The sequence below is a fragment of the Cyclospora cayetanensis genome, unplaced genomic scaffold, assembly GCF_002999335.1.
Source record: "Cyclospora cayetanensis isolate NF1_C8 unplaced genomic scaffold, CcayRef3 CcayRef3_contig_26, whole genome shotgun sequence".
In the NCBI taxonomy this organism is placed as follows: domain Eukaryota; phylum Apicomplexa; class Conoidasida; order Eucoccidiorida; family Eimeriidae; genus Cyclospora; species Cyclospora cayetanensis.
Genome location: NW_020312214.1, coordinates 1 through 263,357, shown reverse-complemented (window position 1 = coordinate 263,357; position 263,357 = coordinate 1). Strand labels below are relative to the sequence as shown.

Below are 263,357 nucleotides of genomic sequence, written 5' to 3'. Positions count from 1 at the left end.
TAGTAGGAAAATTGTTGTCCAAAAATGCGCCCAGTCTGCAAAATAAAAATAAGCCAAGAAATTGAATTGGTCTGAGCATCAAGTCGCATATGCTGTAGAAGAATGCGGTTGGTGAGCTCTGTCTACCCATCTGCCTCAGCGTGGTTTGCAGTGGCCCTAGTATGATCAATACGTAGGCGGGCCCTAGATCACGCTAGAACGCACTTACAAACATTGAAAATTAATATCAACCAAGACTCGTGAGGCGTTTGTTACGCTTTCAGACATAAGTAAGAATGATTGAGCGACTTCCTGAGCCGTCGTAGAGCTGGAGCAAGGGTTGAAATGTGCATGTTTGCTGAGTCTGTCACAATAGCGTAAAAGCTACCGTGGCCATTGGCCTCCGATAGACCAAAAGCAAAGTCCATATAAGATCTGTTCAGAGCCTTTTAGGAGCCGTTGTTTTGCAAAAAGAGCTGGCTTTGTTAAAACTGGGCTGCTGGAGCTGCCGATAATTCAGACATGAGAGTACATGCTCCCCTGCCGCGGGACACATTCCAGGACCCCATGAGGACCACGAGAGCTTGTTCTCACGGATTCCACAATAGACTGAACGGACAGGGTTATCTGCCTTGCGTCAAAAAGGCACTGCACGGATCTAACATACAAGTCACGGACCTTGCTTGTACCGCTCCGTTCAAACTCTTCGTATGAAGAGATTTAACTCCAGACTCAATAGAAACTCAATAGGTAGTCATAAAATTTCTTGTTAGAGGCGCTTTCTCCTTCACCACGGCCTTCAAGAATTCCGACATTGGCAAAAAGGGACAGCCAGGGCGTGTATCTGCATCCTCTTGAGTACTCGGATAATTCGCACCTGGTTGCTCATTACACCTAGTCCACATGCAGAGAAGACTAGCTTATATAGTATTGAGATAACGCAATTCTGCGATGAATAAGGTCACGAAGAGACAACCCAATTATTCGAACTTTTGCGAAAGATTCTTGATAAATTAAATACAACTAGCTTAGCGCAAAAACTACAACGTTACTGGTACCAGAGCAACGGATTCTGCAATCCAATTTCGGTGGCTTGCCAATTCTGTAGTTCTGCTGTCAGTCCGTATGCCAAAGTCTCAGGGACTCTTCTTAACGTTTGAAGAAGCAGACTGCACTTCTGCGCCGTCTCATCGAATAACAGATCCACTTCGTATCCAGTGTCAACAAACGCTAGCATTTTTTGGACCAATAATACCAGCTTATATTAGCTTAGAACCGACCCATGATGGGTCTCCAACTGCGGCTGCATCCTCTGCAGGACCGTCACTGAGCCTCAGCCTGAAGGGGGGTGATCCTGATTCACCGTTTCTGCTCGCCAGGCAATCCCACCTGCTGGGCCTATTTTTCTCGTTCCTGTCTTGTGAATACAGCATGTGTTTGCATTTCCGAATTCTCTTTCCCAATTTCCCTCAGTGGAAACAGGTGAGTTGTTGAGAAGCTGTCTGAAGCTGCTCAGGAGTTCAGGTTCCATTTGGCATTCTTTTCTCTTTCCTCGTTGACCTTTTGCTAAAGCTGGCTGACACGGTCCCAAATTTCATAGGTTCTAAACTCCAAGTCTGTTCTTCCTTTTCAGCCCAAGACACAGGACGTGCACTCATTTGCTTCTGACATCTCAACTTGTGTAGCGTTCGTGCAAACCTCACCTGTTAGATATTGGATCGCGGAGTCGGTGACAACACCGCGACCACCACATCACACCTCCGGAAGACCAGACACAAGCCACTTATAAAGTGCCGTTCGTGTATATTGTGACCTTTGCGACAAAGCATTGAGAGGTTGATAGATTTACATAATTCAGTGAGCCCAGTTCCTTCATAAATTTCATTTGCGCTAATCTTTGGATAAATTTTCCTGGGCGTGAGACTTGTGGTACTGCCTGGAGGCGAATGTCCTTTACATAAAGAGAGCGACCACTAAAGTGTTCCTCCCTCATGCAAACAAGCAGCAAAGAGCACTTAGTTCTCTTCGTCTGCAGGGTTTAAAGCGAGTTACATCTTTAGCTACCTGATGAAATTTCCCAGTACTTGCCCATGGTACCGCGGAGATACTTCTCTGATCAGCAGAACCTTTTCAACGCACCAAAAAACCTTTATAGGTTTACAGTAAATGCGTTTCATACAGTACGAGCGTTCAAATAATCCTTGCAGGCTTGGTTGTGCCGTGTCAATGGGCGTTCTGCCGAAGTCTGCTTCCGTTACCAGGGGGTTTCTTTTTCAGATTGTTGTTCAACAGAATTTATTGATTAACCTACGGATGCCTTGATCCAAACCAGGCATACTGTGAGTAGTCATGAAGTCTCATTGCATCCACAACCAGTCAATGAGGGGTAATATTTGCATCAAGCTACGCGATGCTCCCTCTAAGCTCTCCTCGGGGGAACACCCAGCTCCACACTCAAGTCAAAATAGAGTTTTTGAGTGCTTTCCAAACGAAATCCCTCCTTCCCGTCCCCACGTCTCCCAGATTTCTCTTCATGATGGTAGAGGGGCAGCTAGGTTGCGCGTTGCTACATCTTCTAATAACTCAGAGCATTCACAGCTAGTTGCGCATAGCATCGAGTGCACATGCATGGAACGTTGAGGCTTCCTGCACTGTCTCAACAGCACCCTGCAATAGATGAGGCATATCGATTCGTCCTTTCTTCGCCAATTCTTATCACAGCATGGCTATTGCAGTACGAAATAATTAGGTGGAACTTCGCCCGCTACACCGGCAATACAACTTAAATCTAGGCAACGATATTGGCATTCACAACATTGCACACGGATTCATGTTGTCAATAGGACATGTAGCGCGGCTATGCACGTAGCTGAGCATCCACGGCGTAAATTTCGTTGGCGACTATGCATGGAGAAACTGTGGATGGGACAAGAAAACGGAGAGGCGGCTTTACCGGAGTAGTGGACGAGTAGGCGAGATGCAGGGCTCAATAGCAGCCCAGTGATATCCAGAATGTATTCTCTATCTAGGCATGAGTGATCACTTAACGGAGAGACAGAGAGAGGGAGCTCACGGCGAGTACATTTACCGAGGCCTCCAACAGACAGGCATGCTGGTTGCTCTGAGAAGTAAAAGAATAGTTAATTGTCTTAATGTGGACTTCTTGCTTAAAATTTGTTTTATTGTGAGTACAGCAAGTAATATGAAGCGAATGTTTTGAGCTGCGGCTGTCCATGTTTCCGGTTTCCCTTGATGCCTATGGCAGTCCAAAAGCAGCTTCTCCCCTTAGTCCGATATTGCGCAGCTTCTGACGATCCCTGAAGTTTTACTCATTATTTATTGGCTAGTTGCTCTTTAAAACTACCCTAGAAGTGCATTATTTGGACTGAGGGTACCCTTGGTTCCCCGGGGACCTTCATCAACGAGTGCCCACAAACGGCCAGATTCTTGGGGCGTTACTCACGTTGACGTTCCTTTTGTGTCTATTAAGAAAAGAATTGGTATCAGACTTTGTTTTAGTACTTTCATACTCTCTAATAGCTAAAAATGCCAGTTGACCCGTCCCGTTGGATGCGCCAGAGGCACAGCCACCCCCGCATAGGGCCAGCCTACCAGGCCAAGATTCCATCTCTAGAAGGGGGGCCGTACCCCGAGGTGCCTTTGAAATGGCTGGGAGAGGCAGCTGTAGCTGACGCGGAGACCCAAGCTGCAACGCCGGGGGAAGCACAGGGCAGTACATCGGGAAAGGGTTCTGGACGAACACGCGGCGCTGGTACTGCAAGTAGACAGCTGGCCGCCGCTTCCCAGGCCTCTCGCCCGATGACGCGGAAGATGCGCGCGACAGCTGCACGGAATTCAGAGCAAGCCGACCAGCTGCAGCAGGCAGCGGAAGCAGTGACATTCTCAGCAGCAATGCTGGCGGATGCTGCCAGGGAGATGAAGGAAATGAGTACGGATATAGCAGGGGAATCATTTTGTGGTGCACCACCCGGGTCTGCCGAAGTGAGCTACCATAGCGATGCGACAGCAGTGGCCCAGTCGACAACCACCTTTTGCGGAGGCTTCCTCGTCAGTTCACAGGAGGCCGCAACAGATGGAGAAGCTGCGGCTGCCGGTGCGAGTGGCACTGGTGAAGGCAATTGCACGAGCGCCAGTGGAATATTCAGCTCTGAAATACCCGTGGACCTGGCCTTCACACCGGCAGATGAGGTAGAAGCGACGACAAACACAGCAGCTGCCTCAGGAGCTAGCGCAGCAGTAGCGCAGGCAACGAGCAGCACCACTTTGCCGCAGGGGGAAGAGGGAGAAACAGCACATGCCCAGCCAGATTTAGCGCCAGTGCAATTACCAGGATCAGCGGAAGCCAGTTTGGAAGAACCAGGATCGATAGCTGAGAAACACGAGTTACCCGCAGCGGAGAGTGGTTCTTCCAAGAGGCATAGGCCCTGTAATCCCGAGTCGTTAGAGAGCTGAACAGCTTATGGGCGTTATACAATGCGTACGGAGGTATCTGCAGGGTTTGGCAGCGCCTCCATATGTCGGTTCTTGTTCTTAAAGTCAATATTTCCAGTTGGACGGGCCTCTGCATTGTTAGGTACTCGATTATGCTACGTATATTGGTGATGCTGGCCATAGCGTGGATCTCTGTAACGGCTTTAAAGCATAGGATAATAGGACCTAGAATTTTCCTCCCTCTTGTGCTTAAAGGGACTGATAGCCAGCTGTAGTGCGAGTAGCCTTATCCGTTCGCCCTTCCCCCGGCCTGAGAGCAGGCTGAGGCAAGGCAGCAGGCCGTTACACAGACGAGAACAGCCAGAGGTGCAAGGAAGCAGACACTTCAAGTTGCCGCTAGCTCCTTAAGAATAAACACGCCTCCCTCCTGTACAGGAATCCCACACACAAGGAATTGTGCGATTCCAGATTTGCGGGCCTTTCCACTTTTTTTCCCGTGAATGCACTTGCCGTGCGGGAAATAGGATCTGCGGGATTCTTTCTTTGTCCTTGCCCGTTACTGCAAGTCAGTGGGGAGAGGGAACCGAGCTCGAGTATTGCTGTCTGGAGTAGCCACGTCGCCCCTACAAATGTGCCTGGGAACAACCCCAATGTGCAGATTGGCTTATGGCATGTCACCGCTACACCTTTTTACATACGAGGTAGTGAGAAGGATTTCTGGAATCATACGTCACCGGCGCATCGACTGTTCTGAGGGCGGAGCCTCGGAGAAGCCAGCTCCCAAGGCTCTCCAGTATCCAATCTGTATCTCGTTTACTTTCATTGGCGCACATATCGAATCCGCGGAAAAGGAAGACCTGAAGATCATGCGGAGTAGCTGCACAGCAGGCAGGGCCAGACTGCTCCCCCTAGGGAAGTCCTAGGCGCAGAACAGAGACCCCATGCGCCCGTGGGATCTCCCCACAGAAGAAGGCCGTTTTACGCCGAGCTTTTCTGCTTTGTCCGATCATATTTTGAGCACTGCTCTATTTGATGAGGCGAAGAATCCGCTACTCTCCACTGTCCTGCGCACATGAATGGGGCGTGAGGCGTCCGAGGGACTGCAGCAGCTAAACGAAGCACGAGGTCGCGTGGGGAGCGAGTTTGCGCTCCCACGGCGCTTTATCTCCAGCTTTGAAGCGTCTTCGTCATCCGGACACCCCGAAAGGGCGCCTTGACTTGGCGGTTCCGACCTGCGCAGAAGCCCTCGCTGCTTACTGAGCCGACCAGCACGCTTTCTGAAGGTTTGAGGGCGTATCCAAGTCTTCTTGGCCACGCATGGTGCCACACACTCTTGAAGCAGCAAGCACTGCCCTTTTAGTCCCTGTCTGAAGCCTCTGTACACTCAATTTCCCCTAGTAGCACGTGAGAACCTGTGCTCCAAGTCCGCGCTGGCAATACGAGACTGCAGCTGTCACGCCCTCCCTCACATTCTCTGCAGTGAAACCTCTTACTATGGATGCAGCTCTCTCCTTTAGCAGGGTATGGGTGCGCCTGGTTTCCTCGAGGCCCTGCAGCGCCGGGGAGCTACGAAGTCAGACGGAACGGGAGCAATGCGACTGCCTGCAAAGGCCTCCCGCGGATGGTCAATCTCCGTCAGCACTGAGCCGCGGCAAGTGCCGCTTCGTTGCTGCAGAGGTTGGAGTGACAGAGACAGTAGCGGACCTCAAGAGTATGCTCTTGGAGCTGCTGCCATCGTGCTTTTACACCCACTACGACTTACTCCTCCATCGAAAGGGCCCTCAGCACGCGGCAGCGCCAGAACGAGGACCCCTGTTGCTGCAAGACAGCTTCGGCTTTGCAGATCTGTCTATCGACACCGGAGATATCATAGACTTGGTGCCCAAACCTTGGGATGCCCTTTCCTCGCTGCTTCATTTGCGGAGATTGTCTGAAGTCCTCTACGAGCCGAGGGCAATTGTGATGCGGCAGCTTCCAGATGCATCAGATCCATGCGGAGCCTTTGGGGCAGTGCTTCGCCCCGTCGTGTTGCAGCAGCTTGGTGCAAACGCAGCTCAGGAGGAACATGCCACTCCTTCCCGCAGCGAGGACATGGCAGAAGGCAAGAGCTCTTCAACAGGGACAGAGGGAACCCCCATGGCGAGGCGACAGCGCAGCAACAGGCGGAAGTGTCGCACTGAGAAGAAGCGGGGAAAGGCTCTCGAGGCCTCTACCTGGTGGGACGTCGCAGAGGGCGCAGAGGGAGGCGTGCTGCAGGACTGCCAGGAGATGCTGCCTCTGAGTGACCAAAAGCAACACACCCAGCAGCTCTTGCTTCTGCAGCAGTCATTGCTGCCTTCTCCTTTGCAGCCCAAACCCCAGGTAGCGCTTCCTTTTCCCTGCTGCAGTGCCTCGTTTCCCTGTCTTGTGACTTCACAATAGAAGCTGTAGTGGTCTCCCTGCCGCGTTTTCCACTCACGCTTTAAGCAGATGTTTCGCGCGCTTGTGTGCAAGCGAGGGAAGCACACAGCGGCTGACAGCTTCAAATCCTTTGCCAGCTGTTGCTATCAGAGTGTCGACTGGTGGGCTTCTATCCGTGCATTTCACGCTACCCGTGTCTTCGCCTCCTTCCGAATCGTGCAGTTGCTGAATTTTATACGGCTCTACCCTGGAGGCCCTCCCACACCGACAGCTCAGTTGGCGGGGCACCTGCTCTGGCTGGAGGCAGAGACGGTCGAAGGACTGCGCCTCTACATCACCTCGACGGAGAACGGTTTCTGCGTCTCTTCCCTGAGGCACTGTGCGTACAGTGCGGCACGCTGACGCTGCTGCTCTGCTCTGTGCCTGGCTGCTGCTACCTGTACAGGCGCATGCTATGTCACCTAGGATCTTCAAGGGGGCGCTTCCCTTTGAGCGTTGCTCTTGCATGCTCTGTTTGGTGCTGTTTTTCAGCAGCTGCGAGTGCTGCTGCTGCCACAGCACCTTCCGGCCCTTCGTTTGACGTCTTCCCCCTGCAGCAGATAACGGCCCCCGATGGCAGGTGTCTGCCTTTCTCGGAATCAGCAGATGACTTTCTTTTCGACACGTTGGCAGAACTGCTATGCGCCTACTCTCCGGCCTTTGCCACTGGAGTGAGGAACTCCGTGCCTCTGACTGTTTAGACGCCACGGGGCACGAGAAAGTCGCTTGAAGGACCAGCGTGCTGGACGTTGCCCCCCTGACAAGCAGACCTCTCGTTTCCCCATCATTTGCTATCTCGCCTTATTACAAGCCCGTGCCGCGTCCTGAAGCTGTCTCTCCATTTGGGTTTCTCTTTGTGCAGCCGCCTCGGTTAGTTAACTTCATGTGCATGCGTTTGCTGCGGATGTGTGTGGGGGTGCAGTTGGAGCACATAGTCCCGGAACTGCTTGACGCGGATTTGCCGTTGCACGCGTTGCCCTCTCTGCAGCCTTTCCTCCCGCCGTTTGCGGCCGAAACGGAGGCAAGTTTTTGCTAACAATTCCAGCAGCTCATAGATTTGGCTAAGGGACAGAAGGAGGTGAAAAGGAGGTCGTAGAAGGAGGCATATGAAGGTTTCATGCAAATAGGGGCAGCTGGGGGACTCCACATAGCCCAGCAAAGGCGACGGAATGTGCGAACGGGAAGTTAGGTAGTAGTCTGTTTGTTGGTTGCGCCGTCACCGCTGCGCACTCCGTGAGGAAGACCAGCAGGGTGTGCCATGACGATGCAGCTCTAGTATGGCGAGGGGTATCTCACAAGAGTTCATCCAGCTACCTTGTGTGTTGCCTGTTTCAGCGCTTGCATCAACGCTTATAGTTGTCTCGTGTAAAGCTGCCTTTTCGAGGTTGCCCATGTCTCGTTCACAACACCGATGTCTTCTTTCCTTGCACCCCGGCACCAGATTGCTCTGGTGATATACTGTTCTGCTTTCTTGCTGCAGCAAGAACAAGCATTAAGCCCTGAGGCCCATCTTTTCGGTGGAATGGCACCGACGGCCGCAGCTGTTGCGGCTGCGCATGCTGGCCATCGTTTGTGGAATGCCGAGTATGCGGCAGTTTTGGAGGCACTACCACCAAGAGACTTCGCGCAGTGTATTGCGAGCGAAAAGCAGAGCTCCAAGGTAAGCAGCCTACTCATCCAATTTCCGAGCGGCAAGAAATTGTGGTGCCCGGAGATCAACAGGCCTGAGGCTTTTTACCTTTCTTAGCTCCAAGTGGCTCTTGCCTTTTCGACGGCATGGGCATGCAAGAATCTCTGAAGTATTGAGCCAGAAACTTGCGAGAAGCGCGCTGCATCGGCCGTTAGCACGATGAGATGGTACTGCTGCCGTCTTCTCCCAGTGTATTGGCCATTCCAGCGAGGCCCGTTTCGTCTGCACACAGAATTTCTTTGGAGCATAAGGTTTTGCTGACGCTGTTCCTGCTGCTGTGACGCAGATAGCTGCAGAGTTTCGTGAAGCGGCTTTGCAGGGAGCTGTCGCACTGCGGGAACGCCAGCTGCTCCCTTACGGGGGACGTTCTATGCCCAGTATGAAGACCACAGCGGGCGATGCACTGAAGGGGCTACCCGCAGCCGCCGTACACCAGGTTTATGTGCACAATAACATTTGCCTAATGGCAGACAGCGAACTCTTCGGCTGCAGCTGCTCTATTGCAGAGGGGACAGGACGCTGCCTGGACGCCAACGATGCTGTCCGTGAGGCAATGAGAAAGGCCGCTGAGGCAGCAGAGGTGGCCAGGCTATGTGAGGACGTAGGCCTTGCAGCAGCTGCTGCTTCATCTGCTTCTGCACCCGCTGCCTTCCGTGGGGCTACCGGAGTAGCAGTGCCTTCCGTTCAAGAGTTCAAAGCTCCAGGCTTGATGGCTGTGACGGTGGACTATGCTGGGTGCCGCATTCTTTGCCAATCGATTCACGAGGATTTACCTGGGGTTCAGAGCTTTTATAAAGTGGCAGCACATGAAGCAGAACAAGAGTCTCAAAGTCCTTGCTGCACTGCAAATACCTTTGCTACTGTTGGGCAGATTCTGGGGGTTAAGCTCCCCGTCAACAGCAAGACATCACCGCCACAATCTCTTCGCCATTTCTTTCCACTGGACGTTGCAGCTTCTCGTTTCGGGCTAGGAGAGACACCGGCGGAGCTTGCTGCTGCGGCCGCTGTTGCTGCTGCACGTCATACCGCGCGCGCCAATGGAGAGCCGGCGGTTGTTGCTGCCGTAGCTGCCACGGCAGCAGCGACAGAGGAACTGAATGCTGCTGCAGCGGCAGCAGGCTTTGCGCAAGGGCCCTCGCATGCAACAGAATGCCCAGAAGTGCGTCCTGAACTGTTGAGGGCTTTCCTGTTGTTCAGAAAGCGACAACTTGCCCATGAGCGGCTGCAGCAACAAGAGGAGCACAAGACCGGAGGCGACGTGGAGGTCCGGGCAGAGTCTGCTGCTGCACCAAATGTGCCGCCTACTCTCGAGGAGGAGCTGCAGCTGCGTCTGGAAGAGGTCTGGAGGAGCCAGTGCAGAACCACTACGAAAGAGCTGTTGCGAGCTGCTTCCTGGTTCGGCAGCGACAGCAGAGGGGGCATAAACGGCTTCAGCCGTCGCGTGGTGCGTCTGCAGGAGCTGACCAATGATTGTTGTACTGATACCCTGTTGAGGTGTATGGAGAGGGCTAGAGAGCAGCAGGAGGCGTTGCTGGAAACTAGGCGGGAGGAAATAGACCGTCTTCGCACGGCCCTCGAAAGGCAATTAGAACAGCGTGAACGAGAAGAGCAGCATTCTACCTCGACGAAGCAGAAAGATACGGTACAACAGCAGCAAGAAAAGCTGCTGCTGCAGGATAACATGACGCAACAGCATCAGAAGCGACAGGAGACTTCGAAGGGGAACGAGGAAGGCACAGATGCGGCAAGGAGGCCCTTAGATACTGATTCCGTTGCAGCAAGCGAAATAGGCGAGGTTGCTGGTACTGTTCCAGCCGGGATGGCCACAGCCGCACTGGAGGGGAGAGCAGGTGATGTGGCGTTGCTATCGCTTCTTGGGGAGGACGTGTCGCTTCTGCAGGACTGCGACCTGGCCACTCGTGCGGGTTCCCTTGCAGCTACTGCATGTGCGATGGCATTCCCTCTCCCTCCAGGCGTTCCGGAGGCTAACCGCCTGCTGGCGGACGCCGGAACAGAGGCTTTGGCTCTTGATTCAGAATTAGTTAGTAAGGCAGACCGTGAGAGTCTGCTGCTTCTCTCTGCATATCTGCGGCAAGTGGCTGTCCCGTTAGCGGCCAAACTGCTGTGTGCCCACTACCCCAGCAGCGATCTTCCTCTAGATTCACAGGGTCTGAAGGCGTTCATCCACAGCTGCGGATTAAACTGCCGCCATTTGGGCGCGATTTACCGTGCCATACAGGCAATGAACCCGGAAAGGGCTGCATCTCTCCCTGAAATGCTGCTGGAAAGGGACATTATACTGCGCTGTGCGAAGTCTCGCATAAACCGGCACCTCTCCACGCTTACCCTCGGGGAAGTGGCCCCCGCAGCGGCTCATCTCATTTCGTGCTTATTTTCCGCAGTCGTATTATCTTCGCCCTCCCAACCTGCTGTCAATGGCTCAGGCACGGCAATGCCTAATGGCGCAGTAGCATTGCGTGGAGGCCCCACTAGGGCCTTGGGTGCAGTCCTGGAGGAGACGCCTGAGAGCTTCTGGGAAGCTATCAGGCGCCGCGCTTGGACGCGCTTTGGTCAACTTTTGCCCGGCACCCCCCTCCAATGCATCACCCTGAGCTCGGTTGCTGGCCGCTTCGTCCTTCTGCGCAGCCTGTGTGCTGCCCTCGGAATACAGCTTCGAGCAGAGGTGATTCCGCGCTTGTATCAGCAGCAGCAACAAAAGCAGAAGGTACCTAAGTGGCTAGTGCTGCTGCAGGCGAATGAGCAGAAACTGTATATGGGAGACGATACTAGCGAAGGTTCTGTAGTGCCTCATCGGCAGCAGGCAAGAAGCGTTCTTGAAGGTCAGCACCATGGGGAACAAGTGCTTCAAGGAGGGCAGTGCGACTCCAGTTCTGTAAGCACAAATGACTTCTGCAGCCACCTAGTGAAGGCGGAGGACATTACAAGGATTGCCCCGGTGCCTAAGGGTGCTCACCCCCCGTCTCACGTCGTCCGTGCCCTGCTCTCTGCGGCGTCTCATTGCTGCGTTTTTGGAAGTTTCGACGCAGCTCTGGACCTGCTGCAGCAAGCCCTTTGTGTAGCTCACCAGCTCTCAGGCGCTGTTTGTTCGTGAGTCACACCATTTTTCCCCTTTTCCAGTCCGACCCGCGCCCTCTCGGAGACGGGACACCCCCTTCGCTCTTCTCCTTTCCCGTCACATGGTGGTCGCGATTATCTGGTTCTTCCGCTAATTAGCCCTTCTTCATATTCAGCAGACCACGTAATTGGGGTGCATAATTCGCACAGAGTGCCTTAAAGCCTCTCTGTTCCTTTGGTGAAGGTTAAGCCAACAGGTTTAACATATATGAAGTACGTGCTGAGTTGGCTTTGTGCTGATGCCGCTCTCAGGGAGGCATCCACTTGCTATGCTGCGATCGGGCAGTTGCTAGGTATTGTGGACGACCCTCTGAACGCATGCAACAACTTGCAAAAGTGCCTCATACTCATGGATAGGCGCGCCGGTCCAGACCATCCGATAACGCTTGATATCCACTCTGCGCTGGCTCACGCCTTCGCCCGACTACCGGGCAACCAATACACGACCCGTGGACTGCGCCATATGCAGCGAGCGCTGCTTATGCTGCATACGTGGACCGCAGGCCTTGCCCATCCAATGCTACCCTTACTGCTCTTAGGGGCATCCCGCTGCTTGTTGCAGCAGTACCAACAGTTGCAAAAGCAAAACGAACGAGAACAAGCCTTAGAGAGCGCCGTTCGCTGCCTGAGAGCCGCAGAGGCCGCCCTGGATGAGTTGCAAGGCTGCAGCCCCGAGTACTGTGCTGAGGTGCGTTTTTTTGGCTATCTCAAATAACTTGGGAATAGTGTGCTGCATCGTAGGAGCGTCTGTGGCGCTGTTCCTTAGAAGGGGTTGGCGGCTGCCTTCTTTTAAGGGAGAACTGGGTGCTGAAAGGGACATCTCTGTAGATTTCTTGGGATTTTAGGTGTACACTGAATTGTCCTGGATCTACGAGTCTATTGGAGACTGGCGTAAGGCTCTTGATTGGGCAAGGTCTGCCAGAGGGGCGTTCGAGAAGACCACAGCAGACATAGGGGTGCTGCAGGTTCGTCGCTGAATCCGTCCTAGCTGCACAACCCGTGTGTTGGCTTTGCGCTTCCCAGACCAGAACGCCTTTGCTTGCGAGTGATGCTAAGCTAGTGCCACTTTTTGCTGCGCTCTGTAATTAGGTCTATGTAGCAGAAAGTTTATTTAACGGGGGTTCCGTTGTGATGGGCTATGTTGTACACTCAGGAAGCAGAGGCGCGAATGGTACGGCTAACGCGCTCTCTGGTGATGCAGACGCAACAGCAAAAACTGCAGCAGTATCAGAGGGGATTATTGGTGTCTCGTTTGCGCCATGCAACTGGCCTGATGAGGGCAAACAACAGAGTGGATGTGTCTGCTCTACTGCCCTGCGCTGGGTCCTCCTGATTCACCCACATTGTATCCGTGAGAAATAAGATAGTAGCCATCTTCTGACAATATGAAGCTATAGTAAACTGCTATGTGGTGCACCCAGCTGAATCCAGCCGCGGTGATAGAGTACTGCAGCAGAATACGCGTACTACTTGGCACTGCCTGCAGGAAGCACAGCCTGAAATGCAAACCCAATTCAGTGATGTCAAAATTTTGCTCGAATGCTGTCACCTGATTTGTACGTTCATATTTTTACATGGCAGTCTTGTCTTCAAGTAAACATTGTGCACATGTACATGCTTTCGTGTATACTTGCATTTATAAGGTAGGAGCATGCACGCGCATTGCTGTACATTTATATTTGTATTATACAGAGCACAGCCATGTGCAAGTAGATACATGCACACCGCATGCACGTACATGATTAGGCATACTCATACGCATGTGTACATGTACATATATGTAGACACGCAACACGTGTGTGTATCGACATTTTTTTTACAACTGGTATACTTAATTTGCATGTATATTAGCCTAGTGGCGTTGCTTCCCTTTTTTGGCTTGATCAGTTGTCCTTCTTGTACCCATGATACATGCTGAAAATTGAGACTGAGGCGAAATCTTAGAATAATCCGCATGAAGTCTATTAGTTCCCGGCTGATGTGTACTACAGCTCAGTAACGACCTGCCACGGGAAACTATTGCTGCATCATTTGAAGGCACCCAATACCAAGGACTCTAGTACTCATTCTCTGGGCAAAAAGGTTGCGGGTATCGACGTAAATTTAGCCCTATGCCTTCCCTAAAAGTCAAAGTAGGGGCCGATGGAGTTTCTCAGGCGCATGCGCAGCTGCGTCGTGCCTCGCGATGGTAGACAGCGACGCAAGAAGCTACAGAGTGGGCTACTGCAATTCTCGTTGCTTTGCTAGTCAAGTAATCCCCATACACTGCGACAACAGGACTCCTCTGGTACATTATGCCGCAAAAATTACCATAGGCATGAGCTGCTTGACCTGTACTGCGGCGCCTAACAGGCGTGCAGCTGACGCTAATGGATGTCGTCTGCATGCTGCAATGACTAGTCTTTTCCTTTCAGGGATACTACTCCTTCGTGACGCAAGTGAACTTCGACTGCACTTCAATCAAAGCTACGACAGCCGCGACTCTACGAGTAGCGTGAAGAGGTAGGTATGGGACGCCTGTCTGGAGCAAATGTAAATGTGCTAAGGTGAAAGCGTTGCTGTATATAGTACCGTTCAGGAATGTACACGATTGCTTTGGCTCTTCGTGCACCCAAGGGTACTTTGCACTGCAACTCAACATGGGTGCCTTGGAGCCGAGCTGAAAATAAGCACTGCCAAAACATCGACCCGACCTACATGCAGCGACCTGTTGCGTCTGCGTGTCTCCATCAGAAGGGTAGCAAAGAGACAGCTTCGATCGGAGGGATATGTGGAACAGTAATCCACCAAATCCTATGGGTCAGTTACGCTGTCGCCAGCAAGCTCGGGGCTGGAAGCTCACGATACAATACGTCGTCTCTCGCTTTGGCCAGCCGCTCGAGCGGTTTTGTTCCCCCCATGCTTTTCAACCCTGCTTTCTAGCTTTCAAAATGCAGTGCCCAGCTCATACGAATAAAATAACAGACGGCATTAGGGTGTCTCTTATTACCTGTCAACCGCCAAAGCGGCTCTGGTACCCCGTCACTCTCCCTTCACGTCAGGTTTCTGTGACTTCGACGAAACTTCTCAAGTTTCGAGGGACTTCTCAGCTCCCTCTTTGTGGAATAGAAGTCCACGGGGCGCCTGAGATCAGAGCCCCATTTTGGCCCCAGTAGAAACGGATCACATACCTGCCATTCGGCCTTTTTGCAATGAGAGAAAAGAACCAAACCAGGTTCGCACGCGCATGTCTGCGTTAGCCTGGTAACTTCTGCGGCGTGAAAGCGTTAGCCTGGTGTCAGGCTGGTGCAAATAGCATTAAGAATAAGGAAGAATGGCACCACTTAGTTTGCTTTGCGCCTCACCGCACCGACTGCCTGATGAACCTTGGTAAACCCTTCATGCACGACATGCTGAATCCCTTCGGCCGCCCTGGTCCCCGCCTCCCCCAGCTTGTCCATGTACGCGTCAATTGGCTCCTGATGCACTAGCAAGAAGGGGCGAATAAAGACGTTGTACACAACTTCAGCTCCCTAAAAAACCAAACAATCCCAAAACAAAATCGAGGCAATTTGTGTCCAGCTCTGCGTCCCAGTGTAGATGGGAATTTGCAACGCTGTTGTCGTGGGAGGTCGAGGGATCTTGCCTTGAAGCATGGGAGTGCAAGATACAGAAGGAAGCAGAACTTGAACAGATAGTAGAACGGGACCCAGAAGAGAATGATGTCAACAAAATACTCGGCGATCGAAAATGCCGCATAAACCACCCAATAGGTCAGCCAGAGCTTGTCATCCTCCGTTCCTGGGCTCTCAATGGCCCGAAAGGACATCCATGCTCCGAAAAACACAACGCAGCACATATAGAGCCTCAGTATACACCGAGATCTGTTTTAAAGCGGATTTTAGAGTTATCCCACACAGCAACCCTGACTTTTTCTACCGTCCAGGAACAGGAATCGAGCTTGCGTTGACATGACTCTTCCTTTCCCCAAAAGACAGCTTGTCTCTCCCGTTCAAAATTCGGTCATGCAAGGAAAACCCCAACTGCGAGTTCGATGCAGCAGCGCGCACTGCTATAGGGCTTACCGGGATACAGAAATCCGGCAATGTCACATACTATTCCTCCGCCCAAGCCAGTGCCGAGACTGATAAGCAAAAAGACTCCAAGGCCTGTAACAATGGCAGATGGTCTGAGTCCTGTAAGTGCAGAGGCCTGCTGTGCCAAAGGCGTATCCTCGAAGTATTTATCGGCGTCACTGAAGAAACGCTGAATAGCAGCGGAGGCCCCCTGCGGCTTCTCCCCTGTGCCACGGTTCTCGCGGGATGCTCCACTATCGGGGCTGCCACGAGCAGCCGCGTCCATCCCTAAGGCCTTCTTGAGACCTGTCATTATGAGACAAGTGAAGTATTCACGTGAGAAGAGCTGTCGGAAGGTTCCGAATGGCAAGGAGAAAACTGCACGAATTACCGACCGTGTGCGCCTAAATTTGAAATAGTATGGAAGTATAATTAGAGGCAAAGAGCAGAAGGAATGTGCAAGCGGAAAGGAACTGAAGAGGAACGAAATACTCAACGCTGCGTCGCCTCAATATAGGCTGCCGCCCCCGGAACCAACCGGCCGCTAGGTAGTCGCTTCCCCCTAACTGACCCGGAGAATGGAGTGCCGTTCTTTTGCACGGAATAAAGTATATCATAAAAACATTACTGTCTGATGCATGATGCCCAATACACTGCGCACCCGGTGCACTCCAGCCCCAGCCACCTGTTTCACCGCCAGTGACTGATCAAGCCGAGACCAGCACAAATGTTGAGCGAGGGGGGCAGCGAATAGTTCTAAATCAGATCTCTTTCGCAGCTAGACCATATATTCTGTGAAAGGGCCCCGAGACAGCAGAGTAATGGCAGAAAACAATCAATATACAAGAGAAGCGAAGGGAGCTTCCACACAGCAATTCGGCTCTTCAGGTTCGATGGTTCTGCGCACGGAGGTACTGCTACACGACACACTAGTCTATCTGGTTCTGTGTTCCGCTGGCAACATACAATTACGGGTAGCCAGCCACATACCACTCAAGCCTATGCAGCGTGGCGAGGCAAAGCACCGCCGTCAAACACCTCTAACATCTTGATGGAACGTGCAGCCGGCGGACGAGGGGTTCATAAGAACCGCATTATTGAAACTAGACCTAGTTTCCAGTCTTTTTCGAATCTAGGACTAGACTAACCTATGCTGCAAAAACAACGGATCTTCCGCCATACTTTTAGCATCGTTTAAGTGTCCAACCCCACGACTTTCTCCGGCACCCTCAAAATGAATGCCGAAACGACAGCTCTCAGGGTAGCCCCGAGGAACTGACAGATGTCCTGGGGCTGTGCTATAACTGAAGTCCCATCCGTGCAACGCGAAGGACCCAGTTGTCGCCCAGAAACAACTGGCAAATCCCTCGTGCGGATCCAGCAGTAACTGCTGCTGCGCGTTATTGCAACCAAACGCCGCTTGGAAGGCCAGCTGGCCGCAGACTCTTGATAGGAGTGAATATCGACGGGCGAGCTGCCCTCAAACAGCTTGCTGCAACAACACACCCTCAGCCCAGCTCGCCACAGGCCCTGCTAAGCAAAGCAGGCCACTGCCTTCCGTATAAATCGATTCGCAGTCGACTGACATAAAATGTCAAGTAGCCACACAGCCCTCGTCGGTCTACGACACATGAAACGCCTCTCCTCGCCCTTTGTCCGATCCTCTTCCACTTCATTTTGCTTATTTGGTCTCCAGTTTCGCCGGCATTTCAAGGATCTGGGTGTTATAGTGGGTTTCAATATCCTTGAGCTGCTCAGTATCGTTGGTGGTAACGAAGTTGATGGCAACTCCCTTACGGCCAAAACGGCCGCTCCTACCAATTCTGTGGATGTAATTCTCTTTGGATGTAGGAATGTCATAGTTGATGACCAGAGACACCTGCTGCACATCAATTCCTCTAGCCAACAGATCGGTAGTAATCAGAACACGGGTAGAACCGCTGCGGAACTCGCGTAGAACAGTCTCGCGCTGCTGTTGCTCCATGTCACCATGCATCGCTGATACCGTGAAGTCATGACCCGTCATCATGTCTACTAGCTGAAGCACCTTTCTGCGTGTGTTGCAGTATATGATAGCCTGAAGAACAAACGAGCACGCAAAAACGGAACATATTAAAAACACGAGACGATCCCCATATATAATCACCAGATATTATCCAAGAATCTACTCACAGCATCGAACCATATATCGTGCACAACGCCTCGTCGGGATTTCAAATACCTGAGTGATCGTCAGAGTCTCGTACAAGTCGACCAAGGTAGCGAACTTGTTTTCTTCCTTCTGGACATCAATGAAGTACTGGGAGATACCCTCAAGCGTGAGTTCATCCTTCTTCACCAAAATGCGTCTTGGCTTCCTCATGAACTGCGTTGTAAGGTCCAGAATGTCCGATGGCATGGTGGCGCTGAAAAGAGCAACTTGCACGTCCCTGGGCAGGTGCTGGAAAACAGCAAGAATCTGGGACTTGAATCCGCGTGACAGCATCTCATCGGCCTCGTCAAGAACAAAAAGAACCATGTGCTCACACCGCAAATGACGCTTTTCCATCATGTCGTTCACACGACCCGGCGTGCCAACCACGACGTGTACACCCCCGTGCAACCGCTGCGCGTCTTCGCGCACCGATGTCCCGCCGACGCACGCATGACAAAGAACATCAAGGTAGTCACCAAGCGCCAAAGCTACCTGAAGATACGAAGGTACCACACATGCCAACCAGTGGATGCACGTTCGTGGATCGACCGCCCTTCAGTCCAGCCAGAACCATCTTGAGGACAAGCTGAGTCTGATTCTACTAAGTAAGACACGATCAAGAAACTTCTGGATACATACATATTCAAAACCCAACGGCCCACACCCGTGAACAAACACCAAGCCCCACAGTGGCAAACTGGGCGCCAACCCGTAAAATGCGCATATGATGCAGGCTTTACCGAGTCCTCCACTAGGTGAAAAACAAAATGAAGCGGTGATACGTGGAAAGCGAAATAAAAAGCAGAGAACAAAGACAGGCATTGTCCTAGCAGCAAATTTGTCACAGCAGGATGGTTGGTGGGGCACAAGCACCCACCTTTTGGATCTGCTGGGCAAGTTCTCTAGTTGGAGCCAAGATAAGAACTTGGCAAGCGGGCTTATTGTAGTCGATTTTCTGGAGAGCTGCAATCACGAACGTCGCCGTCTTTCCCGTCCCACTTTGGGCTTGTCCGATGGTGTCGTGGCCGTCGATGATAGGCTTGATTCCGCGCATTTGGATGGCCGAAGGCCTCTCAAAACCATAAGAGTAAATGCCTCGCAAGAGGTCTTCATGCAAAAGGAGGTTGTCGAAAGATGTTACAACTTCATCTTCGTAGTCAGCCTCTGTTGCTTGCTGCTCCTGCTGCTTCTCCTCCTCTTGCTGCGGCTGCTTGTCCTCGCTCTCCATTTTCGCTGCCCTGTACTATAACACGAAAACTAGCCCTATCCAAACAAAGACTGTCAACCAACGCTCTTGTGCAGCGCGCCCGGCTGCCAGACAGGTCCGGACGTGGGGCGCCTGAGGGGTGCTGCTGCAGCTGCAGCAGCGGCGGCTGCTTCAGCGGCCCCGGCCCCTCCCTTCACCTGGTGCCTGTAACTGTTGCGGCGCATTTTACGCGTCTAGTTCTTCAATTTAGTTTCCAGCAACAGTTACCTAGAACATTAGTGGCTATGCAAGTAGCGACGCAATTTAGTTGCAAGCACCCTCTATATCATAGGTGCCTCCCCACCAGCCCCAGCACTGGACTGCTGGCGGGCACCGAACAGGCGCTGCATGATTGTCAAGCAAATAATGTATACTGAAGTGCATTATAGATCGTTTTATGCATCATAAACCATCATTAGCCCACCCCATGTCCATCATGCCCTGCTTAGTGGCTTTTAGCTTACTTGCCCCACAGCCAAGAAAGTAGGGATGCTCCGTAAGCATAACTGCATATGTGCCCCATTGCAACCACCAGACACTCAGCACAGTTGCCTTCTTTGGAACAACTCAAGAACATAGCTGGAAGCAACGTCTTCCCTGTATGGGTTGTGATGCCCCAGTGGGTCCTAGAGCCATTTCACGTTAACTAATTGGACAGCAGGCAAGCTACATTTTCGCACTTTGCCTTACTCTAGTTATATTGAAAAAAAAGTAGAGAATTGGCTAGTAAATTTGCCTGTTAGTGTACCCTATTTTTTGTGAGGTGCGAGTACCTCGATGCAAGACGACGTAATGCTATTTTGGGTGCGCTAGACGCTACGCGCAATCAGCAAACAATACTCCCAGTCGAGCAGGTTAAGCTAAGCGTACACGCTTTCTACTCACTGGTCATTCTTCACTTGGCCTCAGTCGTGAAATGGCTATCTGGCTTCTCGTTTCGTTTATCTCATTGAGTGGACAATACTGGCAGCTGGATACAAAAAGACAAAATGTTGTCTACATGTGCACTAGATGCTGCGTGCAACCAGCTGTGGCTGCTCAGTGTACTAGAGGCTTTCAGTTACGTGCACTCCAGCCCCCTCTCTCTTCTTATTCCATTTCTGTGAATGCCACAGGCAGAGGAAGGCGGGAGCTTCCTGGCAAAACACTCGATAAACTCTATCAAGTTTGTACCGAGTCTAGAGGTCAGACTATCCCTAGGAGGCCTCAAGGAGACTGTTAGAGCTGGAGGCACCGCATGGTTCGGTGCAGCTGTACCCCCCTTATCCACCGGCTGTGGATGCATTGGACCATCATGTTTTGAGCAACACTTTCTGCCTTTAGCCAAGTAATTTGGTCAATTTTGTGAAGAATGAAAATTCCTCTGGAGAAGGAATTTGACTGTGGCGCAACGCCTGTTGGGGTGGCAAATGCCGTTCTGTAAGCTGATGTGAACGCAGTAATGTTTACAAGTGGTTGAACAGCAAGCTTTGTCAGCCCATTACATTTACGGATGTGTCAACAAGGCTCTGTCGACCAGAAATGTATGATAGTCAAAAGTATGTTTATCCACTCAAATATTTTATTAGCTGGTGGGAGGCTGAGCTCGCTGTGTACCTTCCAGACTGGAAGGAAACGAGTGCCCATTGCGGCATATTTTTTTGAGGTTGAAGCACCTCAGTACTGGATAAATAATGTAAAGGAATTTGTGCACCTGCAGATATTACTGCATTTTAAGCGTCACACAAGCCCTGACTCACCGACTTATGCGGACATAAGCTCACCAGCAAGAGTTTCGAAAATAGTTGAAATTGAATTCGAGGAATTTCTTGATAGCTATCAATGTATTGGTACATCGCAAGAGTTATAAAATTTCGGGCTTGCAACAGCCACAATGTAGTCGAACAGGTGTTTTATCAATAATTCATATGTGGTTTCCCAGGAATGTTACATCAGGTGATCGCAGGGTGGGCAGCAGCTCAGCGACTGAACAGCCGACGGATGTGTAAGTAGTAGAGGTTTTAGGAGCAACTGAGCAACCCTCCTCCCTCTTGGGCCGAGAAGAAAGAGCCAAGTCGGGATTTGAACCCATGGACGACGGGTACGTGTCAACCGGTCCTAGCCTACAGTCTACAGTGAACGAGGAAAGAAAGCTTGAGGGACCCACACTACCCTTAGTAGCTCCAAACAGCCCCACGAAAATGCTTCGAATTCTACTGTGAGAGATTGTGCCATATAATCCAGAAGCCAAACAGCATATAAGAAGCCAGGGAACTTTAGCAAAGAAGCTGGGGGCACCGAAAACACGCTGCTTGGCTAGCAAAAAAGAAGACGCATCAGGAAAACTGAATACTTTCAAGCAAGACGCGGCACAGCGAGGAGGTCACAGACGAAAGAGCCGCAGTACACGGCCGACCACATGTCAATTTTTTCCTGATATTACATCACATCAATGGTCTAAATTTCTAGCATTACCTTGTACTACAAAGGAAGTGAATCTGGATTTAAAGAGACGGCACAGAAGTGCAGTCTCTCGGTCATCAGAATGCAAGTATTGGCAAGGCTCCTAAACCGAACCGCTAGATCAAACTGGAATTGGTTTCACTAGGCATGGTCTGAAATTTAATGTTGAGCCGTGCACCAAGATGTAATTTTAGGGCTGCCATGGGCGGACCAATGGAAGGCGCGCATGAGGCCAAAAGCTGCTTGCGGACAAGGTTAGTGTGCCAGGAAGCGCCAAAAGAAGATGCCCCCTGACCCCCTCAAATACACTTTTTTCATCTTTGGTGAGCAAGTTAGTGTCCGTATGTCTACAAGACGAGGCATATTTGCATGTGGGCTTCTCGGCAGTGTACTAATGTAGCAAAGTTCTAGCATGGAGCGCGTCTTCCCGAAGCTGCACGCGCTCTTTATCGAAAACTTCGATTAAGCTTTCAGCCGATGAAGAAAAATGGTCAAAAATCAAAAGGCGTTCGGGGTTTGCTTACTGATGACGAGCTGCCAGCATGCTGGTCACCTGGTGGTCGTCCAGCGCACCATTTTGAGTTAATGTACCGATCAGCCCAAAGTGTGTTCCACAATAATCAACATTCCCATAGTACGATGAGGAGATTGAGCAGGTCAATATGTTTGAAAAAATATCTGTGTAGAAACCGATCCTTATTTGGGGCAGAGCCTTTTGTAGATGCCACATAGGACAAAAGATGGTGCATGTGCGTTTGTTAGCTTTTAGCCCCTGTGCACAATTGCTCTTGAAGAGAATCTCGGATTGCCTCACATTGACGATGTGCGTAACAACTTACACGGATTAAAACTCTACTTGACAGTAGACTTTACAGATGCTGTCTTTCACATCATTATGCACCCAGTGGCAGCCATAAAACGGTTGCACACTCAAACTCCCATACTTGAGTATACCCGTGCGTCATTTTAAGTCGATTATGCCCCATCTGGACTGTATCATCAACTTGCTCCAGAGTTTAACGAGCTGATCAAGGAGTGGTGGATGGCTATCTACATGGTTGAAGGCTGAGGGTTTAGTCAATATCTTCAAGCGCACCTGCAGGACCTAAGACATGGGCTTCGGCTGTTGTGGGACATGAAGTGCTATCCGAAGGCACACAAATGTTCGTGCTTTGATTAAAACAACTACGCTTCTAAGGTTCCGCATTTAAGCTGTAGAAATTGAGCTGTAACACGCACAAATTGAAGCAACCGTGGTGTCGCCTCTACCTTTATCTACTTGCAAGAATGGTACAAGAGTCTATGATATTGCTTCCTATTACTGAAGCTTCATACCTGGATTCGCCCGGCTCGATGCTGCTTTGACTCGTCTATTCAAGAAGAAAATGCAGCCTGTGCCCCAGACAGAGAAGGGCAGTGCCCCAGCACGGACACTTATCGGCCGCTTCTCAATTTCTACAGTACTCGTGCTACCCGTGTATAAACATCATTTCTTTTTTAAGCAGACGCTTGGAACGTAACGGTGGGTGCCTTGGCTCCCAACAGGATACGGGGTCTCCCAAGATCTTGCTACTTTTTATTCCTTTGGCTTCACCGAAGCCGAGCAACGCTGTCTAGTGAGGGAAAAGCCACTCTATGCAGCGCTGTGGAGAATGAAAAAATGAGGGCCATGATGCGAGCCACCCACCAATTTTCGCTGTTTTTTTCGAAGCGATTTCAGCCAATTTGACAGTCATAGAGCTGCTTGGTAGCTCGAACGCCTCCTGGAGTACGACTTTAGAGTGAGGTATAACAAGGGCATTACCAAGGGGGTTTCCGGTGCGTCCTCACGACGCCCTAGCAATTCAATGTGGTGCAGCGCAACCGCTCGTATCCATAGTGGTTAACGATTTCCATCCAAGTTGTGTGCTTTATTATGATTCCGACACTCACATATCCGCTACTATTTTCAAAATTAAAGATGGCTAAAAGCACGCTGCCACATTAAGGATGGGCTGCTGTGGTTTGAAAGCAAGTAAGGACTCTATTGTTGCCCACTCCCACTTTGATCCGCAGAGCCGTTTTGTGCAAAGAAATTTTCATCCCTTCGTGCCAGGAAAGGAATAGCCGTACGATGGAAAGCTGTTACAGCCCGTCTGATGGCCTGGGAGGCTTCCTGTGGCACACGCCTGTGCACTGTTTGGCCAGATTGTCATGCAGCGAAGGCAGCCAAACTCTCCTAAATGCCGGCTTTCTGCAAAAGCATACGGATGCTTGAAGGTCATGAGTTAGGATAGCTTACACATCGCTGCCGACAGATGCAGCGACGGTGCCTTTTTCATCCCTTGCTTCAACTTTATCTCACCTCGGGAAGCTGCTTGATTGTTCTCAAGCCTGGTGTGATGCACCACAATTCTTCTGAAATATTGTTACGGGTAAAATGACAATGCTCTTTAGTGCGATCTGGCGAACGTTTATAACCCGCCTGTGCATTTACGTCAGTATGATAAATGAGAACATTCCTGAGACACAGGGACAGACACAGTACACCAGTCACAGCCTCCGCAGTATGTTGGATTGTGTGCACAGGCAAATTTAATCGCTTGGATGGACTTATGACACAAAAGTACACTCACCCGCTAGTTGCTCCTCCGACTCCGTAGTCCATATTGAGGAATATCTCTCGATTTGAGCCTGAACTTGGCGAGCCGAGGTCAGCAACCACCCTTAGTGGCGAAGAAATTCATAGAATAGCTGGCTAGTACACAAGCACGTATGCACATAGAACAAGAGATACAAGCACCAAATTAAGAAAAGAGTGGGCCAACTGTGTTTTTCGAGACTGAAATTTCGAGCCAGATGGGTTGACACACTTCACGTTGCACACCATAAGGTGATCAGACGAAGATGTGCGTGTTCAAATAGCTAAAGGCTTGCGACTCTTTCGAAAAAACAATGCTCTGTGCTTTCTTACTCTCTCGATTTTCGGGAGAAACGGAAATACTACAGAAGTATCAAAACCGTCCTCCCAGAGAAGTTTCAAATATTCCCCAATGATTCGCGGACTTCGCCGCGCAGGCAGGTGACCTGTTTGGAGGCGGAGGATTCACACGGAACTATGAGGGTGCTGAATTCCGTACCGACCAGAACACACTAGGCAGGAGCTTCTAGGGAAACATGTGGGGGACGCCAGCCTCAATGGTTGGTGGAGGAGCAGTTGTTGGCTTAGCTGCCCCCGGGAAAGTTTGTGGCTCTATTTCGTTACTAACGCTTGCCGCCATGAACGCAACGCCTCCGTTTTTATGGTCCTTGCCCTTTCCCAGCGCATGCTCTGCCTGAAAGAGTTTTGAAAATCTCTGTTTGTTTGCTGAAAAGTTTCCGCTCATCATTTGTTACGCTGCTTTCTACACTCAGGTTTATGTGTAGGCTCTCTCCGGTATGTTGCCCCTACATTCTTCCTTATGATTCGATAGGAATCGGGGCTGTGAAGTGGAAAGCTGCATGCATTGGCGTCGTTATGTTGCGAAGGCGATGCCTCGCTGTCGTGGGAGCACCGACATGTGTGAGTTTCCTGCTGCGGGACAACAGAAGACAAAAAAAAAGTGATCAAAAAGCACACTTGTGCAGCCATGCTTCGGCGACCCACACAAAAACCTTTCCCGGTTGCGCTGCATTTCTTCTTCATTCGTTGCTGGCTAGTCTGCGGTGTTTTTCTTTCCGTCGATTTTGCTTTACGGCTGATAAACTCATTTGCTTTATTTTGCCTTTTTCTTCCCTGAGGAGTCGCAATAGAATAAAAACTTTTTCGCTTTCCTGGATTAAGCTAGTCCCGACGCAGAAGCACCGGAGACAAGGGCCCCTGTATGTTAGAGGAGAAAGGTGTTCAGGAGGAAGCTTCTTTCAAACACTTCGTACTCACTAGCCATATTTGACTAAGAATAGTACAATAATACCTAGTTGCCTTGTCTGTTTGTATATTGCATTTCTTGCAGAGTGCTGTTAGCTCGGTGCAAGAAGACCAGATGTTGTGTACGTGTGTGCTAAATATGATGTGTAAGTAGCTGTCAATACTCGAGTGTCTACAGGGTGCAATTACGCGCACCCTAGCTGTCCCTCTCACTCCTGTCGAGAACCCTTGGGGGCAAGGGCAGGGGGAGGTGGTAATTAATCTGAAAGGCACTCCACGAGCTTCTATTAAGCGTGCATTGAGTCTGGAGTCAAGTGCCTCCCCACGAAGACTTAGTGGGAGAGCTACTTGCAAGTTAGCCCGCTACGCACCAAGCAAAAAATATGAAAATGCTCTAAAGCGGGTATCGCTGTAGTGCAATGAACGCCTTTTAGTGCGCCTCACTTATCGTGGCAGGAGAAAATGTACCGCGTGGGGGGTGGGCCTACAGTGTATACGATCTGGGCTACAGCCTTTGACACATAGCCTGAAAAGAGCAATGCAATCGCCGAAAGCCCACATCGATACGTGGCCCATGCATCCTTGTATCTATAATGGGGCTAAGACAACCTTTCAGCCCTCGGAAAGCTCAGCTCATTTTGAGGTCCTGAGGCACTGGAGCTAATCGATAGTGGAAATACTGACACGTATGTGTGTGAGACCAATCTACCTGACTCTGGCTGCCACACAACAAGTAATCCAGCTAGGTGCACTCTATTTAGCATTTAGAAGAAATCTGAACAATTGGCTAGTTTAATTCAATCATTTGCTGACATTATTGTGTGGGGCGGGGCCCGTATAGTGCCAGCGACTTTGGCATAGAACTTCCCTCAGAAGGTATCAAACACCGTAACCATGAACAAAAGTTTGGTGAACGAAAGAGTACTGAAACTTTTCTTTGGATCAAGACTTTTGGCAGCATATCCCAAACGCTCACAAGTATATAGCAAACTGCACTCTCATCCCAGTCCGACTTCGCGATTGCTCCCCCTCGCTGCTTTGGGCTTTCCCATTTAGAGCAGTTCCACACCAATTTGACCTTCGCTATTTTGAGTCATTACTATGCCTTCCTGTGGCTCAATATGGTGTGTGCAGACCATGGCCGCCCCGGGTCTAGCTGGCACGGATTTGCTGGCGTCCGCGAAGTGCCACACACTCCACAATGGAGTCAGCATGCCCCTCCTTGGCCTGGGTACTTGGCGATTGCATGGTAACAAGCTGCGAGGCGGCGTTTTTGGGGCGCTACAAGAACAATACGGCCTCATAGACACCGCCTCAGTATATGAAAATGAAGCAGAGATCCGCGAACTCCTCAAGGAAGCAGGTCCGTTTCCTCTACAGGGTGATTTTCTTCGGTTTCTTTCCCTCGGTATCCAGGTAACTGCCACCTTCTCGGGCGTTCAGTAATGAATGACCGAACGTATGGAGTTCAGGGGGCTGTGTGGTCGCACTGCAGGCAATCCAAGGGTTTTTCTGACATCCAAATTACAGCCGAAGGATGCTCAGGGGACTGAGGCGGTCCTGCGAGCGTTTGATGGAACAATACAACGCCTGGGTGTCGACCAGTTGGATCTTTACCTCATTCACTGGCCAGGTAAATAAAGCAACGTTAGGACAACCTTCAGGCAATCCATATCCCACTCATTCTATCTTTACCCTAGACACGGGTCCAATGATCCCGTTCGCTGTCGCCTTTTATGGTCTATTGTTCGCTCGTCAGTGTTTTGGCGTGTGGGCTGTGGACAGGCAGCAGCGGTGTGGACACCAGCGACCCAGAGAACCGTCGGCGGCGAATTGAAAGTTGGCGAGCATTGGAGCAGCTCTACGAACAGAAAAAGGCAAGACCAAATCCATTTCGTCCATTTTCATGATTCGCCGTGTGCAGAACTATTGCGCACATGTAGTCCAACTGTCATTGACTGTTTTTTTACTGCTGTGCGGCCGGTTGGGGCTGATGACTCCATGGCTTAGGAAACCGATCATTGCGTTTCAGGTCCGGGCTATTGGCGTTTCGAACTTTATGGTGACACACCTTGAAAATCTCATGGAGGACGGAGCGAAGATTATGCCTATGGTCAACCAGGCAGGTCTCAACGAGACCTGTGAAACGGCAGGGACTAGGGGTTTTTAGCACAACTACAAATGGAGGGAGATGATTGCACAGTGCAGTGTTGCTACCACTCTATTAGACTTCGATATTTCGAGTCCACAGATGATCAGGCAGAGCATGGTGCTGTATTGGTGTCTGCAGATCGAATGGCATCCTATGTGTTGGGTTCCCGAACTTATTCCCTTCGCCAAAAAGCACAACATTACCCTACAAGCGTATTCCTCCCTGGGCTCGGGCGAAAATCGACTTCTAGAGCACCCCGTAGTCAAGGAGGTACCGAACTCTTTATCGATATATCGAGTCGCGATTCCAAACCGCCACAACCTGTCTATAACTTCAAGTGCACAAGAGTGCACTCTTGTGTCTTTCCATCCCTGCTGTTGTGGGGCGCTGCAGATCGCTAAGGAAATTCAGCAGCCCCCCAGTGTGGTGCTCCTACGATGGGCCTTGCAGCAGGGGTTATTGGTTATCCCATGCAGCACTTCTCAAGAGCATTTAAGAGAAAACGCAAGGATATTCGACGTGCAGCTTTCTGATGACCAGATGAACAAGCTCAGCTCCATCCATGAGGAGGGACAGCACCGCTTTTGCTGGAATCCACACAAAATCGCCTGATATGTAAAGCCGCATCACTATGGAGCAGTAGCTGCTTCTTGGTTTGATCATGCCTGCACCAATTTGTACTGATGCGCCGCAGTTTGTTCTTGGGCTTGGTTTGACAAGATGCCGAGGTCATCCTTCCCAGATGAAATACTGATTCTTTGCTGCTCTTGTTCGCAGCTTTCTGGCCTAGTGGAGCAGCAGCCTCAAGATTTGCTGGGACCCCTCTGCTCTCTCTCATCGTGCTTACAGTTTGTCCAATTGTTAAAGAACCTCTATTTTCTTTTCAGGATAATGCGGGCATTGCGTGCTCATTTTCTGTAAACTGTGCGAGCATACTGCTCCGGCTACAACTCTGCATCACGTTAGAAAAAGCCAACGAAACAACTGGTGAAATGACTTTGGTACTAGTGAGGCTGAAGCGATGTTCAGGAATTGGAATGCCAGTCATAAAGGGAAAAGCGCCAAAGTTTTCATGCAGAACTTTTAACAGCCCGGGAATATCTCAAAGGGTGAATACAAAATGTTCTGTCGCGCATGCGCACCGGACAGCGCAAGGAAAATACCGGGCGCGGCATTATAGATGCGGCTTTACATGCATGTTTCCCATTCAGCTAAATACAACTCACGGAGAAGTGGCTGCTACTTGCACGTGGCCAACATTTTCTTACGGCGAAAGTGCGCGGACATTCATCTTGATATAGTTTTGTATTGCAATAGGTAGGCTGTGATTTCTGAATTTGTTTTATGCACTGGGTCCTCAAAGGCTTGCCTGTTCTATGTGGCGACCATTACCATAGCACCGTAAGGATTGGAATAGCGGAGCACGCGAAGGTGTGAAAAGGCAGAAGGGACTCACTAGGTGAGCCAGTACGATAAAAATGGTATTCTAGGCTCTCCTTTCCTGAGTATTGTTAAATGGATGCATGTAGGTGGCTTAGTGTAGAAGAACGTCATTTAGTCTCTCGCGATACGCGGAGTACGGTCTATGACGTTGGAGCCTCAATTCGAAAAGTATCCCGTCGGATTGTCCTCCTCTACAGATGATTCACTTAAGACAGTGGAATTGCTTGATGGAATATCGGGGTGAAAATTCACGAGCCGACCAGAGTTGATGGATTGTTTCGATAATTGCACGACGGGCAGAAACGGAAATCTGTTGCGGATTTCTCCATAGACAAAGCAAGCACGTAGTTCAAAGAAGTTTTTAGTGAAAAGCTCACCTTTTGGCACTGCTGACCTTCAAGGTATCTGTAAAAGATAACTTGTGACATGCCGGCCACTGGAGCCATTGAGCAGCCTGTCACCGCTGGCTGCTGCTCGAAGTGTCAAGGGACTGTGACTTGACGTTCATCGCTCCGTTGGATTGCCCTAATTGCCCCAATTGAGACTCGCAAAATGTAGTCTTGTCCATTCGGTCTTCCAGCCGTGTAATCTTTTTGATGTCCTGGCCACAGCTGGTCTTTCGCCGCAGCGACCACCCGCCCGATTGTCCACGTTCCCTACTCATTTGAGCAGAGTGCCTTTAAATATTGCCAAGCTTATGCTTCAGGCTATCCAATAATGCGTCTTACTCGCATCCCAGCTCCAAGAAGCAGCTGTCCCACTGCAGGGTGCTGTGGATCATGAGAATAACTCGTTAGAACCGTAGTTGTGCTCCGCAGTTGCTTGTCTCGTTCTTGTCACTTGAAGCGCAATTTTATTCCTGGCTTGCTTATCACTGCGTTTCTGAGCACCGAAACTGTGGGCATGTCATAGGACATGGCGGTTTTGCCCCTTTGGGAATACTGCTGTGGAGAAAACAACGAGCCGCCTTCGTTGCGTGGCGCGACCTTGGTGGGCGCCAGTCATCTTGCGTGGGCTTGTAATCTCGCCGTTCTCTGCAAACCGATTTTGTGAGCCCCTTTACCCCGGGCTGTCCGCATCTTCCCTCCAGGGAGAAATGTCTGTGTGGCGTTCGTGTTGTGGGAGCTTTTGGGGCAGCAGCTCTTCTTCTGACGTGGGCAGTCAGAGCACTGTGGGCTCTAAGTCGTCTACATCTAGTGAGTCGTGGAAAGAAGAGGCCATAGATGGCGTAGACTCCCCGGACCAGGACTTCCAGCCCCACAGCGAAGCAAGTGCTGACCTACTTGCGAAGAAGTGGATAACTCACGTCCAAAAGAGAGCGGCCAAGGTTTGGGAGAGGGACCAGGTTCTTGATATGCTCCGCACAATAGCTCAGTAAGGAGCAACACGTAACATTTTGAGGCCCTCCTTGTACATCGTTGCTGCCCCATACTACAGTACGCAGATTGCATTTTCTCTCTCAATTAGGCTTGATGACTAAGGTATGGGCTTCTGGCTGCTTGCTTCAGGAGTGTGAGCTACTCCGACGATCCAATCCTGGGTGATCCTTCTCCTGGCGCCCCTTGTGTGCAGTGGCACGGGGACCTCTCGATGGAACAGGGGTTGCCAGTCATTCATGTCCGCAAGACCGGCCAAGAGAATGTTGTACCCAGCTATGTGTGCAAGCTCTTCACATTTCTCTTCGCCGACGATGAGTCTCTCAAGTTGCTAAAAGAGGTGGGAAGAAACACGAACGAGAGAGGAAATGGTGTATACAGATTACTCGCAGAGTAGGGGCTGCTGCCGTATACAGAGACTATCGGAAATCGCAAAACTTAGGACTATATGCATTCATGCTTGTACATTCAATCAGAAGTCTATTATTTGGATCCTTTATTTTGTGTGATAAGTCATTCCTCCCGCTTTTTCTTGCAGCACACAAGCAGGTGCTTAGAGCGTTGTCACTCGACTGCACTGTGTTTCTGCCATGCAGACGGCTGCGGGTACAGTCAGCATGAACTGCGGCAACTCGAAGTGCGTACGCTTATCACACTTCGTTGGATATACATCACAGTGGGCCTTAAAGTACCAGCCAAAGGCAAAGGCGCCAGCTAAGGCCTCAGCCAAAGCCCGCGGAGCTGCGGCAAAGGGCAATCCCCGGCCCAAGGGTAAGTAGGTCGAGCGTCAGAGCTGGCTTCTTTAAGGGATTTTATGTTTCCGAAACCATCATGAGAAGTCGGAAGAGGCTGGCTTTTAGGCTCTTGGACAAGCGAGTCCAACGCATCTCAGAGGACCGCCACTCGGGAATGCGTGAGGGCTGTTATATATAGTTTCAGGAACATGAGTGCTAGAATTGTTTGGCGACCCATGGATACGATTCCAAAAACTACGCTACGCGGTGCATTGCTGTAGGCTCTTTCACAACTAGGCGTTTACACGCTGCTTTCCTCCTTTCCCTTGTCGGTGTACTTAGAACAGCTGTGCCAATCGCTCTAGTGCTTATCAGAGCTCTCTCCGTTTCCCGCAAAAGCTAGAAATGTAGCCCCGTAGATGGCTTTGTGCTCAAGTTCAAGACACCAGCCGTAGCATTTGGTGCCCAGCAACATGCGGGAGGTCACTTTATTATTGCTTTCAAGAAAAAGAAATCGACTGATTCCAGGCGAAACTGCATACATTGGAGCATAGGACACCATGGAATCAAGCATAAATCGAAGAAGGGCAGAAAGATTTTTGCACCCCGTGGGCATGGCTGCCGGGCATGGGAGGCGCCTCCCAGTATAAGGTTCTCCATAGGTGACTGCACACGGAAACTGATCCACAGTAGCACACATTTCTAGTGAAGCGGTCGAACAGCTAAACAGTCGGAAGCTAAGGACGCTTCAACGAAGACTGAATCTCTTGTACCTACTGGGGAAGCGAATGCAGACAGGAAATCGGCCGTCCATCAGTACACACGTCGCTATATCAGCATTGCCCACATTCAACAAACGTAATTGAAGCAGCCGCTGACGCTAAGAGTATGTCTAAGTCAGTTGAGAGCACTTGGGGTCCTCTTCACCGGGTCAGAGGCACGATGCGACCCGTGCTGTCGGCAGTGGCTTTTGCAGTTTCAAGTAGCGTCAGTCCCTTTGTACTTGTCTGCTTCTTCGCCAGCTACCTTCCGCCCCTTCCCACTCGTTTTGTGGCGGGGTCTCATTTTTTGTTGGCTAGCTTGTACTGGAGGGCAGTGCGTGCGCAGTCGTGTGCACAAAGTCCCAGAGAGCGATTCGTAGCGTACATGCGCTCACATTTGCTTTACTACCGGCGCAAAAGTGAGCAGTTGTAACAGGGACGTAAGTTCAAAATCCGCAATATTATTGCCTTGCATCGACCCGAGCAAATTTATCAGTGCGATTTCTTTGCGGCCCCTGTGGGGCGGCTGGGAGGCCCCCCCGATTCTGCCCATTCTTCGTGCCACCGCCGATAAAAGACACTTCTACCCCTTCGCCTTGCCTCCGCAAGGGAGCGACAGACGCGGCCGTACTTCCTTCTGAGCCTCGTTGTCTGTCTCTTCCTTCTAAAGCAGCCTCGCTGGAGACCTCTTCCTCCATACGACCTCACAGTGTCCTAGACTCCCCGCTGCTGCTCCTGTCATCGCTTCGAGCCGCAGCTCTGCATCGGCTGCAACGACAGACCAAAGGGGCGCTCCTCACCACACTGTCAGCTGCTTCAAGGTGAGCAACCCTGTATCCTGTGCCCCCAGGTTGCCCGCTTCCCTTCCCCACGCTAGCAATCTCCAGAGAGAGAGAGACGTACAGACAGACAGAAAGAGAAAGGCCTCGAGACGCTTAAGGCGCGGAGCTACGGAGGCCGTAGGGGAAGCCCCGTCGTCGTTAGGGGTCCACCACGAGTACACCCGGAGCTGCCGGGAGCCTTCAGATTTAGCTGGAACTCTTTCCCTCTCCCAACGACTCGACACCGCAGTTTCGGCCCTTCCTGACCTCTTGTAGCTATGAAGAGGGTGTCTAGATGAGCTACAGCTACAGCCAGCGTGGGACGGCTTTATAAGTTTCGGAGCGCCCCCTAGGTTGGTTCACTTTCCCACCGGAAGCGTATCCTTCCTCTGTCCACGGCTTTGGTGCCTGTGTTGCATTGCACTGCGAATCCTCAGAGCTATACAATGTTTCGGAGGCCTCTACCTACAGGCACCCAATCGCCTTTGGGGAATAAAGACCGAAAAAAGTCCTACTCACACACGCACACCACATACAGAATAAATTCAAGTCTCTTCCTCGTCTCTCCTCTCCTGTCTCTTATACGCTGCGCACCAGAGACCCCACGCATCCGCGGCAAAGTGTTCCTCCGCAAAGCAAACCCGCGAAAGACTCTCTTAGAAACTCCAACTAGCGGTTACCCTGCCCTGACTTTTCGTGTGGACTCCTGGAAGGAGGCTCCTCGAGAGCTCCCGGCTGCATGCGTGTGTGTGTGTGCTCCTGTTTGGCCTTCAAGGTTGCGTGAAGCTCTGCTGCGCTCCTTCCCCCTCCTCACCGACGATGGGGTAGACACCCTACTACCGTCAAAGGAGACAGTGGTGTTAGCCCGCATGAATCTCCCGCAAGCCTCCCAGGCCGGAGGAAGCCCCCAGCAGCTGCCTGGGTCGCTAGCTCCCCTCATGAGCGCCAGCAGCGCAAATAAGTGCGCTCTCTACTTCATAGGGGACCTCCCAGTAGTCTCGGAGGTGAACGGCCTCCTTTTCCCCACGGTAGGGCACCCCTCCTTGCATGCCCGTACACACTCCCCCGCTACTCTTTTCTGTCCTCGAGCTTTGCTGTCCTCAAATCCCCTTTAAAGCCTTGTTGCCGTGATGGGAGGTGCCTTCAAAAGGAGCACGAAGCGCGACGGGCAAAACGGAAGGGGTCTGGTCTTCAGGGACTGAGTGTGCCGCCGCAAGGGCTTCCCCAAGAGCGCGTTGCGCCACCCCCAACCCCCTAGAAAGATGAATCTAGACTCAAACAGAGCGCTTCAACAGCACTCTGCCAGCGGATGCCGAATATGAGATGCCCTTTCGAACAACTTGGGGCCTCTGCCCACTAGAAGCCTCCCCAAGTCTTTTTCGCGGGGCCTCATCCGACTCCTTGTGGTGCTGTCTGTGATGCTGACGCCTCGGGTGCTGTGCAGATTCACGGTCTCTGGCGCGTGCCGCACATGCTGCCCTGCATGCTGGTCTTCTCTCCAGTCTCTCATTTCGTGCTAAAGGGGGCAGATCTCATGCTTCCAGGACTGTGCCGTCCACTGACGATAGCAGCAAGCAGAGCAGTGGGGATCGAGGAAGTCGCTCTTGGGAGCCTCTGGGCCGTTCGAGTCGTAGGGAACGCGTTGCCCTTCGCCATAGGGAGGGCTGTCACGCGCGCGCCTTCTCTGGAGTTGCTGGGAGACAAGGGGAGGGCTCTAGAGCTCATCCATCATCTCGGAGATGCACTTTGGTAAGGCGTACATGCATGGGCGCCAGTCGAGGAAGGATCCACCGACGTTGCACGATAGCCAGGTGCCTGCCCCATCGCCTGCACCTCGTCATTCCCTTCGTCTCTTTTGCGCCTCCTTCTCTCTCTGTCCGTGTGTCTCTCTGTTTCCTTTCATTTCATCCTCTGCGCGCTCCTAGCTTCCGCATGCTGTGCTGCGCCGCGGGCTTCGCTCCTTGCCTAGGCTCCCAAGGCCCCTCTTTGGAGCTCTCCCTCGCTCAGGGGTGGTCTGTCTTTCTTCCTGAAATCGCGCTTGGTGTCTCCATCTCTTCGCCCTGTCCTGCCTTTTACGCCCTAGCTCTCTCAGTCAAGAACCCTTGCGCGCGGTTTTCTCGCAGCGGGTGCAACTCTCGCGGTTCCTGACTGCTTGTCCTCCTGTCTGCGCATCATCGAGCCTGCACCTGCCGTTGTCGCTGCACCTGTTGTTGCACAGGAAGAGCGGGAAGCATGTGCCGCTGCCCCCCCTGTTTACGGCCCATCAGGTTTTCAGCGGCAGTGACGACGCCGAGCTGCTCGCCTCCTGCGGCATGGGGCCCCCCGAAGCCCTCCCAGGGGCCCTCCACCAGGGGGAACAGTCCGAGGCTTTCCAGGAGGGTCGCGCCACGGCGGAAGACGCCGACAGCAACGAGGCAGTCGCTCCTGACGCTGGTGCATGCTCAGCAGCTGATGATGCAGACGATGGAGGGCAGTCACCTTCAGCCTCTCCTGAAGCCGAGGCGTCTTCGAAGGCGGCATCTGCGGCAGAACTCCCGATGAAACCAGAGGTAGGGGCTTAGTTGTGCGTTTTTGCAGCATCCTCGCGAAATCCTGCGTGCATGCAGAGCGCGCCCTAGAATCCGTCTACTTGTAATCACCCGCCAGGTGCTCTCGACGGAGCTGGGGCTATGTATGCAGGGGCCCCCACAGGGGCCCCCTACAAGGACATGTGTGCAGAGAGCCTTCCTGAGCAGCTGGGTGGCTGTTCTCACAGAGGCGACTGTGTGGGGATGTTCGGCGCGTGATGGCTGCCCTTTTGCTCTACTGCCGCGTGGCTATGAATGGCCGTAGATATTACATTGCGATATTTCACCAACATTTAGCTGTTTCCTATGTACGCGACTCCATCATAGTACCTCCCGATCTCTAGAGAGATGTGCCTGTGCATCTACACATGTATGCATGCATCTCTAAGAGGGGGTCCAGGCGGACCGGGCAGGCATCTGCGTAGATGTAGGGATACAAGGATGCACTGCCACACCTGCATAGATTTGCGCACCAAGAGGCTTCTGCATCTGTCTGTCCATGCAGTCATGGCTTGCCATGCTGGAGCGGTCCTGAGAGCCTATATGATGTGCATGCATGCGCATAAATGCTTTGGCGCGTTCTTACCCTCTGCATGTGTGTTTCTTTCTGGGAGAAGCACCCGATACCACCAGCGTGGGGGCTTTTTCTCGAGATCGCCCCTATGCAGTTCCTCTCAGTCGCCATTCTTCTGCTATTATGGGTCACCCAGTGCCTTTCCATGTGCCTCGTGGTTTGCTGCTGCTGCTGCTCAGGAGATGGATGCCTATCTGAACCTGTGCCTCCTTGAGACCCTGCACAGCCTCTCCGACGAGCAACTGCCCCTCGACATATCCGCGCTGTACAGGTCAGTGGGGTTATTACAGCTAGCTTTAGAGCGCGCCGCCAAGCGACAGCGGCGCACACATCGGGGAACAGGCTTCCTTTCCTATGCAGTGGATCTCTTCTTGAGGGCCTGAACCCCGCTTCCTTAGTTCCACGAAGCCATGTCTGCGTCGCGGCAGCAGCCCTGATCTTGGGGAGCAGGAAGGGAAGGCCATGCCTAGGCTGCTGGGAAGACGTGGCGCTCAAGGGGATGCAAAACACCCACCTCCACCGTGTCTTGCGCTTTGCTTTGAAGACGTTTGTGTGCGCCTTCAGCAAACTGACATCCGAGGCCCCGGCTGTGTTCTACACGCAAGTGGCGAAGGGCGATGCTCCGTTCGTGGTGCCTGATATCCGCAGATCATCCGCGAAGAAGGTCTGCCGGCGCTTGCACCAAGCCACAACTCAGCCGATTACACGTGCTGTAATGAAGGAGCCTCCTTGTAGCGCTTCTGGCCTCCAAAGGCTTCTGGTCTCATTTGGTGCCTCCCTCTACACTGAATGTAGTACAATGAGGCTGCTTGGTGTGCTTCCTGGGATGATGGCCCCCTTCGTGCTGCCGCCACGCAGCTGCTGCGGGGGGTGTCAGTCAGTCTGGAGGTGGAAAATGAGTGAAGGCCGTGCGAAGCGGCTGCACGTACAAGCTCCGAGGGCTGGGGGTCGCTTGTGCCGATCGAAGCAAGCGCTTCGCGCGATTTCTGCTTTCTTGCGGTGCCTGTGTGCGCACTTGGTATAAAGAACTTGCATTGGGGTCCTTGCGTTGCTGCGTTGCTGCGGGGTGGCTGCAGCTGGCCAAGTTTATTCAAGGCGCCAGCAAGAAGAAGCTGCTGCAGACGAAGGAGCAGCGCGGGGTTGTGTCAGTGGTCAAGGTGAACAGGTCTCACCCGGAGTTCATCAAGCACACCCCCGTTCCCGAGACGCAGAAACGGAAGCTGATCGAAAGGGTTGCAGCAGCATCTTCGGCCTCCTCACCCGCCGCTGCAGGAGCAGCAGGTGAAGAAGGACTCAGCAAAGAGACGCTCTCGCAGCCAAGCACAGTGCGCAGCGGTGACGGTACGTGGTTTCAAGATCCTTGTGTACAGCAGGGCCTCCCCGCAGAGTGGCGAGGAGTCCAGCCTTTTCGTACAGCTGCCTGTTGTTTAGGTGCCGCATGTCCTCCTGGCTTTGTTTCTGACTAGCGTGTTGCAATTCGTGGCGCTACTCCACCCAACTAGGCCGTGCTTCTGCCGATGCTCCGACTGGCCATGCCATGCCGCACACAGTCTGGATCTCTGCATACTCTGCGTGGAAGTCGCAAGCCAGCTAGTGTCACCCCATGGCCGGCTTCCCAGGCACTCCCCGCATGTAGCGTCCGAGCTAGCTGACTCTCTGCGCGCGCGTCGGCTGGAAGCATTTCCATCTTAGCGCGGTTCTGTTCTGTCGCAGGGCCACTGGTGTTCGAATTTTGCGTCCCTCCTGCCAAGTGCTGCAAAGTCTTCGCTGCTGCGGGTGTCCAAACCGGGAAGTGCGCCACGAGCGGTAGCCTCTTAGGACCCCTCTTGTTTGCCTTTCGCTTCGCGTGTGGCGTTCTAGTTGCTTTATTCGCCCTCACAAGGCAGCACACATTTTGAGTTGCTCGCTTGCTGCCTGGCGGTCCTGCGGCGCACAGGAGCACATTCTTCACGGGCCAGGAATACCGTGAGGTTCTCACAAAGTATCTTGAAGTCCGCAATACGAAGCGGGAGCACGAGCCGCTCCAGAGCCTGCCAGAGGCCTCTGAAGCTCTCCAGGGGAGTAGAGGATGCAGCACAGTGGCGTTGGACCCCCTTCTTGCGGAAGCGGGTGGGTGGGGCCTCTAGCTGCATCATTGGCTGGCTGTTCTGCCGAATCCTACAGTTCTGTCGGGAGCCCTCTGCGCAGACACGCGGGTGCAGGCACGTGGCGGGATAGAGCCCCTTCCTTTCTGCGTGGGAGCGCTTCTGTCCGCGGCGGCTCTTTTGGGGTCAAGAGGGGATCGCGAGGGGCACGAACCGCTGTCTTTACCGTTGCGGCCGCTTGCGCAGTGCTGAGCAAAGAAGAGAGGATTGATGCGAAGGCGGCAGGAGGCGAGATCCAGATGATGGAAAAGGCAGAACTATACAAGAGATGGAATGAGACGCAGCAGCCCTGCCATGCTGTCATAAGGAATGAAGCAGAGCTCCCGCTGCTGCAGGAACGTATCATGTAGGTGAACTCGAGCAACAATCTCTGGGTCACGCTGCAGATGCACACACATGAGGCCGCTTATGCCGCAGTATTCCTCCTGTCCCTGACTGGCAAGGAAGTGTCAAAGAGGCGCGCGGGAGGGCTCCTACTGCTGACACTACGGCGTCACCCTCTTGACTTTGTCGTATTTATTGTTGGTGCTTCAGAAAAGGGCCCTGCTGCCCCGTGAGGATTTCGGTGGAGGACAAGCAAGGCGGACGGAAGCATGCAACGCACATTTTGTGAGTATATGGGTGTAGCAGGTGTAGAAGCAGCCGATCAGCAACTGCCCAAATGACCAGGAGAAGGACAACAGCAGCAGGCGGGCATGGTATACGTCTATTCGCTACTTTTCGGTGTTTTCCCGTCTGCCTATTTAGGGTTCAGGACGTGTGGCTTTTCTATGGTACAGGAATGTCGTGAACTTTTTGTTGGACCCCAAGGCCATCGCGGAGTTTTTACAGAAAAAGCTCGCGGCATCCGCCTCAGTCTACGCTCCTCCAGGCTCTAAAACTACCTCTGCTGTCTGCGTTCAGGTGAGCGTTTCAGCAGGTGACGATTAAGGGTCTGCGGCTTACAGTCAGGTGCTGGCTTGTTGGCTCATTGGTGGTGTGGCGGTAACCGTGGTTGTGAGGTGCCCTAGGGATGCTGGATAATGGCTTTAATTCTGGGGTAAGGCTTTAGGGTTGCAATAGGTGAGTGTAATTTATACGTATTCACTACAGGGTAATGTTGCTGGACCAGTGGCAGACTTGCTGATATCGCATTTTGGAGTCCCCAAGAAGTACGTCGAGGTGGCTACAAAGAAGCCAAAGTCGGGTCGCTAGGCGTCCCTCTAGCTGCTTTAGGTCTCAGGGGTCCACGTATTCTCGTAGCGGATTTCCCTCGTACGCCGACTATGGAGTTTCTCAAACTTCGGGGGAGTCTTTAGTGCCCTACACCCTCGCCTCTCGCTGGGGTCGGCCCCAACGTGTAGAATTGCTGCTTGGGGGCCCTCTGCAGGACTCAGTCCCCCAGCGTCACACTCCTCGCTAGGGCCAAACACCAGGAGGAAAATAAATGGCCCAGGAGGAAAATAAAGGGCAGGAAAGGGGAGATCTACAGCGCTGTATTTTCGTTTCGTTCGTTTGGGGGAGAGAAAAGCACCACCCGAGCTCAAACATATTACGGGGGCTGCGAGGAATTTCAGCAGTCAGAAACCAGATTGCACTGAAGTGTCAGAAGAAGGCCCCTTGCTTAAACAGGCAGAATGGGATCGGGCTCATTGCTTTTGCTCATCATAAAATGGGCCACGTAAAGTGCCACGAGGTCAGCGGCGGCCTGCGCGAAGTTTTTTAGCGCTCTTTCTCAGGATTCATCGAAGAAAATTAGGCATCCATAAGGCTTCTTCCCAAGCCTCACCGCGCACAAGCCCCTGTCTCTACACCCCCTATATATATGTATATGTGTGCGGGTGGATCTTTGTGTTGGCGTGCGCTTACGGGTTGGCACATGTGTGATAAAGTGGCCACCTTATTCGTTTATTTGTGGCACATATTGCCAGGCGTGACTCCCAGTATATGCATGATATTGTGGAAAGAATTGCCTGTATATACTTTCGTCGGAGTCTGCTGGACCCTTTGTGAACGTAGGCCCGAAGCTAGTTTTTCCCCTCACCGCCGCTCTTTGTAGGGTGCCTGCAGTTTGTTAGGGTACACAGGTGGTTCAAGGTCTTCGCAGTTCCCTACGGCTTCCATTCTGCTTTCTTGACACTGCGTTGCGGGTCGCACTGCAAGGTTTGTGCCCGAGTTGCCTAGCGTTCTCGATATGAAGATCAAGGCTTCCTCCCTCCGGGCTTTTGCTCCTTTGCCTTCTGCCGAAATATCTGTGCCTCTCTGTTTCCTTGTCAGTCTTTTGTTTTATGCCACGTTGACTGTGCCTCGCCGTCTGTCGCGGCTACCTCCACTGGCCCGGGACCCCATGGGTAACCTGGTGGAGCGTAGCGGGGAGGGGACAGTGGACCAAAGAAGCAGGCGCCAAGGCTACGAGCGCACATCCCTAGTCTGAGTGCATTCCTACCTCTATTTAGCCTTATTTTTACGGTGTTGCACTACAGACTCAGCCTTTCGCCCCTTCACTGTCCGCTAGCGCAGCAGCAAGTGACCCCCACCCTCCATGCGGAGGATGAAGTTATGGAAACCGAGCTAAGGCGGCCTCTACATGTAATTGACCTTTTATAAGCTCCCATATTCATCCGTTTAATTCCTTTTAAAATGAGTCGATTGGGCTCCACCCTCATCCGTCAGGGGGGATCCCTGACCTCATGCGCAACACAGGAGGGAACAGAAATCCGGGCCATCCATGCCGCCAGCAACAACAGGAACGGCACCAAGAGAGATTCACTGCCAAATCTGGCGGATCTGTTGTGTAGCCGGAATTTTAAGTCAGCAGTGTCTTTGCTGCAAAAAGAAAGAAGCAGCGGGCGATCCCGCCCCAAGTCAGATCTGTGGCTCGGCTACTGTCTCTTCCACGCGAGGGAGTACAAGGAGGCCCTGGCTGTGTACGAGCGGCTCATGAGGGTCTCTGGACTGCCAACTGAGTGGGAGCGGACAGATTGTGAGAAGTACTCCCTCCCTTCTGCTGCTAGTGCCGAAACATCTGCAGGGACCTGCAACAATGAATTGAGCTCAGATGAGAAAGAACAATTGCCTCTACTCAAGGGTCTTTGCCACTTCGCCCTACAGCAGCCAGAAAAAGGACTTGCAGAAATACGGCATGCCAAACCCGGGCCGATGCAGCGCAGGCTGCTGCTGCTACTACGTATGCAGTGGCAGCACCAGGATCCTAGAGGGACCCCCTTTTCAAAGGAACCTGATTCGTGGGAGGATATAGATAGGGCAATTGAGAGTCTTGAGGAGGGTGACAGGGATGATCAGCTATGTGCTGCTGCAGCCTATTTCTCGCGCTGTCGCTACCAAAAAGGGGCGGACCTGTATGGCTCCCTACTTTCTGCCGATCCTAAGGCCACCGCTCTCAAAGTGTATCGCGCCCTCTGTTGTTTCAGGCTGGGAAACGTACAGGAAGCTGAGAGGCTTACCCAAGTGGGCTGCAAGCCACCGATAGGGTTTTTAGGAGCCCAATGAGAGGAGGGGCTCGCTGCAGGGGGGGACCACGCCAGCACTACAACGCGTTTACGGGCGATACTAATATTCTCTGATGGTGCAGATATTATAACGGCTATAACTAGGCCTTTATGCTTGCAGGAATATCTCGCTCAACACCCGGGATCGCTATTTGCGTCCAATTTGCTCTGGTGTTGCCTAGTGACCCAAGGGCAGAAAGAAGCCGCGCAAAAGTTTCTCCAGGGCCTCTGTGAGGAAATGCAGCTGCGTGTGGAGGATCTTATGGCTCTATCGGAGACCCTAAGGCCCAATCTATGCTTTGTGCAGGGAGCAAGCAGGGAACTCCCTGCCATCTTAGAGCCCCTGGTGGGGGTCTTGCCCGAGGTGAGAGGGGCATAAAAGCACTTCTCATTAGGAGCCGTCCTCCTCTTTCTCTCCCCCAATCTCTACATACCTAGCACCTCAGGGTGAACGCTTTACCTCTGTTGCTCCCCTCTGTCCGCTCGTAAGGCTCGTTACAACCTCGCGCTTTTTCATTTGCAAAGGGACAAGCCAGAAGATGCCTTGGCTCTTCTCCGGGAACCCCTGCTTTTGTCAAACGCGTCAGTTTTCCTGTGGCTCCCATAGCGCCTCAGGGACTACCTAGTCTCTCGAGCGCACCCACAGGCTTTTGTCGTGGCTGCATCCAAGTCGTAAACACACATTACTGGACGCCTCTGGAGCGACTTTTAAGGAGATAGGATACAGTAGCCGCTTTTCTGCCTTGCCTGCTGCACTTCCAACGTGCCCCAAATAACTCAAATAGCTTCCGGTGCGGCTTTTTATCGTTTGTCTGGGAGTGCATATGATTCTTTGCCATAGGGAAAAGGCCTTGAAGGCCGGGGCTTTGTTGATGCTGGGGCAGTGTGGGGGGAGGGAAGCCCTGCTGACCGAGGCCCAAAGTCTCTTTCAAGAAGTTGCTTCTTCTAAGCAGGCTCCCGAGGACTGCCCCCTAAGTAGGCCATCACTGCATTGGGCCGTGCGTGTGCTTCGAGCACTTTTTAATACCATGTGTCCCTGCTGCACTGGGGGTTTCACGGCAACTTCGGGTGTGGTGGGGGCTTAGACGATTGGCATTAGGGTTGAACGCCGTGAACTGCAACCAGAAGAGAGCATGTAAACCGTGTCAAGCAGAGACTGCGTGACACCCTGAATTGTGTTGCTGGCTAATGGCTAGATTTGTGCTACCTCGTGAGTAGCAAGGGGTAAACTAACGGTGATTATTCGTACTCCAGGTGTTTGTCACTTTACCTTCCGTGTCTCTTCAGAGCTGCAATGCGCAATGTACAGCTTCTGTCTCCAGGGTGAGCATCAGAAGGCTTGGGCCTGTTCAGAGAGGCTCTTGGCCTGCGGCAACAAACAGCCGGCGCTGCACTGGACTCGCATGCTTCTTGCGGCCTCGATGGGAATATATGAGGAGGCACTCGCATGCATCCTCGCCATCGACGACAAAACGTGCGCCTTGTTCAGTTTCACACGCAACCCACCACGTGCCTCCCAACCAATATTCAACGCGCAGTGTTGCCTCATTGTTCGGACTTTGCTTTAAATTTGCTGCCCCAGTTTCAAGGTTCTACCGTCTTTCGAGGACCTAGGGCATAGGTAGAGTTGTGGGATTGTTGCTGTGCAGGCACGGGATTGAGGAATGCTACCCCTGTTGGTTTGTACGGTTGCACGTCAAGGCTCAACGACCAGAAGACGGCTTCCGCTTCTGCATGCAACAGCAAGGGACCCCTGGCTTTCTACCGCTGCTTCAGCAGTTTGCTGCAGACTGCCACGTTACCAAACAGTACCGCAGTGCCCTCGAGGTGTGGTAGGGCACCAACTGGTCTAAGGGGAGAAAGCCAGCCCTTTGCAGTAGCTGCATTGATAAGGGTTCATCGTAGAGGAGCCAGAAATACTGGCAGGCTGAAAGAAAGAAGGACCGAGAGTTGTGCAGCTCTGCCTGTTTCTTCAGGCCTTTGCTGTGCTGGAGCAAGTGCAGCCAAATCATGAGACACATCGAGGGTTTTGTGCAGCAGCCGCAGGCCTCATTCTGCAGATTGCCTGTGGACAGCAAACTGTAGAGGCCATCCCGTGGCTGTTACAGCTATTGAATAGCTCGCAGGGGTCATCGGTCACGGACCTCAAAGCTGCGGCTCAACGCGTCGCTTTGGACTTCGAGAAACAGCAGCATTGAATGCCAACTAAACAGAAGAGGAGTTGGGCGACGCAGCCAAGAACCTGTGAAGCCCCACAACTGGCTCCCTTTACGAGGAGGCCGTGGTGGTATCGGTATACCCGAAAAGAATCTGGGAAGTTTCTGGCCAAGTGGCGTTCGCCTGGTGAATTCCCTGCTATATTGCAATCAAGAATGTTGGAATAGCATCCAGAGGAGCTTCCTTCTCTAGTCACGTCGTTCATGTTACCTGGGAGGCACTCTGTGCTTCGCCCTGTATGGGGCACAGGGAACCTGAGTAAAAGTGAGCCAAGAGAGCAACCTGAATCCAAGTGCAGTGGGCGAAAGTTTACTTACTACTTTCTATTGCACTGTCTATATTTAACTAAGAATTCGCAGAGATTGAATGAATTAATTGCTTGTTCGTATATCGCATTGATTGCAGTAGACTGTTAGCTCGATACACGAACACACAACACTCTTCGTGGGCACCCTAGACGCATAGTGCAGCTAGCTGCATGCACCCAGAGTCTAGCAGGCTAAGCTGTACTTACCCACTCTCTGCTGTACTATCCATAATTCACTGGGGATTTGTAGAGATTTGAGCAATTGGCTTTTCGGTTGGTATATCTTCTTCATTGCAGTGTTGTGGAAGCTCGATGTAGGAAGACCCAATGCCGTGCGCGTGTGTGCTACGTGCAATGTGCAACTGAATGCGATTGGTTGGAGTGCTTCGAGCCACGCTCACCATAGCTTCCCCGCTCTCTTCATGTTGAAAACTCTAAGGAGGGTAGGCACGGAAAATGCCGGAGTTTTTTGTGAAAGCATTCAGTTAGTTTCCACGTAGTTTGCATTGATTGCAAAGTGAAGCTGTCGCCCTAGGTAGACCTTTTAGGGAGCGTTACAGTTCGTAGTACCTTATGGTTCGATGTAGCTACTCCCTAGGCTTTGGTTATCTGATTTCCATTGGTCCGGGTGATCTATGCCCCTGAGACCTACGAGCTCAGCTGGCAATAGATCCACGTCGTACCTTCATTGCAGTCAAGAACGTTTTTTCTCCAAGTTTATTCAATCCTAAATAGCATCTATGTAGCAGCACAGCACTGAAAAGGCATTGGGTCTTCTAGAATATGTGGGGGGACAAGGTGCTCTTAAAGCAGAAGGGCCCCAAGCGTTTAAGCTGAAATGATGGGACTTTGTTCAGGCCACGATGTGCGGATAGTCTGCGGATCCTGCTTTGCATGTAGTTGCTCTAGTGGCAATTGGACCTAACGCAAGGCATTCTCCAAGAGGGATATTCTCATCAGACGACCTCCCGCGGCAAAATCTGATTAGAAGTGCTTCCATGAGAATAGGGTACACATTTTCGCGCCCCAAAGACTTCTAAAAATGAAGAGAGCTTTCTGCTGGGTACAATACTGGCACGGCCATGGCGGGGCGCCGTTAATCTATGCCTCGCCGAAAAAGTCGATGAGTTGTAATTATGTAGGACAGAGTTCATATCTCGCTAACTTTAGGGCATGCGATGAAAAAGTGGATGAAAGAATTTAGCGGAAGAACCGTAGTTGCCCTTTTTCAATCGGACCAAGACAACCAGCAAGGGAAGAACGGACCATCCAGCTAGTCCTCTGGTCCCCCATGCACCTATCTAGAAGCTGGCCGATTGAATGGATTGCATGATGAGGAGAAGTTCTCAAAGAAAAGGCACTTTTGACGATATTGCAGCGCGATAGGTGCTGCCTGCACAAGACTCCCGTTTAAGCACCGTAGCTCAGTGGGAGAGTGGGGGGCTCATAACCCCCAGGTCCATGGATCGAAACCATGCGGTGCTAGTTTCCCTTTTTGCCACCTTTTTAACAAATAAGAGCATCAGTGTGCCAAGTGATGTTCTTATTTGCTGCTTTTGATTAATGGACATATTTTGGGGCTAATATTCCGGCCATGTTGTGGAGTGCCACTCCCGGCGTGCTGCAGGTCACTGTATCACTGCCGTGCTTATCTCCGGTAATGCATGAAGAAAATGCAAAGCCCTGTTTTCATAGAGTCTAGTGAAATTCTCAAGCTGGTTAGTGCAGCTCTCTTGGGCAAAGGTGCATGCAGAAGTCTGTGTGCTGTCTGGTGTACTGAAGCCGAATCGAACGCACGGGCAGGGGTAAGCTATCTTAGTTGGACGCTTCGTCTAAGCCAAGGCTTTTAGGCAGGGTTGCCTCTTTTGCTTCCTTGCTTGCAATTAGCACAAAAGGTAGCAAAGTACGTTTCAAATGGGACAAGTGTGAGGCAATAGCTTGTTGTAGTACTCCCCTCAGGCATCTAGTCTCAGTACTGCTGCGCTGGAAGGCGGCAAGCATCGAGGAGGCATTCTGAGTATGGCAGTGAAAAGGGATCTCGTCAAAGAGCCTAAGAGAGACGCGTCCCTCCCCCCGCCAATCCACAAACACACACTGCCAGAGCTGGCCGTCTGTCTCATCCTGCCTTTCTGGGTTACGGGACCCTTCGGCTTAAATCCCATGCCAACATATTACATTTCCGCGTACACGTGGCTAGCTTTGGGGTGTAGCCAGACAGAATTATAAATAAGCAAAGTAAAGTTGAAAAAAAGGCTTGCGACCAAAACAAAATTTGCGAATGGACAAGCTTGCGTCGCCAGGAGGTCACGGCATCATCTTTTACACAGAAGAGGGAATAGCACCCCACATACCACCACGCAGCCTCCTTGAAGGACCAGGGAAAACAAAAGTCAATAAACGCTTCGGCAGTAACTACTACTGCTGATGCCAGTAATGCAGCAGCTGAGGCGCTTGGTGACGCAGCTCGTGAAGGTAGACCCATATGGAAGCATGGCTTTTCTGATACTATCCCGTAGAGCAAGCCAAGCACTTTTCAAGTGCTGTCTTGGCCAGCGAGATACCTAGAAGTGCTCGCGTGCATACCCCTGGCAACAACACCTCAGGGGACTCCCAATTTAAGGATCTCCCCCGAATGCCTCGAAGTTTCCACCCCTCCAAGCATGCCAAATTTGGCTAGGAACTCTCCTGCTACGCCAGGCGCACCCAGCTACGCGCGCGTGTACCTAACGCAGGAGCACTCGCTTGCCGCACTCCTCGTTTCTGATGGGCAGCGAAGGTGCAGAGCGCTCGGGAGCCTACCTGTGCCCTGTGGCGTCGTGGTGTCTCAGCAGACCACCTCCAAGAGTCATCATACCGTCGCACTAAAGGCCTAAGTCCGGAACACCGCAGAGAGCCCTCTCTGGGCCCTAAGCTGAGCGCGCGGTAGTGCTGAAGCCTTTGGCTCCCAGAGGGGCCTCTGGGGCCCCCCACAGGGCCCCTGTTTTTGTGCGCTTCCCAGATGCCACCCACCCCACTTGCACCACCAGCGTCCAGCAGCAAGGGCCCTCCCCCCGCAACAGGACCATTCCCATCCCCGCTGAACAAGGGTGTGCCCCCTTGGCAATCCTCCACTCTTCCTACGGGGGTCCGAGGGCCTCCAAATACGGGTGCTTGAAACAGAGTCTCCCCAGCAATCGATGACGATCCGGGAAGCGGCCACGACAGAGGGACCGAGGCGGTGCTGCTGCATAGAGCTGGCGTTGCAACAGAGCCTCTTGAATTCTCTCCCGTAAGCGAGATATCGGGAGTTCCCCAATCTCCCAAGAACTGCTGTGTCGGTTGCAGTTGCAGCTGCCGGCCTCCGAGTGCGCCTCCAGCTCCTTGCACAATGGGCTGTTGCTGTTGTTGTTGCTGTTGTTGCCGTTGTTGCTGCTGCTGTTGCTGCTGCTGCTGCTGCTGCAGCAAGGCGGGAGCAACTCGGTCGCCTATTCCCTGCCCCAGCGGGTGACCTGTGGCAGCCAGTCGAAGCGCCACGGCTCTCCTTAGAGCCTCTGCAAAACCTAAGGCTCGAACGGAGTAGGCCCTCACGCAGCCGTCTCCCTCCCCATATCGCGTGCACCAGTAGGCTTCTTGGGGTCCTCGAAGAAACAGCTGCACCTTAGAAACTCGCTTCTGAAGCACTCGATCAAACGCACAGATAGCAGGGGCCCCCAGGGGCCCCAGGAAGCGCTGGCCAACATAACGCTGCTCCGCCTCGAAAGAGGTTTCCCCGGAGATGTCGCCCTGCATCAGTGACATCACAGCCGCATCACTGAGAACAAGGCATTCTCGCTCTGCGTGCCTCTCAACCGGATGCACAGAGGTCACCACAGTCCTACGACACTTACCTTCGGGCAGAATGCCGTCGTTCCCCCAGACCCAGCGCCTTGCTTGTCATCCAATCGCATTCTTACGTCCCCTTCAGCTGCTGCTACCTCTGCACCCCCTGGAACCCCTGATGCTGCTCGTTCTGTAAGCGTTGTTGCTGCTCCTTGAGGAGCATCGATGAGGAAGAGCGAGGGTGGATCTTGGACGTGCTGCATGCCCCAGGCGAGAGAGGACTGACCCTCGCCTGCATTTCGCAACGCGCCACCGTCCTCAGTGACACCTGCATAGGACAACCCAAGCCACAGCGGACTGTTTGAACAAAGCAGCAACGGCAGCGGCAGCTGCGGAAAAGGGCTTTCAAACAAAGAGCAAGGAACACGTGGGAGCCGAAAAAAATCACTGCAAGTTGCGGGCCTGCCGCCTGCGCATGCAGTCCGTTGGCTGCCCGCACGCCGACTCAGCACGCAAGACACCCGACCAACATTAGCAGCAAGAGCAGAAGCGCACCATCTAAGTGGTGTTGCACGTCCTGTTCCTCTCCAGGAGGCAGCAGCCGCTGCGCCATTAAATCCATGAAGGCGACGTCTTCCGAGAGAGCCCTTAGAAGGTCCTCCTGCTTCAGCAGCAGCAGATCCGTTTCCTTCTGCAACTCCAGCAGCCGCCCCTCCACCACTCCACATTCCCGAAGCACCTCATGGGGGGAGTCCGAAGCAAACATGGGAGTGGTGAGGGTGGTGCTGGTGCTGGTGCTGTTGCTGTCGCGGCTGCTGACTTGCTTGTGTTCTGTAGAGGCTGCCGAAAGTCGCCGGGAGATCTCCTGCGACACCTGCTCTACTGCTTCTCGCGTCAGAGGGGCCCCCTTCTGGCTCAGAACGGCTGTTTTGATGCCCTCAATGTATTCGCTTAACCGGGCTGCAACTCCTGGGGAAGCTGTGTGGTGGTGCTTCTGGTGAGGCTGCTGCATCTGCAGCGTACCGTTCCGCCAATCCTCGGAGCCAGCCTCAAAGGAGGCTTCAAACACCCCCTGTGAAGGCCGCTCCTTGGTGGCTCCCGTCGAAGGCACTGCCAGGACAGCAGCCGCCGCCCTCCGACAAAGATGCAGAGCAACATGCAGCATCTGCATGGCCTCATTTTTGCTGCAGATTGCCGCCTCGAGGCGTCTAAACTGATGCACTGCCTCAACTGCGCGCGTCGCTACGAAACGCCAGTGTCGCATAGCGCAGGTCACACTGTCCTCCGTGAGAAAGTGTCGGATTTCCGTCGCTAAAGCCTGCGTAGAGCCGTCAGCCTCGCCAACAGGAGCCTTCTCAGCTCTGGAGGACGAGATGGAGTGTCTGTGCGCATCCATCTTAGGTGTTGCTGCAGCATCTTCACTGCCTGCTGCCGTTGACGCTGCAGCGCCTCTCGAAGGATGTGCAATAACGTCTTGCGAGGCTCCCGCAAAAGGAACGTGATGCGGGCCCGAGCTGGCCTCCGCACAAACAGCATCAAGGGGTCTCTCCATCTTCACAGAAGAAAGCGCCTTAGGCTGAGACGTCGCCTCAGGTTCTGTCTTCGCTGCTGCAGCAGCAGCCACAGCAGCAGGATCTGCTCCCTTCGGCAGCAGCCCATGCCGAGAGGCAACATCCGCGTCGCTGCACGTGCTAGCACAGCTGTTCTGGCAACGCGTTTGCATGTCGTCGAAGAAGCACTTGCTGCACTTGCTGCTGGTGCTGCAGTTGCTGCTGGTATGCGTGCTGCAGCTGCCTCTTGGACCGCTGCACTTAGGGCTGTCGCAGCAGCACAGAAGAGGCAGCGAGGAGGCTCTTGGAGTCTGCAGCACAGGCCTCCAAGCCAGGAGTGTTGCTGCGGCTGCTGCTGCTGCTTCTGGTTTGAGTGCCCCCTCCAGCGTCAGGGCCGACCCCGAAGGAGGCCCCTTGGCAGCGCGATCTTCCGCCACCTTGCAAGCCTCGAACGCCTTCTCATCGATCTCCCCATCGGAGGAGGGCCCCTTCACAGCCTCGCGAGACGACGCCTCCTGGTGGCCTCCTTCAAAAAGGCGTCCCTGCTTTAGGGGGAGCAGCAGCTCCTCACCCCATTGAGGCTGCTGCTGACACTGCTTTTGCAGTTGCTGCTGAAGCTGCCTAATGGCGCTGAACAGCTGGCCCCCCAGAAGACCCCACTGGCGTGAGACTTGCAACGCCCCTCTAGGCTGCAGCGCTGCCAAGCCTGCGCCTTGAACTGCAGGATCGCCAGCCTCTGAAAGACTCGTAGCCGTAGGGGTGGCAGCCGCTTCTGCAGCTCCAAACGCCGCGCCACGTATTCCCATGCCCCTACAGAGCAGCAAAAAGTCTGAAATGCGGGCCCTCAGGATAGGCAGCAGGAAAGCCCGCTTGGGGCCCCTCCTCCTGCAGCCGCTGCAATAGCGGCTCCAGCCGCCTTCGTCTGCTGCAGAAGAAACACCAGCAGTGGCGCTGCAGCCGCACGCGACGCCGGCAGAGCCGCCCTGGAATCCCGCAACGACTTCGGGGAAATTCGCAGCGGGCAGGAGAGGCTGCTGCTGCTGCTGCAAAGGGTCGCCTTCCGCATACAAGAACCCGCAAGGCGACTCCTCATCCGTGCAGCCATCAGCGGGTAGGTCCTGCAGACCTTCCAGTGGCAGGACGTATTGCTGCCGCTCTGCATGCTGCTGCTGCGAAGCGTGCTGCTTCTTGCTGCTGCTCGGGGCCCCCCGAGGGCCCCACCCCGCCTTTCGCCGAGAAACTCCGTTTGAACCCGCGTTGTTGGCAGTCCCTTGGGGCCCCACAGAGTGCACCATAGGGGCTCCCAACTGGCGAGGCGGAGCTTTCTCCGCAGAAAACTGGAAAGCCTCAAGACCAACACGTCCTTCACACGATTCCTGCATGAGCGGCACCCCAGGGGTAACGCTGTCTGTCGCTGGGCTGCAGGCTGCACGTCCATAGCCAAAGGGCCCCAAGGGCCCCTGACCAGAGTTCACAGCCACCGCTGCAGCGGCTGTAAACTCCCCGAACAACCCCTGCTGCTGCTGCTGGGGAGGCGGCTTCCAGGTGTCTGCGGCAGCTCTGCTAGCCTCACCGGGAGCGAAGGAGGAAGCTTCAACCCCCGTAGCGTCTGCTGGCAACGGAGGCGGAGGGGCCCCGAGAGGAAGATGGAAGTCAAGGTCCCATACGCCAGTGGCGGGCATATAGGCAGTTGAGCCTTTCGCTACCCATGGGTGACTCTTGCAAGCTCGTAGCAGCTCCCTCCAATCCTCTGCTCGAGAGCTCTCCGACAAAGGCTCCCCAGAAACCCCCGAACGTCCTCCTCCTGGAGGCACTGCCTGCTTCTGAGGTCCCCTTGCGAGCCACGGAGAAGGCGGAGCTTCTCCAAACTTGCTCTGCGCATCCTTCCACTCGGGAGATGCCGTCCACGGGGAAGCGTCTGGAGCCGTTTCGTCCGGCATTCCCAAAGTCGCTGCGTGCTGCCGCGTTTCCCCCCCCCCTCCGGCGGGAGGCCAAATCGCTGGAGTGCCCCCCCCTGCGTCTTCCAGTCTGGAAGCAGCGGGAGCAGCTTTGGCAGCCTCACCGGCGGAACGGCTCAGCGCGCAAACAGCCTGGTGCCAGCCACGGACCTCCTGATCGCTTGCGGGGGCCCCCTTGAGGTGGACATACACCAGAAACATCTCTGCTAAGGCCAGGGCCACGTCGTTGGAGTGCCTGCGGAGGCTGAAGCTTTTCATGCGCTTTTTTCCATCCACCAAATAGCGCGCACGCCACTCCCCCTTAACGGGGTGATAGTAACACTGTCTGGCCACCGCTTCGGGGGGCCTCCCACCCCCCGCTGCACACCACCTGTCACCAACGACCGACGGCGTGGGGGCCCCACTTGGTGCGACTGAAACCCCTGAATTCACGTAGGAGGGAGCCTTCAAAGGGCCCCCACTGGAAGCTCCGCCACCAAGGCGACCACTCCCCTTCGCAGCTCCTGCTCGCGAGAGGCTCCCACGCACGCGCTGCGCCGAACTCGCAGCTGCATGGGGGCCCCCCGCGCCATGGCCCCTCTTGGGAGGCGGCGTGACAAGACTCTGGCTGCTGTTCGTGGCACTGGTGGTGCTTGCGTTGCTGTTATAGTGAGGCATTCCTTCTGCAGCAGCCGCAGCTGGTGCTGGGGAGGCCTTCGCTCGCTGAGACACGGGCAGTTGTGAGAAGGGCGAGCCGGAGGCCCCTCCCCCCTCCTGGAAGAGCATCCCCTGGTATTTAGGCAGATGAGAGGGCCCCCCCCCCTTGGGGAGCTCCGGCGTAGGGCACGCAAAGGGAAGGGCGCCATGGGCGAGGAGCAGCTGCTGCTGCTGAAAGGTCTGTTGCTGCTGCTGCAAGTACTGCTGGCTCTGGAGCAGCTGCATGTGCTGCAGCTGCTGCTGCGGCGGTAGAACCAGCTGCTGCTGGAAGGGCTGCTGCACTGGGGGGGGCAATTGCTGCTGCAGGGGGAGTCCAGCAGCAATTGCAGCAGGGGCAGGCAGGGGAACACTCAGCAGCAGAGGCTGCTGCATGGGTGGGAGCTGCTGCTCGCACTGCTGCTCCCCCTGTTGCCGATTTTGGAGCACCTCTGGCACGGCTGCGACATGGGCTGGAACTGCATTTTTCTCGTTTGTCTGCCGCTTTGGGGGCTTCGGGGTGCAGCTGCTGCTTCTGCCGGTGTTGCTGCTCCCTTCCGACCGGTTGCAGCGCCTTTTCAGGCTGCTGTGCTTGCTCCTGCTGGTACTCCCCTTTCCTGCAGCCGATGAGACCGTCCAGGCAAGCTCGGGGCCTAGGGGCCCCTCGCAGTCCAAGAGCACGAGGCCTTCGGGAGCTGCTGCTGCTGCTGTTGCTGCTGGTGCTGCTGTTGCTGCTGTCGCTGCTGCAATTCTGCCGCCCACAGGCAGCTTTTGGTGCTGCTGCTGCCGTAGGGACGCTGCTCCCGCCACCGATAGTACGGGGGGAGAGAGGGCAGCTGCGGTCTCGTTGTTCATCACAATGCTGCATGCCGTTGGAAGCCTCGAGCAGCCTCCTGCAGTTGGGGTCGAAGTCGAGGCCCCTAGTTGTGGGGGAGGACTGCATGGTGCGCTGCTGCACTCAGACACGGCGTCTCCCGTGTTGCTGCTGCTGCTCCTGCTGCTGCTGTTGCTGCTGCTGATCTGCTGCGGCAGCCCGGAGAGGGCGTAGCGGGCCTGTTGCATTTTTCATGTGCAACAGCAGCGGCGGCTGCAGCTTGCTGTGTCTGTCGGCTCCTCCTACTACTGCTGTTGCTGCTGCGCAGCTCGCTGTGTCTGTCAGCTCCTCCTGCTACTGCTGTTGTTGCTGCTGCGCAGCTCGCTGTGTCTGTCAGCTCCTCCGACTGCCGCTGCTGCTGCTCACGCGGCTGCGCCTACTGCTGCTGCTGTCGCTGCTGCACCTACTGCCGGTCATGGAGCCTGTGTGTGTCTCTTGGTGGAAAGCGGGGAACGAGAGGCCGTTCTTGGGGGAAGCGCAACGGGGGCTCTCCAGCCCCCCCTTGCCCAGGCGCGCTCAGTCGAAAGAGAAGTTCCCCCCCTATGTGGCCATAGGGGCCTCGTAGCCTGGGGGGCCCTCTTGAACGACAGTGGAAAGCCAGCCACTGGCATGCAGTCACATCCCATGGAGTGTGTCGGAAGCAGGTCCACGTGTTGGAAAGCTTAGGAGCCGAGAGAAGAGTGCGGGGGATACGGGATGGAGGGCAAGGGTGCCCGTTTTTGCCGTTTCTTTCGCATGAACACCGGCCCACCCCATGTACCACGTACAGGCCCCGCAGTCCTTCTGAAGGCTTCCCCGTTCCTACAAGACCAATAAATCACTCGCTTGAGCTCCTGCTCCTGCCGTTGACGCGGGAATAGCGTTTGCTGCAGGCGGTTCCCCTTCCAGTCGGGCAGCCAGCGAGCATGCACGGAACCCGAGGAGGCCCTGGAGGCGGACCGCAGCCTCAGTGTTTTCCGAGGATAAAGACTACTGCCACAGGTAAAGAAGTCTCAATTCGAGTAGACAAGGAGATCGCGTTGTAGGCGCTTTTTCTGGAAGACAGAGATTCAGCGATAATCTCTAACAAATCTACAGGTGCTGGCCACCATGCAGCGCAGCGGGGCCTGCGAGCGGTCACTCACCACACTTCCTGCGCTTAACTAGTAGGAAGAAGCAGGAGGTAACGGCTCTGCTTGTTTTAATGCCCTTGAAACGTAGAAGAAGGGGCTTAGAGGGCAGAAACCACCAGGGGAGACGAGCTGCTCCGCATCCCCCCGCTTTCGATGCCACTGCGGCCATAACACTGCACGCTCCCCATCTCCGCTGCACTCTGAGCCCCCATAAGGGCCAGGAAGATACGTCATGCAAAAAAGGTGTTGCTCTCCGGCAATCAGGGGTCGCCGCCCGCCCTCTGTAAGCCGCTATTCGGCTGTATGAGGATGCTGGCTGCGAGCAACTACGTGTAGTAAGGCCATGTATGTGTCTCGGTTTCGTAACAGCTCGATACACACGGATTTTTAAACATCGGAGCGTTTCCGTCTAGCTGCAACTGAGTATGGCCAATCTTAGAGATGCCATAAGGATGGGCCTAGCCGGATCAGCTATGCGTCAACATTCTGTATTGCACTAGTTATATTTGACTAAGAATTAGTGAAGACGCGACGAACTATATAGTCTGCTTGTATATCTTATCTATCGCAGAGTACTGCTAGCTGGATACAAGAAGGCTTAATATTGTGCGTGTGTGCGTGCTGTAGATGCTATGTCCAACTAAATGTGAACGCTCGGAGTGCATAAAGGGTGCAACCACGCACACCCAAGCTGCCCGCCTTGCTCCTGTTGGGGAATGTTGGATATGCGGGCAGGGGCCTGCTGGGATTCTCTCGTAAAAAACTAGCCATTTATTATCTTGTGCTGAATCTGAAGTGGAGGGTTTCCCAACGGAGACCTTGGCAGGAGCGTTGCAGGATATCTGTGGAAACGTATCCTGTAGCGGGAGAAGCTACAGTTGCGCACCTTCAAGAATGAGTTACGAGTTGATTACTTAGTTTAGTGTCACTATAACTTATTCGCTGCAGAGCAGCGCTACCTCAGCACAATATGAAGTAGCGTGTTTGTGTGGGCTAGATATTTTGTGCAACTATCTGTCTGTGAATGCTCGAAGTGTTTTTAGGGTGCAGCAACGTGCAGGCTCAGAAGTGGTGACCTTTTCCCATCTAGGGGCCCTGATGGGCGAGGGCAGGGGAAGGCGGAAGGGCCTATGGAAAAACACTCAATAACTGTGGAAGTTGGTAGTGGGTCTGTCCTTACGGCGGCCTTCGGTGGAATCATTCACAGGCATACATCAAGCTAAAAAGAGATCGTAGACCAGTAAAAATTTCCAATACAAAAGACTGTCATCCTGGGAATCGAATTGATGGTGCAGATGGGTGTAGCCCCTACACCACATACCGAGACACGGAAGCAAACGCAGGTGCCGCGCCGCACTTTCCAGGAATTCACGACGGACAGAAAGGCATGGACGTGTGTAGAATGCTGTGGGTGTGTGGAGGACAGCCATGGTGTAATTATGCATTAAGGCTTCCGTGCAGTCTACAGAGGGCCCACTTATCTGACAAACGAACTCGGCATAGAGATCCCGCTTTTTAGCCTTCACAGGTGCTTGGTACCTCCTTGCCTCCCCCTTCCCCCCTTTCTGTCTGCATGTCGCTCTGTCTGTGCGTGCGTATACCTCGCAAAGCATCGTGCATTCCTTTAGAATGCCGCAGTTTTGCGGTTTAGGGAAAAGCGCCGTTTCATTGTTTTTCTGTAAGGGCCTTGGCGCGAAACTAGCGCAATTTAAGCACATAAAGTGGAAGCGTGTGCAATTGTGGCCGTGCGCACACCAAGTTAAATACAGAGGTACGTGTGAGGTGTGTCTATCTACGACTAGAGGGATGGAAGCCGCCCGCACAGTCAGTCAGGCAGCGGTGAGTTTGGAGTACTGGGGGGGTTGGATGATTTTCCGAACTACGGCAAAGAGATGGGGTGGCAGCCAAGAGGCCAGTGTGATGACTGACACCTTCAACCAGAAGGCATGGGTCATCACGAACTGAACGCATACCAACGGACAAGCACGCAAAGCGATGATCTTGATGCACAAGGGGAAAGCATGCATGCAGGGAAGGCACGCACAAGCAAAGGAGAGGGTGCCACGTGGGAGAATCGGCGGCGAGAAGGAGACACAGGGGCTCACGGTAATGTCAAAATAACTGCGCAGGATGAACATCGAGAAGATGTAGATCGTCACAGTGCAAATTTCAGACGAAACCATCAGGGGGTGCCTGTGAAGTGCAAGCAGAAGTATACATACATACATACTTAGATACTTCCAAACAGGCACAGAGACGCACACATTCGTATTTGCAGGAGCACCCACTATGTGGTGTAGCCCCTCGCCTCCGCTGCCATTGCCATTGCCGCACCAGCACTCGCAGAAGCATCAGCAGCCGCTGCAGAAGAGGCAGTGAAAACTAGATATTACTGCAGGCTGCCGAGGCACACAGCCACTTCCCGAAGGGAGAAGAAGCAGCGCTGCCACAGCAGTAACACCAACCGCAGAGAGGTGGCAGCACGACGCATATGAGAACAGCAAGCGGCCGCACACCATGTCTGTATTTCGGAGGCAACGTTCAGCAGTTCCGCCAGCACAAGGGAAGTGAAAGTGATGGCAACGATGTTTGTGAGGCTCTGCTCGAAAAGGAGGATCGCCCCCAGCATCACGACAGCGCCCTGAAGCCACAGCGACAGCGGTACCAAAGAGCTTTTGAGTAGATTGAGGGGAGGGGGTCCAGCGCCCACTGTACGCGGCGGCCACACAGAACGAGACGCAGAAACAAAGACGCACTGCTGAACAAACCAGATGAGGAGTGGAGGGGTGCGGCTGCGCAGCGCAGAGTGAGCGGGCAAATTGGCAACGAACGGCCGAGAAGGCAGCAAGGGAAGAAGAAACATCAGCAGCAGCGAGTAGCGGTAGGAGAGCAACCATGAGCTTTCAAAAGAGCACCCAGCCGTAGGCACACGGGAAGAGACACGACCTCCAGACGGCTGCTTTCCTCAGCTGCATCGTGGATTTGCAGCCGCAGCAAAGGGAGGGCTACTCTTCAAGCGTGGAAAGACAGACAGCAGCGTCAGCGGCTTATGAGGCACCTGGTATACGGAGCGCCACACCCATCCAAAGAAGCTCTTGATGGACAAGGCTCGACCGTTCCGCAGTGTCTGATACAACTCCGGGAACATAAAGACCACTTTTTCTGGGAGCTCTACGTCCAGCACGAGAGACAGCACAGGGGCCGTTGTGTAGTATGTCGCGTAGCCCACTTGCAACCAGCCCTGCAAAGAGGCGACACAGGGAAAAGCCTCTCCGCCTCCAACGGTTACAAGCGCGTGAACCACACGGACAGACACTGAGGAGGTGCACGGGCATCAATTGACGCGTTGCAAGAGGCCCAAGGAGGTGCGAATGCAAAGAGAACAGAGTATATATATGTTTACATACATGTGTCCATACATACATATACATGCATGGACACATGCACATACCAATATACATCGAGACAGACAGACAGAGAGAGAGCGTGAGACACAGGAATACGCCAAAAGCAGGAGAGATTTAAAGAGGCATTCGGGAGGCCGCCTATGGTGTGGTGCACAAAGGTCACACACACACACACACACACACACACACACACACACACACACACACACACACACACACGAGAGAGACAGACAGGCAGACAGAGAGACGCCAGGCGAGGGACAAGGGTAACGCTATGGCATCTGTACCTGGAAGATGGCGAGAGGGATGAAGTAAAAGACTGCGGAGAAGATCACTTGAATGACTGCTATGATGAGGCCCCTGTGGACGACGAATTGCGCAAGTTTGGCGCTTCGTTGGTAGCTGTTTCGCCCATGCCAGAGCAGCAGGCGCCGTAGATGACTGAATTGTGATAAGGAAAAGTCTGCTGCTAGAGAGGCTTGCCGGCCCTCTTTTCCCTCCAATCCGACTCCGACGTCCTGCGCAAAAGGCCACCCCCCGCAAACGAAGGAAAGCACATGCGGGGAGTTCAGGCTTAGACGGCAGAAAACGGGGAAAGGGAGATTTCAAGAACTCCGCGCGAGCACTTGGCGATCCAGAGTGTTTAATTCGCTACTACTTAGCCGGGGAAGCGCTTCGGAGCCAAGAGACTCGCTGAAGGCCGCCCTCCTTGGGAGAGGCAGCTCGCAAGGCGCAGGCTGCTAAGCCCGTGGAGACAGCGGCAGCGGCGAAGCGCGGGCAAGGGCAATGGAAACGCGTGCTAGCGACTCAACTGACCGCTGCCTGAATCATCGAGACGTCGTTTCCCCCATCGCCTACGGCACAAGTGCGTCGGCCCGTGTACTGCTTCAGCAGCGCCGTTACTGCGGCCTTTTGCGTGGGGGAGCAGCGGCAGCAGACCACTGCCGGAGCCTGGCAGGCGGTAAGAATGAAGTATTTTGGAAAGTGACAGAGGAAGAGAGACAGCACACGGCCGTCAACTACCAGAACCGACTCGCTAGGACCCATGCTGAAGCGCTCTAACGCCTCCTGAGCCTGAGGAGGAAGGCGCGCGCATGCAGCAGGCAAAACGGGCAGCTCCTTTTACGCGGCCTCCCGTGCACGCAGCTGGCACTCCGTCCACGGAGAGAGAGACACCCGACAGGCCTTAAGGCTCCCAGGCGAAATGCAAATGCGCGTGGCTTCCAACGGGAGGCGCGAAGGCGCGCCGCGTCCTCTCTCCTCGCCTCCCCCAGACGCTACCCCTCCCTCTCCCCGCACAGGATTCGGGGAGAACTCGCTGCTTTTTGAGGCAGGAAACAAGCAGGGTTGTGTGTGTGTGTGTCTGCATTTATGTGTGTCTGTATTTATGTGTGTATGTGTGTATGTCTGTGTGCGTGTGTCTGTGTGTGTGTGTGTGTGTGTGTATGTGTGTATGTATTTATGTGTGTCTGTGTGTGTGTTTGTCTGTGTGTCTGTCTGTGTACATGTGTATAATATATATATATATATATAGCTGCGGGGCCTGGCCGGTGGAAACCGTATTGGGCTTTTCTCCGCAAGCGATGACTTTTTGCAAGACGAGCAGCACCCAGCAGCACGCGCCAGGAAAAAAAACACGGGGGCTCCCTACACCCTGAAGGCTCGCGCTGTGCAGCAGGCAGCAGCGGGCAGCAGGCAGCAACAGCAGGCAGCAGCAGCAGCAGCAACAGCATCTCTTCGGAAATTACCTGCCCAGGCGTCCTGATGGAAGCAGAAGAAAGAATGGTAAGGCTGTCGTGCCGCCCCTTCAGACCAGCGGAGGCGGCAATACACGTTGCCGTTTCAACTTTGTCTCCTGTAAGCATCCAGATCTTGATCCCTGCATGTCTAAGAGACTCGAGAGTCTCCGGCACGGCCTGCGTAGCACAGACGCAAAAAGCAGCATCCCCACACCACACCCCTGCGCATCCACCCCCCACCGTTTCCTTAAAGGTCACCACGCGCTCGCCCCCTCCAAGGCATCCCACCGCTCAGAGACCTCCACCCCCCATTGCCACACAAAAAGCGGCAGAAAGTGGCATCTCTGCTCGCAGACGCTCCACCCCAAGTCGCTCTCCCCCCAGAGGCTCCCGTAGCCGCCGCAACTGCATCTGCGCTAAACGGAAACGCCTCTCTCGTAGCAGAAAAAGCAGCAACCGACGTCCTGCAGCTTGTCTTCAACCCCCGTCAGCCCGAGGAGAAGAAGATCCTGCTCGAGCCGCTCGATTTCTCTGCGCACTCTCCGTTCGCGCTGCTGCATTTGACGTCGTGCCTCCTCGTATTTGGCCCTGAAGGCTTCCAGCTGGGAGGCCGTCAGTTCCTTATACGCAAACACCAACGTCCGCAAACCTGTTGACAAGAGACAGCAGCAACAGAAAAAAAGTGAAAGAGAGACGCAACGCAACAGCATGGGAAGGGTCAACACGCTAACAAATCCGCACAACAAGCACATACTCTCCCTCCTTCCTGCTGCTGCTGCGCTGATGCAAGAGAAGCACTCTCAGGTGCCAACTGCAGAGGTTATTATTTGCTCTCGGGAACTTCAGCACGTGGCAGTCTGTCTGTCTGCGTCTGCAGGATCGATGATCCTTGGAAAACCTCTCTATTGAATGCGTATATGCTCCGCGTCTCAGCGCGAAATTGCTCGTTCTCTCTGGCTCTAGCCATCTCCTAAAGGGTTGCGGCTTCCAACAGCAGCGTTACAGCGGGCACTCTGCCTGCCTCTACTGTTCGGTTCCTCCTGCGCCGCATTCTCCCTATCTATCTGCCTGCCTTCATTTTATCTGCAAAACATCACCTTGTCTGGCGAAGTTATCGCATTCTTCTGCGAGCCACTGAGAACCCTTGGGCCTTACAAGAGAGAGCATCACTGTCTCGGCCCCCTGAACGGAGACACCCCGAAAACATTCTCCCGTCAAACTTCCACACCGCTCTGCTTTTCCCAAGATCTCAACATGCCGCATATCCAAAGCACACCTCCTTACTCCCTCCATAACCCTCCATACAGCCAGAACCTCCCTGCCCTTTCGCCTCCCCACCTGCCCTCTGTCCCTCCGCATGCCCGCTTCCCCATGCGGAGCTCTCCCGCCTCCCCCCTTTCTCTCTCTCTCTCTGTGTGTGTGTGTATCCGTGTCTGTGTGTATGTATGTATGTATGTGTGTGTGTGTATGTATATATATATATATATATCTATGTGTGTGTGTGGCCTGCACGCGCGTGCTGTCCTCCTGTGTAAGCGCTCTCTCTGGCGCTAGGTTAGGCACCGCTGCACTACAGAGCTGCCTCTGGAGCGCAAAAAAGCCTGCTAAGCCGCTTCTGGAGCTGCCTCACCCCCAAGTAAAACGCTGATTCTCTCATGCATATCTACACGTGGATTTGGATGTCTGCGCGCTCTCTGGTATGAGGGGGACCCCTCGAAATTCCCGAGGGCCGCCTTTCGAAGGAAGACGTGTGAAACATCGTGCTTCCTAATACCTTGACATAGAAGAAGATACGTTGGGTGGCTTTGTCTTGAACAATTATGCCCATCCTCTTGAGCTCAGACGAAAACGGAAAGCAGTGCAGCACGGCGTACTCAAACACGACGCCGCATGGGCCCTAAGGAGCAGCACACGAGCGAAGATGTAGCAGCTCTTTGCTTGCATGCTGCTTGCCGCTGACTTATCAGATGCTCGCACGGAGGAGAAGAGAAGGCGAGGGAAGGAATAGAGAGAGCGGGAGAGAGAGAGAGAGGGGGAAAAAAACCCGCAAGTGTATGGCCAGCCACTAGCGTTCTAGTGAGGAACAGGCAGCGGTAGCAGCGGCACAAGCGCAACAGGGAAGCAGAAGGCGTTGTAGCACCTTGCCTTCTTGACTTGAAGGCAAGGTACAACAAGCGCAGCAGCAGGAAAGCACAGCTTGCAAGGCGCAGCTGCGATACAACAAGCAGGAGCGGCAGCAAGTGCGTAGCTAGCGGCACGCGCAGCGAGCAAGCACCTCAATTGTCATATTGTGTTCGTCTCTCTGCACGAGACGGAGCCCAACTTCGCTAGCGAATTGGACAAGGGCCACTTCATCCGGCGAGGCTGCTTGGAAGTGAAGCTGAAGCGCAAAGAAGTCAAGACACACACAGCCATAGGTGAGCGCGCAGTCGCTGCCGTAATCGCATGACGACACATTCCCACTGTGCCTTTGGCGGGAGGGGGCCGCAGAGAAATAGTCACCTTCGAGCTCGCGAAAAAGGCTGAAAGAAAGGAGGAGAAGGGGGGGAGAAGAGTAGAGAAGAAAGAAAGAAAGGAGGACAAAGGGGAGGGAGTAGAGAAGAAAGGAGGACAAGGGGGAGGGAGTAGAGAAGAAAGGAGGACGGGGGGGAAGCAGAGAAGAAAGAAAGGAGGATGGGGGGAGTAGAGTAGAGAAGAAAGAAAGGAGGACAGGGGGGGAGAAGAGAAGAAAGAAAGGAGGCAGCAGCGGCAGCGGAGGTGGTACACGTGCACCCTACACGTTTACGCGCACCATTACCAGCGGGCAAGTATTAAGTGCAGTACAGGAGTCGAAGGGGTCGCGCCAAAGAGCAGCAAAAGAAGAGCAACTTGCCTGCCCGTCTTCGGTGATGGGTGTGACGTTGTGACAGATGCTAAGGGCTTTAATGGCCTCTAGTGCCGCAGACTCGACTTCGCTGCGTCTGCTTCTCCTGCCGTAGGGAGCTCCTCCTCCAGAGGCACTCTCTTCTTGGCTTCGCGTCGAGCTGAGTAAGGCCTCCCCCCCTTCCCAATCCTCGCATCGGGGGGGAGAGCTGCAGTTGCACTGGTGCGTGACACACTGCTGCAGCTGCTGCAGGCCGTCGTCTGCGAAGAGAGCTCTGCCAATGTGAAGCTTTTTGAAGTGCATTTCGTTCTGCGTCAGTGTGCCGGTTTTGTCGGAAAGCAGGTAGTGAACGCGGCCAAGCTCCTCTGGCAAGGTAGACGTTCGCACCAGCTGCAAGCGCAGCGGGAGGCAAGCGCAGCAGCAGCGTGTCGGCGTTTAAGGAGGGCCTTACGACTATCGTGAGGCGTGAGCAGGTCTGTTGAGAAGGAGGAAGCGGCGCACAGTGTGTCCAGGTTGCTCGCGGAGGAACGAAGAAAAAAGAAAGAAACAGACCGACATCGCATCCTCAGCCACCCTTCCCAATTACGCAGAAGAGACAACGAAAACGAGGGGCGAGCAAAACGACAACACCGCAGGAAAGCAGAAAAAGCCCAAAGACGAAAACGGAGCACGCGGACGAAGAGAGCCGCATTTCTGAGGCATGACTGACGGCTCCTTTCATGCGCTTGTCCCTCATCACATTCAAGCTGTGGATCGTCTTGGCGATGATGAGGTTCACTTGCAGGCTGATCGGAATTATCGAGGAAAGCAGGAGGATGAAGCGGCAGAAATACACCACCCAGATGCCTTCCAGACCGCGCAACGCCACCAACGCCAGCGCCAAGAGACACAAGAGCCCAAAGAGAACCTTCGCCATGAGATTAACCTCCAAGTCAAAAAGCCCAACCTTCGTCGAAGCTTGCGAAGCGTTCATGCTTGCGCGTGTCTCCTAAAAGGGCCCCACACAAATTTTGGAGGAGCCGCACACCCCCCACAGCACAGGAAGAGAGCCGCAGAATGAGGTGCAGAAGGGCAGGGATGCAAAAAAACAGTCGGAGGAGGTTCTAGCAGAACATAGTTCTAGCCCAGAAAGGCCGTCACACACACACATTCACATACAAACACACCCAAACACACCCAAACAGCTCTCACGCTGCCACTATCGCAGCAGACAACAGCTAATACACGCGCGCGCTACGACAATCAGCAGCAGATTCGGCCCCCCACACGCATGCACACACGCAGTGCACATGCACCATCACCACCAGCCGCACGTGTATGCACGCATGCACGCATGCACGCTATACACGCATCACCACCATCACCATCACCCGCAAGAACGTGGTTTGAAAGCCCCACTCTGCCTGTGTAGATCGCCAGACCAAATACCGTTCCTGAAGCCACTACAGTATTTGCCCATAGCACATTATCCAAGCCTAGCGGCTCAACATGCGCGGCGTTGCAGTGGCCTCGTGCGATGTTCACCTGCGGTAGCCACGCCAGCAACAACGCACAAAGGGAGGAGGTGTCGATCAGCCCCTCCCGCAGCTGAACGTCTGTTCTCGCAGGCGAGAGCAACAGCGTAAGCAGAGACACGGAAGACGTCGGGAAAAAAGCAAACGAAAAATGAAAGCACTCGAAAAAACACACTGACCACTGTGTCACCGGCGGGAGGAAGTGCTGCTGCTGCTGCCAGTCCCGCTGCTGCAGATGAGCGTCTGCTGCTAGAAAGATTTTCTTCCTCCTCCTGCGGCTGCGGCTGCAAGAGAGAGCCTGAAACAGCGCACTTCTGCGCCTCAGAGGAGGCTGCTGCAGGTACTTTGGCTACAGCAACAGCAGCAGCAGCAGCGGCAGAACTCGCACTGCTGCCGCCAGTATTGCTGCTGCTGCTGCTGGACGCGTTTGTGTCATAGAGAGAAAAGCGACCCGTAAACTCGTATATATCCTGACGTGGAGCCTCCACCAGCACTTGCGCGTCCAGCGAGACGATCTGCTCGGGGCCGCTGAGGTGCTGAGTTGCGTGCACTGCACGCCTGCAGAAAAATCGAAAAAGTGCAGCAGTGTCAAAAGCCCATCCCCTCAGAGGGCTGTAAGCGGCACACCAAAAGCCTAACAAAGAAAGATTACAGGTCGAAAACCAAGTATCTATGGCCGTAGAAAATTGCAGCTCTCCGGATGAACGGGAGAGGGAGACAGAGAGAGACAGACAGAAAAAAGACAGACAGACAGACAAAAGACAGAAAAAAGACAGACCGACAAAAGACAGAGAGACAAAAGACAGACCGACAAAAGACAGAGAGAAGGAAAGAAAGTAAACCGTTCGAAAGCATATGTGGCCAAGGATGTCAAGGAGAAATCTACAGACAGACACAAAGGCAACGAGAGCAACACCCCTCGACGCGAACGCCGCAACTAGGAATTGCAGCAGAAACCCCCCTGTTTGACCTGAGCTTCCAGTCCGTTTCGCCATCTAATTGGTCTGTCCGAATAAAGCAGCTGCCGCTTTTTTCTGTTGTCTTGAGAAACACCAAGTCTGCGGGAACTCGTTGGTTCGCCCCCACCTGAATCACCTGGCCGACGCGGATGTTGCATGCACTCACGGGTTCAAACCCTGAGCAAAAGGACACCTCGTTTTTGCGACAAAACGGTGAGCAAAGGCAAGAAGCCAGTCTCCTGTCCGCGTATCTCGACGCCCTTTCGCTAGGCTGCCCCTGCCACGAGCAAGAGCGAGCGAGCGAGTTACGGCATGCTACAGGCGTCTAAATCACGGGAGGGTGTTGTACGGGTAGCTAGCAGCAGTTCAGCAGCGAGGAGAAAAAAGGCCAGCAAATAAGGACGAAAGAGGCTGGCAGCACCTGTGGGTAGGAGGCGCGCATACTGTTGCTCGTTGAGCTCCTTGTCTCGGATATACCTGCGCCCGCATCGAACCAGAGGCTTTTTCGAGGGAAAATTATTCGCGGGAGAAAAGGCAACGAGATGCCAATGAGCAGCTCCGAGAATTTGAGGGCAAAGGATACACAGAACAGGGGGTGCAAGGCTTGACTGTGAGGAGTACCCCTATCGCCCCTACAGTCTGCAGGGATGGGGTAAGCGGGCTGCATTGCCGTTTGTCCTCGCTGCTTCTGTGTTGTTGAAAGCGGTGCTGTCGCTGCTCCCGCCGTCTTAGCGGCAGCAGCTACCTGATGAACAGATTATTATTATGCTCCGCCTTAGGCTCACCGTTTAATATCATCATATGCCTCCTTGGCTAGCGTGGCGAGCAACACAAACGCCAACGGCGCTAAGTACGTGAACAGAGGACCCACCTAAAGCCACAGACATGACATGCAAAACAGCGGCGCGTGAACGCTCCTGCAGAGATATATAAACAATAGAAACAGGAAGCATCTAAGCAACAGGAGTTGCATCTGCATATAGTGCTGCTGCCGCTACTGCATCTGTACATTCTGCATATAGTGGCGCTGTTTGCCATTGTATCTGTATCTACTGTTGCTGCTGTTGTATCTGCATATATTGCTGCTGCTGCCATTGTATCTGTATCTACTGTTGCTGCTATTGTATCTGCGTACATTGCTGCTGCCGCTGCTGTATCTGTATATTCTGCATACAGTGCTGCTGCTGCTATTTTGTCTGTATCTGCGTAGACTGGTGCTGCTGCTATTGTATCTGTATATACCGCTGCTGCTATTGTATCTGTATCTACTGTTGCTGCTATTGTATCTGTATCTACTGTTGCTGCTATTGTATCTGTATATACTGCTGCTGTTATTGTATCTGTATCTGCATATTGTGCCGCTGCTGCTATTGTGTGTGTATCGGCGTAGACTGGTGCTGCCAGCAAAGCAGGTGTTTGGGAAGCGTGGAACCTGGAGGATTGGAACTAGTTGAGCCAAAGCCACGATGAGGTAGAAGAGGTTGAAAAAGAATCTGCAAAAGCACAAGAACACCCGCAGGAATAACGGAAGCAGCTGCTAGAAAAAGGCAGCAACCCTGTAAGACAGAGACTCCCACTGCGGTTCGAATGAAACCTTCTACCCCCTCGGCGGAGCATGTGCGAAGCAGAGGCAATGAGGATCTAAGGCCGTTGCCAGCTCGCAACTGCTGCTCTTTTGCTGCTGCTCCTCCTCCTCTGCAGCAGCAGTGCGCGTTCCTCACCTGAATTGCTGGAAGAGGACGACTGGGAGAAACGTGAAGAGCGAATACTTTGTGTTTTTAATGGCATTACTTGCTGCACGCACCACCCCGAGACACCCTTCCAGTCCGCAAGGGGAGGCTTGTGCGTATTTCGCAGCAATGCACGAGAGCCCTGCCTGCCTCGAAGCAGGGGCAGAACAGGCTGAGGCTGCAAACGTAAGACGTGAGTATATTGTGTTTTAGGGGGAGCTGCAGAGCCCATGCACGACTGTCGGGAAGGAGGCAGCGGCGCGAGAAGGAGCTGCACAGAACAGCAAGAGGCACACAATGCAAAGCAAAAAAGAGCCAAGGCAAAATGCCAAACGCAAAAAACACTTACTGAAATGAGTTGGAGCTGTTTGCCCAGAGAGGTGAATGAGGCGCTCCCGGTATGCGGGCTTCACGCCACAGAGACGCCGCAACAAGAGTGCACACATGCGCTGCAGGCAATTGCCGTCCTAAATCAGAGAAGAGTAGATACACACACACATGCATACATGAGGGAAAGCAGCCTGTGCGGCTTCCCCCCTAACGCTACTGCCCTAGAACCCTTCCCCCTCTCCCCAGCTGCAGTTTGTGCTGCAGCTCGAGCTGCTCTGCTGCCTTGAAAACAAACACCGAAAAATCCTTTGGCGGAAACGCAGATGGAGCCAGAGATGACCCCTCCGGCCGCTCTCTTTTCACTGTCGGGTTATTCCAGAAACACACTCAACACTTTAATCCGGTCGGTGTGAAAGTGTGATTCTCGAAGGCATGCATGCATGTTGAACACCCCCACCCCTCTCACCCTACCCTCCCCCTACCCCTCTCACCCTCCCCTCCCCCCACCCCTCTCACCCTACCCTCCCCCCTGCCCACCACCCCCTCCATACACACAGAGGCACGCATGCATGCATGCATGCATACATACAGAGGCCTACCCGTCCCGCCTCCACCCACACACGCACACGCACCTCAGGACAGCAACCGCCACCCCTTCTCAGTAGGGGGGCCTCCTCCGTTGTTTCATACTCCGCATGGGAAAGATCGCGTACTGGCTGCATCATCTTTGCGCGGGCTTCTCCACAGGCTTCCTGCTGACGTTCCTGCCGAAGAAACCGAGTGCTCGCGCAACACAAGAAGCGTCTTGGGGGGCCCCTAGCGGTAAGGGGCCCCCTCAAGGGCGTCTCTGGAAGAGGACTTCGCGCAGGGGATGCCGGATATGCCCCTTGTCGCCACAGGAGCAGCAGCAAGGGCTGCTTGCGCTTTTTCGCAGGGTAGGCCTGCAAGGAGGCAGCAGCCAGACGCACGTGAGGAAATCCCACGGTGAGAGCAGTGGTTGCTGCCGAAGCGAATGTTTTAGCCGAGCCTGCTGGTGATGCGGGATCAGCTACTGCCTCAGCAAGAAAGCGTTCGGGAAGCACCGGCAACGGGGCGCACCTGTAAGATATACTGCCACCGCCAGCTTTCTATGTCTTTTTCTAATTCGCAGTCCCCCCAACAACGCAGGAGCCGCGCAGTCACCGAGGCTCGCAGGCAGCTGAAGGCCGCTGCATGCGACGGCTATCCAGACGGGACGGATGCAGGAAAGTTTTAAACCCTAAACGCTCGTGCTGCTCCGCGTATTTTGAGTAATTTGGGTCTCAACTGCGTAGTAGGTGCTTCTAGCTGGGAGGTTTTGTCGTGTGTACTGCCGTGCGTGGCTACCCCAGCCGGCAGGGGGGGCCCTGGTGTGGGCGGGTGTTGGCACTTCCGGGATAGGGGGCCCCGCAAAGGGCCCCTGTAAGGGGCCCTTTGCGGCGTGGTGAGCGCAGTTGCCAAAATCATGTTTTTCTTTCAGGGTATGTCACCGTGCTTTCATCTCCACCTGCCATCTCAAGGGGGGGTGGCCCCTCTAACCCCTTAATGCAGCGGCTCAGCCATCACCTTACCTCTTGAGAAAGAGTTCCTGCACGCAGAGGGCGTCGCTAACTCGGTAATGACGATGAGACGGTGCAGCCTGAGAATGGTATCCCCTTCAGGTCCTCAGAGGAATGTCTTCGTGTATCTTGTTGCATGGGGCCCTACCTGTGGGTCGCTTGTGGACACAGAGCACCTGGGCCTAGGGGGTCGTAACAAGCCACAAACCAACCTATTAAAACTACCTAGTTTGGTAAAAAGCTGCTCAAGTTTGTCTGCTTGCATCGGGTATCCGTATATCCTACATGTTGGCTGGCTAAAAGAGCACGCTCCGCCACTTCCCACTACGCCAGTTGTAACGAGGAACACTTTGTAAATCTGTTTTGTGGGCTCTAGAAGCGTCCCTATGGCATGCACATAGATGAAGAGTCCCCCATTGGTCGTATGCTTAAGGGTGAGCAAAAGGCCAGGGTTCATTTTATTCCGCACGCTTGCTGTAACACTAACTAAAGCCAGCCCTGCTGCGCCAACCGTTTGGGAATGCTTTTCGCTTCACGTGTAGGGACTGCGTAGATACACTTGGTGGACCCCGTGTTAAAGCTGTATTGACTAATTAGAGCGAGGGCCAACTTGTACATGAAGATAGAACAAAATGAGCTCTCTGGTTAGAGTTACGCTCCCTCTGGCCTTGCGCCAGTAGCTTCTGCTCTGGGGTCCTCACGCAGCTTATGCAAACTCCTTCGTCCGGAAGTGCCTAACTTTCTCCCTTCCTTCCTCTCCCAGTAGGACTGGCGCCTCTGGTCAGCTGCAACTATCGGCAAAGCTCGGTTGGAGGAGGCGCACCAGCGTACTGGGTGCAGAATGAACACCCGTTGGGAATCGACCGAGAGGAGCATGACAGCAGCAATTCTGCTGATGTTGCCTGCCGCTTGTTTCACTCAGATTTCAGCAAATCTCCCCCGTTCGAACCTGCGTGCGAGTGCTTCCTCTAAGAGCACTGTATTTGCGCTGCCTCAGCAGCATCATGACTTCCTACACTACGCGCTCTGATCGCCGCGTAATTGGACGAACAATTTTGAGCAGAATGTCGCAAACAATGACCCACTGGGAGCTGTCCCTCCCCATCTGCGCCACGCACACCGACGACGCCAAACAGCGGGGGGAGTCATTTCTCGCGGTATTCCTAGGCAGTGAGCCCTTCTACAGGAGGGCCTCCTACTGAGAGTGCCTCCACCTTTAAAGTGCTTCCTGGAGACAACAGTGGACGCTTCCTGAAGGAGTTGCCTCTGCGTACCCCACGGGCTGCATAGGGGCCCGAAGTGGGGGGATGTTAGGTGGCTGCAGGAAGGCTTCTGGGGCCGTTGCCTCGGTGCATGCAGCAATGTGTGCGACGCATGGGGAGCCCCCCAAGCGCCTCCGTTTCTTCTCGCTGCAAAGACCCTACGCTCTGTGACTAGTCTATCTGTTTTTTAAACAAAAGTCAGAATACGATTCCCGCAGTTGGCACACAGGCGAACAGCTAGTGCCCCTTTTGCTGCTCCACCTGCTGCTTCTGGTGCTGCAGGCGCCGCGCCGTGACGGCCAGCAGGGGGCCCCCCGTGAGTAGCAGGGCTGCAGGCTCGTGCTCTGGGGGGGCCTCGCTCTCGCAGAAAATCAGGTTCTCCTCGTGGTTTTCTGCAGCACTCGCCTTGTTACTGGTGCAGCTGCCTTGGCTACTGCTGGTACGTGTTTCGTACGAGGAGACAAGGAGAGCCTCTACCTCATCCGCGCACTGGGCATTAAAAGCAATCGCAAGGAGACAACGCTTATCTCGAAGGGCCACCTCCTGCCTCCAAGTTGACACTGCCGCTGCCGTACTTTCGCACTCCCTACAGAGAACCTCCTTCCCCAACGCGACGGACCCTACAGCTGGCGCGGCTGCCGCTGCGGAGGAGACGCTCCCCTCCAAAGCGTCTGACATGGAGGCCCCATGGCTCGAGACGCTAAGGAACCGTCCCCCCCCCGCAAGCCAAGAAGCCCCCTCCTCCCGATAGACTCCTGACGCCGCACGAGCTGGTGCAACCCCTGCGCTGCTGAGGGGCCCCACGGAGGCCCCCCCTCTGACCTGGCCTCGTCGTAACACTGCACCCGAGCTCTTCACCGAGGCAGTTTTTTCAGACTTTTTTTCTCCTTGAACACCCCAGGTGACACTACTCCCCGGCAAAAGTTCGTCCACGTCCCACTGCTGTGGATTTGCTCCGCAGGAAACGCCCTCTCGAGCACCCGAGAGAGCGCCAGCGGCAGCAGAAGCCGCTGTGGAGGCAGCAGCAGAAAGCGCAGCAGCAGCAGCACTAAGAACCCTGTGAGGGCCCCCAAGAGGCCCCTTTTCGCCCCCCACAAGCGTACCAGAAGCGGGATCCTGCTCCTGGTACGCCTGGAGGCTCTCTCTTAGGCTCCTGGAAGTGCATACATACGCACAAGCACACATGCACATATTTACACACATTGATGCATACGTGGATAGATCCATGTGACATACATACATAGATGCATACATACATACATAGATGCATACATACATACGTAGATCCATACATGCATACGTAGATCCATACATACATACGTAGATCCATACATGCATACGTAGATCCATACATGCATACATAGATCCATACATACATACATAGATCCATACATCCATACATAGATCCATACATACATACATAGATACATACATACATAGATCCATACATACATAGATAGATACATACAGAGAGCAAGAGAGATACGCACAGATATACATTCATGCAGGGCAGAACCTGCTAATTGCCTTTTGCCGCGATTCGTAGTGGCACTACCTTCCCTCTACCTCCCAAGGCTGGCCTCTAGAGGATCTTCCCGTGAAGGCCCCATGGAGGAGGCAGAAGGAGCGTCTCCCCTCCTACGGCAGGCTGGACTAGACTTTTCTCTCCACGAGAGACTACGTCTTTTATGCTTGAGCCTCTCTAACGACTCCGCTTGAGGACGCCTACTGACTGCCTGTCGACCTGTCTGCAAGACGTGTCCCCCTTCGGGGAGGAGCATCTGAAGGGGCCTCTTTAGAGAGGGGTGGGAAAAAAGGGAGAGAAGTGCCAATGTGAGATTTCCTGAGATGAGAGAAACACGGGGGCCCCTTTCTATGGAGGCAGGAGAGCCTTGTTCGCTACGAGCTCGTATACAGCTTACGGATGCGTGGCGTCGGTGAGTTCCCGCAGCTCCTCAGTGAGGCGCGTTGCCTCCTCCCGCAGAAATCTGACGGCTGCTCTGCGTTCCTGCACACACCGCGTGGCCGCATACAATGCAGATGAAGCGTCTTCTGAGCCTAAATCGATGGCATGGTGGGCTGCGCTTGGCGGCTTTTTGCTGAAACCGACCCTCCCTGTGGTGGAAGGGAGGGAGGAAGGGGGGCAGAAGAAGGGGACAGGCGGGCTAGCGCGTCGAGGGAAGAGAGCAGTCAGACACCTCCACGCTGGCTCGACGCGCTGGCTCGACGCGCTTGCTCTCTCGCGTGAGAGGCATGACGCTCAGCGGTCCAGCTTTCACCTCCGGAAACTACCCGAGGTGGTCTCGGCTGCGGCCAAGTGGAGAAGCCAAAACACGGCGTCAACAGCAGCAAGAGCAGGCGCAACAGCGAGAGGCCCTACCGCGCAGAAAGGACACGATTTTGGATCCACGAGGGTAGCCTGTTGCGCTACAGCGAAGGGCTGTACGGTGAACTTGTTGGAGGGAACTGAACCCCTTCTCCAGCCAGACACGAACCACCGTATTCCAAGGCCCCCCTCAGGAGTCAAGGAGGCGCTTCCCCGAGCGAAACTTCCAGCGCTCGTCCCCAGGTGCCCCTCGCTTAGAGAAGCCCCCAACCACGAGGCTGCGCCAGTCCATATATCCGACAGCGAGCGGCTTCCTGAATCGGCAGGGGTACCTCCGCTCGCCGTCCTCCGTTCTTGACGGTGCAGCACACTCCCTAAATAGCGCCGAGAGGGGCCCTCCATTGAGGATTGGAGGCTCGATGCCTCATCGGCGCTCTGCTGCATGTCAAGGGCCGATGCGCTGCCTGGCGGCTGGGAGGCGTCGAAAACGGGCGGAGCGACCCCAGAGAGCTACGAGGGACTCAGTGCGTGGGAGACACACAGTCTTCCAAAACAATAATGACCACAGAATCACCAGAGAATAAGACTCTCACTTCCCGGTCGCTAGATTACAACCCTAGACCGCAGAGGGGCTGTGGAGCAGTGCGGTGTCAGTCCTTGAAACCCTCTTCTTCCCGCCGCTCTTGCCACTTTCGAGCTCAAACAATTTTTAATGCGCACAGAAATACGCACAGAGAAAACAGCCGCACAGATCTAAGGCGGGGGGCCCTAGTACGCCCCCCTAGGTGTCGGCGCAGCCCTCGCCACGCTACGCGTGTCAGCGGCTTCCCTTGCATGTGGCGTGGCTGCGCAAGGGAACGCAATCGCTATTTGTTGCCTGTGCGCTACGCGTAGCCAAATTGCACTCTCGTGCGAAAGACATGCATTGGCGGTGGCCAAGATGCAGTCCGCGCACTCCCGGGGAAATACTCCAGGGGACCCCCCAATATCACATTGACTCCGGAGCAAATAGCATGGTAGTTCAAACTGTTCGAGACAATACACAGCCTCTTTGGGGGCTCAATGAGGGCCCCTTATTCGTCAAACCACGCCCCATAGCTGCAGAGTACGACGCGAACGAACCATGCTACAACGGCACGGGAGGCGGGCAACGCCACAACATTTGGGAACTTTCTGCTGAATGCATAAGTTGTATTTTGCCGAGATTTAGTAAGGGAATTACTAATGTGACTGTCTTCTAAAACATATTATTGCCCGCAAAGTACTTTCTAGATCTATTCCAGATGGCGCAATGGCGCGCGCGGGTGCGCTAGATGCTGTGTGCAACTAGAGGTGAACGTTCTTCCGACCACTGCGGAGATACAGCTATGCAACACCCAAGCCGGCCCTCTTCCCTCACGTCGGCAACTCTCAAGGGCGCGGCGAGAGGAAGGAGGGAGCACTTCTGAAAAAAACGATTTTAGTTGGTCCGTATTGAGTCTGGAGTAGAGAATCTCCTGACGGACATGTTACGTGAAGCTTTTCAGGAGCGGCATTACAGTCCAAATGGTCCCTGCAGGGCCCTAGTAGTGCCGTGAACCTTAGGATCTATTAGCACGGTATGCACCTGCTCTTTCAACTCGGCGAATGCCAGCGCCAGCAGAAGACACAGGGGGGAGGCACAGACGTACGCAGTAGCAAAAAAAGCAGGATCTAGAAGAGGCTCCTTGGCCGAGTCGAACCATGCCAGTACTAATCAGCCTCAGGTCTCACTGAGCGACAGGTCCAAACACAGTGCCCCATTGCGCCTCTCCTTCGAGCACAAGGCAATATGTATGCACATATGAAACATGTAGGTGGCAGTTCTAGCAGCACGCTGCTGCCTGCTCGTGTTGATGCGGCTGCTGCGCTGCAACGGCAACTGCTGATGATGCGTAGCGAGCACCTAATAACGCACTGCAGAAGTGTTACCCTAGAAGGACCTTGCCACGCAAGGGGGCCCAGCGATACTTCAATCCACTAGACAAGGCGCCCTGGCATCCACAGCAAGGTGTCTACTCAACAAAGAGGCGGATTCATGCTCGAAATCTTAAAAACGATGGCATGGTGGCATTGTCTCATGGACACACCACGTTGCTGTCAATTCCTCCTTACGCGTCCGCCTGTTTCCATTCGTCCAGCTGAGAAGACACCCAAGAATGAGAGAAAATCCGCTCAGCGGAGATCGCACAGCGACGCTCAGGCATCCGGGAAAATACACGGCATCAGCGATACGGAAAAAAAAGAATGAACAGGGCACACACACACTTTCACACACATTTTCACACACACTTTTACTCACACTTTCACACACACACACACAGCGGGAGCAAAAGCGAGGCGCCCCCAAGTAAAACGAGCAAGTCGAAGTTTTTATTATTTGGATGGCCTGACTTAATATGTGCGATACAGGGGCACACATACGTTGAGCTGCGGTTGTGATCTGGGCATTGCTAGAGCAGCAAGCTTCTCTAGCAGCTGCGGCATCGAGAGGCACTCCTGCTGTGTCGCATCTGCCCTGTCTCTGACTGTAATCGTCTTTGCCTTGGCTTCCGCCTCTCCGACCACCAACAGCAGATTCCACTGCTGCAGCTGCGCCTCGCGAATCTTCTTGTTAATCGTGTTGTTGCTCATGTCTATGCCCGCCTCGTACCCTACAAGCAAACAGCCGCCGGTGACATCCCCCCACCCAGGATGATGGTATAAGGTGTGTTGAAAAAAGTGGATGTAAAGAAGCCTGCCCGCCAGCGCTGGCGTCCTTCCTGTTTCCCAGACGCAGCAACCGCCCCCTTCCCCCGTGGCTCGCTCTGACTCCCCCAGCCACTATCCTTCTCGCTGTGAGCTCCTCAGTTGCACCCCGTTATACCCTGTGGCCTGGTGCGTTTCATACCTTGGAGCTGAAGCGCCTGAAGCACCTTTTCCGCATAGGCGTTGACTTTATCCGAGATAGGGAGAACGATGCACTGCCGGGGAGACAGCCAAAAGGGCAGCTTGCCTCCCGAGTGCTCCAAGAGCACCGCACACATTCGTTCAATGGAGCCTGACATCAAGTCACAGATGCGCAGGAAGAAGAGGCTTCTCAAACATACACATACCTCCGACACAACCAGCGGGGCCCGAGCGTCGTTCAGACGCGCCAATGAAAAGTGAGTGCGTGCAACTCTGCCTTGCAACTTGCACTGCGAGCCGACACCGCGAAGCACCAGCAATGCAAGTGATGGACGAAGGCTAAGAAGAGCAGTAGGCGTGTGTGGACGTCCGAGACGCATCGAAACCCCAGGAAGCAGCAACACGAGTGTCGGCATTTCTCCCGGGAAAGCAAAGCGGGGAACAATTCATCAAGAGACGCCGTCACCTTTAAGCGTGTAGGGAAGGGGCGGGGAGAGTGGCCAGCCAGGCCCTCCGTACGCGAGGCACAGCCACAGGAGGGCACAAAAAAAGCACAGGCGCGCAACCCTACGAACGCTACAGCGGAGAGTTTTCAGGCAGGTGTAGAACGTTGCTGTTTTTACCAAGGATGGCTCTGTGGACGATGACAGGCCTCGCCATGCCAGGCTTGAGCGCCCCCTCTGGCGATTGCTCGTGTGGGGTGTGCTGCATTCCGTTCGGCTGCTGGTCTGCTTCCGCTTCGGCGTGTTGCTTCTTGTGGCTCGCCGCAGCTGCTGCGGTTTCTTCCTGCGTCTTGTACTGCAAGTTGAATCGGATGGGAAGCTGGAAGTCCAGCTGGATGGTGCCGCATTGGTGGGGCCTCTTGAGCGCATCCCAGAGCTGGATGTCGATCTTCGGGCCGTAGAAGGCACCGTCTCCCGGATTGAGCTGCCAGGGACGGTTGAGCGACTCCAGCGCTTTCTGCAGCGCGTCTTCCGCCTGCTTCCAAGCCTCGACGCTGCCCATGGCTTTCTTGGGGCGAGTGGAGAGAAAGAGGGAGAAGGAGAAGCCGAATCGCTCGTACACGTAGAAAAGGAAGTCCAGGGCGGAAACGACTTCCGCCTCGATCTGATCCATCCTGCAGAAGATGTGCGCGTCGTCCTGCTGGAAGCGCCGCACGCGCGTCAGTCCCGAGAGGGAGCCGGAAACCTCGTTCCTGTGGAGCACGCCAAAGTCTGCGAGCCGAAGGGGCAGCTGTCTGTACGACGGCGCCAGGTGTTTGAACATGACGCAGTGCCCTGGGCAGTTCATGGGCTTAAGGCCCCACTCCTTTCCCTCAATTGTCATCAGAAACATGTTGTCTTTGTAATTCTCGTAGTGCCCGCTGGTCTTCCACAAGTCGCACGAGAAAATATTCGGCGTGATGACCTCCTTGAAACCCCGGATGCGGTACTCCTGCCTGATGAATTCAACCAACTTGTTGTACACCTTCGCGCCCTCCGGCAGCCAGAAGCACGAGCCCGGAGAGACGTTTGTGTCGAAGAAGAACAAGGACAAGTTCTGCCCCAGAAGGCGGTGATCGCGCTTCTTCGCCTCCTCCAGCAGCTCGAGGTACTCCTTCAACTGCTTCTTGTCGGGAAAAGAGACCCCGTACACGCGCTGCAGGCTGTCGTTGCCGCTGTTGCCGAGCCAGTACGCTGCGCTGTGCTTGTTGATCACAAAGGCCTTGCACAGCCCGGTAGAAGGCAGATGGGGCCCCCGACAGATATCCACAAGCGACCCGCACCTGTACACTGTTGTGCGACCCCCTTCCGGCACTTTGCTCGTGATCAGCGACACCTTGAAGGGGTTCTCCTGGAAGAGCTCGAGCGCTTCCTCCTTGCTGCAGACGAGGCGCTGAAACGGCTGATTCTCCGCCACAATACGCTGAGCCGCAGCCGTGAGCGGATCGTGATGAGACTCGCTGAGGCTGTGCGTGCCCATGTAGCAGTCATAGTAAAATCCAGGACGCAGTGCAGGTCCAACTGTCAGCAAGGCACCAAACTCCGTCTCTAACGCCTCACCTGTGGCACAAAATTCGACAGCACACGGAAGGCAGGCAAAAGGGATGGCCTCAAGCGCACGCAACAAGTGCATGCAAGGACGCAAGCACACAAGCGCTGGGCTCGCAAACTCGTGGATAACGCCACACGCACACACAAACACTCGCACACAAACGCATACCCAAACACACATACACATACACGCACAAACACACACACTGGCACACACACGCACAAACACTCGCACTCAAACACACATACACACCCACACACACACTCGCATGGGGGAAAGCGATCGCCTCAGGAGAAAAGAGTCATGTACACGGAGTAGGAGGCAGGGCACCGACGAAGGGGGGCACGGGAACAAGCCAGGAAAAGCAAGAAGTATATGCCGCAGCGAGAAGACGGGGAGGCGTGGCGGGTGTCGTAGAGCAGCGCAACGAGACGACACACTGCTGCCACCTATACACGCGCGCGAAGAAGACAGCAAACGACTTTGGAAAAAGGCCGATGCGGCAGCAGGTGCAGACCCCATGGCCAATGCGCATGCCTCTCACCAAGAATGTGAGCACTTGAATGCCAGAAGACGTGCTGCGCTTCAGGGGAGTCAAACTTCAGAAGCTGCAGCTTGCAGCTGCCTTCCAGAGGCCTCGTGACATCCCACAGCTGCCACGACTCTGCGGAGTCTTCCTGTGCGCAGCAACAGGCAGCTCCTTCTGCAGCCTCTTCATCTGCTTCGTCATCGGCCGCTGCCAAATGGGCAGAGGTGTCAGAGACTTCCGGTGCGTATGCCACCTGAGTGCCAAGAGAGACACACACAAGGCGATGTGGTGTAGAGAAGAGCGCGCGTATCGCGCAGGTGCACACTCCCTCGGGGCACTGCTGCCTGGTGCCTAGATCATCTGGCTTCCTGATTTGGAGCAGCTGACTTTGGCAATGATAGAGGCGTTGGCTAGCCCTTTGGAAATACTGGAGGCGATGTCTAGCGGGGTCGTCTCCCAGGCAAGACCTTCCTTTTTGCTGCCGTCTGGCAGCTCGACGGAGATCGGGGAGCGTGGATGAGCTGCAGCAGTCCATTTACAGCAGTACGTCGTTGAGTCCAGATATAATGTGGCTATAGGTAGATGCATATAGGAGGGTGCAAACGGCGACCTTCTGTACACTGGCCAGAGACTGAGTGCGTTTGCTGAAAGTGCAGAATGGAGCTTGGCAGGGGGGCAGGGGAAGGGGGGAAGAAGGAGCACAAGTGTTCTCCTGTGCGCGAGAGAGGGCCCCCCGCAGGCAGCTAAATACGCTGCGCAGGCGTACTGTCGCAAAAAGCAGCAGCAGCAGAGGAGGAGGACAGGGGAAAGCAGAGGAGGGAGTGCACTTGGCATACCTTTTAATTCTTCTTGTTGCTTAGCCATCAGCCTCTCGAAGACCTCGAGGCGCCGCTGAATGAAGGGGGCCCCCTTAGTGGGTGTGAAGGGGCCCCCAATGTGCCCGGTATGACCAAGGCTATGTGCAGTGCCGGCTTCTGCCCTGCGGCCAGGGACGGCTCCGCTTGCAGCTGCCGCCATCGTGAGGGTGCTATGAGTGGTGGGTCTTTTGGGAACGCTACTGCTGGTGCGAATGCAGCTTTTGCCACTATGTAAAAAGAGTCCGAGTGCCGGATCAGCCGCCAAACAAACAGAACGAGCGAGGAATGTGCCCCAGGGGCCACGAGGCATTTAACGCCTTGTCGAGGACTGCTGCTCACCGGGGCGGGAGGGAGGGGGGCCCTATACGGCTGCCGCTGCCGCTGCACGCAGACACCAGAAAATGGCCTACTTAGAAGATGAATGGCACTAAGAAGCTTACGGAGCACGAGCAGACACTGCGGCAACAACCGCAGGACGAGGCACAGGCAGCAGACAAGCACCAGCCGTCAGTCGCAGTGGGGCCGAACAGATCCCACGAGCGCGAGAGAGAGAGAGAGAGAGCGCACGTCGCTTACCGCAAAAAGAGACGAACTTTTGTAATTCCCTGTGCTGAATTCTTCGTGAATATTGAGTGGCTCATGATTTGGAGGGGAATGCGGAGAGGTAGGGCCAGGGACGGAGCTTGCGCCGGCGATACGGAAGCCTCGCACGCCAGGCTCTCCCTCCCACACAGGCCAGCCCCTAATGGACACAGTAGCTCCGGCCTTGTTTGGCTGACGGGCTGCTGACTCGGCTGTTGCGCTTCAATTCGCTTCGCATGCGGGATCCTTGAATACTCATCCCTAAAGAAATTACAGCAGGGACGTGTGGCCTCTTTTTTTAGGGCCACTATGGTTTTCGCAGTGCGTAGAGACACACCCACCCCCACCCACCACACCACAGGCCTCAAGCCCACCCTTTTTGGCTCTAGCATGCCAAACATGAGCAGCGACCAGAATGAATGACGCATGCATTTGCCGCTACGCATGACAAAGGGCTCTTCAATCCTGGAGGGGCAGCCGAGTGCCGTCCCGCTCGGCTGGAAGCCTCCGAAAGCGCTACCAGAAAGCTGTGGTAGCTAGCCATTTCGCCACGCAGAGGCGGCGGTCATCTCGACTGCGAACCGCTCGCCATGCGACTCGAAAAAGGCCTCTGGCCGGCTAATGACGGCTCAACGCGGGGGATCCAGTGCGGAGCATTGATAGGCACGTGCATGGAGAGCTCTTACGCAGGGAAATTGACGACTTTTGCAGCGGCAGGAGCTACACTTTGGCAGCTTCTTCCCCCACCAAATACAGGAATTACGAACTAATATAGAATTGCATCATCGTAGTGTAGCTGAGAAGAGTTATGTCGACATAAATGAGTCTGTGCCTACTACTCCTCCCTTGGTAGATATAGCGAGCCTCAAATGCTCACAAACTTAAATGCCTGATAAAACGTAAAGCAATCGTTACCAAGGTGGTAGTTCATTGGAAAGGCGGCTGACTGAATTTCGCGATCTCAGGCTGGTTCAAAAAGTCATCCTAGTCCAAAACTGGCGAGGCATTCATAGTCCTCCATCATGCATATTTCTTGAGCTATATTTCGTTCTAGCGATTGTAAGACTATAACCTGCACAGGCCGAGAATCAACGTGATAGGCGTGCGAGTAGATGCAATGCGCAAATGGTCGTGAAAAGCTAAGTGCTTACAGGGTGCAGCAAAGGGGCCCCTAGACATCTCCATCCCGTCAAGTTGGGATCTGAGCGACTCCGAGTGAGGGCAGGAAAATGCGGGGCCCTGATGGGTGAACACCAAGCAAAACTTCTTATCAGGTTTGTGTAGGAGTTGGGTATAATACACTGCTCCTCTACGGGGGAACCTAGAAGAGGGAGCGTTAAAAAGTCGCATCAGTAGAAATTTGCCAACGGGCCGTGAAGCATAGGTACCGCCTCGAACTCTACTTGGTGGTCCTTCAGCAGGCGTCTCGCTTCATACGTATAAGAACTGCTATTTAGACAACAGAGAAAGCTCTCTCTCCCCAGCGCGAGCCATAGTGTAGAGCCTCTGGGGTTTCAAACCCCTTTTTGTATCCATGCTGCCCCCACCCCCGCCGTTCTGAAGTAATCGCACCAGCTGCCAGCAATTTGCCGCGCACTCCTCTATTGGCAGCTCAGAGGCGCCGAAGGAGCACAGCAGAGTATCAAAGGCATGGACGGAGCCCACCGGAAACCGAGCACTCAGGATGTAGCCTGCTACTGCTACAGCGTAAACACATTTTCCCCGCCCTACTCTACATATTTTTCTGCGAGCCTCATTGCAAACCTTAAACCGAAGCCTCTATAATGCGTCGTGCACTGGCTTCCCTGGTAAAACGAATTGCGAAGAACTGCCAGTAAATCCCTGGTACAGAAGTCACGCAGCACCACACCAGCCTACAGGTGCAGCAGCAGTGCGGAGTCTTCCAAGACCGTTGCAGGCCTTCTCGAGGGTGGCAGTTGGTGCACGAAAGGCAAACTCCGGGATCTCTGCCTCCAGAAGGAGGCAGAGATCCTTCCTCTGCGCTCTAAACACTACACGTATTTTCCGGCCTTTGGCCTTCAACACCCTGCCTCTAAATTTATGCTGCGCGCTCAGTCTCTTGCCACGAGACAGCGCACTCGCTCTGCCAAGAGCCCAGCCATCGACCTGTATATACATGGCCTTTAGCCCCCGTAGAGGTGCAGCTGCAGAGCCACCAAAATCGCCTTCATATCCAGCTGCGGCTGATGACGGCAACCAGCGCGTTTCACATGCCAAAGGCCTCCAATGTGCCAAAGAGCTTCGTGAATTCCCACTACGACGGCCCCCCTGTCATGATCACACACAGACCCATCCACGACAGCCTGCTGTTCAGCCTTCGTCGACTTCGTACCAGTCCACGGCGGCTTGCATTAGGCGTTTCTGCGTGCTGCCCGAGAGCCTCCCGCTGCAGAACCCACGTCTGCACAGAGAGAAGCGAAAAATAGAGCAGCGGCGAGAAAACTAATGCCGCTTGCTGCTGCCATGCCGTGTGCTGCTGCCATGCCGTGTGCTGCTGCTTTGCCGTGTGCTGCTGCCATGCCGTGTGCTGCTGCTATGCCTTTTGCTGCTGCTGTGCCTTTTGCTGCTGCTGTGCCTTTTGCTGCTGCTGTGCCCCCCCGAGCTCTTGTGCTTACGCCTCTTCTTGGCCTTATCTTCTCGTTTGGATTTGCTGCTGTGGTCTCTTCTTTCTGTCTCCCGTGTGCTTCGGCTTCGGCCGCCTTCGTGCCTCCGTGAGCTCCTCGCGACCCTTCTGCTACTGCTACAGCTGCCGCTGCTGTGGGGGCTCACGCTCCTCTTCCTCTCCTTGCTCCTCCTCCCCCCTCTGCTAACGCTGTCTCGGTGGCTGCTGCTGCCCCTCCCGCCACTGGTGCTGAGGCTCCTGCGACTGCGCCGCTCCGCAGTCGCAAGGGCCCCCGCAGAGAGAGCAGGCCGTGCAGCCAGCGACCTAAAGGCAGCAACGCGGCGACCGAGTGCGTGTTTTTCCTCGCTGTCGGCTCGGCTGTTCCCCCTGGAGACAGAGCCGTAGCCTCTGCTGCTGCCGCCGCTGCTGCTCCTGTCCAAGCTCTCCCCCCTGCTGACGCTGCGGCTCCTGCTCACCGACAGACTCGTCGCCAGCCTTGTCGCCGCTGCTGTGCTGGAAGGGGCCTCAGAGGCCTCTGCGGATTCAGCAGCAGCGCCCTCCTGCTGCACCTTCGTCTCCGGGCCCTTCACGCTGCCGTCTGTGTGCGACTCTGCTGCCGCATCGGCCTCCGGGAGTGCTTTGGGAGCCTCCACACCAGCGAGCGTTTCTATGGCCCTCAAGAGACTCTTCTTGACTTGTTCCGGGATCTGCCGTCTGCCCTCATCCCTAACAAGAGACACGAGCTGCGCCTCGTTGCCTGCCGCAACTGCGGCGGCCCCTGCTTCTTCCTTTATTTTCGCAGCCACCAGCTGTTGCACGGCGAAGACGAAGCCCTCTCGCTGGAGCTGCTCCTTCGCCATCCGCATCAACCTGCTAAAGTCACCCTCCTCCTGCAGACGCTGCAGCAGCAACTGGCTCTTCCTGTTGGGCGCCCCCCCCCTACTGCCTCCTCCACGACGGGAGGCCTTCTCCGCCTTCAGCGGCACGTAGTCCGAAGGCCTCACGCTCTTCATGTGTTCATCGAGAGACGGAGGGGCCCCCTGCAGCGGCACCCCGAGGGGGCCCCCAGGGGCAGGACCCGTCATAGGAACGAGGCCACCCGAGGCAGCAGGCACAAAGGGGAGGCCTCCAAAGCTGCCCGTTGCAGCCGCCAGCGTCGCTGCAGCGGCTGCAGCGGCAGCAGCGGCCGCCGCTGCTTCATGCGAGACAGGGCCTGGGCCCCCGAAGGGAGGGGGGCCCCCCGATCCAAAGCCGGAGGGCGGAGGGGGGGGTGGGGGCGCTCCAAACCCTCCCGGCGGGGGTGGAGGTGCCATAGAGCCTCCCCCACTATAAGGAGGGCGGCCTCCAAAACTGCCGGGAGCAGGAAACATTGGTCCTGTAGACCCTCCAACGGGCCCCCCCCCCCCTCCACGGCCCCCATGATGAGGAGGGGGCCCCCCCCCCGGACCGCCATGATGAGGAGGGGGCCCCCCCCCCGGACCGCCATGATGGGGAAGGGGAACGCCTCCGGGGCCGCCGCCTCCCGGAGGCCCCATCCCGCCGGGCGGGTATCCAAAGGATGGGGGCCCCATTGGGAGTGCTCGCGGGTGAGATACGTGGAAGGGTGGCTGCATCGGCCCTCTGAGGTAAACGAGAGTTGCACGACGGGAGAGCTGCTGCTACAAAAAAAGGAGGTAGATGCCACAAGCTGTACGGACCGCCGGCGCGGCCTGGGAGAGCTGCGAAGCAGCCAGGCCAGCTGCGAGCAGACACGGAAAATATCCTCAACGGCTCCACGAACTGCGCGGCTAAAAAGCGGGAAGTCCGTTAGAACCTCAACAAGCGAAAGCAAGCCCAAGCAAAAAGGGAAAAGAGACAGAGAGTATTCTTGCTGGACTCTTTGGGCACTGCAGGACGAGACTCCCCGCTGTGCCTCCTGTTCGGGGCGGCTGTGGACTCAACCCGTCAGGCACACTCCTGGTGAGGTTACTTCGCTTCTCAGACGCTTTTTAAAGGGAATTTGCAGTTTCCACTAGATTCTCTGCTATTGCTCCTCTTTCCCGGAGAGCAAGCAGCCAACAATGCCCGAGGAGCTCCGCAGAACCGACACATGCAGCCTCTCTGCACTGGGCAGCGATAGAACCGGCCGCAATGCTAGTTTGTAAAGAAAGAGGGGCCCCCCACCCTGATCGCTTTTAGTTTCACTTCCGGCCCTTTGAAGCTGATGTACCTCGCCGGGCATATCAATGTTATCATGCGCTGGTTCACCGCAACTGCATGCATGAGCCCGCACTTGATCTGGCCCATTCTCTGTAGCGTTACCACGGCTGTTTGTTTGCTGTTCTGGGCCAGGTAGAATGTAATTAGGGTACGTGCTGTACCGGTTTGCTATAACAGTGCAACACGATTGAGCTCAAGGCTTTTCAGCGGCACAGCTACAGGACGCAAGCCATGGGCAAAGCGATGATACAGTTCGCCCCCCGTTCCCCCACACCCCCGTGGCAAAGCACGTCATACAGTGTAGCATGGGTAGATTAAGGCTCCACTGCCTTCCTCGATCGATAAAAGTGACCAGTACTACACTGTTGGTGGGCTCATTTAGTATATACTGGCTTTTGATTAGGTTGCGTAGAACGTGCCTGATAGTGTAGAGGCTAAAGTGTTCGTCTGTGCATTTTTCTCAATAGGTATTTTCTGCCCCTCTCTGATTTAGTTCCATGATTTCTGTGCGTGATGCGGTTTGAAATGCCGTAGAATAGTTGCAGCTAAACGCATTCCAAATGCCTTTTCTCGCCTTTAATGGAGGCCCGAATAACCCCTGAACATGGTTGACTGACTCTTCTCCAATAGTATATAATAGCGCTCCAAGGGTTTAGCTTATTCGAGGATTGTGAACTTCCTCGAGATGACACGATGATACAAAAGTACTGCTTGAGCACATGCGTTTCTCCCGCTTGCCCCCGTACCCTATATCCGCCGTCCCTCACGAAACTTCATTCATGAAGCCAATTCGCCTCAAATTCCTGTGCCTGAAAATGGGGGCTTCACGCAGTTGTGAGAATTGCAGCCCCCTTTGGTAGCTGTAACACTACATCCCATGTGTCGATACAGATCCTCAAGCTCAGACTCAATAAGAACTATATAAAAAGTTGTGCCTTTGTTGATAAAAGTCTTAGCTTACCCTGCACGCGCAGCTCAGGGCTCTGACATGAGCTGAGTGGTACAGCTAGGGTGCGCGTAGCTGCATTCTCCAAGCATTCGGCTCATTCACAACTAGTTGCACATAGTACCAAGCGCATACGCGCCAACATTGCGTCTTCTTGTAGCGAGCTGGCAGTACCCTGTGGTGAACAAAAGACAGAAGTAACTAGAGCAACTGATCAATTCTTTCCTAATACCTGATTGAATATTGCTAGTGCAGTACTTCACGTGTAGCTAAGTCGACCAACTTGCCGTTGCAATTCAGCTGAGGCAATAATACGTCCCAACGGAACACAGGTATACTCGGTTTTGCGAGTGCACTTGTCAAAGCCGTTTTGTTCATATCGTCTGAGTGAATGGGGATTTACACGAAGGTATCTGTGAATGCAAGTGTCCAGTAAACTGCTGATCTGCATGATTTGGCATCTAGCTCGCCAATAAGGCATCGAGAGCTTCTTCGAAACATACTTGTTCAGGCGCTTTAGTCTACGCACATGCGCCGCTACCTTTTGCCGCGTTACGGCACCAAAAATGTCTACGCCCAAAAGCTCTGGGCGATTCCTGCGTTTTACCCTATTCCAACAATGCAGGTGCTGCCACTCAATCTTCTTTTCGTGCTGTAGGGATTTTCGATAATGCAGCACATAGTGGGGGGGCCATACAGGGACTTGCTAATCGGTGCGGTGGGCGATCAGTGGGTGACCAGCCTGCTGGCAGCTCGTCATCTTTGTGCACGCCCGCGAGGTGTTCCTGCATATTTGCTTATTCCTACTGCCCATCGGCTAAAAATTTAATATAATGCTTAAGTATGAGATCATTATCACTGCTAATGACGAAATGAATGCTCAGAACTGTCTTCACTTCCTGCGTTGCTAAACACCCATTGGAGACTCTGTCTGACTTGTCGAGGCTCCAAGTGGATCCCGTTCACTGTAGATGAAATAACCATTGGGTTAATAAAGCACTAAATTTCATAGCGCGTAGCTGTGGCGCATGCGTGCCTTCCTATAGGTCGCCCAAGGCATACCCACGACTACGCTATAGTGTACGGCTTAAATAAAGAAGTCACGGAATACGCTGGTAGGATATCACTTCGATTTGAAGAGGCATCTGGCTCTAGTATCGTTGAAGATGCTTGAGCTTTGCAGCCCGTAAGCAAGCCTGAGTGTAGGGACTGCGCTAAAGTGACTAGAGAGATTCACTCGTGCGCCGTCCCCCGAACAACAGGTCCACTTTGCATTTAGTACCATGTCACGCTACCGATCAGTGAACCATCGATACGACTCTCTACCAGCGCAGAACTGACATGTATGAGGTCCTTAATTGTGGCTCTATCCTTCGCTGCCCACTTCACTGGGCCGCAGCCTGCGTGGAGGGCGCGCCGCTCTCCTTGTGTCGTGTATTCGCTTCCAATCAGCCTGCTTCTGCTAGGCCCATTCCAGTTGCTCAATCTGCTTGACATTTTGCATGCGCCCAAAGTTTCGAATTATATGCCCCAATTTTCCGCAAAAAAACGTACACCAAAAACGTACATTTTTGAATGTCTGTATGGGGCTGCTTAGGAGCGCGGGTTCCCTCTGTGGATACCTTTACTCGTTCCTCATAGACTCTGACCAGAAACCTGTTGACACACCCCAGCCATCAATAGGCTCTTGATCCCGGCTTTGTGCTTGCTTTTAATGAAAGGAGAATGAGACTTAGGGCAGATCTCAGATGAGCTAGTGATACAGCAGTTGCTCGTCTATGTTGTGGCTTTTGCGAAGCAGAGTCTCATGACTCTACATATTCAAAGTTCTTGATAGAACTTCTTGCTTAAGCTTTTAACATTCTTCCAGAGCCTGCTATTAAGCTTATCTCAGGATAACCCGCTGAGTGAGGGGTGTCTGAAGGACTGAGCTGTACGACTACCTGCAGGCAGACCACTTCAGCTGCACTGGTAAACCCATCATCGAGAACCATTCGGCTTTTATCTTGGGGTTTCCCAGCGAAGTACATCTTCAACCTGCTGGTGAAATCTTTGTATACTTGCCCATCAGTGTGATCGTCATATTTTCCTGGTCTGCATAACCTCATCTACGCATATTCTATCGGCTGACACACTAAGCCTATCCACCAGAGAACGAGCCATTGCGTTTATATAGGCTTTCAGGCCCGCTTCTGCCCCCCCCCCCCCATAAGCATCATGCCACCGTCTGCTTTCATCATCCAAAACCATTTTCCCCCAGCACATTGTTCAAGGTAATCAAATCATGGAATTGTAGGTAACTTCATTAAAACCAGACAGCTACTGTATGGAAACCTGACAATTCACTGCATCTCGCATGGTAAGCTAGAGCTCTACCATTTAAGCTAAGCACCGTTTGTGGTGGCGTACATATAATTCCATAGTTGCCTTTGAGGATGAATACCTGGTCAATATGTTCGACCAGGTGTTATCGCACAAAGACTTAATTGGGCGCACTGTACCAGCCCGTTGACAAGGAATAGGAGAAGCGAATTCTGTTGGTTTCTCTTCATAAAAGGGCATTTGCTCTTCAGATAGAATCCACTTGGTAAAATGCTTCAAAATTCCGTAGAAGCTCTACGGTCTGCTATAGATTGTCCAGCAGTGGTGTGGCAATGCATTGCGGGCAGTTCTAGCTTAGGGTTATCTGAGTAGATGGAGCACGCGGGAGTCCGAATTAGGGTCTGGAGGCTCGCACATGCCGGTAGCTCGCAGGTAAGCCTACTGCATAAGCCACCTCTATTACTCTTTACAATGTTTTCCGCACAGGTGTAGTGCTCCACCGCCAAGCAACATCCTACCTAACAATGACATCGGGTTAGACCACTCTAAGTAACGGCTCTATGGTCCGGGGTAGAGTGGGAACAGAAGGTAAAAACAGGGGCCGTGGAGGACAAGACAAAAACAATTTTCCAATGGCTGTGAAGCAATGGTACCCAGTACGCTTTTGCCGGTTTGGATTTCTACGTTTTCAGAGTTCTGTTAGCAAGCAGCCTCATATCAAAGGTATGGTTCTAGTTCTGCATTATGAAGCAAGCGCTTAAGGCTTACCCAAAAACTCCCTGGTCTCCGCATTAAGTTTCTATTTAGTTGTAGCACTTATGGCCATGCAGGGCATCTGCTTTGGGACGTGAAGCAGCTCTCCATGCAAGAACAAGCTTTACTAAGCAGGGGTATAACAGATGCGTCAAAAATGGGGAGGGATACAGGTGACGAAAGTTAATGGGAAGTCACTAATATTTCTTCTCGCTTATAGGAAATTGAGACGCAATTATACAATGTGGAGGATTTGCTAAGATACACACAGCAGCCTGGATGCTGCGCATATTAAAAGCCAGCTCGGTCCACTAGGCAAGCAAAAGATAACTTACTTTTCTGTTGAACGGTCCCGCACCCACTTCTTCATCAGACCTAACAGCTTCTGATTGGTGCCTTACATGACTTATTGTAAAGAATTCTCGAATGGCTCCGAGGCTGTGAGTAGATTGCGAACAGAATGAATAAATTTAGCGCCATTTACCCCTCAGCTCAGTCACGCAGCATTCAAGGAGAAACTTTGTCTTCTGTAAGGATTTCGCAGTCACATTGCTATAGCGCTGGCCCAACCTGTACTCACGGTGGCACGGATTTAATGGAAAGGCTGCCCCTCAGTTAGCCTGCAAACAGTAGCAGCACAAAGCCTGTGTGATGTAAGGGAGCGAAGGGGAAAAGGGAGTCAATTATTGCTGTGGGGCGTTATTCTCTTCCCTGCCATTCTAGCCTCACGCGCTTTATATTTTGTATTGTGCTCTGCATTTTTGCTGGGACATGAAGGGTCGAAGGTCCCACTATCCACAGTAACTGACTCCGCACTTTTAACTCGGAAGATAAATTTCCCTCAACAAACAGTAGCACTATAAACCGATCTGAATTAATCCGAGAGCTTGAATAACTGTGCATAGTATGACCAGAAGAATTCTGGGACGCTCTTACAGACAAAAGAGGCCACAGCAGTTTGTGCGAGCACCGAGAGGGGCGCGCATCCTTCTGGCTGTGTCCTGACAAGGATTGCCCAAAATGCGCTACGCAGTTGCATCAACATATCATGCCGTGTATGCTGTAAATATCTTTAAAGGAGGACGTTACAACAGTACAGTCTCGGCATGGTAATGCTCATGGAACCAGGAATTTTTGGCGGCAGCTCGCCACCAGACCCTGTTTCCCAGTTCCTTCACCGTGTACCGTTGATCGCGTTCAGGAAACCTAAAAGTCAGAACCTACAATCCCCAAACCATGAAACTTAAGCTTCAAGAAGCAACTCCCTAGGCTGTACTAGAAAGCAAGCTGATATACCTGGTGCTTGCGTTGTGCAGCTTTTTTGATAGGGAATTCGTCGCTGCATTTCAATGTTCCAGACATTGAGAATGCCTTGTTATCGGGCAATTTCTGGCCATCGTATTTCACTGGCCGCTCTTGCACTAGATTCCTCAGTCGTTTCTATTACAAACCGTTGCACGCTTAGATGTCCTGCTGGTTTTTGGCGTTCGAAGAGCATCTGTGTGATTCAGAGAAAAGTTGATGCCTGCCCCCCCCAGTGACCCTAGCATGATTCACCGAGTTTTCCACCATTTTCCTGGGCTATTGTCGATTATGAAGTAGCGTTCCGATGCTACAGCTTCGTCACTGTCCCCTTCATGATTGCACTAAAGCCGCCTTGCGAGATTGTTTGCCTTAGTGAATATTAGGCCTTGTTGCTTGCCTTAAGCCAAGCGTCTAGGCGTCTTCCTGCTCCTGTGATCCTAAAAGGCACGCTTTGTGCTCCATCTTATGTGGTACTCTACAGAACTTGGCATATATGAAAGCACTACGGACGCATGCACTAATGGAAGCGGCTTAGCAGGGGTGCTATAAAACTGCCGGATGGCCCTCTCCGCAGATGTCTTTTCATTACAGTTGTCCAAAGTTCACCTTTCGATGTGACCGGCTACCAGTTTTTGCAGTTTTAATGCAAATACTGGTCGTGGCTTGTCCCTCAATCATACTTTACCGACCCCGAACTTTATGATTCTGTCTGAAACTCAATCGCAGAGCTTTCTTTGTTTCGGTATTCTAGGTTCTTTCGCTTTCGCTCCCTCTCTTAAATCAGACGCCACCTGGGTTGCGATGGGTCCATTTAGTTGGAGGTAGTAGCATAGATTGTGTTTTAAACACAGCGAGTTCCTGTAATACGTTTTTGGAGCCTGCCAGCCACACCTCTCCTGTGTGACCTTACAGGTATATTTGTAAGTTTGAACATATTTGCGAACTCGTATAGTAGACGCTTCATTTTGTTCGTTGCTCTGCAAGCAGTTCAAGTACTGGAAAACCTGAATGGGTGATTAGAGTTACCAAGTGTGACCCACTTTTGAAATAGGCAAGAACGCATGAGGCCAGGTGTACTTTAGCAGTGGAGAGCCTTAGCTAAGAACCTATTCATGCATCTGTAACTGTGTGCTAACGATACACGTGCTGGAAGACCGAAATTGGGTTTGACGCTTCGGTGAATGGCCATATATCCTGTTGATGATAACTACGCTGCATTCGTCAGTTTGAGCCGTTTTGCTCTCCTTAGCATCTATCTACGTTAGTGATATATCTCAGCTCTGACGCCTTGCAAAGAGAAGAGCCTGAAGCTGTGCTGCACGAAATTAAAATTTGGTGTGTTTAAGGAATTTGTGGCTTGACAATTCAACGCAACATTATTTGTTTAAACCAATCACGGAATGGATTGCGAATTCGTACATCTGTCACTGTTGGACCGTTTACTCGCTACCTGCTTTGTATCAGGTAGCTGACTAGGTAGCTACAAGAACTTGGAAGAGTATGAGCCAGGGATGAACAACCTAGGGGGCTAAATAGTAATGGCAAAGCCCTTCATGACAGATTGCCTACAGTAGAAAAGGTGACTTGCTCCCCACTGCTGCTGAAAACCAATCAAGAGTCATATAATCTGACGATGCCGAGGTGCCCCGGAGCTCTAACAACTCAGTACCTTTCGGTAACCACAAAGCGACCGTATTCTCCAGGCACTCAAAAAAACGTAACAGCACACTCGTAGTTGGTATTGGCTTGCCAACGAAGACCCTTTCAGAAAGGCAACGGACGCAAAAAATATCTGCAGAGAGGTGACTTATTTCAACGGGATCTACGAGCGATTGCTAACACAAAAAGTGGCAGGCTATTCTCGGCATGCACAAAGAACTGAAGGGTCGACGAGCGCAGTGAGAGGGGCAGCCCTCGACAGCGCGAAACCGTACCCTACAAATGGACCCAATTTATCCCCCCAGGCAATAAGCTTAAGAGTAATGAATGGAGTTCCTCTCTGGGCTTTAAGTGGTGCTGTATTTATTGGAACACTGCTGCAACTACCAAGCTACTGTGTTGTTTACTGCCTTGACTAACGGCTATGGGGGGTGGTATACGTGGGCGATATATAAGGTGGAACAACCCACTAGCTTTGATAGCTTTGCTTTTTCAGATACTATGGAATACCCAGTACAGGGGTGCCTATGCATTTCGGACTCTCTCTCGGAAAAATTGCAGCTTGTTGCTGGGAAGACACTGTGAGCTATCACACTAGAAGAGAATTTTCGGGGAAATGAGCTACCCGTTGACAGAAGGCTCCACAGGTAACAAGCTTACTGTTCAGCATGCTGCAGCTGCAGTCAGCTCCTGCCAATTTCCTATTTCTACCCAAACCCAAACCTGATCCAAAACAACCATCTCACACTTGGCAAACGAGCTATTTCTTGGGTGTTTATGGATTGAAGCTTTGGAAGAATCAAATTGAGGCATCACATGCACCGCACACAATACTCACTACCGTGAGTAACGCTCTACCTAAGGCTACGACACTTAACTCCAGACTCAGTAAACACTCAATAGAAAGCTGCTAAGTCTCATTTTATCAAGGCCCACCCGTTCAGCTACCCGCGTCTCAGAGATCCCGCAAGGAGTGGAGAGCACCTGCACGGAGCTATGTTCGCTGAGCACTCTGGGCGGTCACAGCTAGTCCTACATAAAATCTGACTCACGCGCTTTGTAATAAATGATATACCTACGAACAAATCAATCAGTTCAGTCCCACCAAATCTTGGGGAAATTCAACTGATGCACTAGAAAGTTTTCGTCTAGTTGTTTCCGCTACGAGCTTGCCTGCTCATGGGGTGTACACAGCACCCCCGTCCTCAATACTCAGGGATCAAAAAAGACCCTCTATAAGTCTCCTTAGCTTCAGATAGTACTTCAGAATGAGAAAATGCAGCCTGATTCGCTACTGGGGAAGCCCCTACACAACTAAGCATTGGCCAACCCTAGATCCTAATCATTGCCTGAATCGGTGATTGCTGCTGAAGTTGAACTACGCCGGAACGGTGGAAATGAAGCTGTTACCTTGAAGTCCAATTCATCTTTCCCCAAACAGCCAGTAACCATGAGAATGCAATGTTGGGATTTTCGGCGGTTAGTTGGTACCGTCTCTCCGGGGAAGTGTCACGAGTGTACCTGATACCTCTCCCGCGCGTGATCCGGTGCCTTTTCTCCACCTAGGAGCTTGCTGGACTCAACTAGTTCTGACTATCTGTAAGTCAAGTGAAGCTAGAACATAAAATGACGTGCTCAGTACGACAGAAAAGGAACCCATGGCCCTGAGAATTGGCTCGCTTATCCCCTTAGAGTTCCCCAGCACCAGCCTGTGAACTGCGTGATCCGGCGCAACAAAAGTCTTCTAAAGACCACAGATGCTGAGCAAATTAGTGATCGCAAATATATGTCATAGAAGTGAGAGTCTGAAGAGGACGAATTTCAATGCAAGAACAGGAAAACCATGGTGGACACACCTATGAACTGCGCCATCAGCCTTCCACTGGGAAAGCTCAATCACTTTTAAACTCCTCCACCCCGCCATCAAAACAATACCTCGTACCACTCTGGTCTTCTATGCCCTCTATTCTGTGTCTATCCCCTAACACATGGACGCCGAAGCGCCATCCTACGAATGCCACTCCTCCACCGTAGCATTCGCCAAATCCTATACGGATCACAGCGTGGCTGCACCTGTCCTAAATCCATGCTGAGAAACGTTTCTGCCCTCCAAGGAAAATCTAAACACGCATCAACTTCCCCACTGCCCTCGTCCCAGAATTCGCAAAATTATGCAGTAAGGAAGTGCCGCACAGGAGGAAACTCAAGCAGCATCTTAGTACCAACCTAATCAATACCCCGTTGCTGATTCCCATGCCCATCTCTTCAAGTTAAATTTTCTGTTCCTGGTGTTGTTGCGGGATCTGCCGGAGCATGACGCTACATCTGGAGGATGCAACCTGGTCATTCGCTAGCGCAGCCAATGCCTAACGCTATCCTTTACACGTGTCGACCACCAGACAGGCTTACAGCGAATCCCCCCGTATGTAGGCAATAACCAAATAGCATGGAAGCCTCGAAAGGCACTTCTGCCCCATACAAATGCGCCCGCCATTCGTCTATTCAGGGGTCCTCCAAAGCACCACCGATTATTAGCGCCCTCAAACCCTCTAAAATGCATGCCCAAATATGCAAGCCGCAGTCCCCAGGATGAAAATAATCAATGTATGCGCACCCTCACTTTGCTGTCAAAAACTGGCAGACTCATGCGCCACAATACCACATCCTTGCACCACGTCCACCAATGTATATCGAGACAATCGTGGCGAAACGCCGCATCGTGCCACCCGCCTGGGGTGAACCTGCTTTTAAAAAAGCGTTGCCGGCACCCCGTCCCGCAGTGCTTTGATGCACAGGGTTCGACACGGCAAATACAGGAAGATACCCCGCTACATTGACTAGCGCACACACTAGCAGAGCAAGCCTCCCCAAAGCTTTCCCTAGTGGGCTGTTGCCCAATAGGTGTCTATTTCGATCTACCTACAGTAGATACGCAATTGAATAAAAACACAACGGCAACTACCCATTGCCTATTAAGCCTCAACATCGTGTCTACACTGCTGCACAAGAGCTTTGCAAAATACTACGACACACAGCGAAGTGGGTAATAGCCAACTACCTCCAACACCGGTTGTTTCCCGATACCCTGTTTTCAAGTTTCCCTGCCCGAAACGAATATGTAGGGGGGGGGGGGCGAAACCAGAATGTTCATAGCAACAGAAGCCAAGGGCTGGATGCACTGGCCGTTCGTTCCTTTCCACTGGTGTTCAGTGGCCGCTTCGGCACTTAAGCATCGCCCTGATCGGGAAGCGAAAACTCCCAACGACCTCTTACTGACCAGCACGCCACAGCTCTGGCGGCTCTGCCGCATAATGCCATATCCACTGAACAGGAAACTTAGTGAAGAGTGCAGAGGTCGCCGATCTCGTGGGCTTCCAAGGTGGTGGCCACAGTGCCCTCCAGCTTCTTCGCCAATGCGTCCTTAGACGAAGAGTAAATCATCCGTGGCTTCACAGGGGCGACATCGGGAGACCAAAGAATGAAGTGGATCCTTTGACCTGGAAGTTCAGTGCACGCCGAACACACACACACACACACACGAGCACAGCTACTGCATATACGCAATGTACCCGCCCAAACAAGCCTAGAAGCATTAATTTATTATTTAAATTCAGCTCTAAAGTTCCAGGCGTGGGAGCAAGGACCCTACACGAGTGACAATGTGGACAACTACAAACTGCTGCATCTGTGCAGCAGACCACCCGCACTGCCTTTGGGAAGAATATGATGTGGAATAAATTCATCCTCACCCTCATCATACACTGCGTATCGGCAATCACTTGGCGGGAGCTCAGACTTAAGAGTAGAAGCGTCACCGCTCCCCTGCTTCTCCACAATAATCTCGTCGTGGTCAATCTTGAAGATGATCCACTTGCAGGAGTGACGGAGCTTAAGGTCGTTAAAGGTTGTCACACAGGACTCGTTTACTGGCATTCCACTCGCCATCTTCAGCAAAGCTAAAGTCACGAAAGAAAAGCGAAAAAGAAATCAATGTAAGTACAAAGAGCGAAGGAAGTGCTGCGTGTACACACGCACACCTGCGGCGTGGAACGAATAGCACCAGACGATGCGAGAGTATACGACTAAACTGCCTAGAGTTTATGAAACGCTGCAAGCATAGAGGAGAATTATATTAAGTATGGCAAGAAAAGCGGTGAAATATCTGTAGGTCACACATGATTCACGGAGGGGAAGGAAGGATGCAGCCAAAGCTGCAGCTTCACCCGCCGCGGTAGCGCGTGCAGCTCCCCGACCGTGGGTGAGCAGTTAGCTGGTCGGCTGTAATACTTCGAAATTACACCCGGATTGCCCGAGTATATTTGCCCCCTTCCACAGCTCGCTGTTTTTTTAGCTATAATTTTTATTTATATGTGAAAACCAAGGAGACTATTTTCGGCCATTAAAGTTGGTGCTGCCTTTAGCCACTTAAGCGTAGCCTCCATCAAATTACAGTGGCATGGGGCCTACCATGGGGCCCCCGTTTTAGAAATGCATCAGTGTTTATCGCACATTCTGCACAGGTTGTCTGTGTTTTACAAACACTTGTCGCCATAACAAAGGCAATATTTTGTTGCCGTATTCGCCTGCGTTGCAGAGAATGACGTGGGCTTGCCTCCGACGGCAGGCCTGCGGCCCCCTAGCCTATTTAACAGTTGAAGATCTCATTGCTCTTGTTTTCCCCTGTTCATGGACACTCCTTGGAGCATGCAGCTTCTGCTATTATGCCATTCAACCTGCTGTCTACCACAGGTATGCACCACCCACTAAGCGGCTACATGTTGCAGTAGGTTCTTTGTGACCGTATTTCCCCTTTAGATGAAGTGTAGTGTCTTTGCACCAGAGTCTGATGGATGCCCCACACTTGCCCATCATGATCAGCGGAACTGCCTCCAAAAGGTCACCTTATTCGCACCCAGAGGAGAGCGTGGACAGGGCTACACCGCACGACACGCAGGGTATGGCTGATGGCTTGTTAGCCAGATATTAAGCGGTGGCCATTCATTTGTGGACGTGCACGATGCATCTCAGGGACCCCAAGACACTCCCAATGTACTTTACGCTTCTCTCCACATTTCCCGCCTTCCTGGTAAGCCTAGTGCTTATTGGCTTCTGCCACGGCCCTGCCCCCACTGGGCGCCCCCCGTGCGTCTTTCTTGCTTCCTTAAATCTGGGCGAGTTCTTGTTCTCACTGTCCATGGTGTGTGACGCAGACAGCATTCAATTATTATATCTTCCAGCGGTCAGCAGTGATGCAGCGTGGGATGACCCGTGGCACCGTCGAGGATATGACGCAGCTTACGCGCCTGTTCGGCCTGCTTATCATGATTGCCCTGGCTATTCTGTCAACCATATGCGGCATGCAGTTCGTCAGGGTAGGCGACCGAATGGAGTGCAGCTTTGTTTCCTCGAGCTTGATCAGTTTGCATCTTCAGTGGACGCGGTGGAGGAGTGCGCGCCAGAGCGCAACTGCAAGACAATGTGTAATGCTGGCTTGTCTGTGTGTGCTTGCGTTTCAGTGCGAGTCCTGCAATAACGCGTCGTTCGGAGAAAACATATTTTGGTGCGGCGCGACTTTGGCCTGGCTGATCATCATGGCCTGCAACGCGCCTAGCCCTAGGCACCAAAGCAAACTGATATACATCCACGAGACCTCCACTGGGGGCCCCCACAACGTGCCTCAACTGTTTGGGAGAGTTGCCATGGCGGAAGACACTAGCTTTATGGTAGACCCTCAGGACGCAACGGTAGACAGATTCGTTCGCGCGGGCGTGCACCCCGACATGGTCGTGGACGGCAAAGTTGCGCCACCGAAGGAATGAGCGACTTTGGAGATGCTGAGCATTTGTTTATGTGCCACAATTGTTTACTGTGGAACGAAGGGGGCAGCAGGCGCGAAAGCGCTGCCTGGAGGCCAAGGGCCACCTGCCGGGGGTTATACGCAGTTAGTCGGAGCACCTTCTGTAATGACGATCGCTGCCCGTTGTATAAATACCGAATAGGGTGCATGTGCATAGAACGAAGTGTACGCATGCGTATGAATCCATGTGAAAGCGCAAAAATACATCTATATGACTTTTGGAAATAATTCATCCTACGCATCGTGGTTGACACTACTTCCGTCGTGTCACACCCAGGCTGCAGACTTTGTCTGTTTGGAGTTATGTAGTGGTTGGAAGCACATACATATGTGTGCGTTTTTCGGTCAAAGAAGTGCTTTAAAACGTTCGTTTCGCTTCCTATTGCATCAGCCCGTAGGCTGTTACCTTATTCTGGAGGTGTTGGCAGAGCCTCCGATATGTTGCATTTTTCAAACTGAATACACCAAAGTAAGTGAACTCCTCCATTTCCTTATCTGCCCTTATTTGCTGCCTCTACCAAGATAACTGCATCAATCACAAAGAAACGAGGTTGAATTATTAGCCGAAAACGGATGCTCCCAATTTGTGAAAAGCCGGCACTTGTGGCAAGCTCGAAAGGTGAATTGCTGCCACTGACTGCATAAGCTTTCGAGCTGCGTCCATGTCCTTTTCTATGCTGGAGGATACATGACTGCTTGCCGCACCGAAAGCATTTTCCGATAGCTGAGACAGCCTTGCAGATATTTAACCTGATGCTGTTGGTACGGTTCAAAGACTCACGCGTTCAATATTTCGCTGCATGCTTTTGAATAAGACTGTCAAGTCTGAAGAGGATGCAAGGTCTGGCCCACTACCGGTTCCCACCGTAGTGTCGCACCCACCTGCAGGGGTTTGGTGGCTCCATCGGCCTTGAAGCAGGAGAAGAGCATGCTCAACTTGAGAGGCAAGACGCCGCCTGCAGGTCAGGAGGCATGAGTTCTGGGTTGGGAACCGGAAGAGGTGCGTACTAACTTCTCGTTCATCATGAATATTTGTTGGAAGGAAGGCTCAACTGACTGGTCATTTATGCAGTCAGGAAAATTGCTCTTCTTCAAAAGGTCGGAGATGCCTGCAACGCTCGTTCATGCTACCCGTTCAGGTACTGGCACATTTTTTACTGTTGCACCTGTGAGAAGCTCTTGAATCCTGGAGTACGAAGATTCTGCTGACTGCTTGCTGTTTACCAACGAGGGCTCCTCTGCACTCAGACTATCCCATTTGCTATGGAAACCTATGCTTTCCTGCCGAGGTCGTGCGTGTTCAGCCAGCGGAAAGCATACTGCCGTATTAGAAAGTGCAAACCACAATACCATCGCGATAATATGTCGCGTTGCTTGCTGACTAATCAGCATCATCGTGACAAATTAAGCCCACTTCCACACGCTAACTATTATTACCGTGAGAAACGAGGAAGCGCCTGGATGGCAAGCATGTGTTGTCATGACAGCGCAGCGCAACCGCGAGGCCAACTTTGCTCATGTCTTATGAATAAACCATTAGCGTACAGAATGCTACGAATTTCTCGTTTCCTTCGTTCTGTCATGATACGAAAGCGCATAGGTGGTCGGAATAATTACGGGCTGCAACCATGTGCTCCATATGTCACGCCCGCTTCCGTTTTTACTGGCCATAGAGTGGGCCATGCAAAGGCTATAAAACGTGGCCCTCTTAGAGCCGTTTGAAGTTATTGGTACAAAAAAAATTGCCGACGGCCACGGTACACCCGATGCGGGCTAAGCTGCAACTTTTCGGTGTTTGGACGCACTGCTCGGCGTCAAGGCAGGGGGCTCTGATTCTAAAACCCAGTCTCTCAGTCGCTTCGGGGGCACCACAATACTACCAACCTTGTCTGTCGGTATTACGGAGTTTTTGCATGAAGATCCTGGCGCCTTCTCGGCGTCCGTGACAGGAGATGCCGTAGCTGGGCAGGTGGCCTTTGCGGAATTCGATGTTCCGTCATGGTCCGCTGGTTTAGGTACTTTCTGCTTCTTGCTTGTTTTCTTCGCTTGCTGCAATGCAGTGGCCTTCTCGAGCAAGCTGGCAATTTCTTCTTCATCTGGGGAGAGTGGAACGAGATCCTCGGCGGCACTGTGCTCCTTCGCGCACATGGGGCAAACAAAAGTGCCTTTAATCCTGGGTTTTCCTGAATCGCTGATTTTGTGTTCCGGATGACTAATTTCCGCATCCTGAACAGCGCAAGTCGGAAGGTGGATGCCCCATGTGCGAAAGAATAGTTGCAGCGGCTCTTTACATGAGCAAAACGGATATGTGGGCGCGCCCACGGGATGTAGTGATATCATACATGGAGGTCACCGCTTTTCGGCGTAAATAGCTGCACAGAGCATTCAGCAATTTGCGAACGGAGCATACGGCTTAGTTGACAGCTTACATACCTTTTGTGTCATTGCCTCCAGGGCTCTGTTCGAGACTATGAAGCCACAGGGCCAGATGATTGACGCGCGGACGCCGCTACTCAGATCAGCCTTCGTGATAGGGCAAATAGGAAACCCTGTGGCTGCGTTCACCTGCAGGGCAGAAATGCCACAGTACGGCATAGGAACAGATCACTGCCTTCAACGCACTACATATGAAATCTACCATTATGAAGTTCTGTATCGAGTTCATGCTCAGGCCTGCCTTTAAGACATCGGTTCGCGTTGGGTGGAAAGCAGACCTCGATTCTGCATTCCTTCATATCCTTGAGACTCTTGATATGCTTCATATGGGGCGGAAGCGCCTTCTCCAGCATTGCGGTGATCACCTTTTCCTTGTTGTAAAGACGGCCTACCCGACATACAACTAAAGGTGGCCGAAGCTTTTCCTAAGACAAGACTACACACACCCGCTGCTTCATACAACGGCGAGCTACCAGCGATTGAATGCGCTGCTTGCACTCTGGGGAACTTGCGCGCCCATTCGAAACCGCAGACGCTACTGGGCCAATACGGGGGTTGCCAGCTGGAAGGTATAATTTTCTGCATGCATAGCGTCGCACTGCCCGGATTGGCTTGTGCGCGTGGGTAGCAGCAGTGGTCCCTTACCTCGGACAGGGCGCATGTCGAGGTCCGCAAGTCACGATTCTCGTTCCTGCCAAACCGCTCATCTCCCGCTCTAATTTGTGTGTTCGGGGTGTAGCCCATACCACCAAGGTTCCTCAGGAACTTAAAGCCTTTGGTCCGCACCATTTCGGCGCGGCCTGAGAATGAGCCGCCATCGCCCCCCATTCCCACCTACGTAAACGTTGCAGTGTAAGGAGAGGGAGAGGCGTTACCGCTTGCATTCGAATTGAACATCCAAGGCTAGAAAGCGCAAAACGTTATTACTGCAAACATGGGAAAGGCCTAGCCCATGCTGCGTGTCAGTAGCAGCGGCCCATCAGAACAAGCCCCAGAGCAGCTGCGTGCACCGCACCTTATCTTCTAGTCTTACGTGAGAATTATTCAAACTTTGGGCCACGTCTCATGAAAAAACCTCTTTGCTTTCGGTTTAACTTATAAATTTTGCGGGGGCGAATGGTCAAAGTCAATGGCACTGCTGGCCTGCATTCATGCGACCCCAGGACCTGCTTGAAAGAAGAGTGCAGCTCTTCAATTAGCCTGTTTCTTACTCCAGTTTCTAAATAACGCTCCACGCGTGTGTACACGCTCTTAACGCGCCCCCCACGGCGCATTCAACGCAGCCGCCCCCTGCTGTTCTTTCATCGGGCAAACACACGGACGTACAAACCGCCGAGCCGCTGTTATAACACAAGATGCGTGCGCTGCTCTCCTCCCTGCGGTCCCATGTGGGAGCCAGCTCTTGGATTGCGTCTGCGATGAAGCCTTACTGCATCGCGCCTGTCGGCATGCCCGCGGGCATCCGTGCATTTAGTGGCATAGCTCAGCCGTTTGAGTATACTGTCAAGACACTGCAAGGCACCAATAAGGCTTACTACGACCTGACAGGTACGCTACCGAGGCACTTGGCCCATGCATGTTTACCGTGCCGTTTCCCCCGCCTGCTCCCTTCCCCTCTGCGTGCTCGCGCGTCGAGGCGCCTTCCTACCCCGGCGACTCCATGATTTCCCCTCTCGGGCAAACGGCAAGCGAATCTGTACCGCTTGTTTCTTTCCTTTCCTGTGCAGAGCTCAAAGATAAGCGCTTTGACACGCTTCCCTTCTCTATCCGCGTGCTGCTGGAATCGGCCGTGCGCAACTGTGACAACTTCCGGTGCGCGCTTTGTCCTCCCCTTCCCCTTTTCATGCGGTGACTAGCGAAGGCTTTTGATGCACAGCTGGTGGCCACCCCCCCCCAGCCCACTGCGTAAGGGCACACCTCACCCCGATCTTCCTACAGCGATGCCGGCAGCCGGTCGAGTGGCGGGACTTGCCTCTGCATGCGTTTCGTGCAGGGTAACCGAAAGAGATGTTGAAACTATCTTAGAATGGTCCAAGACGAGCAGGCAGCAGAAGGAAATTCCATTCATGCCGGCCCGCGTGCTGCTGCAAGACTTTACGTAGGGCGCCTGGCGTTGGGCTTTGTCGTTCTTTTTTTGTATCTTCTCCCCTCTGTGCATCGCGGATTCCGGGCTTTGCCAGCCTCCTCTGATCAAGATCGGGGAGAGGGGGAGGGGAGGGGGTTGTTGTACGTGTGTGTATATTTGTGTATGTATGTGTTTATGCATGTATATGTGTTTTATGTATGCATTTCTGTTTTATGTGTTCATGTGTGTATCTCTGTTTTCTGCGTTCCTGTGTGTATATCTGTGTCCATGTATGTATATTTGTGTATATATCTGTATGTATATCTGTGTGTGTGTGTGTTGTTATAGCGGAGTGCCAGCCGTGGTGGATCTGGCAGCGATGCGGGACGCGATGGCGCGTTTGGGGGGCGATCCTCGGCGCATCAATCCTTTGGTGGATGTGGATTTGGTGGTAGATCACTCTGTGCAGGTTGACTATAGCCGGTCTGAAGCCGCGTTGCAGAAGAATTTGGAGAGGGAGATGGAGAGGAACAAGGAGCGGTTTGCATTCTTGAAGTGGGGCAGCAGGGCTTTCGACAACATGCGCATAGTGCCGCCAGGCTCTGGCATTGTGCATCAGGTGAATTTGGAGTTTTTGGCCTCTGTTACGATGGACAAGAAGAATTTGCTGTATCCCGATTCGGTAGTTGGCACGGATTCTCACACCACGATGATCAACGGCCTTGGCGTCCTCGGCTGGGGCGTTGGGGGCATTGAGGCCGAAGCTGTGATGCTTGGCCAGCACATCTCCATGGTACTACCTGAAGTCATTGGCGTCCATCTGACAGGAGATCTTAATCAGATGGCAACTGCCACAGACCTCGTCTTGACGCTTACGCAGATGCTCAGAAAGAGGGGCGTCGTGGGTAAATTCGTAGAGTTCTTTGGACCCGGACTCCGCAACCTCAGTCTCGCAGATCGCGCAACTGTATCGAATATGGCGCCAGAATATGGGTAAGGCGCAGGGTCACGAGCTCAGCCCCTCAAAATACATGTGCATCTCCAAAAGGTATGGCTCTGTGTTTATTTGTGCGTGTTTATGTGTTTGTATGTGTGGGTGTGCGTGTTTATGTGCGTGTGTGTGTTTATTTAAATATGTGTGTGTCTGTGTGTGGTTATTTGTGTGTTTATGTGTGTGTGTTTATGTGTGTTTATATAAATATGTGTGTGTTTATGTGCGTTTATATAAATATGTGTGTGTTTATATAAATATGTGTGTATGTCCATGTGTTTGTGTGTGTTTACGGCTTTTGCATGCTTCTTCCACGATGGTGTGTACATCATCTGACGTGCGCCTCAAGAGAGGATAGGGCTGGTCACATGTGTTCCTTAGGGCCTTTTGCTGGTGTGCGCAGCGCTACGTGTGGCTTCTTTCCCGTCGATCATCAGTCCTTGGCCTACTTGCGCATGACGGGGCGACCTACGGAGAGGTTGCAACTCATTGAGAGCTACATGCGGGCAAATCGGCTGTTTTGCGATGGAGGAGAGGAGTCGCGCATCCAGTTTACCGACGTCATAGAGCTTGATCTGTCTACAGTGGCGCCTAGCGTGGCCGGCCCCAAGCGGCCTCAGGACCTTGTTGCAGAACGCGACGTCAAGACGGATTTCCATGCCTGCCTCACGAATTCAGTTGGCTTCAAGGGTTTCGGCTTAACATCGGAGCAGCGGGATCGGACTGTCAAATTCGTGTATCAGGGAAAGGAGTACGAGCTGAAGCATGGATCCGTGTGCATCGCGGCCATCACTTCTTGCACCAACACAAGCAACCCGGGAGTCATCTTTGCCGCGGGTCTGTTGGCGAGAAACGCGGTAGCCAAGGGCTTGCGGGTAGCGCCGTACATTGTTACCTCGCTCTCCCCTGGATCGAAGGCTGTTTCGCAGTATCTCAAGGCTGCCGGGCTAGACGAGGCTCTCAAAAAGCTCGGGTTCTATCTGGCGGGATACGGCTGCATGACGTGCATCGGCAATACGGGAGAGTTTGACCCCGAAGTGACGGAGGCCATCAACAAGGGCGACCTCGTTGTGGCGTCTGTCTTGTCCGGCAACAGAAACTTCGAAGGCAGAATCCACCCTTTAACCCGCGCCGCTTACCTCGCCTCTCCTCCTCTCGTTGTCGCATACGCGCTGGCGGGGCGCATGGACATAGACTTCTCCAAAGAACCTATTGCCACGGGCAGCGACGGCAAGCCCGTTTTCCTGAAGGACATCTGGCCCACGCGAGAGTGAGATGCGAAGCGTCCTTCCTAGATGCAAAAACGCACCATTTTGCAGCCGATACGCCGACAGGAAGCCTGCGAGCTCCTGTTGCCGCCGTAGTTGCTGCTTCGGTAGAGAGGGCCTTGCTGCCTTGCCACAGCTGTTGTCCTTCCAGCCGTCAGCGCGTTGGTTGCTGCGTTTGCTCTGAATTTTCCACTCATTATTTTCAGCGAAATCCAGCCAGTCATTGAGCAGTGCCTGGGGCCCGAGATGTTCAAGCAGGTTTACAGCACCATTACGGAAGGAACGCCTGCGTGGCAGGCGCTCGGCACGTCCAATTCCTCCGTACTGTATCAGTGGCAGCAAGATTCGACGTACATCCACAACCCACCCTTCTTCCAGGTATGCCTACTTTTGGGGGGCGGTGCTATTGTCGCTTTCACTTTACTTCTTTTGAGCCAGCGCAGCGCCCTTCGGCGTCGTGCCTATCCTCCCCTACTTTGCAGTTGCTCGGTCCGTGTGCAGTGGAGAAGACATTTTCAGCAGAAAAGGCCGTTTAGTCGGGTTTTATTTTTGCAACGATCAAGCAGCTGTCTGCTTACTTTCAGCTGCCTGTGTAAATGTTGCAGACGATGGAAAAGACGCTTCCCGAGATACCCGACATCAAATCGGCATACTGTCTCTTGAGCCTCGGCGACTCTATCACCACGGACCACATTTCTCCCGCCGGCAATATCGCAAAGACCTCGCCGGCAGCGAAGTTTCTGATGGAACGAGGCGTCGCGCAAAAGGATTTCAATACGTACGGGGCGCGCCGTGGGAATGACGAAGTGCGCATTTTCCCCCGCCGATAGGGAGTTTAGAATTTCCTTTCCTCGGGTTCAGAGCTTCACCCAGTGGACGGAAGCTGCCACATTTACCGCCACTGGGGGTGGGTAGCGCGACCTCGAGCCCCGTGCGTATGGCCGTCTCTTTTGCAGGTAATGGTGCGTGGCACGTTTGCAAACATTCGGCTTGTCAACAAGATGTGTCCCACTGCGGGCCCGAAAGCTATCCACCTGCCTTCGGGGGAAATTCTCCCTGTATCCGATACCGCCGAAAGGTATCGTGCAGAAGGCGCTTCTATGATCGTGCTTGCTGGCAAAGAATATGGCAGCGGAAGCTCCCGCGACTGGGCAGCCAAGTAAGACACCCCGGATGCATGCCTGCTGGAACGGGATCGCTCGCCTACTGGCTTCGTCCTGCGCGGGGCAGCGTCCTGTGCAGCACGCGCGTCCTCATCCTGTTAACACGCATTGTATTCGCATACAGACGAACTGCGGACGCAAAAGGCCAGCGTGTGGCGCGTGCTCGCGAGATTCCAGAGTCTGCAGGTCGGTGGAAGGGGCAGCAGAGGGTTTTGATGATGATGGCGTGACGCTGCACCTTGTGACCCATGTGGCTCTTCAGAGGTCCCTACTTACAGGGCGTGAAGGCTGTCATTGCGCAGTCTTTCGAAAGAATCCACAGAAGCAACCTTGTTGGCATGGGTATTCTGCCGCTCCAGTTCCTTGAGGGCGAATCTGCAGATGCCCTTGGACTCACAGGTACGTGGTCTGCCTCGTCTCTTGCCTTGGCATGTCATTCAAGCATATAACAGCGGCGGCGGCGCAGTTGCGCTTTATTTGGGAGCGGCTAGTATCTCTTCTCACCGGGAAGAATTCCTGCTCAGGGGTCTAAATCAATCAGCAACACAATTGAGTTTTCTGCCTCTGCAGGCGGTAGGCAGTCGTATCGTACATTCCTCCCAGGAGAGGAGCTTCCCTCAGTTTTGATAGTCGCCGGTAGCACTTTTTTGCAATCTTTGCAGGAAAAGAGCGCTTTAGCATTGAGCTTAACGCGGGAAAGCTGGTTCCAGGCTCCACCATCCAAGTGACCACGGATTGCGGAAAGTCGTTCGACACAAAATGCCGCATCGATACGGACGTCGAGGTTGAATACTTCCGGAACGGGGGAGCTCTGCATTACGTTTTGCGGAACTTGCTGTTGAAGAACTAAACACTGTTCGTGGCTCGAGAGAACGTGCACAGCCCATAGCATGTGTGCGACGGTTGTGTCGTTCTTGTAGGCGCACTTCCACTGAGTGGGTTTATGCGCGTTTTTTACGCACGTTGTGGAGGCACTACTGCCACGGACGCAGCAGCCCTTGTACTAGAAAGGGTTAAAGAAGCTTGATTCCGTGACCCCCTTTATTTGTTTAGGGGCGCTGGCCGATGCGCTACCCAGCGCACGTGTGAAGTCTGCATCGGCACACGGTCATAAGCAGGTGGCCTCGCTCATTCATCTAGCAGATACGCACTCGCGCATTCTCACCACGAGCAAGCACGTGGCGTGGTCGTTTTCGCCTCGGCGGTTGTGGCGCGAAACGCTAGCTTAGTCTGTAGCTCATGATTTCCTTGGATCGTGCTTGTCTCACCTCCTTTGAAGACCAACAGCCGAACGTTCGAAAACGTCCCTGAGAATTCACATGAGCTAAAGAAAACTGCCCCAAAGTTCTCCTGGGGAATGTCTCGTGTATGCGCTGCCTTGAGAAATCCAGCACATTAGTGGGAGAACGCATGACCTCAGCTGTCAGTGGCTACGTGCCATCAGTAACCTGTTTCTTTAGAAGGGCTGGGAATCCGGGTAGTCTGTCTATGCGCCTCAGAGAATTACGGTCAAGCAGGGAACACCAACGGCCAACATGGTTTTGCAAAGTCTGCTTGCGGACTCTTCAACCGGCGAGTCGGTCTGAAGCACACCAAAACTAGACATTTGTAGTGCATCTTTTCTCCAACAGCTCCTATTTTTGACTTATCTGAATGAGCTGCGCCGATACAGCAGCTATTTGTCTCCGCGGGGAAACAAGTGCAACAGGAACCGGCGTGACCTTAGCTGTCAGCGCATACGTGCCTTTAGTAACCAGTTCCCCTTTGAAAGGGGTGGCATTCCGGTAGTCAGTGGCACAAAAGGCTGAAAACCCATGCAAAACGTTGTACCGCATGCGAGTGCGTGTACGTTGTGTGTGCATGGGAACCACTCACAGGGTCACAGAGCCCCCCTTTGGCTACTTTATTCCTGTTTCTCCGTGGGTCGGCTGTTGTGGAATGAAGCCCACCAGCGCACTGTCGTCCAGTATTCACCTTCGTCACAGCAGCAACCCGACGCAGCCCAGGATGCTCGTGGGGCTCGTGAAGTACCGATGTCAAGATTAAATGCGCTCCTGCAGGACGGAGAAGATTCAATATCGTTTGGCATGGACAGCAGAGTCAACAGAGAAATGCATGCCAAGCTGTGTTGGTGTCGTTCTACTATTTTCAGAGTTCAGTGCTGTTTTCAGGAAAGTTTGCGTCTGATTTGGGCATATGAAATTAGGCGAGTAGTGAAAGTGCCCACATATTGTATTCATTGGGGACGTACAGCTCTGCTGTGACCAATAGTGTGTGGTTGTGCAGTCAGTTACCGGTCCGTAGACCTGTCCCCACCACCCTAGAAATGCCACTAGCTGCTTTCAGGCTGTGTCCGTTACTTAGGCCCACGGCACTTCGCACTATAAAATGGAGATGCTTCCTTATTAGAACCGAATGAAAACATCATATTCAGTCGTTTTAGCAGGTTATGCGCAATGCGAGTCTGCTACGGAGACCCTCGGATAAGCGTTACACAGGAAGTAAGACAATCAACGATCTTGATGCATGCACTTGCCCCCTAATTGATCTCGGTGCTTTGATGCCTTGCTGGGCTAGAAAGCATGGCTTAAGGAGACGCCCAATGGGCTTCTATGTCTCGTTCATCTATTGTTCGGCCCTGTTAACGTGCCTCACAAACTACTTGAGATCCCTAGCCTCATAACCGCCGTCACAAAAAAGGCATGATTTCACAAAACTGAAGGGGTCGTCATAGTGCAACAAATCGGACTTGCACAACGAGATCCCCGTTAAGAATGGGACTGTATTAACTCGAGTTACTTTATTGGGCTCACTAGTCAATTGACTTCTTTCTTCTTGCCTGTGCCAACGCACTAGCCCTTAACAGTGTCTTACGTGCGAGAAAATCGTCAGCCAGAGGACTGGGAGAAGGACAGCTATACTTGACCTCGCACGATGGAAAATCAGCAGATATGACAAAACTCATCACGGAAGGGAGGCCTTTGCACGTACACATAAAAGTTCGCGAGGAACTCCTTTCCGGAAATAGCGCTGCCTCAATGTGACTGGCACTTTCCTTCTCTCCTCTCTTGAATATCTCCATCCTTATAAATAAATAAGATATCTTAAAACGTGGGAATTCGTATATTGGGGGATCCGGTATCAGGAACAGCTACAGCTCTTCTGAAAAGGCTTTGGACAACAGGGCGCACATGCTCGCTGTTTACGCGTCTTGTAAATGCCACCAGGGTTGAAGAAGTGCTATCCAGAACCGACATTGCCGGTTTGCGACGTTCATAAGATGCTACCGTCACGGGATGCTGCACGTGTGGATGGAGTTAGTAATAAGGTCACTTTGTCAGAAAAGTGTGTCAGGTGGTTATAGGCATTCTTTCATATAGCATGCTGTTGCTGCTTTCTTAGCAGACTAAAGAGGACTGATGGCGCAGCCCTGGTTGGCTGCCAGGGTAATAACCACGTCTGCATATGGATGCAGTTATCATGGTAACTCTCAGGGATTGGACAAGCAATGGGTACACGTTTTGGGCCTTTAAATAAGCAGTAGTTTCATGGAACCGTCCTTTGTTTCGAAAATGACCCCTTATCCGAGAAACTTCGATATGAACACTGCATCAACCCCCATGAAACCTGCTTTCAGGCATCCCCGCATGAGGCTTCCTACCGCCAAATTTCACATTCTGAGTGCAAAGCTGGTGACCTTCATTGTTCATACTGTCCTCCAGGATTCACTCGCTTGCACTGGTACACTTTAATCTTCCCTCTTCGTGCACTCAAGCGCGCCGTGTGTGCACTTTCAAATGTGCTTGCGTGTAGCGGAAACCTGCAGTTGCCTTCTGAAGAGAAAAGACAATTGCTATAGCCATGCGCACTTCCAGATGTGCTTGTGTAGAGCGGAAACCTGCAGTTGCCTTCTAGAAAGAAATGCAAATACCACAACCACACTTTGGGTAGTTGCAACAGGGGCGGAGGCTACATCCACATATGGAAAGAAAATATGTCGAGCAGGTAACTACTAAAACTTGAAGTCGGCAGGGCTCGAATCTAGTTATAAAATATCAGCGGCGTGACACACTAACTTGAATGGGGCAGCGTCGTCCCATCACTTTGAAGGATGCACGTTCTCTCGTTTCATGCATTGCTGTGCTACGGGTAGAGTAGTATCCCCTGGCTCGGAAGATGCTCGTATAGCCTTATGCAGTCCACTATCCCATAAGGAAAGCCAGAGTCTATGATCTCTGAATGCTTTCTAGGTGCATGCCCCCAGAAGATTTCATCGTAGGAAGGCTAGGCAATGCTATGTGGTTTCTTCTTGCAGTTTTCGATTGAAATTGCTAGTGAAAGCCAAGCGACTATAAAACTTATATCGGCCTTTTGGTGCACTGCCGTAAGCTCCGGACAACCCGAGAACAGGGCTGGACATCCCAACGGTATTCCTTCGTATTGTGAAGTGAAAAAAATAGCTAGGACTTCGCCCTTAACCAGCGGGGTACATCAATTGATCCATAATCGTTGAGCATATTTGAGTAGCAATGACATTATCATTCTGTACTGAGAAGGAAAGAAGAGTGGAGCCATTGGTGCCAGTCACAATCGATTCTGGCAGCCGATTGTGTGGCTCGATACTAGATTCGAAGCAGGCTGCCAGCGACCCCTGAACTGGCATAAAATCACCATAATTATCGGATTCCTTTTCTGAGTGCTGTAAAATTCCCTGTTCTTCCCTTCCAACTTGCCCAAAGATCCCTTGCATTGGGCGCTTCGCTAGAAGGGCCCACCTTCTGGTGTCGTTGTTTCCAGCTTTTGTACCATAATCTTCCTCAACCGCACGGTGCCGTACACTTTACCTTTCGATGCGTCATGGGATGTTAAGCATTGGAGAAGCTCTCTTCTGACTCCGGCACTTCATGTGACACCCTAGATGCAGGGGTTTCATTGCCTGCCCCGTTCCAGGCAGTCAAGGCTTTCCCACCTCAGTTTTAGTTGGACCTCTGTCCATGATTATACCTGATTCTGCGAACACACGGAATAGCATTTCATTCAAGACGAAGCCAGCCTTCCCAGCTTTTTTCTCGTCATCCTCGAATCCGAACCACCCTTGGTCAAGGTTTTATTAGCTCTCACGCTGAACTAGGAACAAAAACTGGATCTCTTCCCATCTATTTTGCAGGTGCTGTCAGGTGCACGGGCAAGCGACGTAGTAGTGCTCCTGTTGGGACACGAGAAGCCGCATTTCTCTTCCTCGTGGATTGTGGTTCCTAGACGGCCCCAAAGCTACATGTAAATTCATCATCCTCCGGAGTTCGTGATTCCCACAGAGATGCTGAATGCCTTGTTGGGGTGCTGAATCATCATATGATGGAATCGTGCGGCTGTGACGTCTCTTCATAGTTTGGTACCCCTTCCATATCTTCGTTCCAGTCAACAGAACAGAGCAGTAAAGCGAACGACAAGAAAATGGTGCTTTCTGGATTCACCCTGTGAGCAGGAAGGGATGAACACCGTTTTCTTTTTCTGTATTTCTGGTTACTCTTAGCACTGCAGTCTAAACTGTCCGCACCCACGAATATAGAGGCCTCATGCCCGTAGGGCACCCCTTGCTGTGATATATTTTTGCGGTTGTTACTCAGCAATGATGCCATCCTCCTTTTTGCCTTCTTTTATTCTTCTTCTGACGTCTTTGTCGAGTGGGACTCATTCGCAAGCTGCGCAAAGCCGATTCACTATTGGCTTTTGGGTTCCTATGTCGCGTTGATCGCCTTCAGGCTGTCTCACTACCTTGGACAGTACCTGTCTGATGTAAGCTTGAGAAAGTACAATGAAGCAGGAGAATCTATATTAATTGTCATTTACGGCGTACACATGATTTTATGTTGCGGGTGCTGGTGTATTTGCTTTGCAGGATGGAGATGAGGATTTTATCCTATATCGTCAGAGGGGACCTCCTTTTTGGGTGAATGTGCTCATTCTGGGCGTTCTGTTTCCTTGTTTCTTCGGTTGGACGATCTTAGGCACATTCTGGTTCCTTGAAGTTCGAGATAAAACGCCATACTGTGTGAGCTTCTGTCTGTAATGCACACTCAACACATGAGGGTGTAGAATATTTTTACACATGTCAGACAGAAAGCTGCTGCTGTCTTCGTGTAAGAGACTGGCCACACTCTTGGTTAGCCATAATTTCCCCCGCTGTTCATTGTCTGTGTACTTCGCAGCTTCCCCGGGAGAGCCACCCTTGGTTCTTCGCCTTTTGGTTGGGGCTGTGTTATATTTGGATCCTGATATACATAATCTTCATCGGTAAGAAGGGCAGCAAGTGACCTTGGCTCGGGCTTCTTCGTATGCAGTAGCTAGCACTTAAGAAGCCTTCTCGTTTGTGCTATTCGGCTGCTTTTGGTTTTAGGTATAGCGGCAGTTTTCGAGTATCGCGCACGCAGAATAGAGGCAGACCTTCGCATCCTTCAAAATGAAGACATGATTCGGCGGTATGCGGCACACTGCATGTGTGTGGCCCTTTTTTACAAAAAAACTTGAACTGATGAGTTGTTACCGTCTGACGTTGTCATGGGATCGTTTTGGGCCGCTCAAGGACATATGTGCCGTGTTGTCAGAGTTCAATGCATCCAAATTCGTCGTGGGTGTGGCAATTGCAATGGGCAGGTGGGGACGCCTCCGACTTTTCTCCCAATATGGAATTTATATTTTCCGTCGCGGACTGACGACAGGTGTGTCTGAATTCGTAAGATAATCCACTTGCCGCAATCTTTGGCGCGTCGACATATGGGTGGATCTGTAACATGCGTAGCATCTATGCAGACATCTCACTGCTCCACCAGTATTGTTGGAATGCATTTTGATTCGTTGTAATGAAAAGGGTGTAAAGGAGGGTGCGCTCTTGCGTGTGCATCCTACGTCAGTTTTTGTGCGCCATATCCGACGATACAGTGGCTCTTGCGTGCTGCTGCTACTGTTGCTTGCTGATTTAGAACAAATTAGGAAGCTGCCCTCACACAAGCTAACCTGTGGTCCTATCGACTTGACGCCGTGTTCGATTTGCCTGGAGGAGTTTGTCAGAAATGACTGCGTCCGTGTTCTACAGCCTTGTGGCCACATATTCCACAAAAGGTCGGACAGGCTAGGGCATAAAGAAATATTGCGTTATCTTCTGGGGAACTATGACGTTTGGCTGTTTAGTTAAGAGTTGTAAGGTATTAAGCTAGCAATTACTGAAGCATACAATGCTGGGAGCCTCAGCCATTCTTTTTGGTGTTTGATGTGCTTGTGAACAGCTGCATCGATATTTGGCTGTTGCGCAACGCTGTTTGCCCCAATTGCAAATCACCCATATGCGCCAGCGCAGCCTGCCCTCGTATGCCAGAGGAGGAACCTGCTAGCGATGCAGAAACATGCACCACAACACCTGGGCGATCACACCCTACAAGTGAGTGCTAGCTTGGCTCCTGGCATTAAAGCTTGATAGATATAAAAACGTTGAAGTGCCCTCACACATGATGGGCGTTTAGTATATTTTTCTGCAGCTCTTACTTTCACTTCATTGCCATTGTGTCATGCAGGCAACATGCATGGAGAGCAGCAGGTCTGAAGCACCTTTCGGAGAGCATAGCGCATCAACTACAGTCACCACCAGCGGACTCCAGTTTCCGAAACACACCAAGGCAACAGAAAGGAAGGGTAGCACTAATTGATATATGCTTAAAGAGGCAGATTCCTGTGAGGTCATTATGGCTTTGGCCATTCTTGAGTGGCGGCCAAGTATTACACGTGGGTATTAACCGATGAACACAGGCGATTCTAAGGGTGTCTCCAAGCGTCCCATGTAGGTAAAAGAATCCCATGGCCTTTACCTGCATATGGCTTGGGGGATTGGCGTGGAGCTTGGCGTTTCATCTACACACTGGTGTACATTCATTTTTAGGCAAAGATTTTGAGGGATCGTTGCACGATTTCCTGCCCTTTTCCTAAGAAGGACAAACTCATTCTCACGGAAGGTGCAGAGAAAATCTGTGTTCTTGCTGAATTCGCGGCTTAGGCTTGGTAGGTCGTTTAAGATTAGGCTACATATTGAATGTTTATCTACGACGTCCATACAAACAGCATCGTTAGTAAGGAATGCTAAGGGTAAAGTTGGCCTTCTATACATTCCGCACTTCTCACTAATATTATTGCGCAGCTGTATAAAGAGTTTCAAATGATTGAATGCATTCAGATGTGCGCGAGAGCCTGGAGTCATTGAAAGGTGACCCCAAGGCGGTGACACATTTTTCGATTTTCATCGAGAACCATTTTGTGCAGCGTTTACATAGTCATTCATATCATCTAGTCAGAGATTTGTATGAATTGGACTCCCCTGAGTGCTCTATTTGTCCTTTTGAGATGTTACAGTTCCGCGTATGTAACAGACTTCGAGTTTGCAACACAGCGCATTGCAGGAGCCTTAGGTACGTGCAGAATGCAAAACTAGCTTTGTGATTTAAAAACGCGTACACAGGCTTATAGGGCTACGGGCGGTTTCAGGCAAAGGGCTACGCAATGAGGAAGACAGCTAGCAGTGGAGCCTACGGCCACAGGCAGAGGAAAAGCATCGCCTTCGGCCGGTAAAATAGCAGCACGATGAATCATATTGCCATATCGTAGAGATCGGCTTAAAAGTTTCATGTCTGCCAGTGGACGCCATTCTAAATGGTGGTTGAGGCACTGTCGGCGGCGGGCTGAGATCACCGTAGGTGTGAAATGCAGTCGGCAGCTAGCAACCAATCTGAGCTTTGATTCCTGGTCAAGACATCAGCACCAAACCCACCGCATATTTTATGTAAAATATACCTGTTTGTATATCAGATTCCTTTCGCGTGAGTTGCTGTTGCAGCTGCCTGAAAATCACTGCAGGCGCGTCTTTCCAGCCATCATCGGACCGCTGACACGCGCTCTCTCTAGGATAGGAGCTGTCCGAGGTGGACCTTTTGACATTTTATCGCCACAAGCATCTTTAATTTTTGATGTTCACGAGGGATAAAAGGATCACCAAATACACTCCGGTCGAAAATGCAACCGGAACAGTTGGGTGAACCATCGAGCACCACCGTCCCTTATACCAAGCTGAAGGGAGCCCGAGTTGCCGCCCCAGGAGAAATACCTGCTCGTCTTCTGCAGCTTTCAGAATTGGACGAGGCTCATAGGTCCAAAAGCCCTTCACGGCAGCCCGGGTACTGTGTGGATGAGCTCTGTACGTGTGGTCAGCACAAATGCATCCCGCAGAAGGCGCCTGTTGCCTTTGAAGGCAACTCCATTTATCGGCAAGAGTACGGACCGAAGCCTTTACCAACACCGTAAGTTATTCTGTGTAGCATGAGATGGCATTTTGCTGACCGGCTGTGAAGATGCCTTCAGGACGCTTGAAGCGCTACGCCCTACTTCAGCATAGCATGCAACTGCGTGAGTCGTGCTACTTCATTTCCACTAATTAAAGTATATCACCTAACCTCAATACTGCTTCTCCCTATTTCTTGTTTGCAGTCCCCAGCCAGTGCCGGTGAAGGTGCCACCTTCCTTGCCTTTTGAGGGAGAAAGCAGCTATAGATCGGAGTACGTCCCCAAGCCACTCCCACCCCCTGTCAAGCCCACGGAGGTAAAGCTACCACCATCATTACCGTTTGAGGAGACCACCGCATATCGAAGCGACTATGGACCCAAACCCCTTCCGCCGCCTACAAAGCCAATGGAAGTAAAGCTTCAGCCATCCCTCCCCTTTGAGGCAAACTCCTCGTACAGGTATTTCTTTTCCCCCCAACAGCATGAAAGCTTGTAGTTAAGGTAGCACTGGTTTAGAGCAAGCCTGCTGACAACGAAAGTTCCTGCCACTGTATCCACCTCCCCACCCCCTAATGAGCTCACCGTAGGAAAAAGGGCCTTTCCTAGGGTATTCACCTACTTATCACTACCGCTGTTATAGTTCACTAATGGAAGGGCCTCAAGCTGTTTGGTACTCAGGTCGGACTATTGTCCTAAGCCTCTGCCCGAGGTCGTACCCCCTACTCCTGTGGCACTTCCGACATCACTACCCTTCGAGGCAAACAGCGCATATCGCGAAGAGTTCGGGCCAAAGCCCTTGCCCAAGCCCCCTGTCCCACAGCAGGTCGTACTTCCCCCATCCCTCCCATTTGATGGGGATACCGTTTATCGTTCAGAGTTCGTGCGCAAGGAGAACCCCGTTTGCCAGCTTGCCCGCATGCCCCCCTACCCGCAGCCAGAGTATCCCAACAACCATGTCTTCTGGGATAAAAATGAAAAAACATGGTACTAGACTACCGCTACCATGCCGAACATTTCCCGGGCCTCCTTAACAAAGTCAGGGAGAGGCTGTAGAAAAAGAAGGATATCGCTTTTTGGCATTGTCACCCAATCGTGGTTACTGGCACGCGCCCCATGTGTATGCGGATAGCATCGTTGGTGCATTCAAGGGCCTTCCCTCTAATACGGGGAATCGAACTGTGCTGGGCCCCAGGTGAGAGGCCAGGGCTTCCACGCGTCATAGTGCGGCCGAATCTTTGCACGGCTAGGCAGCTGGGTTTTGATAGAACCTCATTTGTAAAACCGCTCAGGCTATAGCCTTTTCCATGTAGGCATTCGTTAGTTATAGTTGGCGGGTAAGCTTCTTAGTTGACATGATAGGCAATGGGGGTGATTAATCTGATGCCCTCTATTCGTCACGCTCGAATCCGCGCAAATAATTTCGAGCATGCAGTATCCACAGGGGCTCATATAGCTACGTTCGCGACTTCAGCAGGATGCCACTTCCTATTTGACACGAAGTGTGTGTCGTTGCTTAAGCGCGCACTCCTCCGCTGCAGTAAGTGCTCTGGAGAAAAATATGCGCTGTTTTATTCTGCAAGTTGAATGGATTCTAGCCTGCTTTGGGTCGAGCGTTTGGCATCTTATGGCAGAGAAGCATGGATTATGTTGAAGCTATCACCCGTTGGTGGCACACTGCACAGGCGTAAGAAAGTCGTTATGGCGCAAGCCTCTTGCCCGCCGCACATCCTACAGCATCTGTGTCGTTGGCCCTAAAGCCGTGCGACGAAAGGCGGTTGTAAGTTCACAAGTCAGGTGCGGCAGAGTTTGTAGAAGCCCGTCTGTTTGCGTTTCGGCCTAGGCTTTCGTGCTCCTTTTCGACCAACACTGGTTCTGTGGGACCGGCAGTTGCTTGTTTTTGTGGTGTCAACGGCGTAGTCATGCTTTTCCAGCACCTCAGATTGTAGTTCGCGTGGGCAATCACACCGTCCATCAAGTAGAGCGCAGTGCTGATAGGCTCCAGTGATGCACTTCTGGCATGCGCCAACGGCGTTCCCACTTGGCGTTCCAAGCAGGACCTTATTTCCGTCGCAAGAGGCAGCACAATATATTCTAGGAAACCACACTGGGCTGCAGGTAGTTCGGCTGCCTTTCGACGGTCGCAGAGGGGCGATATTGCAAGTCCTAGCCGCTCTTCCACGTCACCCTGCAGATGGGTAATGAACGCGCAGAGCTCTTGTATGAAGTTTCTGCTGGACGACCTAACTAGAGAAGCGTCAGAGCAAGGGTCTATTGCTTCTCCCTATTTTGCTCCAGTGCGGGAAGTTGATTCGTTGACGTGTTCCGCTTGCTTTTTAAAGGGGGGAAATGCCTGCTGTTAGTGCGTGTGGTACGTGGCGAGCATACCTGCTTACAAAACTCTTCATTAACTCGGCTGGCCCAGATGTAATGCTGCTCCCAGGCCAGCATGGAGTGTCCGATATCTCCTGTTTTTATTAGCAGCTTTGCCAACATCCACCTATCTTCTTCGTTGAAGGAGACTGAAAAGGCTGGGGATGCAATGCGTGCACGGAAGGAAGAGAGAATGGGAAAATGTTGCGCCATGTCAGTCGCGAGGATCAATTCTATCACTTGCTTCCTAAATTGTCGATATGCCCCTGCAGAGAGTCCCTGCACGCAAAGCAACCCCTTCAGCAGCCCACTTCCCCTGAGTAAAAAGCATGATGTGCCCCAGCGCGTTTATAGCCTCCCTAGTTGAAGAAGAAGGAATTCGGTCTTAGCAGTGCAATCTTGTATTTTGCCATCTTGTAGGAAATTACACTTTTCTTGGCGAACCTTTAGTATTCCTCCATCAACACCTGCTGTGGCTGATATTGTTTTAAAAGTGATATATGAATGGTAGTTTTCCAGGACGGCGTTGTCGTTGTAGACGAGAGCAAGGGACTGATTAGTTGACACTAGAAAAGCATTGTTGAGCCCTGGGTGCCCAACATCATGGCCAAGAGCGGCAATACACATGATTAGTTCATCGTCTAGCGCCTTCCGAGAGGCCACCGAAGCTTCCAAATGAGTGACGGAACTTGTACTCGGCAGAAGGAGCCTCTCCTCTCGTGAGGGCACGTGTTTGCATGACACGGTATTGCCACGTGTTAGGGTTTGCGTCGAAGGGGCAGCCGCTAAAAGAATTTCGGTGGGGCTTCCCAGACGAAGTTGACACGTACGGGAAAGCCCAGCTATTCGAGACAGCATTACTGAGAGGTGTGCAACCATGGCACCGTGCAAGCGATTGTGGTAGAGATTTGGAAGATATTGGTCTTGCAGCAACTTGAGGAAAGCGTAAAGAGCAGATGGGGAGCAGGCTAGGCCACCGTCTCTTACGTGGGGCAACATGAGCTGCAATCCGACTAGTACGAGGCACTGAGTTAGGTAGATCGACACAAAGCGCAAGAAAGCACAGGACACATTAAAACAGTGTGGGGAAAGCCGCAAATGCAAAGCGCCTACAGAACTTGCAATATAGCCAATCCGAGGGTGAGGCAGTAACAAAACGGCTGGATTGCAGCTTCTTACATTTTCATTTGTCGCCCGGTCTAAAGCGAACATGTCGATAGTCCACTCAGTCCCTATGGTTCCAATGGTGCTACTGACAGATGGGCACTTTAGAGCCTCCTCGATTGCTGAGTCCGACTCTGCGAAGTACTCTCCCCAGAGTGGGCTCGCCTGTGGAGTACAACCCCCTTCAGTGAGTTCAACCGCGCTGTGGATATCCGCTCGTAACCCAGATACGGTTACGGTGCTTCGGGTCACGGCGTCTCTCCGCTTGGCATGTCCTACTGGGGTATGCCGCATATCTTCACGTGAGTCTTGGTTTTGGAGGTTTGTGACGTCGTGTAGATTTTCACTATTGTCTTGCGCTGTTGTTCCTTGCTCGGCGTGAGTTTCCGGAGCTGTATCCGTAGTCTCTTTGCTTTCCGTATTCTTCATTGCTAGTGTAGGCAGTGACCACAAGGTACTACACGCAACCGCAGTAGCATCGGCCAATCCCAGGTTAGGTGTCAAGTATGCAGATTCCACTTCAGGCAAGCAGATGCCTTCATGAATAGGAATATCTAGTGGCTGAAAAGCAGCTGCTTCAGAAGTCGGCTCGTGATGGGCACCTTCCTGTTGACGAGGAGTGATTGCTACCCGGCAGGTCCCAGTAGGGAAACTGGTGTCTGTGCGGGATCTTCCGCGTAACGCGTTTACAGCAGAGACAGTTTGCACATCATGTGCACCCGCTAATATGGAATCTTGGCGCACGTAGGGTTCGATGAATTTCTTATACAACACTTGCATCTCGGGTGGGACTTCGGGCGAGAGCCAGTTGACAGCATACATATCCCTTCCACTGGTGAGAACCCCCAAACACTTGGATTGAAGTGCAGTGACCTGCAGGAGAGTGTCTCTTATTGGCATTTCCAAGCTATTAGGATCAATAGAGCTCAGAGAGATTCCCATTTGCTTAAGCAGTCCTACGAGCTGTTCCAGCATGTTCTTTCCAGTGGCGCGCTGTGATTTATTCTCTTCCTCGATTCTTTGCAGTTTTGCTGAAATAGCTGAAACGCTATGGAATGCCTTACGATGCATTAATTCACTCATATAGGCGCCTGCATGGCAGGCTGCGATAACAACGCCTGTTGCCAGTCCGACAGTCCATGAGAAGACGAAAAACGAATATGGAAACCCAAGCTGCACGCCTCCGACTGTGCAGGTCACTAGGAGACTTAAAAGCAGGAGCGAAAGGAGCTTGTGGAAGTGGTAGAGCTTTCTTCTCCGTATTAAACAAACCAAGTCGATTAAAACGCTTCCCACGATACTCCTCAAAAAAGTGGAAGTCATGATAGTTTGTACTGGAGTTATTAGCCCCTGTACAACGAGAGCAGTATTCACAAACAATTTGGCCAGAAGATTTTCACTCAGAGAAGGACTGAGTGAGCTTGTGTTGCTTAGATGGAATCTTTACTACCTGTGTAGTAACCTGCTGCTGTTGGGAAAAAAGGGCACCTTCTCACCTGTCCATGCAGTCCATCAGAGCTTGCCTCAGATTCATGAAGCAGGAGGACCAATGAGGGGCGAACTGAGCTGAGGAGAGAGGTGCTCAGTATTATTGTGACTGTGGTTATCTCTGTGTGGTTCCTTAAAAGTGGAAGGTAGCCCGATGCTGCAAGCAGTACCTGGAGAAGCACCTCAATAACGTCCAGGAATACGAGCAACCAAGCTAAGGAGGAACGTAAGTCCCGAGATGCCAACTGATTCGATACTGAAGAGAAATCACTTTCCCCTACGGTTTGTCCCACCGAACTCAGCATTGGGGCAGAGAGAGTAATAATCCACTCTGGCAAGTCGTACATCGTGTTTAAGAGGATAGTCAGTACTCCGACAATTACGAGGCGTTTGACGCGTGCGTGCCGCAGAAACTCCCCGTAAGAGCGTTCCACCTCAGGATCCTTGAAAACCAGGGTCATATGCCGATGGAATCGGGGATCCTTCTTCTGGGGGAAGGTTTCTTGTCTGTAAACGTTATCCACTGCTCGATGGGCACGAACTGGATACTCTGCAGGCTCTTTAAACAGGTGGGTTCTGCTACCACCACTCGTTTTACTCCTGCAACAAAACAGAAGAATCGGAGTACAACCAATTTCGCTTTCAAGTACTGGCAGAAGCAGGAGGCGTTACAGTACGCCGCTCTGAGAGATGCGGAAAGCATCTGCTGTGAGCTTTCCTGTCTTTATTACGAAGCATTGAACACACCAAAACGTCGAAGATAAGCGATCCTTCATGCGCCACAGGAGGCTGTCTGCGTTTTGAAGTCCCTGCATCTTTGTGCACCCGCCGCTAGTCTGGGCATTGCCCTCAGTCCCAGCAAGGGGTATGTCAAACTGTGGGCCTTGACGTTCTACTGGTTGCTGAGCTTGATAAGGGGCTTTTCGTGGCTCCACAGCGCTGGATAAGTCGCAGTCTGTCGCCGATTTATAAAGCGATGAAGCTCGCAGCCTCCCCTGCGGAGAACGCTCTGTACTGATGTTCCCCCATCTGACTTTGAAGGGGTTATATTGTAGGCAGCTTTTTTCTCCATTAGGAGCTCCTCCGCCTGCATCAGGTATATTTACAGCCTCGACCCGCAGCACATTACCATTGCTCCCCCTTGTTGCGCCAGTCCGAAAGCCATTTTGCTGACTATGGGTGCTAGTGCTGTTAGCTGGAAAGCCGGCAACTGCTGTAGCTTTTCCAACGTAGGGGGAAGTCAGCGCACTTGACTTGGCGAGAACGACCTCCCCCACCGCTCTGGCGGCATGGGGTGAAAGTTCATGGTGGCCAATGCTTGACACTCTCCCGTCTTGAACTCTAGGCTTGTATTCTGGCTCTTCTTTAATCTCCGGCGACGCATACACTTCCAGCATTGAGCATGTCACTGCCTGCTGAGGGGACAGCCGGTCGCTGCTGCGGCCGTGCCGCGCTTCTCCAAAATGACTCCTGGCGGGGGGCCACCGCGGGGACAGGTAAGCGGGAACAACCTGCCAAGGAGGGCCACTGCTACAGAGGCATAAGCCTTCAGATAGAGAGACTGGGATGGTTGTAGGGGGTGCTCCTACATCTTGAGAGTGCGTGTGGCTCAAGGGAATAACCGAATTGCTGGAATGACTGAACTCTGAAGCAATACCTGCCTTGCTTTCCCGCCTGCTTTCCCGTGGGATAGTCGTACATCCAGCTGAAGCAAGAGAAACAGGTGCATCGGCAGAGGCCGTAGAAGGCCTGGACACGTGGTTCACAGTTGGGTTAAGGTCTGAGATTAGCAGATCCTCGACCCAGTGTTTGACTACACGGTACGCCACAGCTAATCTCGAGGGCCCAGAAGTCTGGGAAGACGGGGAAGGCCGGCGTGAATTACTGTTGCCTGAGCCAGTTTTGTGCATGGAAGACCCTCCGCCTTGCACTCCAAGAGGCACCCTAGGAAAACTGCCTTTGTCGAATTGAGGTCCCCACATCGTGGCGTTGCAGCTGTCGCTGGGCCTGAGTGGCGGCGTCATTCCAGTCCAGCAGAGACACCGCTACAGTACCATGGCAATGCTATCTGCATAACTGATTGTTGCAGTCTTCGTTGTCTTTCAAAAACTGGTTGGCGGCTCTGTATAGCAGCTGCTGTCAAAGTGCTGGGAGACGCAAACAAATGGGGCAGTCAGGCACGGATAGATGGCGGAATAAGGATTTGTTTCCGCTCAAATAGTATCTAAAATACAGAGGCGGCCTCGTTTGCGCTGAGCATCTTTCTAGAGAGGACAACGATGGTCATCCTGTGGTTCACGCTTCCCGCGCTGACAGCCTGCGGCGCTAGCTCACTTAGGTCTTCCAAAACTGGCTTAATTGATTAATTTTACCACATTAGCCGGCTCTGATGGAACTTCTGTCCTCTTGTGTGCATGTTTAGTGCCAGGTATTCCCTGCCACGGGCATACGCCTACGCCTACAGACTCATCTGTACAGCAGAGCGTTGTCTTTGCCCCAAGCACTTTGAAATCCGAAGATTAGCCAGTATGGTGCTACAAAAAAGAGGGAAAGTAGCAAAAAGATCCCTAATTACCAGTCTACCGGGCTCGGCTGCCAGGGAAGCTGTGGAGACGATCTAGTCAGCTGTTTCGCGATGCAGCGATCAGCCCTGCCTCGAAGTACGTTCTCTCTAATTATGAATGAAACTCTTCAATTTTTGCACAATTATGTGTTTTTGGCAGTGACCATCGCCTTGATACGGCCTGCCAAACAGGTTTCGTGGGCATTTCCATGCGGAGCGCTCAGGATTGCCGGTCGAAGGGACCCACTATTGGGACCAGGAGGTCGTAAACCTTCAAAACTAGGGCCCAGAAGTAGCAAACTCACCAATTATACAAGGTATAATTCTACCAATCAAGGATATGGAGTTGTTAAGCCACTCGCGGTACGGCGCAGTGCCTGTATAAGTCTTTTCATGTCACCGATTTCCAATGATGAGGAGTATTTTGCTTATATCTTTATTTTCCCTGGAGATAGCCATTTTTCCACAGCAATTAGAAACAAAGCCGCAATGATGCCAGCCAGTGTCTATAAATGTATGTCCAGCACCATTCTATTTTTCGTAGAGAGTTTCCATTAGCAGGTATGCATGCCGATTGCTTAGAATCCTGGTCAGCCACGCACCAAACGCATGGTGGAGCACGAATCTATGGGTCTAAACAGATTGTAGGAAGCTCAAAGCAAGGCAAAGTTTTGTGGAGGGCCCGACAAGCCAGCCAGAGTGTGTGCGTATACATGTAGTCTAGTGTGTTGAACGGCTTGTGTGTTCGCTTTTGGCGTTTTCGTGGAACTATAGATGAATAGATTTAAAGAAAACGCATTTGCAGTTGCACTGGATGGGTCCCTGGTGCCCATGTTGCTGAATGGGGTACGAGTCGGAGGCCGGAGGGGAGAAGGCTTGCCCGGGCTAGGTACAGAATCTCTCCGTGTCAAAAGCGAAGAAAGAGGAGGACAGTATCGGGGTTGAAGATAAGAATCTCACTTGAGCGCAAGTCTGAAGCCAGATATAGGAGCGCTGTTCATCCGAGCGTTGATAGTTGAAGTGGGCTTGTGAATTCTACCGGCCTGTCACGTTCAAGAGGGTAAACAAAAATATCCCCCCGTAGTGCAGTAGACGAGCCTCACCTTTCAGAGTTGTATGCAGATTGGGGAGCCATAGGCAAGTAAGAAAGAGACTGATAAAAGGGAGAGCTTAGCTGCCTAAAGTTTGGATCCTGCATCTAGTTACGATGTTCCGAACAGGTTTGGGGCAGGTATTGATGATCAGACTATACCTGCGCCGATACCATACTCGGGTAGTAGAGTGGCGGGATAGTGGGAGTGGCCAATGCTTGAGGTATCCCTGCTAGCAATTGATTCTGCTGCATTTGAAGGTCTGGAGTTATTGCCTGCAACGAGGCAGCTCCAGGAACTTGAGTGAACTGTTGAACCCATGTCTGCATGGACGTGTTACGGCTTGTAGCATCTCCACCAGGTTGTCGAGCCGATATGGCAGATTGAACGAGTGACTGAGCACCAGAGAAACATGCTAGACTTTGAGCGCCACTAAAAATCTCCAACCCACTGCAAGTTTGTCAGGAGCGAACCCGTAGCCCCGAATGCCCGCCTGTCTCGCCGAATCGGTCACGTTAGCCTTGGTGATTTGTTTCAGCGTTTCTATGTTTTCAGGCTTTAGGAGCTTCGTCAAAGCTCGGATCTGATAAATTTCATGACTCAGGCGGGCGTTCTATTCGATGCCGGCACCCTTACGGATTTCTTGAAATCGTCATACTCCTCCTTCGGAACTGTACTCAACATAAATATTAATGGTATTACACGAAACCATACAAATTTTCTTACCCCCAACAAACTTCGGCATTCGCACTCCCGAATCAGCAGGCGCTACACCTGAATCCATGTCCAAGGACAGCAGGGAAACCGCAGAAAATTCATACCTTTGGATTCAATTTTCTCATTCTGAATGGCAGAATCTGGTAAGGTGAAGCTAGAAGTTGAGCTGACACCATCGTTTTCGATTAATTGACGTATGTTGGCTTCATGCGTCGACCGGATTCTCCGTGACCTTGGCGGGATCTCCGAAGTATCCGCTACTACAAGTGACGTAGCAGCAACTAGCAATATTCCGAGACGCATCTTCAAGCTGGGTTCAGATGCGAACTCGCCCCATTGTTAACGAACGACCATGTACGCCCATGAGTACCATGAAGAGAATACCCACGCGCGCACTGTTCTGGTGCGTTCGTACACTGCATTTAATAAGGAGCTAAAGTGCCTATGAGCACTAAAGGGATAAAGAAAAGAGATAAACGATATGTTAGCACCATTAGAAATTGGAATGGTTAGACGAAGCCGTTTGCGCGCAGACCTTGTTGCTGAAAAACAGGGATCTGCAGTTTCAGGGACTTTGAGAACGTTACCACTGAAATACACGTTCGTTGACACTAGCTGAAACGAACACTGTCACTTCTCGCACCATATTTTTTGTGCAGAAATGAACAAATCGCTGACTGCAGTCTTGCAATATCGGCGATGCCCTTCACTACGTCAAAATTCAATAATATACCTTCCACGTTGTACTGATCAAGCATTGGCCTAGTAAGTTTTTCATGTGTGTCTAGTCGTCTTTGGATTGTTTCAAGTGTGTCATCTACACGGCTGACTAACGGAGCATTTCCACCACATTTGCTGCAGTCCTTTCTAGGCAATATGGCAGGCATTTCATATGGTGTATCGCGGATATCTGCGGTGTTGAAATTCTCCCCACACTTTTTGCATACTCTTCTAGCCAAGAGCTTCTGCAAAAGTATATTGCTTGGCAGGCGGAAATTCACGCATACGTGGGGCCCGGCGAAACCCCGCAGCATTTCAGCTTGTGGGAGTGTCCTGGGGAAACCGTCGAGAATCCAGGATTTATGACCTGAGTTGCTGTACATATAGTTCTTGCACAATTGGGCAACGATGCTGTCAGGGATAAGCAAGCCCTCTTCGACACTGGACTTCAACTGTACGCCAGCAGAGAAATTGGCTAGCTCCCCGCGAATTAGGTCTCCAGCAGAAACATGGCAGATACCCCAGTGCTTTGCTAGTATCTTTCCATAGGTTCCCTTGCCAGATCCTGGAGGCCCGGCAAAAATGATTGTAAAGCCTTTCCGAATCCAATCGGGATGTCGAGTCATTCGTTTTGCGTATTCTGTGACAGCCTAGGCCCCTATGTTCCAGAAACGAATAGGCCGCCCCTAGGGTCAAGAGCCTGAAATCTGGTTAGAAATGGAAAATTTTAAACAGGTACTGCAGGCAATAGCACGGAGCGCCGCGTGCCGTGAACAATTGCAGGACTTTCCAGAGCAGTGTCGCCAACCACAGCCCATATCCACCGGCATTCTCATGGAAAAGCAGCATATAATGCATATATAAAAGAGATTCGTTAATCAGATTGTACAAAACCGCAACATATCTTGTGCAGACATGCATTTGATTAAGAGGGGGCCCCAGTATGCACAGCCCCACAAGATGTTTCGCATTCTCGTTTGCCTCAATATGCCCACAGGAAGGTCGTTTAAATCCACTCATTGACTTGTGATTACACCATAGGGGCGGTGCACTGCTTTGGCTTTCCGTCTCAGCACAATTCTGCCCCGTGTAGTTAGTTGTGTTATTTGCCAACTGAATTTGAGTTATCTCCCTCGATAGCTACGAAAAAAATGCCCTTGAGCCAGGGCATAGGGACAAGATGCAACCCTTTCCTTCCTCACTTGAAGACTCCACATTGATAATTAACAAATACTGCAATGATAAACACGACGGGAAGCTTGTTTGTACCGTGGATCCTATCAAAGGTAGAACGCTTTATGCGACTAGACCTTTTGCAATTGGTGAGCTTATTCTGGAGGAGCCACCTCTTCACGCAGTCAGGCTTGATCCAAGCAACCCGACCTGCGTGAAGTTGATGGAGTTGTGTGACAAATGCTCCTTCTTGCACCCTCCAATTTGGTGAGGCTGCCACGAGAGCGTATCAAAATTAATGTGAAAGGTGACTCAGTACCGCCACAGTTGCTCGCGGGTGAGTAACCCGCATTGCACAATTACTGGTACGCTATTTATATGGCCTTTTACAGGTATTGGTGCGCGCTGAATTCGGTTCTGGTGGAGGATGACCCTCCTGTTGAGGGCCTGAAGGCCATCACAAAGAGGCAGTGGGACCTTCTTCGCATCCTTTTTATACCAGAAGGTACCAAACCAAGCTCAGAGGGTACGTGTTTGGAAAATGCACTTTCTTTGGTCATCATGAATTAGTTTGATCAACTCGAGCCATACTTTTCTTGCATCGCAATGGGTTTTGAATTGCAGCCATCACTCTTGTTGACTCCATGGGCTTACGTGGGATAGTGAAGGACATCGATATGGAAATCATGATACAAGTAAGGCTCCCTTGAAATAGCAGATTAAGTAATTCTACACAACATGGCGTGGTCCCCGGACAAATCAGGACTGCCGTTGTGCGTGTCTTCCCCAGATTTGGCTCCACAATTGCTTCGAACACCATAGGTCCCCCGAAGGGTACGCCATTTACTTCATGCCTTCCTTCTGTTCTCATTCGTGTCTCCCTAATGCCCTATGGTGCACGGACAACGACTCCAACTTTCGGCTTTTCCCCCGAGCCACCATAAGGTAAGCGGATAACTAAGGCAGGAAAAGGTCTAAAAACAAGCATTTCAACCAGCCTAGGCCTAGTTAGTTGACTGCAATATTGGACCTTCATGTTCTGTGCCCTTGGGAACGAGTGCAAAGAGGTATCCATAGAAGGAATGATGGGGTTGACTCCGCCTTGATAGCTAGGATACAATATTATAGTCATCCACTGAATCGTCAGCATTGCTGTATCACAAGAGGAATTTTCAATGTTTACAGCGCCGGTGACGAAATCACGCTGACGTACTTGTCAGAGGATGATATGTTACGTAACACATCGTACCGCCGAGAACTGCTTGACGGAGCAAAGGACTTCAACTGCATGTGCGAAAGGTGGGACTCTGGCATGGACTGTGGCAGATGATTACACATGTGAATAACTTCTGGCTTCTGAAGATTTTCCATTATGTGAACGGAGCTGCTTGTGTGTCTCGTTAGGTGTGCCTCTCCTGTAGACTTTTCGCGCGGCTTCCGCTGTCCTGGCTGCCGGAAAGGCGTCATTTACGTTCAGTAAGAGTACATATTACCAGTTGCCCTTGCCACCCCATGTGCTTAGTGTTGTGAATACAAACCGATACTCAATACCATGCTTACTAGCACCTGATAAAGGCTGATTTGGGGTGCCCGTTCCAGACAAATTCAGGCCGGCTGACTGTTATGCGCAGTGCTGATGAAACTGGATCCAGGAACGCTTTTAGGGGTACTCTGCTTATGGATCCGGACGAAGAACAGCCAGCGGCTGTCCTACCAAGGTCGGCCAAGGACAACATGTATGATTGTTCCATTCCAAACGAGAGAGGACCAGATTCTTGGCGACAGTCTCTTGCACCCCAGCAGCTGTATCCTGACACCGCCCGCGGGTCTGCTGCACATATGGATGGGATGAAGAACTCAGGAGTTTCAGGAGACATCAAATTATACACCATTTGGTCTCGGTTGCTGTCTGAAGAAACCAAACTTGGAATATTTGATAGTAGTGCTGCTGGAGGGGCTGATGCATCAGCGAATGAGGGGAAGAGCTGCTCAGCTAACGGCGATCTGCTTCCCAGGGAAAAGGCACTGTCTGAGGGTGCTACTGTATCTGAATTGGGATCACCTGCAGAACTGAATCAAGTGCTACACTTAACTTCCCCTCAAGTGGCCTATCGAGCGTTGCAGATTCCGCGGACCGGTCGCTGCTGCGTGTGCCACTTTACATGGACGGAACATGAGAAAAAGCGGGCATTGGCTGTAGAGAAAACCATGGAGGCTGCAGCCACCACCGTGGATGAACTGGGCAGTGAATCCGTTGGCCATTCACCCGTTATGAGTCATTCTGGTGGATCTAGTCGATCGGAGATTCCCCAGTCGTTGTACTCAGACGAAAGTGAAGATGCAGGTAAGCTCTCAGCTTTACTGTATAGTGCGCATATTCGTGGTCATGCCGACTCAAAGTAGATTAGTTTTCTGACTTTTGACTGCCTGCTTTTGCACATTTTTGCCTCTCTTCGGTGACTGCCTATAGCAGATGCAGGAGCTTACAAGGTTCTGCGCCATCTCGACGTACAAACGTTACTTCAGATACTCAAAAAAATGTGGAATATGCTGGATAAACACGAGAGGCTAGTTGTTGACTCTGTCATAAGACTAACTTTCAAAACTCATTGGTATGAATACAGAAATTCGTTCTGCTCATGTCGTACTTCTTTGCAGCTGACTCATGTGGAGATGTGCTGCGGACAAACCTTGGGAATGCGCTTTTCCTCCATTACTTTCACCTACCAGTCTGCAAACTGTGGGCCTCTTTTTCAGGATCGCCGCTCAGTGGTTTCGCTTTCGAGAGTCTAATTCAGCGGCTAGCCGGAAGCTACTTCACCTTGATCGTCTTGTATGGCAATACCGCAATTTGTACCCTGGCCTTACACCGGCCCTTGCATGGGCTATCTGGGACGTTGCACTGGCGGTGCTCGCTGTTGGAGTAAGGCCACGACTCTTCTCGAGTTCCACCCGCCACTATGAAGTTGCTAATGATTTACTGTGTTACTCAATTTTGCTCAAATTTCAAACAAAATCCGTACACCAGCACAGTGCGGCTGCATGTTCATGACTTCGCTACAGGAGGGTTCCAAGTTGAAGAGGTCTACAAACTTCAGACGCTACGCTGACCAGTGTATCACCAGCTCATACACGGAGTCAGTATTGATATTATCAGCGCTTTTTGGCTCTGATGGCTCATTCCCAGCGTCTATTACCAACAACTACTCAATGGTCTACGCAGAGTGCAAGGAAAGGATAATGCGACGAATCGGCCCTAGCTTGAAAAGAGCTGCAACTGCCACAGAGTGCTCGACCAGCTACACATTGGCACCGCAAAATGGGATTCATCTTCCAAAGGTGTGGCCGTGCTACATCAGTTCTTGTGCAGATATCGCAATCACTACCGCCGCCGATTTCACACTAATTCCTGGGAGGTAAGCATGGTATGGACAGTGAATTTTGCGCCGTCAGTGGGAAAATTTGTAGAAAATCCTGCTCCCCCCGTTGCTGATCTTCCCCTGAGACCTTCGATTTGCTAGCATAGCGTTGCATTGTGTACAAGAGTGAATCTAAAGGTATACAGGACAGTACGTTCATCCTGCTGCATAATGTGATGTTCCCGCTGCAGCATGATACTTGAGGCATATTGCAGTGCGCAGTAGTTGGCATCGGCTATGGAATGGAGTGATCAAATTATTTTTTGTCCGAACTTGACCACAGAAAGGTGACTGCTTGTAGTACACTGGGGTATTGCTTTCACCGGAATCTGGTGTGCAAAGAATGCTCGAATATAGGGTCGCTTTTTCGGTATGGGTTACGCTGTAGAGAACTAGTTATTTAGAAATGGCGTAGCGCTGGTGTGTCTTACTGGCCTATGAGGTATCCCATCGCTGAGAGCGACGACTGGGCTAAGGGCACCTAAGGAAGAGTGTCAATGCACTCCAAAACTTCCAAGACAAGTAACTGACTACTCTCGAGTGCTGCATTCTAAGTTGCTGCGGACGTCACTAACGCTTTCTTTGAAAAGCACTGTGAAATAAGCTACGGTTAAGGGATTTGTGTTTACTGCACGTGGGCTACTACAAGGCATGCGAATTCGAGCGGTCGCTGTGGTGCAAAACCACGAGCTGACCGCGCTTGGTCCCCTGGCACTTTGAACAACTCATGGCAATCGCCCTGTAAGTGCCCAGGAAAATTCCATGCTGCGGGAATGAGCGTCCCGGCACAAGCCGCTTCTTCACTTTCCAGTATCATACCGAAATGACTTCCCCTGGCTTAAGCTGATGCAAGATCCTACGCCACCCTTACGGCGAAATGTGACGCAGCGAGTCGTGTTCCTTCTGGAACTGTTTTTCTAGCCGACCGCTGCAGTTCGCAAACGTCGCCCCACACTTTGCGCCGCGAGTCCCCAGTGCTTATTGCGTTCCTCGTAAGTAGACAAATTTCAGATTTAACCAATCAGGTGCGCAATAAAGGGTTTATGTGCGGCGTTTGGGTGTAAGCGCCGATGTCGACAACCCACTATAGGAATTTACTGCCACCTTTGGTGACCCTTCCAAAGGAGGCATTGATATCTTTAACGCCCCCAGCCGTCCACGAACACAGCGCATCTGTGCAGACTACACGAAGATAAACCTGCGCCTGCACCTTCCACAAGAGTGCAGCCTTTGCAGATACGCATCGTAGGTAGACGCTAGTAGCAGCTTGCAGTCAACCTACCAGCGGCCAACCCCAACAAGCTGCTGTTCTAACTGAGGACTTGGGGAACAAGCAGTCCTCATCTCTACACACACGAGGTCTCCATGAAAGGCTCGTTCAAGATCACACGATGGGCGCTCCAGATCATTAGATTTCGGGCAGACACATGCTTAAACAAAAACGAATGGCTGGATTTCCCTCAGAAACCCACTTCGCTGATTGTTGAAGTAATCCCACATCATGATTACTACAGCTTTCAGCAATGGTGGAACAGAAACCGATCTATCCGGCGAAGCAAAAGCTACTCTTCAACTGTTGCTGGATATAAATTCAAGGAACTGTTGCCTTGAACTCCATTACAAAGAAAAAAACGTCACATTTGGACATTGAAATATAATTGGATCCCACAAGAACCTGCATTCAGTGCCTCTCTAATGAGTTGATTGTATATACCGATGCTCCCTAGACAGGAAGAGCTACTATGCAATGCCGTTGCTCACTACGGCAAGCAAACTTGAGCTTCATCCCATAACTTTTCAACCATAATTTCCGGTAATAGGCAAAACGAATGTGCGTAATGCAACAGAGCTCGCAAGCCACTATGTTCGATACACAACAATCAAAACGTTTAGGCCTTGGACATCTCAATCAGCGCGGATACATCAACTTCCGGCCCTAAATCTCTAAGCTTCAGGAGGAGCTGGAGTATCTGACCCATGGAGCTCTCACTCGAAAGCCCTTCTTGGATTAAGCGAAGTCCTGGCAAAAACAACTGCTTGTTTTTCTCAGCCGTTTCGCAGGCCTCTTCAATCGCATCCTTTGTCATATCCAGAATGTTAGCTGTGGCACATACAGTCAAAGAAAAACACGACAAGCTACTTACTTCGACATAAGCGGAACACACTCATTCGTTAAAAGCTACCTGGAAACTCTAGAAGACATTCTCACAAGAAGAGTTATCCAATTGATGGTATGTCACCGTTTGCACTACCCAGTACCTTCTGGCTGTTCACAATGGCTTACTCGATGAAATAAGGCTTTCCGCCTCGAGGATAAGCTCGCAAATGACTGAGTGGACAAAGGAATCGGAGTCCAGACCTTGTTTAGCAAGGGTTGCAAGAAGAAGTTGCAAGTAAGCTTGCAGCCCTGAGCTGATCGCAGCCGCCTGGGCTACCTGGGTAGCAAATCCTCTTGCTACTGCCTGAGTGACAACAATCCGCACACTTGTCAGTAGCTAGACCGCACACATTCACGTCAGGCTGTCCTCTGCTTGGCCTTCATGCTTGAATACAGAGGGTCTCGAAGCACTAGGGTCATATTTCCTTACAAGCACATCATCAATCTTTTTTCCCCGACCAGCGCTATCCAGAACAGAGTCAATGGCTGTTTTGACTCTTGGCCAATCTTCATCAGAGGCCCTTCTCGCCGCTTGTGCATGGACGTTCAAGTAGGTAGATAATGCCCTACGTTTCCAGGGGTCCAAACTTTCCTCGGAGGTGAGCGATTCCACTGCCTGGTGGGCGGTTGCGACGAGCTGAAGCGGTGCCTTGTTATCCTCTAGTTCCCACTCAGGGGTCACATAATTCATCCAAAGTTCTTCATTAATCGGAGGGCTAAACATTTTTTGCATTAGCAAAATAGATGCGATCTGAGCCACAGGATCACAGGCATGAGCTCAGCATTCTGTGGATGCTATTTGCTCCATTCCTCCAGGTCACACTGAATGAACATGTACAGAGTAAGCCAACTGAATGAAATCCTGAACTGGGACAAATGATGAGGCTCACTGACTGTGACGATGATTGACATCGTGGATCCAAGTAAGCCACGACGCGTATCAACCCGTTTAAGGCTGCCAAGGCCTTGGCAGGCATGCGACTGCGTGTTACAATGACTGATGACTGATCCAAATGTTCCCACATGAGTAATAGCTTAGCTACTGGATAACGACCGAGGACCACTAAAGTGCTCACGGGTATGCCGCCAAACTGCTGCTGGACGAGCTGCATACACAATTGATTGCACGCATAAAACACCAGTGCGCGTATGGCAACTACTCAAAACAAAATACCCCCAAAGCAGAGGACTTCTTCTGAACCGGTGTGGTGTCGCAGAAAAGGTGCAACTGAGAGCCAGTAATGCGAACATTGACTCACATCGTCAACGAGCGCCTTTGTCGCTTCAAAACTACTCTGACCTCCTCCAATCAACTGAGCATCATTGTCCGGGCTAGAGTTAGGCTGACTGCAATAAATATGCACATTTGTCTGCATTGCGCAGGCCGACATGTTGGAGTTAAGAAATTCCTTGCAGATTGAATGATCAGTTTCCACTGCAATGACGTTTGTTGCCAACTGAGAGGAAAACAACGACAGCTGTGAGCAGCACTATTCTATTAGCCCTCTGGCATGAGCGGCACACCATTCCTAAAGTCTGCTAAATCGCATGTTCCTGTGACTTAAGCGGATAGGTGGGCTAAGGCCTAACCTGTGATAGCGCGTAAAGCTCAGGTCCTAAACCCAATACAAAGATTGTGGAGCTCTGCGCTGCTCTAGCCAACTGATCCCGGATCCTTCTCTGAACCCCCAAGCAGTGTGTAGAGCCAGCTGGCGAATCTTTTTTCAAGAGACTAACTGCTCGGGCGACAACTTCCTCCCCCGTAGAGGTATCAGTAATACCAATGTCTGGAAACACAGTGGAGCTTCAACGGCCAGGAAGCATTGCAGCACAAGTGAGGAAGATGCAGAACCGCATTCGACTGCTGCCTCCTTCGTATTGCCATGCCTTCATCACATAAGAATTTTAAATCTAAATCTTCTTACCATCCTCTTCACCGCGCGTCTCAGCGGCATCAATAGCAGACGAGAAAATGCCGTTTTGTTCAGCAGCCATCTGCATGCAATCGTCGCTCGCCATGGAAGATTCTCCATCTTGAAGAAAGCTTAGCCCTTCAGCTGGGATAAAACCCTTGCTAAAATCGTCCGCGGTGCATTTTCCTGCAATGCAACGACAGCCAGCCGTAACAACCATTTCATCCAAATACTGCAAACGCGGAAAGCAATAGGTGTTAAGGTGCATAAGCGCAGGTAATGGGCCCCCCAAAGCATGCTTCGCATAGAGATTAATGCCGCTCAAAATCGAATGAGACGGTACTTTGACGTACTTACCAAACCGCGGGTGGGCCCGTTGAAGCTTCTGTTGAGCAGCCAATGTCGGATATGGCTCCCCAAAGGAGCAAACCACCAGGATACCACAAAATAACGTGGCTAAAGGACTCATTTTTTGCCGAGAAAGCCAATAGCAAAGCGTCACCTCAAGGAAAAGGTCAAGAAATTACAGTACTCGGCGCCTGAAGCGCACGGGGGAGCTGTGGAAAGCGCTTCGAAGCACTTCTCTAGCTAGTCCCAACGAGCAAAGTACCTCTAAAGGCAGATTTAATTGACTAATTACGGGACAGAAGCAGAGAAGCTCCTAATCGCATCATAGAGGGTTGCTAGTCCACATGTCACCGCTCTACAAATGAGCGCTTTGGCGATACATAGCTGAACACATGTCACTTACTCTGGCTAGAAATCAAACAATGAAGCCGTCTACATGCCATATCACATTACTAGCTTAGTGAAAAACCAGTAGAGTCGCTCATGAAAGGCTCCTGCCTGGTGCCTTAAGGTTGCTGCTGGCGTCGATGCAGGCATCGGGCCTTATTGATTGGCATGCGATGCTGCAGCCATCTGCATGGGGTACGATGCTTACCAAGAATTTATAATTATGAATGTCGTCTTCAATTACGAGTCAAATGCAGCATGAAATGAGCTTTGTCTAGGAGTTGTTCTCAGACTACCAACCCGGCCGTCGTATACCTGCAGTGCGAATATTCATTTTGAGGAGCTTCCGCTGCCATATGCAGCATTTTCTATCTCTCACTTTCTAATCTAGCTTCATAAACTTCCGGTTTCATTGCATTTAAACTCATTAGTTGTGTCTGTCAACACGTTGATCGACCTAAGTCTGCCCATGTGGCTGACCCCAGAACTCCCTACTGCCTCAGGTATTCGTAGGCATGCTAATCCGTGGAATATGTCATTCTCCACTTCCTCCGGTACGTGTGTTACAGGTACTAAAGAAGGCGCTGCAATGTATGTGTGTGCCTTTATACAATAATTTCTGGCTGAGTTGTCGCTCATTGAATGACACAATGTAGCGGCCCGGCCATCCTAAGCTTGTGCACTTCCTGGTACACCAGTTATACTGAATTAAAACTTCGTTGAGAATTCCCTGATTAGCTTGTCTGCTCATCTTTCATGTTTGTTGCAAAGAAGTGTGTTGACCTCATACAATAAGAATGAACGCTGTGTGGCTATGCGCAACGGTGGGAAGTCTAGGTGGATCCTAATGATCAAACTACTCAAAAGGTACAAAAGCTCACACCTCAGGTCTCCGGTCTACGCTCCTATCAGAAGCCTACGACCCCCGGCAATGTGACGGGAGAGCCCTCTGGAGGATTAATAACTTTCCCTTCAATCTTGTTATAGGTTTGGGCCCCAAAGCCTCCTGTAGCAGGCTAAGCTAGAACTTCTACTACACTCATCATATAATACTGAAAAATGTCAGAGTAGGCTACTTACTTTGACATTTTGCACATCATTGTTGCCGGCTCAGAACCAAGTTGTGCCGCGGACTGCATGCTACGTGCAGCTGTGGGTGGTCGGAGTGCTTTAAGGCTGCAGCAATGTTAGCCTCAGCTCTCTTCCTCCCATCATGCCGTAATCAGCAAGCATGAGGGCACGGACAGAAGTGAATTCTCTAAAGAAGCACTGGATAACTTTAGTAAGGATTGTTGGGTGCTTGGGGTGGCGAGTGCCATTGGGAAGGCTCTCAGTGAGGCGGTACATCTGACAATGCTTGGTGGGTTAAATCAGTAATTGCTAACCCACTGGTTGAGGATGCGGTGGAATCCCACGCTTTCCTTCTTTTTCGTCTCTGAGTGTGATCAAGCCATTTGGTACCCAAAAAAATTCAAAAGTTTACATATCCTTGGCAGCAGTCAGATAAAAATATCTTTTGGTAGTGGAAGATGATAGTACTTCAAAGAATGTTGACACACCAGAGGCCGGCTGCTGCACGCCTGTAAGTCAGACCTAAGCACCTTAATGAAGCGTCCTTCGCACCAGGAACGAAATAATGATCCAAGAGAACTGGAAAATCCATAAAACAGCGTGAAGGTTTCTCGCGATCGACGCTTTTCCCTCCGTGCACTATTGCATGCAGTCCAGATTGGGCTGCTGGATAGTAGCTTCCCAATTACTTTAGTGGGTGTCAATGGAGCTTCAGCTATAAACCAAAAACTGCATTATAAAATGTTTCTGTTTGCTGACTCTTTGGCCATGAGGATATTTAAATTCACTATCCTTGCTGAGCTTAGCTACGGGGAGCTTTAAGCAGCTATAGCAGTCTGAAACACCATCCTTTTCTACAATAACCCCACTCACTCAAAATCCTAATAAGCTTGTGAGTAACTGAGCATGCATTTACACTGACCTTCCCTAGGGGCTTAGTGCTACTTTCTAATAATAATCACCAATTAGTCGCATTTAGGCACGGGAAAGCTCATATAGTCAAACAGGGATTCTGCCCAGCCCCAGCAGGAGCCCCAGCAGGAGCCCCAGGATACGTACCTGCAACCCACTGGAGTAGCACCGAAATCAGAGCCTGCGCAGACGCGAGGCACTTGCTAGAAAAGGCTCTTCAAATAGCTATTGCTCGTGATCTGCCGCCGAGACTAAGATCCCCCTGCATGAAGGGGTCTGGCACTCCCATAAGATGACAGTTGCAAGTCCCACAGCAATCGTAGGTATCCATGTGCAGTCATGCGGTTCTAGTCCCTTATCTGACACTCAATAATTCGGTCTTACACGGCATTAGCTCTTAAAGGCCTGGCAACGCTACAATGCTAATGGTTAGCTTCCTTCTGCCTCTCAACAGCATTATGGGCCAACATCTGTGGTCTCCACAATAAGCTCCTCTGCAATGCGCAAAGCTCTCCTGGCGCCCAATACGAGACTTTCTTGCCCCCTCAATACGAAAAAGATGATGAAGGCAAAGTAATGCGCTGAAATAGCCCTTCAAACTCCTCCAAGTTTAAAATCACAGTGATTGACTTGGGTTTCAGCGCTCCACAGGCAATAAGAGGTTTTATAAAAGTGTGTGGCCCTCAGGGAGCTGCCCTCCCTAATGTTCCAATTATCTGAACTCTCATGCATTGCTACTGGCAAATGCCTAACGTCTCACGCCACTTATGGCAGAAAACATTCATAAGCTTATTCCATAAGATCGTGCACAGTTAAATACGCTTAGGCTTCGAACAAGGTCCATAGCATTCGAATCTATTATACCGAGCACAGAAACCACATTCTTACTTAATTTTAACTTGTAGCGCTTTCTTTAGTTGGTATTAATGCTACAACTCACTTTTTCAAGGCCCCAAAGGTGATCCCTGTCTGTAGGAGTCAAGCAAAACAAAAGGGGACAAAAGCACGGCTGTTCGCACAGAGTGCAGTTAAACCTTGAGGTGCGCTTAATACATCACGAACCTGGGAGCCCCTTACGAAGCTGCAGAGTCCATAACTCATGTCGAAGACCTCAGGTGGGTAGAGCACAGGGAGAAATATGCTGCAGTTCGCTGCATTGTTCAAGACCTCCAAGCAGTAAGCGCTAGCTGCACATGGCATCTAACGCATACGCACACAACAGTGCGTCCTGATGATTTGAGATAACGCTACTCTGCAGTAAAAGAATACGCGAATAGCCAAACAGATTATTGAATTCCGTACTACTTCTTGGTTAATGAGAAGCTGCGTAACATAAAGTATCAAAGTGTACCTTCGCCCACTCTCCCTTCCCTTCCCATTTTGTAACGAACGCCCTCATGTTTCGTACCCGCCCGTCGAGACCATCAGTCTGCAGGACAGCGATAGAGTTTCCACCCTCTCCCCACTCCCTATGCATGTAAAACCACAAAATGGTGCTGATATGAAAGGAAAGATGGGTAAAAATTGCAGGAGAAAGGTATGCATATAGCTCCGCAGCCAGTGAATAGCCATATCAGAAGGACTAGGAGGCGTGATACCTCGGTGTCGTCGGAGAGCTTACATTAGTGGACTTCCTACTACGAGAAAATAGAATACACTGAAAACGTGTCTAAAAACATGAAATTCTCACTGGCACATCAGTGCATCGCCGCTCATAGACCGATTTCATGCATTCCAATACCGCCGATGCATGCATCGTAGCCGATGTCCAAGCCCTCAACGAGGCACTAGGAAGAATGTAGGTACGAGTTGCCTCAGAACACTTACGCATAAAACTGAGTGTAGACTTAATAATGTTAAAGCAGAGCGTTTCAAACAGTATTAATAGAAGAACGCAGCTATTTCAGTCAGAATACCCACAGGAAATGAGAATCAAGGGGAATTCCCACGATGGCTGTAGCACACATTGTATGATGAGTTCGAGGCAATGCCATGCTGCCGTTGTTTAGGGATCACTAAACGATTTAACACTGCATCCCGACCAAAATATAGCCTGATTTTCAGAAATACAATCAATATTCGAGTGTTAAATTTTCGGGGTCCAATAAAATAACTCTCCGGCGTAGTCTTCCATGTCTTGGTTCCGCCCGCACAGCAGCGCGAGGACGGTGGCTACATGGCGGACGTACATCCAGGACTTTGAAAATGTATGTGCTTAGGCTCGTTTCTGTTTGAAATGTGCCAATCTACTGCTTTTTCGAAGCTCAGCCATTCGTAACAAGCTTTCGATATTTTGGTGCCGTGCAGTATAAGTACCGTTCATGGCAATAGCAGTGTAAGCCAAACAGCGCCGCAAACTCTATCAAATAAGCCGAATCCCGCAGCTGCCTCTTTGTCAGCTAGTAAATATAAGGTTCGTTTCCTATTTCACTAGAAACCCTCGTGGCTATCCAGTGAGCCGGTGTTTGGTGCTTGGTAGTCCTGGAGTCCAGCAACTCTACGGCTCCTTGTCGATCCTCCTGGTCATTTGCTCGCGCAAAAAATTCCACGTATAATTGTAAGAATTTTAAATTTATTATATGAAGCTAAAGTATTGGTAGGTTTGGGGTACCTCCAACTTTTAGGTAAACTGAGAATGTACGAAAGAACACTGATTTTTGAGAGGAGAGCAAGTGGTATTAGCCACCTAATCGCAAACAATTTAATCTGGTCACCTTCTAATGCACCTCATAAAGGCTGCCAATCTACTTAGGCGGAATCATCCGGCTCGAAACATACAGTTAACTGAAGCTTATCATAACCGGTGCTTGTCTCGCTTGAGCTTTCAGCATACATTTGCGTGCGCTAACCAGCTTATCTCAGGATTCCTCCGGAGCCAAAGTCGTGTGCTGGTGCCAGACCGCCAGATCCAGGCCCACATCGGGTAGGAGCTCCGCAGCATACACCAGGGATGCCAGAGATCAACAGGTATACGCGTGGACAGTTGATTATGCACCGCCGCAGCACGAGCGAGAAGACCAGAGTAAGCAATTCGATCAATGCCAACTAAGAGCCGAATTTCGTAGCTATTACTAAAGAGTGAGACCGGTGCACTCTGTTGATGCATGCGCCTCAGGGTGCTTCGTGATAATAATCTTGTAGCCAATGTGTAGGCACATCAGCAAGGCACGCCAGACCTCATTAACAAACTTCGAATGTCTGTCCGTAATTAGTTTTTCTGAGGAATTTATGACGCCTTTAAACCTTTATTAATATACTTTATGGGCTTACTGAGTTGTAACAGAGCTTGCACAAGGGATGAAATGGGCATATTTGCGAAGTCTGTCAACGACGAAATAGATGCTACCCTGATCCTCGTCCTTCGGTAATCCATCCGTAATATCCTTATACATGTCAGTCTGAATTGTGATGAGAGCTGGAATATGATTCAAAAGGTCCGTTTTAGAAGGATTGATAGGCGCTTTACACCTACTGCCAACTAACGCTAGCAATCTTTAGGCAATAATGTGAAATTGGATGAACGCAGAATTGACATGTGATGAATCCTCCACTGTGACTCTTTCCATTTTTGCCATCCTCACTGGCTCAGCCCGAGTGAGGTAGTTTTGTATCCTCGATGCGTTTGCCCTGCTGACTAAGCAGCCAGCTCCCCCTTGGCCCAGTAGACTTGCTCGACTTCATTGGTTGTTTGGTTGTGTGGTGGCGTGTTTTTCTTCACTTCAGACTGTCGAAGACACATCCCCGATATTCTTAGGTTCTAGCTCCAGAGTTGAATCTTCCTTCTCAGCCAAAGGCGCATGGTCTGCAATCATTTGCTCCTGTAATGCCAAGCAGTCCATTATTCGCGGACGCCCCACAGGTAAAAAAACTCATTCAATTAGTTGATGCCCACAAAGTGTGATCGCCTGCCGTGACACTTTACGCGAACTTTGTATAATCCACTGAAAGCAGCTCTTAGTCTACCTTGTCGCTCTTTGCTGACTAAAGTCCCAGAGATCTCGATATATGGATCTATCGATGAGCTCCTGTGTGTAAGCTTTCTCAATTCTCGCAATGCTTGCTCTTGGGCCGCTATCTGCGTGAACCGCTGTGTCAGGGCTTTTAGGGTGTCTTGAGCTGTAGTAATCCCTGCAGGCGTATGACTTCCTCTCCATAAGCACACCAGTGGAATATTTTTCTCTCCGGTAAATATATGCTAGAAAACGCACTCATTTCTCTTCGTCTGCTGGTACAAAGTGAGAGTACAGCTTCTTGTGAGCGATGAGATCTCCGTGCAAGTGCCCATCTTCACGCCTTGCTCCGTCGAGCCATCCCTTAACTTTAATTGGTGACAAGCCATATATTGCTACCGGCTGTGGAGCTTTGAAAGTGCTGCGTTCCCATTGGCTTGCAAGCCGACGTCTGTTGCACCAACAAGCATTGTGTCACCGTCAACGCCAATCGCAAGAGGGGTCTTCTTTCTACCGAATTGCAGCCAAGAAAATTCAATATGTTAAACTAGCAACGACTTGGTGGAGAACAAACAACTGTTGTTTGAAAATATGACATTCCACTGCCGGTGGAGTGGGCGAGAACAGCTGCGCCGAGCCATGGGGTGCTTCAAACTGTGACGCTCAATGTAAAGCCTCCCCAGGGAGCACTTTCATTAGCGTGCTAAGCTACACTGGGCATCTTCTACTACGGCTGTTATGCCTACCAAAAGTTAGCCAAGTGTACAAATTGGATTTGTTAGGTCGTATCTTCTGTATGGCAGAGTACTATGAGCTCGATACTGGGGGGCTTCAAGTTGTATGCATGTACGCTAGATGCTGTGTGCAACTAGCTGTGTACGTTCGGATTGCTTACAGGTTGTAGGAAATCTTACCGTATTTGTTTATGTCCCTTTATGCTGAAACTCCGCGGGGAGTGGACAGGGGAGGAAGGAAAGTCTTTTGGTGATCTTCAGTACATTTCTATTTGTTAATACTCTTGAGTTTATTTCCACCATACGGAGACCCTAGATGGAACGGTACAGTCTGCAAGGTTGCTGAACGACTTATGCTGTTACTGCTCCTACCTTTTGGGCTTCTGGCAACGTATAGCGCAAGGATTGGTATGGCATTGAAATGAAATGCGGTTATCAATGAGTAATTAATTCTGCTGCTATGCTTGTGTATAGCACCGGAATTTTCAAATTAGCCGCAATCACACACCAAATCCGCTTGGGAGATGCTTCGAATCACTAATGGCATTCCCCTTGTCTAAAGTGGCAAGGATAATTTCATGAAATGTGTTTTATGTAGCTGTGCCTACACTACGCTAACTTGTGTATTGGGGATTTGCATGCTGCTGGCTCTTGCCGCCGGGGCGGGGCCACTGCCACCGTCCCGTGGACGAGGGCCACCTGTCCGCTGCCGTTGGCATATGCAACAGCTTTCCGCAACCATTAACTGTCAGGTAATTGACCGATGCTCAGCCAAATATTTGGGTTCGTTGATGATACCAGCCTCTCAGCCTTGTTGGAGTCGGAACTCTTCTTTTCCAACTTCAGCGCCTTGTTCAGCGCCGCCTCTGCCACTTGGAATTAGTCGGCTACCCGGCTGTACGGTGTCTGGTGACAGTCAGGGGTCAAATACCTATGGCCCACAAAAGATTGCTGCGTTATTTCGTGTGCTTCTTTCGGAACTCAACTTCGCTGCTCACCTGTGCATTACTTTAACCCTCCTAGTGCCCTGGTCACCGACCCGATACCACAGCACTTACTACTACCACGTGGGCCCCTTGTGTGAGTCTTCCTCAGTAAAGTGCTTTTGTAACCTGATGAATGGGACTCCCTTCCACCTAATAGGCGTTAACAGATTCGTGCGTTCTTGTAGAGGGCAAGTTCCCCATCCCCTCAAGCGACAGCACTGGCGGGTTGCTTGGCATATCTCTAGCTGCTCATCCTGGCGCTTCATCTGTAAACCGTTTAGAATCCAGAGGTTGTTGCCGTGGTTTGCTTTTAAATACTGAGCCCTACTGTGGTGTTTGTCTTCCTTCACCGCGACGTCCTCGCAGTCGAGCTTGACGTAAACCCCCACAGGCAGTCATGGAGGGGGAGGCAAAGATGGGCGATTCAAGGCCCCAGAGCTCGGAAGAGGCAACAGCAACACTTCGCGCTTGGCGGGCTTGGCGTTCGAAGCACAGGATGCCGCTGGAGGAGGCTCTGAAAATCCCTGAGGCGTGGCGCCTCTACAAGGAAATGCTGCGTCATAACGGCACTGCGAAAGCTCATGTCGAAAGCTACGAAGAATGGCTTGCCAGCACTAAATGTACGCAACGCTGGGTAGAATGGAAGCGACGCCACCCAAAGCCACTCCGAGAAGTTCTGTCTGACCCTGATGCGTGGCAGCTCTTTTACGCAATGAAGCAAGAGAAGGGCGCCACAGTGCCTCCGACTTACGAAGAATGGCTTCAGCAGCAAGATCAACGAAGAAGCTTGGCATATGAGTCTTGGGTACAGTGGCGCCGCCAGAACCCAGGACCGCTGACCGAAGTCCTGGCTGACCCCGAAGGCTGGGCCCTTTACAAAGCGAAACGTGCGTCACAGGATACTAAGTTGCCTGATACTCATGAAGAATGGTGCCGTGAGCCCAATACAATTAAAACGGTGGCAATGGAAGCGTGGACAACGTGGAGGCGCATGCACCCCGGCGCCTTGCGGAAGGTGCTAGCTGAGCCCGAAGGTTATAATTTATATAAACGTATGCTAGAGGCCACCGGAAAACAAGCCGATCCGACGTACGAGGAATGGAAGGACCGAAAGGCGAACTCTTCATGGCAGGCATGGCGTCGTGAGCATCCGGGTCCTTTGGCTCGCGTCTTATCAGATCCCCGCGGTTGGCAGCTGTACAGGAGTGAGCTGGAACAACAGCAACAGAAAAATGGCTTAAAGGGCGAACTCCCAGCTAGTTACGAGGAGTGGCTACAGCTGCCGCAGCAACAGCGCACAGCATCTAAAAAGGACAAACTCGCTGGTAGTGGCGAGTCGGATGCAAACAAGGACAAGGGTATCAAGCCCAAGAGCAAGTCAGCAAGCAGCCTGCAGAAGGGTAAGCCACAGACTGCTGCGATGGATGCCTGGCTGTCTTGGCTTAGCGCACAGAGTTCTACGGATCTGACAAAGCTCTTACAGGATTCGGAAGGCTGGGAGCTGTACCGAGCAGCCATGAGCAAACCTAGACGGCCGCTTCCTGAGACCTACGAGGGGTTCCGATCTCTGGAGGAGGCTTCGAACGCATGGTCAGCGTGGCGTGAAGAGCATCATGGTAGCCTCATCAGTGTACTGGAGAGCAGCGAAGGGTGGCAGCTCTATTTCGCTCTTATGAATGCGAGAGGCGTTTATATTCCTCGAACATACACGGAGTGGCTGCAGCTTCCTGAACAGCGTGTCGCTGTTGCAGCGGCCGAATGGGTTCAGTGGAGGGAGCGTCATGCTGAGCAACCACTTCTGCAGTTACTGGGGACTGAAGAAGAAGGCTGGAAGCTGTTTAGAACATTTATAGAAGCACTAGGAACCTCTCTGCCTGCAAGCTTTAAGGAGTGGGAACCTGATGCAGCAGATTCACTTTCCCATGTTCAGGCTGCGTGGAGGTCCTCCTCGCGCTGGACTGCTCCGCGCCGATTGGAGGGGTTCGCCATCAGACAAGCTATTGCACAAGTGAATGGCGAAACCTTTCCTGCGACCTACGAAGAGTGGCTTCGCACACCAAGTTCTAGATTACGCAGTAGCCAGACACCTTCCTGGAAGTTATGGAGGCGTCGGCATCCTGGACCACTGGCTGAAGTTCTAAAGGACCAGGAGGGGTGGAATCTATACGTCAGAAAGCTTCAGTTGGGGGGCTCCCCAGTGCCGCTGTCCTACGATGAATGGATGGAGTCTCCTCAGCGTCGATGCCAAGAAGCCACCATGAACTGGGCACTATGGCGTAGGAAAAACAGGGGCCCTATGGTGGAAGTGCTTCAGGATCCGGAGGGGTGGAAGCTCTATAGCGCTATGAAAGAAGCAACGAGCGGCGCACCCCTTGAGGAGTTCGAGGAATGGCAAAACTCTGTTGGGGCTCGAAAAAAGGCCCTTCGCGAGTGGCTAGCGTGGAAGAAGCTTCACCCGGGTCCCCGGTATACCATCCTCAGTGACCCACTAGGATGGCGTCTGTATCGTGCAGCTTTTGCTGGTCAGAAGGCTATTCCAGAGACTTACGCTGAATATATACAAGCTCGCCAGCCCACAATTGCATGGCTTGCGTGGCGCCGTCAGCACCCGGGTCCGTTGTTTTCTGTATTGGCCGAAGAAGGGGGATGGCAGGTGTATAAAGAACACATGCTCGCTACCGGCAAATCCGTTCCAGAAGACTTTAATGAGTGGGCGGAAACCCATCAAGCAGCACAGGCTAATGGCAGCTCTAGACGTGGGAAGCGTGCGGGTTCACCTCATGAGGATTGCATTGAGCCACAGCCAGTTACAGCTGAGTGACCACTGGGCTTGAGCGCACCCAGCAACGCGATGCGACGGTCGACATGCAGCGGCATGTGATACCGCAAGTAGAGCAGGGCTATTCCTAAAGGCGAAATGACCCTCGCCGAGCATGCGACTGTAAAATGGCGAGATCGTTACATCTCGAATCTATATATTAATGCTAGATGTCCAAGTGAACCACGAAGACTGTTTTAGGTACGTACCATTGAAAAGGCGTAGGAGCCTTGCGGCACTAGAGTGGAAGGAGGTCATAACGTTCCTATTAGGCGGTAGCTCTTTTGTGTTATATGCAGTATTGCAGCTCTTTACTGTACAGCGTTGGCAACCCGGCAGAAACCATGGCACCCGGGTGATCGGCGTCCTGTCATGATGGCCTGCCAATAATCTTGAGCCCGCCAGCATGCGACTTTCATTCATATAGCTTCTGTGCTGCACCATGCATGCATTTTGTGCTATTTGCATGCGCTGTGAGCGCTTTCGGAAGCTCTTCTTTCTATTGTGGAGGCCGCACAAGTCTCCTCGAAGCCGTGAGATCACATCGGCTTCTCACCGTTCCATTGTGGCTCAATGAGTCACCCGCCGCTCTGTATTTTTGTAATTCGTGTTCATTCGCCGAAGGCAGGCCTGAATGCTTGTCGGCTATTACCTGCCAACCAGACCAGTATGTCCAGCGGGCGAGGTTGGTCCTTTCATATCTTTCAGAGTGAAGGCAAACTTACAATCAGGTTGATTTTCCTATGTGCAAAGCACCCTGGTGCTCCAGGTTGAGGCATGGCAACCTGATAGCTCCTCTATTCAGTGAATGTTTGATCTGGAGTTCGCTTTAGCAGCTCCCATGCAGGAGAATAACAATTCTGTGTGCAGTACAAGGGTATAGGCAATATTTCACCACTTTAGGGTGCTTCAGGGATCCTTGAATCGACCGCCTGCACTGCCTTTCAATCCTGATGCATGAGTCTGTTCACACCTCAATTGTGGCGGTCACATTCAAGGCGAGGGCTCCTAAATATTTTTCGCGAAATCAGAAATCCCAGGAACCAGAAATCATGGTAATTGATAAGGCTTGTATCACTGCCAAGGTGCACAGCACTGTGGCCAATGACGCAAGGACCGGAAAGGAGTTCGGCGTAGCCCCCATCTACCCAATAGGCAACATTATACTGACTGAGCAACGGGCCAGGGATACTGGGATTCGGGTTATACAGTGCTATACAAAGCCACGGTTCCCCACAAAACTGTAGATCTGTGTAAATCGAGAGCTTGAGTGACATTCATACCATTACATTTCTGGGTTTTGTTACAGCTCCTCGCTGCACAAAAGCCATCGCGTGGAAGTGAGAGGCTAGGCACGCCGAGCCAGGTGGATGACACCCTTAAAGGAACAGCTAAGGGTAGCGATCTGTACGTTGTGGCATCGAGGTGACTTTCTGCTTGCCATTGTCACTGCGGAAACGAAGTGCCAGCAGGATTACTCCCCCTAGTACCTGCGTAAGCCTATATGTGCGGCCCGAAAGCTTGCTCTGATTTAGTATGCAAGTTTTGTGAATTCTGGGAAGGGGATCATAAGTACAACGCTTTATACCAGGCCTCCCTAGGTTGACACTTCAGTCCAGACTCGATACAATTCGTAGACAGGCATTGCGTGTATTTCAAAGAAGCTTCCTGATTCTCCTGCCCTCGTCCTCAATGGTTCCGATATGGGGGAAGGCGTGCGGCGGGGCTACGCGTTGCTGCACCCTCTAAGCACGCCGAGCGTTCGCAGCTAGCTGCACATAGCGTCTGGCACACACGCACGTATTTCGTCTTCTTTTGAATCAAGCCTATAGTACTCCAAAGTAAATAATATGTGCTAAAAGCCAAATATTTTTGGTTAAATATAACTTGTGTAGTAAAAAGTGCCTATATGTATGTAGCTTGGCCCGCCACAGTCGGGTAGCCGGTGCGGCAGCGAGTGGCCTGCCACATGCAGAATTACTGATACCATTGCAGGAAAATTCCTTTATGTGATTTCAGTTGCTTTCCAAAATGGCGCAGGCAATGCCAAACAGCACACTGCCGCGAAATCCAGAAAGCCTGCAATGAATGGCAACTGACTCAAATTATGTTGTGTAAGTGTGGTATATGGTCTACACATCAGCGGATGGCACTAGGCAGTGCTTTTCAAGTGTGGATTATACTGTGGTCCTTGATACAGTGCAGCTAGCACTACTGTGCCGCAATAAACTTCCAGTAGATATCAACTCGGCGTACCGATATCGGCCGTTGGCGGCATTCACTCTGTGTTCGCCTAGGATGGAAGCATCCGATGTAACCACGCAGTGGAGTGTACAACAGTAAATACACAGAATGTTCACTTTGTGAGTGTGCCGATTAGTTTAGAAAGTACGCCCTTCACTCCCAATCCACTAAGTACAACAAAGCATGCACGCATGCATTTTCTAACCACTGGTTCTGGCGCGACAAATTTGTATCGTGAGGGAGTGCTACTATCTAGAGAAAGCAGTGTTAATAGTTATACTAGTCAGCATAATGATGTATGATCAGCATGCCTAGTCGGGGAAGCAGCATTTGGTTGCTGCCATGAGTATCCGCTGCTCGTCGAACTACGTTGGACGGCGATACATGAGGGATCCCACTTCAGCTCTTTACTGCTGCAACCCGTTCTCTTTTTTGCTCTATCATCCGTTAAGTTTTGTCTTGTTATTACGTTTGCTATATGATATATAACACTAGCGATCGTTTTGGTCCTTCAAGTGCCCATGCCCAGTTGACTCGGGCCATTTGAGATACCCCCCAGTTTGGCTTGCCACTCTCCTAGCTTGGCAAAAATAAGTTTCTCATGACTGCATCTAATTGAAGCAAAGTTTTACAGGACTGCATCTGATTGAAGCATGGAGCCTCGGTGAGCCTCTCACTGCAAGGGGTGGTCAGATCAGAATCGGACTATGGCGCGTAATGTCCTGTGCGAGACTATACAGGCTTCTGACACAATGTATTCCAAACAGCCCACATAAAGCGGCGAATGGCATATTCGTTCATGCTTAGGATTTGTCGTGCTACTGTCAGAACTCAGAGCATGTTGGGTACCCCAGTGACGCTCTAGAAACTAGACACTGCCAGAAGCATGATCCGTGCCAGCAGTACTTTTGAGTTTCGTAGTTCTTCCCTGTGTTTGAGCCTTTCAGGAAAGCAAACATTCAGGAGTCTGGTATTAAGGGCCTTCCACTGGTGGCACGCCGAATCCGAGAATACCCTTTTTATCCGTTGTGGAATTCATCAAAAAGTCGAAGTGTCCATGGCAATTCACCGGGGTGTAGCCTTAATACAAGGTCTACAACACTACTGGAGACAAAGCCTGTCGATATAGCAGATCCAGCGAAGAATCATTCATTGCTAAAGTCACAGTGCTCATGTGGGGAATTGAAGCACCGTGATTACCGCCGCCTCGGCTCACTGCGCAGATGCCAAACAGTGGGCGGCTGCCCATCTCAAAGCTACAGCGCTTGGGCCCCACCGGAGATGCCCTGTTCATGCTTTCGAGAGAACCTGGATGAACCGGCCAGGGAGGTGCTGTTTAATTATTTCAAAAAGAACATAAAGGCGCAGCAACGGTACATGCACACCTTGAATCTGCATTACCAAAGCAGATTCTTTAGTTGAAAGTCGTGTGCCCATGAAGTACATAGGAATGTTGGAGATAGTATGAAGTGGTTCAGCTGATAAATTAGATCACGACTGGTGATAACTCTGTCATGGGTCCCACTGGCAGCCCCCGTTTTTTCTGCCGTGTTAAACGCACTTTCAGACACGAACGAGCTCTCAACAACGGCTTAACTGCTCCGAGCCTGTCACGCATGGTATCGGCGAAGTATGGCCTCGTAGAAGCGCCAAAAAGGACGCCTGACCACTCCCCGGTATCGCTAAATAAGGCTTCAGAGAATGATGCGGCAGAAGAAGCCTTCAACACACTTGACGTGTTTAGCCCAGACGCAATAAACACCCGAGGAGAGGATTTCATGAAGCTTTTCACGATCATTCAGTGAGGTGGCCATGAGCCGGGTATCCCACAGATAAATGACTTATGTGGATTTGCCACCGAGGGCATTGTGCATAGGAATGTAACAGTAGTAAACTGTAAGAAAATAGTACGTTGCGCGGCAGCCTTGTGTCTTGCTGAAGTCTCGAATGTGTTTTCTTACAGGGAAGAATATCAAAAAGAAAAAGTTCGGGGTGATGCCATCCGTGGCCCGAATCGCGCAGCAACGATTGGGACAGCCATAAGACGATTTTAGAAAAAGGTGATCACTTTATCTATATCTGTCTCAACGGGGGTAAGACACCTGTGGCATCAGTGACCACAGCTAGAAGCCCCAAAAGCATGATCCTTCACCGGTGGCCTTGTATGGTGCTTAGAACGCGTCCCTACTACAGTAAATATTGAATTCGAAATCCTTAGGGCGCTAGTAGCTGCACGTAGGTTGCATTCTGGGGAACGTGGTCTGTAACCCCCGACTCTAAACGATGCCATTCAGAATGGAAAGAGATGGCAAGCTTTGTGCTCTTTCATACAGAATTTGGGCACATTTTAGTAAGTTCCATTTCAACAGGGATTACCACTGTCACTATGAAAATGTAATACTTGACAGGTCGCAGCGGCGATGCCGAGTTCGACAGCTGCGCATGAAAGGATCCTCACGGCCCTTAAACCGGCGAGTTGGTTGGCGGATGACTGCCAAATAAATCATAGCAGTGCGTGGGTGAATCTTGTACATACGCCGGCAAAAGCCCTACTCCCTGCCAGACGTAGCCACTGTCTATTCAAGCTTCTGCTTCAAAAATAGTACCTACATTTGTACTACAGTTCGCTCTCGGGGTCACCAGCGCACAAGATGCTCTGCCTCTGCAGCTTCCAGCACTGCGCTGCAGATAGGGGCTCTTCAGGCTTTGTAGGCGTGGAGTGTACTTTGTGTGCTGTCTCCAAGCGCACATTGTCATGATAGTGTGTTCGTGGAGGATGATGCAGCATTCAGCGCATATAACAGCACTACGGCTCCTGGGGGAGTGCGTCAATAGTCTTACACATACGCGTGAATCCGTTGTTCATCAAAGGAGAGTCGATACCACCAGGGCCGCGGGGTCGTCACCACATCGCGAGTGTACCAATTCGCGGCTGTGGCCGGCCAGCGCCCCAGTTTTGCTCCGGCATTAGCTCAAAGGGCGGTGGGGGACTTCCGGAAAAGCACGTGCTGTTGCTACCGGCCTCGTTGGTTGGGATGAGGCGTCAACAGTCCCCCAGGGGCGGCGCAAGCAACCAAAGGCAAGTTTGAGGAGGCGCATGACAACCCCGCGAATCGCGAAAGCGTAAAATCCCGTGAAGAAAACCAGCAGCAGTGAGGAAAATGGGGTGAAATCCGTTGGAAATGCAAGGCGATGGTACCAACAAACGCACAGGATCACAAAAACAGTCATGCCCAGCACGACCACAGACCAATCGCCTTCGTCGCTGCTGCCTCCACCTGCGCAAGCAATCAACCGAGTTCGATTCTCCAACAATGACAAGATGTATCACAAATTCATACGATCGCATTCGTATCAATGACTTAAGACTGAAGAGATGTATAACATCCACAAGACACCTTAAGTCACGGATACGCACATGTGGGCGTGATGGGATAGGGGGACGGGGCAGGGTGGGCAACAGAGGAACTGCAGCATGAAGGCACCCAATAGCGCCACAGTCACCCTAAATTGCCGCAACTAGACGCACCCACGTGTGTGCGGCCATTCACACCACTGCTCCTTGCACTCGGCAGGCGAGTAGAAAGAACAGCATGAAGAGTAACGTCTGGGACCTCAGGCGCATCGGTTGAAGATGAGGCTGTACACGGTCCCACTGCAGCTACCCTTGCAGGCATACGAAGGTGAGAAGCTAGGGAGTCGCTGTCTGCGAGCTCTCGTCCCAAGAAAATCACACGCACGTTAAGGCCTGCATGGCAACATATCCCGCATGAGGTCCATTTGATGTGGTGCATACTCTAGACACGTACAGCTGACTCAACATTCTGATACTGTATATGATTTATGAAAGGCCTCTTAGCATTTTGTTGCAGCGTACATACCTCGAGCTAGCTCTTGCCCGAAGACTAATTCTTTTACCTCCCGGATGGTGGCATTTACATCTACTAGTGACTCTGCGGCAGGCATTCCGAACCAAGCAACGGCACAGGAATTAGAAAGTCCACTGTCGCAGCACTACCACGATCTTCCAGACACAATCCGCAAAGTATTATGCTAGATAATATTTGAGGAAGAAAGAGACTGTGCAAAGGGCTTTTTACCATTGAAAGTCGTTGGCTCCCCGGTACAGTTCACCACCCACTTGACGCGAACTTTCTCTCCCGCCATTGCCGCGAAAGAGCAAGACCTAGGATGGACCCTTAAATCCTTAGTTCCTTTATTGATGAGTTTCCTCTGATGCCGTTGACCTGAATAGCCTCGTGCATGACCCGATGGGAATAGTGCTGCCGGCAAAACAACCTGACAATTTAGGGGAACATGCGTCAAAAGGGCGCATCTGGCATCCCAGTATTGTAGTTGTCATACCGCTGGTACTACTGTTCCAATGCTGAGGCTGGTGAAGCTCAAGAGAACCGAAGATGACTTTGCAGCAAGTCGGCTATACACATGCCATTCCGCCAGTTGCTTGCCTCGGAGAGCGCCCTACTATACACCGTTTTGCAGTCCTGTCCGTGTGGTAGGCTAAACTTCAATAACACAACTAGTATCTTGCGAATAGGGGTATCTGGTAAGGAAATGTTTGGCGACAGCTGAATCACCTGCGCGGCGGGCTTGATAACAAGCATTGGTAGGGCAGCCACGGCCAGCAGTCCTTTCAGCTAGTTTCATAGCATTTCCTTCTGGCGCAGAATATGCAAGTACCACGGCAGCTCTCGAATCTACCTCCTAGGCGAGCTATCAGCCCCGCAGGTGCCACATGCAGCATGCTAAGCTTCTGGTTTGGGCATCCTATAAGTGGGGCCCGGAAAAATTATGGCAACTCACTCGAATTATATCCAAGTCTATATTATAGTGCTACTCTCCAGTAAGGAATTATTTGGCACGTTTCCTTATTTCTCCACTGTTTGCATTTTTTATTTCTCCACTGTTTGCGCCGGATGGCTTCGCCAAGTGTTATCCATTCAATTGCGACGCAATCGACATCTTAAGGTGACCTCTCAAAATTTTTACTCAGTGAGGGCAACAGCACGGTCCCATACGGTTATAATTTACTAACTGTTAGAAGTCATCCCTGCCGTGGCCTTTACAATTATAGCATTTTCGTCAAAGTGGAGCCTCCGGCACCTAATATAGCATAGTCTAAGGCCATCGTGTGCAAAATTCAACACTCAATGCGATATGTATTTAATCATTTACATTCATAACGGAAGTGAGGAAATCATGCTTTGGGCAGACAAGCAAGTCCGCTTTAAAATCTCCGCCCACTTACTTCGAAAACCGGATGCCACATTTGTAACGTATGCGCAGTAGCGCACTTTGCATACCCTCTTCGTAGCAGCCACCTACGAAGACCGTATACGCAGTTTCTAGAGTTTAGATCACTTTATCACTTTATATATATGTTGTTTAACTATATAGGAAGATCGAGCTGAAGTACGTATCAGTAGGAATACAATATCCGTTCCGTTCTCAGGTGGGAACAATAGATGTAGCATCTACTTAGGCGTGAAACATAACTGAAGGTGCATTGTTACCCAGTTCAATTGTGAAACGTCGACCTTCAGGCACATGTTTTGGAGTACCTAGATTTATTGCATCACCTAGCAGACTATGGAGAGGGCACGATGGAGGGCAACGTCGTCTGGCGACAACGGACAGCTCAGGGAGATGATGCAAGAAGCACCTTGTGGAGTGTCGCTTGCAGCCCCGACGGGGCTCGACTCGTTTTAGGAGTCGGATGCTGCGTGCTTCTTCTTGAGGTTGAGTCGGGCGAGACGTTGCGGGCACTTGGTGGTCATAAGGGGGACGTTAATGCTGTTGCGTTTGCCTCCGATGGGAATACATTTGCTTCAGGTTAGAGCAGGGTCGCTGGACTTTTGTAAAGTTGAGTACTGCTTATTATCAGAAATTCAGGTCAAACGCTCAAGAAGCGGAGCTATACAAACGGCTTCCCATTTACCATAAGCTAACCTGCCCTTGTCTTTAGGCAAAGCGTGAAACTTTTCTTCTGCGTGCCCCTATGGCTCATGATTTTTCAGGAGGATGCGACAAGCAAGTGATAATATGGGATGCAGATGGGGAGCCCCTGAGGCATTGCACTTGTTCAGGTAGTGTGCAGACTCTCTCATTCAACCCGCGAGTTTTCATCCTTGCCATTGGAACGGCAGAAGAGCTCGATTTGTGGCGCTGTGAAGACCAGCAAGCCCCAGATAATGAAAAGTCTAGGAGCTTTGCGAGTTCCGAAAACATTTTTTTTCCTAGAGCCGCTTCCCGCTTGAGCCGCAGCAGCGATTTGCAGAGTACTCCTAGCAGTCTCGGCAGGGCAGGTTCTATGATTGTTCGGCTTGCAACCAGTACTAGTGAATCAAAGTCAAGCGCTACCAGCACCTCCATCCAGCGGTATGTAAGAGATAAAGTAAGCTCACGCATCTGTTGCCTGTCTTGGGATGAGGAAGGCCAGCGACTCGCTTCAGGTTAGAAGATGCCTAAAACCCTCGCTAGCAAAAGGGGTGCACCACATCCCTCGTTGTGACATACACGAATTTTGGCCTTCGCATAACTACATAATTGTGGTTTCGCATGGCTCCCACGTTTCCAACTGCGCTATGGCTCCACTCTGGTAAGCAAACCGTATATGCTGTATGTGCTTTACGCTGAATGAAGGCCAGTATAGTGGATTACTTGTAGTGCATGACAGATCAAGTTCTCAGCTGTGGAGTCAGCAGTTGGGGGCAGCTGTTTGGACCGTGTCATGGCGCCCTTCTCGCCGTACAGCTGCTGAAGGCAGCTCAAAGAGTGCAGATATACGTGACAGTTTGCTAGTGGCTTGTACTTTTGAGCCGAGTATGTGGCTACTTGATGTTGATGCGGAAGTGCCCATCATATCAACACCCCTCACCCATGACCCCTTGAGCGCTATTTTCTCTCCAGGAGGTGGGCTCTGTTTACAGAACACCTGACAGCCAACGACTTGAAGTCAGTGCTGGGTCTTCATGCTTTGGCTCTCCCTAGCACGTCTTTTATGCTTACCCATGGCACTGTTAGTGAGGCGTATGTATTTGCTATTGGAATTGGAAAGGGGGCCTCTCTCTATGCTACATTGACGAAACCCTTGGCTCAGGCATAATTACATTATCAAATACAAGAGTAGGCTAAAGAAAGACAGAGTTTGACTAATTTAGTACAGTCACAGGAATGAAATAGTTTAAACACGTAGTTCAAGCCAAGTGGGTTAGTTATTCTAAAAGGTGGTAAGAAGACCGGCAAGGACGGCCTCACTTGGCGTGTACAAGTTATGCGGTTCAGGCGACTATCTGGTCATGGTGGGTGTAGACGGATGCATAACGTTGTGGAGCTCTAATGGAATCTACCTGCAGCCCCTCCATGTTTCTGGTGAGAGGCTCGAGGCCACGGCTTGCTGTTTCCTCCCGTCTGGCCAGCGACTGGCCTTCACGAACCGTCAGGGCGACGTTGGGATACTAAACTTGCGGCTTCCAGTGGTTCATGGCCTTCACCGCGAGGTGTATGCTCGTCGGACAACTCTTTGCGAACTCACCGTTCATAACCTACTGTGCAACAAGACAGTCACTATTCCGTAGGAAATGAGCCCTACCTCGCCCTATTTAGAGAGTTAGGGGCATGCATAGGTCGCAAGTAGAACAATTTGAACACAAGGTTTTTTTTACTACTGCAAAAGAAATAATGAAGCTCTATCGACTCCCCATCAACCGGTAGCTGCCAGAAGGAGCACATACAAACGTGAAAACATCTCGATAGCTCATAGCAGCAAGTGCCCCCCTCGCATAGTACAACTGTTTCTGAACCTATGCGTTGGATAAATAATGAGCCCTCTCCGTGTAGTGCAGACATATGCAGGTTCGATGAGCTCATTCAGAAGGTAGCCGTCTACAGGCAGCTGCTGGCAGTTCAGCTTAAAAGGTGTATCGTCATCTCAAAGGCCTGCCAGGCTGCTCTAGGAACTCTGGAATACCGTGAAGTGCATCGCCTCAAAGGATCTTTTGAATGCTCTCTATTGCTTTTGGCTGCCCATTCAGTGGTTCTATGCCACGGCAACACCCTGAAACTCTATGATCTGGAAGGTAGGGACGAGCCCTGGTCCAAGCCAGCAGCGGTTGCAAATGTACTATGTTTAGCTCTTTCTAATTGGTTGTGAGTTTGTCAGCCCAAAATACGTCAAGCACAGTTCAGAGCAGTGCCCTTGCACCACGTGAGAAGTGGATTTACGTATTCATAGATTGCCCGATCCAGCTCAGCTTCAGGCTACCTGATGGACACCCCTAAATTGCCGTCGATGCAAACCTCTGCCGTTTGCTTAGGGAAAGCCCAAAGGCAGTGGAATCTGAAGGCTGCTGTTCGTTACGTACGAGTGCTTGGAGGACCACCGGGAGCTGAGGCGCTATTAGTTGGTCTAAGAAATGGAGAGGTGTTATATGTTTACGTCCACCAGGAACTACCGTTGCCACTTCTTCACCACCATACGGGCATTGTTTGCGTGGACGTGTCAGCAGAACGCAGCCGGCTGGCTATCATAGATGAAAACAAGGAGCTCCACATTTTCGAATTACAGAACAAACGTCGTGTGCATTCGCAGCAAGGCTGCACTTCTGTTGCTTGGAATCTTTGGGTTGATGACTTGTTATCTGTCACCAGCCGTAATGCTCTCATTATTAAAGCAGGTAAAGGATACAGTCCCGCGCTAGTGGAAGATACGCAGTAGGCCAACGAATGTGGAAATGCGTAAAACGCCCACGCGAGAATAATACACTGTGATTGTACTTTTAGGGTCTCTCTTGCCGTACCAACAAGGCTTCCAGGGTATCGTAGTTGGTTTCATGGGTTCATCCGCATTTTGTTTGTATCGTCAAAAGATGCACCAAGTGAAGATTGACTACAAGATTGCCATCTATCGATATCTCAAAAAAAATGATCTCAAGAGTGCATATAATCTTGCCTGCCTGGGGGCAACAGATAACGACTTGAAGCAGCTGGGGCTAGAATGTCTCCGCGAAGGGGACTTGAAACTGGCACGCAAATGTTTCCAACGTCGCAAAGATTACAGAGCAATATGTATGCTAAATCAAGTCCAGGTGGAGCTGGATGTACTGAACATTCCAACAGATCTACAACAGTATGTTTGCAGAGCCTACGCGTACGCGTTTGTCCAGAACTTCACGGCAGCAGCCGATGAGTGGGGAAAAGCTGGCCTTCCTCAGCGGGCGTCTGAGATGTTTGCTGACTTGCGAAAGTCTGTTCACACGGTAGCTTAGTTTTGTTTATTTTACAAGCACTCAAGTAAACACAACTATACTAAGGTATTTCGGCTGGCGTGTGCAGACCTTTCCCATTGTATGCGTGCCCAAAGTTCAGGTGGGCTGAAGCCCGGCAATGGGCCACTATTGCCGCAAAAGCGCAGTGCGATACTCTAGACGTAGATCCAAAGGATGGAACAATAGGCTTTCCTGAGGCGCCCAACAAAGCTGGCGAGGCAATTGCAAGTAGTGCAAGGCAAAAATCTGCCACATCAACAAATGAATCAGGAGGGAAGCTTTTGCGAACGGTATTTTGACCAGACTTGACAATATTGAGCGTGTCTTGCACTATCGTGGTAGTTCTGAGTACGGGCCCACCGTAAAAATAAATACAATATGGATTCTTTATCTATTCTGATGCCTTCTTGCGATACACGTTAACCAATCACAGGAAGAACAAGATAAGTCTGCGCTGGAGGAAGCATTTATGCAAGCATTACGAGAAGCGGCACGATTGTACGTTGCCACAGGACAGGTTGAGCGAGCGAGCCGAGTGTACTCAAATATTGGAGCGACGCAAAGCCTAATTGAATTGTTTCGGACGTACCGGCCTCGAAAGAATCAAAAACTAGGCAATCACCAGAATCAAACCGATGCAAAAATACCTTGCCCACTTTTAGAAACAAGCGAAGATTTTAGTGGAGATCACGAGATGCGAGATGCTTTGCGCTGGGCTATACCTTTTTTTGAGAGCGGCAGTCATATAAACTTAGCTCAGGAGGCGCTATTGTCCTTGGGGGACTCAATTGGGTTTCTAAAAGTCCTAATGCGGGCGGGTCGGTGGCATGAAGCCCTCTCCAGAGCAAAGGAGGTAGAACGAAAACACAAACCTAGTTGCACAGCTAAACTGTTGCATGTAAAATCTACATAAGTGGATCTGGCCTATGATTGCTGCGAAAGGGAGGCTCGGTAAGAGTATGTAACATCAGACTATAGTACGCTGTGCTGCAAGCAAGTCGGCGAATTTCTAGTAGTGCTGACTGGATGCACCAGAATATGGCTGGTAGTTGATGTTTTTTTTCAGGATCCCACGCTCCTAAAACATGTGCTTGTGCCATGGGCCAACGAGCTCATCCGCCGGGATCAGCCTGAAGTAGCTGTGAAGGTCTTCCGGCAAGCTGGGAGGGAAAAGATGGCACTGCGCTTGGAGGCCACTTTACTAGAATGTGCAATCTCCCAACAGCTTTATGCTCAGGCAGCTGCGAGAAGCTGGGCGCTGGCCATAGCTTTTGCGAACATGGCAACCGGTGATGTAAAACTGATGGACAGTTCACCATGCAGTCTTGCTTGCGAGGTAACAGGAATGGCTAGTGATGGCCTTGCAGGTGCTATGAACCATCTAGAGCCTGCTAATCTACCTCGTTGCATCTTTCGCTACCTTGTTTGCTACTTTCGACGTATATCAGAGATTTATGGGGTATATTTCGTGTTGTGGCGCTATGCATCATCTTCACCAGCGAGGCGTGCGATGCCTGCACACGCCCTCCTACGGGCCTGTGCTTTTCTATGGTCTCATGCCTTGGCACCTCTAGCAAAACCTGATAGCCCTGATTCCAGCGCAAGCAGTGCCGTCGACGACAAAAATACCTTTGTAGGAGGTCTGAGACGTCGGTTAAATGGCACTCAAGCACTTGGTCGAGGGCTCCGGCCATCTTGGCGCTTACATTCGTGGTGGCAGGAGGCACAGGCAGCATTGGACCGCCCTCCAGTCCAGGGGTTTTTGCGTAGTTGTGGGATTCGGCTTGATCGGCGTGTCAAAGGCATCCGAACGGTTCTAGTGTTACGGCTAATGGCTGAAGCAGCGCTTCAAATCCATGACTATGAGGTTTGCTGCCAAATATGTTCTGCACTACCAATCAGCGTACAATGCACTACTCGTCAACACTAACTGGCTCAGTTGTTTTCCACTCATGCTGTTCAGTCATCCTTGAAATATGTCATTGCCGCTCGCTTTATGATCTGAACTTCGAAATACAATGCCATATGCTGACCTCTGCTTGGCCTCAACAAACAGGACAGAACAATTAAAAAACACAATATTGCTGCAAACGTTGATACTTTGTGACTCAAGAAAATATGGTAAACCCATAGAAATCCCCTTCGGTGATGCACAATGATACTTTTACCACTGTTACTCTCTGGCGTATATGCAGGTTGCAGCGGCTGCTTGTAATGAGCTATGGCGCCTTGCTCTGCGCGACCCTGAAAGGAGGGAGAGAGCTGACCTCGCAGTAAAGATTAAAGCAGCATCAGCCTCAGCTGCAGCGGTTCCTAGGATGCATGAAATTCTTAAAACCTTGAGCAGTACGATCTGTGTTCTGTGCGGGACAACAGTGCCTCTCGTGACTTCTGAAGCCCTTCCTCTTGGTGTGGACATAAGCTGTGGGAGCTGCGGGTGCCCTATTTCACTAGAATTTGGCACATTTGCTCCACTAGCAGCAGTTGAGTACTGCCCGCAGAACGAATCGGAGCAAAGCAGTCTACCGACGGGAACAGAATTATCCCCTGACGCTAAAGGCTGTTCTGTAGACGAGCAGTTCCTTACAATTGCTCGGAGAAGCATGCTGCGGCGTCAGGCCTCAACTTCATCACCCCACATAGCATCTATTCCTGGTCCTGTTAAATTCCAGCCGCCCCTTCTTAGTGCCAAAGCAATACAGCAACAACCACGCGAGAAGATCTTATGGCGCAACAACAAATGCATAGAGGGTAGCCGTGGTTCCCGCGTTCTTCGCCTGCTTGGACTGCCCCACACACCGGCAGAACGAGCACTACATAATGCAACCCAGCACGAGCCTGCGGCAGAAGCGGTGGAGGTGGATATGCTAATGGCATGCGCTACTTGCTCCCATTTGTTTATCTACCCACCAGCTCAGGGGCAGCTCTTACCCAACAACCCCTGCATATTCTGCGCCACGATTAGTCCCCGCACTCCGATCCTTCCATGCTTCGCCCTTCGATAATTCGAATGGCAGAATAAATTGAGTTCAAACAAGTTCGACAGCCCAGTAGCGCTATGGCTTCTCATTGTAGAACATTTTTCTCCTCATTCACTTACCCCTCGACTGAATCATTACCCCATGAGGCACGGCCTCGCTTGTTCCTCAGCACTTGCGCGATAGAGTCAGAAATAAAACGGGAAATATCGGTGCAGAGGTACATGGAATAACTATGAGTTCGCATATCAATCTTTCTGGGATACCATATCGTGCAGAAAAGCACAGCTACATAGCATTGTACTGGTGCGTTCTGCAGCATATTGAGGAGCCCTGCCTGTTTTCCTTGGTGCACATAATGCAGCTGATGTTTGCGCTCATCACAGTATTGGTATTTCTAAGACTTTCCCCAAATTTCTCTCCGGTATGATGGTGCAGTTAGAGTGTTTCTCCACATCGGTTTTGGCCTGTGGATGCCTGCACTTGCACTTAGCATTGACGAATGTGACCAGTTGCGTTGTATGCGCTGCAAGCGAGAGTGGTGATCAACCAACTAGGCGGCAAGTATCTCACCCGTCTTGTACAAAGCAGTAGTACTCTTGTTTTTCCGATATCGCGCTGGACAAACACACTATCTTTCTCGGGGGATGATAACTGAATGCCTCAAGTGAAGCCTCGCACTCTGTGGGGTCTGGAGAAAGGTCATCACAGATTTGGCTTTGCATTGCACTGTGGTGACGGCCACTGCTTGCAGTGCACTGCTCCAGGCGAAAATTCTCTTACAAAGGTGCTGCTGTGCCCCTGATTCCTTTCAGGCTCGCCCCCTAGTACTTCGATTTCTGCTCTAAACAAGCGTAGCTGCCTCCATGCTCAGAGTGTATGACCTCGTAGCACTTTCGCCATACCCATCTCGGAACTAGCCATGGGTCTTGTTGTATGCGAAGAGAAGAGACGACCTCTTGGCTCGTGGCTGGCTATAGGCGCTTTCGAGGAAGACCTCCCTGATGATTCTTTGGTAGTCAATTAAGGCAACAGTATAAACGATGAAAGTACGGTAGCAGGCAAAGATGCATAGATCGTTCCAACGTAACACAGTTCCCAAGTACGGAAAAATGGCTTGCACACCTTTTAGGTTTCCTGAGGAACGTGTTTTCATTTTATGGTAAGGCTGATATGAATCTCCAAGACATGCGGCGCTGTTGGCGATGTAAAGCTGCGCACCGTTGTCCACTACAAACAGCATTTGGGCAAAAGTCTGGCTACCTTGAAGCTCTACGTGGGGCCAGCCAGATCCAGTAAATTACAGTATACGACAGTCCCTTCAAAACTTTGATAGCACCTACGGCGCCCCTGTCGAACAGTCAAATCAATGGCCAGGAATTCCAACCTTGGGAGACTGGATGCCCAGACACAGAGATTACCCGTCCACCGCTTCCATGACCTGCAACAACAGTTTCCTCCAGCATAGCCAGCCGGAATTCACTTGTGGTTGCAAAGGCGAAGCAGCCTGGTGCTTCTTGTACATCGCAATAACAACACATTGGTCACCTTAGAGAAACGTGACCAGGAGCTCGCCTGTAAACGTTGTCGCTTCCGCTTCAAACTGGAACGGGCACGCTGGAGTAGCGAAGAAAAACCATATGGCGCATGCTTATCACTCTCCTACCGTAGATATCTTCTAGATTTCTCTAATGCTACCTCCACCTTCTTAGACTCAGCAACAAAACAAAATCGATACGGTTGAATCCCCCTGGAGCAGTATGGTGAATAATAAGGCAGAAGCTCATTCTGCCAGCTGTTCGCTTCAATAAATTTACACGTATGACGGTTTTGAAAAACGTTTCTTGCGCTGCAAAAGCTGAAAGCTAGGAGTGCTGGGCTTGACTCCACTACGTAGAACCCTTTCCTCGTTGTCTACCCCTTCCCGCTCTCCCATTGCCTCGATTCGAGCAGCGTGTCCCTCGAGAACACCCACGAGAGGCTTCTCTTAGGATGTAAGTAGTGGTACTTACCCCCTGCGACACCCCTGGATTCGGCGGCGAGGATTGATATGAGGCCCTTGGTCGAGCCAACGCATTGCTGCCACAAGCTTCGTAATCATATGGCTCACTCGCATACAGTAATGTCGTAGCAGCGGTGCTGTTTGTGTGCTCTGCGTCAGCTTTGATCAGATCAAGAAGGCTATATGCCACTGGACATCCCGACGGTTTAATATACTCTGCGATATTTTCGTCGTGGAGTCGCCGACCACGCCGCCCACGACCCCCCCTCCCTGGCTTTCTTTCGTAGTTTATCTTATCAGCACCCAAAGTGTTTGGGTTCACCTTTTCAAGCCGCCTTAGCCGATCTTGCTTCAGGCCGGCCGTGTTGGTATCGATTATTAGGGAACGACCTTCGCGCTCTGAAGGGTTTGGTCGCGATGCCTCAGGAGGCAATTCAACTTGGTGCATCAGACTTTCCTGTGGTGGGGATGCCCTAGAATTCCTATCCTGCATAGAGGGGATAGTTCGAACATCTACATGCTGAACCTTAGCAGAAAAAGAAAAAGGTACAAACTTTGGGGGACCAGTATCCCCTTTGTCTGCCTTGATCCGCTGCTGAAGTTCCGTATGCTCATTCAGAATATGCTGTACTAGTTTCCGACGTTCCTGTACATCAGCTTTGAGCTTGAATGCTTCTTGCAGCTGTGCTGCACCTCCTGCCAAATTCTGCACGTACTGGGGGCTGAGTAAGGCAATCCCGCGATAAAGTATTAGGCCTGGCAACAGCAGCAATTTCACACCCGGCAAGAGGGGAACTGAATCCAGCTGCCCACAGAAACGCAACTCAATGCCCGTAAAAGGCGAGCCACGACCATCTGTAAGTTTCAAAGAAAGCAGCCGCCGTTGATTCCCCTTAATTCCTTGAGAGCCACATGAGAAGTCTTCATCGACATCTTTCGAGGGCAGCCGCACATCCTGAAACGACATGACCATGCAAAGTAGCGGTTTTTTAAGGGAAATTTTGGAAACCAAAGAAGCGCCACTTTGGGGGCGCTCTGCAGTAGCGGCATATGCCGCAGCTTCAGGTGGAGCTTGCATGGACCTGCTCACTAGGGCGCTGAAATTGTTCAGATCCGCGGGATGAGAAGCAAGATGTACACGCCTCAGATCGGCAGACAAAATATATTTCTTGACTGCATCTGGGGAAGTAATACCAGATTGCTCTAGAGCCGAGAGGCCTTCGGGCGATAACTGCACACCCCACGACTCTAGGGCAGATTCCACTGCATTTGCGTCCATCGTACACAGCGAGGCCGACTCTTACCGCCTGAGACCAAGTGGTTAGAGCCCAATGGTCCTTGACGTCATGCAAGGGGGAAACTCAATCTCTGAACAGTTCCAAATGGCAAAGCACCACCGACAAGCACAAGGAGTGCGAGGTCAACTTCGCCTCGTCCCCCTGTAGCTCCGCGCACAAACACAAGGGCCCATATGTTTACTCAATACTCCCTGGGCCTTTTTGAATGCAGACAAGGTTACAACAGCCGACAAGCTAGTACGAAGTCGCAAACTTTAAAGTGTAGTGCTAGACCCAGCTGGTTCCCGCAGCACAACGCAAGATTCGCAAGAGAATGCCATAAAATGGGCATAAGCATTATACAGCATGTGCCGCTGGGTGGGGCAGGCCCTTATCCAATGCAGAGCAAAGCTGGAGAACTACAGAAGCCCCATTAAGCCCTGTGGGCCCCTTCGGCAGATGAGCAGCGAGCATTCTTCCAACTGTTGCCGTAATCGTATGACTGGTCCATTCCCGATTGTGTATTCTATATAGATCATTTGCTCTCTAACATTGGAGCATCGTTATTCCTCTGTCGAATGCAACGACTAAGGTAGGAGTGCTTTGCTTGCTTCCTCCGCGGCTGCGCCATCAGGGGTGGAATTCAGGGTCGAGGCAGCCTCGGAGGAGAATTTTATATAAGGTTCTGTCTTCCACAGGCTGTGAGTGTACTCTGTTCTGCTGGAGTTTGAAAAGTGATCCTAGGAAGGCCAAAGATGTCGCATGTTGCACAACAAAATCTCCCGACGGACTTCGAATTGCGAGAGGGTGAAGCGATTGGGATACGAGTACCGGATACCACTGTCCTGATTCAAGGGAAGGATGCAGGTGAGGTATATGACGGTAGCATTGGTGTCTGCGCAGTCGCTCGTGGCTATTACCCTCATTGTCTAAGGCTACCAGTTAGCGGCAATAAAGTTCATTGTGTGTCCCCAAAGCCCCGTCCACTGCTATGAAAGGGCGCACGATTATTTGCTACCATGGCATGGCGGCACTGCTGAACGCGGACGACCAAAGACATTGAAAGTGTATGTCGTTGATTGCAGGACGTGGTGTCCTCCTGGTTACTTCCCAGCGTATTGCGTGGCTTTCTCAAGTCGGCGCAAGCTTTACGCTAAGTTACCTTTCTATTGTACTGCACGCTCTGTCGACTGATCCTCGTGCGTACGCTACAAATTAACCTATTTGCTATTTCCCCTCATAGATTCAACCAGCACGCTATTTCCTCGACTACCTGATAGTAGCCACTCAACAATTGAACTTCCCCACAAGGACTGCTCTTCTTCTCTCCTCCAGGAACATGTGAGAGACCGTGCCTGTATTGCCAAGTTAAGGGCGACACTCAACTGGTCGCGGCCAACGGCCAAGCTTGCGGTACCGCGCCCTCGGGCTCAGACGAGGCTATTGAGGACTCCGAAGAGCCATCGGATTATGATGCAATGGTTGAGCTTAAGTTCATTCCAGATGACTCAAGGTACTACCTTTTTTACGTACAAGAGGAAATGCATGGTTTTGTGTATGCAGACCGAAATGGCCCGCATATCAAAAGATGGGGATGCTTGCATTTTTCGATATGGTGATTGTGCAGCTGCCTACAGCAGGTTTTCTCTGTCATGAGCGAAATGGCGGCGCTACATCCGGACCCCGAATCGGCTGTATTAGATGGAGATGAAGATGAACTTTTCGACGAAGCAGCTCTTCGCCGACAGGTGCCTCTAAGCCCCAGAATTGCAAAAGAGAAAATCCTGTAGTGACAACTTGTATAGTGTTCATGATCCTTCAAACTATTTTGTGCCTGGAGGGTTATTCTACGCTACTACAGTTAAGGCTATCCAATGCCTCAGGAGCTATGGTACTGCATATACTGGGGTAACGTGTTTCGGATTGCAAAGATGCAAAGATGTCTATCGTGCATTTTGGTTTCAGGGCTGGGAATTTGTGGAAAATGAAGGACGCGATGCAACAGGAGGTGGCACCATTGACGATGAGGCCTGAACTTTATTCTCAGCATTGCCATGCAGGACAAGGCAAAGTTGACTCTCAAGAGGCTGAGCCTATTCAAAATACTTGCCGTGATGGCTTTGGTTATTGCCTTGGTAGTGGATGGGTAACAATCCATTCAAACGCGTATTTTCACAGCATGAACGGGCATCTGGTACTGTCAAGACAGGAAGGTATTTGGGTTGATGGTAACCGATAAGTTATTCTGTACCAGAACAGACCCTCTGAACTCGCTTTGTGGGGCTCAAACGTGTAATACTTGTGAGCGGATATGCTTGCTTCCCTAGGGGATTATTCTCAGGGCTCTTTCACCTTTCTTGCTCAGCAGATCGCGCACTGGCGCTTTTGGTATAAGTTTGCCGTTGCGACAACCAACGCCTGAATAACCGTTTCTATGCGGACTTTCCTGGCGGTGGTATACCCAGTGATTGAGCCCTAAAGTGCTGCTCAGTGCCACTTTTTAACATTCAGCAGGCAAAAGTACAAGGGTTTAGACTGATATCCGATGCGTGTTCAGGATAGCATTTGTGTAGATGAGTACACAACCCATGTGGGTTATACGTGGGTAGTTCGATGCGCCGTGGTTCTGGCTTCGCCGGTGGCTTTAGCATTCATAGGCACATTCTGCGCGAAGCTGACTGCTTTATCAGTTGTATGGTTCCTGTATTCACCAATACGTGAAGACCATTTATCAACATTTTACGCTGGCAGCTAGCTGGGATTCAGCACTACGTGGGGGCTAAGCCTGTGATGCCATAATCACATGTCTTTTTCTCGATATGTGCGAGTCCTGTGTGGAGTAGCACCTATATTCCTGCGCGAAGTACAACACATCTGCCGTGTGAAAACTTTTTGTAGCGCGCTGGTGGCAGCAGCGGGTGGTGTCCTTCGCGCTGTCCCACACCCCCGCTCAGGACGATGCCACATATTCGAATGCTACGTTTCGCGTATAGAAGAGTTGTAATTACATTGATGCTGCGGGAAAGTATATTTGTTACTCGATTCACGGCTTCCCGTATATATTGACCTACTCAGTTGTTGCACGTGACACAGATTTCGAAGGAGTGGACTAAACGGGAGCCAAGCTTACGAATATGCTTCGAAGTTGGTGTCTGGTAATTACTGTCAGTTTCGTTTTATTCAGCTGTTGTAGGGGCCAACTGGAACCTTTGGTACCCTCGCGATGCATCAGCCAATGAAAGCACATTCCATTTGCCACTTCTCTTTTTAGCGTTATGCTAAACACCAGGCTTACGCTGGAGACCAGAAGTGTAAAAAAATTCCAATGTGGAAAATTACTTACTTACATTGTCAATTAAATTTTTTCAAAAGCAAAGAGCGGCAGAATCGCTTCAAGGGTACTCCTTTCATGGAAAGGGTTCTCAAGGTGACAAAGAGAAATGCGCATGATCATAAGAACAAAGCGTTGTCAGCCGAAAGGGAGTATCTCATATGGACGTTCTCGCTCAAGCCAGACATCCTTATTCCACCCAAGCCACCAATGAGTCGAGTATTTCGGGATTGTTTCTCAATAGCTAAGGTAAATGTCACACCAGGGCCAAAAGTCGTCCCTTCCAACGACCCCGCAATGCTGATAAGCGCAACTGTTTATGCCATGAAATGAAAAAGCATCGGGTTCACCAAAGCTGTGCCGATGCCCTTCAGATAATAAAACATTGCTAGCACGCGTCTCATCAGTGGAGCAGGTCGGCATGAAGCTCTTGTCTACAGCCTGCCATTGTGGTACACCAGGAACTGACGGCAACCGTAAATGTACAATTGCTTACCCCCACGCCACAGCCAACAACGGCAGGGAAATCGGAGGCCAAAAACACTATTCATAACCCTATTATCGTTTTTCACTCGGTATTTCACTCTAAATGCAGAAGAGTTTAGTCGGGATACTTACCCCGAAGTTCACTATCCGTCCTATTGTCACTACATGTTTTGTGCAAGTACGGATATGCTCACTTTAATTTTTTGTTTTAATTGCCTGAAAAGGCCTCATCAAACGTGGAATGGCTCGACTCATAACCGTAGTTTTTTCCTGGATGTGTGCGCCATACTCCATCAAATCTTCGTGGGTAGTGGTATTTCCTCATTGGAACACAACCGCATACGAATGACTCATCATCAGAAATCCAATTTTAATTCTTCGCTACAAATTATTCTTAACGGCAGTACAGCGTGACGATGGAGTCCGCCAGAACAGAACGGTAGAGATACCTTTCCCAATGCTAGCACAGTGGGTAGACTTTAAGTCTTACCGATGAACTACCAAAAACAATCGCGCGAATGTTCAGCATCCTTGTGTCTAAAAGTGGCACGGCTCGTTCTGCAAAGTACCAGCCGGTTAGTTGGGTGACAGCTGCACTAAGACAGTCCCCTGCAAAACATCCACTGGGTCTTTCGGCTTGCAAGCTGCTGTTCAGACGGATGCGACTCTTTTTCCAGAAAGGGATAAATTGCGTTGTTAAACAGATACACTAACCCGTATTAAAATTTCCCACGGTTCAACAAGGTCTTATCTCAATGCTACGCCCATGCCATACAGAACCGCTGCCACGCAAAAACACAATATGTAAGACACTCCAACACCCAATACTCGGTATTTAACATTCAATTCAGCATATCCTATCCGATCTGTGAGCTTGTGACAACAGGTATACATGCTACTCGCAGGGGTCATGCACGGTTTCGTTGCTCAGAAGCGCGCCACGGAAGATCTAAATAGTGTCAGCGTATGTAAATTTGCTTTATTTATCCTTTGGCATGACACTCTTATCCATTTCCAGATGCCACATTCAAATCCGCACTTGTCAGGATACACCAGTGGCATACACTTGATCACCCCATCAATGGTTCGCAGCTTCCATGGATTTGTCACGAGCCCTCACCAGCACCAAGTGGGGTACTTCCGGTCCATCCAGTATATACTACACGTCCACCTGGCAAGCCACGGTTCATGAATAATTGTACATCATTTAGGTAAGAAAGACAACCCTCAGGCATGCTCGAAGCAAGGCCACCTGTGCTACTCAACGGACGTGGGGATTGGTCTGCATGACACATTGTGCAGCTTGCGCCTTCGTCATGAAAGTCGCTTCTAAGAGTTTCCCAGAGCACATTTTTCCGGGGACGTCATTCAAAGCTGTCATCTAATTGCACCTACTTCTGGGATGTAGCCGCATGTGGGGATATCGGTTCAGAAGCCCCTGCAGCGCGGTCGGAGTATTTACGTACTACCCTTCACCCGTCATATCATCATCTGGATCCATGCCACCTCTGAGGGTCTCCGGTGAGAGCTACCTAGACCTACTCCAGGATTAATTCCTAGTGTAAAGAAGAAAAGGGTGGGCTCGACCCTATCTGCCTAACACAAGGGACGGCCTTTGACTAGGCTCGTCGAGTGCGAAGACTGATGTTTTCCGTGAGGCCGGTTTCATTCGAACAATGAAAATATTTGTGGAAGAGCGGGGGACGGTTGGGGCCGTTTTTAGGAGCTGTACCTACCCAACATACCTTCAACAAAAGTGCAGGAGTCGCCGTTTAGTCTAGCGGTACGTCTGTCGCTTTCACTCCGTCGTATATGGGCCCTGTGCTATTGCAAAATCCATACCATTCGACTGCTCTGCCCCCTGTGGAAAGAAGCCTTTTAAACATGGCCCGGAAAAACCATTCGTTGAGATGTATGGATCTTGTACAACACAAGTAGGCGAGCTACAGGCTAAGCTTGCATTTGCAAAGTACTCGCTTCCCCTCAAATCGTGAATTATCTCCTCAATGAGGTCGAAAGTATCTAGTTTCAACGTTGATGACATCTGGTCCACGAGCTTGTTGCCTTCGGGGACACGCGGCTGAAAATGATGGGGGCGTCACTTGGGAAAATCACACCCGCACCAGGATTCCTTAAGTTTGAGTATTTTGGAAGTAGAACGGAGGGAGGGCTGTCCGGATAGACGTGGTAACCGCATCCTTGCAAAAATCGTGCTGGATAGCTCTCGTCGGAGCAGGGTTTCCTTGCTACGAGATTGATGACGGTGCACACACATAGCCAGTAGGGAGGCAGGTGTTCTGCAAGGGGACAAAACCAACGGTTGCTGCATCGATGGTAGTAGACCTTACGATAGAGCCGCAGCTCTGGGAGATGGCAAAACAGGTGCTCTCGCTAGAGAAGAATCAAGTGGATCACCAGTTTGGCGTTCATCTTTTGGGACATTGGGCTTCAGCCCTTAATGTTTGGGCGAAGAAGACAAGCAAGCACAACCTTGTGGGGGCTCACAGGCTTACCCCTCCAAATCCTTCCTTGGGCTTTTTGGGTAGAATTACTGCTCATTTTGACCACCAGTGTAAGCCACCGACCCCTCTGGACCGGGTGGGACGCTAGCCTTGCTATGTATAATAAGAGTGCGTCTAAGTTAGACATTAGGCATGCAAGATCTAGGCTCCCACGGGGCCCACATTAAGTGTTGCGTAAAACCCACTGCACCACAAGTTCCTCATTGAAGCCAGGATGTGCGCACTGTCTATTACTAGCCACGTCGTGTCTACTACTGCGTGGGGGACCACGGGCTGTCAGCAAGAGATTCCGTCACACCGCCCCGTAGGAGCGGAAAGTTATGGATTAGTTCCAATCCGCTTACAAGATGGGAAGCGCCTAAGAGTAGTGGAAGTGCCGCCCTCAACCTCCGAGCTTACTGGTTTCTTTGTATTGCACACAGATTTTGGACAGTCGAATGATATTGTGCAGTCCTAATAGAGGTGACCCGTTTCGCATTCTTTTGTAAACCCCTGAATCCTATAGTGCATGAGGTACTTCAATGAAATTAGCCTTTGAAAGGCTAGAAATCCTCTTCGAATACAAAATTCAACTGCCTTTTCTGGAGTTAAAATACCATATCCTAGAACTTGCACTGGCGTTTGTCATGCATCAGGAAATCAAAACATCTATAAGAGCATTTATTTTTAGACGATGTATCTGTGGTTTTATTAAGCAAAAATAGACTTTTATGCATAGGTGTACGGAATGTAATGTCGACGCCCAATGGGAGCGCAGGGATGGTATAGCTTTTATCGGATCCAGCGTCATCAGGCTGCTGTGTGTAATGATGCTCTTTTAGCTTGTACATCATGAGGCGGAGAGTTGCAGAGTGTTTTCCATAATCATCGGAAATTCGCCGAGAATCCCACCTGCACTGACTACTAGTATCAGGTAAAACACAGTGAGCGCTACACATCTGTTGAGCAAATTGACCAATGCGAGAGCGCTCCAGTTCCCCACTCCCTGTTTGGGACGTAGGTGCTGTACCCACCTTTTCTTGCCCGCATCCCGAAGTTGTCTCGACATCACGGGTAATGGACACATAGGATGAGCGTAGCTGCATTCTCGCGAGCAAATTAAGCTACCTGCGCATAGCATGTAGCGCACAAGTACATAACACTGCATCGCATTGTGTGTAGCTAGCTGTACTCAGAAATAATGAAGATAAAGGAAGAGACACACCCAACAATCAATTATATACCAACTCCTAGTAAATATAACTAGGGCATTAAAAAGACTTTATGTGTAACTTAGCCTCATACATTTTCTCTGTTCACCTTTCTCCACTCTCCCGAGTTTAGAAACACCTGCCCACGTGTCCCGTACCAGTCCGTAAAAAGGACACTGGAAGAGTTCCTGCTCTCGAGTTACTCCCCAGGCAGGCGGAAACATCAACACTACGAAAGAGGAACGCAAAGTGTGCATCAGATCGTAGAGAAAACCAGGCCGGAAAAAAAAACTCACACACTAGCCAACAACTAATGAGGAACCACTCAAGCGCGACCACGGCGGTGCGCTGGCTCACTGTCGTCGGAGCAATGGAATTCGTTGATCTCCTGCTAAAAGACAAGGAAGGTGAAATAAAATGCATGAAGGATATCAAAAAAAACACGGGTTCGGCAGTGCTCTGCTTCTCATAGAGCAGTCTTTGCCAGCCAGTACAGCTAGTGCGTGCAACATAGTCGTTTTTTGTGCCTGCGCTTAATTTTGAGTGTAGAGAGCGCGTTGACAGTAGTAGCCTGGGACTATTTGAACAGCAGCCATGGAAGAGGATAGCTATTTTTAGGCAGAGCATGCGGTAGCAAGAACTACCAAGTAACGTGAGAAAAACTGTCCATGAAGACTAAGGTTGTAAACAAAATAGATTTCCAAACTGTCCCCAAAGTACCAAAGCGACAGCCGCTCGTCCTCCAACCTATATATAAACTCTCGTATACTGTGTCCTCGTCACTAAATAGCCTCAAAATTCAGCACTCCGGAGGCTTCCTGTAAATCCTCCACCTTCACACAGGTCAATTGCTTGCGCGGCAAAGTCCGCGATTAACTCAGGGATTTTGAGACTTTCGTATGCCAGCAGTGGTAACTCTGGGACACTCCCGAATAAGGGTGAATCGACAGTGTAAGTAAAAGGTTCGACTCCTAAGCTAATAGCAAGAGGCTATAACCACCTGGCAGACCATGAACTCGCCTGTTCAGAATGTGGTGGCCTCGCAGAGCCTGTCGACGAGGACTGATTCTCCAGGCTCAAAACACACAGGCAATCGCCGTTTGCCTCCATGCTAGTCTCTATTATGCTTTGCGCATCAGTATGCGTGCAGCCGGGTGCTCTCTGGCTATCTCCGCTATCAAGGGTAGTAGTAGCCTTTGACCAGCAGGTCCAAGTCCAAAATCCTAGAGAGGCACCCCAATGTAGACCAGGGATGTGGTCGAGCAAACAGGTGGGCTCGTGTACTCTTACATGATGAAACGCCTTGGCATACAGAAGGAAAAACAAGTCGATTCCGTCGGACTTGTTTGAGCGTAGAGTCGCACATGTTGCAGAAGAGTGCGGTTAGTGCATTCTGTCTGCCTGTGTGCCTCAAGGTGGATTCAGTTGTCATATTATGTTGGGTGTGTAGAGGGCTCATGAAGATATTCCAGAAAGTACCTCGTACCTCGAATACTTTTTTGTATTGTTACTTTTGGAAACGCTGCGGTGCTTGCACACATGCTATGCATGAATGAGCTACCTCCGAGCCATGACGGAATTGGAGAGAGGGATGAAATGTACAATTATCTTCGTGAAAACGAGCATCTGTGAGCCTTTACATTTTGCTGCTTAATCCTCCAAGAGCTGAAATCAATGCCCTTGGTTGTGTAGGTTTTCTTACTCGTTTCGGCTGAATTCGAAGACAAAGTGTATGTAAACAGCCGTCGACCCCTCCTAGACAGTCTCCCAAAAGTCCCGATTAACCTGTCACTGCAGTTCAGCTGGGGCATTGAAATGTCTGACTCCGACCACCTGCATGCTCGGGCGCGCCAGTGTGGGCGTGGAACCCCGTTTCGTGCTCAATATCGGGGTGAGTGGGGATTTACAAGAAAGCGGCTGTAAAGTCAGAAGCTGAGTAGATCACTGAACCCCATAGTTTGTCATCTAATGCGCCAACATAGATCATCGGGAATGCCCGCTCTACAATGACCTTTCAAGAGGCTTAAAGCTTACCCACATGCGCCCATCTCCTTCCTTTTTCGGCACCCATTCCGGACTATGCCCGAAAGCGTTGTTCGATTCCTGCGCTTCGACTTTTCCACAAATCATCCGAGAATGTTCAATTTGCTCTTCCAGGTGTGGCGGTGTATAATACCATGGGACACAGCTTTTGGGTGATACAGCGATTAACTTCATGCGGTGTGGTTGAAGATTAGCAGGCGGCCAGCCTGCTGGCAGCTCGTCATTATTTATCACATCCGTGAACTTGATATTTGCTGTTCGCTGGCTGAATGTTGGATCAGACTTCCTAAGAAAAAGCTGGCTGCAAATGGTTGCACAGCGACTAAAATGCGACGCACGCTTAGAAGCCACTTCTCTTACTGTGCGGCCAAGGCGCCCTCATGGAGAATCTGCCTCACCTTGTCAGAGCACCGACTCTACCCTTCTCACCATAGACAAAATGAGCGTTTCTAAGAAGGCCGAATGCTCCCTCAAGTGCTTCCCGGTGCGCAGTCGTGGCCGCATGTACAATTTCAGTCAACCATGGCATGAGGATTATGCTCTGGTGCACAGATCCAGCAGAGAAGTCAAGACCATGACGATAAAGTCCATTTTCAATTTTAAGCACCATCAAACTGCTACTCCTCTGGCAATACTTGCTTTCGGCCGCCCCTTAGTAAACCTGACTCTTCCGAACAGCGCTAACGAGTGAACCAGCAGATTGCATGCGCCGTCTTCTCGGAAAATGACTCCGCTTCGCATGCAATGCCAACTACCGTCACCAATTCTCAAACAATAATGTAAACTTGAGCAATCTTTCAATCGATCTTTGGTGAGTCCCCGATTACCGCTTGATCCTCTGTAGCCTCCTTCACTGCGCCGCAGCCAGGGTGGGGTCATGTCTATCTCCCTAATTCATCTTCTCTGCTCCCCAAGCAGCCTGTCCCGCTGGGCTCAACCCTGTTGTTCAACTTCTTTGGCCTTTCGCATACGCTTACAGTCCTGTATTACGTGACTCTATCTTGATAGCAATACATGCGTTGCTGGGCGGTTTTCTGGGTTGCATAAGAGCGCAGGCTCTCCCTGGCTCAGATTTGGTGTTCCTCTTAGATTGTAGTCTAAGGCAGGTTGTTCAAGCCCCAATTCCTACAGGTTGTAATTTCCAACATAACTCTTCCCTTCGAGCTTAAGACGCTGGAGCAACCCTCACGTGTTCCTGAAGCTCCCAGGAGTCATTAATTGCAGGAGTTTTACTGGCTGATTGTGTACTCACTAAGTCATTGCCCATCTTGCGCCTTACATGACACCTCGCATGGATATTGCATAGCTACTGATAAAGTAGCTGTTTGTGTACGTTGTGACTTTCTCAAGCCAAAAACTCATAGATCTCGATGTATGGTAATTTCAAAAACCATATCTGCCTACGCTTTGATGGTTCCGCCATAGCTCGCCATTAGGCTAATCCCAGCGATGTTTTCAGTGGCTGCATGAAGGGTTAAGATGTACTAATTCCCGCACATAGGCGACTTCCTCTGCAAGGAGAAAACCCCTATCAAAGGGCTTCTCTGTTCAGAAGTGCGCTGCATGGAGCACTCGTTTTTCTTCATCTAGACAGGTCCACCTCGAACGCGCCAATTAAATTTTCAATCGTTGCCCATCCTTGCGCCTCTCATAGCTTTCTGGTCGGCAAAGCCTCGTCAACGCATCCATAAATATTTTAGCAAATATCATATAATGGTTTCCCAGTGCGGAACAACTTGGGTCACGGCGGTCCAGGCGTTCCTCCACCGATCATTTCGAATTCCAAAGTGCTTTTTTCTCATAGCCTTGTAAGAGGAAAATAAAGCATTAAAGTGCAAAATGGCTTTAGCAACACCAGAACGCTGCAGGATGGAAACCTGGTTCTCCAAATCATTCACAGCCAGTGGATGAGCACAAAACATCTGCATCAAACCGTGAGGTGCTTCTAACTGGAAGGCTTTACCTATGGTATATGTGGGAAGAAACGGATCCAGGGCCATGTCAAGCCTCATAGCACGTTATTGAATCTCAGTAAAATCATCTCTTTCCCAACCGTGCATCTTTCAAAGTTTTACACATGAAAGGGCTAGTACAGCTAGTGTGCGCATTGCGGCACCCTCAGGGAACTCCGAGCATTTTCAGCAAGTTACGCCTAGCACTACATGAACCGCACAGTGAGGTATCATGTACTTAGCTGAAGATGCTCTGTGAGAAAGAACATGCGCAAACAGCAAAACCAATGAAGTAATCTCTTACCAGTTCACACTTGAATAAAACTAGTGTAGTACAGAGTGTTCAAGTGTGACTTAGCCAGGTAGAGGTACACGTTTAATCTTCTTGAACTCAAACTGCTCTTCTGCCGTAAATTTCTAACCAAAGATGGCTCAGATATACTATTGGAGGTTCAACCTTGTGATTCTTTTTGCCAGCTATGATCTTCAAGTATACGGAACATTGATGGGTAAATTCCCCCGGTTCGGGTGATCTGGCCTTGCTGACCATTTTTTTGTTTCACATGTATTTTCCTAAGCTAATAGTACCTCCTTATGGTATGGGAATTACAGAAAATATTGCGTTGTGTTATTTCCCGCTCTGGCCACTACAGGGCTGCATGCATGCCGGATGTGATGGCTCCAGGGCTGTAGACATTTGGTGTCAATTTCAGTTAAACCTCTCCATGTGAGAGGGTATTGAACCTCTCTTTGCCTTTGCTGCACTATTTTGTACTAGGTATAGTGCCGTACAAACTGTGGCGCGGCAATGGGGAAGAACAGGGGCTTCAAGCCCCAGGGCCTTCAGCTCAATCCAATAAAACGCGTTGCAAGTGGCGGGTAAACAATGAACGGGAAAAATTCTCTTTTATATACCTGTTGCTATCACAAGCTTTCGAGAATCTATTTTCTCGCCAGCATTTATGGGAGGGAGGAGCTATCGTCCTTGGAGAATGTCCTTTTCTATAGACAGCATGATGGGTTTGAGCCTCGTTGCAAAGAGTCTCATTGTGTGGCCATGTGCAGCAGTAGTTGGTGGGAGGAGAGGCAAGGCGGTGCACGGAGTTTTCAGCAAATGCTGTATGATGATTTAATGATGCAACCTTGATGAATTCGTTGGTCAGCATACTCGCGTTTGCCGAGGCAAATGCCTTAAAGGTTGTGCATGGGTGCTCTTCAGGCCGTCGCTTGCGGAGAAGCTTGGCAGGAATTCTCGGCCAACATGGGATCAGCTGCATAAGATGTTAAAGAAAAAGGAAGCGTCGAATAGCGAGTTCTTGGAAAAATATGAAAATGAATGTTTTAGTAGAGAACTACAGGTACGAGCCGTAGTCGTAGTAGTGATGGGGTACATTAGTATCACTCATTGTCGGAGGCAAAAACTCGCTTTCAATTAGCCCGAAAATGCGCCATTCACTACTGAGTGCCGGGTGCTTGACGCTCTTGAGTTGATAGAACGATATGTGTCAAACAAAAAGAAAGTTGCATCTTGCTGAGGTGTCACTCCACAGAATTTTCGGAATTCCAAGATTGAGGAACAGGAGCGGCAGCATTTGGAAGCTATAAAGAAGGAGGCTAGGAAGCGGCAGCGGCGCGGCAGTAGCAGCAGTAGTGAAAGTTCAAGCAGCGACGATAAATCCCGCAAAAAAAAACGCAAGCGGGAGAAAGATAAAAAGCGGAAGCAAAAGAAACAGAAGAGAGTAAGACATTCGCCTCTGCACTCTAGTAATTCCTGTGACAAGGTACTTTGTTTCTCAAATTTCACCTTCGGGCTTTGGGTGGTTGCAGGACAAGTCTGCCGATGATACGGAGCGGAAATCTTCTAAAAGCGTTACAAATAATCCATTTCGCCTTTCAACGTTCTTTGAGATGGAAAAGGAGTAGCACAGTTTATTTCAAGTCTGTCGGTCCAGGTTGGAAAGCACTGCTCAGGAAGACTAGCATCCCAGACGAGCTCCAGGGATGTTTATCTCGGTTTATTTGTTGGCTTAAAAGGGCTGTTGGACCATTGAGTTTCCGTGCTGCGCGTGAGCGAAAGCCATGCGGTGCATAAGGGCTATTCAGCAGAGGAGCCCCCAAATGCCCAATCATCCGAACAGCAAAGAAAGGGGTGTCGGCTTACATCAACAGTCTGGCACTACAGGGACGCCTCGTGGGCCCTATTGGCAGGTTCCCATCTGGGCACTTTTTTTGTAGCTGATGAACTCTTCCAACTCTCTTTTCTGACGACTTCTCCAACTAGATATAGTCTGTTCTAAAATGTGTTATGCGCAAGGCTTGTCTATATACGACTTCTGGCTGCCCGCTGCAGCCAGATTATATATTCAGCTCAAAAGCGAACCATTTGTTTGCAGACTGCAGAGCAGAGTCTACCAGCCTGATGAAATGCTGGCGTCCACTTGATCACCAGCTAGGTTAGACTAAACCCTAAGCTTTGGATATGCATCCCGGAGAGCGTGACACGCCCGGCTCCCTGTGGGGAGGGAGCACGTATGCGGGGGTGCAAAGCAGGCTGCTGATTGGTTACCTGGCTGCATTGTGTTGGCACAGGGCAGCCAGCATAGTTTTGAACGTTCACTTGCGGGTGTCCGATGAGGGAGGTGAAAGAAGTTTGGAGCTGCGAACTTGGTGGTGCGTGTGGCGGTGGGCACAACGGTGTAGTGTGTTGTTGTTGGCTACACTGCAGCAAAAGTTGCTGCCTGTGGGTGCGCTGTCGGTTAAGTTGTTCCGTGAGGTGTTGACTCCTTGAGCGCAGCGCAGTGCCCTGATGTGTGTGAAGTGGCTGCTGGCGCTCAATGTCAGTTTTGGCCTCCAGGCTGCTAGAACCACTTCCCGCTGGCTGCCCACTTGCTTGCTGCCCTTCCCTAGTATGATGCAGAATGGACGAGTAACACTTAGGGGAGGCTTGACGCCTCCCAGGTGTCAGGGTCCCAACAGGTTGTTGCACAGAACCGTCCCTCACAGGGCAAGTCTGAAAGTGGCTCTGAAACCTGGACCTGTCCACTGATCTTTCGTGGGGCACGACAGCCGGCTGGTGGTGCTGCGGGGTTGTGGGGCGTTGAGGGCCGCGTGTATACTTAAGGCATGGCTCTTTCCAGTCCCCTGAGCGACTGGTGATTTCTTCAGTGTTTGCTGATGATTCATGTGATAGGTTTTGGAGGGGAGCGAAATTTGCAGCTTCCAATGGTGGCTGGCGGCGCGGTTCTGCCGTTCGTCCCAGCGGCTCTTTCTCATGCACCACCTTCAAAGTATCTCGCATGCCCTGAAGCTGCTGTAACACCCACAGGCCCAATTGTGCGGCTGGCACCAACTGCGCCAATCCAGTGTCCGTTTTATCCTGTGGACGTTTGATGGCTGCAGAGTTGACATGCTTAAGAGTGCCTGCAAGTTGCTGATCAACGAGGAGTAGCTGTTGCTCCAAATCCTTAGTTCTCTCCTTGTTCGCAATAAACTCTTTTTGGAATCGCCGTTGTTCCTCGTCAGTGCGCGCCTTCGCTGCAGCGTGCTCCGCTACTAGAACCTGCAACTGACGGAGCTCTTGAGAGCTTTTTTGGAGCTGCAAAAGTAGTCGTTCCTTTTCATTATCGTCCGCTGGCACTACCGGCGAGTTCCCAACTCTGAGGCGTTGATGGTGTATCTGCTCTTGTAACTCTGAGACCCGCTGCCGGAGGGCGCTGAGCTCCAGCATATGATTTTGCTGCTCTTCATTTGAACGCTTTTCAAGGTACTGGCACCGATCGTCTCTCGCCTGCACTTGCTGTTGTAGCCCACTTATTAGTTGCCGAAGCTCGTGCAATTCTTCATGGCCCCCCATCGTCGTATTCTGCTTTCTCTCACATCCCTTCAGCGGGTGTTCGCTCGCCTTCGGAACCTGATAAGCCAAATAAAAATCAAGAATTGAAAGCTTGCACAGAATTCGCCACATTGGGCACGAAGGGGTTCCAAAGCTTGCAAATGACCTCATGGACGGTTTAGTGCCAACACTCCTTAAGCACATCGAGGCGAGCTCTTCGCAGCATTGGCACTAATTTTAAGGGAGGCACAGCAAAGTGTTGAATAAGCAACACTAATTGTCCAGGGGTTTGGTGTTCTTCTCTATGCCGCGAGACTAATCTTACAATAAACAGGCCGTCAAAAATGTAAGGAGGGTTGATGAGGTGATTACCTCGAAGGTACCCCAAAGCGCGTGACTGGCTCTATTATGGTCCACCTGGATTAATTTATTGCTTACGCTCGAGTCCATTTGGCACCGGGCTGCATTGTGTGCTTGGATACGCTCTTGTGCTACATATATTCGTAAAGTTGTCCAGCCAAACTTTAAAAGCCGGTGCCGCTGTAGGGCTGCTTGGAAAGAGCTGAATAACGAAGCTGCGAACCGCAAATTTGTGGCAATGCGACGTTGCCGCCTCAAGTGAACTGCCTGTATCCAAACCCTCAAGATCAACCTGAAAAGACAAAAGCTGCGCCTGAAGGAAGCATTATTTAGAGACAAGGGACATGGTGCACAAAATTAATGCGGATGACAGTTGCCACCTGCAAGCTAAACTAAGATCCCGAAGCTGTCTCCCTCTAATCACCTTTGCGTAAGAAGGGCTGTGCGCCGCGTTGATGCAGCATTCATCCACTTGACAGCTCTGATCATGGACAAAGCTTCACGTTTGTCATCTGGGGATTGATTTGATATCCTAAAGCCATCTAGCGGGGAACGTGCTGACTGAGCAAACTCTGCTGAACGTTCGCGATGGACTTGTGAAGGAGGGTGTTGTAGTTCCTGTGTTTGTGCCGATACATGATGTTCCCTCTTTTCATTGCATTCCGATGTTTCATGCGAGTTCTTTCCGGATTGCTGCCCTCCGACATCACAAGTATGGGATAGGAGGGCTTGAGGGCTTCCGGACTGATTACGCCATGTACATCGATTGAGCTTACTTGAATCGCCCTGCTGATTCTCCTCTTGGGGCCGCTGTCGATTGCGTCGCTGGCTAAGAAGGAGCTGAGCACGAGCCATCAGGTGATCAAGTCTCCGAATACTAGTTGACAAGGTGCTCTTGCGGTCATCTTGGGAGAGACGAAAGTTAATAGAGTCACGCCGAGCAGCGGACCGCTCCACGCATGCTAGAGAGTGAGCTGTTCTGACAGTTCGATTAGCGATGTTCGCTGCAAGGCGTTGCGTGTCATCTCCACGAACGGATACACTATCATCTGGAGACAACTCGGGCTCACCTACTATTTCTGTGCGCCCAACTGCAATACCCTCTGAAGAATCCCAGGAAGTCAGATCTGCCATTCGGCTACCCCCAAGACGCTGTGGCTGTACATGTAGGCTGCTATCTCTCGCCTCAAGAGATGTTTTGTTCGATGGTAGCACACCGCATACGCTTGATGGACGCTGGTTGTTCTTTAAGCCCGCTCCTCCAACAAGACGACTGGACTGCGGCAGTTGCCTGGAAGCTGAACTGCGCGTTGTTCGATCCCTTTCTCCCCTTGCAGCGGCTGCAATAGCTGATGCAGCTAACATGGCAGCAACAGAAATTTCTTGCTGGCGCCGTTGGTGGCGTTGACACTGATCTTTTGCTGGCAACGGGGGTGATGCAGCACTGTCCAATGAATCTGAAGTCCTATCATAACCGCGACCTGCAGACAGAGACTGTGCTCTTATTTTCTCTCGAGCCACTTCCGGAAGAGAACCCGAAGTGTTTACTTGGCTTTTTTGGCCAGCTTGTATGCTCGGGCAGTGGGATCTAGCCCCATTAACGCTAGCTGGCTTCACAGCCGGTATGGGTGCAGCCCCTGCAGCTGTAGATATTTCACCTCGCATAGTTGGTTTATCCTGGACGCCTTCAAAATGCTGGGATTCCTGCTTGTTGCCCGTTTGGTTGTAGCAATGAGAATCGAAAGACCGCTGGATTGTGGACGACGCCACTGATGGGACTACCGGGGCTGCGAGAGCTGCCTGAAAGATAGCATCGGACGCTTCTAAAAATGACCCGCCGCTGCTGCTCAGACGAAAAAGCATGACATTGCATCTGTTGGCTCCTGTCGCCTTGCCTGTCAATCCATTCATAAATGCATGCTCAATCACATCCAGTGAGCTTTGAGGACTCAGAATAGCTGCAAGCTCACGTTCCCCTTCATCTCCAATGAAGGCAGCAAGCTCCTCGACATTTCTTCCGCAAGGTGCGCATGCGGCAACGGGCAGCCGTAACTTGACCTCATGCTGCAGTTCCGTTAAGTGTACGCAGTGCAGAGGGATATGCAATACTCCAAGCAGGTCACTTGGACGAGGGAGTGAAGCTGAGGCGTTTCTGACTTGAATGCTACTACAAGATATATGAGCCGCTGAAGGGCTTGATGCCGAGAAGTCTCGGAACAAACCCACTGATAAAACCTGAAAGATACAAAAACGCGAACCAACGCACTAGAGTGCAAGGGGCAGAACCAACGGAAGATCCGATTAACAAAGTATGCACAAAGGTAAGGCGCGAATGCAATGTAAGCTTGCAGCTTACAAATATAGCTTGAAGATTGTCCCTTTTCTGAAAGTCTTCCTGCCTAAAAGCATCAATATCTTCAGGCATGGGCCTCTTAGGAATAGTTACTCCTTCAATAACCAGTGGCCCTTGGCCCCAGGAGCTAGAAACAAGCGTTGGCGGGGGGAGTGGATGAGAGTTGCATTCTGGTGAGCTCGGTCCCGATTCTGGAAAGGGCCTACTAAGAGACTCAGCTTCAGGAACCATGCTGTATTTGTATACTGCACAGTAAAGATTCGGCGTCCCATAGGAGACACCGCTGCCACGCCAACGCGCCGGCCCAGTAATAACTCCTCTCATGGGAATTGCCCTAATCCTCTCCACTTGATTACTTTGGTATGGCCTTGTATCATGAAGATCCTGTGTTTCTCCCAAGCGAGCACCGATGTGCTGTATCATGCTCGCATGAGCAGGCCCTTTACCCTGAAGCATAGAGGGGAGCCCCGAGCTGTGCGGGGTTGATGGACGGAGGCAAGTGTCCACTGATACACCTGCTGCAGAGAGGAATGGAGCGTCTGACATTGCCTTCTCACCGTTAAGGCCTGCAGGCCGCTGCCGACCCACTGAATTGGGCATTGTAATATTCCCTGGGCCCATAACGCCTCATGCATCATGGGATTATTCTTCTCGGTTCATTGAGTTTCCTGTTTAGCACCCGTCGCGCCGGGTACCTTGATCCCGTCTCATGCTGTAAGCCACACCATGCCTAACCACTGGGCCAACAATCTCCGAGCCACATGCTTTCCGGTCTTCCCATTCGGCATAGACTCTAACAAAGCCTCCAAATAAAACTATTTTTTCTAGTGTATAGGGGCCTTCGGCCACACACCGCGAGGTTGAGCCGGAAGGATCAAAGTCTTCCTGAGCTGCCCCAGCTGCACAGCAGCAGTAGTGCTCAACGAAGCCAAATCAAAAGACCTCCGTCAACTAAGCGTTCTTTATGAGCACCAATGCCTTATATACATAATGCGGGAGCAAGAAGACACGCAACTTTGAACCAATGAAGCTGCGTTTGTTGCGCTAAGAGCACTGCTCGCAGCTCTCGGGCGGCCTCACGACCATTCGGCCCCTCCACAAGGTAAGGTATGGAGGTTTACATCAGGGCCTTCCAGTTTCAAATCTTTCCAAAGCTATTTTAGGGCGATACCCTTCGGTATACACCGAAATTTTCGGGCTTGTGAACGAGGGCGCAATCCAGTTACACAGCCGTGCTTCCTCTCTGGCGGATGCGTGTGTGTTTGCCTACGCCGACGTTCCTGTATTCTCGCTTATAAGAGAGTCTTCATTTTCGATCCATGCCCACTTATGCAAATTTCTAACTAGGCATCATTGTTTGAGGCATCTCTCTCGCCGGTCCTCCCTGATTTATCGAAATGGTCGTTGCAGCTACAGCCTAACAAGCGCGCATGCCCTTGAACTAATTTTCTAATACCACTGTATTAGAATTAAATGCACCGATGAAGACGGTCCCGAGTGAAGCGCTTTGAACTTGCTGGCCATCTGTCCACCACCTCTGGTAGGTGGTACGTTTAAAGCCTGTGCCGCTTGTTCAATCTGGCTGTCGAGGATTGGCACCAGCCCAGGTACCTCCTGACTCAGTTTGCGGTCTCCAAACGTGCACTGTTCCTTCTGAAGCACCAGTAAGAAGACCTGCAAAAGCGTATGAGTCAGAGTGTGACGGAGGCTCATACTTTCCCTGAAATGCGCTGTCCTTACTCCACACCTACATGTGGGTGAGTTGAGTCAGGAGGCATCTCAACTGGTGAGGATCCAGGCCAGTCGTACACGACAATAAGCCGGGGAATTTCCAAGCACAGAAACGCTTTCTTGATGAGCCTTGCTCTCTCTTACGAACACAACATGGATTAGTGCCAAGGCGAATGGGGAGAATCAGTCAGAAACCACCGGGGGTGGACTTCATGATCAGTATCTTCCCAACCTAGCAGATTTCCCTTACACGGCCAATGCATCCAAAGCTTATTATGACGATTTCGCGATGGCGGAAATGCTGCTCTGTAAAGCACAGTAGCGGCGTGACGATGCCTCTAGGGGGCGCGACTCTAGGAATTATGCTACCAACTGCCAGCCTCAGCATTGGTTCACGTGGTTGAGTGAGGCTGCTCATTGGGGTGAGAGCGCATCTGGGGTGTACCCAGTCTAGAAGGAAGTCGACTTGTCTGGAAATTGAGAGGCGAATCGAAGCCCTACAAGCCGCCAGAAGGTTTTCCGATCTTTTTCGCCATGCATGCTTTAAACAATGGTTTGCTAGTGACTCCGTTATGATGATTGCATTACAAGGAAATTTATCTACCTTGTTTCTTGTATCCAGTGATCTTCCGCGTAATCTTCCCAAGTCGAATCAGGTACACGCGTGTACGTAAGATGGGCATTTTTCACCTTAAGGCGTAAGGCCCTGAAAATATATTAAACGATAGTTGTCCTCGTCTATCGAACCGCGAAGTCGGCGCTCTTGGAGGCAGTTGCTCTCTTTGAGATTTTGTTCCATTGTGAAAAGCGGAGCGTAAGCCTTTGCATGAACCATTCCGGCAGAAGATAAGGTAATTCTTTGAAAAGGCATTTCAAAGTGCATTGTATCTCGACTTTTTACTAGAAAACAAAACAACAGTTATACCCCACCGGTGGTGTCTAGCTAACCTGCACTGGGCTGTCGGGAAATCTGTTCTTGGGAGGTAGTACAAATTGGCTTGTTCAATGCAATTCTTTGATGCCTCTTGTGCATTCCGTATCACTTTTACGGCTTGCACGGCAGCACGACTAAAGAGCTTCTCCCTTGTCGCACAATGAGACACACCTCGTGTGCCACACCGTGAAAATGGCAAGATAACCTGGTGAGCCTGATCGTTGCGCATTTAGTCTTTCCACAAAACAACAAAGTACTATTCAGTGTACATGGTTACTTTGGTTTGCATCCTCACAATTCCTGGTAGGGGCTAATAGGGGGATCTATGGGTTATCAAACTGTCTGAGTTTTCCTGTGTAGGAACGTTTTATGTTATCGCATAGAGTGGCCAGCCTTGCGCATCAAAAGAACATATCATACCTATGGGCTAGACCAGCACTGGCAAGATAATGGCGGCAAGCGTATTGCCTACAATTTATGCCTTGCAATGTGGGCCTTAGCGTCACCCTAACTCTGCTCTAAACTACGGAACATTTTTCGTATGACTTCGCATCAAGCCGAACAGCCTCCGGAAGCTATGGATCTCCAAGGGGCTTGCCTTGTCTGAGGCAACCAGCTGCTAAATAAATTGCTTAAGGCCACACGTTCAAAAAAAAACAAACTTCAGGCCACGGGAGGGTGCTTAATGAATTCTTCAGAAGCCATGTTCCACAATCGGCAGATGGTGGATACCGATTAGCCAGCGAAAAACACGTTTGACCACAATTCACGCTTTCCAGTAGGAGAAAACCCACTAGTATAGCCAAAGGAACACACGATGACTTTGAAAATGCACCCACCCTCTATTGAGGCTTTTGTTTTTTTAGTTGTTTGGAAAATACACGGGAGCAACAAGAAAAGCAGAATGTGTTAGTGCTTCTCCAATCTGCTTTGAAAGGTATATCCCAGACGGATCCACTGGCAGTAGCGAAGGAACGGCAGTGTTCCAGTTGCAGCAAGACTGTTTTCTTGCGTCTCGTTGATCGGGTTGGCGATAACGATGTAAAGGCTTGTGATAATGGAAGAGTATGGCGATCAGGAGTAGAAGGGGAAGCCATACGTGCATCCAGCGAAGCATTGCAGGATCTTGCAAAGCTGGTGGTTTCGTGGTTGGCTCCACGACGGCCTGGGAGCAAACAAAGGAACGATAGGGGTTGTGCCTCTATCATCATAAGGCGATGAGCATGGATGTTTGTGCCACTTATGTACATTTGCTTTCTGCATAGATCACACTATCGGAAACATCGTTTGGCTCATGCTGTGGCGACAGTAAAATAACAGCGTCCTTAAATGCACACACTGGTAAACAGCAGAGCATATTGAGGACGGATATCACAGGTGAACATGCAGTAGGTGCTTCAGAAGTGTCTGAGCAGCCTGATGACACTGCGCCTGTTTTACCTAGGAAGCCAATGAAGAACTAGGCGTAACAACCACAAACCTCATGACTAGCATCAAGCATCTGGAGCAGCTTTATCATATTAACATATTAGTACGCGTTCGAGATGTGACGTCTGCCGGAAAAATTATAGAGCAACCAATGAAACAGTCCCGACACAGTAGACAGTGCCACTGGATGAGACCAGAATACGTACTGGCTCCTGGATATTGGATATGAGCGTACATACTGCAGTCAGCATGCCACGATAGTGAGTGCATCTGGTTTCCGTATATAGCTGACAACTCCAAGCCTCGTGCGGCCAGTCATGGGGCTCTGCTATGCACCACAATACGCTCTAGAAGTAATATCAAGAAGCAATTCACATGCCATCCTTTTCCTGACGAAACTCGAATCCAACACGGAAGAAGGTAAGCCATTTGCATATACTACAGATCAATACGGGGACAAGAAAATGTACTGAAGTGTAAAACCACCATAAACCACGACATATTAACGAAGAATGTGACTCACACGGACTCTGCGCTAATATTCACAAAATAATTTCACACTGAATCTACGAAGCAACCTTGCACTACTGCCGCCGAACCCCTAGCTCTCACTTATAGAGAGCGTCCTTCCGTTAAACAATAATACGCACTGGCTGTTCCTGTACACAGTATGGCGTAAATTTACTACCAAGTGTTCCTAGTGAAAGAGAAACAGCACACGGGCTTTGCACAGAAGCTCAGAGTGTGACCCTAGCAGTGCTGACAATACGCTTATGAAGATTTCCATCCACTCCTGCCTTGAGCATGGCTAGGTAGCCAGGCTGGCATGAAGACACATCATGGAACGTCGTAGCAATGGGGACTACATGGCACGTACTGGCTTTGGATAAGCACCCATCAATTTCACAAGTTGATAACGAAAATGTACAAGCCATTGAACCATCTCACCACCTTACATCTTCACAAAGTGCTGCTTCATCAAACCTGAAAAGCCCCTCTGCCTGCATGCAGTCTAATCCGTTTTTAGCGCCGTGGCTCCTGCTAATAACACGATGCCTATGCTCGACTCTATTAGCACTAATCGGCTTTGGACTCCATGTAGCCGGCAAATGCATTAGCTGACCAAACCATAATTGGTGGTTGGATGATTATTACCAGGAAGCCAGACTCCTGTAGATGAGAAGCACAAGTTCGGATGCAGCAGCGCAGGCAACCCATGGGAGACGCACAGCCTTTGCCTATGCACCCAGGGCAAACATAATTGTACGGACGCTAAGTTCGCCAGGCCTGCCATCATCGCAGCTAAAGCACAGACAGAACACCTGTAGAAATCTCGCCTTTGTCAAACTTCTACCTAGCCCTCTTTTTCCTGACTGCAGCATAGGCAGTCTTGTTGTGACAGGCAACGGAAATGGGGAACCTGTGTGCACTGGATGTGATATGAGGAAAAGAGTCTTGCATAGCAAGGTGGTATACCAATTGTGGCGGGTACGGCGAACAGATCATGAAAGCACGAGGCAAGTGGCACAGCCTTGAACAAACCATACGCATGGCCTGTTATTCCGGCATATGAAAGTGATCAAAACAACAACAGTTACATTCACATCCCAAACATTAAATATAAAGCAAATCTATCAACTTAAGGTCTGTACCACGGTTCTAAGCATTGTAGCATTAGTCGAACGATCCACAGGTAAAATCAATAATCACTGCATCTTGCCTCAGCTCGCCCACCGCGTGCTGTGCTCACAGTCGATAGATGTAGAAGAGCTTACATATTTTCGACTAGCCGTGAGAATTCCGTGCTGTATTTATTGAGCTGGACTCCTCGAATAGTACGTGGAGGATGGATGCAGTTGAAGCGCACTTTTGTACTTGATGGAACGCTGGGCACATTGGACTACATGGATATACACCAGTATACCTAGTAGGAAGCATGCTCACAGTAAATCACAACAATAGAGAGTATATTTATCACATAAGGGTCGAGGTCGTGTAAACGCCAGTGCACGCTCTCTGCACACGAATAAAATCAAGCGGGAATTGGCCGTTTCCCGCCACATGGCACAAGAGCGTAGACAAGTAAAGTTGCTTCCAGAAACGGTATCTGATGCTCCCCTGTCAGCAACTAAACAAATGCAAGTAAAAAGTGATGCGGAAGAGGACGGATAAGTATGTATGAGACAGGTCGAGGTACCCATAGGCGTTTTGATCCTATTCCGTGGAGGTAAACGCATTGTACTGCTTCTCAAAACACATCTAGCGAGACGAAAAGCTGATTATATACTAAATCGGTTTGCTCACTGCCTGCTTCTGAGAATGCATTATTTGGTGGCGTCGTGACAGCTAATTTACAGAATAGCATGGGCACAGTACTCCATGAATGGCCGTTTGGTAGTGTCAGTGAGTAGTACGCCAAATTTACGGAAAAGGCGCTGTACACAAATGGGCGCTGGGAAGCAGTTTGAATATATCAAGGTGGTATACGTAATTAAGCGTGTGCCCAGACATCCAATGAGGCCCTTGGGGTTCGGCAGCGATGCTTAACTGCCTTTTTGAGCGCACTTCCGTTTCCTGCATTGGGACAAAGGAGAGGCAAAATTAAACGAAAGATAAAAGGGGGAAAGAAACATTCTGCGTATACCATGTAAGCATGAGAGTAGTGGCGGTAAACACAGTTTCTTTATAGTTGAGGTTGATATCAAGGCACATACGTACACCTGTACCCCACGATGACAAAACCACGGAGCTTTTGCTGCACATGCGTGTGAACAGACGCTTACTCGCTTGATGAATGCGGAACTACGCGCAGCAAAGGAACAAATATCCCCTCGCAGCGTAAACTTCGAACAAGGTCCGAACAGGTACTAGGGCTGTGATAAAATGTAGACCGATACACAGAATTCTTTTAAATTTCCATATGCTTCAGTCGCGCACGGGTGAGCAAGCTGCCCAAAGGGCGACAATTGAATTAGTGCTAGTTTGACAGCCTAGATACAAGATCATTGACAGCTACATTACATTCGCTGCACAAGGTAAGCCTTAGAAGTAGACTTCCAGAGTAGTCCAGCAAATACAGGTAAACAACCGAAACGGGACGCTACTAGCAGAATGGGACTGTTCGTATGCATAGGCATTCACTGACTAGCGCCACGGCAACGTTACTACCTTAAGTGCACAAACTTTCAAAACAGCCAGAGGCTCCAAAATAACTTGCGCCATTATGGAGACACTGCCTTTGGAGAGGCCATCAGGATCATGAGGCTCAAACATACCTGCTTCCGCTGGAAAGGTTTTTAAATGGATGAATATACACCAGTTCCACACGAGCAGTTGGCTATCCCGTAGTATCATCAGCACGCTGAGCGCCGCACTATTCGCAGCCTGCTCTACTCACTTCCTTGAATTACGTTGGCCCAGGCCCGAACCGTCCAAATTCATGCACTACTCGCTGTGCGGTGCCATGCCTGCAAGCATTACCAGATAATAATTACATCTACAATAATCTACACGCGCTTGAGCTACATTAGCGTACTGCTGCCCCCGTGGCGGCAAAGCGTAGCCCTAGAATATCAATTTTCCATTGGAAGTATTGGAATGTCCACCCCCTCCCCCCCCTCGCAAATTTTGTATTGTGCAGTATAATCCTTGGCTACCTACCCACTGTGAGAAAGTAAAAGCTTCATAGTATTGACCAATCCTAAAGCCTTGGTAACGCAAGACGGGTAAGTGGACATTATCCTTTTTCAAGTAGGAGAATTCTGGCGATATGTGCTTATATGGGTATGTATGCCTCGCACTAAGTGTCGTGTACACTGGGTACTCCTAAGTGCTTCATGCGCATCGAGTGGTTAGCATCTAACCGTTGACTCGTGGGCGATGCGCTAAAAACTAATCACGCTGATCAGGACGTTCCCTAAGCTTAAGTCCTTCAATAATGAAACACTTCGCTTGGAACATCTTAGTGGCATGTTCATATTGTCAAAGAGCAGAACGAACTCACCGGCTTACAGCATCCTGTGCCAATGGAACAAGACAGCACACGACGCACTTATTTGCAACCTTATCTCTGCATAATCGTCACCAATACAGTGCTCTAGCTGATGCCAGCAAATCCACTGCCCGCACGAAGCCTTACTATCTAGTTTTAAAAATACCCGATTCCAGCTAACTTGTTGGGTCTCCTGGCTCTCAGTTGTGCACTACCACCTGTTGAGCCTAAAAGCATCCACAATTAGTGATGTAATCTCACAACCTGAAGAGTGCAGGCTTTTACTTGCGAAAGTGCCAGCAGTAGTGCTGTGGATCGCACTTACCACAGCATGCTATCCTAGCTCAGCTAGTCTATACAGGAATACCCTGGTAAACACTTATCACTATTAGTAGGCTGACACACTAGCACACCTGACATGAGCATTTTGCGGAAGACGGCAGAAGCTAGTTCTCATGTCTGAAATAATAAGCATACGGTGTTGGCTTGGTAAATGTAGTTTGCCTAGAGATGATGGGCCTGGCCCCTAAGTCTCAGCAAACGGGCTCGTGAATCACTTTGTTGCTGACTAAACATAGGTGTTTTGTCGGAAATAAACTGAAGTATGGCGCAAGCAGCGATAAGAGCGTTAACGTGGTACGTGCGACTCTCATTCGATGCCATACTCAGCAAAACCCTCTGACAATACTACACCCGGTTCGCAGCCCATGATTGCAGAAGAAAGTGACCTGATTCACAGCCTGCAAAAGGGCTGCACAATCACATTGCAATGTCCCTGCCCCAGGTGTTTATGTGCGAGGTGGGGTAGGGCTGGACTTCTACTGACACCAAAACTAAGTCGATGCAAAATCTATCTGCATGCCCTATGGACTGAATATCCAAGCTTGTAAATTTTTGGGAGAACTTGTACGCACAAACTCACATTCTTTAAAGGATGTGTACTTCGGTACCGGTCCTTATTGATATGCGGTGATAAGCTCGGTATATTGAACGAAGAACGTGGATCCCGTAGCCCAACTACGTGATACATACTCTCTAGACCGATAACAGATGCAAAAGTGATCTCTTTTCATTCATAAGACACTTAAACGATTGAAATCACGAACAATCATAACGCGGTTACAACCACGCTACACCCCCACGACGATGACACTGATGACTACGGTAGGGCGCTGGGAACTGAGTTATAGACAGTGCAGAAGAAATTAAAAGCGGTCGGTAACTCAGTACAAATCTCACCGGCTGCGCTCGTTTGGTATTGCCTCTGCCTCGCAAGAGCAATGGAAACGCAGGCAGGTGATTTCTCACTTGTGGGGCCATGAAGTTGAGCCGATAACGCAATGTTACAGACTACTACCAGTGGTCTATGCTGATCAGTTTCCACAGAGCCTATAGCATGAAACGGACTGAAAAAACCACATGTATAGGTGTAAATGTGGGACAATGATGGGCGTTGGACCGCGGTGGTGGCCACAGGTGTGTTCAGCACTAGGCTCACCTTAAAGAAGGGACATAGACGCACAACGCATGCGACAGGCACCGACGTTCGTACCAAAGCTCTAGCTGCTTGCTATGCTCGCTGGACTGCATGCACCCGGGAAAGGGGTGTCAAGGCAACAAATAGAGAACGGCGCTACATACTGCAACTCGATAAACTCAAAGCATATACATTTCAAGAGTGAAGGTAGGGTAAAAACGGTCAGTTGGAGAATCGGCTCGCTGCAACATGCCAAATAGCACTACAGATGCCAGCGCGACAAACCCTAGCTTTGGATGCCGCACACTGTGATGCAGAATTCAGACGACAGCTTTGCCATTCAAACTACTTGTAGCAGAATCACACCCGCCTTCAGCATGAAGTACTCAAATGCCACGTACAGGCTTGCGATGGAACGATTGGCACTCCAGTTACTCGCTCAGCTCACACAAGAGAGAGCGGAAAATTTGACGAGGGGCCGTCGAATCTGCCGCCTACCAGTTTGCACACAGTATTGGCAGCATCGCCACTTACAATCTGTCAACCAAACTCACACCCAGATACGTGCATCAAATGAGCGACTTCCTTGGCCATCATTCCATCAGGGGCAGCAGATGCCAGCTTACGTCCTGTGAAAAGCCCGTATATCACACCTGTGCAACGCGCTAGTACAAGACACGCCTATCGGGATTTGAAACAAAATATTTGATAGCCGGGGCTTGGTAGCTCTTTGCCCTGTAAAAGCTAAGCTTGCAGTGTCCAAAAGCCGCAGACAATTCGTCCAGTAGCTACGGCCATGCCAGCTCAATGAAAACCCACCATTCATTCATGCATAAATGATACCTGGACCTGTACGATCATAGCCAATATTTTGGGCTTTATGCTCGCAGACCACCCTCTGCTTTTGGGGTCACAAATGTCTAGCAGGCATAAGTAGTGACAGATGTAGGTATTCCCCAAAATCATTCGAAAAACGCGTTGACGATTTATTTAAAAACCAATCTGCAGACGAAACTTTGAGACATAACACTGGCAGAATTATCCGTCGGCAACCTGAGACACCCGGTTTGCAGTAGGGGCCTAAGTGCGATTATCTATGGGTAAGGCAGAACCTTGTTATATCACACGGGACATCAAATCAACTGGGGGAAAAAGCTGTTATCGATACAATGATTAGACGCCATGCGTTCCCCTCCAGGATCACTAAAATAAAGGAAGACAGGAATCGCATTACTCACCAGCTGTTTCGTGATGCGTCAAGAGCGCTCTTTGACCGCACTGGATTCCTCAAGTCACACTAGCATGCGAACGGGCGAAATCGTGCGATTTGCCATACAGCCCCGAAGACATGCTGTGCTGAATTATATTTTCTGTAGTGTGCCTTACTCTCTGGCGCAAAAACATTTTTCGTCGATTTTTACAAGAAGCATCAAAAAAGTAAAGTACAATACTCGTCAGTAGTAGCCTGCTAACTGGTGGACAGGCAACGATCTCATGCAGTACAAGAGAGTTTGCTCCTGCCAAAATAGAGCTGAAGCACGCCATATCGTTTAAAGGGAAGGAGAAGTGCATAAGTTAGCATTATGATCCAAAGGAAGTGATGCATAGCGTTGGTGGCATGTGCAGACTCCATCTGCTAATCCGCTGGCTTAAATCAATAACAGCTTTTCCTAAAAATGCAGATAGGGCCTCCGAGGGCAACCCGACTCACCGCCCGCTGTGAACAAGCAGAATCACAGAAGACTAACAGTGCCAAAATGTACCAGGAGAACAAGCAATTTTGGGAGACGCTGTTGTGCGAAAAGTATACTGCATTGTACTGTGCCCAACTTTAAATCAGATAAACGAGCGCTGCCTAAGTGGATTCAGGACGCGTAGATGCTCAGCACCACTTCATGAAACTATGTTGTCTGAAACATGCTGCTTAAGTTAGTTGTTCGAAACTTTGGGAAAGTAGAACGCACTATCACCTGGAAACAACATAATTAAGCTGAAGTCCACTAATAATCACGAGAGGCTGTGAAGGCGCTGTCAATTTCGGACTACATGAGGCAAACAGTTGGAATGAGTATATGTAGTAGAGATCCCCGCTAAGTTAAAGAACAACTTACAACCTATGTACACACATTGAAATTACCGTAAACAGCGGATAAGATTGTTGCGCATCAACACAGCGTACATCTAAAGTTATTGTCATTTATTTTTGAGGAATGTTGCCTCGGTGCCAGACTACCTTACAGGCTATCAAACCCAAGGCAATTATGCCGCACACGCCCGAAGCATTAGTCGACCGTGAAGATGGATTTTTAACCACACCTTCAAGCCTGTGAGAAGTTAATTGATATTGCATACAAGTGGCAAAACTGCAGTGACCTACCAACTAGATCACAAAATATATTTTCGTTTCTTCATAACAAGCGAGGTTTCGATGTGCTCCAAATAAGCGAAGCCGTCTAACACCTGCCAGCAGGACTATGGAAGCTTCTTGACTACACCTTGACGCCAAAAGCTTGACTCCGTTATGAGTGCAGAAGCGCAGCCTCCAGGAAGCTGCAACACTCACTAGCTCCATCTAGGCATATGCCAGAACCAAGGCTCTGCATTGATTTACTATCACATGTTAGTGTGTGTAGGCTGCATTGCTCTCAAACTTTGCCATCATGCTCATACGAGGACATTTACTAGTGTCTTACCCTCTGGTTCGAGCAGACAAGAAAATATAAGTATAGTGACAGCTCCTGAAGTCCCCCACATTGCAAGTCAAAAAACCCTAGACTGAGCATTTATCAACACACGCTACTTTGGGCCTGAACGATACTGCAAAAATCACCTGTAGGGGCCGAGTCATCTCTCACATGCAGCGCATTTTCATGTGCCCAAGAAGCGGAACACGAACATACATCCTATTACAGCAAACAGAGACGAGGTGCGCCAGAATAGCATTACAGCACGCCATACAACTTGATGTCACAAACGAATAAGGTGCATCGAGAGACCTACTCACCTTCTGCAAGAACGGTCTAGATAAGCCAAGCAGAACAAAATTGACGAGAGCTGGGCAGTCACTGCAGTAGGCATCGGCTACGCAGACGCGCTTCTAGTAGTTGCGTTCAAGGTCAGAAACCTACTGCCTAGTGTACAAAAAGCATGCAGCAATTACAACCCCCAAATAACCTTGTCTGCTAGCAAAGCTTGATCCAGGTAGCAACTGAGAAAGGGCTAGGGGAAAACGTAGGGAGATGGAACTGTTTTTTCTGGGGTTGTGACACACCATCTACATGTGTTGGAAGCGGGACACGACTGCAGCAGAATGAGATACAGTTTACGATGTCAAGTTTTAAAGCTCCACGCTTGTTTGGTGAGCGTAAAAGACTGCCTTCTCGTTCCCTTGCCGAAGCTACGAAGTGTGCAGTTTTGTTACGGCAGTGAGAAACGCGTTGCGAAGGCACTGCAAGAAAACTCTCTTCATTATTTTGTAGGAAGCAGCAAGACGCTGAAACGCGTTTTCACTTACAACCTTACATCCACATTCGGGAAAACATTCACAGTACCTGCTACACAAATGGGCTCCTGTTTACACGAACGCAATCCCTCGGGATGGAAAGTTCTCCAAACGCACTGCCTGCTACCACCATGTTACGTTTCGCGCAACGCTTCTGCAAGCCAGTAAGAGGGAAGAGCAACTGCTGGATTTAGGTATGGGAAGGTTGAGGGTCCTAACTCACGAGCTTAAGTTGAAGCATCATACCAAACAGACCAGCTTGCAGACAAGGGTCTGATGACTACCATCTGTCCCAGGTGGTCAGCTCTAGCGAGGTGGATTGCAACGCATGTCAGCTCCAGGTGCACTGGCAGCCCAAAAAATGATCGAGCTCGTGCTTGCATCAGGAAACCTACATCCTGAAGCAGCAGTTCACATGTGGATAAGCTGGGGGTGGTTTTTAAAGCTAGCAACTGAGTCTAGGAAAATAGTGATGCTTGTGAATGGGCCCCACCTTTGTTGCTTAGTGAAACCGATGAGCAGCAAACTTTCGGCGAGGGGATGACACAAGCGGACCAAATCCCTCAAAACACTGGAGAAGCCTACCATCTGAAATTTGCCCACATATATTCCATCAGAGTAAGGAAACCCTTGGATGTCCTTTCAAAAGACATGACCCTCTATTCCTGGTCAGTTATGAACGACCATCGCCCGGTTCAGGGTGGTGCTCGGCTTACGGGCTTAATAGAAGTTGACTCCGAACAAATTTTAGTGCCTGTGTAAAATCTGCGGTACCGGCAGCATTCCCTTCGCCAGAATCTAGGAACTGCATATCCAATTGGCACATGTGCTTTGGCAACCAGCTCACATGCTGTGCAAAATAAAGGAATAAACCGACATGATTAAAGATTGGACAACGAAAGACCACTCACCTTACCTTTCATGACCTCGTATTACACTGGACAAACGAAATCGTACGGCAAAGAAGAGAACGGAATGGCGCTTACCATCTGTAAGTGAATGGTGTTCAAACAGTGTGCAACATGACTGCGGCCCCGATGTGCACACGCAAAACGGGTGTGCAATACATGGCGATCCAGCCAATATCACATACAGCCTGAGCTCCACGGAAAGCATATGTATTATTTATCATCCAGTACCCCATGAGTCACAGCTGAGAATAAAAAATCTGACGTTGCTGTGGAAAAGCAGCACCTGGTGAAAAGGAGAGGACAAAAAGGTCGCAGTAGATGGGGGTGTTGCACTTAACCCTTCTCGTGGTTTTTGGTTGGAGAATGAAGGACAAAGAGCGCGGAATGCATAATTGTCACTGACTGCATGGCCTTTATACACTCACGTCCTGTCGCAGACGGGATACCTGACCATGAAAGTCACTGCAGCCTCGAAGAGGTCGTTAGTGCTGATTGCTGATTGTTGTCTCGCATCTGGAGCACTACGCAAATTGCTTTTCGTAAAAGCTGCGACGTACGTGTCTCGGCAACCCCCCTCACTTACTATCTACATGTGAATGATATAGGTGCAACAAAGCTGTGGTAAAAATGCGTGCAATGCGTTGACGATGAAAAAATCACGTTCTCCTTGCAGTGTGGAGTTTGTTAAGCCTAATTTCTCACTTGCTGTGCGGCACACCATTCATACCATAGGGCACTCGCCGTCAATAAACCCGTGCAAAATCATATGTGAGAGTGTGACCTTGTCGTAAATTACGCTGAAAAACTACAAGAGGACCTTTCAGTCGCGAGGAGGTAAACTGAAACGTATTAGGCCGCGCAGATTAACAGGCAGCTTCGGACAGAACACGCGGACGTACTTCCTCCTAAGGGCATATAGTTGGTGTTACTGACAGAAAAGCATTTTACCACCAGTCCATTGTTGTTCATCACTCGCGATTAACGAAGGACTTTTACGCAGTAGAAGACGATTTAGTTGATGGTGGTCGAGGAAAGGAAGAAGTACATACTGTCTGAAACAAGCAGGGCACCGTATAGCTGCAGATTCATGCAACCCAATCAGGAAAGCCGAACGCACGAAGCTGGGTATGGCTTGCGCATCGAATTGCCTCTGTGCTTGCTCACTAGCTGGAGTACAAGCGGTTGAGGCGACGTGCCGGCTGTATATTCAAACAAAGGCTGTGCCCACTGGAACCAACTGCGAAACAGGTGATTATCCGGTGTGATACCCTGTCAATGTTTTTATCACTAATAGAGGTCCTGCTTTTCGTAATAGGTTTTAAAGAACAGATTACGCATTGGTTTGCAGAGGCATTGCGAGGCTAGAACTGGCAAACAATGTTCTAACTCACCCCCTGCTCGTCAAATATACACGAGTTTACGAAACAGTTTTGTACGATTGGCTTCCAAGAAGGGGTAAGAATGGGATGAATGCCGAACTCACCAGCTATTTCGACACGGATTAAAAATTAAAGCATCTGTCATGTGACGCAGCGGCAATGTCGAGGGTGTACGGGAAGAGAGTGCAGTAACACTTCTTTCGGGTGCATCTTGCTGTAAACATTTTCATGACTGATTAAATTGCAACCTTCATTGAAGTGAAAGAGGCAAGTTGCATTTCGATAAGGCTATTTAGTATCTAATAATGACTAGCCCTTACAGAATATATGTGTGCTGGATCCTTGCTCAACTCACCATCTGTTGCGATACACAACTGATTGATGTCAGTGACCTGCAGCGTCGAAAGATAAGTGGCCCAATCAGCATCTGTTTGCCTCATGCCAACGCTGAGGCCCCATGAAGGAGTTCAGCACCGTTTTCGCCTTACCCTCTATGCATACACAAGCGGGAGTTCAGCGGGGGAATCAAGCACATCTGCATTTGCTTCCAGAGGCCTCTTGCATGCAACGAATATCCAAGCCTGAACGTAAGTCTCATACTGATAATGGCAGCATAAGTTCTGGACCAACTCGGACTCAGTTTTGTTAGTGCCATATGGCCGTACAGTCTGAAAGTGGCGAGATTAGTTTGTGCGGACCACGGAAACAGCTTATTGCACGTCTTTTTCAAAATTCAAAACATACTGATTAATTTTGCGGTACGACATACTGCCTAAACCAAACACGTCGATCCCATCGAGAGCTCAGACGCTATGTGTCACTAAAAATTAATGGTTGGAGGCTTATTTTGCAGTGACCCGTGCTACTTATCTCCATAAAACTCACGATCTATGAACCACACTACGTTGGCTACTATTATGAATGTTGCAAACTACGGAAATCGCCCACTGAAGTCCTCTGAACAAAGTAGGCTAGTTACTATCCCACATGAAAAGTCTTCGAAGACACTGATGCCCATGTAGCATCCATCGCACACACAACGGAAGCAGTTTCTCACTGGCTGGGAATCCACCAGGTTAGCCCTATGTTAAATTCATGTGCTAGCCAACCAGACTCGAAATAGCCTTCAGAAATCTTGCTTAAAAGAGGGCAAGTTGCAATACTCAAGACGGTCTTCTAATGCATAGAAACCACTAACGTACTTTCTGTACACCGCATTTTGGTAGCAACCGGGAGAATAAGACAGTATGTGCCCCTCCACTTCTAGCGCCCTTAGAGGACTGCGTTGCGATATACGATGCCTTCCCAACAAAGGTTCTGGCTTAAGCACTGACTTGGGAGTGTTGCCATAAACTTATCACAGCCACGTACGGCCTGAGAAATCCAGATTAGCGTAATTTTGTTGTAACTGAAAATCTGGCATAGCAGGCTACCTAAATGCGCGCTAACTCGTGGTCATGACCTACCTAAAGGGGAAGCTTGTGCAAAACTGCCTGGGCTACATGTGGACTCACAAACCGCTAAGTTCAGAGCACATAAACAGCACATCCAAGCGAGAAAATGTTTTGCTGATATTCAAAGATGGGAGTTAAACGTGTGCTTTGTTGAAACAATACAGGAACTGCAAAAAATCCATGGAGTGACAGCGCGAAATTTGGGGAACGTTTTTCGTGCATATGTAGCAGATTTGGCCTTTATGCTGCATGCGCTTACAGGCTTCGATTGAAACATATATATTTTGTGCAGCCCACATCCAGAAAAAGAGTCCCATGAAACAAGGTATGCACTACAGTTATTATGCTCCAAAGTATTATGTGGTAAAATATAGTACCCTGCAATAAAAACGCCTTTGGCATAAACGATAATGCCTGGTTCTTCAATCTGCAAGGGGCGACAAAATTCCGGAAAGGCCATCATAGTAAGACTCACAACCTTTTTGCTGTATCTGCTGAAATCCTGTACAGCAAAAACGCAGCACTTCGCACAAAATTGCTTCTGACGCTTCAGCTTTGGCGACGGTTGTGAGGGAAGGTGCAGCATAATGAAGGCTTGTTGGGTACGGTAGGGATGGGTGCTTCCTTTCAATATCGCTACAGCATTCTCGACTCACTAACGGATCGCAACATGACAGAGTCTCAAACAACACACTGGGGAGGGAATACTGGCCTCGTACTGTGTGGTTGCGTAGCACCACACGAAAGCTGGTGGTCGGGCATTCGCTGCAGAAGCTGTCCAATGTTAAGTGTGCTTCTCCTCACCATCTGAATCATAGGTCATTGTGCCGGGCGAGACAGCCTCATATTTACACCTTACTCACAACATTCAACATCTCCACGCCGCCTCCGCACCGGAGATGACTAGAACTTTCGCGTAGTAATGGCCTTTGCTGTGGGTCTACGTCCTTTTCGTAACAGTCTTCAGAGATTCCTGAGGCTACAGGACATATTCTGGCTCCTCTGCAGCCCTGAAATCGAAGCTGGGCCTTCAAGTCCAGCTTCAGTGGGGCGGATGTGTGCTCACATGTGTCTTCATCTATCACATTGTCTGTACCACATGCAGCACATCGTGTCTTATATCAAGAACAGCCATCTTGTCACAGCAAGTCAACTACAATGTGAGAATCAGTTGCATCCGGAGCCTTCTGGTGCATCAGAACCAACAGAATGGGGATGAAGACATGCTGCTTGGCACACTGAAGCATCATCCACGGCTCAGAGTGGCTAGTGAAGCGAGATCATCCTCGTGAAGCTCATTAAATATAAAAAGGAAAGCAAGGTCGATGGAAAAAGCAGCTGGGGTAAAGGGAGAAAGGTCAGCGTACCGGAGGTGTTGGCTATATGGGCCATATACACCGTTAACACGAAAATGGTACAAAGCCACATCTTCAGCAATCGAGCCATTGTCTTTAACTCTCTGCATCTGGAAATTTTCGGACAAGACGAAAAATTTGTTTACTTGCCGCTGGAGGGATTCACACCGGTATCGCGCGAGGGACAGTCTTCTGGCCGGCTGGAAATCACGCTGCTAAGCACCAAGTCATCCTAAAAGCATATACCCTCCACATGTCAGCATTAAAAAGCCAAATTGTCACTGTACGCTACAGGCAAAAAGTGATGGTTTCAATTCAAGGGGGGCGGCGGCCAATGATGCCAGCCGCTGGCTTCCAGTGGCTCCACTGCCCGAAAATACTATGTAAATGGACTTTTCTGAGTACAACAGCAAGAGAAACAGTGATCGTTCTATCTCCGACACCTAATAACCTGAAAGTTGGGTCATCGAATAGGCAGCCCAACCCACGAACAATTACAATCTAAAGTCTATGTGCTGCTCTTCGGAAGAGGAAAGACAAAGGGCGCTGGTACAAGTTCTATGCATATCTGGGCCTGATGCTAAAATAAGCAATACATGCGAATTCTACAGACTGAAGATGTAGTTGTCATGAGTTATTGTAAAAATGGCTGATTGCTGAGTGTATAAAGACACAGGTGCAGTCTGGAGGGACTCCTTGCCTAAATGCTTCATATAGCGCTACAAATGGTTCTAGTAGATGATACACACGTAAATGAGGCAGAATCAATGGGTCTGCACACTGCCTTTCCTTTTGCTCTACTTCTCGAATACTCTAGGCAGTAAATGGAAGGTTTTAAGGTTTCCTTCCACTTGTAGCAAGCTAGGCTCACACTTGTTAAATTTAGACAAAAAATAAAAGTATTAAGTAATTGACTGATCTGTCCTCGAATCCAATTTACTTGCAGATTACTGCCACTTTTATACACGAAGGCGCAATGTTGTGTGCATGCGTGATAGGTGCTATGTGCAGCTAGCTACCAATGATCATAATGCATAGAGGGTGCAGCTAGCGGCACCCTAGTTGTCTCTCCCTTGACGTCCTAATCTTTGGGGAGTACGGGCAGGGGAAGGCGGGAAATATTCTGGACGCCATTCTAATGTTATAAGTGCAATTTAGATTTCACTGTCTTGCAGCGACGACCGTGCATGGAACATTGCTCTTAAACAGGCCCTCAATAACTTTCTTTCAGATTTTCTATATGCTTTGTAGGGCTACGGTTGCCCTTAAGGGTGCTAAACGAGAGCTCTACATTCCGCAGGCAACAAGGATGCTCGTAACACCGTGGCATCTCCATGCTGCTTCCTGTATGATAGGTCAACATTTATGGCATCATGAACAATTATGACAACACTGCAGCTACAGGCATAATTCCAAGGCTTACGCTCTATGTAGAGCTTGCTCCCCAAAGTGCTTCCCTCGAGCATATTTGTAGTGTTTCATCTACTCTCCTTGTATGAGAAAGCTTTTTTTGGCTCTACCTTGTATATAGCTTCAATTTAAGCTTATTTAGTGTCTTTTAAAATAGGCCCCGAGCCCGCACACCTCAAGTTTACCGACATCAAGAAAGTGAGACAACTAGAGTGCTTGTAGCTGCACCCTCGACGCAATCCAAGCATCCACAGCTAGTTGCACACAGCAAGTCGCCCACGCGCACACAACAATGCGTCCTCTCGTTTCGAACTTATATTACTGTGCAATAAATGGGATATTTGACAGACAAGCCAATGAGTCAACTCTTTTATCAATTTTTTGTCACATACAATCAATCTAGTAGAAAATATCTATATATAGCTTGATCCCCTAGATCTTCCCTTCATCTTCAGCCGTGACCACTAATCTGCATTACCTGCTTGTCAAGATCAGCTGCGTAAAATGCGGCGGAAGAGTTCCTGCCCAGTTTCCACTCTCCAGGCAGGTAAAAATGCAAAAACAATGGAAATGAAAGAGAGGTTGTGTGCATTAACCGTAAAGAGACATTGAAAAGAAGAAAGGCATAGACGCTAGCCGAAATCGAACGATAAACGAAAGCAACGCATCCAGAGCGGCGCAGTTGCTCGCTGTTGTAAGAATACTAGAATGTATGATCAACCGGCAATGAGAATAAAGAGGCAAGTAAAATGTGTACAGGAAATCAACGAAGTACAACACACTGCATTCAAGTCAAATGCACCAATGTTCCACAAGTAAATACAGCAAGTGCACGCGGCAGTGTACTTCGAAGCCCGCAAGGACGCACTGGGAAAAGTGTAGGGATGGAATATCTTGGGTGCTTTCGCTTTTTACGTAAGTGCAGATAGCACCTTGACACTGGTAAACAGAAACTATTTGAGTAATGTCCATAGAGGAAGGTAGATATTGGAGGCCAAGCGTGTGCTGGAGAAGGACAATTAGCAAGGTGCGCGGGGAATCCCGTTTCTAGTGACCAAGATAATCAGCTACACACAGCCACATATTCTCCCGCATGCAACAAAGCACGCAGCTGCTTTTATTCAACCACTCAGGTTGGCATTTTCGAACCCATTTCACCAGCGAAGCCCATCTAATACGCCCTCGCCCCGCACTAGTGAAATAATCCAACGCATCTAGCCTGTCCGTGTGGGTAATTTGCCAAGGCACGGACCATATGCTTGCGTGGCAAATTCTGCGAATAATTTGAGGAGTAGTGAAAATTCTTTAGGAAGCATACATTGATAGTTGTGCGTCCACCTCCAACACTTAGGGAAATCAGTTTTTTGGTTGGAGCATTGATTTGTGAGAGAAGCGCAATGATCTTAGTCGCCCGCCCGCAAGCTGACGGCTCTGATCGCGTTTGAGTGCACCTAGCAAAGCTTGCTGATCCATCAGGGGTAATTCTCCAGTCGCAAGGCAAGCAGCCAACTCCTGCTTTTCGTATATCTGGCTTGCTCCTCTTGGACAGTGGGCATTTATTCGCCCTCACTATTCAACTGGCCTGTATATTTTTGGCTTTCAAGGGTGGCGGTGACGCCGAACCACCAGGTGCATCCCCTGTTCGGAGTGGGACTCCTCAGTGAATACCAGGAATGCAGCAGAGCAACAAGTTAGAGAATGTTATCGTATTATAAAGCCACTCAGAACAAAGACTAAAATCAAGTCAAGCAATTAAATCTGTGTGAGCTCTGAGTGCAGAAGGGTACGGTTGGCGCTCTCTGGTCTGCCCATCTGCCTCAGGGCTGGTTCACAGTGGTCATTTTGTTGCCTTCATGCAGGCGGGTCATAATGGCATGCCAGAACGTACTGACAAACTTCGGACTCCTATCCGCTATAAAATTCCCTTGGAAATGCATGGCATGCACTTATGAGTTGGAAATAATTGAGCTGTGGAATAACTGAAGCAAAACATTAATTGCGCATATTTCCTGAGTCAATCGACATCGACGTAGATGCTCTCCTGAGGCTTGACATCAGACAGCACAAAGATAGTGTCCCTACTCAGAGTAGTCCAAATCCGTTCCTGAATAATAATGCTCTGCCAAAAACTTAGTGTCAGGTTGAGCGGCTTCAGTTGCTGACGATCTACGCATGAGAATACATGCTGCTGTGCCGCGAGGCACATCAAAAGCCACCAGAAGGCCCGTGAGGTCTTGTCCATTTGAGCGCGGATCCGACTATGGCCTAAAAAGCATGTTCATGTGCATCGCGCAAAGCGGATCTGCAGTACAAAGTCTGAAATCACAAGGAATTAATTTGAGGCTTTGTTTTAAGTCAGGTAGGTTGGTTTCCAATGTGGTAGTGCTTCGCTCTTTTGTCATCCTGGATTTGGCAAGAATGGTAGATACGTGGGTGTCAAGTGCATACAACTCGCGTATTTTCTATAAGAGCCGTGACTTATTACAACTATGAGTAGCTATGCTGCACAATTGTGAATCGCTGGGGTGTCGCGAGTGCGAGTTAGCGACCAGACTAGTGGTGTACTTTTATCCGTTCCTGGGTTGTAGCGCATGAGGCATCCAAGCCAGCGTACCACCCTAAGAATAGTCCTGAAAAGTCTTCTAAATATATATTTAAGACTAATGGCCGGTTTGGACAGTAAGAGGACGCCCACAGCAAATTCGTTTCCAATTTGATCGTGTAGAGCTCAATTTGCCGTGCTGGATGCTGCTGCTCAACTTTCGTGAAGCGCCACAAACCAAAGCAAATACTTTTATGTATTGTAAACCTGTAGCCTGTTGGCTTAGGAGATCAGCTCCGCTACATCATTAATGTTGGCTGCCAAGAAGGAATAACGCCCACAATCAATCACCGGGAGTTGTAAGGGCCGATAAGCGTGCTTGCTGCGGTTAAGCATTCCGTCTAGGTGGTTTTTTACATCAGTCAAAGGAGCAGCGAACACAGCAAATACAGTAATGAAATTTTGGTATATAGATGCAATACCTTAAAATTTCTTAGGTTTCTTCTCCTGGCTCAATCGCTGCAGCTAAAACACGAATTCCCATGAAACCAAGTTTGCACATGACAGAAAATACTTGAGTGTCTTCACATACCACGGCAAATCCTCGAACAGATGGTGCGTATGCTGTAGGTGTTGTAAATGCCCTTGAACATCTCGCCTGAACACGACATCGTCCATAGAGACAGCCATTAGGCCCTCCTTGGTACCGTCAAAAAATACCCGACTAACTTGATGTTTCACTTTGACTGGGCATCGACAAGTCCAGTAGGCATACACGCATACAAGAGTCTTCTGAACGTGAGTGTAGAGCGCCGTTTCGTGTCTGCCTTTCGGGTGAAGAGAAATCTGTATGAAAGCATCTGAGGTGCCCTATGTTAAGTAGAGTGTTCATCCATGGTTTCTAATGGCAATCGACAAAACTGAAGCATTAAAAATGTTTTCTTCGTCGAGATCTCCGTCAGGTGCTAATAGCTGACGCAGATGCGCCACTTTGTGTCCTTTTCTGACTCCAACGGAGGCTTACACACCAAAGTGGGTGCTAAGTTCCGATACTTTTCCGTCAAAACAAGTCATCTGACTGCTACTAATTTGTTCGCCATGCCGGGTAGGCTTATAAGGTCATTTAACATAACTCAGGGGTGACTCAAGGGCTGCGCCTCACGGGGCGCCAAAAGATCAGTCGGTGGCCAGCCTGCTGACAGCTCGTCATTATATTTTTTCACGAAGTTCCCCATGATACTTGCCCACTCCTGCAATTTTTAAAATTGACTGTTCAAACTATTTTTCTACCAACAAGCCAGTTTCGGAGCCAGTAAGACATGACGCATGCTCAGAAGAGTTTTCTATTATGGTCTGTTTTTGGCCCTGTGCAGGAACATTTTGCCTTACCTTGTCCAATCACCTACTCTACCTCTTTTGCCCTCGATGAAATGAGCGTTGCTCAGGACGCCAGGACCTCTTTCTTCCAAGCACTTCTTGGCACACTAATTTCCACAACGCGCAGCCGTGGCTGCATTTTCGCTCCCATTGAGTAATCCAAGGCATACCTATGATTACGTCGTTGTTGCCAGTTCAACAGAGAAGTCACGGGCTGTTACAATATGCCCAAATTTTGCAGATAAAGGCTGCAGCCATGCCAATCCTTGTATTCTGCCTCCCGTCAGCTGACCTCAATCTTAGGGACTACGCTAACGATCGAACAGGCAGATCGCAATTCTGCGTTGCCTCCTTGGATAACTAATCCACTTTCCATCTTCTGTCAACTAATGCTCACAATTCTTGAAAATCAGTGCGATGTTGTACCAGTGCATAGTTGACCCGTAGTGGGCCCCCAACTATGGCCCTATTCTCTGTATCCCCCTTCGTTGCTCCGCTCCTCGCACAAATTCTCTTCTTCTCTCTAGCGCCTTTTCTTTGCCTGCCAAGTAGCCACTGTCCACTGTACTCGGTCATGTTTTGCAAGTTGTTTGGCTTCTTGCATGCAATTACTGTTTCGGATAGGATGACACAGTCTCCCTTCATCACAGGAGAAGCAAGTGCGTTATTTGGAGGCTGTCTGGCACCCCTTAGAAGAGCAGGCTTCCTCTGGCCGTCTTTTCTTGTTTATCCAAGACTGGCGTACGGTCAGTTGACAGGCCCAGAATCACAGGTTAAACTCTGACCCGATGTACCTCTTCCTTTTCATCTGTAGACCCAGAAATTGCGCTTGCTTATTTGCTCTTGAAACCGCAGTTCATCTAGCAGCTGTTGAACCCCATTCACTATTGTTTAGTGGTCGAGTAACTGTCCTCCCTGCCACCCTCCCATGTGATGTTTTGCATATGCGAAAATAAATCACTGGTAAGGCAATTGCTCGTATATGCCGTGGCTTTTGCAAACCAAGACTTCATATTGCTGGAGATACCGATCTACTGATAAAAATACTTGCAGAATCATTTTGAATTCTCTCGACGCTTGCTGCTGAGCTGATTTCGGTCTACATGAACGGGCCAGAGCTTTTCGGAGGACTTGAACTGCACGAGAGCCTATGCACAGACTATTGCCTTTGAATGCATACAGCCACCGTTAAAGTGCTTTCAAATTAAAAGCTCATACTAGGAGAGCATTCGTTTCCATTCAAGATTTCAGTAGCCGGCTACAGAAGTACCTTGCTTTGCAGTCCCAGACGGACTACCCATCCATCGTAACGGCTACCGTTTTCTTCTGGTTGGCATGACCTGAGAAAAGCATCCGCCAACATTTTGTCAGCTGAAAACTCATGCCATTGTATCAGTTGTGGAGTTAGTGGGTTCATATTACGCTGCAGACCAGCCTCGCCCACCCCAACAGGCTTTGTGACACCGTTCACTTCCACCGCCGGAGGGCTTTTCTAAATTGCTGACAAAGAGAAGCCCATCATTGAACTAGTAATTATCTCTAACGAATTCATGCAATTGTTCTAAAGAAACATGACATCCCATTGCATTCCACAGCCAATGGTTGTGGGGCAAACAGCTGCATCGAAACCATGCGATGCTACTTACTGTTACCCTCTACCAATGTCTTGGCGGGGAAACACAAATGTCCAGACTTACTACAAACTTGACAAAAAGCATTAAGTGTACAACACAAGGAGCCTTTTCTTTTCCCCACGCACGCGGCTCAGGATGCCGACAAGAGAATAGAGTGACAGCAAGAATGCACATTGTTTGATGCTGTAAGAACTCTGAGCGTTCACAGCAAGTTAGAAAAAACACGTAGCAGCTAGCACGAATGCACACGACATTGTGCCGTATTGTGTTGAGCTAGCGCAAGTCTTCAACAAATACGCAAAAGAACAGCCGATCCAAATAGTCAATCATTTAATTAAATTTGTGTTGAATATTGCTAATGAAGTGGAAACTGCAGATATGTGGCATATCCTCCCCCAGAGGTCTGATTGGCATCGAAGTACGAAAAGTAGGTATAGCACAGCTTACTCCTCTTAATGGTATATAGTATTTAAGTTTGAAGCCAAATAACCAGTAATCGTGGATATTTCTTTAACAGAGTCTGGTCCAAGGGTAACAGTTTACTATAAACTTAACTTTCACTTCCCGTTTCTTCAAAATCAATGGGCTGCATTTCAACAAAAGTAAAATCCATTCAATAGGCAGTGCGGCAAATTATGATGTAGCGGAGATGAGCCGAACTATGAAATCTCGTCTTACAAGACCATCATATCTTCAGAATAGTATTCTGAGGATGAAGACTGGCGGGCTCGACGCATTCTGTCACGCTAATCATGCTCTTTCATCGAGCTCAAGCTACTCTGCAAGAAGTATGATATATGGGAAGGCAAACAAATATGCCACCTCATTACTATTTCTCAACTATATATGACCTCGGTGTTAGCTCGACAAAGGAAGACGCAGCTTGTGCTTGTGCGCTAGGTGCTACATGTAATTCGCTTCGATTGCTCACAATGTTCATGCAAGACAGACGAAGTAGTCCGTCCTTCACTAGATTCTATTTAAACTATAAATGTCATAGTAAAAAGTAGCGAAGTGTGACGTACCCCACTACAGACACCCAGAAGCCCATATGTGAAAGAACTAGCTTTAAAGCACGTGGAGATAGCATATATCCAAAGAATGGGTACGAAAAAAGGCTCAATCTCAAAGAATGCAAACTCCTAAGTTGATAGGAAGATAATGAGGACTACCTTCAGCAGACCCTCTCGCAACTTCTCAGCAAAAGCCACGACGTAAATGGGGAACAAATGTGGAGAAAAAGTCACGGGCCAACAAAAAATCACAGATTCATCTATGGTTCTGCATGAAATACGATCTGTGTGGATTATTTTAATAGTTCCTTCACCTTGTGCAGCAGTAGCATCGGTCAGCTCCCCCACGCCGTCACCCAGTTTATAGAGGGGCAACGACAGGGTGTTATAAGTTTTCCCTCTCTAATACGAAATCGTTAACGCTCGAGAACTCGAAATTGTATGGTAAATAGGAGTGTAATGGAGCTATTTCTGAGCAACTCGCGAGGTTTCGCTTATTGCGCCGTCACCATCCCGAGGGGCCAGGAACGGCTTCCAAGCTTGATGAACAGCCATTGTGCACCCTATTATGGCCAACAACGATTTATTATTCCAGTTTCATGTGTTCTATTTAAAGTGAATTCCAGCTTAAAACGCCAGGACACCGAGGGCTTGTTGTCGCCTGGAACCGGGGAGCATCGAGGCAGTTTCCACACGTCGGAGCTTCGCCCGCCTGGGGCAGACCTACGAGTTCCTTTGAGCCACAGGCTGCGTCACCCGCTAGCGGGTCACATTGAGATGATATGAGAGCAAATTGCTGAGCTTTTCATGTGGGATTCCTTTTGGCGTTCTCGGCTTCCTTTCTCAACTCGTGGCTGCCCTCCCCTCACAGGGTCAACGAGCTCGATGTGAGGGGTCTTCTGGGCTATTTTGGACCTCTACAGCTGCACAATTCATCTGGCTTCCGCATTTCGTGTATCGGAGCTCCATTCCTCGGTGTTTGGTCTTTTCCATCCCCACCATCTACTCTTCAGGGATAAGCATGATCATCAGCCTGCATGCGCATCACAGTGCGCATGTGTATTGTACTCCGTGTTTTTGGCTCTTTAAACAAGTGTCTCCGTTTCTATCAGTCTGCCTTCTGATTCCTCCTGGACCCGTGGTGACTGCTGTTCTTCAGATTCTGCGGAATTTAGGAGGACATTCTGTTTGGCAATACCTCTCCTTGTTGTACTCGGACGGTGGAGGGATGCATCAGCTGCCCGCAGTATAACTCAAATGGTGACACGGGGCAGCTGAAAGTGCTTTTACTGTGTCAGGGCCTGAGCTGACAAAAGTAAAGAGAACATCCAGCCTATTAAGCGCTAGTCGTTGCCTGTTTGAACAACACTGCAGAGCACTTCCTTGACAAGCTATGGGGTGTGGGTCGCAGGTGTTGCTTGAGCCACAGAATATATCCTGGGAATTTAGCTTGTGAATACAGATATTGAGCGCCAATAGGCGTGCAAGTGCTATTGTCGTTGATGGGGAGCACCGCCTTGCCATTGATGCTTTTTTCGCTCCATTTGAGGAGTGGTTTTTGCATCTGTAGATCAATTGATATATTGCCATATTGATGGGCATCTTTGGTTTTTGCGTCGTGGTAGCCTTACGCTTCGTCTTCACATACAACCTACACCACCGCCCACTATCAACTCTGGCGTCATCCATTGTGCCTTCGCCACAGTATACACTCAAAGTAGGCCACAAAGCTGAAAGAAGGGTTTGGATCCCATGCACGAATCTTACCGTGCCGCACCTGCGGCCGGCGTTGAGCCGAAATGCAGCAGCTCACGGGATGGTCTTCCCGCGCCGGACTTGGTGGAGGTGAGCCCACTAATGCGCTCTTGCATATTTGGCTTTAACACTCATGTAGCGGAGCTTCCTTCATCTGCAACGGATGTTAAAGGAGCGGCGTCTCCCTTTTTAGGCCCCTGCAAGGCACGATTGGCCTCCGAAGTAGCTGTGCGAAGGGAGCTGTCATCGCAACTTCCAGAGGATTTGTTGAGGAGTTCCGTTTCCAACGACAGTACAGACGACAATGGGAGCAGGTCGAATGTCTCATCAAGAGAGTCAGGCTCGGAGGCTCTGCTGGCAGCCGCCCCTTCTTGGGCTAGAGGGGGTAGTCGTTGGACGGAAGATGAATGCGTTCTTCCTCCAGAGCTCAGCGCAAGACTGGCCGAGCTGAGTCATGAGGTAATCGCCTTTCAGGGAGAAACGAAGGACCCACAGATCACTCGAAGATCAGCAGCTTGCAAAAAGGGGCGCCAGGTCACTCGCAGACTAACGGCTGGCCTGCGCTTGGAATCTACATGTGGGGGACTTCCCCATGACATAAGAGAAATTGATGGCTCACATAATGCGGCTCCCTTGTTCGTGAATACCCCTCCAGATTATGCCTCACCTATCCGCACACAGTTAGGCAACAATGACGTAACAAAGGATTCGCGAAGCACCAGCGAGCAGGATGATAGCTACGAAGCGGGCAGGTCTCTGCGCCAGGCATTGTCCTTGGAGCTGACAAAGCTTGAAGAGGTACTATGCTGTTGATGTATATTGCAAAGGTTTCGCTGTCTTCCGTGTAGTTCCTATGTGGCCCTTTATGGCTTCTACCAGCTACTGGCAGAGTGCAGTGTACCCACAACTTCTGTGTTTTTTTTGGAACATGTTCAGGGCGGAGTTGGAGAGGTGCGATATCTTCCTGCTTGTGACCCTTGCCTACTGGGCTCCCCAGCGAGCCCATCGAACTGCGCGGAAGGAAGCTGTGACAGCAGCCTCCACCTTACAGATGTTGTTCTTCCGCTTGAGATTTCGGACGCCAACAAGGACACCACGGAAAGTGCTGGATCGTTCGTTTGTGGAGCGACCTTCGCCCTGCCTCACGCCTCCACTAACTCGTTTGAGCTGCTTGAGGATGTCATCGAACCTACGCGCAGCTGCGTCTCCTTTTTAGAAAAGCACGCGAATGGTCATGCGGCAAGTCACAGCGCTTTGCGGGTACGCAACTTTTGGGTCTCAGAGGCTTCTACGGGCTAAGGGAGGTTTGCCCCTGGAGAGCTCGTGTTCAATTTCTTGTTGCTGATTACTTCTGTATGTGCTGTCGCCTTCCTAGAGGTGCCTTGTGTAAGATCCTGAAGCTTGTGTTTGGGAGTTGCGATGCTGCAGCCGCCGTTGGACGCGGGGGGCGTGTTCGCGGAAGTACAGATGACGCTACTTGCGCTGCTTGAGGACCTTCATTCTGCGACCTGCTGCTGTGCAGCGGCTTCTAGCCCTGAGTCCTGTGGTTGCTGCGTCGGGGCCTCGCCGTTGTTGAACAGCAAGCAGGCCAACAATGCATCGTTGTCTGTCATGACGAAGAATGCGAAATCGGCCGGGAAGATGGAAACTGGAAGAGATAGCACAGGAGAGCTGATCCAGCCTGCGACGACATCAGGTATTTGGAACCCTTGGCCGCGTCTGTGCCTGTGATTGCCCTAATGTTAGCGGCTGCAGATTGCCCCTTATTGCTCTATGGTATCTTGGGGGATGTTCAGGCCCCTGCGGCGGCACAGATCTTGAGCAAATTAAAAGGGACCCTCACGTAGGCGCTTTGTGCTGCTCAGAAACGGCTCCACTACAATGTGGAAAGGATAGAAGCTCTCCACGTTCATTTTCCCCAGCAGTATATCGATCATGCCGCTCGCCAGTTTCTACTGTTGGGGAGCCAGATCCTGCCCAAGAGGGTATACGCGCTTCACCTGATGGCTCTGCTTCGGCGGGAGGCAAGGCTATTGGCATTGTTTCTATCGGCAGGGAAGAACGGGACCCTAGACTCTCACCTAACCCATCAGGCATTGTAATTGACGCGGATTCAGCTGGTGGACCTTTGGCCAGTGCCCCACCTGGACCAGGAACTCTGGAAGGTCCTCGCCACACTATGAAAAAGGAAGATGGGCTTTCTCCTAGCCGCAGCTTTGAAACGGGGGACGTTCTACACCTACTATTCAGGCACCATAGTGTTGTGATGATGTGCGCGGATCGCTTTGCGGAGCTCCTTCCATATTCTCACATCTTCAGAGAGTGTGTAGGCTCTTACCGCATGCCAACGACAATGCCATCTTCGGCTCGTCATTTGCTCGTCCAAGAGCTTCTGATGCTGCGGCAGGACCCGGACAGATTTTTGACACGCAACGCATTTCTTTGGACGGAGGATCCAGGTGCACTTGCATGTTTAGCGGCCCCAAAGGGAGCTCTTGACTCTGATCGGGTGCCCCGTGGGGAGGACGGGGGTCCAGTCTTGCCCCCTCAGAGTCCTGGCGGGGGGCGCAAAGAGGGTCTCCCACTTGTACATGGGGAGGGGTCTCTTAGTGCCGTTTCATCCGCTTTGACTACTGCAGGTTTAAGTTCTGGACGCTCTGGCGCTGCGTGGGCGCCCCCACTGCCCTTGCTTGATCCTACTGTTCTTCTCTGCGCCTCGGGGACTGAGTTGGTTGCGCAGAAATCTGCGGTGCTGCGGATATTACGGATATTGCGTTCGTTGGCGCCATCTTGGGCTGCGCGAGACGACAATTTTGGATTCCATTTTAAAACAGCGATTTCGGCTACTTCCTTGGATTGCTCAGAACTACGAAGTTATCGCGTCGTTCTCCAGTCTTTGTCCCCGTTTGATGCGAGAGAATGGTCGCGCGATCAGCTCATGGAAGTTCTCAGTGATCTTGACTGCATACGGCTTGCTTGTCGGCGCCGGCGGAGCCTGAAATCAAGCGTGGCACGTGTGCAACGCTTAATCGAGCACCCTGAAGGAGGTGCTGTTGGCAAATCGTGGAACGGAGCAGAAAGGGGAGCAGTTCCACGGCAGCTGTGGGAACTTAGCAGCGGTGCCATACCGTCTAGCAGCGATTCGGGGAACTCTCTGTGTCCTCCCCGGCAAGCACTGCGGGGAGGTCGAGACCCTGCTGACGGACAACTTACTGCGGGGAATGGGGGTCTCACAGGTTCTGTCAACGCCTGTGGCTCAACTGTGCTGTCAGCCCGGCCGCAGTCCCACTGTTCAGGGGGTGAATTGAATGGTTCCTTGCAACAGGCTACCTTCCAGCAGCTGTCCCCAGCCGCAACTTTGGGCAAAGCTGCATCCAGACCTGGGGCCGCTGCGGGCGTGCGTCTGAATGAGCGCGAAGAGATGGTCTCATACCCCGATAGCGACGGTACGCTTGCTTGGCTGGTCCTTATGCAAAGTCGGGCGGGTGCATGCATCATGGAACAAACGTGAAACGTCTCTGCTAGCTTCTAGGGGGATAGGCGGCGGGGTGTCGGAATGGCCAGCCGGTGGGAGGAACAAACGGGCATCTCATGGCTGAGAGGCGTAGAGGGGCAAATAAAGGAGGAATAGTCAAACATTGGAGATGCTGTGGCCTGAGGAAACGTTTCGGGCCATTGGAGTACATTTCACAGACAAGTGCTTCAAAAAGCGTTGACATGCCCGATGTTTCAAGCTGCATTTGCACTAGGAAGAATTGGGGTGCTTGTATGTGTGTGTGTGTGTACGTGTGTGGTATTATTGCAGTGGAGTCTCAGGCACTTGGTGGTGGGGGAGCCTCCGTTCCTCCAGGCATGGCAACACCCGCCGGCTCATCACGGCGGGGCCAGTCGCCCACGAGTTCGTCGATCGGTGCACGGCGCAACGCGTGGGGATCTGATGCTTTCGGTGCAACTGCCAATGGAAAGACGGGAAATAGCAGCCCAAGCGATTGCCCAATGCGGCAGCAGTACGCCGTCCGCGCTGCAGAGCTGCCCAAGATCAAGGGCGTTTTCATTGGAAAGAAGCATACATGCTGGGTCGCCCAGTGGAATGATGCCAATGGTGAGTCTCGGTTGGGCTTCTAACTTCACTTATGTGTCAAAACTGGCGTGTACCAGAGACGTTTGTCCAGTAGTGGTATACACTACCGCGTGCAGGCTCTCTCAGCACCGCCGTATGACACGCGCCGTTGTGAGCTCCGCAAGACAGGAGTAAGGTCTGGTCGGATTCATAGGTTCATGCTTTCTTCCTCAGGCCAGCCCCGGCAGAGTTGCTTTAACATCAAGCAACATGGTTTCGAGAAGGCTCGACGCCTGGCTGTTCAAGCGCGGCAGACGTTAATGGGAATGTCAACTTCAAAGACAGTGAACCCTGTGCCAGCAGAGACCCATCGTACAGCAGCACAGCCTGTGCAGCCAGCACCACCTTCACCTCCAGCCAGCCGAGAGGTGCCACCATCGCCGACGAGGCTGCCGGGTACCGATTATACACTACAGCTCAAGTTGCTGGGTTCTGCGTATTTCCCACTGTTAACGGATGTAATGGCCATGCTGCTTCTGTTTCGCGCACATCGCTTCAGTACACAAACGTCATGTTCTTCCCATCTATAGTAAAGCTGTTCTGTGATTTGATTTACTCAGATTTGCTCTTTATGAGAGACCCAGCAACTGCAATTGCAGAGGCTTTTGGCGGTAGAAGCATCCAAACGCCAACGGCCATCCTTCAGCACCAAACAGTCAACACAAAGCTTGACGCTCTTGCTGCAGCAACCGAGGGGCCGGCGATTCAGAGGGAGTACAATGGCGCTGCATCGGTAGCGGGCTCGAATAACCTTCGTAGCCTGAGTCCTCAGCAGACAAAAGGGTTAGCTGCTGGGACTCAAACTGCGAGGAACTCTCCACGAGGCGCCTCGCAGCGGCCAACAGGTGCTGGGGTTCCTTCATCAGTTACCACTGCAGGAGCTGCTGTACGAAACTCTACAGTGGAAAAACACTTGGCAGGTGCTTCACAAGCGTCTATGCTGTCTGTGCACGCCAGCGGGACTTCCTCTAAGCAACAGAACTTGCTACAGCATCGGCTGCAGCAACAGCTAGAAGAGCAACTCCAGCAACTTCAACAATTGCAGCAGCAGTTACTGCAACAATCTTGCGCAACAACACAGCCCCAAATTGGAGCATCTTCTGCTCTGGGTCCCCGCACCTCCACAGGATCTGCGTATTTGGGGCTAGTTGACGGCTCAACATCGGCAATGGCATTGGTGAATTCATTGCTGGAGAGTGCTACTGCAGCGCCTGCCAGAGTTCCTTCTCTGAGTGATCTGGTGCATGGGAATTCCAGGGATGTTCCAAGGGCTCCGTTGATTCCGCTGCGCCCCCCGGAAGGGCAGCATCAACAGGCAGCATCACCTACGTCTTTGGCACATGTAGGCGAACGCCTATTACCTATACAAGGCCCTCAGTCCTCTCGTGGAGGGTTAGGGACTTTGGAGTTGCCTGAAGAAGGAAACGTGCCGCCAAGTACTCCGTTTGGTCCTGCCGAAACTCTGGACGACGATGGCCATGCAGGATGTACAAAGCGCAGCAACCGACTCCTTTGCGCTCAAAAAGCAGGCAAGCGCACATTAGCCTCTTTGGCTAGAGAGTTTCCCACTGTAGGGGGCGTCACCTACAATGTGAAGGGAGCTTGCTGGGAGGTGGCTGTAAAAGGGCGCGAGGCTACGAAGGTTTTTAGCACGAGGAAATTTGGGGGTCTTGAGGCCGCGTACGGCGCAGCAGTGATGTGGAAACGTAGAGTGGAAAGAGGCGAGGCAGGAGCAGACGATGGAGATATGCCCGATGGAGATGGTCTGGCCGATGATGAAGATTTAGACGACGCTGAGGGGCCTGGCCGGGAACCTCCTTCAGCGCCTTGGGAAGCCGGCTTAGATGACAACGAGCCTCTGAGCAAACGCATAGCGTGTTTTAGATCCAACGTCTTCGTAGGCTCACTTGGCGCTCCCACGCAGCAGCAGCAACCAAGCTTAGCGATGACCTCCCGGCCACTTCACGCTGCAGGTGCTCCTGTTGGGAAACCTCCGGTTCAGCAGCCCTTGTCGAGGGCAACTAGTGTTTGATGGCCCCAATGGAAGTTCACCACGCACGTCCACTGGTGTGCAGCAGCCAAGCTGCCCACGAATTCTGGCCACGGTAGAGGTTCTTATGCATGCCAGGCCATATTTAAATGCCATTGTAGCGGTCAGGCTGTCAGCAGTGCAGCAGATCGGTCCAGTACCAAAACTCGCAGGTTCCAAAATCGAGACTTTTGATCTGTCACTACGACTGGCGGCACTAAAAAAATCTGGAATATCTTTATTCAAGAGGATTACAATTGTACATAGAGTTGGCAAGTGCGTCCATTGGCGACTAATTCGGCGAAGAGGCCTCTAAGAAACATATACATATGTGCAAGCACTCCTTGCACATTTCTATGGTGTCTACTCAGTTTCAGTATAACATTGGGGCCCTGAGCAAGGCAGACGCTTGAGCATGCGCTTTCATTCCAAGCTACTGGCGTCTACCAGTTTTGCCAAACTTCGCGGCGATTAAAACTCACACTAGGATACGCTGCATCTCGGTGGGGGTGAATTCGACAGACTTTTAATTTATTGTTTTGCCTTAATAAACGCTATGGCGTTGAAGCAAAGCTGCTCAGATACATTGTATGCACAAACGAAGAAACAACTTCGGGGGGGTGGCCGGGGGGAGAGGGGGGCACGCCGGTGGGCCTGACGGCAGTGCCGCCTCTAAAAGGCCCCAACGGGGCGCTAGGGGCATGAGGATTGTGAAAAAAATTACATGTGCTCATGCTTAATGCAAAACCCTTTGCACTCACTATGCGCATGCAGCATATTTTGGGTCTTGCAACTGCTACATATTCGGCTCGCTGCAACCTACCTTTCGTGCTCTCCACTGAACAGGAAAACACATTTGCAAACGCGGCATGTATTTTGCACTGCTGTTGGCCTTAGACCCTGTAATTCGTCTTATATATCATCCTTCATTCTGGTGAGTTGGAAACCATGCATTTGTTGTGCTTTTTAATGTAAGGTCAATCTGCGGAAGACCCACAAGACTGTCCGCTGGCCGTATGGAATATAGCTTAAGGAATACCACATATACGCAAGCCACTGAATGCATACAAAGAATACGATGACGAATCCAACCTTGATGTAAACGCTGGACAATAGGGTGGCGATTAAGCTGCCGATGAAGGTACAACTCGTTATGAGACGCGATTTGTCTGTCATATTCCTAATCTGCTGTATGGGTCCGACAAGGAAAGTAGTCCCAGCCAGTCCAATAACGTTTCCAACTGTGTACGTGACCGCAAACTTGTTGTTCTTGCCTAACAGCATGTCATTGAAGGAACCTGCAGCAAAACCCATTGGGAAAGGTTATCCTGCATCTCTAACAAGACCTGCCCGCTCCTGTACAGCAAAGATTGGACACCATTATTGACTTTTAAGTGACGGTATGCAGCTCTAACGATTACAAATGAAGTCGCAAGCAGCACGTCAACATACGCCATACCCTCAAATGGACAAACACATTCAGCGAGAAGAAAACCACGATGGGCGACATGAATCAGATACCTGCTTACCCATTGACACGGCTGAGAGGACGAGCCCGCCTAGGAAACAAGTAAGCCATCCCAGTATCCTCTCAGTATTGTTAAGCGGTTCGCAACAACACCAGGTGTCCGAGTCGTCGTCGTCATCAATGTCGATGTCATCAGCAAACGCCGGTACAGAGGAAAACCATGATCCTGCGCTGCGAGCGTTTGTTCGGCCGTTTTCCCGGATAGGGCCCCCCGAAGGTTGAAGTTGTTCTGAGCCAGGCCGCTGTAACTTCTCGTCAGGAAGAAAGGGACGGGAAATAGGGAGGAATGATGCCATCCTTGCTCGAGTTTATCGTAGCATATTACTGACGCGATGGCCGAACAGGGGGAGAGGTAGGCGGGCAAAGCAATAGAAGCCACTTCAGTAACTCAAACACGTAGGTATACTTCCAATGAAGCACACGTTTAGGGGTCACGAAGAGTATCTCTTCGTTGTGCACTTGTATGCCAGAAAGAATGAATTAATATCCTAGGAAAGGTCCACCATTCGTAAACACACCCACACCGGGGGCAGTTATTCCGGTGACTACGTCACTCTAGTCTTGGTCACCTCGCTAAAGCTGCACTGCTCCAGGAGCTCAGACATGAGGAGCCTCTGCCAAGGGTAGATATTCGCAAAGATGCGCTGGGAAATGCACCGGAAGCACACAAGGGAGAGACAGCCCATTCGCACTGGGTTCCAGCGCACTAAGGTCAGATTCGCTGATCCTCATGAAATGGAATCAGCTTGGCACAAGCCAGTGATCCGTGTGAATTTGTATGAGGCGAACCAGTACTACAATATCACAATAAATATCCACAGCCACTCTGGCGATCCGTCACCAAGTGCAGAACAATCATGCAGCCTCGCACCTCAATACTCTTTCCCTGCTCTATTTGTATGCAAATGGTGGGACGGATAGGATTTTCTTTGGGGCATTGCCCAGTGAATCCTGCATGGGGCTTCCATGGGGGCTGTGGGCTGGCATGCAGCGTTGGGGTACTCGGGGTGGCGGGTACCCGCTGCAGGAACTTGCTTATTCGCCAGCTTTGGCTTCTGGGTGTTTGGCTCTTGCGGGTTTTTGTGTGGAAAATCGACCATTTTCATAATCCGTGGGCTTCGGGTAGCAAGCTCTTTCTCCCTGCGTCTGCAGACTATTGTGCAGCAGGCCGCGTTTTGCCCACGCCTCCCAAGACCCCACGCCCTTCTGCCGGTGAACGAAAATGACCACACGTCTAGTTTTCCGTCGGCACAACCATTATAATACCGCCTCGAACCGTGTGAGGCGCGTCAAAACCCCTGGTGCGAAGGTCGTATACCTCAACGTCCGCAAGCAGGCTTCTCGCCAGAAGTGTGGGGGATGCGGAAGGCTCCTTCCGGGGGTGAGAAACACTTCCCGATTAATCTGATGTTAGTGTTTTCCTTCTGTTTTACTACATGATCTTATCATATTCTCCCAGGTTTCGGGCTTCGGGTGGTCTGGACTCAGCCCGCTCCAGCCCATACCAAGTGGGAAAAAGTGGGATGGATTACTTTTTCTCACGTACATATTCCTACATTCAGCCAGTTTGCTTCTGCAAATCGAGCTCAGGAGTACCAGGCGGCGAATCAGTTGTGGACTGCCCTGTTTTTTGTAGTTGAATATAGCCAATTCTGTGGCCTTGGTTCCATTCATGTCGTCCCAGTGTTTGCCCGGCAGGACTAGTGTTTTTTGGCTTATAATATATTGCCACCTGGAAGGACCCGTCATTCCCGGACATGCCTCTTCGGATGTCTAATCGTGCGTTGTTCAGATCCCTGCACGCCGCCCTCCTCAGTTAAGGCTGTTGAAGAAGCGCGAGAGGAGAGTCAACCGTGCATATGGCGGCACCCGATGCCACTTTTGCGTTCGCGAGAAGTGAGCTTTTATTGAGCTTCCTTTCATCCGTCATTCTGTCCCATTGTTGATCAGTAGAGTCCCATGATTCATGTCGATATTTTGGCCTTTACAATATGAAAGTGTTCCTTGGCGGCTCCCATGCATTGCGGATTACTGCTTTTGCTTCGTCGCTGCAGGGTGCTTCGTGCCTTCCTGGTTGAAGAGCAGAAGTGCGTGAAACAAGTCCTACAAGTCAAGGAGAAACAGAAGAGGGAAGAGGTGAAGAGCGAGAACAAGAAAAACAAGAAGCGCACCAAGTGATCGCATTAGCTCCAGTGCGAGGCTATTCAGTCGTGGTGGCAGTTGCGAAATGCTGCAGCAGTCACTGCGTAAAGCTATTTAAACTGAGGCAATTTCAAACGGTTGTTTTGTAACGGAATAGAGAGATGTAGGAGACATAGAAATTGGGGTACATACAGAGTGTGGCGGTTACTTCCTTCGCCACCATCGAATATGCCATTTTCAGTGCTGCGATTCTCGGTACCCTCCCAGTTATACTGCTTAACGGGTGTCGTAGTTTCAGCAGTTAAGGAATCGTCTTTAGTGGACGGACGATAAAGCAGCACGTACAGAGCACGCATATGTCAGTTCCTAGTCATGCGCCAGCGATTAGTACGGCCCAGATATCTGGAAACGGTGGTATTGATTGTGGCTCGCAGCACCCTTTGCCCTGAATCGGCATGGAGCGCAGCGTGCATTGCTCCTTTCAACAGGCTTTGACGGCCGATACCCTTTGCTGAGTGAGCTGATTGCTGCCGTCTTGCCACACTCGAAAGCAAGGTCGGCGGGTAGGCAGGGTTGGTACAATTTGCGTAGGAGCATAAGGGCCTTTTTTTGGCTGGATTCAAGTAGGCACATCTCAACAGTTAAACTTATTTCTTGTCGGAGCTCATGAATCACGGCTGGGGCTGAGTATCGGTTGCCCGGCCGCAGCAGGGGGCCGCACTGCGCTAAGGCCTGATTCCGTTGCGTCAAATTCAGCGAAGTCTTCCAATTTTAGCGCATTTAGGCCTGTCACGTCTTTGTTTTTGTTATGGGTCTCCAGGGAAATTGTTATTGGTGTGTTGGTAGCTCAGCCACTGGGGAAGGCACCGTGGGGGTCCAGTCCCGATCCTAGCGCCACTCTGGGGACCGTTGCGAAACCGGCACTTCAGGTCACTATGATTGGAAAGAAGACTCACAGCCAGCTTGGTTACCATGTGGCGTGCTCTAGGGACGCCTCTGCGTGCTTCGACTAGGGCCCTAGTCGTTCGCGGGGCCCCAGGAGGACTAACGATCCTGGGAACAACGGTTAGCGAGAATCTGGGCATTGGCTGGTGCACGAGAGGGTCTGTTCGAGCCTTTACAAAGGCCATCCCGCCAGTTCGCAACCAGCGGTCTCGGCACAGCTCCGAGTGGATCACACGGCACATCACAGACACCTACGTGCAGCGCGCGCAAGAGGTACGCAAAGGACGCCATTCAAATCTGTTGCTACTCGACGCATGCTGTCCATTCAGGTCTCGTGCGCGCTTCCGGGTGCTAGGATCAATAACAGCGTGCAGCTGCAGTTTAACGCCTGTGTAGTGTGAGAGTCGTACATACAAGGAATCTATCCATGTTAGGCATTTCTTCTATGAAATTGCCAAATTGGCTACTCCCTGTGCACGTTTGATCGAGGCGTTGTCCGTTTGAGGATGCCGTATCTTGTTTGAAGCCAAGGACGAGAGTGCAACGCCTGCGGCGTCTCCCGGTTTACTCCTTAGCGACATCGGGCCCCAGCCTAATCGTTGTGCTGCGTTGCAGTGTGACTACCGAAGCCGCTCTGCTTTCAAACTTGAGCAGCTTGACGACGAGTATCTTTTTCTAAGGAAGGATCGTATTGTTCTTGACCTAGGTTGCTATCCTGGTGGGTGGTGCCAAGTGGCCGCCAAGCGATGTCTCGTAGGGCATGAAGGCGCAAATTGGGCGAACGGCGGCGCCTTAACACCCTCTTCTTCCCGTGTAATCGGCGTAGACATTGCCCACATGGACCCAGTAAGTGTGACTCTAGGCACACTAATAGAACGGAGGCTCAAAGGATTTACTAGCAGTGCGCGTGTCCTGCGGATGCCACAGTGAGTGGCATCGAATGCAAGGATCGAACATCGTGTTCACAACTAAAGCATACGCTGACAGATGCCTTATAGAGCTCATATTTGGTAGTATCGCATTAATCCTGTGGGCTGTCTTTGCAGATACCCAATGTCCAATTCATCCACGGCAGAGTCGGCGAATCTACAACGCTCCAGGCCGTGCTGCAAGAGCTCGGGGACCAAAAGGCCGATGTTGTACTCAGCGACATGGCCCCCGCATGCACGGGCATCAGGCACGACGACCATTTTAATTCGATTGAACTCTGCCTCTACGCTGCTGACCTCATGGAACAGGTGCGCCAGTTTTTGGCCGGAGGTAATGCTTTTAGGATTGTGTCAAGATTCGACCGCTCAGCTCATGGCAGGCAGGATATCTGCTTTTCAACTTGGCTGCGGACATCAGGTGCTATGCCTAGGAGGCACGTTCGTCGTAAAGATGTTCATGGGCAGCGAGTCTGGGAAGTACAAGGCATATCTTCGTAGTAGATTTGATAGTGTTTCCTCCGCCAAACCGCGGTAAGGGTCGTTTTCTCTTAGATATATTGCGATGTACGCGCAGCACAAGCCATTCAGATGCCCATTTGCTTTCTTGCCCTAGTCCACACTGCTTAACACGGCTTCTACCTAAATACAGGATGTTAAGCTGCAATGTGTGTTCTCTGATGTACCTGACGCATGCATAAATGTACTTTGTGGCCTGTAGGGCGTGCCGACAAGAATCCAGGGAAATGTATTTTGTCTGCACCGGTTTCAAGGGCCGAGACAAGATGTCTGGAGAAGTCCAAATCAAAGGATCATTTTCTTCACGGGAAGGATATGCCTAGTCGCTTGTCACCCCGTGCATTACCGCAGATGCCGCTGCTTGTCAATTGGACGGACCCGACTATAAACGGCCAGTGATGGCCAGCAAATGTCAGCGGCAGTAGGAATACGCGCGACACGCTGTGTGTGCGATTCACAGAACAGGTTGACTCCATGCGCTACTGTCCTGAGTCCAGAACATCTTGGCGCCGCTGCAGTACTACCAAGCTAGCATGTATACGCGAGTATACATACACTAGAAGCTTTCAGGGGCTCAGGAAGGCTTCGCAAGGAGAAATTCTCTTTTCCTGAGTAATAAATTGTGCTTTAACTTCTTTTGCCAAATTTACAGAGCACGTTCAGTCTTCATGAGCGCTCGGAAGGATCCCCGCCTGAGCAAAGTTTGACACGAAATAAATGTCGATTGGGAAGCAGACACGCGAGAGAGTATTTTACGACAAACACAACAGTGTGACGCAGAAGTAGTGCAGCTAAAGAAAATACAAACATGTTAACTGGCGCATGCCTACCGGTATCCGTTTGCAGTTTACTGCAAGGGTTGTCGGGTAGGCGCAGGCCCACGAGTTTTGCAGCCTTTTGTACGTCATGCACACCCATTGCAGGAGCCGCCTTTTCGTGCTTCTGGTAAAGAGTGTCCACGCTTTGGACGACTCTAAAGTAGGCCACAAGGTGTGCAAGAGCTGCGGGGTTTTCCGTGGCAACTCCTGCGATTTGATTGGCGATAGTAGTGATAGTCTGGTCCACGGCCTTTGCGGCTGAGCTTGGCAACAGTAAACTGCTGTCAGGCTGAGAGGCATGAACTCTGCTGGATGTCGGCGAGTCACAGATCTGTCGACATACCATCCGCTGCAGTGACTCCCTGAAGCATCGTACTAATTCCGCCATTGCGTACGCCAAGGATGCGAGTGAGAGCTCAACAAGCAGCGGATGAACAAGTCAGCTGTTACCACCTCTGAAGACAAGATACATAAACGGAAATGAGTCGTTTAGTCAATTCCGTACAAGCTCAAGAGCAGAGGCGCGCTCCGTGGCAGCACGGCATTCCCTTACCCATAGGCGCTGCTGGGGGGTCTTCCGAAATACAATGCAAAAAATAAGCGAATCTAAAATCAAGGGGCAAACTGAATTGCATATGCGTCCGCTAGATGCTGCGTCGTTTTGACGTCGTTCCTTCCAGCATGCGGGAGTCGCCAGCAGCCCCTCTGTAGTTGCCGCAAGTACAAACACCTCAGCACCACATCGATAGTAGATATTACAGTCTTCTTAGAAAGCCATCAACTCGCCTTTTAGAGCTCTATTGATGCACTACCTCTCATGTAGTGTTAGAGTACTCCGAATCCGGGTCGTTGTGCCTTGAGATCGACCCTTGAACTTCCGGGCATGGCTGGGCGGCAGAAGGCCACACCCACATGGAGTTTTACAGCACTGGCCGCCAATTCCAGAGGCAGTGGCATTGTAAGGCCCCGGTTGCGTGCCTTTTCCTGGCCACAGCCGACAGGGACGCCGTGAAATCGCCTCCAGAAGACCTGGGGCACAGCAAACCGCAAGCTTGCTACTTGCGCGAGGCTAACCCATAGGAGAAGGCCACGGTGAGAACAGTGCAATGCAGGTGATTGTGGAGGATAACGCTGGTGCGCCGGCCAGCGAGGCCTCGAACGCAACGCAAGAATCGACCAAGGAGCCACACGATCACGCACAAGAAAAAAAGCCAAACCAGCAGCAGCAGGAGCAACCACAGGAGAACATCGACGACTGGGAATCTGCATCGGAAGCTGCGCCTGAGCCATTAAGAGCGGAATCCAAGCAAGGAACGCCAAAACCTGTTAGAACGTGTGCACTGAGAGATTCCGAACAGGAGTGGGCCGTATACCCGGAGTCCAACTATTCCTTCGAATATGACAGCGCGCTTGGCAGGAAGTGGAGCGCAGGCGTTGCCGAAGAGCTTCTTTTGAAGCGGCAAGAAGCGTATATGCGTGAAGGCACGCGCCGGTCGGTCGCAGCCCTTTTCTTGGTGCATCGCGCGGAGTATCCGCATGTCTTGCTACTTCTGGATCAGAAGCAGCAGAAGCACAGCCTTGTGACTTTCAAGTACAAGACATGGCAGAAGCCGAGGGAGGTGCTGTACGACAAGCTCCAAAAGCACTTAATCAAGCTTGAGCAGGGTTCAAAGAGGAAATGGGTGGCCCAGCAGGCCTCAGCAGAGGGCGCTGAGATGGAAGTTGGCGAGTTTCTTGGCGAATGGTGGCGTGGGGAGTTCGATGACGAATTAGTGCCATACCTTCCTCCACATGTTACCCGCCCTAAGGAGAGGGTCAGGGTTCACCAGGTAATTACTCACCAGGCATTTTCAAAATCTTAGATAAATACCTAATGTCTGTATTCTGGATGCACTTCTAGGCATAAGTAGGGGCTGCATTGTAGCATGGTGTTCAGCATTTGTATTCTGTGAATAGTACTGGTGGCTCAGGTGCAGCTACCGTATCGGTGTTCGTTTCGCGTTCCGATGGGCTTCTGCCTAACCGCTATTCCCATCTTCGAGCTTACTCCTCATCGCGTGGGCACAGCAATCGGCGGGCTTTCCCACATTCTGGCACGTTTTAGCATCCGCCTTAGGGTCCCTACCGCGGACAAGTACGAGGCCGCTTCCTTTCTTGAGAATAAAATCGAGCCAGATGCGGAAGGTGCTTGGACCGGCACCGATATAGCCGAGGCAGCGGATCGGTCCGAAGCAGCGGTTGCAGCTGGTGAAACGAATCAGGCACCTGAGGCAGTTGAAGACCTCGAAGTGCTGCCTCCAGAGCTGCAGCATCTTGCCGAACTTGAAGAAGCTTTATAAAATGCAACCCTGGATCAGTTTATATGGAAGCAACTGCTTGCAGGGAATCCTCTGATGTAGCAGGTCAGCACTTCAAATAATTGCTTGCGGTTGCAGTACCCACCATGCACCACTACAGCGGCACTTTGCCACACGATCCCTGGCAGCACGTGGGCCAGTGTTGTACGCATCGATTCCATGACTTGCTGTGAGGTATCTTTGACTGCGCTTGTAACCGCCTATTTTCTTAATAAACAGGACTGGAATTCGGCTTGGCCCCTTTTTCCACGGCACCAGCGCGCCTTTTGCGTATTTGCCGTAGAATAGACTCTTTTTACATCTTCCAGATTGACATTGTGCTTGAAAACCTGTAAATGCCCCAGTAGAAGCCTTGAGAACATGCCGGTAGCGTTTGGTGTGGTGCACGGAAACGACGACGGTCACCGCAAACCCTCCTCGGGACAACCGATCGTCATATAACCCGAACTCACTACGTATCCTTCCACATGTCATGCTTTTGACTTGTCTCACTATGTTTCCGACATTCCAAATAAATCAAAACGGTATCAGAAGCCTGACCGCTGGACAGATGGGGGCTGCGGGCGCGTGGGCGGGGCCACTGGGAGTCTCGAAAACGCTGTATACCGAGGAGCACTAAAAAAGGATCCCTTGTAGTTTTACCTACCTTGAAACAGAAAAGATGTGCTGAGTTTTACTTTATCTACGTGAATTACCCTGAATTGCGGTCCACAGGCGACGCACCATCGAGCACGGGCGGATTGCTTGCCCGTGCCGCGTCCCATATCCCGTAGTGCAGCTCTTTCTAAAATGTACTGAAATAAAATTTAACCTGCTTCTCTTAAAAGAACCCTCCTCTTACTGTTTTTTTTGAAAAACCTTGGACTAGTGGTGATTGGACGAATATTCGAGAATTGTTGCTGAAACGCTCGTGGTTGCTGGGATCCTGATACCGCTACCCTATGTCTCCTAGGTGCTAGTAACAGGGACATGCCTTCATAAGCAAAGAGTTGAGCTGACCCCTCACAGCATCGCATCCCTTAGTGCTGGCTGCTGCCAAATGTCCACAAAACCGCCTACTGACGCCATGGTGCGGAGGGCTTAGGCCTCCGCCAAATGGTCAGCTTCCTCCGTGGTTCCCAAACAAACACCTGAGACCGTGTTTAGAAGTTGGCGACTCAGTCGCTTCCTTTCTAGTGTCATATGGATCTCACATCTGGTTAACTTTGCCGGGTATAAGGTCCGGAGTTGGCTTAAAACAGCTGCTACATCGGTTCCCTTTTCCAGCAGCAAGGAGACGATTAGCGGGATCTTTATCTCATACTAAGAATAAGGATTTCGCCATGAATGCGAAGAGTGATCAAAGAAAACGGCCTGTGGTCAACCTACTCAAACAGTACCCAGTGGACGATCCGTCGAGGAGCAGCAAACATGGGGAGGTCACGGAGGAAGTTGTATGCCAAAGTAGAAGCACCGTGTGACAGGAATGACACTCAATGTCTGTGTGGCTATACCGGCCCTACATTAGTTGCAGTGATCGTAGGAGCCTACCCAGGAATTTATTGCTGCCATGTGAACAGGACCGAACTATAGGGCGACGAGTATGGAGGATTTACGGGCTGATTTCAGCAAACAACTTTGTTTGCTTTCCCAGCATCAAAAATAAATATGAAAGCTTAGGGATTAAAGCAAATTATGTCCGTCTGCAATACTCCTGCATAAGCACTTCTTAGTGTTCTAGGCAACACTGTCATTTGCATAGTAGGGCCAATGCACCAACGGGCGGTCTAGTGTGTAGCCCTTCAGGGTTCGTCATTAGTGCATTATGTTGTGCGTCCGTGATATTTCCAGGTATATGTACAGTTTAAGCCCATGGCAAATAGGTTTTTCGTGCTACACTTCGACTTGATGACATGCAAAAAGCTGCCCATACGGATCACTGTAACAAATCTTGTGAAAAAACCTAAAGTACGTGGCATCGAAGGGAATTGATTGTATGTAACTACACAGCTATGTAGTGGTGCGGAGTCTGCCTCTTTATGCATTTCACTCCGTGAGTTTGAAATAAATCACCACAAGTTTGAACACTCTGCTGCGAGCTCAGGTCTGGGCCCGCGTCGTGCAGTACCCGTTCCTGCCGCCTTCCCGCTGGGTTCAGCTTTGTCTACACATCCCGAGTATACTGGGACAGTTTACAAAGCTGCCTCCAACAGGAAATACGCTTGTGTCAATTCAAGTTTGCTGTTCTCTCTATCTTAGAGGGCTGTTCACCTCAGATACCCTATACACCACGAATGTACGGCAGCACTCAGCCTAGAGCTCTTCGTCTAGGATTACCTGTTTGCAAGGCTCGTGTAGTGGGATGCTTGTGTTCACCTCTCTTTGGAGGAAGGAGGTTGGATCGGCATTAATATCGACACAATGGGTGCTGCAGGACCTTCCCCGATGCCTACGCCTGCAAGAAGCCTCTGAAACCGGACCAGAAGAACTTCTGCCCTGGGTATACGTACCCATCGGCTGTCGCTCGCCGGAATGCAATCAAATAAGCTGTAGTACCACAGATCGCAGCACGCCGGAGCCTCTTGAGGGTATTTCACACAGGCATACGTTTATCGCTCCGTCAGAAAATGACCTTGCACTAATCTGCGTAAGCATAGAATTCTTCCCTGAGCTAAGAATAGCTCAGGCATGCAGTTAACATATGGCCTCACAGCAAGAGCAAGATCCTTACATGTCTCGCTGTGTCAGATGGCAACTGCATGGTAGAGGATTGCGTCCAAAAGACGCAGCTGGATAAGGCGGTGTGCAGCGCCACCGACCCTGCAGCGGTAAAAAACTCCGGCATGACTTCACAGGAGGCGAACAGGCCAGCCCAGCTCCTCTGTAACCCGCTTAAACCCTCAGAAATTCCCTATGGAGTTCGTGCAGTCCTTCAGGTACGATGAGTACTTAGAAGCCAAACTGCCAACTTTTTAGGATTTAGCAAGATTGCCCAAGCACTCGTACCTGCGCACGTACTACCGCATTCCGCAACAGTATTACCATGCAAAGCATATCATGTTTGCAGAAAGCCTAATTACATCACTCTTGCACTGTTCTTGCAGCTCGAGCAAATTAGTGGCCTCTGCCGTCCAGCACAACTGCGGAAGTGTGGCGCTATGTGGCTGGATGATTCGCGCATACTGAGCTGTCACTCTTCAGTCCTGATGCAGCGAAATCTTCTAAACCGTAAGTATCCATAGACAGTCGGGAATACTGTGTAAATTACCTGCATGGCCCCACATGTTCAATAGTTTCTTTATTAACAAAGCTAATGTTTACGTGTTACCTTTTCACGCTTTCCTGCATCGGAACTCGGCTGCGTCCTCTCCTCAGAAACATCCAGGTGCCTTTTGGGTCACAATAGCAGCATTGAGTTCCTCGAAACAGCTAGTGAAGTAGGGTTGGCTGCAACAGTTGAAAACGAGTCTGACCAGCCAGTTATCCGGTGCGCATGCTATCCACAGCTCACCAAAAGAGTATTTTTCTCTATAAGAAGAATGCCCCTGCAATATCCGTGGTAACCGCTTTAGATATGAAAATCCACGTCAGCAACTTTCGGGTGATTATCCTTGCACAAAAGTAAACGGCTGACTTGGCAATCTGTGGACACATTCAGGATTTGGAAGCTTCCCCCTACAGTATCAGACAGTGAAGATATTCGCTGCATTGCGGTGAGGCCAACCGACTGCATTGGTGTAATCCCGCTTGTATCCTACATTGTAGGCCATCCTGCAGTGCATCCCGAAGAGGGGTTTCCTCTAGCACGCTTTCGGCTTACATCAAGGCGGCACTGCAGCTCACTGATATTGGCTATTGTCGAGCGCAGTGGGACCTATAGCTGTGCAGCCCGCTTGATCCCTCTCCGGACCGCTGATTCGCTGGCAATCAGCATCTCATTTTCTTACACAGAGCTGTCCATTCGGATTGCATGAAAGTAGCTTTGCATTTGGCGCAAACAGAGCTGTTTCAGGAGAGTTCAGTGGAACACCCTTACAATGCCTGCAGATTGTTCAATCTGTAACACTTGAGAGGATTTCTTTGCTTCGTCTAGACCCTAGAGGCCGATACATGGTGGTAAGTGACATGCTTCTGTGCTTCGATCAAACGACTTTTCTCGCCCTAGATAGGGGAATAAATATTCATTATATCAAACTTTGAACAATATTAAAGTACTACGAGTATTGGCTCGTAGCGCTTAAATATTGTTGCTTTTAAGTGTAGCCATAATTTTCCTCCTCAACCACTTACGATACCATTGGTGAAGCTTAGTGTGAGAAGCGAAGGTAAATGGAGTCCTAAAATAGGCACATATCAGGCGTGGCTGTCTCTGTAGCTCGTCGGCTTAGACCACCTGGGCCGCCAGCAGCTTCAAGTGTGGGAGCTTCATGGATTGCTAACAACCGGGAGCCCAAACCTGCTTGCCCGCCAAGTGTCAGACTTCCAGGTCACTTATACCGAAACCCTTGCCAGGTTATAGCTTCTGTAGGGCTGCACTCCTTTAAGCTAGATTTTTATCGTGGAAATGAGATAGTCCCGGGTGCTGCTTCAGAGCCGTCAATAGGTGAACTGGGTATTGCGTACAGATCGAGGCACTCCGCATATCGCCGCTCGAAGAGCTGAGACTCGTCAGCTGTGGAAAAGAAAATGTTCGCTTTTGGCGCATCAAGGTCAGCCAACAACGATTTTAGATCTCCCGCATCAGCATCAACAAGTTTGGTAGTAGGACACTAGTAAGAGCTGTGTTGGCTTGCATGCCGTCAATATTTAGTGTACTGTAGGACTTACCCTAGAGTCCCTTATTTACTACGTTGTCCCAAGATAAACTTGTAAAAGTCATTAATCCACCACCAAACCTAAGTGGTACGGCAGCTTTCCTGGCCTGGCACTATTTGCTCTCTGGGTACTCTAGAGCCGTAAGCGAATTTACATTCGCACGGGCAGTGGCGAAATCATGTGGCGGGCACATCATTGTAAGCAGAAGCTACGGAATAAACGAACCCTGAGTTTTTCGGCATATGACACTACAGCGAGCTTCTTTGCGCAACATTTAAGCACTGTTTGCCAAAAAGGAATGTACCAGAACCGCCAAAGCTGAGACCATGGGATTTCTGCCATTTTTACGCCAGTGTGGTATGCCAGTAAACTTGCGAGACATGACTGAGTAAGAAATATTCAACCGTTGCCTCTACTTGACATGCAGAACGCGCATTTGCCGGGATGCAATGTTGCACTTGATGGTCTTGGAAGGGGAAGCCTCTTCACAGATCTCGCGTTCGTACTGCCTCAGCAACTGCAACAACTCACTTCACGTGAGGCGTACAGTAATTGAGGGGCTAGTTCAACCACACCGTCATGAGGGGAATTCCTTTAATTTCCCGGTCTTGCCCATTTAGAGACATATTTTGCATTTCTATGGAGCAACGATGCACTACTTCCAAATAGTAACCTCGGTAAAGCGAAACCTCGCAATAATGGGGTCGATGTTTTGACATTCTTAGCGATATGCGATGATCTGCTTTTCTTAGGAGGCGAATCAGGTTCCATGGCAAAACTGCTTGTCTCTTCGACATGCGGAAGCCTTCTACAGGTAGGCTTTGCACAGGGCATAAGCATAGTTCGAAACGAAGAACACGCCTTGCATACTGAGCACCATGGCCTAGTCTCCCAGGGTTCAACGTGCAGTGGAAAGGCTGCACTGGAAAATGAATGAGGCGCAAGACGAGCCTTACCTGCTCTCAGATTGATTATTTCACCCGAGCACTCAAACGCGTATTTAGCTTACACCAAAGTCCCATCTGGGCGATATCCACCGGCCCAGGCTTTTGCGTCACGGCCTCTGCAGACAAAACAGTAAAGTAAGAAGCCTAATAGCAGCTTCTGAATTCCGCAAGACATTTCAGAAAGTGCTATATCTAGCCGACAAATGATCTTCCCGTTTAAGAGTCCGATATCGGCTTTTCAGTGCATGCTCTGTTTTTGTGTGCACATTAAATTTTATTCAATATAGAAATGAGGAGTTGGAGCGCCCGAACGGCTAAGAATGCATGTTTGTCGCAGGGTGTGGCCTCTAAACTTCGCAACAGCATATTACTCTGCAGGGCACAATGCGGCATGCGTGGGTATCGAGACCTCTCCAAACGGGCAACAAGTGCTTTGCACTTGTGCCGACAGTACAGTGGAGCTTTTTGACCTCACAAAGCAGCACCATATCCCGATTAGCCGCGCACACCCAGCTCGCGTGCTAAGCGCCTCCATCAGTGGTAGGCAATTCCTCCATCAAGAGCTGTGCGTTATAGCTTCAATACCGCATTTGCCAGGAAAATTCCTTAAAGCTTGCCAGCTCTTAGCATCCAGTCTGAGAAGCAAAGCTGCTAATATATTTTGTATTCTGCTCTTCACCGCCCGACCGCACCCATTCGACTGTCCCTTGCTGTTGTGTAACGTCGGCAGCCTCTCTAAGAGAGCTCTACACAATATGCGAAGATAGTCTTGTCCGCGTATGGAATCTTCCTGAGCTTCAGCAGGTGCATGCCCTCATTACTCTACACACAGCGCTCTTGCCGCAGGTCGACTATTACAAGGGCACACGGCACTAGGCTCAACTGCAGGAGGCTGATTCGCTACTGCGTCCCCATAATGCTTGAATTATTCACTTCGAGCAGCATTGCGTATGCGGATTTGCTACACTCCCTGCAGACGTTTGAGTTGGAGAGCCCCCACGACCCGCCACTCTGTGTGGCTGCCCATCCCACCCAGCGCGTTGTGGCATTGGGCTTTAAGAGTGGATCAGTGAGGGTGTTGGCCGTTGAGGGGCCCACTGTATGGATGGAGGCTAATCATCATACGCATCCCATTACAGGCCTTTGGTTTGTTGACATGCCCACAGCTGCATTTGACCAGGCGGATACCCGAGTCCTCCCTTCCCCTTCTCAGCAGCAGGAGCACCAGAGACAGAGTAGCTGCAGTACAAGAAACGTCCCAAAGAACAGAAACAAGATTCCCTGGCAGTGTTCCCTACTTATTTCGCTCGACGCCATAGGATGTGAGCAGCAACTTCCTGAATGCTAGTTGTCACTCGAAGGGCGAGAGCTGTTGCCGTGGAGGCTTCAGCACACTTTCTCATAGCTGCACGATTATGTTGTTAGATGCTCTAAACGACGCTCTCACGACCAAGTTGGCGGTTCGTGATGTTGATGGTGGCGCTTGCTTGCCACGCTGCAGGCATGTGCATCTTTTCCGAGCTCCATGAATTCTCCCTCATTCGGAAGCTTGAGGATACCCCTGCAGATGCCCCTCCAGAGGGGGTTCCAGCAATTGTTTTTGCAGCTCATGGATGCAAAGCTGTTCAATATTGTTCATCCCGGAAACTCTGCCTTTACAGCCTACCCAATTTCGACTTTGAATATGCCCTGAATCCATTTTCTACAGCATGTAATTCCCTGAGTATCACAGCTTTCATCTTCTCAACGGCTGGAGACTCTCTCTGCGTCTGTGGAAGTGACTCGAAGATGCGCCTCTTCACCTTGCAACAGGAAGTAAGCGGCCTTCCCTACAATGGTCTGAGCGTCGTCAGAAGCTCCAAATTGGCGTTGTTTCAAGCGTTGCCAAAGCGCCAAGTGCCCTTCTGAGCTGGCTGGACCTGTGTAAGCGCTTTTTAAGCCTCTCTTCCACGTACGGTGGGTGTAAAACCACGGCGGGCTGCAAGGCTGTTTTGCTGAGAATCAGTGCCTTTGTGCAGGAAGGCACAACTGTATTGCGCCAGTGCCGCGTGTTTGCGCTGTTAAGCGGCCCCATCAGTACTGCCTGGGTATCTTCAGCTACACGGGTAGGCAGCGGCGTTCCGCCAGCAGCTGTAACATGTGGAGCTGATGACAGGCTAATCAGGGTAAGTTCGCATGTTATTCAGAGTGCCGTTTTTGCGCATACTGCGTCAAGCACAGTGAAGTCTACCTTAGCAGTGGCTTCGCCAGCAATAGACTTTGCCGTCCTCCCAGCGAGGGTTCGTTCAAGGCATCCCTCGTGAGTGTACAGCCAATGTCGGTGTATTTGAAGAGCTGGCGTCTGCTGCTTGCAGGTCTGGAGCTTGGCTGAAGAACCGCCCTCCACCAGAGAGGCGCCCAGTCAGAAACCAGGGGGAATTGACTTGTGGGGCAAGAAGTCAGCGGACTCGGCATTACGCCGCTGTTCCTGCACTGAAAGTACTCTGAAGCCCACTACAAACAACAGCAGCTCTTTTGATGCTGATGATGAAGGCCTAATTGTCACAGAGTTTCCTCAGTTTCACTCGTTCGCCGGCCACAACAAGTCGCCCTTCATGCTGCAGGCTCTAGGGGACTACTTCGTGTCCGTCAGTGCCACGGAGACAATCGTCTGGAAAGTGGGTTCCTCGATTCTTAGCAATGCAGCAGACTCAGTGCCTTTGGATTGTTGCAAGCCCGTGATGCCGCCACGAGAAGCTTCGCCCTCTTCCAAAAGGGTGCTGGGGGAAAGCGCCTCTCAGGAGGACTTTCACGAGGCCTTGCAGCACCTACAGCCCCAGCAGCCGCTGCGGCCTCATCCCAAGCCACTGGAGCATGCTAATTTGCAACCGCTGGAACGGCCCTTGCCGATGGGCTATTGGGGACCTCAAGGAAGATCAGCTCCATCGGCCTCCTTGCGAACTTCACAATGCGGAAGCCCGACAAGTTCAACTGCCCTAGTTGGCGCAGCTCAGCCGCAGCCGGGAATGCCAAACGGAAAACAATCTGCTGACGCAACTCTAGTGGCTGTGGCTTCCACACGTCAGCCAGTGGTCCCCCGTGCTTCGCCTGCAGCGGCAGTGGATTCACTAAAGGCATTGAAAAGGGAAGCTGGCACAATAGCGGAGATCGCAGCTGTCCATACAGAGAACGGACCACTTGTAGCGACGTCAACCACCGCTGTTGACGTCACACCACCCAACAAGGACACGGGTAGAGAAGAAGTGTTAGTCGAAGGCGAAGAAGCGTCAGTGAAATCCGGGAATCTCTCGAATGTTCAAGTATTTCAGAGGACCGCTGAAACAAAAGGAGGCTTCGAGGCCAGTACACAGGCTGGAAGCCCCGTGATGGTGTCTCAGGATTGGCAAGAGCTCGCCAATGAGCTGGGCATTTTTGCTCATGGTGCTGCTGCGCGCCATATCCTGGGAACAGCCGTAGCGGCATGCCGCAGAGGCTGCCTATGGAGACCGGTAAAGGGTGGGCGAAATTCACCAACATGAACGCACCACAGGGAGGCGTCATTTAGCACGAAACCTTTGGGTCAGGGGACACACCACGCATGACATGCACAGCCACAAGTGCCTATTTATTCCCATGATCCACATAAGCTTCTCTGCAGCACAGCAGCTATCGTTCTGTCGGTGTAGAAGCAGATAAATTGATTAGAACAGCTTTCAGATCGTAGTTGGCTTGCAAACTGCTTATACTATCAGTGGATGCAATACAGCACAGTACAAGCTCATGGCATTGGAATATAATTACATTCGCAGGTGTCTTAGCCTACGCAGTTGGGCGCTGGATTTTGATAGAACGCCTTGGAACAGATTCAGCCTCTCAGAATGGTCGATGCCTTGGTTTGTTGCCGACACTTCTGGAACGGGCGACACTAACGAACGTGCAAAAACAGGGGCCCCCGGCGGAGTCCTCGATGCGACGAGGCCCTTTAGTCCACGGCACCCAGCCACAGCATCCGCAACGGCATATGCGTCGTGCAAAGCAGCATCCTAAAGAGTTGGTACAGCAATGTAGACTGAAATTGCGCAAGCCTCGAATGGCTGTTCTCAAGCATCCAGCAGTTGGCCGTTCAATCGCATTTTGCCTTGACAAGACTACCCGCGTAGCTGCCACCATCAGCGGTAAGCATTAACTGCTTCACCACCGGGAAAGCTCGAAATAGTGAATGCAAGCATTTTAGTACGTGCATTTCTTTATAGCGACTTCGGTTGCCGATGCTGTGCATATTTCTGGTCGCCTCATGTGCAAGGCTTTCGAGCGAGCTTGTGGCTGCAGCGTTGTTGCCGCCCAAGAAATGCAGTGCAAATTGCTGCTTTGATAAGAGCACCTGCAGTACTAGCGCTGCCTGCTGCGGCGCTGCCAACAAAGCTCCAGAGAGTGAGGCAGCTTTAGGTAGCGGCTGTTGGGGCCTTTGCGTTTGGAAGACGGAGGGCTCTGGAGAGTTGCTGGGGGTATCTCCCTTGCCAAGCGCCTATGGAGCAGGAAGACCCTTCTCTCTCGAAACAGATTCAGTGCATTCCATATATCCAAGTCAAGCGGCAGAAGGCCTACCTGCGGTGATATTCTGTGGAACCGATTACATTGTAACTGCCGGTTAGTCTTTGTCAGCGCATCCATGAAGGCCTGTTGGTATTTTCAGGCCGTTTCACGCACTTGGAGGGCACGGCCGTGCAGCAGCCTAGCTTTCTAAAAACTAATGATTATTGGATTTGAGTTTAGCTCCTGTAATTTATCGCGCCTATGAGTCTTGAAGCTGCAAATGGCTTGTCGCGCCTGACTTGAAGGGAATATCGCACTGTCCGTGGCCTTTACAGGCGGTGCCGCAGGAGGTCGCATGGACGTTTGGCGTGCATCTGAATTTGTATCTGCACCAAGGCACTTCTCTTCTGTGCAGCCTAGAGGAAACGCTCCTGTAGAGGCAGCCCATAGCTGTAGCGACACCGCACGGCAGGGCCTCGGCGCGTGTTGTTGCAGAGCCCGCTTGGCTGCAGGAGAGCTGTCGCTGCAGCTTCCGCTTGGGCCAGCTGCCGCCGTTGGGGCAAATCTAGACGTAACCTTTAGACGTATCCTCAGCGCCTCTTCTAGGGATGAGCGGGAGGTTGTCCTTGTCAGTGCCCGCTCAGTTACACTCTGGCGGATTGTTAGCCCCGAAGGTGGCAAGGCGGATCCCCGCAGTAGGTTGCTCTGGCTGGAAACACGTTTCTCAGGGGTAGACAAGCTATTTCGCTTGTTGTGTCTCGGGCACGTTTGTTGCTATAAGGAAAGCTTTCCAGGCCTTAAGGGGCAACTGAGTAGTAAAGTCATGCTAAATGCCCCTCGGTGCATCCTTTTTTGCAGAAGACTGCAAACCCGACGCGCTTGAGCTGCAGTTCCAGTACACCCGGCAGCCGCGGCGCCTACTGTTGGACCCCTTAGAAAATTATACTACCGCCTGCCTCACCCGAAGAGGCAAAAACACCCCGCGACTGCTTCTAGTTGCTTCTGACCGGGTAGGCCTCATATTGGTTGCGTTAAGTGAGCTGCGATTGCCTCACCGCTGCATCTGATGCGAACGCGGGGCACCGGTAGGCTCACTGCAAACGGGCATAAGTGGAGCTGAAGCTTTATTTCTGCGCCTACTGTATTAGCTGTTTCCTGACGCATAGTCCACAGGAAATCCTCGCTCTTTTCTTAAATCTGGATCCACATTCATGCAGGGCTATGTGTACGGCTATGACTACGAGGCGAATGTTTTTTCCTTTGAACTCCTCCTTGGAGACTTCTGCATTAGTAGGAAGGCCGCCCTCTAAGCTTTTGGGACCAAAACGTTTTGCACTTCCTGCTTAACTTATGATCAGGCACGAAGCGCAAGGGTGGGAAGAGGCCACATGAGGCACCCTCAGGGTGGATGTCTGTGTTTCTTTGAAAAAATGACAAGGTCATCCAGTCAGATAGACCTGCCCTAGAGCAGCTTGCGTTGTTGTACTCATGTTGAAATAGGCTGCATAACCTGCGGAAACGCCCTCCATCTGGCATATGCTACGGGTTCAACCGCTCGAAGGATCACGGTGGACCTGCAGCGACTTTCCGAGATGTGCGATACTGATACGCTTTGAGACCCTGGTTGTTTGCTCATGTACCGCGCAGTGCTACTTCTGAACTCAGCCATGTGGCGTGATCTGTGCCTTTGCAACCCAGCAAGCAAGGCGAGCAAAGACAAGCCACTTAGATTGCTGCAGTAATACTGCACTTATCAGCTTGGAATTTTATTAAATGTCTTTCCTATGAAGGACTACGCAGGCGCCAGGCTTTGGGCCCTCAGTCTCTTGATATGCGGCAGCACCCATCCGTACAGTCTCTTTTTTTTGAAGCCCCCATAAGCTCTCTACAGCTCGATGCGGATGCACAAGAGGCAAGTGCCCATAAAGCGACCCCTGCTTAAAGTGTTTTACTCGGCCTTCGGCACTGAGGCCAAGCAATCTATCCTTGCATTCCATTTTGGCTCAGGGAATCGCCACAAGCACAGAAAACACTATATGGTGAGACGTAATAAAGATGGCGGAAGCTCAGATAACAGGGAACCCGGGGGCTATACCTGAGCTCGGCTCAAAGTCTCAACGATCGCTCATGGCTCTTCAGGTACCTCCACTGGGAGCAGCGCTCCCAAGTACGTCTTCAGTCAAGTCACATACATCCCATTAGCCACCTTGCCGTCTCCCATCAGGTCAGGCAGCACGAGTCTCACGGCAATATACTTTAAAGCTTCCTTATCGATCAGCAAACAATGGAGGACAACGCATTAGCTGCAGGTGATCAGAGCAGCTTCGAGAGTGCTTTATGTTGTAGGGAGCAGCGACAGCGCTGATTAACGGCAGCGCAAAAGGGGCACGAAAAATGCACGCGTCATCAAGGTCGCGCTGGGGAGCAGCTCGCGCAAAGTCAGAAGGCAACGATCCTCTCCTTGCTACTGCCGATACAGGCGGATCCTTAAGGATTTGGAGTCGCTGGCCTCTCCCCCAGCAGCTAGCGAGTTTCTCGCTGCCCGAAGTGTGTACAGCTCTTGCATTCCTTTGCTCTACTCTTCTCCTAGGCTCTTTCACCGACGGGTCTCTGCGGCTGATCGACGCAGCGGCTTTTCGCATCATTGGCCGCCTACAGCTGGTCGTTCCCCAAGATCCTCTTATCGCAATAGCGTGCCTTGGAGGTGAGCCGATCTTGTGGCTCCCCGTGCATTGTTTGCTTCCGACATTTCCTCGATTACACAGCACTGGATGTGCTTAAACGCTAAGTGCAGTTTCGCTGTCCTCTGCGGCCGGAGTCTCTGCAGATCGCCACGCATTGCTGGCAACGGCTTCCGGAGAGCTCCTCTCTTTGGTCCTCGACTTGGCATTTCATGATGGAGCAGAATCATGGCCGCGGATCAAGCACGCGAGCGTTTCAAAGATAACAAGTGCAATATTGGCGTGCTTTGGGTCCACATTCACTCTCCAGAAACCTCTCGTTTTGGGGAGCAACTGCACCACTTGCCATGATTGCAGGTGCTCAGCACAAGACGGTCTCCACTCCCCTGAAGGCATTCCTTCTTTGGTGGAAAGCCTCGTGGGGCAACGGCACGCCACAGAGGCCGCCATGTCGGCCGTAGATGCTCGAGTGCACTTCGCCTGGTGCCTTTCTGGGGGCTACTGCTCAGTTGGAGCTTACATCAGGGGCAACGCGGACGCAAAATGGATGCTTTCCGTCTCTTCTTGGTGCATTCACCCCTCGTTTCTTTGTTGCCGAGCTCAATTATAATTTCCACCTGTTCCCTTGTTAATTAACGGTGGAGCTAAACGATGAAGTGTATGGAGCTAAACGCAGAGCCAACTGCTTAGTGGATGTATAGCTATCAGTGTTTTTCTACGGCGATGTTTAGCAGTCCCATGCAAACACTGCATTGTCAGGTAGATGGCCGCATTGCTTTTCGTGTGCAGTTTCGGTGTCCGCTTTTGTCCTGAGGGCAACGACAGCATCTTGCGCGCCTCCGATCAGCCAGCCATTTCCCGTGCCTGCTTTTCCAACTCCAAAACCCTTCTTGTTGCAAGAGGGCATTCTCTGTTTGTATTGGACTGCAGATCACAGCAGGTGGGGGACCAAACGACTCAGCTTTTCCCGTTTCAAGTCCGTGTTCTCATGTCAGCCACGTGGCAGTCCAAGGCACAAACGAGCATTCTAGAACGATGACGTGTTGCAGGCCCGTGTGCGATGCGTAGGTGACGCGCAATTTGAACCTCTGTAACGATCTTGGTATCCTCAAGTTTCGAATGACTGGACCCATAGCCATTTCATCAATTTGTTGCCCGCGAGAAGACGCCGCCATCATGGTCACAGAGAGTACGTTCACTCACGGCGAAGGCTGAGCTACGTCACACCCAGCGCCTTCTTTACGCCAAACGCCAAGGCAAACTCTTTGTTCTGTGAGTATTCAAACACAGGCTTATGATGGCTCTGGTGGTAACGCAGGTGGCGACATGCTATTACTGGAGGTGGCAGAGCTGCGCTTGACGTGGGTAGCGCACTACAATATCCACCCTGATCTACCAAGAACCCCAGGAGGCACCTGCGCCAGTCCAATATCCATTACATCATATGCGAACGACGAGGTGGCCCTTGCCTGTGGCTGTGCCATTAGCCTGGTTCATATATCCTAGACACACTGGCTGCCACGGTATGCGAAATCTCTGTCTGCAAGAGCGTGTCGGCTCTGCGCTCAGTGTTTTTAATAGGGTAAGGTCTGCCTATTTTGCTGCTGGCCAGCCATCAGTGCTTAGCCAAACAGTTTTCCTCAATCTGCTCCATGCCACTTGGCACAGCATCCCCCTAGACACTGGCAACTTGTGCCCATTAAGGACTGACCGCATTATCGGCAACATTAAGAATTTCTTTTCGCACCCATGCTTTGTGCACTTTATTTCTTGCCCTTCCATCCTTCTAAAAGTCTCTATCGGACGTGGAATTGTGTTTTCTCCCCTCTGACCTCTGCTTAGTAAGGTATTTGTTACCCTAAAACGCGAGTTAGAGGAGCGCAAAACCTGTGGAACAGCGGAGAATACTCGCTATAATTTCTTCCATCAAATTATACAAAGCCGTTAGAGTCTGGATCTGTTGACTCTGTACATTCCGTAGAGTGTGCCGAGCCCGACGGCAAGGGATACAGGCGCCATCGCAGCTCTTACAGAGCCAGAAATGGATGGCAATCCTTCCTGCAGTTCGTCTGTCAACGCTTGTAGTGCTTCTTTGATCTCCGCTACGGCTGGGATTACATTCTTTAATAGGCAAATACTCAGAGCATAAGAAATTAAATGACGTACATGGCAGTTTGGCCTCAGGCCAGTTGAGGCTCCAGTGGAGAGGTCCTCCTGAAGCTGTGGGCGATGAATGTTATCCATGATAGAGAAGCACGTCCGTTGGCTGGGGTTAAGGCCACCTTCCCTAGAGTCAGCTGCCTTACCAAATCCTTCAACGGAAGCAGAGCCACGCAACTCTCCGATTTGGCCAGCGGGAGGCAAGCTCTGAAGTATACGCCTTTGTGGGCGTCCTAGGATTTCCATGCTTGTTGACCTTACCCCTCCTGCTTCTCGAACAATATCCCTCCAAATCGCCATTGCTGAAAAATGAGGATATTGGGGATAATCGAAATCACGAACACACGAGTAGGGAAAACGCATTCGGCCACCAAAGCATATTTTTCAAGCAGCAGCGAATCCACTGACACAGCGTACTCTGCTCTCTAAGGTCTGAATTCATAAGAGCGGAGAGATCCGGTGTCGGGTGCTCGTGAGGTAGCCGCTTCGCCCCCTGTGCTCTCCTAGCCCGTTCCTCTGCACCCAAGATGTCGATCTCACATCCCACACCTATAGAGGACGTTGAATATGCCGCAGGCCTACTTCGTGCGTTTCAGTGGGCCTACCCTTGTACCCGGGTCTGTAAATGGCATTGATGGTGGCTGGGAACTAGGAAAAATATGTTAAGAAATATTTTTACTTGCACAAACAGGCTCCAGAGGGCTGACACTCGCCCTGACCGTTGCACATTCCATTGAGTCCTGACCCTGGGCATAGCACCTGAAACATGAACTTTGTTGTAGTTTGCAGGGCACCATGAAGCAAATCAGAGACAGACGCGATAGCAGGAGTTTCCATGAAATCCAGGGAAACATTTGCAAGCTCCGGAGAGGCAGACGCCAGAAAAGTTGCACTTCGCAGGGCATTCCAACACCTGAAATGCAAAATATTCAAAGATGTACTCCACGGCACCCGCTAAAGCAAGCAAGAGCAAACCTCTCCACAGTCATGGGAACTCCATCCAGGTTGGCAAGTACATGAGGCGCCAGCGCAAGTTCCCCTGCCAGAACAGACACCTCCCCCTCCGCACGGCTGCAGGCCATGAAAATTGCGACCACTCTGTATTTGTTTGAAACTCTAATAAAGCAAAACTTACCGTTACATTGAAAGATACGACGTCCGTATAGTCCATGGCCCCCAACTTTCCCCCGCAGAAGATCAGCACTTTCCCTCCTAGTGTGAAAGGTAGCCTTGGAATGATTGTTGAAACATAGACGCGTGCACATGTCCGCACCGCTTAAGATAACTGCTCCATGCCGTTCACGAGGCGCAAACTTTGGGTCGCCAGCAGAGAGAAGTGTCCATGTGTAGCTTCTTGCATCGAGGCGCCAAACGTCGCTGCAGCAGTAGGAATGGAAGCGGATGCAGACTGTCTCTCGTGACTAAGGAGAAGCACTTACTTGTAGCACCTCCGGACAGTCCGTCGTGAGTCGCATCCTCCGGCAATTATTATCTAGAGTTCCTTCAGGTTAGATTGTGAATTGCGGAACCGCCACGTGCCTCAGCTTACATCGCTTCCGTTCCTCACTGCACTGTGGCCTGTGAGACGCACCACTGTTTGCTTGGGACAAAATTTCCTTTGATTGTTCGCACTCACCCTCTCTAGGTTGAGGCTGTCGGCCTCTGATAGGCGCTCGAAGCCATTTGTCTTCCGCCAAATTGTATACCCATCTGCGAGTGATTTATTCGCTGCGTAAGCAGACCATGCCTCCTATTTGGGCTCACAAGTCATTTGCACGTAAGCCTGTAGGATTCATAGGACAGTGCATGCACTTGCGCGTGCAAATTATTCCACATACCCTCTGCGCTGTAACCGCCGAACAGGAATAGATGTCCATTAACGTACGTTAGTGTAGCTCCCTCTCGGGCTGGTGGTACATCCCCAGTACCTGTTACCGCCCACACTGCGCGCAGGGAAATCCAATAATCTACTTGCATTTTCTTACTGCGGGAGATCGCGTGAAAACGGACTGGGAATTGCTCGGAACCAACGTTAGGTAGATCCTAATAAGTAGTGAATATTAGTCACTGGTTGCAATTGAAGAGCATGCACAAGCAGTCTCACCGAGTCAAGGTCGATCACCCATAAATCGTTCAAGAAGCGTCCTGACTGCTCTCGAGATTAGTTACAGAAAGAGAAGGGCTTAACAAGTGACTTGCTTCATTGAAACCTCCAAAAATATAGATCTTTTCGCCGTCCGAAGCAGAAGCATGGCCGCTGCGCGACTCTGAAATTCACCATTCTTATTGGTGCAAATCGCAAAAGGCTGCTCCTTTAAATGCATTGCGTTACCAGGGCGGAAGTTCTCGGGTCCTACGCCAATATACCACCTACGCCAAGCTGGGTCTACGGCAAAAACACAGTACAGTTTTATGGCTCAGCGCAAACGCTGCGTGTGCATCCTACCAAATTTGTAGATGTCATTGTACGTTCCGTCGTTAGATTCTCCCCCAAAGAGGATCAAAGAGCCACGGACCGCGTTCAGCGAGGCGCCTCCCCTTGCAGAAGGAGAGTCGCCGCGGGGGTACACGTACTCCCATGAGCTTGTTGATGTATGGAATGCGTAAAGTTCGTCAGAACAGACATCTGAAAAAAGGTTTGGTCCATTCGTAGGTAGATATATAGGGCATATGCTCTTATAGTTTCAGCTAGCATGTAGCTTCTGATGCACTCCAAGTGCTGCCACCAGCTTGCACCTAGGCAGCGTGACGGACCTTGTTTATCGCACCCTCCGAAGAGATAAGGAACGTCTGACAGAGATGTACTTGCAATTCCATGGCGGCCTGTAGACGAAGTGGCTCTTCGTATCACAGGTAATATGAAAGATAAACAAGCTGACCTGGAGGACCATGAGAAGAGGATTCGGAAACTACAGAAAATTCCAGCGCAAAACTTGCTGGAAGGCACAGTGCTCCAATAATAAGGTACTGCATGGTTAATATTGCTCAAGTTCGGCAGTTTCCTACCAAAGAAAAGAATGAAGTTAGGCGTTCATCCTCATGCGTTTCTGGTGTATACTCAGCTACTGGAATGCAGACAATAGGCATTCGTTAACATTGCACTAATATGCTCCAAAGTATTTGCTAACATACTTAGATGAATATTGATGATGCATTGTTTCTCCGTAGCTGCGTAGGCAGAAAATCTAAGGTTTTCCACCACGATGGTACCGATTCCCGATTTCTGAATCGCCAGAGCTACATGCGAAAACAGGCCTTCATGATTCATAGCATTTCACCGTGGCAGTTAGTTGGATGTACATTGCTGTAATTCTCTATACACATGTTCACTTGGAAAGCAATAATGCTCTTCTGCTGCTCTACAGCGGATGTGACGTGCTATAAGCAATGAATGCTGGACGTACAAATCTGTGCCCGGAAGGGCGCTCAGCAGTATACAAGGCCACTGAATGCCAGCCTCTTTTATCGGTAGCACTTTTTTACTGGTGAGCATGCAATTTCCCAGAAAGAGATAGCTCATATCAAAGGAGTGCATGCATAAATTGTACTTTAAGCCGTAATGTCCTGGAGTCCTTCTTCTACCAGAAGCTTCATGGATGGTTTTTCATAGCCGCACTTGGATTTTAGAAAACGTAATTTCAGGCGTAGATGGATACTTTAAGCCGCTATCGATCCAGCCAAGGGCTCTTGAGACACGCTGACACGGTCTGCTGCACGACGAGCACAGCATGGCTTTCCTAGCAGTCTTTCAACAGGAAATTGAATAGAACACTGCTGCTCAGTATCCTGAAGAGCTGGGAGAATGATCACCTTATGAGCTTCAAACATTCCGAGGACACAGCAAGGATTATGCTGGTGTAATTGCACTCTACACTCAGGCCAAAGAGTGCAGAAAGCAATATCACTTCAAATTAGTAATGTTCCCAGAAGAATACTGGAGGCGTAAAAGACTTCAACAATATGGCAAAGCCATGTTGTACATGGAACAAAAGCTTCCCACACCGGGACTCGAACCCGGGTCGCTCGGGTGAAAGCCGAGTATCCTAACCACCTAGACTATATGGGATGCCGGTAGACGCTGATTACATAACATTAAAGCTAGACGCTGGTCATTATTTTTGGTTTTCCGCAATTGTATCCATGATTTAACACTAAATTGTCTTGGGGATGCTACGTTGGACATCCGCCTTATGTCCTAAAAAAAGATGTAATTTCTCGCGTAGGCCCCACTACGGCGGCATTGGCGTTCGTTGAACTGAGGGCCCCTACCTGCTTCGTCCGCCTGCATTGACGGATATCATGAAATCTTGAGTATTTCCGCGGTCCTTGGCTCCTGAGCACTTTTCAGGATTTGGCCCTTCGGGATCCTCCCCTTACACCTGGACACACGGTCCCGAAACAGCTCGTTTGTTTGTTTGAAGCGTAGTTTGTATAACCTGTGGGTTTTACGTCGAATTCATGGTTGGATATGGATATGCGGCGCCAAGCCTAAATCGCTGTTAGCAATGACGTCTGCTACCGCCTCCGGGGACCCGTTCCCTCAGCAACATAGAATCCCAGCGGAGGTAGCAAATGGACGAATTGTTGTGCTGGGCATAGAGAGCAGCGCAAATAAAGTAGGGGTCGGCATAGTGGACAACTCCGGTGCTGTTCTTGCGAATCCTAGAGCAACATTTATCACCCCTCCCGGAACAGGCTTCCTCCCTCGGGAAACTGCCGCACACCATCAGGCAAATGTCACTAAGCTTATCCAGAAGGCCATGACCGAGGCCGGTGTTACTTCTGAGACTATCACATGCATAGCTTATACGGCGGGCCCAGGGATGGGCGCCCCCTTGGCAGTTGGAGCCCTTGCCGCCAGAACTTTAGCTCTTCTCTGGAGCAAGCCGCTTGTTCCTGTGAATCACTGCATAGCCCACATCGAAATGGGTCGTTTGGTGACAGGGTGCCGGAATCCAACAGTACTGTATGTGTCTGGGGGCAACACCCAAGTAATCGGCTACAGCGACTCGCGCTATCGAATTCTTGGGGAAACCTTGGACATGGCCATTGGCAACTGCATCGACAGAGTGGCGCGTCTCCTGCATCTTCCAAACGACCCCGCCCCAGGCTACCAGGTCGAGCAAATGGCTCGCAAGTTCGATATCGAATACCGTGCGAAACACCCTGAGATACAGGCCACCCCGCTTATACCCCTCAGCTACAATGTCAAAGGCATGGATATTGCATTTAGTGGGGTGCTGACAAAGGCGGAGGAAGCTATCCATGCAATGCATGAACGCCAGACCAGAGAGGCGAAGACACAAGACTCCGCTACCCTCGGGTCGCTCGCCCAAGCAAAGCAAAGTCTCCAGAGTGCCGCGTCCAGTAATGGGTGTCTGCACATTGCCGGCGATATTGCGAGACGTGTGCGCACCAAGCGTAGCGCAGGGAAAATCAGCGGCAGCCCGAGCGAAGGGGCGACTGAGAGCTCCATTCCTGCGGAGCTGCTGACACCTGAGGCGATATGCTACTCCCTGCAAGAATACCTCTTTGGAATGCTTGTTGAGATCACCGAGCGTGCCATGGCGCTTTGCCACAGCACGGATGTTTTGGTGGGGGATGCTGACTTGTACACTACGGGCTAGATATCCGGCTTAGCTTGCGTTGCATCTTAAATGCACTCGGATCCACACTCCTAGCTCTAATGAATACAGCGCGTAGACGCTTGAAGCGGTCTCTTACAGCAATAGCGACCCTTGAGATTTATCCCATGATAGCACAGCTTAGAAACTGAAGTCTGAGGGGCATGTCCAGCTGGTTTGCTGCAGTTCTGTTGCTTGCAGGTGGTAGGCGGCGTAGGCTGCAACATGCGGCTTCAGGAGATGCTCCGCGAGATGGCGAGGCGCCGTGGGTGTTCAATGGGCGGAATGGATGAGCGCTATTGCATCGATAACGGCGCGATGATTGCCTATGTGGGGCTGTTGATGTATAAGTGCGGCCAGACTATCCTCCCTACCCAGAGTTTCTACAGGCAAAGGTTCCGCACGGATCAGGTGGAAGTAACTTGGAGAGCACAAGAAGCCTGAGTCCCTTCTAGCTCTCTGCATCTGTTGTCCTTCAACGTGCTTTTTATCGCACCGTCCCTGTACCTGCATATGCTGCCTTTGTCTTCCTTTACTCATACCTGCTCATCTCGTTTTTCCTAGAGTCACCATCAACTCGCAATCCATAAATGGGAGGAACTACGCGGCACAGTAGGCCGCTGTTTTCCCCTCGCATGGCTAAGAGGCATGCTTTTCGCCAGCAACTGTAGTTTGCTCCTAATGCCTCACACACTTGACTGTTGGCGAAAAAAGCACAGAATTTCCAAGGTTCGGAAACTTGAAAGTGCAGGGCATCTGCGGCAAAAGTTGTATCGACGTCTGTCAGCTGAGACAAACCCCGCGACGGTGTATACAGGCCGCGACTTAGGGCATACACGTTTTGATATTTTAGAAGCAGTGCTTTATCTCTGCATGGGTAATGCTTTCTTTGCAACCCGATGTTTGTTACTGGGGATGTGGAACCCAAGCGGTGCAACCACTGTATCTGCTAAGTATCCATATTGCAAGGAGGAAGATCCATCAGGCGGCAAAGAAGCCCAGTCACCTTCCTGATATGTAGATGCTTTTTTTTGAAACTCTATCGGCAGGCTGGGGCAGAGAAAACGCACCACCAGGTATTCCGCTGCCCTTTTAGATAGATTTAAAAGTGGGCATGGGTGTTGCGCTTTTAGGTTAATCGCATGAACCTCTGCTGTTGCTGCAGTGTGAGAAGATTCGCTACTTTTTCAACACTGTGGCCCCTCTGATAATGGCAGGATGGCCAACGAGCGGTATATGGCCGTGCACATGCCATGGCATTTGCCGATGAGGGGGTAGCAGTAGGGGAGAAGGGTAGTCGTTGCTTTGGTGCCTGTGAAGGGCGGCGTGCCCTCATTGTCTTCTCTTGCTAGCACCTTGGCACAGAATGGAAAAAGCCATGAGACTTGAGGCTTGCCTACAGGCGAAATCATACTTACTTTGCCTCACACATAAGCATAAAGGCCGCCATCTTCTCTGCGCTCAGCAGTCAGAAGACCTCCACGCCGGTTTGACCCCAAATTATGCAACTGGTGGGACATCCAGACTTTATCACTCCATGTGGATATTCACATTCAAATGGTAAAAGACGAGAGAGCCTTGGTAAGCCTGGCAGCCATTAGGGCACGCGGTCAGGGGCGTTACAACGGCGATTGTTGCGGTGATGATACACAAAGTACGCCTATTTGGGTCAACGTAATCTGTTGATCAGTGATAAGCCCCTAATCGATTGCCATACAAAGTGAGGTCTTGGCCGGAATGCGCCATTTAAAGTCGGGGATTCGTGGACAGCACTTGCAGGGGAACTTGCACATTCTGTTTATGTGACCACAGCTCCCGTAGAGCTTTACCTAGGTAGATAGCTTTTAGTATTATTGCATGTATTACTCTTATTTGTCTTCTTCCCCACCGTGCTGCCTTCGGATCTGCAGGCACTGACGGGCGAGTTGACGGCTTCTTTGGTGTGCCTCCCATAGAGTGCACAACATACAAAACAATCGTCCCGAGCAAAGGGTATATGGAATGAAAAGGCTCTTCTACCTGTGCCTCCATCACAGCGCACGAACCATCAGTTCCCGAAGGTTGGAGAAGGGCACTTAAAACTTCGAAACTCGGGTGCTAGATAAAGACTTGATAATTGAGCCTCAGGGATCCGTTCACATGCTATATTTCGACTTCCGTGCTGCACTAGCATTGGTGAGTCCTCGCAGCAGCCCCCTGATAGTGCGTAGACACTATTTAGCACGTTTCGATTCGCGATGTCAACTAATATGAGAAGGCAGTGAGAACGTTTAAGGCATGGAATCCAGTTGCCACATGAAAAGAGATTTCGTGATACAGCGACCCACAATGAAATCAATAGGAACCCGACGGCGAGGGACGAAATTGAGCAAGAATGTCCCAGCCCCAGGCTTCGTGAATCGCCTCACGGGCGAGTGTCACTGGGTGAGTGTGCACTGGGATAAGCAAACGTGTGGCCCTCATTCAGTAATGCTTCAAATTGCATAGCAGTCTCAAGACGACATGGTGCCGTTAATCGAGAATTTAAGGCTCTTGAATCTTGCGGTAGTAGAATCCCACAACCGTGCATATCTACATTTTCTACGGATGGCATTCACGTTTGAGCGGGCGCTTTCACGTCTAATTAGATGTGATTTACTCTACTGATTCACTGCTTGTTCAACTGGACCTGCCGTGCAATAGTGATGGGACAACAGTATCGTGACACGCAGCCACCCGCAATGTGCATCGTAGACAGAAACTAGTTAAAGCACAGCCCACAAAGTAAGTCACATTCGGGGACGTTGTCTTGCCCCCGAAGCGGCGCAGCACAACGCCCAGCACTGCAGCTGTTAAGGATGTGGCGTGTTGCCACTCGCCCCATTAATCGCCACTACCGTTGACAGCTCGCACGGCCTTTCGCAGAGTCCGAACAAACTTCTCTGCAGGCTCAGGTAATTCGCAAGAGAAATTAAACAGTAAACCGAAACACTTCAATCCACATCCATGCCTATGCTATGCTTGAAGATGACAGTGCCAGCAGCACGGGCCAGTGCTGGATGAGGCGATTTGGAAGGCAAGCCCTCCAAATTGCCTTGCAACATTCGTTTTGCACTCTTATGACTTGTAGCTCGTGCAGAGGCCGTCTACTTTCCTTGTGACGATGACCAGTGCAATAATCAGACCTGAAAGCATGAGCAGAATACAACCAGCAAGGGAATGAACCAAAGTTACGAGCCAGAAAAAGGGTGCTAGTCACTTTCCGAGGGTAATCCCATGCGTCATCTAACAACACTCTAAGCATACGATAAATACAAGACTTACCATAAAGCCCAATAGCTTCGGCGAAAATGAGAATGAGGGTCACACCAAAGAACAACTTCGGCTGCTGGGCATTTGCCCGCACACCTGAAAAGCATAAAAACCTCAGTACCAGGTCTCTCAAACCAACACTTATTCACGGGATAAATTAAGCACAATAGCCGACACCTTGCATTGATGATAAAACTGAACAGGACATCAAGACGTACCAGCATCGCCAACAATTCCAATTGCAAGACCTGCCGCCAGAGAGCTCAGACCTACTGCCAGACCACCAGCCAAGTGTCCGTAGCCTGAGGCAGAGGTCATCACGCCATACTTGAAAACAATCCCCACTACAGTCGCCACACGCGGATGCAAGTAAAACCCTACATGGGACCTGAAAATACAGGGGCTTCCAATGATCACTGCAAAGCTTACCTGCGTATGCCGAGTAAACGTCTGGCGATCCCACTGATGAAAAGCAAGAGAAAGACGCACATCCCATGAAAAAAAACAATGAGAAATGCAGAGGCACAAATCCCAAGCGCTCCAAAAACGCGAACCTACGTGAGTGGAATGCCGAGAATTGTCGGCTTCTTGGCTACAAGGAAGAAAGTGCGGGCCGCTTACTAACGGACGAAATGACAATGGAGATAATGAGGCCGTAGATACCCAAGATACCAGCCATGATAACGGGTAGAATTGAACGCATGATTAGATCAGGGCGCATCACACCAACGCTGCTGACACCAACGCCGCTCTTTGCAGTTCCATAGGCTGCCCCCAGATCTGCGAGACCAACTCACAGTCACAATTCGCACCTCATGATTGGAGCACTAGGTTATAGCATGAAGAGTCACTGACTATCACGGCGAGCTCTTTCCCGCAGCCACAGCCTTTTCCCCATTTACATTCTGAGTTCGTTACCAACGCTCCATGGAAAAGAGAAGACACACACAACCCCCCGGAGCGATTTGGCCAACACCTCTCCGCGTGCAGCAGGCGACTCTCTTTAGGGTGTCCCAGGACTCTAGTCCCATGGGCCGCAAACTGTGCTGCCCCGAGCTGCCAGCAGAGACTATGGCTGCGCTCGCCGTAATTTTCGAAGAAAAACCAAAGGGATATGCATGAAGGGAAGAGAGGGACGGAGAAATAAGCAGACTGCAACACGGGTGCAGGCCTCTAGCCCACAGAGGTAAGTGAGCAGACCCCCTTCATGGCTGTTGCCCGCTAAACCGCACGAATTGACGCTTAGACGTACTCGCAAAAACGATGGCTGAGGTAATACCCATGAACCCAAAGAAGACCGAGTTTGGGTCGCATTGGAGAGCGGCTGACCAAAACATCTTGGTTGAGGGTTAGAGGATGTAGGGGAAAACCCAGGCAGACAGCGGCGCAGTGCAGTTCCTTTTGCCGTGGCCTGCATATACGTGTTATTTCCTTTCTGTGGGCTTTCAGATCTGTGATAGCTGCAATATCCAAGCCCGGCTTACGGTTCGGACTCTGCCAGCTGCCAAGCCGGTGCTGGGACGGCAGCGGCAACACTCTCGCAACAGCCCCGACTCTGCGACAGCCACGAACAAGCAGTTCAAGTTGGGGACTGCATGACTGCCACTCTGTTTCCAACAAATTTGATTGGATTGTTCCATGTGTTGGCAAGCGCGCACAAGCTCCTTCATGGTTTATCCCTTTCTCCGGAGTCTACGGAGTGTGCGCAGTCTCTTTGCGGTCTCGCGGTAGGCCGATCTCGCCTCCACCCTTACAACTGGAGCATTTGGGGGCGCATTAACGAACCATGATAGCTTTTTAAAACCACTAGCTAGCGGCTAGCTGCTTGAATCACCACCTTTGCCCTTACTTTTAGTGTACAGTGATCCCCTAGAACCCGCGGTCGCCGCAGGTGGTCAGTCTGCAGGCCTGACAGATGCACAGCTTGAAAACGGCCTCTGAAACAACTGAAATGGCAAAGACAGACCCGACGATGTCTGAGGACGCGCCGATGCAGGCGAAAGCACATTCCCTCGATACATACTGGGGAAGAGTGCGGTCCTTTCAGCAGCGCATGAACCCGCTTCTGCTCTTCGCGACAAGAACAGAAATAGAAAGTGCCAAGGAGGTCGCTGCGCTAGCCGACGCTGGCAATTGGAGCGCACTGCGCTCCCGGGGGGTTACGGAAGAAATGCTGCAATCAAAAGTTCTCCTTCGTGACGCCTCTGTGAACCACAGCAACGGCAACGTGCTGCATCCCCTCTTTCGGCTTGCGGCTTTTGCCCCTGTCAACATTCCCATTTGTGCAGGTATTATGGGCTGCGTGCTGTACAGACCTGTCGATTTTGGGGCAGCACGAGCCCTAAAATGCCCATGTTCTCATTCGCTGTAAATGCCGTGGGCAACCGAGGAAAATCCGTATAATCTATCCCTTTCCGTGTGCATCGCTTATATTTGTGGACTCAGGAATGCTCCTTACGGCTCCCACAGCTGCGAACAGCGTGTTCTGGCAGTGGGTTAACCAGACATACAACGCCGCTTTCAACTACGCCAACGGCAATCGGCTAGACGACGAGAAGCAGAAGGAAGAGAAAAAGACAGACGTCCTCAAGGGCTACAGGCACGCAAAAGCTGAGCACTGTTCCTTGCACGTCAGGGCTTAAACCGTAGCTTCTAAAAGGGCTAATCACACGTTCCAGCCTGAGGCAGCCTTCAGGAAGCGTCTAGCTGCCACTTGTGTCGAGCTGAGGGATGTGGCACCCTGTACAGGTGTCTGGACTAAACCTAGCGGGCTTTAACACGTGTTCCTGTAGGCCAAGCATTACAGTGCTTGATTGTCGCTATGGAGGGCACACGAGACTTCTGTCAAATGTGCATTTCTTAGGATATCTACCCAGCCTGACTTCGCGCATGCGCATGTATCCGGCGGCTAATGGCCAAAGGGGAAAAAAGGCTGCGTTGGGGTGTCAGGCACCCGCTTTTCCTCGTGCACCAGCGTCCTTTGATTATTTCTTTGCGTTTCTGCGGCTTGGCACAGCGCGGCGGTCTTTGTCTCGGTGGGACTTGCGGTGGGCCTTAATTGCTGGCTCAAGAATCTCAATGCTCGACCATGGGTGCAAAGAATCCTGCAGGGAACTATTCCTTTCACGGCTGTTGCTGGGGCTAACGTGGCGAATGTATTTTTAATGAGAGGTCACGAATGCATCTCTGTGAGGCCTTGAAAGCAGCGCACAGGGGTTGAGCGCTTTGCCGTCACTGCAGTGATAAGCACAACGGCAGCGCAACAGTAAAGGACCCTGTAGCGTAGAGCAGTATTTCCAAAGCTGCTGCAACCTTTTCGCAGCTGGTACTGCGTGCCTGCATTTCCAGAGTCACCTTTTCTAAGGATCCAACCCCCTGAACTAGGCACACGTCACCTTCCTATGTGCTTTGCTCTTGGCTGCTTCAGGGCATTCCCGTCTTCTCAGAGAGTGGAAGGCCTCTAGGTGTCTCTAAACGGGCAGGTTTTGAGGCCGTTATGCAAACAGCGGTCTCAAGATTTGGTACGAAGTGTTCCTGTTCTCCACAGCTTTTCGCGTGCCCTTGTCGCTCCACATGCTTGAACTGGCTCATGCTCCCCTCTCTGTCTCTCTCCATATATGTATATATATATATATATATATTTAGGCGTCTGGCTCGTCTTTCTTCCCTTCTTCCATTGAGCTGTATGCTGGCTAGGCGGGAGGTCCCCCAGTAATCCACGCCTCTATATTAAATGCGTTCTACAGCGTTGTAGCGCTCCGCTTCTTGCCAGAGCGAGGCCTAGACAGGGTGGACAGTGTGTCGTTTCTGATATGCGTGTCTGGATGACTGGTTTGCAGTGCTGCCGATTCCGGTTCTGTTGTTTCCAAGTCCAGTCATTTCTTTTTTTAGTATGGCGCTCCCGGTGACACAATCCAACGCCTTTCTGAGGGTGCGTCTGCCTTGCATTCTTGCACAGCTCACTGGCCAATGCTGTCCCCTGGGAGACACACTGTGCATACACCTACTCTCGTACTTGCCTTTCGAGCGCTGCATTGCACCAGCGTGACTATTGGTTTTCTGCCCATATTTTCAGGTCCTCACGCAGCTCTCAGTTATCTATGGCTGCCTCAACGTGGGGCTTCCCATGGCTGTCGGCATATTTCCCTCTACCGTCAAAATTGCGGCTTCGGAGTTGGAGCCGCAATTTCATGATCTTAAGGACTCCGACGGGACTCCCGTGACGCATGTGATCTTCAACCGTGGAGTATAAAGGCAGCCGAGGATTTTCAGATCCTCCGTTGTGCCGTCTTTATCTGTTTTTCTTCAGCATACACCTCGCTACAAGGGTACAAGTACAGTTCAATAGTGCATGGAGCAGCCGAATGTTTTTGCGCTGCCCTGCTGTGCCCTGGAGTGTACCCAAGTGGCCTTAGCCGGCCAGTATGCCCTTCGAGTGCCGGCTGCTCGTTCAGCGTTTCTTTGCCCCGCTGTGCTTGGAGCTATTACAGAGCTCATCAGAATGATGTTTAATTTGGAACAACATCGCCAGCAACAAGACCGTGCACGCCACAGAGGGCAACAGGTTGTTGCTGCTGATGCTCGCGGCTCGGAGTGCAACCGTATTTGCGCAGCGGCACCTGATGTGGACGAATCACCTTCTTCTTCTCACAGAATATGAAGAGCGTCGTGGTTCACAGGTGGCGCTGCATACCCTGTCCCTTTCAAAATGACCTCTTCTCCGCCTGATGCAGGACGCGGAGGTCTCCCAGCGTGGTTCCTCAAACAATGGGATTGTGCACCCCGGCCCCGAGCGGGGTCGAGATTGGTTCAGACGATATTTCTTTTGAATGCTGGGCATGAGTGAGCGCGTGCTGTCAAAACTTTGTCATGGGAATTTTTTTTTTCAAACCCATTGTGGCAACTCCTTGACGTCAAGGCGTGCCCGCGATTTGTGGGCTGACTAGGACCGTTCAAGAGATCCGCCTGCCGGGGTTATCTGGCCACAGATGAAGCACGCGAACACCGCCAGGGGATTTGCCCCTTTCCGATATACCTATATCCCCGCAGATACCTTTTTTGCAAACTTAAAATTTTTATCTTATGTGTTTTGGATTCAAGGCACGCAACCAAGTTCCTCTCTGAGAGAGCAGCATTGAGTATCCAATTTTTCGCTGTTAGAGTCTTCTAAAGGAGACACTTTTAACCACCAAACCAATAGCGTTACTTCATCAAAAGTTGAGGGGAAATTCCTCACAAGTGCTCTATTCGTTGCCCTCATCCCCCACAGGGTTGCGCCATGGGTGAAGGAGGAACAGTCAAGGTGCTTGTTGCTAGGCAATCTGCATATACAGAGCATTCGCTCATGATTGCACATGGGACGTTGCCCACTATTATGCAACCCTCATCCTTACGCTATTGAGCTAGCCACCTCATGTAAAGCTCCGCCAAAAGTCTCCGTCGAGGGACACGTAACTCCAGGCACAATGCAAACTTGACAGAATGTTATTCAGTGATTCTCATGAAATATCCAGCCTTCCCTTGATCGCACCCATCTGACTTTCTGACCTAAGGGCAGAGAGGGATAGCTACGAAGCGCTTAGCCGCACTCTCTAAGAATTCTAAGAATTTGGAGCTACCTACACATAGCATCTAGCTCTCAAGCAAACACCATTGCGTCGTTTTGTATTGAGGTAGCAGTACGCTTCGGCAGATTTGGTATGCGAACAAACAAATATACTAGTTTTCTTTTTGATTCTTCGCCAAGTATGCTGGTGAAATCGAAAAGTGATTAAATGCAGCATACCCGATAAATCCAAACTCGGCAGCAAGCAGGATATAAGAATACATAAATGAATGAACCAATTCTCAATTAAACTCTTAATTGTGTTTTGCTACTGCAGTAGGAAGTGACCAAGTGTAGCCTGAGCAGCTTTAGGTACGCCGGTCCAAAGAAAACTGCGTTGGAATGATAAGAGGCAAAAGTTTCCTGCATATGTCCGTTTCCATGGCCCCCAGCCGGTTCACATATATCTCGAATTCCGGGTTACTATGCCCATTTGGTGCACTTGAACACGAATGGATGTACAAGTGGTGTGAAGATTTAGGCCCTTGATTAGCTGTTGGTATCCACCTACAGCTTTTTGACACAGTGAAACGACTGCACGGCACCACTGAGTAGGTATTATTTTCTTGAGCTGTTGGTTTTCTTCGGACCTTTCCCTCGGACGGGCTCGTCTTGCTGCGCTTGCACTTTTGCACCGTTTACCAGGAAGCTAAACGCATGATATTCTGGGGTAAAGCAGCAAACAAACCAGATTTCAATCGCTGTGCTATGCAACTGTGAGGGTGCTTAAGAGGCGCGCCATGCGACGCAGAACACAGAAACTGTAGTCCCTAATGGGTTGTCTCTTCAGGTACAGAAGAATTCCCCAATTATAAAATGAGGCAGTATGTAGCCAGAGCTGAGCTATAGTTCCTATTTAAAACCCTATTTTATTTTTTGGGTAGGATCTAATGCTGTGAAAGTGACGGAGGGCTTCTCTAAGTCTCCTTTTGTGTGGAGGAATGGACCGACTTTGCTGTGGCTCGAGCAGGTGACAAAATAAGCTGAAATACGCATGAGGCATGTGCTTTTAGTTGTGTCAACCTTCAGCTCTTAAATAAGTAAAGTTTGGGAGAATTTGAAACGGGCAAATAAAAAATAATCGCCGAACTACACAGGATCTGCATTGCAGCCCTCTGCCACTACAGACTCAACGGACCACCTAAGGCCACCGACGGAGTAAAGCCCCAAAGATGTGCACTGCGCCCTTTTCTTCATTCATTCGGTATCTCCCTCTTTTATCCTATTAACTTAATTTTCTAATCCCGACAGAATTTTCACCCCGTCGGATTACGACCACAAAGACGGCAGAGAGCATGGCGTCCCCCTTCGGCCATAATGGGCCGGACCATCATGCTGCCAACGTCCTATGCCATGAGCTAGAATATTCTCGCAGCTTTTCTCTGACAGAACAAGCTGAAAAAACTTTCGGTGCATCATCAGGTGTCGCTCCGTTCGAGTATCAAGCCAAGGAGCACTTGATGCGTTTTTCTGTCGGTGGAACGGCCGTTGCAGGTGTGCTTGGTAACTCACCAGGGAACTCTCCTCTGGCCGTAGTCACCAGGGAAGCCTCTCACCTAGCACATAATCCTCTAGCGAGTCGTCAGCTCGAAATGGAAAGCGACTGTGGCGCCGTAAGCCCTAGAGGGATACCCGACCATGCCTCAGAAGATCACTATTCAAATCTTTCCCCTCAACAGAGGAATACGCAGGGCCAATTCAGGCAATTCGTATCGATTGATATCAGCGAGGGGCCGCCCAAACGGGAGGATCAGCAAGAAAAGCGGCAGGAGGCAGAACCCGATACTGCGTTTCGGCTTCATAACGCGCGCGCGCACAAGTGGTGGCAAAAATCAGCCGATGCAGGACAGGAAGCGTCGCAAATTGCTGAGGATGCTTTCGCAAGAGTTAAATGCTGGAGAGAGATCTTTTCAGCGCTCACTGGCATGCATGGTGTGTATGTGCTTGCGAACTTTGCTTTTGAAAATCCCGCTGGCGGACTGTGCTCGCTTTTTTGCTTCTTTTGTTCGGCATTTGCTCAATTCGACCGAAGAGCTCCTTCTTACTTTTTAACAGCCCTATTGTCGTTCTGCTTTGGGATTGTTGTCGCCGTTTCTCGGTCCACGGCCGTACGCGGTTTCGAAGCCTTTGCCCAAAATGCGATCCTCCGAAGGATATGCGTGACACAAGTCTCTCTGCTGTTTCTTGCGGCTGCTGTTGCCAGTATGCTGGGCCTGAGGATCATGCAGCTCCACAGGTTCCTACGCGAGCCAGGCGTGCTTATTCCGCTGCAGTGCCGCGAATCTGAGGCAGCCGCAGGAATGGGGGGTCCAGGAAACACAAGCGAGGTGAAGACACTTGACGCGAAAAAGCATGTTAGGGACGACTACCAAGAACAGAAAGATGCCATGGGATATGGCAACCCAATCGGCTACATGCAAAGCCGCCGTCATTCGTCCGACAGCGGCGAAGCTACCACGTAAAGACACTGAGTGGCCGAAAATGCCATTTTGTTCGCTTTGAACGATAATTTGTTTTGGCATAGAGTTTTAGCTGCGTCGCATAGGGCACACCGGCACCCACACCAGCGCATCTCAACGCCCCTCCTTTCATCATGCACTGGCCACTACATTAAATCAGAAAGGGCACTGGGGAAGGAGGGGCAGCGGTGTTTCCGGAGAGCTTCCTCTTTCAGCTGGGGCTGATCGAAACGGCAGATTCGTATTAACGGCGATGCTCGATATACCGGTTCGTTGCGGTCTGGCAGCAACTCCAGACACGGTGATCCATGTTGCAGGAAAGTAAGTTTGTGAGCCTTGTGCTCATGCAAAACTATAAATAAGAGTTGTTTTGCTCTAAGGAAGGAAGGGAACGCGCGGAGCTGGAAACTGGGGAAAGCGTCGAAAAAGCTGAACGCCTTGATGGTGTACTCCGGGGGCATTTTATTCGACAGAATTTCACTAATCAGTGTACACACAAAAATGAGCGAAATTAAGGGTATTAATGATGTCTATTTGCTAGAGCGACGGCAGTTACTTCACAATCTACGCGCAGCAAAGACCTGACGGCCGTTGCCTCATAAATTGCACATATGAGCCAGCGCACGAAATTGAATGCTACGCTGCCGGAGGCGCCTTTAGCCCCTTGCCGGTAAGAAGCAAGGCACAAAAAGCGGGACCTTCTCAACAAGAGCTGGTGAAATTACTATTTGTCGTGCTGCAAGCTGTCTAGTGCAGGCTGCCAAGGTACTCGGCTACTCCTGCTGCGGTTGGATTCATAGCTTTCTCGCCCTTCTGCCAGTTGGCTGGGCAGACGTCGCCGTACTTCTCGTGGTGCTGCAGAGCGTCTACCACTCTGAGAGCCTCATGAACGGAGCGTCCTATTGAAAGGTTGTTCACAAGGGCGTGCTGTACGATGCCCTCCTTGTCAATGAGGAACAGTCCACGCAGGGCCATACCCTCCGGCAGCAGCACGCCGAAAGCCTTAGAAACCTCCTTGGTAACGTCTGCCATCAGCGGGATCTGAACGGGGCCTATACCGCCATTCTTTAGGCCCTGAGAGCGCCATGCGGTGTGGGTGAACTTGGAGTCAATAGAGCAGCCGATCACCTGCACGTCTCGCGCCTCGAAATCGGCAACGGCCTTGCTAAAAGCCAAGATTTCCGAGGGGCAGACAAAAGTGAAATCAAAAGGATAGAAAAACAACAAGACATACTTCTTCCCCTGGAAATGCTTCAGCGATATCGTGTTGAAGCTCCCATCTGGCATCACCGCCTCACACGTCACATCAGGAGCCTTCGAACCCACAAGGCACGCCATTTTCGTACAAAAGAAAGGATCAAGAAACAGTGTTTAAGAGAAAAACAAGTACCTACCTACACACACATACCAATGACGCATTCCTGCATCCTTCTCCCCTGCCGGCAATCCACACACACCCGAGCAGACGGTGGGGGGCAGGGAGCAGGCGGCTGCTGCTGCCGCACAACCGTATGAAGCGCTGCGCAAAGTCGCAGCTTGCCCCACTCCGCCCCTTAGTCGTATGGTCGTAATAGTGCCTCCCCCAAAACTGGCTATTCGAACGAATGTTTTCGAGTTCGGAATCGTCATTGAACCTGCTTTAACCGTGCTAGTGTGTGATCCAAGGATAGGGGATACACACCCCGTCGAGTTGTACTGTTACACGCAGACCCGGAGTGTTGCTAGGCAGCATCGATTTCGTGTTTCTGTTCGCTTCTCGTGATTTTCCGAGCAGCAACCCGCCCCGCAGGGCCCTTTCGCTCTCCCTATGGGAGCCTCCCCGTGGCTGAGGTAGTTTGAACCCTCAGCCATCGCTAAAGGAGGGTGCTTTGTGCCAAGTTACGCCCTCGTTCCCGTCCGAGGCGACTCTTCGTGGAGAAGGAGCACGCAGCGTCATGGAGGGCTTCCGGGATGCCACCAGTGGGTGGCTGCTGCCCCCCCTGAGGTGGACGCCATCCTCAGCTGTGAAGGGGCTGGTAGCTGCAGGAGCTCCTAGCGGCGTTTGCGAGCAGTCAGCAGCGCCTTTCTGGATGCCTTGGGATTCAATCCGAGAGGATCTGAATCCGTGTTTCGAGGATGTCACACTGCCGCTCTTCTCTCTGAGTATCCTTGTGCTAACAGTACCCTTTTTGATTCGTGCAGCTTCCTCTGCTCCGCGCTTGCTGCTCGAGCAGCAGCCGCTGCCGCAGCAGCGGCTAAGCAATTTGGACGTTTTGCGAAATACGCTGCTCGTCCTGTGTGTGCTGTTGCCGCTGGGTTTCCTGGTGGGGTCCACCGTGGAGCAGCACCTCGCCCTCCTGCGAGAGCAGCAGCTCTTCCTTTTTTTATCTAGCCTCTTCTTCGTGGCCTTTTGGATCCTCCAGAGACTGGCGGCACGTAGAGGGCACAAGCAACACGCCTGCCTCCGCGTGTGCTTGCTCCTCCACTTTGGAGGGCAGCTCTGCAGGCTGCAGACTGCCCTCCGCCGATGGCTCAGAAGCGCCTTCTTATGGACGGCTTTCCTCCCCTCAGATGCAGAGACAGTCGTCCTCGTGCTTTCCGAGCTGTTTCTTCTAATTGCCTTCTCCATCGTCGACTCCGACACTGTGCGTAACAAACACTCTAATGCGCTTGGGCACGCCTAAAAGAAGGTTTTTCAATTGAGCCGCTTGGAACGTAGGGGGGAAGGGAGGAAAAACACGAGAGTACTTACAGGATGCCGATGTCTACCAAAGGACAAAGCATCCTCCGTCCAAGCGTGTCTGCTCCTCCCTATTGCAGCATGTACAGGCGTGAATACTGGGATATATATATATATATATATATATATATATATATATATATATATATATGTACATATGTATATAGATCTGTATCCGCGTGTTTTACTTGCCGTAGCTAGGTATACAACGTTGGTTGCTGTCGCTTCTTTGCCTGCGTCCCCGCCGCATTCGCTGTTGTGTGCCTGGATACGTCTTTTTTTCTTTTTCTATTTTTATACATCTCTCTCCCTCGCTATTGCCCTCTCTATCTATCTGTCCCTCTGCCACGCGCTCTTCCTCTCTCTCTCTTACTGTATGTGTATGTATATATCTATATATGTACGTATATATGTATGTATATATTTATGTATATATATACATATGCATATATGTATGTATATATGTATGTATATATGCATGTATGTATGTACATATGTATGTACATATGTATGTATATATTTAAGTATGTGTTTGCATGTATGTCTCTGCATCATGTGTTCCTACTGCATAGGAGCCGCTATTAGGTGAAATTGCGGATGGGGGCATTTCTTCATCCCCAGAGGCTCGCGCCTCTTGGTGGAGTCTTCTTACATTCTCTTGGATGCAGCCGCTCATCGCGCGAGGCAACAGACAGCAGCTGCAGCCGTCAGACGCTTATGAGCTGATGCCACAAGACACGACGCAGGTGCGTTCCTCCTCTGCCTCTCTCTGCATGCCTAGCGCGTTGTTCTTATTTCTTGCCTATTTCATCTTTCAGTCTCTCTTCGTTCTCAAATGAGGAGCCTATTTTGCGTCTACCCTTGTTGCGTTTTTTTAATGCGCGTCTACCCTTTCGCATTTTTTTAATGCGCGTCTACCCTTTTTGCGTTTTTTAATGCGCATCTACCCTTGTTGCGTTTTTTAAATGCGCATCTACCCTTGTTGCGTTTCTTAAGTGCGCGTCTACCCTTTTTGTGTTTTTTAATGCACGTCTACCCTTTTTGCGTTTTTTCAATGCGCTTCTACCCATTTTGGGTTTTCCTTCCGCCCTTCGTTTGCCTTCTCCCCCCCTCTTCCGTGTCTGGTGGCTTCTTCTTGCTGCGTTGCGCGGCTTCTTGCCCTTTATCGCGGGTGCCTCTTTCTCTAATCTGCACTGCATGCGCTGTTTCTCCCGTTCTTTGCACAGGCGCAAACAGAGGCTGTGCTTGCTGCCTGGGAAGCGGAGGTGGAAGCGGCGGCAAGGACTACGTCGAGGGGTGGTGGATCCGAGCATACGCGCACGCGTGTTGTACCCGAGCGAGTACCTCCATCGCTCACTGTCAGCACAGAATCTAGCGAGACTTCCGCAGCTCTCTTGAGGCCAGAGGCGGAGGAGAGAAATCCTGGTGCCTCGGCTGCGCGAACTTCGCTCAGCAACAGCAGCAGCGGGAGGGTCAGTTTGTTCAGAATCCTCTGGAGGACATATGGCGGCATTTGCGCTGGCTCTGCTCTCCTAAAACTCGTGTACGATGTGCTGCAGTTCGTAGGACCTGTGGTGTTGCAGCAGCTAATCCTCTTTTTGCAGCAAAGCTCCGACTCGTAAGTAATGCGTCCGTGCTAAGGGGCGCTCCTGTGGCAGTTTTGGCAGTGCGTGCGGAGGCACTGGCCTCTTTGAAGTTTGGCGTAGGCAAGGCTGCTGTGTGAGGGTTAAGGGGCAACAGGGTGCGTATGTATGGTCTCCCTCCCACGTACGGTGGGGGACGTCACAGGATGCGGTGCCAGCATCTTAAAGGGTTGAATGTCGTGTTTATATATATATATGTATATATATATGTGCGTGTGTGTGTGTATGATTATATACATGTATGTGTGTGTATGTGTATGTATGCATCTATATGTTTGTATGCATACACATGTTTGTGTATATATGTATTTATATGTATATATATGTATATACACGTATCTATATATGCATTTATCTATATATATGTGTGTTTGTGTGCATGCTGCGCCTTTTGATTGTTGTAGAACGGTGCCGTCGCCTCCTTTGGAACGGGGTCTGTTGTTTTGTGGGTTGCTGCTGGTGGCGAGCGTCACGCAGACGGCCGTCCTGCATCAGTATTTTCATCGGCAGTTCCGTCTTGGCATGCGTGTTCGGGTAGCTGTTTCAGCTCTCATCTATAGAAAGGCTGTAAGAATTCAGCTAGGGGCACCGCCGCCTTCTTCTTCCTCCTCCTGTGGCAGCAGCGGCATTGCCAACAGCAGCAGCAGCAGCAGCATGAACAGCAGCAGCAGAACGACAGGCCAGTACGTCAATCTGCTGGCTGTGGATGCCCAGAGACTCCAAGATGTGATGGCGTATCTGCACATTCTCTGGTCGGCACCGCTACAGATTACGATTGCCTTGTTCCTGCTCTTTCGCCTGCTAGGCATTGCTGCCTTCGGGGGACTGTTGGTGATGCTTCTGAACGGACCAGCGACAGGTGGGAAGTGCACGTGTTGAGGGAGGGGGGGGCGTCGGCTGCTGTTGTCTGCGAGGCTTTAGCGTCTGTTGTGTTTTTAAACGGAATGGGGAAAGGCCAGTGGAGGGTGAAAAAAGGGGGGGTCGCTGTGTGCTGTCTTCTTCTTCCACTTTGACTGATGTGCGCTTTGTTCGCAAAAAATGGTGAGCGTGCATGCCGAAAGCTGTTTTCTCGCGGGGCAGAGAGCGGCGGCTCTTGCGAGTGGGGGCTGGGGTGGTGATAATGGTGGTGATGATGGTGGTGATAATGGTGGTGATGATGGTGGTGGCCGCAGGCTGGATTGGCCGCATTGCGACCCGCATGCAACGGCGGCTGATGGGGATACGTGATGAGCGGAGCACCGCATGCACTGAGCTTTTAAGTGGAATGAAGGCGATCAAGATGTATGCCTGGGAGTTGTCTTTTTACTCTCGGATCAACAGCATCCGCGAACGGGAGCTGAACGCCTTGAGAGTCTACTGGAGGCTTATGGTTGCTTCTCGCGCGCAGTGGCTTGTGGCTCCAGTGTTTGTTTCCATTGCCACCTTTGGCAGCTACGTGCTGCTTCATGGAGACTTGGACGCAGCCACCGCCTTTACTGCAATGTCTCTTTTCAACATCCTGAGGTTCCCCATGCAGCTGTTGCCTATGACGGCGAACAACACGCTGGAGGCGAAGATTGCGCTGAGTCGGCTGCAAGCTTTTCTCGAGCAGGAAGAAGCGCAGGGTTTGCCCCCCCTAGGAGACAAGCATGTAGAATCGCCAGTGCCTCCGCCCCCAACAGCGCAAGGGCCGTCGCAGCTTGGCAGTGTCTCCCCCGGCAATACACGCATGCAACGCGAGCTGTCAGTAGATCGCCGAGAGCCTTCTTTCGAGGGTTTTCCCGCGATCGAGGTAGAAGGCGTTTCCTTCGCATGGCCTAACGGCACGCCGCTCCTTAAAGACGTGTCCTTCAAGTGTCACAAGGGTGAGACTCTTTTACGAGAAAAAGCAAAGACGTCCCGTAGCAGGAGGAAGGCAGGGTAGAACCTTGTCTTTGTGGTATCCACCGTTGAATACCGTATTCCGTGCTGTCTTTTCTGAAGCGCTTCTTCTGCGCGTGCTCGCTGTCTGTGCATGTACATGATGTGCATGCCCATCCTATACATGCATGCACAGAGAGCGGTTTGAGGTGTGAAGACGTACATGTACGGCACGAGGCGCTCCTGCCTTGCGGCTGCCCGCCTGCCTACCTGCCTGCTTGCCTGTTCCTGACCTGACAGTGCTGCGCGTGCTCGTGAGGTTTGCGCTGTACGCTCAGGCGAGTTGGTTGCCGTTGTCGGGCCTACAGGTGCAGGGAAAAGTGGCTTGCTGTTGTCGCTTCTTGGCAGCACTGTGCGTGTTGCACCCCGCCGCGGGGGAGCTGCGCGCAGCGGCAGAGATCAGCCTCCAGCAGCGAGTTCTTCAAGCTTTTCGCCAGGTTCTCCCCTCTACTGCGACCAAACGCCCTTAAGCAGCGCCCGCATGCTGGTGCCCGGCACGGTGGCCTATTGCAGCCAAGTTCCCTGGATCCAGAGTGCTACGCTGAAGGAGAACATTCTGTTTGGATCTGCATTCGACGAAGAGTGGTGAGGAGAGAGACCCCACAGCACCAACGCGTCAATTCTCACGCGGATCTCGACTTGGTGGCGTGTTGTGTTCGGCCTAACTCGCCTCGCTAAAATGTGCCGCTTTCCTGCAGAAATACATATCCTGCACACACATATATATAAGTATATTCATGTTGCTGCATATACATGTACATATGTATATATACACATACATCCACTCACATATATCTCTATGCAAGCATGCAGCCAGCGTCCTTTGGGTCGGCCAGTGCCACAATATAAGCAGTTTGAACACATGTGCGAAATTTCGCCACCCTTCCGTTCGTTCGCTTTTGCGGGGAGGGAGGCTTTTTGGGGGGGCTCTTCCCGGCAGAGCCGATCGTGGCTTAATTCCCCTCATCGAAAGGGGTTGCTTTGCGACATCACCACTGTTGCGATCTAAAGGTACTTCAAGGTGCTCGAAGCATGCGCCCTGCTCCCCGACATATCCGTGTTGCCTGGGGGAGACGAGACGGAGATCGGAGAACGAGGCCTCAATCTTTCTGGTGGTCAGAAGCAGCGAGTTGCTCTTGCTCGCGCAGTCTACCGACGTTCCGAAGTGTACATGCTCGATGACTGCTTGTCAGCAGTCGACGTGCATGTTGCGCAACACATTTTCTCTCAGTGCATCAAGGGCCTCCTCCGGAACGCTGCAGTGCTGCTCGTTAGCCATCGGCTTGCAGTGCTTCCAGACTGCGATCGCGTCTTGTTCTTCTCCAGCGGGCAGCAAAAATACTTTGGGCGCTTGCAGGTGCGATTCAAGACGCGAAAAGCAACGGGGATTAAGGGCGCACCTGCGGACTGGCATGTGCTGTGTGATCGAGCTGGCTCCTCCTGAACCTACTATATGGGCAGGCAGGGAGATAGATGACATCTTGGTATCTGTCTGTCTCTGTCTCGATACATGAATATAATTATGTACATAAATATAATTATGTACATAAATACAATTATGTACATAAATATAATCATACATGCATGCATCCTTATAAACGACCCGAATTTCATCTATCCATGCTCACAGAAATACATACAAATACAAATACACACGTATATGTATACATCTATATATAGATCCAAGGGCACACTTTTTACTAGGCCTCTTTTGCGCTTTGGCAGCGGCTGCATACGGTGTAAATGCCGTTGCGTACGTGTCGTGGCTGCCCATGCAGGAAGCCCTCTCCCTCTCAGATTTTGCGGCCTTTGCGGCGAGCCGCGCTGAGCAAGCCGTAGACGAGCAGGAACCATTGGAGGAGGGCGTTGCAGAAGAGGAGATTACGCAGCAGACTTCCGAAGACATCGCAGCGCACACCGCTGCCATGGACGCTACAAGCCGCAGGACCACAGAACAGAGGTAAAGCCTGCAATTGATTTCACACGCAATTGACGCATGCACCGCATGCGTCAATTGCGTGTGTGTGTGGGTGTGTGTGTGTGTGTGTGTGTGTGTGTGTGTGTGTGTGTGTGTGTGTGTGTGTGTGTGTGTGTGGTGGTGTGTTTGTCTGTCTGTCTGTCTTTTTGTGTGTCTCTCTTCTCTTGGTGGTTCTCTCTCCCTTTTTGTTTTTTTGTTCTGCTTTTTGTGTTGTGTGTGTTCTGTTGTGCGTCCGTGTTTGGTGTTGTTTTTTTCTCTCGTTGTCGTCTTGGTGTCTCTCTTTCTGGGGCTTCTGGTGTTGGTTGGGTTGTGTTGTGTTCCTGTTGTGTGTGTCTTTGT

General features: G+C 50.9%; 46 protein-coding genes and 2 non-coding genes across 48 annotated transcripts; 26 read left to right on the top strand and 22 right to left on the bottom strand.

Annotated features, from left to right (window-relative positions):
* The first annotated feature begins 3,525 nt into the window (after positions 1–3,525).
* LOC34621303 lies at positions 3,526–5,185 on the top strand. Its single transcript, XM_026338444.1, has 4 exons — positions 3,526–4,188; positions 4,303–4,426; positions 4,758–4,820; positions 4,956–5,185. Exons 1-4 carry the CDS (start codon positions 3,526–3,528, stop codon positions 5,183–5,185), a joined length of 1,080 nt encoding a protein of 359 aa, XP_026194229.1.
* Positions 5,186–6,393: 1,208 nt separating this feature from the next.
* Positions 6,394–13,028, top strand: LOC34621301. Its single transcript, XM_026338443.1, has 9 exons — positions 6,394–6,792; positions 7,054–7,224; positions 7,431–7,541; positions 8,351–8,530; positions 8,847–11,660; positions 11,721–11,819; positions 11,880–12,383; positions 12,541–12,660; positions 12,849–13,028. The coding sequence occupies exons 1-9, from the start codon at positions 6,394–6,396 to the stop codon at positions 13,026–13,028; spliced, it is 4,578 nt and encodes a 1,525-aa protein (XP_026194228.1).
* A 1,990-nt stretch (positions 13,029–15,018) lies between these two features.
* On the bottom strand, positions 15,019–16,063 carry LOC34621300 (receptor expression-enhancing protein 5). The gene is made up of 3 exons (XM_026338442.1): positions 15,760–16,063; positions 15,384–15,508; positions 15,019–15,207 (listed from the first exon to the last, which is right to left on the bottom strand). The coding sequence occupies exons 1-3, from the start codon at positions 16,061–16,063 to the stop codon at positions 15,019–15,021; spliced, it is 618 nt and encodes a 205-aa protein (XP_026194227.1).
* A 1,368-nt stretch (positions 16,064–17,431) lies between these two features.
* On the bottom strand, positions 17,432–19,172 carry LOC34621299 (eukaryotic initiation factor 4A). The gene is made up of 3 exons (XM_026338414.1): positions 18,822–19,172; positions 17,972–18,472; positions 17,432–17,827 (listed from the first exon to the last, which is right to left on the bottom strand). Exons 1-3 carry the CDS (start codon positions 19,170–19,172, stop codon positions 17,432–17,434), a joined length of 1,248 nt encoding a protein of 415 aa, XP_026194199.1.
* A 7,483-nt stretch (positions 19,173–26,655) lies between these two features.
* Positions 26,656–28,282, top strand: LOC34621298 (uncharacterized oxidoreductase YtbE). Its single transcript, XM_026338452.1, has 6 exons — positions 26,656–26,881; positions 27,014–27,151; positions 27,304–27,395; positions 27,551–27,640; positions 27,809–27,940; positions 28,064–28,282. Exons 1-6 carry the CDS (start codon positions 26,656–26,658, stop codon positions 28,280–28,282), a joined length of 897 nt encoding a protein of 298 aa, XP_026194237.1.
* Positions 28,283–30,209: 1,927 nt separating this feature from the next.
* On the top strand, positions 30,210–31,504 carry LOC113147545. Its single transcript, XM_026338441.1, has 4 exons — positions 30,210–30,487; positions 30,622–30,829; positions 31,086–31,260; positions 31,329–31,504. The coding sequence occupies exons 1-4, from the start codon at positions 30,210–30,212 to the stop codon at positions 31,502–31,504; spliced, it is 837 nt and encodes a 278-aa protein (XP_026194226.1).
* A 1,747-nt stretch (positions 31,505–33,251) lies between these two features.
* On the top strand, positions 33,252–39,284 carry LOC34621297. The gene is made up of 14 exons (XM_026338439.1): positions 33,252–33,313; positions 33,581–33,833; positions 34,250–34,554; positions 35,024–35,354; positions 35,424–35,570; positions 36,051–36,217; positions 36,511–36,610; positions 37,023–37,395; positions 37,639–37,752; positions 37,996–38,055; positions 38,277–38,370; positions 38,625–38,699; positions 38,870–38,993; positions 39,183–39,284. Exons 1-14 carry the CDS (start codon positions 33,252–33,254, stop codon positions 39,282–39,284), a joined length of 2,307 nt encoding a protein of 768 aa, XP_026194224.1.
* Positions 39,285–40,709: 1,425 nt separating this feature from the next.
* Positions 40,710–43,776, top strand: LOC34621296 (intraflagellar transport protein 56). The gene is made up of 7 exons (XM_026338438.1): positions 40,710–41,537; positions 41,700–41,942; positions 42,069–42,172; positions 42,420–42,553; positions 42,866–43,117; positions 43,200–43,405; positions 43,555–43,776. Exons 1-7 carry the CDS (start codon positions 40,710–40,712, stop codon positions 43,774–43,776), a joined length of 1,989 nt encoding a protein of 662 aa, XP_026194223.1.
* A 559-nt stretch (positions 43,777–44,335) lies between these two features.
* LOC34621295 lies at positions 44,336–53,023 on the bottom strand. The gene is made up of 12 exons (XM_026338437.1): positions 52,951–53,023; positions 52,776–52,831; positions 51,004–52,371; positions 50,692–50,910; positions 50,038–50,319; positions 49,744–49,965; positions 49,340–49,452; positions 48,456–49,261; positions 47,969–48,228; positions 46,826–47,864; positions 46,454–46,607; positions 44,336–44,534 (listed from the first exon to the last, which is right to left on the bottom strand). The coding sequence occupies exons 1-12, from the start codon at positions 53,021–53,023 to the stop codon at positions 44,336–44,338; spliced, it is 4,791 nt and encodes a 1,596-aa protein (XP_026194222.1).
* Trnam-cau lies at positions 45,516–45,587 on the top strand. The gene has a single exon. It is a non-coding gene; the product is annotated as a tRNA-Met (tRNA).
* Positions 53,024–55,895: 2,872 nt separating the features above from the next.
* On the bottom strand, positions 55,896–67,333 carry LOC34621294 (probable phospholipid-transporting ATPase IIA). The gene is made up of 22 exons (XM_026338411.1): positions 67,241–67,333; positions 66,628–66,745; positions 66,270–66,342; positions 65,981–66,041; positions 65,334–65,419; positions 64,970–65,025; positions 64,560–64,725; positions 63,769–64,147; positions 63,474–63,599; positions 62,785–63,063; positions 62,085–62,465; positions 61,488–61,592; positions 60,987–61,109; positions 60,310–60,394; positions 59,674–59,861; positions 59,222–59,389; positions 58,290–58,547; positions 57,761–57,991; positions 57,125–57,307; positions 56,583–56,707; positions 56,172–56,259; positions 55,896–56,027 (listed from the first exon to the last, which is right to left on the bottom strand). The coding sequence occupies exons 1-22, from the start codon at positions 67,331–67,333 to the stop codon at positions 55,896–55,898; spliced, it is 3,504 nt and encodes a 1,167-aa protein (XP_026194196.1).
* Positions 67,334–69,634: 2,301 nt separating this feature from the next.
* LOC34621956 lies at positions 69,635–72,695 on the bottom strand. The gene is made up of 5 exons (XM_026338436.1): positions 72,633–72,695; positions 71,828–72,283; positions 71,370–71,455; positions 69,882–70,600; positions 69,635–69,801 (listed from the first exon to the last, which is right to left on the bottom strand). The coding sequence occupies exons 1-5, from the start codon at positions 72,693–72,695 to the stop codon at positions 69,635–69,637; spliced, it is 1,491 nt and encodes a 496-aa protein (XP_026194221.1).
* A 1,207-nt stretch (positions 72,696–73,902) lies between these two features.
* On the bottom strand, positions 73,903–78,260 carry LOC34621957 (threonine--tRNA ligase, mitochondrial 1). Its single transcript, XM_026338451.1, has 7 exons — positions 78,080–78,260; positions 77,631–77,764; positions 77,259–77,496; positions 75,304–76,722; positions 74,682–74,831; positions 74,216–74,445; positions 73,903–73,932 (listed from the first exon to the last, which is right to left on the bottom strand). The coding sequence occupies exons 1-7, from the start codon at positions 78,258–78,260 to the stop codon at positions 73,903–73,905; spliced, it is 2,382 nt and encodes a 793-aa protein (XP_026194236.1).
* Positions 78,261–80,536: 2,276 nt separating this feature from the next.
* On the bottom strand, positions 80,537–82,876 carry LOC34621958 (splicing factor, arginine/serine-rich 19). Its single transcript, XM_026338435.1, has 3 exons — positions 81,163–82,876; positions 81,076–81,104; positions 80,537–80,971 (listed from the first exon to the last, which is right to left on the bottom strand). The coding sequence occupies exons 1-3, from the start codon at positions 82,874–82,876 to the stop codon at positions 80,537–80,539; spliced, it is 2,178 nt and encodes a 725-aa protein (XP_026194220.1).
* Positions 82,877–93,825: 10,949 nt separating this feature from the next.
* LOC34619261 (actophorin) lies at positions 93,826–94,434 on the bottom strand. Its single transcript, XM_022732562.1, has 2 exons — positions 94,239–94,434; positions 93,826–93,986 (listed from the first exon to the last, which is right to left on the bottom strand). The coding sequence occupies exons 1-2, from the start codon at positions 94,432–94,434 to the stop codon at positions 93,826–93,828; spliced, it is 357 nt and encodes a 118-aa protein (XP_022589497.1).
* Positions 94,435–95,086: 652 nt separating this feature from the next.
* On the top strand, positions 95,087–96,308 carry LOC34619260. The gene is made up of 4 exons (XM_022732561.1): positions 95,087–95,238; positions 95,518–95,575; positions 95,700–95,861; positions 96,006–96,308. The coding sequence occupies exons 1-4, from the start codon at positions 95,087–95,089 to the stop codon at positions 96,306–96,308; spliced, it is 675 nt and encodes a 224-aa protein (XP_022589496.1).
* A 1,811-nt stretch (positions 96,309–98,119) lies between these two features.
* LOC34619259 (replication termination factor 2) lies at positions 98,120–99,610 on the bottom strand. Its single transcript, XM_026338454.1, has 4 exons — positions 99,428–99,610; positions 99,061–99,207; positions 98,780–98,911; positions 98,120–98,572 (listed from the first exon to the last, which is right to left on the bottom strand). The coding sequence occupies exons 1-4, from the start codon at positions 99,608–99,610 to the stop codon at positions 98,120–98,122; spliced, it is 915 nt and encodes a 304-aa protein (XP_026194239.1).
* A 590-nt stretch (positions 99,611–100,200) lies between these two features.
* LOC34619258 (probable cytoplasmic aconitate hydratase) lies at positions 100,201–105,119 on the top strand. The gene is made up of 10 exons (XM_026338434.1): positions 100,201–100,330; positions 100,510–100,594; positions 100,776–100,880; positions 101,196–101,840; positions 102,242–103,108; positions 103,313–103,484; positions 103,712–103,912; positions 104,063–104,265; positions 104,532–104,668; positions 104,932–105,119. The coding sequence occupies exons 1-10, from the start codon at positions 100,201–100,203 to the stop codon at positions 105,117–105,119; spliced, it is 2,733 nt and encodes a 910-aa protein (XP_026194219.1).
* Positions 105,120–109,723: 4,604 nt separating this feature from the next.
* LOC34619257 (E3 ubiquitin-protein ligase SIS3) lies at positions 109,724–111,715 on the top strand. The gene is made up of 8 exons (XM_026338433.1): positions 109,724–109,746; positions 109,897–110,065; positions 110,169–110,321; positions 110,479–110,563; positions 110,667–110,748; positions 110,924–110,988; positions 111,250–111,388; positions 111,553–111,715. Exons 1-8 carry the CDS (start codon positions 109,724–109,726, stop codon positions 111,713–111,715), a joined length of 879 nt encoding a protein of 292 aa, XP_026194218.1.
* A 1,608-nt stretch (positions 111,716–113,323) lies between these two features.
* Positions 113,324–114,581, top strand: LOC34619256 (proline-rich extensin-like protein EPR1). Its single transcript, XM_022732557.1, has 3 exons — positions 113,324–113,607; positions 113,795–114,049; positions 114,269–114,581. The coding sequence occupies exons 1-3, from the start codon at positions 113,324–113,326 to the stop codon at positions 114,579–114,581; spliced, it is 852 nt and encodes a 283-aa protein (XP_022589492.1).
* A 792-nt stretch (positions 114,582–115,373) lies between these two features.
* Positions 115,374–120,594, bottom strand: LOC34619255. The gene is made up of 6 exons (XM_026338432.1): positions 119,366–120,594; positions 118,621–119,212; positions 117,140–118,474; positions 116,391–116,986; positions 115,976–116,207; positions 115,374–115,775 (listed from the first exon to the last, which is right to left on the bottom strand). The coding sequence occupies exons 1-6, from the start codon at positions 120,592–120,594 to the stop codon at positions 115,374–115,376; spliced, it is 4,386 nt and encodes a 1,461-aa protein (XP_026194217.1).
* Positions 120,595–123,594: 3,000 nt separating this feature from the next.
* On the bottom strand, positions 123,595–124,329 carry LOC113147544 (adenylate kinase-like). The gene has a single exon (XM_026338431.1). It carries the CDS (start codon positions 124,327–124,329, stop codon positions 123,595–123,597), a length of 735 nt encoding a protein of 244 aa, XP_026194216.1.
* Positions 124,330–124,420: 91 nt separating this feature from the next.
* Positions 124,421–129,122, top strand: LOC113147543. The gene is made up of 13 exons (XM_026338429.1): positions 124,421–124,545; positions 124,844–125,143; positions 125,269–125,402; positions 125,501–125,571; positions 125,667–125,821; positions 126,062–126,175; positions 126,281–126,352; positions 126,508–127,220; positions 127,347–127,488; positions 127,634–127,799; positions 127,940–128,292; positions 128,487–128,509; positions 128,911–129,122. Exons 1-13 carry the CDS (start codon positions 124,421–124,423, stop codon positions 129,120–129,122), a joined length of 2,580 nt encoding a protein of 859 aa, XP_026194214.1.
* A 1,062-nt stretch (positions 129,123–130,184) lies between these two features.
* On the bottom strand, positions 130,185–132,586 carry LOC34619253. The gene is made up of 6 exons (XM_026338428.1): positions 132,379–132,586; positions 132,044–132,240; positions 131,713–131,910; positions 130,884–131,204; positions 130,580–130,757; positions 130,185–130,396 (listed from the first exon to the last, which is right to left on the bottom strand). The coding sequence occupies exons 1-6, from the start codon at positions 132,584–132,586 to the stop codon at positions 130,185–130,187; spliced, it is 1,314 nt and encodes a 437-aa protein (XP_026194213.1).
* Positions 132,587–141,151: 8,565 nt separating this feature from the next.
* Positions 141,152–143,575, top strand: LOC34619252. Its single transcript, XM_022732554.2, has one exon. The coding sequence runs from the start codon at positions 141,152–141,154 to the stop codon at positions 143,573–143,575; it is 2,424 nt and encodes an 807-aa protein (XP_022589489.2).
* A 5,208-nt stretch (positions 143,576–148,783) lies between these two features.
* On the bottom strand, positions 148,784–149,983 carry LOC34619250. The gene is given in 4 exon segments (XM_026338409.1): positions 148,784–149,122; positions 149,302–149,564; positions 149,698–149,769; positions 149,917–149,983. Coding segments are annotated over 4 exon segments (741 nt in total).
* A 1,457-nt stretch (positions 149,984–151,440) lies between these two features.
* On the top strand, positions 151,441–158,108 carry LOC34619249 (intraflagellar transport protein 122 homolog). The gene is made up of 11 exons (XM_026338427.1): positions 151,441–151,669; positions 151,855–152,289; positions 152,480–152,749; positions 153,122–153,410; positions 153,692–153,915; positions 154,153–154,410; positions 154,619–155,081; positions 155,204–155,393; positions 155,537–155,956; positions 156,170–156,970; positions 157,299–158,108. The coding sequence occupies exons 1-11, from the start codon at positions 151,441–151,443 to the stop codon at positions 158,106–158,108; spliced, it is 4,389 nt and encodes a 1,462-aa protein (XP_026194212.1).
* Positions 158,109–159,970: 1,862 nt separating this feature from the next.
* Positions 159,971–161,362, bottom strand: LOC34618371. Its single transcript, XM_022731705.2, has one exon. The coding sequence runs from the start codon at positions 161,360–161,362 to the stop codon at positions 159,971–159,973; it is 1,392 nt and encodes a 463-aa protein (XP_022590058.2).
* Positions 161,363–162,115: 753 nt separating this feature from the next.
* LOC34618370 (methylosome subunit pICln) lies at positions 162,116–163,394 on the top strand. The gene is made up of 4 exons (XM_026338426.1): positions 162,116–162,227; positions 162,696–162,873; positions 162,988–163,108; positions 163,326–163,394. Exons 1-4 carry the CDS (start codon positions 162,116–162,118, stop codon positions 163,392–163,394), a joined length of 480 nt encoding a protein of 159 aa, XP_026194211.1.
* Positions 163,395–165,008: 1,614 nt separating this feature from the next.
* LOC113147542 lies at positions 165,009–168,784 on the bottom strand. The gene is given in 7 exon segments (XM_026338425.1): positions 165,009–165,090; positions 165,823–165,928; positions 166,298–166,506; positions 166,980–167,257; positions 167,773–167,840; positions 167,974–168,086; positions 168,309–168,784. Coding segments are annotated over 7 exon segments (1,332 nt in total).
* Positions 168,785–173,692: 4,908 nt separating this feature from the next.
* LOC113147539 (protein SREK1IP1-like) lies at positions 173,693–174,807 on the top strand. Its single transcript, XM_026338410.1, has 4 exons — positions 173,693–173,763; positions 174,104–174,242; positions 174,435–174,623; positions 174,712–174,807. Exons 1-4 carry the CDS (start codon positions 173,693–173,695, stop codon positions 174,805–174,807), a joined length of 495 nt encoding a protein of 164 aa, XP_026194195.1.
* Positions 174,808–174,889: 82 nt separating this feature from the next.
* LOC34618368 lies at positions 174,890–179,975 on the bottom strand. The gene is made up of 6 exons (XM_026338424.1): positions 179,433–179,975; positions 177,501–179,311; positions 176,949–177,018; positions 175,451–176,794; positions 175,065–175,177; positions 174,890–174,944 (listed from the first exon to the last, which is right to left on the bottom strand). Exons 1-6 carry the CDS (start codon positions 179,973–179,975, stop codon positions 174,890–174,892), a joined length of 3,936 nt encoding a protein of 1,311 aa, XP_026194209.1.
* A 27,344-nt stretch (positions 179,976–207,319) lies between these two features.
* LOC34618366 lies at positions 207,320–213,474 on the top strand. Its single transcript, XM_026338423.1, has 7 exons — positions 207,320–208,120; positions 208,259–208,582; positions 208,751–209,018; positions 209,119–210,768; positions 211,128–211,424; positions 211,617–211,838; positions 212,003–213,474. Exons 1-7 carry the CDS (start codon positions 207,320–207,322, stop codon positions 213,472–213,474), a joined length of 5,034 nt encoding a protein of 1,677 aa, XP_026194208.1.
* Positions 213,475–214,437: 963 nt separating this feature from the next.
* Positions 214,438–215,295, bottom strand: LOC34618365 (vesicle transport protein SFT2B). Its single transcript, XM_026338422.1, has 2 exons — positions 215,001–215,295; positions 214,438–214,769 (listed from the first exon to the last, which is right to left on the bottom strand). The coding sequence occupies exons 1-2, from the start codon at positions 215,293–215,295 to the stop codon at positions 214,438–214,440; spliced, it is 627 nt and encodes a 208-aa protein (XP_026194207.1).
* Positions 215,296–216,221: 926 nt separating this feature from the next.
* Positions 216,222–217,177, top strand: LOC113147546 (60S ribosomal protein L34-B-like). The gene is made up of 3 exons (XM_026338453.1): positions 216,222–216,380; positions 216,792–216,895; positions 217,054–217,177. The coding sequence occupies exons 1-3, from the start codon at positions 216,222–216,224 to the stop codon at positions 217,175–217,177; spliced, it is 387 nt and encodes a 128-aa protein (XP_026194238.1).
* A 936-nt stretch (positions 217,178–218,113) lies between these two features.
* Positions 218,114–219,854, top strand: LOC34618364 (ribosomal RNA large subunit methyltransferase E). The gene is made up of 5 exons (XM_026338421.1): positions 218,114–218,359; positions 218,702–218,932; positions 219,133–219,324; positions 219,434–219,546; positions 219,734–219,854. Exons 1-5 carry the CDS (start codon positions 218,114–218,116, stop codon positions 219,852–219,854), a joined length of 903 nt encoding a protein of 300 aa, XP_026194206.1.
* Positions 219,855–220,197: 343 nt separating this feature from the next.
* Positions 220,198–220,737, bottom strand: LOC34618363. Its single transcript, XM_026338419.1, has one exon. The coding sequence runs from the start codon at positions 220,735–220,737 to the stop codon at positions 220,198–220,200; it is 540 nt and encodes a 179-aa protein (XP_026194204.1).
* Positions 220,738–221,455: 718 nt separating this feature from the next.
* Positions 221,456–222,688, top strand: LOC34618362 (pre-mRNA cleavage factor Im 25 kDa subunit 2). Its single transcript, XM_022731696.1, has 2 exons — positions 221,456–222,178; positions 222,320–222,688. Exons 1-2 carry the CDS (start codon positions 221,456–221,458, stop codon positions 222,686–222,688), a joined length of 1,092 nt encoding a protein of 363 aa, XP_022590049.1.
* Positions 222,689–224,028: 1,340 nt separating this feature from the next.
* LOC113147541 (WD repeat-containing protein 90-like) lies at positions 224,029–225,383 on the top strand. The gene is made up of 4 exons (XM_026338418.1): positions 224,029–224,139; positions 224,266–224,382; positions 224,537–224,653; positions 225,120–225,383. Exons 1-4 carry the CDS (start codon positions 224,029–224,031, stop codon positions 225,381–225,383), a joined length of 609 nt encoding a protein of 202 aa, XP_026194203.1.
* A 61-nt stretch (positions 225,384–225,444) lies between these two features.
* On the top strand, positions 225,445–237,146 carry LOC34618361. Its single transcript, XM_026338417.1, has 26 exons — positions 225,445–225,621; positions 225,790–225,862; positions 226,061–226,172; positions 226,344–226,398; positions 227,061–227,171; positions 227,311–227,394; positions 227,928–228,019; positions 228,505–228,582; positions 228,785–228,987; positions 229,178–229,251; positions 229,424–229,769; positions 229,949–230,262; positions 230,466–230,612; positions 230,802–231,942; positions 232,236–232,601; positions 232,855–233,073; positions 233,295–233,459; positions 234,460–234,553; positions 234,760–234,871; positions 234,967–234,998; positions 235,099–235,183; positions 235,306–235,663; positions 235,787–236,207; positions 236,430–236,580; positions 236,709–236,829; positions 236,959–237,146. Exons 1-26 carry the CDS (start codon positions 225,445–225,447, stop codon positions 237,144–237,146), a joined length of 5,319 nt encoding a protein of 1,772 aa, XP_026194202.1.
* Positions 237,147–237,584: 438 nt separating this feature from the next.
* LOC34618359 lies at positions 237,585–240,773 on the bottom strand. The gene is made up of 7 exons (XM_026338416.1): positions 240,680–240,773; positions 240,247–240,426; positions 239,951–240,067; positions 239,350–239,393; positions 239,074–239,212; positions 238,218–238,349; positions 237,585–238,102 (listed from the first exon to the last, which is right to left on the bottom strand). Exons 1-7 carry the CDS (start codon positions 240,771–240,773, stop codon positions 237,585–237,587), a joined length of 1,224 nt encoding a protein of 407 aa, XP_026194201.1.
* A 1,020-nt stretch (positions 240,774–241,793) lies between these two features.
* Trnae-uuc lies at positions 241,794–241,866 on the bottom strand. The gene has a single exon. It is a non-coding gene; the product is annotated as a tRNA-Glu (tRNA).
* A 439-nt stretch (positions 241,867–242,305) lies between these two features.
* LOC34618358 (probable tRNA N6-adenosine threonylcarbamoyltransferase) lies at positions 242,306–243,868 on the top strand. Its single transcript, XM_022731693.1, has 2 exons — positions 242,306–243,394; positions 243,626–243,868. Exons 1-2 carry the CDS (start codon positions 242,306–242,308, stop codon positions 243,866–243,868), a joined length of 1,332 nt encoding a protein of 443 aa, XP_022590046.1.
* A 2,652-nt stretch (positions 243,869–246,520) lies between these two features.
* LOC34618357 (V-type proton ATPase 16 kDa proteolipid subunit) lies at positions 246,521–248,052 on the bottom strand. The gene is made up of 6 exons (XM_022731692.1): positions 247,968–248,052; positions 247,337–247,495; positions 247,145–247,177; positions 246,934–247,017; positions 246,728–246,811; positions 246,521–246,588 (listed from the first exon to the last, which is right to left on the bottom strand). The coding sequence occupies exons 1-6, from the start codon at positions 248,050–248,052 to the stop codon at positions 246,521–246,523; spliced, it is 513 nt and encodes a 170-aa protein (XP_022590045.1).
* A 578-nt stretch (positions 248,053–248,630) lies between these two features.
* LOC34618356 (probable mitochondrial transport protein fsf1) lies at positions 248,631–250,967 on the top strand. Its single transcript, XM_026338415.1, has 4 exons — positions 248,631–249,003; positions 249,161–249,314; positions 249,732–249,903; positions 250,791–250,967. The coding sequence occupies exons 1-4, from the start codon at positions 248,631–248,633 to the stop codon at positions 250,965–250,967; spliced, it is 876 nt and encodes a 291-aa protein (XP_026194200.1).
* Positions 250,968–253,615: 2,648 nt separating this feature from the next.
* Positions 253,616–255,104, top strand: LOC34618355. Its single transcript, XM_022731690.2, has 2 exons — positions 253,616–254,729; positions 254,866–255,104. The coding sequence occupies exons 1-2, from the start codon at positions 253,616–253,618 to the stop codon at positions 255,102–255,104; spliced, it is 1,353 nt and encodes a 450-aa protein (XP_022590043.2).
* Positions 255,105–255,526: 422 nt separating this feature from the next.
* On the bottom strand, positions 255,527–256,117 carry LOC34618354 (2-Cys peroxiredoxin BAS1, chloroplastic). Its single transcript, XM_022731689.1, has one exon. The coding sequence runs from the start codon at positions 256,115–256,117 to the stop codon at positions 255,527–255,529; it is 591 nt and encodes a 196-aa protein (XP_022590042.1).
* Positions 256,118–256,340: 223 nt separating this feature from the next.
* Positions 256,341–262,981, top strand: LOC113147540 (multidrug resistance-associated protein 1-like; the record flags this gene model as incomplete). Its single annotated transcript, XM_026338412.1, has 12 exons — positions 256,341–256,468; positions 256,639–256,742; positions 256,873–257,123; positions 257,446–257,589; positions 258,071–258,244; positions 258,725–259,116; positions 259,546–259,731; positions 259,780–260,000; positions 260,314–261,040; positions 261,281–261,625; positions 262,052–262,473; positions 262,721–262,981. Coding segments are annotated over exons 1-12 (3,355 nt in total), but the record flags the coding sequence as incomplete, so codon positions are not given.
* Between the last annotated feature and the right edge of the window lie 376 nt (positions 262,982–263,357).

What these genes read in the sequence shown, in the direction of transcription:
- LOC34621301 (XM_026338443.1), top strand. Translation starts at nt 6,394, where the DNA reads ATGCGGCAGCTTCCAGATGCATCAGATCCATGCGGAGCCTTTGGGGCA. An exon ending in CTCACCAGCTCTCAGGCGCT is followed by an intron (nt 11,661 to 11,720) that starts GTTTGTTCGTGA and finishes GCCCTCTCGGAG; the next exon opens with ACGGGACACCCCCTTCGCTC. An exon ending in GCCCCGAGTACTGTGCTGAG is followed by an intron (nt 12,384 to 12,540) that starts GTGCGTTTTTTT and finishes TTGGGATTTTAG; the next exon opens with GTGTACACTGAATTGTCCTG.
- LOC34621956 (XM_026338436.1), bottom strand. Translation starts at nt 72,695, where the DNA reads ATGTCTTTCGCACGAGAGTGCAATTTGGCTACGCGTAGCGCACAGGCA. An exon ending in AATCGTGTCCTTTCTGCGCG is followed by an intron (nt 71,456 to 71,827) that starts GTAGGGCCTCTC and finishes CGGTGTGTGCAG; the next exon opens with GAACGCAGAGCAGCCGTCAG. An exon ending in CTCACCGACGCCACGCATCC is followed by an intron (nt 70,601 to 71,369) that starts GTAAGCTGTATA and finishes ATGCACTTCCAG; the next exon opens with GAGCCTAAGAGAGAGCCTCC.
- LOC113147543 (XM_026338429.1), top strand. Translation starts at nt 124,421, where the DNA reads ATGGAAAATTTTAAACAGGTACTGCAGGCAATAGCACGGAGCGCCGCG. An exon ending in ATATGGAAATCATGATACAA is followed by an intron (nt 125,572 to 125,666) that starts GTAAGGCTCCCT and finishes TGTCTTCCCCAG; the next exon opens with ATTTGGCTCCACAATTGCTT. An exon ending in AGACGAAAGTGAAGATGCAG is followed by an intron (nt 127,221 to 127,346) that starts GTAAGCTCTCAG and finishes GACTGCCTATAG; the next exon opens with CAGATGCAGGAGCTTACAAG.
- LOC34618362 (XM_022731696.1), top strand. Translation starts at nt 221,456, where the DNA reads ATGCAGGTGATTGTGGAGGATAACGCTGGTGCGCCGGCCAGCGAGGCC. An exon ending in AGAGGGTCAGGGTTCACCAG is followed by an intron (nt 222,179 to 222,319) that starts GTAATTACTCAC and finishes CTGGTGGCTCAG; the next exon opens with GTGCAGCTACCGTATCGGTG.
- LOC34619257 (XM_026338433.1), top strand. Translation starts at nt 109,724, where the DNA reads ATGGTGCTTTCTGGATTCACCCT. An exon ending in TTGGACAGTACCTGTCTGAT is followed by an intron (nt 110,066 to 110,168) that starts GTAAGCTTGAGA and finishes TTTGCTTTGCAG; the next exon opens with GATGGAGATGAGGATTTTAT. An exon ending in AATGAAGACATGATTCGGCG is followed by an intron (nt 110,749 to 110,923) that starts GTATGCGGCACA and finishes TGCAATGGGCAG; the next exon opens with GTGGGGACGCCTCCGACTTT.
- LOC34619260 (XM_022732561.1), top strand. Translation starts at nt 95,087, where the DNA reads ATGACGTGGGCTTGCCTCCGACGGCAGGCCTGCGGCCCCCTAGCCTAT. An exon ending in CAACCTGCTGTCTACCACAG is followed by an intron (nt 95,239 to 95,517) that starts GTATGCACCACC and finishes GATGCATCTCAG; the next exon opens with GGACCCCAAGACACTCCCAA. An exon ending in GCGGCATGCAGTTCGTCAGG is followed by an intron (nt 95,862 to 96,005) that starts GTAGGCGACCGA and finishes CTTGCGTTTCAG; the next exon opens with TGCGAGTCCTGCAATAACGC.
- LOC34618357 (XM_022731692.1), bottom strand. Translation starts at nt 248,052, where the DNA reads ATGTTTTGGTCAGCCGCTCTCCAATGCGACCCAAACTCGGTCTTCTTT. An exon ending in TGGAATTGTTGGCGATGCTG is followed by an intron (nt 246,812 to 246,933) that starts GTACGTCTTGAT and finishes TATGCTTTTCAG; the next exon opens with GTGTGCGGGCAAATGCCCAG. An exon ending in CGAAGCTATTGGGCTTTATG is followed by an intron (nt 246,589 to 246,727) that starts GTAAGTCTTGTA and finishes TCATGCTTTCAG; the next exon opens with GTCTGATTATTGCACTGGTC.
- LOC34621297 (XM_026338439.1), top strand. Translation starts at nt 33,252, where the DNA reads ATGTTTCGGAGGCCTCTACCTACAGGCACCCAATCGCCTTTGGGGAAT. An exon ending in AACTCCCGATGAAACCAGAG is followed by an intron (nt 35,355 to 35,423) that starts GTAGGGGCTTAG and finishes AGCGCGCCCTAG; the next exon opens with AATCCGTCTACTTGTAATCA. An exon ending in GTTCTCACAGAGGCGACTGT is followed by an intron (nt 35,571 to 36,050) that starts GTGGGGATGTTC and finishes AGTTCCTCTCAG; the next exon opens with TCGCCATTCTTCTGCTATTA.
- LOC34618365 (XM_026338422.1), bottom strand. Translation starts at nt 215,295, where the DNA reads ATGGCATCATTCCTCCCTATTTCCCGTCCCTTTCTTCCTGACGAGAAG. An exon ending in CCTCTCAGCCGTGTCAATGG is followed by an intron (nt 214,770 to 215,000) that starts GTAAGCAGGTAT and finishes GTTTTGCTGCAG; the next exon opens with GTTCCTTCAATGACATGCTG.
- LOC34619258 (XM_026338434.1), top strand. Translation starts at nt 100,201, where the DNA reads ATGAAGCCTTACTGCATCGCGCCTGTCGGCATGCCCGCGGGCATCCGT. An exon ending in GTGCTGCTGCAAGACTTTAC is followed by an intron (nt 100,881 to 101,195) that starts GTAGGGCGCCTG and finishes GTGTTGTTATAG; the next exon opens with CGGAGTGCCAGCCGTGGTGG. An exon ending in AGATGCCCTTGGACTCACAG is followed by an intron (nt 104,669 to 104,931) that starts GTACGTGGTCTG and finishes CAATCTTTGCAG; the next exon opens with GAAAAGAGCGCTTTAGCATT.
- LOC113147539 (XM_026338410.1), top strand. Translation starts at nt 173,693, where the DNA reads ATGGGGAAGAACAGGGGCTTCAAGCCCCAGGGCCTTCAGCTCAATCCA. An exon ending in AAACGCGTTGCAAGTGGCGG is followed by an intron (nt 173,764 to 174,103) that starts GTAAACAATGAA and finishes GGTGCTCTTCAG; the next exon opens with GCCGTCGCTTGCGGAGAAGC. An exon ending in AGCAAAAGAAACAGAAGAGA is followed by an intron (nt 174,624 to 174,711) that starts GTAAGACATTCG and finishes GGGTGGTTGCAG; the next exon opens with GACAAGTCTGCCGATGATAC.
- LOC34618355 (XM_022731690.2), top strand. Translation starts at nt 253,616, where the DNA reads ATGGCGTCCCCCTTCGGCCATAATGGGCCGGACCATCATGCTGCCAAC. An exon ending in GGGATATGGCAACCCAATCG is followed by an intron (nt 254,730 to 254,865) that starts GCTACATGCAAA and finishes TGCGTCGCATAG; the next exon opens with GGCACACCGGCACCCACACC.
- LOC34619256 (XM_022732557.1), top strand. Translation starts at nt 113,324, where the DNA reads ATGCAACCGGAACAGTTGGGTGAACCATCGAGCACCACCGTCCCTTAT. An exon ending in CCGAAGCCTTTACCAACACC is followed by an intron (nt 113,608 to 113,794) that starts GTAAGTTATTCT and finishes TCTTGTTTGCAG; the next exon opens with TCCCCAGCCAGTGCCGGTGA. An exon ending in GAGGCAAACTCCTCGTACAG is followed by an intron (nt 114,050 to 114,268) that starts GTATTTCTTTTC and finishes TTTGGTACTCAG; the next exon opens with GTCGGACTATTGTCCTAAGC.
- LOC34618359 (XM_026338416.1), bottom strand. Translation starts at nt 240,773, where the DNA reads ATGCAGTACCTTATTATTGGAGCACTGTGCCTTCCAGCAAGTTTTGCG. An exon ending in CAGTGAGGAACGGAAGCGAT is followed by an intron (nt 239,213 to 239,349) that starts GTAAGCTGAGGC and finishes TAGTCACGAGAG; the next exon opens with ACAGTCTGCATCCGCTTCCA. An exon ending in TGGAGCAGTTATCTTAAGCG is followed by an intron (nt 238,350 to 239,073) that starts GTGCGGACATGT and finishes CGTCCTCTATAG; the next exon opens with GTGTGGGATGTGAGATCGAC.
- LOC34619252 (XM_022732554.2), top strand. Translation starts at nt 141,152, where the DNA reads ATGGAGGGGGAGGCAAAGATGGGCGATTCAAGGCCCCAGAGCTCGGAA.
- LOC34618371 (XM_022731705.2), bottom strand. Translation starts at nt 161,362, where the DNA reads ATGGACGCAAATGCAGTGGAATCTGCCCTAGAGTCGTGGGGTGTGCAG.
- LOC113147545 (XM_026338441.1), top strand. Translation starts at nt 30,210, where the DNA reads ATGTCTGTGTGGCGTTCGTGTTGTGGGAGCTTTTGGGGCAGCAGCTCT. An exon ending in CTCTCAAGTTGCTAAAAGAG is followed by an intron (nt 30,830 to 31,085) that starts GTGGGAAGAAAC and finishes TCTGCCATGCAG; the next exon opens with ACGGCTGCGGGTACAGTCAG. An exon ending in GGGCAATCCCCGGCCCAAGG is followed by an intron (nt 31,261 to 31,328) that starts GTAAGTAGGTCG and finishes CATCATGAGAAG; the next exon opens with TCGGAAGAGGCTGGCTTTTA.
- LOC34621298 (XM_026338452.1), top strand. Translation starts at nt 26,656, where the DNA reads ATGGCCGCCCCGGGTCTAGCTGGCACGGATTTGCTGGCGTCCGCGAAG. An exon ending in AGCTCTACGAACAGAAAAAG is followed by an intron (nt 27,396 to 27,550) that starts GCAAGACCAAAT and finishes ATTGCGTTTCAG; the next exon opens with GTCCGGGCTATTGGCGTTTC. An exon ending in TTATGCCTATGGTCAACCAG is followed by an intron (nt 27,641 to 27,808) that starts GCAGGTCTCAAC and finishes TGGTGTCTGCAG; the next exon opens with ATCGAATGGCATCCTATGTG.
- LOC34619249 (XM_026338427.1), top strand. Translation starts at nt 151,441, where the DNA reads ATGGAGGGCAACGTCGTCTGGCGACAACGGACAGCTCAGGGAGATGAT. An exon ending in AGGCCAGCGACTCGCTTCAG is followed by an intron (nt 152,290 to 152,479) that starts GTTAGAAGATGC and finishes CGCTGAATGAAG; the next exon opens with GCCAGTATAGTGGATTACTT. An exon ending in GAGGGAAGCTTTTGCGAACG is followed by an intron (nt 155,394 to 155,536) that starts GTATTTTGACCA and finishes AACCAATCACAG; the next exon opens with GAAGAACAAGATAAGTCTGC.
- LOC34618364 (XM_026338421.1), top strand. Translation starts at nt 218,114, where the DNA reads ATGTGGCGTGCTCTAGGGACGCCTCTGCGTGCTTCGACTAGGGCCCTA. An exon ending in CTGCTGACCTCATGGAACAG is followed by an intron (nt 219,325 to 219,433) that starts GTGCGCCAGTTT and finishes TGCGGACATCAG; the next exon opens with GTGCTATGCCTAGGAGGCAC. An exon ending in GTTTCCTCCGCCAAACCGCG is followed by an intron (nt 219,547 to 219,733) that starts GTAAGGGTCGTT and finishes TGTGGCCTGTAG; the next exon opens with GGCGTGCCGACAAGAATCCA.
- LOC34618368 (XM_026338424.1), bottom strand. Translation starts at nt 179,975, where the DNA reads ATGTCAGACGCTCCATTCCTCTCTGCAGCAGGTGTATCAGTGGACACT. An exon ending in ACAATCTTCAAGCTATATTT is followed by an intron (nt 179,312 to 179,432) that starts GTAAGCTGCAAG and finishes TGTATCTTTCAG; the next exon opens with GTTTTATCAGTGGGTTTGTT. An exon ending in CTGTGCCTCCCTTAAAATTA is followed by an intron (nt 176,795 to 176,948) that starts GTGCCAATGCTG and finishes TTGGCTTATCAG; the next exon opens with GTTCCGAAGGCGAGCGAACA.
- LOC34618356 (XM_026338415.1), top strand. Translation starts at nt 248,631, where the DNA reads ATGCACAGCTTGAAAACGGCCTCTGAAACAACTGAAATGGCAAAGACA. An exon ending in CAACATTCCCATTTGTGCAG is followed by an intron (nt 249,004 to 249,160) that starts GTATTATGGGCT and finishes TTGTGGACTCAG; the next exon opens with GAATGCTCCTTACGGCTCCC. An exon ending in GAGGTCACGAATGCATCTCT is followed by an intron (nt 249,904 to 250,790) that starts GTGAGGCCTTGA and finishes CCATATTTTCAG; the next exon opens with GTCCTCACGCAGCTCTCAGT.
- LOC34621296 (XM_026338438.1), top strand. Translation starts at nt 40,710, where the DNA reads ATGAGTCGATTGGGCTCCACCCTCATCCGTCAGGGGGGATCCCTGACC. An exon ending in TGGTGGGGGTCTTGCCCGAG is followed by an intron (nt 41,943 to 42,068) that starts GTGAGAGGGGCA and finishes TCCGCTCGTAAG; the next exon opens with GCTCGTTACAACCTCGCGCT. An exon ending in TCCCGAGGACTGCCCCCTAA is followed by an intron (nt 42,554 to 42,865) that starts GTAGGCCATCAC and finishes GTGTCTCTTCAG; the next exon opens with AGCTGCAATGCGCAATGTAC.
- LOC34621958 (XM_026338435.1), bottom strand. Translation starts at nt 82,876, where the DNA reads ATGGGGCCCCCATCCTTTGGATACCCGCCCGGCGGGATGGGGCCTCCG. An exon ending in CAGCAGCACACGGCATGGCA is followed by an intron (nt 81,105 to 81,162) that starts GCAGCAAGCGGC and finishes CTCTCTGTGCAG; the next exon opens with ACGTGGGTTCTGCAGCGGGA. An exon ending in CTGCAGCGGGAGGCTCTCGG is followed by an intron (nt 80,972 to 81,075) that starts GCAGCACGCAGA and finishes TGATCATGACAG; the next exon opens with GGGGGCCGTCGTAGTGGGAA.
- LOC34618370 (XM_026338426.1), top strand. Translation starts at nt 162,116, where the DNA reads ATGTCGCATGTTGCACAACAAAATCTCCCGACGGACTTCGAATTGCGA. An exon ending in TTCATTCCAGATGACTCAAG is followed by an intron (nt 162,874 to 162,987) that starts GTACTACCTTTT and finishes GTGATTGTGCAG; the next exon opens with CTGCCTACAGCAGGTTTTCT. An exon ending in AAGCAGCTCTTCGCCGACAG is followed by an intron (nt 163,109 to 163,325) that starts GTGCCTCTAAGC and finishes TTTTGGTTTCAG; the next exon opens with GGCTGGGAATTTGTGGAAAA.
- LOC113147541 (XM_026338418.1), top strand. Translation starts at nt 224,029, where the DNA reads ATGAATGCGAAGAGTGATCAAAGAAAACGGCCTGTGGTCAACCTACTC. An exon ending in GGGAGGTCACGGAGGAAGTT is followed by an intron (nt 224,140 to 224,265) that starts GTATGCCAAAGT and finishes CCATGTGAACAG; the next exon opens with GACCGAACTATAGGGCGACG. An exon ending in ATCTTGTGAAAAAACCTAAA is followed by an intron (nt 224,654 to 225,119) that starts GTACGTGGCATC and finishes TGGGTGCTGCAG; the next exon opens with GACCTTCCCCGATGCCTACG.
- LOC34618361 (XM_026338417.1), top strand. Translation starts at nt 225,445, where the DNA reads ATGGTAGAGGATTGCGTCCAAAAGACGCAGCTGGATAAGGCGGTGTGC. An exon ending in TCTGCAGACAAAACAGTAAA is followed by an intron (nt 228,583 to 228,784) that starts GTAAGAAGCCTA and finishes TGTTTGTCGCAG; the next exon opens with GGTGTGGCCTCTAAACTTCG. An exon ending in CGTAGCTGCCACCATCAGCG is followed by an intron (nt 232,602 to 232,854) that starts GTAAGCATTAAC and finishes ACAAAGCTCCAG; the next exon opens with AGAGTGAGGCAGCTTTAGGT.
- LOC34619255 (XM_026338432.1), bottom strand. Translation starts at nt 120,594, where the DNA reads ATGTGGGGACCTCAATTCGACAAAGGCAGTTTTCCTAGGGTGCCTCTT. An exon ending in ACCGGGCGACAAATGAAAAT is followed by an intron (nt 116,987 to 117,139) that starts GTAAGAAGCTGC and finishes TACCTAACTCAG; the next exon opens with TGCCTCGTACTAGTCGGATT. An exon ending in ATGAAGAGTTTTGTAAGCAG is followed by an intron (nt 115,776 to 115,975) that starts GTATGCTCGCCA and finishes ACCCATCTGCAG; the next exon opens with GGTGACGTGGAAGAGCGGCT.
- LOC34619259 (XM_026338454.1), bottom strand. Translation starts at nt 99,610, where the DNA reads ATGGGGGGCGATGGCGGCTCATTCTCAGGCCGCGCCGAAATGGTGCGG. An exon ending in CGACATGCGCCCTGTCCGAG is followed by an intron (nt 99,208 to 99,427) that starts GTAAGGGACCAC and finishes GTCTTGTCTTAG; the next exon opens with GAAAAGCTTCGGCCACCTTT. An exon ending in TGGAGGCAATGACACAAAAG is followed by an intron (nt 98,573 to 98,779) that starts GTATGTAAGCTG and finishes TGCGCTGTTCAG; the next exon opens with GATGCGGAAATTAGTCATCC.
- LOC113147544 (XM_026338431.1), bottom strand. Translation starts at nt 124,329, where the DNA reads ATGACTCGACATCCCGATTGGATTCGGAAAGGCTTTACAATCATTTTT.
- LOC34621295 (XM_026338437.1), bottom strand. Translation starts at nt 53,023, where the DNA reads ATGCAGTCCTCCCCCACAACTAGGGGCCTCGACTTCGACCCCAACTGC. An exon ending in ACAACGCGGGTTCAAACGGA is followed by an intron (nt 50,320 to 50,691) that starts GTTTCTCGGCGA and finishes AGGGGCCCCAAG; the next exon opens with CGGGCTTTCCTGCTGCCTAT. An exon ending in AGACTCCAAGAGCCTCCTCG is followed by an intron (nt 49,453 to 49,743) that starts CTGCCTCTTCTG and finishes TCTTCTGTGAAG; the next exon opens with ATGGAGAGACCCCTTGATGC.
- LOC34619261 (XM_022732562.1), bottom strand. Translation starts at nt 94,434, where the DNA reads ATGGCGAGTGGAATGCCAGTAAACGAGTCCTGTGTGACAACCTTTAAC. An exon ending in ATACGCAGTGTATGATGAGG is followed by an intron (nt 93,987 to 94,238) that starts GTGAGGATGAAT and finishes CTGAACTTCCAG; the next exon opens with GTCAAAGGATCCACTTCATT.
- LOC34618358 (XM_022731693.1), top strand. Translation starts at nt 242,306, where the DNA reads ATGACGTCTGCTACCGCCTCCGGGGACCCGTTCCCTCAGCAACATAGA. An exon ending in GCCACAGCACGGATGTTTTG is followed by an intron (nt 243,395 to 243,625) that starts GTGGGGGATGCT and finishes TGTTGCTTGCAG; the next exon opens with GTGGTAGGCGGCGTAGGCTG.
- LOC34618366 (XM_026338423.1), top strand. Translation starts at nt 207,320, where the DNA reads ATGCACGAATCTTACCGTGCCGCACCTGCGGCCGGCGTTGAGCCGAAA. An exon ending in AGCTGACAAAGCTTGAAGAG is followed by an intron (nt 208,121 to 208,258) that starts GTACTATGCTGT and finishes GAACATGTTCAG; the next exon opens with GGCGGAGTTGGAGAGGTGCG. An exon ending in CTCATACCCCGATAGCGACG is followed by an intron (nt 210,769 to 211,127) that starts GTACGCTTGCTT and finishes GTATTATTGCAG; the next exon opens with TGGAGTCTCAGGCACTTGGT.
- LOC34621303 (XM_026338444.1), top strand. Translation starts at nt 3,526, where the DNA reads ATGCCAGTTGACCCGTCCCGTTGGATGCGCCAGAGGCACAGCCACCCC. An exon ending in TTCCAAGAGGCATAGGCCCT is followed by an intron (nt 4,427 to 4,757) that starts GTAATCCCGAGT and finishes GAGCAGGCTGAG; the next exon opens with GCAAGGCAGCAGGCCGTTAC. An exon ending in CAAGGAAGCAGACACTTCAA is followed by an intron (nt 4,821 to 4,955) that starts GTTGCCGCTAGC and finishes TGCGGGAAATAG; the next exon opens with GATCTGCGGGATTCTTTCTT.
- LOC34621294 (XM_026338411.1), bottom strand. Translation starts at nt 67,333, where the DNA reads ATGATGCAGCCAGTACGCGATCTTTCCCATGCGGAGTATGAAACAACG. An exon ending in GTATCTTCTTCTATGTCAAG is followed by an intron (nt 60,395 to 60,986) that starts GTATTAGGAAGC and finishes GTCTCCGTTCAG; the next exon opens with GGGGCCGAGACAGTGATGCT. An exon ending in CCATCAGGACGCCTGGGCAG is followed by an intron (nt 58,548 to 59,221) that starts GTAATTTCCGAA and finishes CTTCCTCCTCAG; the next exon opens with GCTCAGGAGGCGTTAGAGCG.
- LOC34619253 (XM_026338428.1), bottom strand. Translation starts at nt 132,586, where the DNA reads ATGGTTGTTACGGCTGGCTGTCGTTGCATTGCAGGAAAATGCACCGCG. An exon ending in GACGCGCGGTGAAGAGGATG is followed by an intron (nt 132,241 to 132,378) that starts GTAAGAAGATTT and finishes CTGTGTTTCCAG; the next exon opens with ACATTGGTATTACTGATACC. An exon ending in AGCTTTACGCGCTATCACAG is followed by an intron (nt 131,911 to 132,043) that starts GTTAGGCCTTAG and finishes TTTTCCTCTCAG; the next exon opens with TTGGCAACAAACGTCATTGC.
- LOC34618363 (XM_026338419.1), bottom strand. Translation starts at nt 220,737, where the DNA reads ATGGCGGAATTAGTACGATGCTTCAGGGAGTCACTGCAGCGGATGGTA.
- LOC34618354 (XM_022731689.1), bottom strand. Translation starts at nt 256,117, where the DNA reads ATGGCGTGCCTTGTGGGTTCGAAGGCTCCTGATGTGACGTGTGAGGCG.
- LOC113147546 (XM_026338453.1), top strand. Translation starts at nt 216,222, where the DNA reads ATGACCACACGTCTAGTTTTCCGTCGGCACAACCATTATAATACCGCC. An exon ending in GCGGAAGGCTCCTTCCGGGG is followed by an intron (nt 216,381 to 216,791) that starts GTGAGAAACACT and finishes TGCGTTGTTCAG; the next exon opens with ATCCCTGCACGCCGCCCTCC. An exon ending in CACTTTTGCGTTCGCGAGAA is followed by an intron (nt 216,896 to 217,053) that starts GTGAGCTTTTAT and finishes TCGTCGCTGCAG; the next exon opens with GGTGCTTCGTGCCTTCCTGG.
- LOC34621299 (XM_026338414.1), bottom strand. Translation starts at nt 19,172, where the DNA reads ATGGAGAGCGAGGACAAGCAGCCGCAGCAAGAGGAGGAGAAGCAGCAG. An exon ending in TTGCCCAGCAGATCCAAAAG is followed by an intron (nt 18,473 to 18,821) that starts GTGGGTGCTTGT and finishes CGAACGTGCATC; the next exon opens with CACTGGTTGGCATGTGTGGT. An exon ending in AGACTCTGACGATCACTCAG is followed by an intron (nt 17,828 to 17,971) that starts GTATTTGAAATC and finishes TTTGTTCTTCAG; the next exon opens with GCTATCATATACTGCAACAC.
- LOC34621300 (XM_026338442.1), bottom strand. Translation starts at nt 16,063, where the DNA reads ATGACAGGTCTCAAGAAGGCCTTAGGGATGGACGCGGCTGCTCGTGGC. An exon ending in TGCCGGATTTCTGTATCCCG is followed by an intron (nt 15,509 to 15,759) that starts GTAAGCCCTATA and finishes TGTTTTTCGGAG; the next exon opens with CATGGATGTCCTTTCGGGCC. An exon ending in TTGACATCATTCTCTTCTGG is followed by an intron (nt 15,208 to 15,383) that starts GTCCCGTTCTAC and finishes TTGGTTTTTTAG; the next exon opens with GGAGCTGAAGTTGTGTACAA.
- LOC34621957 (XM_026338451.1), bottom strand. Translation starts at nt 78,260, where the DNA reads ATGGCGGCAGCTGCAAGCGGAGCCGTCCCTGGCCGCAGGGCAGAAGCC. An exon ending in TTCAAGTGCTCACATTCTTG is followed by an intron (nt 76,723 to 77,258) that starts GTGAGAGGCATG and finishes TTTGTGCCACAG; the next exon opens with GTGAGGCGTTAGAGACGGAG. An exon ending in GATCACAACCGCAGCTCAAC is followed by an intron (nt 73,933 to 74,215) that starts GTATGTGTGCCC and finishes GTGTCTTCTCAG; the next exon opens with CTGGACGAATGGAAACAGGC.